The sequence below is a fragment of the Apus apus genome, chromosome 13, assembly GCF_020740795.1.
Source record: "Apus apus isolate bApuApu2 chromosome 13, bApuApu2.pri.cur, whole genome shotgun sequence".
In the NCBI taxonomy this organism is placed as follows: domain Eukaryota; kingdom Metazoa; phylum Chordata; class Aves; order Apodiformes; family Apodidae; genus Apus; species Apus apus.
The window spans coordinates 881,303-1,167,099 of NC_067294.1; the positions used below are offsets into that span (position 1 = coordinate 881,303).

Below are 285,797 nucleotides of genomic sequence, written 5' to 3' on the forward strand. Positions count from 1 at the left end.
TGTTTCCTACCAAACAGCAAGAAACCAGGCAAACTGCTGCCCAGTACCCCCCTGCTCTACACATGTGCTGCTGTTCTGGCTGCTGCTGTCTTGTGAAAGAGCTGAGGGACTGCAGCTGATCTCTTTTGCAAGGATTCCACATGAGGATATGGCAACGTGTAGGTCACAAGTGCTTTCCAGGCCTTCCAGAGCACACACATTTAATGCACCAACCCCCACTTCAAATGCATCAGACTTATTCCAGAACTTGCACTATTCACTTCAAGTGATTGGAACTACATTATTCACCCTGAAATGTGTAGCCCTTGGAGCAGTCCCTGGATTTACCATCAGATTTTGGAATTGTTCACCTTCTGTCTTGAGAGCAAAAGTGCAGACCCAGAGGCTAGAAGAGAGAGTTAGACTAACTCTGAGCTAAATGGGCCACTACTTTCAATTTTGAACACACTTTGCCACAGCAGACACTAACATGCCTGTGTAGAAATCCCTGCTTCTGAAAAATAATGAACTTGAAATCAGACATTTGTACATACTGTGGTGTCATTGTGCGTGTGTTATACACACACATCACAGCCCAGTAAAGAAATTAATTGCTTTCCCTCTGGTGACTCTTTCAGATGATCACCAGTGGCTCTGTAATTGCATGGCCCTTATTGTTCTCTCTATCCCTTGTAAATTATCCCTCCAGCACATGTACTGCACTGAGAGCTATTTTTAGCATTCCTATAAACATTCATTCCTATGGACAGTCAGCCCTTGAACTGAACTGGGGGCCTCTCTAAAAAGTCCAAAGGCCCTGGATAGAGTTGTCCTTATGGTTAAAACAAAGGTGGTAGGAGAAAAAAGAAGTGCTATAGTCACTTTTGGTTTACCTTACCTAAACTTCTCTCTAGTGTAACATCCTCAGATGCGACTGATGGAATGTACATGTGACATCAGCTTTGTGATGAATGCCAGAAAACTCCTGTGCAGTTGATAGAAACTATGACAGATCTTTAAAACTTTTTTTTTTTTTTTTTTTTTGCAACTTCCCAATGTTGGCAGTTTAAGGAATCTGAAAATTGAATCCATCCATCTGGCACTGGGAAAACAAACAACATCTTTGTCTCTGTATTCTCTCTTCAATCCAATGCTTAAAGATCATAAATGCTGCTAAGTAAATGGGAAAGGGCAGGGGAGGAGAAGGTTGAAGTCACTTACCCCTCAGCCTAGTAGGTTGGTCATGTTCTAAAGAGGCGATTTGAATCATTTACCCAAATTTCTCCTGTAGTCTAGAGCACTCAAAAACTGATAGAACATCTGAAAAATGCTCTTGGTAAGGGAGAGGAAGGGGCGGGAAAACACAGGGGTCAGTCGTGCACTGTCCTGTGCAGGGCTGTGGGTCTTGGTGACTCCTCAGCCTTTTCATGGGCTGGTGAGTTTTACTATCACTGTTTTGTTCTTTTAGACTGGGGAGGAACACCAGGCAGTATGTGATGATGTCCCATCAGTGAGCCCAGCTGGTCCCTCCATGAGTTGTGCTCAGTAAAATGCCACAATCCACAAACTCTCCTCTTCCACGTGCAGAGTGAAATAGTTTTGAAAATTCAGTTATCTCTGAGCCTTTTGAAACAACAGTTCCCTGATCCCCTAAAGTTTTTGTGCATTCTGCCATATGTGTTTTTACACACCATTTCTTTAATTCTTCTTTTCTGGAATGATAACAGACATTTTCTTCAAGAAAGCTCTGGTTGCAGAGAGCAGGTCCTGGTGTTGTGTGTGCACGTGCTACCTGAGCCTCTGAGCTGAAAACTCCAGATGCTCCAGGTGGGTAGCTCCCTGTCAGGAAAAGGCAATATTTAGCCCTGTCTAAAGATCTAGATAATATTTATCATTTTCCTTTGCCTTTTACATAACAGTGAGTTGTTTTACTGGCCATCTAAGCAACATGCAGGACTTCATGTATGGATTTGAAGTTGTAGCATCCTCCCATATTGAAGGATAGCCCCGAAACAGCTTCCCTCTAGAGAAGATATTTTGTCCTTCAGCAGAACAAAATCACATCATTTTGATACTGATTAAATTTTGAGGAAAGCAGCAGGAAATTCAGGCAGACAATTTTTATATCTGTGTTTAGATCAATGGGGGATTGAACACTCTTCACCTGGCTAAATGAGAGAAAGCTGTAAATCAGAAAAGCATAAAAGCACACAAGCCAGATTCTTTTCATTAAGCTCCCTATCCCTGTCTATAACATTGGTCACACCATCAGGAATGAAAATCATTATTTCATTTACATCTGCTATTAATTTTTTGAAGCCTCCTTTAAATCTGATTAGAACTTATCATCTAAAACAAATTCTGAACTCAAGGCTAAAATGGATCAGGTTAGCTTGGTCATTCACATAATATTTTTATTATCTCTTCCTAATTGAATTTGTCCATTTTGTGTTACTCTTCTCCTGAGCAGTTGTTACTAACTGTATGAAATGCCAAGGGGATACCATAGTGGGAGCGTGTCCCGCTGAGGGGTATAGCCAGGGGACAAAAATAACCTCTGAGTTTCGCTTTCCTGGTGCCTGGCTGCTCAGACACTGCACGGACACACGGGCCCTCCCCTGGGGAGGGGGTGTCCCAGGGCAGGGGGCAGAAAGCCCCAAGCCCCAGCTCCGAGTCAGGCTGATGGGAGAGATTTGTTGTCATCCAGCCTCTAACTTTCTTGTCTCTTTATCTCAGCTCCTCGAGGGCCCAGGCCTAACAGTGTTTTGGCAAGGAGACTACACTGCAATGCCTTTTTTTTTGCCTTTCAATTGTTTCAAGTTATGCAGTAATGGTAGGAGTCAAATACTGACCTTTCGTGTAAGAACGAAACAGCCTTCTAGGGCTACACGTTAACCTCTGGTGATTCCTGTAGTTTCTACACGTCTGTATATAAGTTACAGTTCATAATCTACTCTTTCCTTCCTCTTTTGGGGTAACTGAAAGTCATTCTAAAATTAGCATTTATTGTTTTATTAATAAATGCTTCTTTAGTCTCAACTTTCTGTGGATCGTGGAGACCTTCACAATTATAAACTATTATAAATATTTTATTAGTCTTGTGAAGCGAGTTTATAGAAGGGAGAGCTGAGGCATCAAGCCTCTCTGCCCTCAGCCTTAATCACGCAGTGTATTCCTCCCATTTTTAAATTCTACAGCAGAGAGGTGTGACCAACACAGTGTTTCCTGAGTTGCAACTCTGGAGTGAGAAGACAGAGGGTAGATTTCTCACTGTGTCCTTTCCTGGATTGTTTTAGCTGCTTGCATGTCTTCCTACCAAGGCAGACCCACTAGCTGTGGGTGACCCCCCGGGGGCAGCCCCCCACATTCCTGGGCACTGGTACCCTCTCTGCAGCAATGGGACCTGCTCCTCTGCCTTCTGCTCCCACCCTGCTTCTCTGCATGTCCAAAGGGATTCATCATTCTCCCATGCATTCACTCGGGAGCATCCTCTCAGACGGCTCTTCTCCTTCCCCACCTCCCTGCAGCACTCTAGCTGGTATGACCAGCAGCTCTTGGTCTTGAGGAGGACCCCTGGCAGCAACAGGAGTGCTGCCCCCCCATCCCTGCACCAGGAGGGGACCCTCTGCCCACCTGGCCCTGCCACCAGCTGCTCCAAACTGTTGGAAAACCCCCGGAGCTGCAGAGCCCGGGCTCCCCCTGTTCACCCCCGGGCACACTCTGTGCCCAGTAACTCTGCAGCAGGGGCCAAGAGTGTTTGGTTTAGGGGAACAGTTTGATAGTTCTGCCATGCTTGGATCCTGCTGTCCTGCAGCCCCCAGGGAGCTCTCCTTCGGGAACACAGTCAACTGTTTCCCTTTTCAACTGTCTGGGTTTTGGGGCTTTTTTTCTCTGTTGTTATTTGCTCTCTGCTCTGTTTGACTTTGCGCTCCAGAAGTTTGTCACATCCCAAACGGCCTTGATCAGAACCATAAGGCAGCTGACATTTCCCTTGGCTTTCCCAGAGCAGCTGAGTGCACACCAAGAGCACTCCCAGCACTTCCAGGGACCGTGCCCATGGAGGCAGGTGACGTTGCAGGGCTGCTGCTTACACACTGCTAAAAAACAGTGGTGGCAGTGTCTGGTGAGCATCAGATCATCTCTCCTAGACAAATGATGTAGCAAGGCTTCATGTTTGACCGTTCAAAGCCCCCCATGGGCTCCAGCTCCTAAGAGATGCCTCAGCTCTCTAACCTGAAGGAGGTGCAGAGCCAGGCCCTGGCACACATCTCCTCTGCAACCTGGCTGGGAGCTGTGCTCGCTGTGCTGGGGAAGCATCTGCAGCATCTGCAGCCTCCCCAGCTCCCTGCTGGAAGGGTTGGTAATGATCCACAGCCAGTAATGAGCCTCCACTTCTCTTTGTCTATGGTGAACCCCATCAGTCATCACACGTGCAGGGCTCCTGCCCTCCTGTCACCTCTCCTGCGCTGGCAGCACGGGGGTGTCTGGCTGATACCTGCAAATTAACAACTAGTTTCACACCACACCTGGAAAAAAAACAAAAAACAAAACAAAAAAACACAAACAAACAAACAAAAACTTCATTTGTAGAAGAGGCTTTTTTTGTTTTGGTTTTGTTTTTTTTTAGAAATTTTGCCTTGCTCCCGGAGAGTCAAAGCCTCGGCTCTGTGGGCATTTCTGACCCAATGGAACTTTGTAAATTCGGGAGTTTATCCCACAAGTGAATTTGTACTTGGGCAAAGCATCCAAGTTGTCCTCCTCAGCCAGGAGCTGAGCATTGCTGGCATTTGTCTCTAGGGGTAAGGCAGGCTCTTGTGCATCTCAGCAGAAATCTGGTGATCTACTCCAAGTTTCTGCAGCTCCTCACTGACGTTCTCTGCTGGGCCTGTCCTCTGTCTTTGCTGTTTGATTTTGATAAAAGGTCAGATCCGTTCCTCTGCTTTCTATTTCTTGCTTCTTCAATGCAGCATTTATGTAAGAGGAACTGAGCTATCCAGGGAGAGTGAAAAGATTCTTTAAAGGGTGAAAAAGTGGTTAAAATATAGAAGCAAAAGGTAGGAAGAAATAGATCATTTCACAGCGAAAGAAGATTATTAGTGGAGTCCCCCAGGGATCTGTACAGGGACCTGAGCCATTCCAAATACTCATAAATGACTTGGAAAAGAGGAGGAGCTGGCAGGAGGTGACAAGGTTGGCTGCTGAAAATAAATAAATATTTGAAGTAATGAAAACAAAACCTAACTGTAAGGAGTTGCAAGTGACCAGGTGATAAAGTGCCAGGCTGAATCTATGGCCAGGAAATTATGATACACACAAGGAAAAGCAAAATGCACAAAGAGGAGCACATGAATGTGTGCAATGAAAAGCTGTAAATTAGGTAATGCCATCAAAGAAAAAAAGGGCTATCGGAGATACATAGTTCTATGGAAACATAAACTCACTGCTGGCTGTCAGAAAAATCAACTGGAATGTCAGGAATTACGAGGGAAGGAAGAGAACAAAACAGAACACCATTGTGTTGCCACAGCTTGTGTGTTGTGTGTGATTCTCCTCGCCCATCTTAGCAAGTACATGCTAGAACTCAAAAAAGTATAGAAAAGGTCAAGAGCTGCAATTAAAGCAAAAGAACAGCTTTTGCCTGTCTGAAAAGGAGTGGGGAAGCCTTAGAGGAGAACAGGGGATATGGGAGGTCTGCAAGATAAGAGCCCCCTGAGACAGCTCCATCGGATGCTAGGGAGCAGTGATCTGCTCCTGCTAATGGACAAGCTGGAGTTTGTAGCATTAGATTATTGTTTGCAGCTTAAAGCAAACAAAAGGAAACATTTTCTTAATGCAGTGTGTAATTGAACTGTGGAGCTTACTGCTGCAAGACGCAGCAGATACCAGAACAGTGGTGTCTGCTGGCAAAATAAACACTTGTCTTAAAGGGCTTGGCATTACCATAATGTTTTGGTTGTCTTTAAACTTATCTTACCGCTACATATGAGCCCATAGGATTTTCTTTTTATTTGTCTTTATTCTTGGCACTACAGTTTCAGCACCAGTCTGTGTGATGTCAGACTGATGCCAGGTATAACCTTACCAAGCAAATACTTCTGAAGTCCTTAGGTTTCTTGTGAGATCTCCCAACTAAAATCACAGAAGTCTGATTACAACTGGAGTCCTTTAAAAGCTATGCTCATGAAAATACCTTAACAATACAACACAGGGAGTAAGATGGACCAAAAAGCATAAGGACAGTGGTCTAGAAATACTTTTTCCCTAAGAACTTAGCAGATTGAGACCTCACATTACATTTATTTAGACTGTGTTCTTGTCTTGCTTCAAGAAAAAGCATTTTAATCTTCATGTCCCATCTTCTTACTTAACTCCCTATGAATTCTTCCATTTCAGGTGTGGGTTATTTAAGAAAATATTTTAAAATCCTTTCTTCATATGTAGCACCTACTGCAATTCAAAGAATTTTCCTTTTGGCTCCTGGGTTTGGCTCAGACTAAATTAGGACCCATCTGCACTACTAGATGTGGCAGAGTTTGGAATTATGTTTTCAATTTAAAGAGGTGTCATGTCTCTCACAGTAAAGACAGATGTTTTAAAAGGTAGATGACATTTCCTAACATGTATTTTTAGTGGTAATATTTCTTTCTTGCTTATACAATTTCTTATATATTTTACTCATGAGTCTGAGCTTAAAACCTGCATAGTGTCACATCCTGAGTTCCTTTTCATTAGTGAACTCAGTTGCACATAATTCTGTTTTATTGCTGACAAACCCTAAATTTATAGAACGTGATTTGAAATCGCTAACAAGGGAAGGTAGGACTTGCTTTAAATCAAAGTAAGTGTATGTTCTGTACTCCTGAAAGGTACCTGTCATGTCAGAATTACATGGTAATACACAGGTCCATCCTCTCAGACTCCCAGCACCTTGGTACTGGAGCTGTGTTCATTTGCCCCATTACAGCCCCGTTACAGAGGGGTGCACACGGGGGACGTGCTGATGGTGCCACACGGCCCCGGCTGTGCAGGGCTCTGTGTCACTGCCTCCTGATTTTTATTAGGCATTGTGTTGCAGGAAAAAATACTGGGGAAATCAAAGGTGGTTCTTTTCTTGCAGGCATCCTGTAATTAGCTGAAGTTTTCTTCTCTACATAGAGAGGTCTTGATGCATAAAACAAAAGTTTCCTCTTCCTCGCATGTTGTTGCCAGATGTTTCTGCAAAGCTTAAAAACAACACAGTTGTTTGTGTGTACTTACATATGACTTCATCCCAATACCCATCTCAGTGTGCTCCTCCTCCTCAATTAACCCAATTAATTCTCCCTATTTCTGAACAAGGCATTTCCATTGTCTGTTTGCCGCAGCATTTTAAAACCTCAGCCATTTGTTACCCATCTATGTCCGAGCATTCAGAAAGGCTCAATGGGACCGTAACCTCCTCAGATTAATTTCCAGTTGCAGTTGCAATTTTGTCTTTACACAAAACAGCTGCAGCAGAAAGCAGCACTCCATGTTTTGTCAATACAGACCCACAGACGGGTGGATTCAGCACTCAACAATTGTTCTTATGGCTTCAATAAACACCAAGGGCCAAACTCTCCACTGATGGAACTAGGAGGAGTTGGTATCACATCATGCCAGAAGGAGATTTAACCCTGTGTGGGGCTGTATCGACCCGATACAGGCTTCAGGTTTTTTCCAGTTTATGATGAAGCTTGGAGCTTATTCAGGCATTTGCCAGGAGGTCTGTGTCATTGTTTTGCTATACACAAAGTTCCCCTCTGTGCCCTTTTAAGATTTTGCTCGATTCAAGCATGAGCCTGAGAAGGGCCAACAGACTCCAGCTGCCCTGGCTACAGGTCTGCACTTCTCAAGTTGAATGCTTAATGCCACCACATCCCAACTGGCAATGCCCGTGCAGCCCTTCACTGGTCACTCTTCCTAATTAGCAGGTTAATGTGTGTAGCAGCCCCAGCTCCTGGAAGCTAAGACATGCCTTGGGGAGCTGGCAGAGCCCAGTGCCCTGGGACGACTCCATTACAGGCAGAGCACATGGAAGGTGGCTGTGGTCTGGGGAAGGATGTCAGACCCTGACACTGGGAGAAGGAAGGACTCCAGAGTGGGCATATTCTGTTCTCTGAGTGCTACAGGGACAACGAAAACTCTGGACAAGCAGGGAAGGAAATAAAGGGATTCAGGATGAAGCAGATCAATACTTGGGAAGAGGAAGGGCCCAGGAGGGAGCACAGGGTGGTGGAAAAACTAGGACAATGGTTCAAGTAGAAGTGAGGGACCTAATGGGAAATCAAAGGACAACATATGTCACAACAGATGAAGGAAATAAAGTCAGGAAAAATCACAAAGAAAGGTAGAAAAAATACACAGAGTTCTTAACCTAAAGAGGATGAAGGTAGGCATGGCACTGAACCTGTGCCTCAGCCTGTGACCTGCTAAAGTTAATAGCAAAAGCACAATTAGGGTGGGTTTGGAGGAGTCCCCTCCAACCAACAAATCTGCAGTCATGAGGATGCTGCTCATCCCCTGCTTGCAAGGAAGTGAGTTCCTGTGCCTGTGGGAACAGCAGCTGGGGAGCATTGCTTTTCCATTCTGGCTTAGGTGGAGAACTATTGACAGGCTGCAGTCACCAGCCAAATGGTTTTGAAGTATATTCAAGAATTTAACAGAATTACTTACAAGTTGATAGGAAACAAAACTGATCTCCTTACAAGACAACCAAGATCTTAAAAGATTTGTGTTTGTGAAGAGCATTGGACACGGGGCATGTCACTGCTTTTCTGTAGAGACAACAGATTGCAAAGGGAGAAGAGTTCTTCTGATAAAACTGTAGCTTTATGTGACCTGTCTTTGATGCACAGATACAGAACCAGCACTTCCTAGGAAAAGGGAATGCAACTCTTATTTTTTAAAATACTTCAAGTAGGTTTAAGGACTTTATGACTTGCTATTTGTGGACTCCGTGTAGTATTTCTTCCCAAAGTGCAAATGCTTTGTTCTCTCCAATTCTGAAGAATCATCTCCCAATTCCTGGTATCAAGACAAATATTTATTTAGTAAGATTTTGTTTCCTTGATGTGACTTTTGGTCACTGGTGCTACCATGTCCTTGCTTTGACTAAACTCTTGCCATTCCCCATTGTGGTACGTAGCTCTTGTTCTTTGGCATCTGTTGGGTTTTTTTGTTGTTTTTTTCCCTTTAGCTTATTTTTATTAATTACTTCAGAGATCAAAGACATGACTCATGTCCACTTCAGTACTTTGAGTGACATACTGGTAAGTCAGTCCCTTAGCTTGCAAACTTCTTTGTCCTACAGAGATGAAGTAGATCCAACCAACAGAACTTGATCTCCAGGAACTGCTACATTATTTCTTCAAGGTTACAGGGAAAGTTGTCGCTATTTTATTTCATGAGCACATCACTTCATCTGGAAAAACTTCAATCATTTTTTCCTAGCCTGCTTCTAGCACCAGAATGATTTAGTGCAGATCCACAGTGGCCTTTCTCTGTTTGCCAACAGGGACCCACGTGTCAGTTCTATTCTTGCTGGGCCTGTCAGCAGTTCGTAACCAAAGAAATCTCCCCGTATTGTAAATGTACTTGTGCATGATCATTTTACAGTTCTTTGTTTCCTTGAGTCTAGAGGGGCTTCATGTTTTTTCCCAGTGTGACTCCAGACCATTTTTATACCTAGATGCTTCCTGTGGATTATGCTGGGCATGCTCCCTTCAAAGCCCTCGGGGCAGGAGGTGCCTTTCTTGGGGCTGGCTGCACTGCCCGTGGCCCCAGACAGACAGACAGACAGACAGGCTGCTGTCTGCAGCTGGCAGCCACGCCAGCTCCCCTCACTGCTGCTGCTGGGTCTGCCTGGCATTTGGGCTGCAACCAAATGTACACAAACCTGAAGGCAGGTCTGGGTTTCCGTGAATTGCCTCATCTCCTCTATGGGAGCCACTGTTACATTTTAATGATCTAGCAGTGGTCTCCAATTAGATATATGTTATAATATCTATATTTAGTGTTTGTTAAGGTTGAGGCTCATTTTCTTTGCAATATTATTACACTGTAGCTTCAGAATGTGCAGTCATTTATATGTATTTTTTAATCTGTTGTATGACAATTCATACCACTCTTCTCTACCTGTGGCTCCACAGAACTACTGGGTAAACTGCATGCTCACCAGACCTACAGTGGCTGAAATTCTCTTTCAAAATTAGGCACTGATCTCCAGCCAAAATTTTCACTGTCAATACAATGCAGTAGCAGAGACTGTATTTCAGTCCTTCTCTTGATCCTGGCTTTTTCAGGATATTTATTAGTTCTTCCTCAAATCCAAATTTCTTAGCTGGAAACAATTCTCCCCTGTGTTGTCCAACTATATGTGATTGCTTACACAGACTATTTATACTTATGCCACTTGCAGACATTTTGAAATGGAGAAAACAAGTCTTTAGTTAATTAACTATTGATGTGTAAAACAGCCACAGTAGTTTTATAATGACTGTTACAGTGCACGTAGAAAAGGAGAACTAGTGGTATTTTTGAAAACAAAACAAACAAATCAACCAGCCAAACAAAAAATCCCTTTACCTCTAAGTTTTAAGAAGGAATGTACAAATGCTACCAAATCACCATTCTCCTCAGGCTAGTAGAAAACAACCAACGATGTTGACAGTTTGTGGCAGAGGTGGTTTTCCTAAGCTTTGTGTCAAACAGGAGTCAAAGCCATAAAAGCTGTTTCCCCAAACAAAACTTATTACCTATGTTGACACTTTCAGCAGGATGGAGAAATCCTGGGCTGGACTGGCACAGGAGAAGACAAGCCACATGTTCTGAGGTTGCAGTAACAATTTTCTTCATATTTTTCTTCTGGGGACCAGTGAGGTTCCTGTGGTGAGAGCCAGAGCAGCTGTGCCACCTCTGGCTGTGGGCTGGGGTGGGACGAGGTGTGCTGGTCAGGGTCGAGGTGGCTTGATATCAGGATGGAGACATTTATTAGCAGAGGATTTTGATGTTTGTCACAACAGTGCCCCCACTTCTAAAACCCAAAAGCACCTTCACTTCCATCTGACCATGAGCAATAAGGTATATTAAATGTGAATATGAAATAAAGCAGGTTGAACTTGAGTAACTCATACTCAGTAATTAGAATATTCTGAAGATTAATTGTGTTCCAACAAGAGCTGCCAATGCCAGTTGTTTAAGAAACTCATAGATTTTTAGGGAAGGGACAAAAATAATCAGCAGGATAACACAAGGCACAGACTTATAGCCAGTTCACTCCATCACCTTCTAAATATGTAGTTGAACAGGAACAAAAATCCCAAGTCTTTTAAAGCCTAATTTACTCAATACATATTTATAAACTAAGAGTAGATTAGCATCATATAGTGCATTTTAATGTGTTATGTACAGGTGTGGCATGTTACTATTGCAGAATGTTAGCCCAACCTGCAAGCTTACCACGTTTTTACATGACATTTGTTTTCACAATGTCGAGTGCCCTAGGGAACACTTCTGTGTGAAGGAGAACAAAGGGAGACGGTCAGTTTGGGTGTCTCGGGGCCGCAGGATGAGGCAGAAAGCTCTGTCCACAGGCAGGTGAGGAGCAGGCAGCCGTCACGCCTGTCCCTGGTCCTGCGGGCTCGGTCTGTTCCAGCAGCACTTGCAGCTAAAAGAAGGGAGAGACAGGAATATTCTTTTCCCAGCTTTATGTACCAGCGGCAGAAAATACCTGAGGTTTTTCATCTGCTCGATTCAATATAAGACATTTAAAAGGCAGCAAATCTGAAAGGCAAAAATCAGGTGTATTATTGTAGCAGGCTGATGACAACGACCAGCTCTGAGTGTGCCTGAGCCCGCCTGGCGCTGCAGGGCTCGGGGAGAAACCGTGGCTCTTCCCACTGCTGTGCTTGGCAACAAGTGAGAAACATCCTTCAGGAGAGCGAGAATGGGAACGGCTCTGCCCTGCCCGGATCCCACTCCCGCACATCCCGCACATCCCTCGCGCCAGCCTGCCTCCCGCTGCCGCCGGGAGAAGCCTCTAGGATGGGCTCTGCGCGCCCTGTTGTGCTGGTGTGTGGTGGCCCCGGCTGCTGCTGGTGGGTAAATTTGGTCTAGAAATCTAAAATCAGGTCCTTTTGGCTAAAAGATGATATTAAGATACGGAATTATTCATTAGAGAAGGAATGTCCTGCCCAGTACTGTGCAAAACCAACTGCAATGAAGCCTCTGAGTGTGTGTTTATAAACAGATGTTCTCATCCAAATGTCTTAGAAATAAACATCTTTGTCTCAAAGTTCCCTCAAACCACAGAAAGTCCAGCGCGTTCAGCAGTGGCACTGCTCTCCTCCCCAGGCTGATGCCCAACCATATGCACATTTTTTACCCAATTCCAGTGACAGGAGGGGTCTCCACATGTGAGACAGTTTCTGAGGGAGAATATTCACAGAGCAGTAAATTGAAGTACATTTCCCGGGTACAGTCCCACAGGCACTGTTGCAGGATTTCATGCTTGGAGAGCCATTCTTGCCTTTATTTATTACCAACAACTCCTGCAGCACTCCCACACCTGCTGACAAAGACCTTGTAGTATTTGTGAATAGTCCAACTTCTGCTATTCTATTTCCCTTGTATGGGATGAAGTGTTTCCTGTGAGCTGTAAATTCATTCCATCATTCAAGAAGCACCAGATGACAGTCTTGAGGGCTATTTTAAATACATCTTTCCAAAACCCATTAGATCAGGGAGGTTGCAGAGAAGTAGCTGGACTTCGTGGAACCATTTCTCAACATTGCATGCATTTTGCATTTTTAAACTTAAATATCTTCTGAAATTCAATGTAAGAAACCTTACTACTTAAAAAAAAAAAAAAAAAAGGGCAGACTAATTGTGCTCTTAAATCTGTGGGTTTACTTAGTCTTTTCTTTCCCCTCCTTGTGGAAGAATCCCCAAATCTGCATTTAAAAAGCTGAAAAGGCAAAAACATCTTTCACTGATGTACCCCGCATCATGGACAGCAATTTCTCAGGTGCCATAATAACCATTTCAAGATACTAACTGCTTGTCAACACAGTCCCAGTGCAAGCCTTAATCTGGTCATTAACTCCAAGCTCATTTAATTGTCCCAAATCAAAATGATGGATATCTTAATAAACAGACAATTGCGGTTTCTCTGCCCCCATCACCCGAATTCCGGTCAGTTTCAGGGAAAGCTGAAACCGAGATGATCTACAGCCTCTTCCCCGCAGTTTTTTCTCCGCTTCCCCAAAGCAGCAGATTTTTTTGCTTTGCTGTTCTACTTCACTGGTATCTTTAACTCCCGGTCTGCTTCTGTACTGACAATTTCTGGTCTTTTCTTGCCCAGAAACGCGTCCTGGAGGAGCAGGGCTGTCCCCGGAGCAGGCAGAACAACCTGCTGGGCATGTCCCGCCGTCCCTGCCTCGGGTTTTGTTCCTCTGCGGCCCAAACCCACCTTCAGGTCAGCGCACTAGCCCAGCTGCTTTTTATTATTAAAAAAAAATAAAATAAAAAGCCCAAATCTGTTAACTTCTCAGCGAAACGCTTCTGCAACTGGTGAGGTTCGCTCATGCTGCTCCATACAAACACAACTACACCTCCAGTGCTTGCCAGGGGGACAAGCGTATCTCCTCGTCCCCTCGGCTATTTTGAGGCAGGTTTTGCCTGTTTCCACGGCTTTGCCCCCGCGCCTAGAGCTGCCCGCCAGGCTCCGAGGGGGCTTTCCCGTGGATGTCTGCCCCCTGCGCCCGCCCCGGCGGACAGGCTGCGGGCGGGCAGGGCGGGATCCGCGGGGCGGCTGCAGAGCGCGGCCCGGCGGCCTCTGAGCTGCCTCCCGGGGCGCTCCCCCCTCGCTAGGAAGTTCAAGGAAGTGACAGAGGACAGAAGCGGGGCGGCCCCGCAGCCTCCCCGGCGCGCTCAGCCCGGGCTGTGCCCGCGGCGCCCCGGGCTCCGCGCTGCGGGGCTGGCCGGGCGGCCCCTCCGCGCCCCAGCGCAGGCTGCAATTGCCCGTCTCAGCCAACAGGTTGCACCGTTCCCCCTCGCTCGGGTCCGGCGGGCGCTGCCCCGCGGTGCCGGGCGGGGGGCGGCGAGAGCCGGCGGGCCGTGCCGAGCCGAGCCGTGCCCAGCCCAGCCCCGCCGAGGCGTGCGGCAGGGCGCGGAGCCGCGGGAGCTGCTGCCGCCCCTCTCCGTGCCGGCTATTTCCACTCCCTCTCCACGTCGGGGGGGCGGGGGGAGGAGGAGGCAGCCGCCGTCCTCCATTTTGTGGCGGGGGCAGAGTCTTGCCGAGCGCGGCGCTGCCCGGCGGAGCGACGGGGTAGGGAGCCGCGGAGGACGCGAGTGGGGAAAGGGCGGAGGGGGCGAAGTCCACGGAAACAATTAGCGCTAATTAACGGAGGGGGCGCCGCGGCACGGCGGGGATTCGGTCAGGGGCTCGGGCCGGCGAGAGGAGGAGCAGCAGCAGCGGGGGGAGCGGTAGCGGCCGCCGCGGTCAGCGCAGGGGCGGCTGTTGCCCCCTGCCCGCCGCTCCCGCGCCCCTCCGGGCGCTGCCGCCGCCGCCCCGGGGCGCGATGGCAGTTGGCGGCTGAAGGAGCCTCAGCGCCCCCCCCTGGACGAGGTAAGGGCGGGCGGGGGTCGGCGGGGCGGACGGGGGTCGGCGGGGCGGGCGGGGGGGCTGCGGGTCGACGCCGTCGCTTCGGCCCGGGAAGTTCCCGCGGTGGGGCGGAGGCGCTCCCGCAGGGATGCCCCGAGCGCGGGGGGGGGGGGGGGGGGGGGGGGGGGGGGGGGAGGGGGAAGGGGGAGCTGAGCCGCCCCCGGAAGGGTCCTGGGACGGGAGGGGAGGCGGCAGGGCGAGGGGGGAGCCCGCAGCTGCGGGGTGTCCCCCCGAGCCGCCTCCCGCCCGGGCCGGCAGCCCGCCCGCCCCGGCCCTTCGGCCGCCCCTGGGCTGGCCGCGGTGCGCGGTTGTTGCGCGGGGGCTGCTCGTCTGGGGGGGGGCAAGGAGGGGGGTGCGGAGTGGGGAGGGGGATCCGAGCCCCGGGTGCAGCCTTGCAGCCACGGGCTGGTCTTATTTTGCAGAAGTGGGTGTGCCAGGGAGACAGCTCAACAGGTCTCGACACATTTCTCTGAAAACTCTACTTTGCAGAGGAGATTTTCTTGTAATCCGGCAGTTTTAAGTATTCGCAGCTTTTTTTTCCTCCTTTGGGCAGTATCTGATTTTTTTTGACACGTTTCCTACGCTGGGTGGTTCGCTGCTTTTTTTTTTTTTTTTTTTTTTTTTTGACGTGGGGGGAAATTGTCAAGTACAATTACGGCGTTTTTCCTCCCCTTCGTGTTAAAAAAAAAAAAAAAGAAAGAAAAGGAGGGGGCAAACCCAGAAGTAGATCGATACGGGTTTGTGGGGTTTTTTTCCAGTGTCCACCTTAAGCGGCCCAGCGGCTGCCGTGCCGCTTGCGGCCCGTGAGGTTTCGGGGGGCTCCTGGAGACGCCCCGTTCCCATCCCGCGAACCCCCCGCCGTGACCCCGGGGAGCCGGTCGGGGGGACCCCCGGCGGGCTGTGCCGGCGGGGGAGCAAGGAGGGTGTTTTCGCCTTGAGTTTCCTCCCGCTCGGGACGCTCGGGCCTCGCTGGGGCCACCTTAAAAGTGTTCCCACGTGGGGACTTGGTGTTGATCGCAGCCCCAACTTCGGCAGCCGCGGAGCAGCCGCCGCCGCCTGCGGAAAATGGGCGGCGGAGCTGGCGGGTTTCGCGCTAAGACAACCCGTGAGCACCCTGGGGTCCCTCTGCTCGCTGGATCATCCCCTGGGCAGGTTTGAGCTGGGGCATCGCCTCCCGTCTGGGTCCTGGGGGGCGCGGGCTGGGCGCTGCCGGTGCTTGTTGTGACTCTTGGGCTGTAGGAAACCGTATGGAGTGTTTCCCTAAGAATTTGCTGCTTTCCCTAAATATTTATGCTCCGTGCTGGAAATAAATGTAGTAAATACAAACAGATGAAACTTGGGAGATTTGTTTTTCGGCGTCGGGTGTGTTGGGAGGATGGCCGTGAGCTGTTAGTGTGTTGGAAGCTCATAAAAATTCTGCTTTATTTTTGGGTAGCTTTTATTTACAGATTTGAGATTTATTTAAAGGAGTGGGTTTATTTCAAAGTTCACAAGTTGTATTTTCGGCTGAACTTGTGTAAAGATAGCAAAGGCTGTGTTTTGCGGTGGAGAGGCTGTGTAGGACCTGGACAATAACAAACCTCCCGGGTTTCGTCTGGCAGGGAGAGGAGCGCAGGAGAGCCGGCTGAGCCTGCGGTGCCCCCCAGCCTGCGGGGAGAGGGGGAGCTGGCTCGGGAAAGGTGGGGTGTGTCCTCCCCTGCCCAAGATGTAACTAAATATCAGGGGAAATTACCTTCCGAAATTTCTAAGTCGGGTACTTGAACAGTTCTTCTGCTTCGCTGCTTACCAGGTTGGATGACAGAGCTGGAGAGTGTGCTCAGAGAGATGCCTTGGGCTGAGCTGCATGCAGGTTTAGCAGAGCTTTACAAAATACACTTCCTTGTTAGCAGTCAGAAATAAACAAAAAAAACCCAAACCAACCCAAACTAGCAGGTTTGAGGAAGACGGGGCCGTGTCAGTTTGTAGCTGGATTTGCAGAGTAGCTAAATCGGGTTCCCCAGGCTAATGAGTTTAGACCTTTTTTTTTAAGCTGTTGTTAAAATATCTTTGCTGTGCTAACTTCACATGCTTCTGATCTTTTTATAGCTAATGATAAAGTAATGGAATCCAAAGAATTGCTTAACTCGTCAGATCAAGACGAAACAAGGAAAAATGCGCTCATCAGTACCAAAGCAGGGATCGTGATGGACTTTCATCCACCCTTCAGGGGTGGAGCTTCTGTACAAGCCCCTGTGTCTGCATCTCCTCTCCCCACGTCTTCTCAGTCAGATTCCAGTCAGCAACCTGCTTTAGCTGACTTTTCAAAAGGATTAGTAAACAATGTGCCTCAGCCAGACCTTTCCAAGGCAGTATCGCTCTCGATGGGACTGTACATGGGTGAAACAGACTCCAAAGTGATGGGAAACGACCTCGGATTTTCGCAGCAGGGCCAAATCGGCATCTCCTCTGGAGAAACGGACTTCAGGCTCCTGGAAGAGAGTATTGCGAGCTTGAACAAGTCCTCGAGCCTGGCCGAGGACGCGAAGGGAGCAGGATCTTCTGAGGCACCGCTGGAGCTGGATTTCCCAGGCATGGCTGGCCGCAGCGTCCCTTTAGAGTCAGGAACTGCAGTCCCAAGCCAGGTTGGCTCGAATGGTGGCAACTTGAAAATATTCTCTGAAGACCAAAGCACCCTGGATATTCTCCAGGATTTAGAATTGCCACCGGTATCGCCTGGCAAAGAGCCCAATGGGAGCCCGTGGAGGCTCGACCCATTGCTGGATGACGGGGGCTTACTGTCCCCTATATCTGCAGATGATGCATTTCTCCTGGAAGGAGGTCTTGGTGAAGACTGCAAACCTCCTATTTTATCTGACACTAAACCTAAAATTAATGACTGTGGTGACCTTTTACCCAGTTCCAAAATGCCAATGCCTCAAGTGAAAACAGAAAAGGAAGACTTCATTGAACTCTGTACTCCTGGCATAAAGCAAGAAAACATGGGCCCAATGTATTGTCAGGCAAACTTCCCTGGGTCTAATCTGCTGGGTACTAAGGTCTCTGCCATATCTATCCATGGTGTCAGTACCTCTGGAGGACAGATGTATCACTATGATTTGAATACTGCATCGCTCTCTCAGCAGCAGGATCAGAAACCAATCTTTAATATCATTCCATCTCTTCCTGCCGGTTCCGAAAATTGGAATAGGCGCCAGGGATCAGGGGATGAGACGTTGGCTCCTTTGGGAACGCTCAACCTTTCTGGCAGACCTGCTTTCTCCAATGGCTATTCAAGGTAATTAGTTTTCGTTGCTCTTTATTAAAATACTACAAGTGTTTTCAGCGCAGCCGTGTGCCTGCTGATTTGTCTGGATTTTTTTCCTTCTGAAGCTGGTCATGCCTTCTTCGTGTGTTATGTATCCCTGTCTGATCGCACATCCCGGGTGTGTTTTTATTCCATGTTACAGTAGCAACTTTAACCAAGTACTCGGCGATTGGTATTAAAGGGAGGAAAAGAGGAGGGGAGCTGGTATGCTTTAAAAAAGAAATAATAATAAAAAAAATCTCTAAGATACAACCTAGAGGAAAAATGGAGTACGTGGTGGACAGATCTGTGTGCAAGGGAGTACAGAAGGAAGTATTTAGGTGTGTGCAAAAATGACTGCATTCTCAGGTGTTAGAGGATCAGTCACTGTGTGTTGGTTTTTGGTTTGTTTGTTTTTTTCTTTGTAGTGTTACTTAAACGTTATGCACAAAAATAACTTGGTTGCTGGGTAAAATTCTAGGATCGCCTTTAAGATGAACTAGAGTTTTGGCTTTGCTTGGTATTGCATTTACCTTACATGGACAAGAAGGTTCTGGGTAGGAAATGCTCATCAGTTTGTTTAATAACTGCATTTAAAGAGATAAGAATATTTGCAGTAAGATTTAAACAACTGCAATTTAACTCTTAAATAGAAGCGTGGAGGAGGGCTTGCTTGTGGGTGGTTTTTTGAGAGCAGGGTGTTTTCAGGGAGCTGGTCGGTACGTATTTAGGATGACTTTGTAGTAGTGTTTGCTGCAAGCAATTCACCGGTGCAGATATTGAAGAAAAACACTTCTCTGCCCGTGAAGGGAATGCTGGCTGGGCACAGCCTCGGCAGGGTGGCTCTTGGGGCAGCCAGCGGTGGTTCCCAGCTCAGGATGAACACCTGGCTGTGTGCTTCCCGCAGCTGCTCTTTGTTTGACACACACTGACACGGCGGTGCCCGGGGTCAGCGGAGGAAGAGGTTTCCACCCTGTGTCTGTGGAGTCTGAGTTAGAAAATGGCTCCCCGAGTCCATGTATGTAGACCCAGTAATTGGGGGCTTTTAATGGATTATCTGTTTTAACCTTCATTTTTGTATTGCCCCACTGACAGCTGGTCCCCGGAGGGTGATCCACTGGTCCCGGGGCTCTCTCCTCACATTCTTTGCTCTGGTTTCCCACGGTTGGAATGAGGTGTGTGAGGGTTTCTTCTTTGTTTCAGGAAGACAACTTTTAATTTTCTTCCATTCTATATTTCTTCCACAGTCTTTGGTTTTGTAGTGGAGATGTGGGTTTTCTTCTTTGAAGCATTTAGAGCAATTTGGAGTGTAAGGAGTCCAGAAAGGAAAATTAGGATTTGTGTATAAATTCCTCTTTGCTGTATGAATATTGACTGTGCCTTATCGTTTACTTTGTGCTAACCTTTTGCATTATCAGTCCGACTTCCAACCAATATGGTTTTCGTTTGCTTCATGGAGTTTGTTGTGTTTTTCTCTTGCTGTATCTGCAGTGGCAATCATGATGAAATATATATCTGTTTCTGGGTTTGGGAGGTGAATTTAAGTGACTGTTTAAGTAAGCAGATTCCTTGTAGATAATGGAAATGTCACTTGAGAATACTTCTGTAAAGTTCATGCATTGTTTTAATTTTACAGAACTATTAAGACAGAGCCAAGCAAATGGTTTACATGTAGATGTTTGTCTGGCCTTTGGGGAATTTCATAAACACCAGTTTTCCATACTGTGTTTCTGATCATGTTGTGACGAAAAACCCACTGGAGCTACTCATGCATGCACAACATATCTGATCCTGGAGTGAAAAGGACAGCAGTGCTTGATGTTATCGGTGCTTTTGTGAAGCAATGCTGAGGAGTGAGTGTGTGCATTGGAGAGAGCAGGAGACAGGTGGGCTGGGGGAGCCTGCAGCAGCCCCCCAGCCCAGCCCAGCAGCCCCCATTCCCATCCCCAGTGAAGGAAGGAGCATCCTCAGCATCACAGGAAAAGGTGCTGCCTCCACGGCCAGGCAGCCCCTGCTGACCAGGGGGTTTCACCTTCTGGCTTCCTGCCAGGTTGTCTTAGATTTCATTGCTTTCTTTTGCCTTAAGATAATGGAATATTTTATATTTAAAAAAAAAAAATTAATTTAAGGGATGTGTACATAATTTTGGGGCTCCTAGTCGTGTTTTGCATAAAAATTCACTTTTTCTGGCCTTTTTGAAAGCTGTTCTTACTTCCCAAGGATTTCTACACACTGAAACTACCCGATCCAATTCTAAAAACAACATTGTTTGGCTATTTAAAAAAAAAATTGTTTATAAAATAGAGGCAACTCCATCCTCTTTGTGCAATGTTTGAGATAGTAATGAACCCTGGGTTTGAAGCAGGAGTTTTCTTTCTTCCTGAACATTGTCAGAAATATTTGGTCTAAACTGGGTTAGTTTAAGGTGATGTATTCTGGATTTGTTTGTTTATCTTACAGAAGACTTAACAAAATTGGTATTTGTTTTAGAAACAAAGGAAGGACTGGCTTGCCAGGTTCCCATGGTCTTTTTTTTTTTTAGGTACTGATTGTGTGAGGGGAAGGCTGGGATTTTGAGAATTGGGAATTGTTCAACTTCAGTTTCCAATAGGAGGTGCTTCTAGGTTTGGTGGAATTATTTGACCCTCATAACATTACATTTATACTAAATATATGGGAAGAAAAGCTGCAGTTCTGTCCTGGTATTCAGGTAGTACTTTCAGTGACTCTTCAAGGCAAGTTTGTGAGCATGTAACATCTGTACCAACATGTGGTCTTGAGTCGATCTCATGCAATTTTTGGGTGATTTTGCCCGTAAGGATAGCACAGCATGCTGGCTGAGACAGGGGCTACTCAGGGCTGAGAAAACTCATCAGTTTTCCTGTGAAGGGTGGGAGGTGTTCTGAAGTTAACAAGCACTAACTTCAGGAATCTGTGTGGTGGGAATGAACCAGCACTAGCCAGTGAGTTGCTGTCGGTGTCTTGGGGTGGTGGAAGTGTTGATGCATGTGCTGAGGGATCTGCAGCTCTGTGTCTCAGCAGGTTCCTGCAAAGAACAGGAACAGCAGCTCCATCAGGGGCAGCTCCATCAGGGGCAGCTCCAGGCAGAGCTGCGTGGGCTGGCTACCCGTTGGGCACAGGGAGCCGACTGAGGGATACAGTGGGTAGAGTAAAAGAGGAAGGAGAAATTAGGCTAACTGAGCAAATCTGCTGTAGATTTTCTTTAACAGAAGAAGTGGGACAGTATCTGGAAGAGGAGTAAACCAGACTGAAAGCATTTGGTAAATGCTTCACTGAAGAATTAGAGGGTTTGTTGTTGTCTGTCTCTGGGATATTGTTTGTGATTTATTACACAAACGCCAGTGAAAATTGTTAAATTTCAAGGAAATGGTTTTAGCAACAGACACTGGTAGGGCTCTTGTGTGGTATATACATTAAATCCATTGCTTGACTTTTTTATTCCTCTGACTTCCCTGAGCTGTGTCCTGCTGCGGGGGACGAGGAGCAGCAGCGCGGGGGCTCCTGAGCGCGCTTTCCCTTCGCCTGCAGCCGGAGCTTACAAGAACTGGGCCCCACTGGCAGTGTTACTGCTTCTCTTATTACATTTGAAATCGTTCCTAGTACTCAGGCTTGTGGGGGATAAGGATCATTAAGGAAGTTTAAGAAAGGGCAAGAGCTGAGGGAAGCCAGGAAAGAGGAGGAGAAGCTGGAAGGGGGAAGAAGTTTTGCTGATGGGTCCTGGCCCCAGAGCCTTGCTGCCAGGAGAAGACACCTCTCTGCTGTCACTCTTTAACTGGGATTCCTCTTGGACTTGGATGTTTTACTAGAAGGAAAGGGAAAAAAGGGATTGTTTGCTAGAAATGGTAAAGGTCAGTTGTCCGTTTGTCTTGCTGCATTGTTTCAGCTTGGCTTTTGGCCAAGGCCAGTGGCTTGGCTCGGTTGGATGTAGTACTTGAAATGTTGTCTGACTCAGCAGTGTGTAATGTATGGTGCGTATGGAAATATGTCCTTTTTAATAATTCTGCTTCGATATAAAAACCAGACTTGTTATTTGGAGTGCTCAGGGTTTCAATAGTCTATGTTGTGATTTGTCAGCTTAATGTAATGCTGCACTTGGGCTTTGAGTCTTGGAAATACATGACAAACACTGGAATTGTTTTGGCAGGAAGGGGGGAATCGGGAGTGCCCTGCAAAATGTGCTGCCAGGCGCCGTGGGGAGGGTCCTAGGTAGATGGTAGCTCATGTAAGATATAATCCACTTTTTCCAATTTCAGCTGATCCATACAGCTAGCTTACAGCTGAGTAGGTTTTTATAATTCCAACCCAAACTGTTAATTTCTGCTAATTTACTTTCCCTACAATGATCTCTATTTTAAGCCCAGTTGTAGCTTGTAAAAACACACACTGGTTTTTGTTGCCTGTTGCATTTTTTTAATCCATCTTAAAAAATGGTTGAACTCCATTGTACTTTCATGCTGCCAGTGAAAGCAGAACTACAGTTCAACCAGCCTGCTCCCGAAACCTCTCATAAATGTGAAATACATGTATTACACAACTCCTACATCATGTATTTACTGTGTTAAAGATGACTTGCACAGTGAGAGGAAATGTCCTTGGACATGTAAATGTCCCTTTTTGCTTTGACTATTACTGCTCATTCTGGAAATGGACAAGTGCCAACAACTCTATATGTATATATAACTGCAAACTGGAATTATCTCTACATATTAAAAGCTTACCAAGTCCTTCTCTCCTCCTATGTCCACTTTTCTAGCTACCACCTAATGGATGGGCCTTTGGGGCCTTCTTCTAGTTTTTAATTATTATTTTTTTTTAAAGTGTTGACCAACTTCAAGTAGTGAAAATCACAGAGGAAGAACCTGGCGCTGCTGTCTTGGATGTGATGCTTGTACCAATGTTTGTGTTTACCTTCCTTACCCTTTGCAAAATTGTTTCAGAACACTTCACTGTCTCCTTCCCAAGAAGTAGCTCAGTGGAACAGATGCTGCCCTCACCACTTTGACTCCTCTCTCATATGTTGGTTGCAAAAATGTTAGCCATGCTCCTTCGTATTTTTTTTGTTATTGATAGACAATATTTAATTAAGAGGGCAAACTTACAACCCATCATCCTTTTATTGTAAGCTGGTCTTAAAAAAAATGAGTAGGTTTATTTTTAAATTTTTAATAGTCTGTGGCTTCTGGATCTCTTCTGAGAAAATGAGGGCTCTATTGTTGGCACTTCAGTGCAAAATGCGAGTTGGAGCTGTTTTCTTAGGACATTTTGTTTAAGCTCTTTACCACTGGCCTGAGAAACACCCATTCTCACACCACTGGATGTTAGGATCAGTGTCTTCCCCGCAAGCCTTGCAAGAGGAGAGCAAGTACTCAGCACTCAGAAATGTGCCTGGGACAAAAGGAACATATGTTTCCTGGTATTAACTTTTCTCCTCTGAAAACCCTTGCTTCTGGGGTATGGCAAGACAGGATTCTGCCTGCGTTCATTTTCTGGGGCAGATGCAGAGGGGCTGAGCTGGTGCCTCCCGCGTGCTGCGCAGCCTGCGGGCAGCTCCCCCGGCCGTGTCCTGGAGGGGAACAACATGCCCGTCCAGCCCTGTGTTCAACCCACGGTGTGAGTGATGGGAGAAGATTTTGGAGCTGTTGTTGCAACTGTCTTGGTTTTGTGTCACTAAAATAACTGGAAGCCTGTTGCATCTGGCGTACAGAAATGAACTTTAAAACGCATTCATTAAAGTATCAACTTTTAACTGTTCTTAGAAATACAGAAGTGGATGTGTGTGCAACAAGGTAGTTTCTGGGAAAAACATTTAACTGAGCAGTAAGTTCACTGTGCAAGAGACCCAGGGGGCTTGTTGTGTTAAGTTCCCTTTGGTTTTACAGCCTTTGTCTCCCAGAGTCCAGCACTATATGTATATTTTAATCTTCTTTACTGACATGTTATTGTATTGCATTGTTGCACGTACAGATTATTCATCATGTCACCACAGCAGTTTTCTGACGGATTCATTATCATATAATATCCATTTATAATACAGGCTTTGCTTAAATAACAAAGATACTCATAGACCAGGAGTTAATCCTGTTCTCACTGCTGAGTTCTGGAAATAGTAGGCAGATGCTGTCAGTGGATAACCTCATCCCCATGGGACAAGAGTGAACCAACACAGCTGGGACAGATGACACAAAAGAAGAAAAAACCTATTTCAGCTCATTGTCTTGTCACTGAGCTCACATCAACGAGTTTCAGATCTCTGTAAGAAAAAAATAAACTGAAAAAAGTTACTTCACCCATATGTGAGGGTGAGACAAATTGTGAGCATAGCTTTGCTGGTCACCTGTGAAGGAATCTGAGCAGAGTGTGAGCTGCCCAGAGCCTGCGAGCTGGGCGCTGGATTGCCTGGGATACAACGCGACATACTGCGACACAAGCTCATCCCTACACCTGCCCATCACCTGCCTGCTTCATGTGTCCCAGCAGAGTGTTGTGGCAGTGGTGGTGAGGTGTACCTGCAGCTTCAGCTCCTGCCAAGGAGAGGTGATGCTGGCAGGCACGTGGGCCTGGCTTGTCATGGAGGTGATGTCAGTTGTTCTTGCTGGTCTTATGTGAGACTGAAGTTTTGGTTCCAGGGCATAGTGTTACTTACCCAGGATATCATGTAGAGTTTGGGAATAATGGTTCCTTAAATCAATAATCACTACAGTTGTATTGGAGAGAGTGATGTTCTTCAGAAGCCATCTTGACATATTCTGTGGAGTACGTTTCTGTACCAGGGCTTGGAAGGGGGATAACCAGTTTTTCACAAGGAGGCAGTGTCTTGGTTCACCTCTGGTGAGGTGAGAGGGGCATGAAAGCAGAATGTCTGTGGTTGGAAATCTTGTAAAATTTTTAGAAAATTACTTTTTTTTGTTTTGGATCAAAATCCTATGGCTCCTTTCTACTGTGTGAATTGTGCATGACAGGAAAGGGCTTCACTTGCTCTCTTCTTCCCAGCTGAACATTTGGAAAAGACTCTGCTGCTTGTGGTGTGGGGGCATCTGGCCTGACTTTTGGCTTCAGCGCGTCTGTGAGCTCTCTGAACCATATGAGATGTGTCTAAGCCATGCCTTCCCATGCCGTCATAACCTACTTTTGAGACCACAAGTGTGAAGTTCTGGGGTTCTTTGTGATTTTTCTTGCCAAGCTTCAGAAGAGCTGAGAGCTGGGAGTCTGGTATCTGTGACAGAAAAGAGCAGCTGACACAGTTTATTTTTGTTGTCATGGCTTGAAGAACCTGCTTGCCTGGTGTGCTTGTGATTGTGTGTAATGATGGAGTAACAGGGGCTGGTACGACTTGGTGAGGAAGGGGAGCTCTACCAGCATGGTGCTGCTTCGTGGTAGAGCATCTCCATGCATCAGGAGTCTCACTCGGGGTGTTTGTCGTGGGGAATTGTGTGGCGTGCCACTGGGCTTCAGGGGTCTGTGGTGGAGCCTGTTCCTGGGCTGCTCTCCTAAGCTGTTTGTACCTGCCTTTAATTCCTTCACTGACACTTGAAGAGTCGAGAGCACATGGGGATGGCTGTGAACGAGGTTGACTGTCAAATCCTTACTTGGTCAGGACAGGACTGTGTGATCTCACATTGCTGAAAAACGTGGAGTGAGATGTGCCTGGGGCACGGGGGGGTGTGGAGAAGGGGCTGAGGCTGAGGGCATATGTTCAAAACACAGAAAGTGGAGAAGTTCACAGTGGTAAGAGGCTGGCTTGCCTTGACCTGAGCTCTGAAAGCTGTGGGGTCCTTTAAAATAGACTAGAGAAATTGTTTTGTTTTTTTTACCTCAAGTACCATTAGAAGCAGATTCACCTCCATGTGAAGGTTTTCTCATGAATGCAGGAACTGTTCTGTTGTCAAATTTTAATTTCTGGAATGTTTTAAGATCTTCATAAGGAAACTCTAAAGAGGGAACAGTTCACTAGTAGTGAATTATTTTTAGTCTGCTGTTTTCATTTAGTTGTTTCAGTGATCAACTCTGAAAGATTCCAGAGGAAAACAGCTGTGATGACACTGAAGTATTGCACCACTTTTTCTTAATTGTCTAATTTCAGTAAAAGGAATTACTTCATTTAGCTCAGTAGGATTATGTCTTATGAATATGCCAAATTATTGTATTGAAGATATACTTGCTGTGAAAACAGTAGTTTAAAATTGAATAAAATATAAAGAAAGGAAAAGTGAAAGGTCATCAAGTTGTACCTTCTTGAAAACAAGCAAGTTTGTTTTCACCACCTCACTCGGATTTCCAAACACACACAGAATAAAATCTAATTTGTAAAGATTGATGGTATGTCATTTTTGCCCATTAATTTTATAAATTATGTAATCCCATTTTGGAGGAAAGGGGAGACTGACCAAACAATACTGATACGGTTTAAAAGAAAAACTAACATGAAATTATGTGCTCGCTCACTCTCCAGTATTTGAAGTAGCACAAGCTATGCATTAGAGCCTGTGTCACACATACCTTCTCCCTTGGTGCTCTCTGTAGACAGAAGAGCTGCTGCTTTAATACATATCTCAGAAAAAGAGTTTTCTCTGGTCTGTTCTACTTTGCTACAGCTCAGACCAGGCTTCTTAAAGGTCACTTGGCCATGCTGATTTCCGTGGGAAGTTATCTTTTTTAAAATCTGAGTCCTGCTCTGTTGTAAAATCCTTTGGTTTCATTTTCGTGTTTTATGAATTCTGCCATTTTCTGAACTGACAAGGAAGCTATTCTGACACCTTCATTTTTAACAAAACCAATCTAGCAAGTTTGGGAATGAATTCACTTTCCATAGTTAGAGATGCCACGTCTGTTCAAACGAAGTGCCAGGTTATTTGCAAGTTAGGTGCATGATTTAATAAAAATGAATTTTAGCACGAAAACTCCTCATATAAATTGTAAATGTTGGGAAAGCCTGAAAGCTCCAAGCTCTTTATTTTGAGTAGCAGAATTTTCTTTTTATTTTCAGTGAGCAGTTAATACTAGGATGCCTGCAAGATTGCATTCTTAGTCACACGGTATTTGACAGCTACTTTCCAACCAGAGCAACTGGTTTGACAGATGAGCTTGGACCTATTTTATCACTTTACAGATTCTTCTTTAAAGACTCATTTAACACATTAAAGGTTGGAACATCTGATATTTTATGAAATAACTATCAGGAGGTTGGAATATTGCTGACAGCCCACTTGTGCCTTCGTTTGTTCCATCAAGCAGATGAGGACGGTGTGGCTGAGCTCCGCAGCGTCCCGCTGGGAGAGGGGAAGTGGCTTCTGTGTCTATTCCTGGCTGACCCCAGCCTAGAAACCAGGGAAGAGCTTTAAAGGAAATGCAGCATTTAGCTCTTCCAGTCCTTCCAAGCATTCGTAAGTGCTACCAGCTCTGGCTTCCTGTGTGCAGCATTTCAAGATGTGGGTGTCTTAAAGTCACCCTCCTAATTTAAAAACTAAACAGAACATTTACCTAACAAGGGAAGCCCTGAAACTTCATGGAAATAGAGGGCAAAGCTGAAATTCCAAGTGTTCAAAAAAAAAATCTAAAACATTCTATTTCAGCAGTCACAGAGATGTTTATTTCCCCAACACTACTGCTGGTGTCTTGAGGGAGATGTTTAGAGTTTTGGCCCATTCCTTGAAAACAAACTTGAGGGGTGGTTGGGTTTTGTTTTGGTTGGTTTGTTGTTTTTTTTTAATCAGGGAGGCTCTTTCCAGATTCTGCATTAAAAAAAGGGAAATAAATTCAAGGAAGTTTTTTCTTTGCTTTTGTTTTTCCTGCTTGAATCTATTTGCAGTGGTTCTGCTTTTGTGAAGATTGCAGAACTCCTCGTGTGTGCATTGGAAGATGAAATAGTCACTTACTTAATACTGTGGACTGAGCATTATGGTGTGTGTCCCCACTGCCATGGGACAGTGTTCTTCTGTGGGATGGGATCAGATTGTTTAATTTGGTTTGGTGCTATATTCAAAAGATCTGTAGAGTTTGAAAACCCTTAAAGATGCAGAAGGTGGTTGGGTGCCATATTAAGACTGCTGGTGAGTTTGGAGTATCTCTTCTAAACATGCAGCACTCACTGAGCAATGCCGGATGTTTGGGTGCTCATTGTGAGGTAGATTTTTCTAGACTGTGTTTAAAATCCCGGCGCTGGTTTGGCAAAGGTGATTTACTGACATACTGTAAGAAACTCCATAACTAAACACTAAGCTGTGTCAGGGTTTTTATGGGGTGAAGAGGACACCTTCCACAGATTATGGAAGAGTCCACAACCACATTGATTGCTTTCTGTTTCTGGGAGGTTTCTGTTTCGATATGGTTACATCTGTGCTCCCCCAACATTGTGTCACCAGCTGCATCAAGCTCTCCTCGCTGGATCTGGTGTGTTGGGTGCAGCTTGTGTGAGAGGTACTGAAAGTCCATTTGTAGTTTAACAAGGAAAGGTGGACTTCCAGACTGGGTTTCAGGGGATGCCAGGAGCTGGCTAAAGACGATCCTGGTGGAAGAGCTGCTTTGCCGTCGCCAGCACAGGACTGCTGAGTTAGGAGGGACAGGAGTGTTGATGGAGGGAACAAGCCAAGTCCAGTGTGCAGATAATTGTAAAAGAGGGAACTACCTTTAAATGAGGCAATCGGCTTAAAAAGCAACACCTCCCCCCAAAAAAAGCCAAAACTGAAAGAAGCAACACCGGTGAAAAACCACTGAACAGCTCTGCAGTTGACTGAAAAGATGGTGTAGCAGAAGTGAATGGCTTTGTGACACACGGAGAGCTCCAACTAGCTCAATTGAATTAAAAAAAAAAAAAAAAAAGTAAAAGTCAGCATTTTAAAATGGGGAAAAGGTTGCCTAGCTGTGGGGAACAGAAATCCTGTAAAACATGTAAGGTCAGCTCTAAGTAGAAAATGAGAGGGATTAAAAAAACAAGTTTGGGTGCTGGGTTGGCAGGCAGCTCTGGGGTGCACATGCCTGAGGGGTTGGGACGGGCAGGTCAGTGTTAATGAGCCTCTGGGCCAAGGTGACATTCTCCCAGGAGCCTGAAGGACCTGCCAGGCAGCAAAGGTGGCCTTGCCAATAAAGCAGCCACTGTGAGGGGCTGCGGGGGCACCTGCTGTGAGCAGCGTGGCTTGGCAGGGGCTGGAGCCCTGAGGGGTGGAGAGTCTGACTCCTGCCCTTGGCAGGGCAGCAGATGTAAAGCTGTAAGGTCACCGAGCACGTGGGTTGCTTGGGAAAGAGCTGTCCTTGCTCCCGGAAGGAAAACACCACCTCATCCCACCCACGTCCTGGGGTTCTGTGGGATTCTTAGTGAGCCTGTGGACAGGAGAAACCCAACTGACCTGAATATATTTGAATTATTATTTTTTTTGCTTTTAAGTCTTTGACACGCTCCCTTGCCATAGGCTGTTTAAAAAGCAAGTAACCAACAAAACCCACCAGGTTGTCATGGAACTGGAAGAACGTTCCTTTTGTGAGCTGGAGAGCTGGTTAGAGAATAGGAAGGGAAGGGCTGGATTTAGCAATGGCTGTTTGGGATGAGAAGCCAGCTGCCTGGTTCCCTGCAGGCCACTGCTGCGGGGAGGCCTCTGGGTTGGTGGCTGTGGAGCTGTTTTGGTGAAGCATCGGGTGAGAAAGCTCTCCAAAAGTGCCACAGGCACATGGAGGAACTGACGGGGGAGCAGCCTCCAGCTAGGGAATAATGGAAGGTTGTGTTTCTGGGGAATATTATCTATACCTTGGTTCTGTGGAGCATGGAGCTGGCAGCTGTGCCATCCCTGGCTCGGTGCTGCAGTAGGAAGGTGCACCAGGACTGTACCCCAGGAGGGGTGAAGAGAAGGGGCTCTGTGCACCTTGGTGAGCTGGTGTCCCCAGTGCCCTCCTCATCCATCCCATCCTGCCTGGGATAAGTTCTTCGTTTACTACCAGAACACTTTAGTGGGAGGTGTTTGTCTCCAGTGCTTAAGAAATCATCCTCAAATGTCAGCAGACTGAACGACAAAATGGAGGGGGAAAGACTTAGCAAGGCGAAAGCAACGTGTGATAGTGTTAAATATCAGGGAAATTTCCCATGCTTGTAATGTCTTCCTGCTCATGTCTTTTTTCCCATTGTTAATATTGGTATATTCACATATTCCCCCTGCCCCATGTGTTAAATTCCATACTTCGTTTTGTCTTTAAAATTGCAAATAAATCAAGATAATTATAGGAAGCAAGCTATTCAAACTGCTGCCGAGGGAGACTCTGGGGTGCCTGAAAAGCTGCCCTGCCCTGCTTTCGCACTGTAGTCGTAGTTCCAAAGACATCTAAGAAATTAGAATCTTCTATTATAAGGCTCGGTTACTCTGTCATACGTATTATGGTCAGTGACTCCCCCCAGCTGTCCCTGTTGTCACCCCACACACTTCAGATTGCTGTAGCAGCGCTGGAGAACGTTATTTTGGCTCCTGGGCTGCTGCCACAGACATGCCATCAAAAGCAGCCAGACTCCTGGTTTTGCAGAAATAGAAATTCTTTTCACTGACATCACTGCTTTCTCTCCAACTTAACTGCAATGTGTAAGTCGTAGAATAAATATAAATATAATAGAATTAATACAAGCTTTTTACAAATCTAAGTGTAATATTTTCTGCGAGCACAGCATATATTGTTATTCAGGAAACATCAGAAACTGACAGTGTTTTAGCCATTCCAATAATTATTTATATTTATTTTCTAATAGCAAAGGGTACAACTTGGTGCTCTTGCATTTCTGACTCTTTGCCAGCGAACACAACTGTTTGTTGTTCCTTTCCTAGCGGTGCTTCCTGGTACTTTTGAATTCCTAGTTTCAAAGGTGCATTAAATCCATGGGGTTTTGCAAGGTGAGAAAACTGGCTGCTGGGAAGGAGCTTGTGCTCAGATATGTCAGTTATACAGTGGGAACAGGGCTTGGTGTGGACCTGCAGTCGGGCAGGTGGACAGCAGCCTCTGGCCCAGGGATCCCGGCAGCCATCCTTTCCCGGCGCTGATCCCAGAGGAGCGGCCAGATCCCCCTCTCTACATTCTCCTTGAGCCCAGTACCTTGTGTTACTGCTGTACGTTTCCCACAATGATGAATCTCTACCAGTTTTTCCCGAACTGTAATTTTAGTGAGTTAAGCTGCTCTTGACTAAGCAGGGAATGATGTTGGGAATCCTTCGTTTATTTCTTCCCTGAAGATTTTTCCTAATTCTTTCTAAGCAGAAAGAGTCATCGTGCAGATACTGCAGAATATAGTTGCCTGGACTTGGCCTTGCACAACACGTCGGAAGTTTGGAGAGTAGTACAGACAAACTGAGGACTAGATGTGCATTGGTAGATGTTACAATGAGAATTGTTGACTTCTCCAGCTTGTACTTTGAAGAACCTTTCAATCCTGTAAGTGAGACCAGGCTGGGAGCAGCTGATGGCACCGTCCTCGCTGCATGGTGCTTCACTTCAGTGTGCATTGCTTGGCTCTCTTGCTCTTATTTCTGGAGCTCAGTCAAGTAGTATTCTGAGATAACTTCAACAGAAATATTTTTTTGTTTAAGTTAGTCTTTGTGCAGTCATGTCCTTACTGTAACAGTTCACATTTCATAGAAATGCAAAACCAGAGCTGTGTAACTCCACTTTCACAGCCGTTTCTTGAGGAAGAGCTGTTCTACCTTTCTCCTGTCCCTGGACTACCTGAGATCCTTGTGTCACAGCCCTGTCCCTTGGTCTGCATGCTTGGGTTTATTTTGACTTCTCCTGCAGGGGAGTTCATGTTAGTTTGTCTCCGTTATTTTCCATTTACATTGCTGAATGAGGTGATTGTAAACTGGAAAACATTATTGCTTTCCTCTTTCTGCAGGTGTCTGTGGTGCCATCTGCTTTTATTAGTGCTTCTGTAGCATTGCTCTTCAAAAAACAGTCTCAGCAAACTGCTGACATTTGGTGGGGGTTGCTGTAGTTATTGCCATCCTCCATCTCAAAAATATGTAACGCTCATTAACTTTGACACATTCACCTTTTCTTTTGGATCTCTGAGTTTGTCGAGTCTCTACTTCCTATTTCTATTATCAGTGGCACAGTGAAGATAAGATCACTGTCAGTGTAACTTTTGCAGACAGGAGGAGGCTTTCCTTAGTTCAGGGCTTTTGGTTTTTTTATACTTCTGGAAACTGTTGACATAAAAATAGTTCATAGGAATAAAAAACATGCAGAAGAATGTAAAAATTTGTACATATTTGTTCACATACATGTGAGGAGGACAAGAGAAAGGGGAGGAGAAGATAAGTTGATAACTGGGGGGAGAAGGACCCAAAGCATGAGCTGTGTGTGATTTCTGTTCTGCCAGGCCTGCAGGCAAGTGAGCCCTCAGCAGGGTGCTGGGAATTCTCAGTGTAGAAGACCAGCCTTAAATTTGTAAAAATTAGGATGATCATCAATTCAGGAAGTTGGAGCTATACTGAGCAGCCAGACAACAGCATTTTTGCATATTCAACTTCCTCTGTCTCTTATTGATGCATAAATGCAAATGATAAGTGACCAAGCAACCATCTGCACAGTCACCTTCTGGACTTCCACACAACCCTCTGAGCACTGTGACAAGGTCTTCTGCTTCTTTGTCTTCTACTGAGCTTGAACTGAAACTCCTCTGCTCCCTGCACTTCTGGATTTTGTATCTGTTTTTCTGAGCTGGAGAGTATTGAGGCATCCAGCTTGGCCACTTCCCCTGGTCCTTGCACCACATTTGTTCCCTATGCCTCTTGTCTCCTTGCACGTAACCTTTGACTAGTCCAGATTTCAGTTTTCTGCATGCAAATCTAGATTGTGCATTTGATAAAAAAGCAGTTTCTGGGTTTGCAGTTGCCAGGACAGGCGTGTTGAAATTCACTTGATGAAGCGTTTTGGCCAATGAAAACTGTCCTGTTCCCATCCTGGTGATGCTTGTTTCCATTGTGTCACCAGCTGGCAATTACTGAAGCTATATGAAAGTATTTTTTAAAGTTTTCAGAATGAAACTTCTATTTTATTAGATCAGAAAGTACATACAGAAGAACAGTGTTTGATACTTAATATTATTTAAAGAAGTAACGTGCCAGTTTTGTCTCAGACATGCAAATGCAAGACAAACATTTTGAGTCATGGGTTTGAAGTCCACTCAGTCTCAGCATGTGGGACAGGATTAGTGTCTTGTTAGGAGAGATGGTTTAGAATAGACTTTTTTGTCAACAAACTACAGTTTCCTAACTGTCCATCTGAAACAAGAGGAGATTTAAGCAGATGTCCCCTGTCAGCCACTTGTCTCCTCCGCACCAAGCCATGGTCTCTGGCTGTGGTCAGGGCAGGGGAATGGGTGGGCCACTGCCTCTAGTCTCAGTGAGTAGCTCATGTTTATATCAGAATTGTTTTGCTCTAATAATTGTATCTAAACTTTTTTGCCTTGTTTGATACATAAGGGCTTTAATTTTATGTTAAAATTTTTTAATCATCTTGAAAAAACCGTTTGCTGTTCTGATTCAGAAGTGACTGGAGTAGCCATGGGTGAATATTTTTATCATTGTTTGCTTCGTTCTTCCTTCCTCTCTGAACAGAAAACGTAGTTCTTTTTTGGATTCATGGATTCTCCATAGTTATCAGTGGGTAGACAACAAGTAAACAACTTACTGTAAATGGGCTGTGGGCCAGCTGGCCTCCAGTGATCCTGCAGCTTGTGACTTGCATTCAGGCTCAAAAGAATGCCTTTTTACTTGCTCATTTCCTTTCCTTTCAAATACAAAAAATAAAACTTTTTTCCCCTCCAATTAAATAGCTTTCCTGGCCTAAATATTAAAATTAGGGGAAGATAGTAGAGCTACTCAGATATTGGGTCTTAGGCGTTTTGGACGGCAGCTTTTGACCTTGGCTTAGAAGCCTTCAAGAAACAGTCTTGGAAATGGTGGGTTAAGAAGTGCCTGGGCTTGAGATTAATTTATTTTAAGTTTTTTTTTTTTTAATGGTGGAGCAGTTTTACACCCATTTTCTTTCTTTAATTGAGACATTCCGTGTTTGTGAAAGCTGTGCTTGCCCCAGAGGGAGGTATTCAGGGCACGCAGAGGCTCAGCTGAACCCTCTGTAGGTAAGAGATGCTGGGGAGTGCCTGGCTCACCTGGCACTTGGCTGCTCCTGCCCAGCTTGGAAAATGACCTTTCACTGAAGTGTTTTCTGCGTATTTTGAACTAACCACAAGGTAGGGGAAGATGACTCAAAATGTTAAAGGGACCTTAGGTACCATGACACATGGGGCCAGAGTGACCTGGTGTTTTGCACTCGAGTGTCTAGATTTCTTCCAGTATTTGAGTGATGTCATTTATGTAATGTTAAGTTAAATATGTCTACACTGTAAGCTGGAAAATAATTAGACTGAATTAAGGCCTGTAAATTATCCTTTTGCCTTTTAATTGTGCTAAAGATCTGCCATGAAACTTTCTTCCTTTCCTTCCCCCCACAAAATATACTCGTATATTCCTAAATAAAATAGTTATGCTAGGAAAGCCTCAGCACATGAGTTGGGGTTCATGGGCATGGCTCCCTTCTTTGAACAGGGAAGGATTTTTTTTCCAAGGGACCAGGACAATGTGTATATTACTCGTTCCAGCTCATTAAATCTTCAGTCAGGGATAAATATCTGGGCAGGTTATTTTGATGGCATCTTTTCACCTCACGTTACATATAGCAAGGAATTATTAGGAGCGTTTATATGTTACAGCAAATCCGCTTTTACAGGGAACTTTACAGTAATTGTTTTTTAAACAGTAGTCTTAGATACGATCTCTCTTCTTGGCCTTTAGTTTGAGGTCATAAAGAAATCAGAAGATGCTGTGGCAATAGAGTTGAAGCACAACACGGGTATTCTTGTGGTTCTTTTGCTTATTCTGTAGAACCCTGCTTCCAACTGCATTTTATCTCTTTCTGTGATCTGCATGCATGTATATCTGCTTAAATAAGGACTGTCTTCATCCAGGTAATGTGGTGTGCAAGATCAGTCGCACATCTGGCACCAGCTGGGCAGGCTTTGCCTTGCTGGGGTGTGGGAGCTGCCTCCAGGCAGCACAGTTGTGCGGGGCTGCTGGGGTGGGCAAGTCTGGGTATGAACCAGCCTTTGCTGAGCTTCTTGCAGGGCTTTAGAAAGTCTAAGGAAGACACCAAGCATTCTGCATCTTGGAAAGTCAAAACAGCAGAGATTTTAGAAGAGTGGTGATAGGAGCCACCTTCTTTTCGTGTTACCTCAAGTAAATGTGAAGTAAATGCTCATTTTATAGCAGAAGGGTGTGAGGAAGCTCTCCTTTCAGCTTCTGTGTGAAAACTTTAATTTCATGTTGTAATTCAGGACTGAATTGAAAGGTTGCTTTTGAAAGCAGTAATACTTAGTAGAAACTGTCTTTGAGTATTTTGAAGGGTTTTCTTAATTATTAATTTTTCATTTTAACACTTCCAACACTTTAAATCATACCCAGTCCGTTTCCCATCTCCATGATCAAGCTAAGATTACATAGTGGTTTCTCTGGTCTTTTCAAGCCTTTGGGTTCTGTAAAATGACAGTCCCTGTGATATTTATAAAACTATGTTTTTTGCTTGGTGGCTTTATTAAAAAATGTTGAAGAGAAAAAAATAAGTCTGAAAAGAATGAATGCCATTATTTCTGACTTCTCAGTGCTCTCCAGTGACTGTCAGCCAGGCTAAGAAAGCTGCTGGTGCTGCAATAGGAGAGCAGTAAAGATCAGTTTATTCCATGTCTGCAGAGGTTTTAAGGCAGGAAAGTTGGAGATGAGCACACACATTACAGGGTGCAGTTAAGGCTGGAAATAGTCCCCTGCCAGGCTCTGCAGCGTGTGATCTCTGTGGGGCTTCAGGCGCCTGAACATGTGATATTCCCTCAACACCCAGAGTTAGGAGAATACCTGCACGTACGTCTGGGGTGTGTGCACGTGTACACGGCACATGGACATGCCCTCCAGTCTGGTCCTTAACGTCTCGTGGGCCATTAACAACGTGCTGTGTCCATCTGGAGCCAGAATTTCTTGCAGAGTGTTAGCAGTGAGCCGTGGAATTTGTTTACTCCTCCATTAAAGTTCTTACAGTATTTCAAGTTATTCCTTTAAAGCTTAAAAACACTACCAGCACCATGGTTTGAGGCTTGACTTAATCATGAGATGCTGAAAACTACCTGAGTGGACATGCTGCTTTGGCTTTTTAACCCTTTGGGGCATGTGTTACCCTGTGCAGGTTTCCTGAGGACAGAGGGACTCTCACATCTGCCAGCCCTTGAGCCCAGCTAAAGGAAAAATGCCAGATGCTGCAAGACTTGGGCTTAAAACTGCAGGAATGAGCAATAGAGGGAAACACGTACCCTCCTCTCCTTGGGAAGGCTGGTTCTTGGCCTCACCCAGGCCATCTGCAGCTAGGATGAAAAATGACAGACCTTTGGCTCTGTTATTTCTTGGGGGTTGTTGCAGTGGAAAAATGGTTTAAGTTGTGACCGTTCCAAGCTTTTTAAAACACCACGGCTTCCAAAATACAGAAAAGCAGCATAAATAATGGACGTTGGTGATTTAGTTATTTTAGTGTTATCAGTTAGAGACAATTATTATATTTCTCTTGTGGTGCTTTCTCTGTTTTTCTTCTGAAACCAGGGAGTCCTCAGTGTCTGTAGCTTTAGAAGCTGCTGCCAAGTGACAGTAGGTCAACACCTTGGAGAATCAATTCTGATGTCTTGAACAACAGAATAGGGATTAACAGGAAAATCTGTAGGTAGGAAAAACTATATATAATTGTTGGGTGATCAGCATCAGAAATAAGAAAATGTGAAACTTGAGAAAATAATTCCATCATATAAATTTGAGTTTAATTTATATTCAGGCCTTGATTAATCACATCTAAATTTAGGTGTGCTGAGGTCTCAAATTTAAGAGCATGATTGTCCAAGTTCAGTTTTCTAGATTAGGCAGTAGGGAGGGCGAAACAGGTTTGAATTACTCTTGTTGTTAATTGTTTGTCTGTATTGACTAGGTTAAGTGTTCTCTGTAGCTATGCTGCTAAAATTAGTACCTGCTTTGTTTCCTGAAGTTAGGTGACATGATTTTGGAGCCTAAGTCTGATCCTACATTTTAATTCGTAATTTTTTTTCTTAGGGTGTGTTAGTTCTTAAGTTATGTCCATTTTTCTGTGGGGGTGGTTTATTTGTTGATACCATCTCAGTGACATGTTTAAAATGAGTCGTTTGAGACACTGAAACATGAAGACTCTGTCCACTTCGCATGACTCCGGTATCACTTCAGCTTTTAAATTCTGGTTTGTCTCCCTCTACTAGATCCCACTATTATATTGCCACGAGTATATTAGATTGAGGAGACTTCCCTAGGCAAAGTGAGGACCAGAAGCAGTGTGTGTGCTGTGGGGTGATGACTCCATTCACAGGGCAGGCTGCTTCTCTCTCCCGGGAAGGGCCAGCAGGGCCCTGGTCGGGCAGCGCCGGGCGCGCCGCACGTACCGGCACACGCTTGTGCCAAGTGAACCCCTGGATTATCAGGGGCTTAACCAACAAGAGCTTGCTGAAGCGACGAGTTAAGTGTGCAATCAATGTTCAGTTTGTTCCTATTAGCAAACTTTCTTGTTTGCCAATCTGACCTTTGTTTAATGTTTCTGGGATGAGACATGCGAGTGACAGAACAGAAGCGCTGGGCTGGGGCGTTGCAGCGGAGCCTGTGCCGTCCGGCGGGTTGGAGCACTAACTGCTTCACTCTCAGCCACTTTCCTGTTTCATAAAGATGTTTTGTTATGGAATTGATTTCTTTGCAGCCCTATGAATCTGAGAAAAGCTTTGCAAGGGTAAAAGCTTTAGAGAGAGAGGATCTCACAGAGCATTGAAGCTTGCTGAAGCGTGTGATCTGTGTCTCCTGAAGATGCAGGAACAGTTCAAGTTATTGTTACTGCAGCACAAGAAATCCTTATTTAAAATCAGAATGTTTAGGTAAGAGGAGCACCATAACATGCTTTTTATTAGAAAAATTAAGACTTTCTGTGTGTCTGCATCTCTTTTCTGGTAAACTCTGTCTGTACTTTTAAGCATCAGTCACAGACCGTACTGACAAACCCAAGCCAGCCTGGGACGAGTGATGCTGAGGGGCAGCAAGAGGTGCAGCACTTAAAACCGTTGGAAATTTGGATGCTACAGTTATGAAAAAAAATCACTTTTTAGGGAGTCTTTTGTGATTTACAGACATAGTTTCTTGAGTTCTCAGTTTTTCCTTTTGGTTTCTTTCCCATGCTTGGTTTTGTTTCTCTAGTACTGACTATTGATGAGAAAGCTGCTGCTGAAGCTAGGGTTTGTATAAACTGAAGTTGTACCATAGTGGGGTCTTCTGAGTCATGTCTGATTGGCATGGATCTTTTTTTTTCCCCCCTTGCTTTATGTAAATAATTTTAAAGGTAGGATTGATTGATGACTGTTTGTTTGACAGACAACAGAAATGAAGGGATTGGCAGATAAACCTTTTTTTTTTTTTTTTTTTCCCCAACCCCGTATCTCCAGCTTTGCCAGATTTTCATCTCTTGTATGTTCTTTTCAGGTCTTACAGCACATTCTGGGCTTTGAACCCCTTCCTAGCTGCAGCTCAAAAAGCAGTATTTGTGTATTTTCATATTGTTTGGGTTCATGAAAAGTATGAGAAACTGATGAAATAACCGTTTTATTAGTGGCATTTGTAATTACACTTTTGTATAGAAGTAAGGACCCAGTGGCTAATACATAGTCTTTAAAAGCTGAATTAAACACCTGCTTTCTGCAGGCAGGGAGTGGAATCATCTCTAACCTCTCCTAAATACTCATGCCTTAAATCATGTCTCTTTAGTAAACAGCTTTCCATTTTTCCAAAAGGAATACTCCAGCTCTTTTACTGGAACAGGCTTCGTAGCCTAAATAGCAGTTACTTAAAACCTGCTGTGGATGTGAATGCGACGTATTAAGTGCTAAGCTTAACTTGAGCAATGACCAGAGGTAATTACAATCAGTTACAATTTTCTATTTGAGTTACCATGACCTACCAGCAAATCTGAGTGGCCAAATTGTTTGTGAATGACAGTGAAAGATAAAAGTAGATAGTGATGGTTTGTAAAATATTTGTTATTACCAGCAGGACCTTTTAAGAGTGTGTCCAGTTGTAATGAGCACTGACATTCAGGAAAAGAAAGCACAGTTTCCCACCAGGAATGTTTTTTTAATACTTTTCTGAAAGAACATGGGATTTCCCAGAGTGTCAGCCTTGAAACAATAACTGAGCAGCACACACCCTGGAGACACAGCAGGCCTGCAGAAAGAGGTGCTGTGGAGATAGGTGTGCACAGGCTAGGGTTATCCAGCTAGTTACCATCTGATAGTTATGGGAGACGGGTAAACAGCCTGCTAATGAAGTTTACAGATGGAGTGTAAATTGGGAGGGGTTCCCAGTGCTGCTCAGGAAGAGAAAATACACAAAGAGGCAGAGATGAACAATGTGGCCAGGAAACGGTGTGAGGGTCAGCAAGGAAGGACTTCAGCTTCCTTCATCTGAGGGGAGGGGTGGAGGGCAAAGTGGATAAAATAATAGGAGAAATCCAGGGGAGAGAAAGCAAGACCTAAAAGTATCGTGGAGGGGGGAAAAAACAAGGCAAGAAGTGCTTGTAAAGTCTGGGAGCATGAGGGATGTGGTGAAGCGTCTCGTTTGTGACATGGATGCCAAGTGCAAATAAAAGCAGATAATAACCTACTGCCTATTCATGTTATAGCAGAAATTGTGTCTGTAATTGCTCAACAATGTTGACAAAAGTAATTATAGCACTCTACCAGATAATTCAGTGAAGTTGACTTGGAAGTGCCATGAGAATTACATGAAATAGCTCCACACATCATACAAGTCTTGTTGCTTGACCTTCTGAGGTTATTATGCACGTTTATATGGCTGATTTTATGTCAATAAACAAACTTATTACATGCTTTTCTTCCTGTTGGTGTGTGGGGAGGAGTGGCTTTGTATATATTCTTTGCATCAAATGTGTCAGAGACCAGTGAAAAGGAAATTAAATTGTGTTATTAAGGGCACTGAAATTCTTTGTAAGACTTTGAAGAATACCTTTTTTAAACAGATTCATTCAGTTTTGAGCTCTGTTGTGTACACACACAGGTCTGAATATGAAGGATAAAATGGACCAAAACCTAAACATAGAACATGAAAGAAAACCTTTTGGCAGCATTCAGCGTGGGGAATGTCACAGCATGCCTCATGGTGGCTTGTCCTTCAGCAAGTTTCTGATTTTTAAGTCCCCAAGAATTTGGAATTTGCTCCTTACCTTGCCTGCAAGAATGACTGTTCTCTCTGTAATGTGGTAAAAAAGAATCTTTACCCTTTCAAGTGAAATTACTGCTGATGACTAACTGGGGAGCCTTACCCACACACCCAGGGCAGCACCATACACAATTCTTCATACTAATTTGGTGCTGAACCTCAGTTCTGGCCATCAACACTAAGGAGAACATCTTGCAGTCACCCTCCTCTGTGACTTAACATCCCAAAATCATCAGAAGTATTTTTTTCTTCTAGCCGACTACCCTATATATGATGGTTTTATTGCTTTTTGTTTGTTTTTCATGCTCTTGGAAATTATGAAAGCAGATTCTCTCCTTGCTAGATGAGTGTAACAGAGCCCAGTCTCCCTGCTCTCTGCGTGGCCCTTACTAAAGACAATTCAGGTTCTTCCTCTGTTTCTTTACCTTCTGACCAGTTTTCTGAAGACAAGTGGCTGTAACATTGAATTTCCTCACAGGGGATCAAAACCTACTGAAAACATACCTGCTGTCTGAAATTGGGGTGAAATGGAGCAGGAAAAAATTAGTTCAGTAGATACATTGAAAATATGAGGCGTGAACCTTCACCCAGAATTCTGTTGTTAAATTCAGTGCATCTGTAGGACAAGTTCACTTCTGATCACATCTGTATGAAACACACAGATGGTTCTAAAACATTAACCAGTAGCATTTATGGGCGTCTCTTACCTTCAGTCCGAAGCAGTAACTCTTGTGGGTTCATTTTTTTTTTTTTTTTTCAGTTTTACTTAGAGTACTGACTAAGAAGAATTAACAGCATGCACATGGACTGCCTAATTCAGGAATATTTTACTGTTACAGCTGTTAAAAATATAGTAGTTGTTCACAGTTTTATTTTTTTTAGAGCAGAAAACATTTGCTCCTTCCCACCTTTATGTTACTGGAGAGAGGAGGAGATCTCAGAACTTCTTCAGGAATTTTGAAGTTAATATTGGGTGTTAACAGCTTCTTGGTAATATAACAGAAACTTCTGAAATTGTGAGGTTTTGTTTTTCAGCTATCTCAGCTAAAAATAGATGTCATTTAAGGAGAGTATTCTTCTTGCTTAAGTATTGTTCTAGTTTAAACTCTGCTCTGGCTGCTTTCTTTTTGGTTCAGTGCTGGTTTTTGAGCTTCTGGACTCTTGTTCAAAGTTTAAAGAACAATAACTAGTCAAATGTAAAATAATGTCAATTGAACCAACCTATGACTCAACAGTCAACCAAGTCATCCTGGATCCGCATCAAGTGGACGGAGGCCAAAACCTCGGGCTGGCACCAGTCCCACCCCTCCTCTCCATACATTCCCACTGAAGCAGAGCCCAGAGTGCAACACGCCGGTTAATACTCCATAATAAACTGCTCCGCATGTAAATGTTCTATTTTCATTGACAAAACAGCGTGAAAGCCCATGCCAAGGGTAAAGACACACTGTGCACGGCTTCGCACAGGCTGACAAGGAAATGGAGTTTGTGCCCTGAGGAATTTACCATCTTGACTGTCTTTTAGTATCAGTTCCACTTTTAAACAGAGCTTCCTTGAAGGTCTGTAGAAAGAATTAAGGAAGAAACGTTCCTTTCTGCTCCTCCTGCCCTGCTTCCATCTTTCTCTCCTCCTCAGAAGAGTTAAGGCTTTTTTTTTCTGCTCTTTTATTTGTGTTTATTAATTTCATTTTTTAATATTTTTTTAATGGTTGGTTGTTTTTTTAATGGCAAAGCAGAAAATAGTTACGCAGTGCTGATAAAAGCACAGACTGTGGTAAGTCCTTGTGTACACATGCATGCGAGGCAGTGGCTGTCAGAGGGCTACATTGCCAGCACAAAGTCCTGATTTTTATTTTGATTTTCAGAATAGCAGAAATCAACTTTCTAAGTCCCAGTCTAAATTTATTCACAGCTTTGTGACTCAGTGTCACTGTGCAGGTGTTATCCTGCAGCTTTTAAAATAACCTGCTCGGTGACTATTGCAGCTGAGGCAAATCTTTCCCTGCCTTCCTTACAGTACCAGCAATGTTATCCGTGCAGGCTGGGATCCACCAGGAGCTCGGACTCTGCCTCCCTTCCCAGCAACATCCCTCTGGCAGCAGCCCCTGCAGTCCTGTGATTGACACCAGCACTCACGTCAAGGTGACCAGAGCAGTGCAGACCTCACACTGGGGTCATTAATGGAACTAATCCCATTTAAATATTTTTAAGTTCAGTTCTCCTGGTACAACATGAATAAGGAGTAAAACACTTTTCTGAGACGTGCTGCCTGTGTGGGTAGGATAAGCTAAAATGTTGTGACTGATCCAAGCTTGTGGGTCTGTTCTAATAACAACTGAATATTCTGCTCTCTGGTAGGATTCACTCTACCAGCAAATTAAATCAGTGTGTTAAAAGACCTGGGTTAAGATAATAAATTTTCCGTGGGTACGTTGGCTTTTGGCTACTTTGTGAAAGCTCAAAAACTAAGAAACTGCTTCCAAGAAAGTGTCACTCAGGTAAAATGTGTCTCTGTAGCTGCCGGGGTGGGAAACGGCGTGTTTCTGCTTTCAGAGGTTGAATGGACTTGGAACAATTTCGTGTATTGGGTTTAAAATTTTAAAAAATTAAAACATAAATCAAGGTCTGAATAGATTTTTGAGCTTTCTTCTCCTGAGTATGTATTAGCTTTGCATTCTTCCTAATGAGGATCTCTGCAGGGACAGCTGCTTGCACCTCAGTTTGTAAACGCAGAGCGTGTACGTGGCACGTAGAGCTGGAGGCGTCTGCTGCGTGGAGACCTTGAAAGGCAAGTTTTCAGATGATCCACAAACCATCTGAAAAATTACATGTAGATGAAATGCGTTATTTTCTCACCCAAAAAAGCATAAGGAATTTGGATGGCCCAGGGTGATTTGATTCTAGTTTTTATGCAAAGGTTTTATGAAAGTATAATGGTACTGGCTTCTGTCTTACAATTTTTTTGCTGCCTCTTTACTTAGGGAAGCAGAGATGCAGAGTGAAATGTAAAAAGAAGCCAAACACCTCTTTGGAAAAGTATGCATAAATTGATTCATATAGAAATTAAGTCCTACCCTTGAAGGTAGGACTTTTGGCTGCTTTACTGAAGCATTGTCATAAATTTAAGAGTTTAGAACATATAATTTAATTATCATGCTCTGGTCATAAATACTTAGAGCTGTAGTATATTTGAAATCCCAAGACCTCTAGCTAAGGTTGCAGCTGCAACATCAATTACCATTTATCCATTCCAAGAAAGCTTTGCCTGTGCCCTTGAAACCTTTACATTCTGGAGAGGATCCAAAAAAAGGAAGAAAAAAAAAAAACCAACCCAGTGGCGTGGCTCACTTATGTTAGTGTTTCTTCCTTGCTCCTGTGCAAGCTGCAAAATGGGAGCGGACGCCATTTCGGAGGGGCAGCAGGGAGGCCAGTGGTGCTGGGGGATCTGGGGCTCCCCCGAGCCCCTCGATGTGTTACAGGCAGCACCAGGGCACTGTGGTGGGACCATCCCTGGGTTTTGGAATAAATACAAGTGGGAACCGAGAGGGAAAAGGGCGCGGAGCCCATGAAGCCTGCGCTGTTCAGTGGGGTGGGTTTACTTCCCGTGCGCTGTGCCGGGAGTCGCTGCAGTTGTTCCTCTGTTAAGGTGCTGGTGGTGTTTGCCTGGGCTCTCGGGCTGGAGTTTTATTTAATAGGGAATAATTTATGAGAAATGAAGCAGCAGCGCTTGGAGTGGCAGTCCCTGCCTCTGCCCGACGTTGGGAAGACTCGAACTCCCTGGGAGGCCCGTTCTGGGCAGCACGTGTTTGTTGCTGGAGCTCAGCCGAGGCAGGGCTGTGTCTGCTTGTGCTGCAGCGAGCTGGGGGGCGTGGGGTGCCCCTCTCAGGGGTGATGTCCCTGCTGGGCTGCTCCTGGTGCCGGAGCTCCTGCGAGCTCCCAGCAGGGTGTTGGGTGCTGAGAATGGAGGCAGCTGTGGAAGAGGCAGGACTTCTGTACATTCAAAGCTTCTATCTGCTGGGTTTTCTAGTTGACTACTATTTCTTCATGTAATTGTGGAGAACAGAGTTTAGGTTTGCAGTTGTGGTTCTTTATTAGACCTCCAGACTGATCAAAACCTCATCAACATCAGGGTTTGGCTGGTTCTGTACTGCAAACCTTACAGGAAAGGTATTTATTCTCATTTACTTTGCAGATGGTGAGTGTATTTTTATATTATACATCAAATCTTTCATAACTGATATATGTGAAGTCTTTTCTCATGTAAACTGGAGTCACTTGTTTGATTGGAACTCAGGCTGGATACTTGGGTCAATGTCCTTGTTATTATGTACCTGAGTTGGTGGAAACAAACAAAAAACGTTTATGGTACTTGAGGCAACTTCATACAAAAAGGTGAATGGTCCAGTCTGCTTTCCTTGCACAGCAGGGAGTGGTAAAACTTGTTGCTGTGCAGCTGTAGAGATTAATTATGAGACTTTGCTGCCTCAGGTATGTCTCATTTTCCATTTTTCTGTGGGTTAGGATCCCTGCGCTCCATGGTAAGTCAGCAGGAGGATATATCCTGGTGCACAGACCCCATCGGGAGGAGGCAGGAAGGCACCTGCCAGTTTCCTTGTGAAAGAGTGACTTTCCCTGCGGCCAGGCAAGGGTGGCCATGGCCTTCCCGGGTGACACCTTCCTCGTGCTGGTGTTATCTTGGTTGTGTTCCAGCCGGGTGCACAAGTCCAGACCGTTAGTTCAAAATCTGGTTTTCTGGTTTATCAAGTCACGATATGGTATTTATCTGGGTGGGTGGGTAAGGAACTGGTGTTTGTTGTTTTGGCTTTCAGAGGGGCTGTAAAACACTCATGCTGGATGCTTTTATTTGCAGGCTTTGGTTAAATGCTGTAATTCAGAGTAGAGTTTTTAATTTATTATGGCATAATTGGTGACATGCTTGTAATAAAGAACAGCACTTTTACCACAGCAATTCAGTTCTGTTTTCAGTACAAAACAGGAAAGAAAACTTTTCTACAGAACTTACCTATTCTTAAATTATTTGGTTGGCTTGTTTTGTTTTGTTTTTGTGGGCAGCCCTGGGGTGGCCAGGCAAAGCCAAGGCTGTGTCCCTGCACAGGGTTTGCAGCCAGCCTGGGAGAACAACATTGGTTCTTACCAACTTGTACCAATTTTCAGTCTTTTTAAACTGAAGTGAGTACTTTACAAGAGACAGGGAAGACCGTGGTAACCAGTGATGCAGGCTCGTAGGAAAAGTGCATTTGCAAAATTATTTTCAACTGGTAAATATATTCTAACGTTGTCATGAAATGTATAGTGTCAATAGCCTTGTTTTAAAAAATCTTCCTGCTTGAACTGAAAACTGCTTTCCGGCCAAGAGGGTATAAAAAACAAATAGTAGCTTCTCTAGTTAATAAAAAATAAGCAAGCAATTCAAAAAATGTAATCAGTTGGTGTATGCAGCTGAGTGTTTACATTGTTCTCAGTGCTAGCAGATAAGAATGAGGCCCAGGCAGCAATGACATTGAAAATCGTTTCTTTACAGTTAGTTTGGTGATACAACTGCAGCAGATAAGTAACTCTTTCAAGAGCACAGGAATTCAGCTCTGGGGTGAGTGAGGCTGGAGGAGCAGAGCTGCTGGTGTGCAGCATATTGTGGTCTGGGGGTGTCGGGAGTGACTACAACTTGTACGTGTGAAGCATGAGATTAGAGGTAGAAGCGAAACAAATAGTCTTATCAAAGACCAGACAAAATAAATGTAGTCAAATTCTGAGCCATTTCTTCCCGCCCTGGACATGCTGCCTCCGTTTCTTCCCTTGGAGTTGGCAATGGACATGGAGAGTGTTTTCTGACAGGTTTTTAGGAAGCAGTTGCATGTGTTCTGTTTTTGTAATGTGTAACAACACCAGGGAGTACCTGGATTGTCCATATGTCTGAAAAAAACTTCCATTATGCATTTCCACGGAATTTTTCTTCAGGGTAGTTGTTTTTCAAAAGGTGAAAATTGCTGAGAGCTGCTCTCTGCCTGACAGCCCCACAGCTCTCCCCAGATGCTGCTTCTGTTCTGTAGCTTGCAGCCATTTTCCTTACAAGCAATTAGTTTTTAAACTGTTAACTGTTAGCCAAGTTCTCTTCTCATTGCACACGTGTAACTTGCTATTGGTGCTAATTTAATTCACATTTTTTAAGAGTTAACCCTTCAGCAGAACTGTGCTAGGACTGGGAATGGTTTTGGACAAAGTGTGGTCAAGGCTGGTCGTCCTAAGCTTGCGTGCGAGTTGTAGACCCTAAAAAACCAGCACATTTAGTTGCTGGAACTATTAATCTCTTCATTATCTCACTGGAGGGTTTTTTAGTTCAATAATGTAAAGTAACAGGACCATAATATATTTTTTTAATCATATTAGTGTGTTAGTAGGCTCAGCGTTCTAGGGCGTGAGCACATTGTGTTGTGTCGGGGAGATTTTATGTTCTTCACAGAAGAGTAAAAGGCAAATGTCTTCTTCAGCAGTGGTGGGAGGTTTCTTCAGAAGCACCAGTAACTTTCTCAGCCACATCTTTCTGCCACACGTTTGTAGCTGATGGCAGGGCTGTGAGTTTGCTGTCACCATGTTGGGGCTGCAAGGGCCTGTTCGGAGGAGCCCGGTGTGCCTGACTCGTGCCCTGGCCACCATGGGGGGATGACGTGACCCCCAGAAAGGAAAACTTCCCACCACCATAAATGCTAACACACCCAGCTTAATACAGTTTGGACCTTGAGCCTGGTTTGAAAATCTCTGGTAAATGATTAACACAGAAATTACTTTGGTTAAACAACTGGATTCTGCAGAGCTGGTCACTGCAGCTGCATCTTCTTGAAGTCTTTCCATTTTACCCCCTTGTTTTCCTTGACTGGAAACAACCTACCTTTACAAACAAAGTGAGATTGTATATAAATAATTTTTGAAAGTGAGTGGGAATGGAGCTCAGTGCCCTTAAACAACTTGGCGTCTCAAAATTTAATTAAAGCTTTTTGCAAATTTGGAACCCTTAAAATTTGGGATTTTTTTTTCTTCTCTCGCCTGTACTTCTCAGCTTTTTATTTTATTTACGTAAGACTCAAAGGTCATTAGGGTTCTGTTGAGTTTAGAAACATTTCTGCAAATACCTAAAAGTTGACATTTTTATTATTGTATTGTCTGGGAGTGTAATTTTCCTCCCTTACCTCTTCCTTAGGAAATGGCTGTTTGTCTTTTAGAATGTATAGGTACACAGAAGATTTACATCAAGTCCCCAGCCTGAGGCGTAGCTCTTTGGGGAGCCCCCCTGCCCTGCAGCCCCTCTGGGGCTGCATGTTTCAGGCAAGCAAAATTGTGTTTTACACAACCAGGGGACTGTCCCTGGCTGGCAGCTCTCCACACAGTTAGTAAATATTGGCCTTATCTGATAGAGCCAGGCTTGAAAAGATATGCCAGAAGCCCAGATTAGATTGCTGGCTGCTGCTTTATTAATCAATGTAATAATTTATTTTTAGTTTTGTAAGTCACATCATCTGTTTTCTTTCTCATATTACATTTTCTAGGGTACTGGTAGAGAAAATGAGCCCTGTTTAAAAATTAAAGGTGATTGAAAAGTTGCAGTGGAATATATCTGGCACTGCCATAGTTTCTGTGACAGTTGATGAATGTTCACTTAAAAATGCTTTTGTCAGAAATTTGCAAGTTACAAAGAGTTTAATTTGTGTATCTAAATTAGCTGTCTTCAAAACTACCCATAGAAAGATGTTTCCATCTTTTTCTGGGTTTAGTCATTTTAATGAAATTAAGTTCTCAAGTTACATATTTCTTACTTAAAATCCTAGGCTCCCAGCCTGAATTTAAATGTTTAAATTGACATTTTTAGTATAAGGAAAAGAGCTAGTGGGCCTAAAACTTCCGATAAAATGAGGCAGGTGACTTGTCAGTCATTACTGGTTTTAAAAAATTGTTTTCTTTGGATTTTTGTGGGGGGTGTATGACATTGCAAAGTGGAGAAACAGTTTAATTCCTTTTTCCAAATGGATCATTAAGGTGTGTGTGTGTGGGGAATCTTCCATCATTACATTCCTAGGGTGCCTCTGCCCTTGTAGAAATTAGGGGAGCGTGTAGTTAAAGATGTGTTTGCGAGCTCCTCTCTGGGGATGGAGTGTGTGGAGGAGACCCGTTCAGAACCGCCCAGGTGCTGGAATGTTTCAATTTGGGCTGGAATTTTAAGATTTTCTTAAATGAGAACTGTGGGTTTTTTAAAAATGTGTGACTGGAGTCTGGTCAGACTGTCTTGAGGTGAGGAAAAGGAATTTTCCATGAAAACCTGCCCACACACAAATGTCAGGCCCACATTAGGGAGCACGGATGTTCTGGAGAGTTTCTGAGTGAAGGCACCGAAGTCTTTACTTTCTAGCTTCATCTGCCAGGTGGCTGGAGCCCTGCAGGACAGAAAATTCTGTGGGAATTGTCTCTAAGTCAAGTGAAGAGGATAGAAATTTAATTTTTAAAGTTTAAATTTTGTGAAAACAAACTCAACAAAATGGGCCTTAGAAGGGGAGGTGTCGAGGCAGCCTCCAGTGGGTAACACGCCAGGTTTTGTTGATCTTGAGTTGCTGAATGAGATTAACCTCTGAGCTTTGGCACAACCACCATCTGTTCAGCCCTTATGATTAGAAGCAACTTGAAGGTGATTACAATGGATTGGTTTTTTTATTATTTTTCAAGCAATTATTTATTTTAATTTTTTTAAGGAACTAACACTTCATTTCTAGATGGCCTCTATGCTTACATCCTGCAATTAGGAATAAATATTTTTTCCTAAAATGCTGGGGTGAAATGATCATGTATTACTTTAAATATATATCAATATATGGCTTAATTTGCACAGCTTCTTGCATAATAGTATCCCAGTAGAAAACTCCTGACGGTGCTGGAAAGAAAGCTCTTGCAGGACTCGGTGCAGACTGCAGGGAATGTGACAATAATGAAAACAATATGGAATAAGAGCATGTTTTAAGAGTCAGTTTTAAAGGCTAGGGTAATTGTGCAAGAAACTTGGCTTCAGAAATGTGCAAGGGAGGTAATCGTGACCTAGTCAAAGAGGCAGTGAAAATTCCATACAGCTTTACTTATGTTTTACTAATTTCATGGTTAACTCTTTCGGAGTCCAGTGAACCTTGTGAGCGGAACTGTGATATTTGAGGATAAGGACAACCTGTTTCTGGCAGTTACGGATCTTACATTTGCCAGTATCCCATAAATCTTAATTAAATGTATTTTAATGCTTTTTTTTTAGCCCTGGAATGAGATCAGATGTAAGCTCTTCTCCCTCCACAACCTCAGCAACTACGGGACCACCTCCCAAGCTTTGCCTGGTTTGCTCTGATGAGGCCTCTGGGTGCCATTATGGAGTTCTCACTTGTGGCAGCTGCAAAGTGTTCTTCAAAAGAGCTGTGGAAGGTAAGGCATCTTCTGATTAATTTGCTGTTTAAAAAGACAGAATGCAAATATATGTCATCCACATTCAAAACCAGTCAATTCAATCTTGCTGGAATCCATGTTTTTGCTAGAATTCTGCTGGAAAATCCCATCCATTACATCACTGTTCTTCTCGTAGTAAATAACATTGATAATGGGGTGATTATCTGCAGCACGGGTTCCATTTACATTTATAAAATGCTCCCTTTCACTCACCGTGTAAAGGGTGTATTGTTGTCTTGGGTTTTTGTTTCTTTCCTTTTCTTTCACTGTTGTTTTTGTTTATTTGTCTTTTTTATATACAAATGTTGGTCTGTGTGCATTAGACTTTTTGTTTGTGATTTTAAGTTTCATGTTAGCTGTTTTGTGTATAAAACTGAACATGAAACTTGATACATTTGTTGTATGTGAGTTTCTGGTAGTTTACATGTTTTCCTGTAAGCAATACTGCCAATATTAGATGCCCACATGTGGTACTTGCAGGGGTAGCTAGATCACAGGAACATGTGTGTGGTTTTGGATCATCAAGGTTTCTCTCTAATCCAGGGAAGAAAACCATCCTGGGAAACAGAGGTGATGGAGAACTACATGTGACTCTAGTGTGCATGGCAGAGCAAGTCAGCTGTCGTTTTGGGCTGCATAAGCATGAGGCAGGTTGTACCTCAGTATCTGACTCTGTTTCAGGATCAGAGAGGTGTAGAAAAGTTAAAGTATATTCTCATCATCCATGAAAGGGGAGTGGTTCCTCAGGGGTGGAAAGATGCTGTTCAGAGCTACAGCCTGACAGAGGCTCCTGTCTCGTGCCTTCTTCTCGCAGCCGTTCCTGGGGATTTTGAAGCAAATCAGACTCTCAGGTTTTGCTAACGTTTTGCCAGCTGGGTTTCCCTCAAGAAGAGGGAAGGCTGTTTTGACAAAGCCAAGCCACCCTTCAGTCTTTCAGGAGAAGCACTTTCTGCCAGTTCCCAGCTCAGTGGATGCATCAGGGAGCTCATGGAAGTGCAGAACCTCTTGGAAGGGTTGTAGAAGTCTGGTTCTATCGCAGTGTCCGCTGGTCACCAAGGACGTTCCGTGTGGGCAGCTGAAGCTGTTTCTGCAGTGTACCAAGAGACAGGACGAGCTCCAGTGCAAAGCCCTGAGCTGCTGGGGCTATCCCTGGCTCCCAGCTGCTCCTCCCGGGAGCTGCACACCCATTTAGAGCCAGGCTCTTTATTTTAAAGTAATTATCATCTGTATTGTTGATTAAAATAAGGTCACTGGATATCCTTCAGAAGAGTACTGGCAGCTGAATATGTGTCATAGCAACGGGTTTGCCTGTTCTCAAGCTTAAAAGAAATCACAAAAGTATGGACACATGAAGAGATGGAAGCAGTCATTCCTTTGAGCAGTGGTGCACCTTGCTGCATCTTACCAGCTGTGTTAATGGTAAAAATGTAAGCAGGCTTGTAGCTGAAAAAGGGCAATAAGTTGCTCGGGGCTTACATCTGCTTTCATTTTTATTGTTCCACAGACCATTCCAACCTTAATCATTTGGATGAAGGAGTGTGGATGTTTTCAGGAGCTCTTCCAGGATCTGTTAGTTCTAGTATTCGCTTTAAGGAACAAATAATTTGCTTTTGTCTCTTATAGGCATTTTTCTTATTAGAAACATATGTAAGAAGAATTTGTTTCTGCAATACCCTTTTCATTAATAGTTGCCAGGCACCTGTTAGTGTGTGGATCAAGCTGACTCTGCACCTTGGTTTTCCAGGCTTTAGCCTGAAACCCCTTTTGGTCCCTTCATCCAAACACCTTTATACTGTAATGGAAACAGTAGCAGAAAATGATTGTATCAATATAAAGTGTATTTCTTTCAGCTAAGAGGAGAACTACAGGAGAAGAGGAAGGATAAGGGTGGGACAGCAACTGTGTATTTATATGCAATTCTTCATGTAGACAGGGTCCTGTTTTCAGGAACCCAGGATGGCCAAAGCTATCTTGTTCTGCTGCTTGTTTTTCTGGTGATTCAGAGCCCTCATGGTTCAGTTTCTCTGGTCCCAGAACCAACCTGGTTTGGAAGCTTCGTGACTTTCAGAATGGTGAAAGCCACGTCTGCGTGGCTGTAGGAATGTTGACATAAATACTTGCTAAATGTGTTTATGGACATTACATCTCCTGTGAAACTCTGTAGGGAAATTGGAAACATGCTGCAGAAGATGTCTTTGAGAAATGTAGGAGAAAAATAGGATTTCTACCTAGATTTATTGGTTTGGTGTCTAAATATGAGAAATCTGTTTGCTGTATAGAGATGGGAAATCGTAGGGCCACTGAAGAAATGAAGAACAGTGAGTAAAGTATAGTCTCCAGCTCCTGCAAATTACAGGGCGAATTAATGGCTTCACCTGCTACTGTAGTTGTAGAGTTTATGGTTATTTTGTTTGTCTCTGAATACAGGGCAGCACAACTATCTGTGTGCTGGGAGAAATGATTGCATTATTGACAAAATCCGGAGGAAGAACTGCCCCGCGTGCCGCTACCGGAAGTGTCTGCAGGCTGGCATGAACCTGGAAGGTAACGTAGCTCTTCAGACTTCACTTTTTGGGTCCTAGACAATAAAGGCTGTATTGCTTACGATTCTAAAGCAATTGTCTGAGCAGGGCTTTAATATGGTAAAAATACTGCATTTTATGGCATGTGTGAGCATTTTAGTGAAAAGCAGGATTTTTTTAATACTGAGGTTTCTCCCCTGCTTTCTGTCGGTGCCCACTTGCTCTCTCTCTCCCTGTGTTCAGCAGAAGTGAGTCATACACACAGACCAGGGTTATTTTTTATTCCTGTCAGCACATAAATCTTGTTGCTTTTCACTGACTCTTGAGGCAGCAGAACTGTAGAATTCCCAGGGGGAAGTGTGAGATGTGCCCATCCTTACTCAGGAGACTGACCTGACACTGAAACCACAGCTGGGAGGGAAAGCCCAGAGAGGCAGAGCTCAAGTTGGAGTGGGGCTTACACCTTCAAACTGAAGAGAAGAAAATGCTTTTTGTTCGTGCTGTGGATGCTTCTTAAATGTCTGTCAGAATCTCTCTGGAAAAGATAGGTTAAATAAATACATTTAAATGTACCAGAACGTATTTGTTCTCTGCTAAGTCCTGTGTGGCTTATGAGAAACCCAAGTCCACATCAACTACAGATTTAGCAGCAGTTGTAAAAGGACATAAAACATTTTTATTCCTGTCAGCTACATATTATGCTTGATATTTTTTCCTTGAGCTGTAGGTATCAATAGAGTACTTACTGGCGTAGTTATCGCGGTGATACTTGTATAATCAAAATTGTCAGATAAAACAAAAAAGTCAAATATGTATTTGACAGATGCAAATATGAACAGAGTTTCATTTCAGTCAGTGATAATATTCTTTGGTGAAAGGCAGGTGGTGAATGACATTAGAGAGGTAGGTGATGCACACAGTGGAGTCTATGTTAGCACGTCCTGTTTTCCTCTTCTGCTTCCAGCTTCTTTCAGGAGGAGAGTTTTCATTTTGAGGTGGAAAAGAATACATTCTGCTTTAAGACTTGTTTCTGGTTTTTCTCTCCATAGTTGTTTTCAAAATTCATATATAATACTCATGTATTTATTCATATGAATAGAGCCCCATATTATCTATATTACTCCTAATATTAAGCCTTTCCATTCCTGCATCAAGTTCTATGAACTCTTTCTAAAGCAGACATTAATGTCTCAGGCTCTAGGACGCACCATTTGAGCTGCACCAAAGAAAATTCAAATGGAATGATGTCTGATATTTGCCACTTTCCCACATGGAGTTTGGAGCCCTTCCAGCCAGAGTTTGTTTGTGAATTTTGGCACAGAGAATCCTACAGAATAGTGGGCTTTTGGAGGATGGATATTGTTATGTAAGTTGTTGGAAAAGGCAGGGGGAGGAGAAGCTTTTATCATCGAGAGGGGAAAGAGATCTAGAAACTCAGCGACGCAAAAATGGAGAGGCCCAAGGTGGTGTGACACGGGGCAAAGCAGCCATGAAACAGCGAGTGGAGCAGATGGTGAGCTGGGCGTACAGAAGAGCTCCTATAAAACAAAACTTAGAGGCAGTACAGAGTGCAAAAGAAGCTTAAAAAAACGTTCCTTTTATCTTGGCTATTTTAGGGTCACAGTTCAGGAATTACTCTTGTTTAAAAGATAATTAAATGTGCCTACCTGTTTACCTGTCTAAAAAGACAGTAATTTCTTTTTGAAAAGTTATGTATCCTCAGTGCATAAACAGTGGTTATCAGCAGACCAGGTAATGAGGAGCAGGAGGTGACGCTGCCCTAGCATGTCAGTCTGAAGGCCCCTTTCACCTCGCCTTACTAGCTGGTGGAATTCTTCCATCTACCTGCCCAGGCACTTGTTGAGTGTCTCCAGGTTTCTAATACCTGCAAGGAATTTCACTGTTAGGTATTGAGTAGAATACAAATTTATTTTTAATAAATAATACTTATTCTAAATATTGTAACAATAAAAATATTTAAGAGTAACTAAAATCTACCGTAGAGTATTTTAATTCTTACCTGCCCTTGTGCTGAGGCAAAAGTGGCTCCTTCCTTTTACACTTGATAATTTTCTGTTATAGTTTGTTTTAGCACCTTTGGCCCTACTGATCAACCTTTTCTGGAACTTTCTTGTTTCTGCTGCTTGGTGCTTTGGTTGTAAGGGACTGGGAAAACACAGCTATCTGGCTGCAGGTGCTAGAGATTTACACAGTGGAAAAGTGGTATTTTGTGCTGCAGTCTTTGTTTCGCTGAGTTCTCATTTCCGCTTTCCTCGTTAATTGACCCCAGGCACTCTTTGGCACCCTTTCTCTTGCTGGTGTGTTTGAAGAAAAGATTTATTGTTAAGTTTTATGCCTGTAAAAAGTCGTCTCGTAATTTTTTTGGCCTTTCATACTGCACTTTATAGTTAAACTGCTGGCAAGTTATGGGGCTTTTCTGCCTTCTTCATTTTGTATTTCTATTTTTATATATTTTTTAAGGATCTCTTCCCAGTAACATCCCCTGCCCTGCTCTGTACCTGCAGTGGGGTGTGTTGTTGTAAATCCCATTTTCCAGGCAAGGCGGGTAGTGTCCAGGTGGGTCTGGCAGGGCTTGCTGTGCCACAGGGCTGCCCGTGGGGCTCAGGTGCACACACCATCTGCCCCAGGGGCAGGAAACCTGTCCTGGGAAGTGGGCAGCGGGAACGGCCCCGCGGGAGCCGGAGCACAGGGCCTGGGGGGTTGTCTGTTCTGAGCAGAAAATCTTGGATGCTTTTCTTCCCATGCCGAGCTTATTTGTATGGCTGCTCTTCTGTCATGTACCCTGAGGAGCTGGCGTTGGATCTGTGGTATTTTTATATTTGAAAATAAATGGTAAAGACATACGTTACCTCAGCCTTCTTTGTTTGTGAGTTACAACTGTGGATCTGAGTCAGGTCTAGTAGCATAGCCTCATAAAAATTCTTGAAAAATACTTCATCTTATCAGATATATTTCTTTTCAATATAATTTTCCTAGACTTTCTGGGCTGGAACTGCTCCATGCCAGTGTCTGCATGAAGCTGAAGGCTTGTGCATGTACGTTTCGTTCAAAGGAGTTCGTTTGCTGTTGAGAACAAGGATAATGGGGCAAAAAATGCCGGAATGTTGAAAGGGTTTTGGAGCAGCCATTTCAAAATGTAGATGAGAATAACAAGAAGCTCTGTTGCTATTCCCTCATGACAGTCTTGGCAAATGTGGCCAGTGTGTAAGATTTGGGAAACTGCACTTTATGCAAGATCCGTAGAGAATTTGTTCTCTTTAGCTGTTGGTTTCTCAAGTCTCTGTCTGAGCCAGCAGGAGAAACAGGGTCAAGAGTGGGATTCTGTGTTGTTAGCCCACAGAGCTGGTGCGTTTCTGATGGTTACAGAGTCTGAGTAGGTCAGTAGAAACTCTGAATATGAAAGCACATTACATGATGCTTTTATGTGCTACTGATTTATCTGGGACGTTCCAGAACAGAAATCAATTAATTAATTGAGACACAGGAAAAGAGCCGGGCCCTATTTGGTGGCAGTTAAATAGTGCATTGAGTGTAGCAGACTGCATCCAGAGCCAAGGGGGAGACTCCATTATTGACAATATGCTAATAAAATTGTTGCTCCAACTTTTTGTAGTTTATGGTTAACATCTCTGTGTGATGTTTTATTTATTTGGCAAATGAGTTTTATGGTTTAATTACGCAGCAATGATTTATATGCAAGAGAGCTGGCAAGAGAATAATCTCCTCCTGCCCAGCGTTTTCAAAAAGATGTTTTTCCTGGCTCAAGGGATTGAGTTACTTCTTACCCATTAAATATTTTTTTTTTTTTTTTTCCCCTTTCTTCTGTATGGTTTCTGTAGGTAATATTTTAAGGAACTCATAAACCATGCAGTTCTGCAGATGTTTCCAAGGAGGTGTCGTGCTCTCGTATGAAGTTTCACTGAAAAGTTGCATGTAACAGAAACTGTAGGATCAGGCAGTGCTTTCTGCTGCCTGCAGATGTTGTTTAACATTTATAACGTGAATGTGACTTTCATTAAAACGTAAAATAAGTTTCTTTTCAACAGGAAGCTTAATTAGATTGGAAATGAAATTATTTACAGATTTCTGAAGAAATGTGCTAAGTTCTGGGCTGCCTGATCTGCCGGCACAGGAACACGGAGGCAGCGTTTCCTCTGTGGCCTTTTTATTGCTGCGCCATCACTTTCCATGATCTAACCTGTGACTCCCCTGGACTTTCCTAGCTCGGAAAACAAAGAAGAAGATCAAAGGAATGCAGCCGGCAGGCGCGGCAGGAGCGCGGGACGCGCCGGAGGGGCCCGGGAACAAGAGCATGGTGCCCGCCTCGCTGCCGCAGCTGACGCCCACGCTGGTGTCCCTGCTGGAGGTGATCGAGCCCGAGGTGCTGTACTCGGGCTACGACAGCACCCTGCCCGACTCCAGCTGGCGCATCCTCTCCACCCTCAACATGCTGGGGGGAAGGCAGGTGGTGGCTGCCGTCAAGTGGGCCAAGGCCATTCCAGGTGAGGTGCCTCCCTTGCCGGGAGCAGCCTGCGCGGCCTGCCTAAAGCCCGTCGCTGGTTCGGGTGTCCTGCAAAGCCTTCTCAGGCTTTAGGTTGGACAGCAGGAAGAAATTCATCACCATGAGGGTAGGAAGGCACTGGAACAGGTTGCCCAGGGAGGTTGTGGCTGCCCCTGGAGGTGTTGAAGGGCAGGTTGCGTGAGGCTTGTGCAGCCTGGGCTGGTGGGAGGTGTCCCTGCTCATGGCAGGGAGGTTGGAACCCGAGGATCTTTAGGGTCCCTTCCAACCTTCACCATCCTATGATTTGCTACTCTAACCAATTAGGTCATTCTACTTGAGCCCTTTGACCACTGAGTGTTAAAATTCATACTAGAATAGAGAGTTGTTTTTAAAAGTAATGCAGAAAGCTATTTTTGTTAGCTCTAGCCAAACCTCTTAGATCATTACTTCTTGAATATTTTTAGCGAGGAGTTTCTCTTGACTGTTACAGACTGGTGCTGCTGTACTGGTTTGTCTGATCTGCCTTGGTGGATGGTGCTGGTGTTACTGCCCCTTACCACATCAGTAGGGTATTTTGGCTGGGAACAGGCACTTGAGCGTGCAGGCCCAGAGTGCAAGTCAGGATGTTCATTTTCTCTCAGGTGCTGTAGCTGCACAGCTAAGCTGACTGTCCCAGGGGAAAGTGGAAGGTTTGGTGATGGTTTGCTGCTATTTTGGCTCCCACCTGCAAACACAGTTGGCAGAAATTCTTACTAAATACACTTTTAAAAGTGGTAATCTGCATTGGTAATACAGATGTACTAAGGAGAGCTTATGGGGTGGGTTTTTCTTTCCCCTGCAACCTCTACCATCACATTTTCATTTTTCCAGGTTTCCGAAATTTACATCTGGATGACCAAATGACCCTGCTGCAGTACTCGTGGATGTTCCTGATGGCTTTTGCTTTAGGATGGAGATCATACAAGCAATCCAATGGAAATCTCCTGTGCTTTGCACCAGATCTGATTATTAATGAGTAAGTAGAGGCCGGCTCCTCTCAGGGAGTAATTGACTCTCCACGATATTCCTGGGTTCTGCATTTGAGAAGGGAATCACTGAGCAGCAAATTCTTGGAGAGATCACAAATCAGTCTGTCATTTGCAAATTGTTTTTCTTTTAGCAGGTTGCTTGGAGCTTTTAAATAAGTCAAATGGAAGGAAGGTGTTTTAGATGTATTTATATTAAGAAGTTTTTGAGAAGTGCTTGTGCTAAAATGTTCCATATTGTGATTGTTGAATCTGCTGGAGTGTTTTGACATAATTTTTCTTGCACTGTGTTTCATTTTCCTGGTGTTTTCAAACTGGTGCAGAAATTCAGTGTTGTAGAACAGAGAAAAAGGAAGATGGGGACTGAGGAGGGGATGGGCAGGGGGCTCCGTGTGAGATGCAGTGGGGATAAACATTTTGTGCAGACACATGCATGGTTACATTACTCAGGATTTCAGAGGTTTAGTAGCAGACCAGGTTGTGCCCTCCTGCCTCCAGTCTGAAGAAGAAACGCTCAGTCTCAGCCCCTCTCCTGTGGGATGTATTTGGGAATCCTTCACAATGGACTGTCACACTCTGCTGGCTTTTCCTTCAAAGCCATTTTAGCAGTTGTGTCCTTCAGCCCATGTTTTTAAAAGCTGCTTCTTCGAGCAGGTGTAGGAGTGTCTGCATAGTCTGTAACAAACTTCTCCAGTGGGAGAAGTTTGCCATTCCAGAGGAGATGGCTGTGTTTGTAAAGCCTTTCCAGGCACTTTGTCTGTATTCTGAACTAGTTGCTTAAAATACTCTGTAGAGGTAAATCTAGGAGGTTGCTGGCGAGAGTAATTAAAAACCTAGTTTACCCATCTGCAGTTTCCAATGAATATGCTACTGCCAGTTGTGATTTTCTGTTTCTTTTCTCATGAAATGGTGTGGTCCGTTTGTGGGGACTAAAACTAATGATACAATTACACAGGGCCTTTGACACAGACACTTATAAAACTTTTCTAACATCATAATTTCACTGACAATAATTTGAAAATCGATGCAAGTGGAAAGAAATTATTCCTGACTCTGTTCTCCTGTCTCTAAAATGGAGGCAGAACCTTTGACTTGGTTTCAGACAGCAGTTTTAATATTTTTGCTCCTATTGCACTTCCATATCAGATCTCTCAAATTTTGTTTTTTAAAAAAAAGATAGTAATTGTTTTCTATGAGCTTGGCCATTTACAATTCAGACTACTACTTTTTCATGTTTGCTCTCTTTGGTTTTTTTCAATGTAAATATTTGACCAGGCTTTTACAAACTGTAATTGTTAATAATTTTACGAACTGTAATTGTGTAATAATTTTTCAGAAAAGGGTGAGGAGCAGATGATGGATGAGTGTCCATCTGTGTGCTTATGTTTATTAAAGTTCTTAAAATATACCTCTGGAGTAAAACAGTCTCCATGTGGCAAAACCGAAATAATTGATATTGACACTAATAAGCATAATGGCATCTGATTTGCTGTAAGTCAGAGGTCTTCTTTTGTATCCGTGGGTCAAACCACAGAGCTGTACAGCTGTGTGTCTGTCAGTACTCTTAAAACAGCCTGCAAGGCTAATCCTGTTCTGCTAGATATTAATTCTGAAGTTCATTCCAGTTATGGTTTTGGTACATAAATTGTTTATCACAATGACATTTGTTTTCAATAAAACACGTAGACTGAGAGAAGTGCCATTTCCTTTCCAGTGAGCTACAGGTTCCCCATAAAACTCTCTGCTCGTAACTTTTTATGTGCCATTCATCAACAGAACTGAGCCTGGCAAATACTGAATAATACATGAAACCACTGAGTGAGTTCTGAGCAGCTTCTGAAGAGCAGCACGGCAGGGAAAGCCAGAGGGACAGTGCCAGTGGGGAGGGGGAAGGGCTGGGGAGACACTGTGGCCAGCAGGAAAAAAAGGCACTTAGATTGTCATGGTCAGATGTGCCACTCTCCCTGCCCCACACTTCATTCAGAAGGCAGTGCTGGGGTACATAGTATCCCCTAAAAACCATTCTGGGGTTGGTCTGTGCTGCTTCCTGATCAGCATCCTGGGGATCTTTGGTGACCCAAATGACTCCTTCCCACCTGTCACCCACATCTGTTTAATATTTTAGTTATACTAGAAACAGGTCCAGGATAGACGAATAAGCATCTTCTAAAAATCAATACAACTTTGTCATTTGATGATTCTAAAAACAATTGTAATATTTCATAATATTACAGTGAATTATCTTGAATAATAGGGTAAAATATTTTTCTTGATTAATTTTAAAGCTTTATTCCATTCAGTACAGTTACCTGTAAGTGTTGGTGTGTGTAGAAGAACCAGAACTTGCATTTTTGTTGTCTGAAATACAGGATCATGGTCATTTTTACAGTTAACAGAAGCTGTCTGCATCAGATTTTTGGCTTCCAGTTCAGTAGTTTTGAATTTCTGTGTACAGATCAAGATAGAAGTTGTTCAGACTTGTAGTTTTTAAGATCTGCAAATGTCATTTCTACAGACCTGTTCTCTATATATGAAGATTTTTCATTCATAACTAAGAATCTTTTCTGGCTTCATGTCTCTTATTTGTGGATTCAAAGCATGAATTTCAGTGGAGCACCAGAACAAAATTCTGTTTCTTTACCCATAGTGTGTTAGAATGTGATCATTCCAGGAGTCCTTCTGTCTCTTTGAGCCACAGCCCCTAGATTGATGATGTACTTGTTTCTCTTATATAGAAGTATAAACAAGCTGAGGAGTTGGCAAAAACTTCCAAGCCTCCCACCACCCCCATGCAGATCTGCATCCCTTCAGCCTTAGAGTGGTGACAGATGCTCCTGTGATGGGGTTTTATTCTGTTGCATAATTTGAGTTGACACATCAAACAAAATTGTATGAATCCTTATGCAGTGATGCCCATCTCACTGTGTATGTGGAGCTACATGTATTCAAATCTCTGTTAGTACCATTTTTAAACTATATTTGGCTTGCTTTTCACCCAAAAATTTCATTTACTTACAAACAATTGACCCTCGGGAGGGTTATAAGGAAAGTAGAGGTGTTGTTACGTGCAACGGAAATCAAGAGATGGGACAGGCACCTCGCAGTCACTTCATACTCCCTTGGCTCTTCATTTCAGCACTGAGCTGGGCTTGGTCTCAGCCCCCTCCTTTGTGGCTCCCTTGCCCTGCAGCAGTGGGACGCGGGGATTGCTGAGGATGTGAGCATGGGATGAGATGCTGAGAGGATGGCAGAGGAGGCAGGAGAAGGTTTTACCTGCTACTGAGAGCAGAGGTTGCAGCTCCAGTGTAACAGGGTGGGGATAACGGGTCACAGCAGAGGATCCTTTCCCTCTGCTGTGGGAGCTCTGTGATCACCGGTCAGGGCAATTCTGGTTTCATTTTCTTTGGGTTTTATCTGGTTTTCTAGAAACCATTTATTTTATTCTGTTTCTGAGCTAGAAAGGCTTGACCTCCTGTTTGGTTCAACTCAGTGTCTTGGGCTTCAGGAAGATAAACTCTGTCTTTGAAGGGTTCTCCAAGCCTTGGTGATTTAAATGGACAGAACTGCAAAAGACTTTTGAAATTGAATTCTTTGTGGGGATAAGAAGACTTTCTTTAGTTTCATGTATCTGCTCAAGCATCTGAGCAGGGTCAGCCAGGCATTCATCCTTGCACCAACCCTGTGCAGTGTTACACCTCTGTAGTTACTACATTACCTAAGTATGGAGTAGCAAGACCCACTAGCCTATGTCAGTGGTTCTCAGGCAACTGGGTTTCACTGGGCTGCATGTGAAGAACCTGTCTAACCCCTGGAGAGGTTTGTCCTGCCACACTTTCAGCTAGCAGATCCGTAGCAGTAGGATCTTCCCATCAATGCACAAAAAGCTTCCCAGAAATCAATGGGTTTGTTTTGCTCTGTGCTCAGATGGCTTCAGCTGGGGGGTGCTGAGTGTCACTGTTCATTGGTACCATTGTGGATTCCTCCATAATTGAATTTTCCAAGTACCATCAATACAGTCTGTGGTGGGAAAGAGAATTAAACTCTGAAGTCTGAAGCTGTCAGCCTAGTCATTAGGCCTGTCTTCTCCTAAAAATTGAATATGTATTGAATATTCTGTGTTTGTCTGTACTCCTGAAGGTTATTTGGGGGGGGGAAGAAAAATCATCATCCAATATATTCGTGTTTCTGACAGATTGGATATCCTGAGATAATATGTCTGAAACCTGGGCAGGAAAAATCCAGGGCTCCCTTATGGTCCGTCACCTGTTGGGATGGTGATTCCTGCCGATCCCGTTTTCAGAGCTGCCCCTGGATTGCAAAGGCACACCTCCAGCCTCCAGGTGTGCAGCTGGGCTTTCCTTCCCCAGGGAATTCTCTGCACAGGGAAAATACTGAGCAGCCCTTGGCAGGTTTTCATCTCCAGGCATGATGGGGAGGGGGGAGTCTTACACAGCAGTTCAGGAGGGAAGGGCAAAAAGGGATTTTAAGTTATTGTGAGGGTTTGGAAAATACTTTGCATTTACATTTCTATATTAAATTTCTGTGGAAAATAATATACTTTAATTGATTAGTGTGTGACTGCTCAGTGAGTGCATCATTTTACATTTCAAAACACAAAGAATGGGAGTTTGGTGGAGGTATGTCTATATCAGTTGGCAATTTTCTGTTAAAATCTATGCATTTATATATAACACACACAAATTCAAGTTGTTGAAAAGTTTGGCAGCTTAATAAATCTTAGGCTTTAAACCATCATTTAGTATTTGGAGGCTGTGAAGACATCTGATTGTTTCCACAGACTGTGATTCAAAACATGCTTTTGCTGCAGTTGTCACTGTTGCTGCATCAGCTCCAGGCCTCTGTTGATGTCACCATGTACATAAACTTACAGTGAGCACCAGTAGCTGTTGGACAGTTGTGTTCACCAAGTAACAAATGGCATTTAATTTCTGTCTGGCTTTAAAAAGAAGTTCTTCGAAGTCCCATGTCTCAGGGTTTTGGTACTTGCTCATCATCTCAGCTCTTTGTTCTTCTTGGATTTAAGGTCAACTCCTTCCTTTTACTTGTCCTTACAATATGATGGACTCTGCTGAGTATCTATACTGGTGGTTTTTGAGTAGAAAAAAAATAACAAATAATTACAGTTATATAAGCAATTATCTTATTCCCAGAATGTTTTCTGAACATTTTTGGTAGCCATTTCTGTGGAGTCAGTATTCTCTGTTCCTCAGGACACCAGCATCTTGTTTACTGATTTTTATTCTTGTATAACTTAGATGAACTGCATGACTCACAGCAGTGATGAAAACCATCACGTGCTTTTATTGTCAACACCCCCCCCCACAGACCCATACATACATCCCCTGTGCCTCACATGGGTTTTGTTCAGCTAAAACCTTTCCCTAATGCCTGGGGGGGGGGGGTGTAACCAAGAGGAACTTTAGATACCTACAGGGCAAGAAGGGGATTCGAGTTGGACTAGATTAGATTTGGGAGGGACTTTGTATAAGGGCCTGCAGTGAGAGGGCGAGGAGGAATGGAAGAGGGGAGATTCAGGTCAGACACTAGGAGGACATTTTTTTGTGTGAGGGTGGTGAGACCCTGGCCCAGGTTGCCCAGGGAAGCTGTGGCTGCCCCATCCCTGGAAATGCTCAAGGGCAGGTTGGATGGGGCTTGGAGCAACCTGGGCTGGTGGGAGGTGGGACTGGATGATCTTTAAGGTCCCTCCAACCCAAACCATTCCATGATTCTATGAGATGATTCTATGATTATCGCCAAGGCTTTACGTGAAGGCTCCACAAAGCCAGTGTGGTTCTGGAGGTAGTTTCTGCTGAGAAGAAACCATGCGTGGTTTCATTGCCAAGTACAATGTCTGTTTTAATCATCTCAGTACCGAGTCTGCTTTAAGTTAAATGTCTGGCTTATGTGGAGGTAAATTAATTCATAAAGTTGCTGCATGCCCTTTGGAGGGAGGGGAACCTATGGGGCTGAGCAGGGAGTGAGGAAGGAGCCTCGAGACCCTGCTCCAGGCTCTGAGACCCTGGTCCTTGGCCAGTGTCTCCCATGCACAGCCCTGGGCCAGTGAGATCATCTGGTGTGCTCTGGCCAGGAGATCTGTGGGGAATGTCTGGGACTTCTTCCCAGACCCTCTGCCAGCCTTAAGGACTATCCAGTGAATCAGCTCCCCTATTGTTCCGTCAGAGCTGGGATCTGCTGCCCTCCCAGGCACAGTGCAGAGCTCCTCTGGGCACCCAGGCCCTCTGAAGGAGGGAGGGAGTGGGATGTGTTTCACTCTTGGTTTTTGAGGACTGCAGTCTGCACAGCCTTGGTATCACCAAAAATCTGCAGGTCTTACAGATTCTCAGACTTGCAGTGATGTTTGTGTTTCCAGCAGATAGAAATAAACAACAGGCTGACCCATTTCATCATGTTTATTTTAACCTTCTGCCCAGAAATGGGAATAGTTTTACAGGAGGGAAGCTGCTGAGCCCTGTCACAGAATGTGTTTAAGTTACTCAGTTGGAAATCTGTAAGATGTCCTGTGATACAACCCAGAGGGATTAGGAGGAAATTTGTCCAATGGCCAAATAGTGGCTTTGTGTCAAGTGCCCTGAGAAACCCCTCACACGTGGTGCTTCTCCATGCAGCTCACCTGGGCTGCACACTCTGTTCCGCCTGTTGCTCCTCAAGTATGGAAGTCTGCACAAGGGCAGTGTCTGGGGATCTGTGGCTGCCATTCCTACCTCAGTGTCACACGTAGCCCTGCTGCCCCAGGAGGTGGCCAGCAGCCTGTGTTGGGAGGGATGGGCTTTGGGCTTGTACTTGATTTGGTGTTAATACAGTTTCAAGAGCTTGTATTTCTTTCTGTCTTTCAAAACTCATCTGTATTCCCATTGTTCTTTAGGTTCTGGCACCTTGAGGAAGGTGTGTGTTTCTTCTGGTTTTCACTTAGGGTTTCTTAGGATGCTTGTGAGGAGAAGTTCTTAGCCCTGCAAGAGAATGATATAAAGGGAGGCGTGGAAAATGACAGCAGGTTCAGAGGAATTGGTGTCATTTTATAACCAAATCTCACTCTTAACTTACACTGGGATTCAGTTTTGTCTGTGTCTTTGTTTAGGTGATAATACTGAATTAGTGAAGTCTTAGAAAAGGTAACACATCATTAATGAAAAATGAATGGCTAGCATCACTGTAAAGAGATTGTGTAGTCATTGCATTTGGAATGTACTGTTTTGCCTGTCTTTTTTCTCTACAAAAATTTACATGGAAAAGCTTAAATCACTCTTACATTCTTCAGACTTAATCAGTTCTTGCTTATTTCCAACCCAAAATTGTGATCCTGCAGTATTCACCAGCTGTAAAAGCATGTGTAGGAAGGATTGGTGCTTCAGCTGAGGTACTAAATAAAAGGAGGAGTTCCAGTCTTGATGCAGAGGAAAACATTGTAAATACACAGTGTTTGTCATTCAGATGCCAAGTGACCAGTTTCCAGGATTTCCCTTTGCTTGTTCCCATCTTCCCACTGATGGTTGGCAGCCTTGCTGATACTGTGTAAAGGCAGCAGAATTTCATTGCAATACTAAGCACCTGGTTAAGAAGATAAAAGGAATACGGGAAGTGTAAAGTCACTTGGAAAATTGAGAAGTTATGGCCAATTGATCCTAGTGAGCAGATATGTGTGAAATTTAGGGGGACTTCTTCAAGGTGTTGAAAGAATCAGAGAAACCTCATCTCTCAGCACAGCATCATGTTTGTTTACACAGATTAACTACTTTGGGACTGCTGGGCTGCAAGGAGTTTGTCACACAGTGACTGAACTTGTTTTTTCTGTCAAGGTTGTGCTGAACTGTTGTGTGGCCTTTGATAACAGAGCTTTCTGCTGGGTCCTTGGTAAAGACCAGCTCCCCTTGTCACTCTGGGGCTTCCTGTGTCACGTTCCCCTCATGCTGCCACTTCAGGCCAGTGTTCACACGTGGTGACCAAACCAGTCACCCCGAGTAGGTTCCCTGGAGAAAACCAAAGGTGGTTTATCTGCAAGCTTGTCATCTTCCTCTACAAACGCTGCTGCTCTTGACTGGAGCATGGAAGACCTTAGGTTTAGAATTTTTAGATCGCTGACATGTAACCAATCTGTGTACTCTTGTTTTTCAGGCAGAGAATGAATCTCCCCTGTATGTATGAACAATGCAAACACATGCTTATGGTTGCCCGAGAGCTCTCCCGGCTTCAAGTCTCCTACGAAGAATATCTCTGCATGAAAACCTTGCTTCTCCTCTCCACAAGTAGGTGAACAGTTAAATGCTCATGTGGACAACCTGCTTGTAACTCGCCAGTGTTAGGAGTGTGCATGTGTAGCTCAGTGCTGTGCTAGGTGTCTGATGGCAAGCACAAGTAAATATGTTCTGCTTGGCCCCTGGTGACTTGGGGTTAGTGAAGGAAGTTCTGCTTTTAGCAGCTACAAGACATTCATGCTGAGATACTAGGGATTATGTTCAAAACTTGGCAGCTCCAACAGAAGCACCTAAGCCAGAATTATAATTTAAAATTCTTTAAAAATACATCACAAATGGACTCAAGACCCAAAGCTATGACTTCATGCCCATGAAATTCTTAAAACCCCAAATGAAAGACCCCAAAACCGACAAAGAAAAACACCAACACCTGTGAGAAAGTTCTGATCCAGTTAAGCAGTTTCTCCCCCAGAAAAGTTAACGAATGCCCCCAGAAGTTATTTAAAAATAGTTAAATATAAGTACAGCTTTTTGTATTTGCATCTAAAAGGTCTATGGTGGATTGGTGGATTTACAGCAGAGCTCAAAAGAGATGGATATAATATACAACCTGATGGTTTTATGTCTTTCAGTAGGTGTGTAGCAGTTACAGCAAGTCTTTATATTCCCAGGGAATAATAGTGTGAGTTTCCATGAACAGCTGAGATCTCAGTAGCTTTGGGCTTTTCCCAGGTGAGGGCAGCAGGATGAGGTGTGCACAGTGAGCAAGGTCAGGGGCTCTTTCCAGAGGGGAATTCCTGCCCTGTGCTGCCATCAGCTTTGTAGGAACTTAAAACATCCCCAAAACTTCAGATTTAAAGCAGGTTCTGAAATGCTTCCTGAAAATCCCTCAAGTGTTTAGTTGTGGTGCAGGCCAACTTTCCTTGCAGGAGTTGGAAATTTCCTTACACGAATTTCCATGGCAGAACCAGGAGGAGGCTGCACTGGAGGTTGAGGGGTGACCTTGGTGTGATTCTTGGGGAGTCCTACACAGGGACAGGAGTTGGGACTTGATGATCCTGATGGGTCCCTTCAGCTCAGCATGTTCTGTGATTCTGTGGTGGCATTAAGCCCCTTCCCGAGGGCAGTGTGGAAGCCTTGGCACTAACCAGGAGAAGGCCTCTTGGTGGTGCTTCCAGTGAAAGACAATACATTCCACATTGCTTTTGGAGTACATTGTGTAAGAGGGACATTGTGGAACTTCTGAAATTGAATAGCTGAAATTTGTATAGCTTTTGAATCCAGGACTTCACTACTTTAATTTATAGTCATTGTGTTTCTGTCTTAAGTTTTCCAAGAGAAGAGGAGAGGAGTATAACAGGAGTCCCACGAGGGTCTAGACACACAGCTCACACACAGACACAGCTCACAGACCGTTGCCATTTAAATTACTGCACTTTGACATGTCATCTCCTGTGTAGACAAAGCAGACAAGTTACTCCAGCATCTCCGGGATGCTGGCAGTGCCGTGAGGGTTGGATTTTTTGGGGAGGGACCACGCTTCAGTGGCCTCTCTCCTCCTCTCTTGCTTTCAGTTGGCTTTGTCTGAGCTCTCTCCTGTATCTTCAGCTCTTTCCTTTCACTTGACCAAGATAATAAAAGGCTTCAAATGGAGCATCTTAAGGACCACTGCAGTCTATATGCTTGATTTGTCCTGATTTTTTTACTAGTCCTTGGCCTTCAGAAGGAGAAGGTGGGCACAGGGACTGAACATGGATTTGAGTCTGAATATGGTCCTCGGTCCCCACACCTTGTGTTTCTAACCCATGGCTCTTCATCCAGCTGGCACGAGGTCCATGTCCCATCCCTGTTCCAAGAAGCTCTGCTGAGACCCGAGTCCTCCCCAGCTTGGACAGTCAGTTTGTTGTCCAGTCACTCAGTTACTGCCTTGTCTGGATACGTTATTTGATCCTTGTCAGGTGGGCTGGGACTAGATGATCTTTCAAGGTCTCTTCTGAGCCAAGCCATCCTGTGATCCTACCCTGGCTCTTTCCTCGGCACATGGAATTTCTGTGGAATCTTTCCAATGTCATGTATCCCCAGCCATTGCAAACATGGGCGCTGCAGCCCTGGTGGCACTTCCAGGGATTAGAGTTGTTGCCTCCGTGGTCTCGTTCCCTTCCCTTTATTTCTTGTTGGGTTACCTTTGGGGTTTTTCATTATTTCTTGTATTTTGCCAGCAGTCCTGTGCTCTTTGTTGAGTGAGTCATCTCTCTCAGCTTTCCATCTCTTTCCTTGTGCCTCAGCTGTCATTTCATTAAATCCTTTTTCTTTCGGTCACGTTAATGTAAGTAATGTAAGAGAACCTAAATAATGACACAGTTTGTAGATGGATAGTGTCTTAAATGTTTGTGTCAATGTTACAGTTCCCAAGGAAGGCCTGAAGAGTCAGTCTTTGTTTGAGGAAATCCGTATGACCTACATTAAAGAGCTGGGAAAGGCCATAGTGAAGAGAGAAGGGAACTCCAGCCAGAACTGGCAGCGGTTTTATCAGCTGACCAAACTGTTGGACTCTATGCATGATGTAAGTGCTCAGATGAATTCTGTAGATGTTCCAGATAAGTAATTTTGGGGATGTGATGGGGATCTCTATCCTTTTTTTAATATGTAAAGGGATAAATACTGGGGAGGTGTGGGGGAGGAGGTGGTCGCATTCCCTTGCTCTCTGCTAAAGGCTGATTGAAAGAGGTGAACATGGTGCTTTCAGACTGTGTAGGGGAGACAGTATTGTCACATATATTTTTCAGTCTCTTTAGCTTTTAAAAATTATGTTGCTTTAAAATGGAGGAACTCAGAAATTTTAAATGATTTTGCAGTAGTAACAGATGAAGCTTAGAACCAGTGTGATCTCAGAGACAGAGCTGGGAATATATGGAATTGTTTGAAATTGTGTTTAAATAGTGCACTAGTGCTTTCTTACTGTCAGTAGTGGTCTAATTTTGCAGGGAATCTCAGAATTTGGGCTGTCTCCTTTGGTGGTGTGTGCTCTAAATTGTACATATAGTACAAAGTTGTGTCCAGGTTGTGTTGAAGCTGGATAAGGCAAAGGAAACTCTGAGACCTAAAAAATTATTATTTTTTGTCTTGTCAGTGTACCAAGCATCTGGAAAGAGCTTATTAAGCTCATCCATGTGTGTGTTATTCATATGCTAGGGTGGGAATTGATACCAAAACCTCTTCAGTGTTTGTAAAGACCTTGCACAATCTTTCACTCTGTGTTAGAATGCCAGGTACAAAACTTACTAATTAAGAAGAGGATAATTGAGTGTGTGTGCCCGGTGCTGCAGCTGTTACGTGAGCAGGGGGTGAGGCTGCTGGTGTGGGTGCTCACCTGTGTTTGTGTGACAGTAATTCTTTGCTTTGTCACTTGTAGGTGGTTGAAAATCTTCTGAGCTTTTGCTTCCAGACATTTTTGGATAAATCCATGAGTATTGAGTTCCCAGAAATGTTGGCAGAAATCATCAGCAATCAGATACCAAAATATTCAAATGGAAATATCAAGAAGCTCTTATTTCATCAGAAGTGACTGCCTTAATACAAAAGGGTTGCCTTAAGAAAACGTCAAGTGATAGCTTTTCTTTTTTTTTTTTGTAAAGGAAAAACCTAACAGACTTGTTCATTTTGTCCTTGCCCCGGTGTTTCTTTTGTACTTATGCACTACATGTGGTTTACAGAGGGCCAAGACTTAGGCTATAGAAGCAGCGGATTTCTCACATTTGGTGAAAAATGGGGGAGAAAGGAAAATAGATCTTACTTGTTAGAAATTCTGGGTCTCCCCTCGAGCAACATCCATGGATGCATCAAAACCACCAGTGACAAGATCTGAGGCTGTGTCTGAACATTCTGCTGATCAGTTCCTGCAGTTGGCTGGAGACAATTTCCTAGGCTTTTTGTTTTCCTTTTTTTTTTTTTTTCTTTTTTTAAGTAAAGTGTTTTGGATTTTTTTTTTTTAAAGTTAAAGTAGCATTTTGGTTTATGCATGTAACCTGAAGAAAGTTTACAAGTGTATATCAGAAAAGGGAAGTTGTGCCTTTTATAGCTATTACTGTCTGGTTTTAGCAATTTCCTTTAACTTTATATACCGTGAACTAGGCTTGTTCATTTTTTCTTACATAATTTTTTTGTAATACTTCAAGATGCCTATTGTACAGCTGGTTTTTTAAGGTGGGGCAGCTCGTAGCTTTCCTAAATGACCTCTAGACATTAATCCTTGAGTATATTCGTGTGAAAATGGGTTGGGCTTTTCTAACCTGATAGCTTTCAACTGTCAAAATGACCTTAGAAATTTGGCATTTTTTAAGGGCCAGGGTGGGTGGGAGAACACTCTCAAAATCTAATTTAAATAGATGCAAATGAAACAATTCTTTTGGTATATGTGCAAAAGTGTTGGATATGCAGATTCTTAGCAAACGAACCCAGTCCTAACTGGATGTAAATGAGCAGGTTATTTTATATATTGAAAAAAAAAAAAAAAAGCCTGATTTTTGCATATAATGCAACAGCCATAACGAGAAGAGTCATGGGCTGCATTGATGCCAAGAAGATCAGTCCTGACTGCCCATCAGGAAATTTTCAGGAAAATATGCATAGCTTAAGAAAAGTTTACTTCTGTGTGGAGAAACTCACATTTTCTATACACTTAAATCTCTCATCATACAAGTGTTTGGGGAAAAGACACCATGGACTTACGAGGCAGACGTGTAATTATGCCCAGTGCTTTGGTTTTGTCCCGTTTCCTTGTCTTGGTTCCAGACTCTCTTCCTCGGGGAGACGCCGCGCGCTGCCCGCCCAGATCTCGGGGTGCACAGACTCCAGCCCGGCGTGGGCAGAGCCCCGTTTTCCCACCTGCACTTCCCAAGCCCCTGGTTCACCCCCTTTCCTGGAGAGCAGGAAAGCTCCGCTACTGATTTCGTGGTCTTAGAGTCGTATGTCCAACGTTCTGTCTTTGTAAGGCTGCATCCCTTCCTCCGGAGCTCCTGGCGTGCCATACAATTCCCACAGGTCTTGTGAATTTCTCCGTGTTGCCATTGAGAACTGTATTTTAAAACGTTTAGAAGCTGTAGTAGCCTTTTCTACGTGCACCTTAAGAATTTTCTGTATCTCAAAATTTAAATATTTACGAAGCCACTCTAAAATTTGATTTTTACTCCAAGTGGCCAGATGATTTGTGTAATAGAAATGAGAAAGATCATCTGATAAAATACAAAACCTAATATATTTTTATATTTAGTTATAGTTTCAAATATGTATAATCGGTATATTTGCTGATTTGAGAAAAGAAGGGAAGGGCTACTGCAGCTTTAAAAGCAATTTATTAAATGATTGTAAAATAGCTTGTATAGTGTATAATAAGGATGATTTTTAGATGACAGATTGCTTTATCATGATACATGTAATTATATTTTTTGTAGGGGTCACAGATGTGCTGGATGGTAACCCACACAGGGGTGGTTTGTCTGCAGGTAGTGCTGAAGGCCTCGGTGTTCCCTATCCAAAGAAGTACTCTGTGTAGAAAGGAAAACCTGTGTTCAGTGGCTGTTGTAGGGTCAGTTTTGTGTTTAGCCAATCACTGTGTAAAAATGCAAGTGGGAGCTTGGGTGGAAGACTCCTATCTGTATGGGTGGTTACCAGGCACAGCTCCATCAGACCCCTGCTGCAAACAGTGTGAGCCAGGCAGGCGTGCACCTCTGAACAGACGGGGTTAATTTCACATACAGCCCCGCAGACCACAGCAAAAGCAGCTTAAAAAAATCTGGCAATAATACACATAGAGGTACCAGCAATATGTAAATACGGAGCATAGGTTGTTCACAATACACTAGCACATTTCTACTGTTCAGCAAGAGTTTGTTTCCAAGTGAGATAGGAAACTAAATTTTCATCCTTTCTTAAATCTCTTTTTGAATGTTACACCTATTAAAAAAGATACTATATTCAGTACTTTGGAGTAAAGTACCATCTTTAATTAAAAAAAAAAAAAAAAAGGTAATAATTCTCTTCTCTTTGAATGATCTGTAAAGAATATGTACATTTTGTAACAGTTAAGGTAAAGTTCAGTATTTTAATTACAACTTTCAGCCCAACTCAATGAAAATATTCCCGTGACCTGTTGAGATACAGATAGGAGTTTCATACCAGTTGGTTTCAGGTGGGCTCTTCAGTTAACAGGAAAACTGTTCTTGCTTTGGAGAATGTTTTTAAGAGTTGCATCCCCGGATACCTCAATTGGAGCTTGTGTGAAGGAGCGTGTGAGCGTGGGTGAGTCTGTGTACACCGAGACACAAAACTTCTTCTTTTGCCAGCTAGAAAGGAACTACAGTGAACACGAACAAATTACCACCACCCTGAGAGAACTGGTATCATAGGAGGAGAGGCTCTCTACCCCCTTCTTGTCTATCTGCCTGTATATTCATTTTTAGTTGATGGATTCAAGGAAAAAAAAAAAAAGGAAACTGTGATGTTAGAAGAAAGCAATTGTCCTGTGCGTGCTGTTCGGTTTTAAACTTCACAACTAGAAATCTGTAGTGCTTTAGTAAGCAGTGAGGAGTCCGTGTTCTGTGTATCCGTAGTCCTTGTAGCAGTGGGTAGTATCTGCACTCTGGATAAAGCAGGGAGAATTCTGACTTTGTCTCTTCAGTGCCTTATCACAAAGTGCATCGAGCGAGGGACGGCGCCGCCGGCAGCGCCCGCTGCCCGAGGACTGGGAATGGCCTTAGTGGGAGAGGGCAGGGAGCGAGGTGTGGTGGGAGCTGTGGCAGGGAGGGCGGAGGGAGGGAGGGGCTGGGGAAAGGTGCCAAGGGGAGCCGGAAAGTGACCTTGCCATTTTCACAGAAAAAGGTAGAAAACAGGAGGAAGTGCCTGGATGAACGTAAGCTCAATCCTGTTTCCCGCAGTCGAACTTCAGCGAGTGAGGACTTCAGGGTCATACCTTACGAGATTTTTACAAGATTGTATGTATTATGTACTAGTTGAACTCTCATCTGCAGTCCAGTCTGCAGCCAGGTGTTGCTGAGCCATCCGTGTTACATAGGAACCAAATTTTCAGGAAAGGATTCCGACCTCTTTCCAACGGTGAGAGGCACTTTGGTGACGGGCTGTGTGTATGAAAATATCCCCCCACCTCCAAACTAACTCGTGTAACAGCAGAGTCAGCGATGTGTCATTATTCTATTTTGTATATTAAAGGAAAGATATATGCTGGGGACAAATCCTATATCATACCGGTGTATGGCATTATTAAAAAAAAAAAAATCATTATTTTTATCACAGTAATTTTAAACAGCATAAAGAAATTAAACCAGTGACTCCTGTTTAAAAATAAAAGTTGTAGTTTTTTATTCATGCTGAATAATTCTGTAGTAACGAGTCTGTAGTTTTCACCTACTCAGTGAAATGTTGGACTGTAAAAGCTTGTGTGGAATTGTTGAACATTTATTTTTTCATTTAAATTTGCTGTTCTGGTAATACAAAGCCACACATTGTACAGAGGTTGCAGTAAATGTGAGCCATTTACAGCAATGCCGAATAATGGACAGAAACCATATAATAAAATTCTGCTTTTTTCATTAAATGGCTCCAAAATGCTTCTGTAGAGTTTTTGCTGTGTACCTGGGGCAGGATTGGTTCTGACAGCTGAGCCCATTTCCTTTTTGTTGTGCTCATTGTTCACCTCATATGGAAAAATAAAAAGCTAATTGCTGCTGTAGTGAAGTTCTAGAAGGGGAGAATTTCTGATAATTATGTCAGATGAATAATTCAATTGAAAAATCATCACTTGCATTTCCCAAATCTTGCTGGATTTGCTGTTGCATTCCAGAGGGGAATCTGTATCCCAGTGATACAGGGGGCTCAGCAGCAGCTCCAAGGGGACAGGGTTGGGACACCCACCCAGGGGGTTCCAGTCTGAGGGGTTGAACTGCCCTTGGGCCAGTTGGAGAGAGAACCTGCGCAATGGGGTCATAACTTCCCAAAAGCAGACTTTAACCAAACTTGAGAAGTATTTCCTACATTAGCAATGCTGAAAAATACCCCTGTGCTCTGGAGGGGGGGTGAAGATGCTGCACTTGGTGTTCAGAACATCTCCCAGCTCTTCAACAAAAGACCACAGCCATCAAACTCTTTTCCTCCCTGTGCCCATTTGAGTTTTTAAAAAGCATCAGATCTTCCATCAGCAAATCAAACTGATGATTTTTTTTTTCCCCCCTTAACATAGCTCACGCCTTCACCCCCACTGAGCAGCAGTGCCAGATTCATGCTATAATAAAATACCATTTAATAGCAACACAAAATGTCAGCTTCCCAGGAGGGAATGATTTCTTTGAATTGTTTGCAATTAAAGTCTTACGTAAAGTCCAGCCTGGCACTGCCCAAGCCAGGTGGCTGGAGCTTGGGCTCAGATGTGCTACAGGAACAGGGCTTAAGATGCCTACATTTATTTGCAAGCACTATGATAAGATGCTTTAAGGAGATAGATGCCATCCCTGGGGTGCTGTCCTGCCCTGGGGGTGGGTTCAGGGTGGGGGGTTCTGAGCTGCCAGCAGATGGGCAGCCCCCTCTTGTTTTGCAACCTTTTCTTGGGATCTGGCTTCATCCTCCAGGAAATGGAATTAAACCCAGCAGGAGCTTGAAAGTTGGGATTGTTTGTTTTGTCCACACGCTTCCAATACATTGATGGCATTTCACACTGGTTTGGAAAGATGCCATTAAATGCCATTTTTTACAGTTTTGCCATTGACGCTCTGGCAGTTCAAGCCTGACTTGGTGCCCCCAACATGCTGGTTTATCCTTATCCATCCCCTCCTGTCAGTTTGTTGTGCTCTGGGCACACAGAGCGTCCTGCTACCCAGAGCCACCTCTGGCTGTTCACAGTAAGGAGGCTCCTTGGCTGCATGGTTGCTGATCCCACAGCAGCTCCAAGAAGCTCCTGCTGCTCTTGCTAAGCTCCTGGTGGGGCCTGGCTTTGGTACCTAGCACTCCCCAGGGGCTGCAGTGCCGCCCGTGGGATCCCAACCCTTTCAAATCCAGAAATCCAAAACTGTGCAGCTGCCTCCCTCAGAGGGGCTGCCCCTCATCCTGGGGGTGTCCTGCAGGGGAGCTGGAGGAGTGGGGTGGCAGTAAACACCCTCAGTCAAGACATGGGCTTGGCACAGCCCCAAGGCATAATCAAGGATATTCTCTGAGATCTCAACAGAGAACTTTAAATTTAAAAAATAACAAGTAAGTGGAATCCTTCTAATTATAGGCCCTGTTGATTCAAGACCAAACCACATGAAAAGGTCGAGGGGAAAATGCTGATGCAGCATCTGATACGGCCTCTAATTGCGTTGCTAATGCAGCAGGACAGGGGGCTGCACTTCCTGCTTGACGTGCTCCCTGCTGGGAGCAGCGCGGGGGGCACGGGGCTGAGAGGGGCCCTGCAGCCCCCAGCCCAACACCCCCCGCTCCCGCTGCCGGCTCCGAGAGCCCAGGCACTTTTTCTTTTCCATTCCTAACACTTGCTGGGAGGTTTTTGGGTCTGGCTCGAGTGGGATGCTTCTTTGCTTGAAGCAGAGGAGTGCGAGCAGCCTGGGCAGCGGGTGCTGTTGGGCCCCCGCGGCCCCTCCTGTCCCACCGGGATGCAGCACAATCCCACCCAGTGAGGGACAGGGAGCCAGGCCAGCTCTGCAACCCCCATGACCCTGCCTGGAGGGGTCCCAGCAGGGCCAGGGCAATGTTCCTGAACTCTTTTCAAGCCTTTTTTAATTCTCCTTTCTCTCTTTTTTTTCTTACTCCCTTTTCCCCCCCCCATCTTTTTCTGTCTCTCCAAGCCATGTTGCACCCAAATCACAGCACTTCCCAGCTCACAGCACTTCCCAGCCCACTAGGGGCAGGAAACTGCCCTGTCCCTTTGCCTTCAGCTGGGAACAACTTAAGAAACAATGGTGACAAGACCACTCTGCTCAGCTGGTGCCTGGGCAGGGCAAGGGGGGTGAGGATGGAGCCAGGCTGGGCAGCCTTGTGATCACAGGGCAGGAACCACAAATGTGTGTGTGTGTGTGTGTTTGTGTCTCATCACAGGTGTGTGTGTGTGTACATAGAGATAGACAACAGAAAATTAGATAGATAGACATACAAATAGATGACAGATAGGCAAATAGATGGACAAATAGATTATTGGATGGCTAGATAGATGGTAGACAGATGATAGACGATAGACAGACAGATACAGAAAGGGATGAGGGCAGTGATACAGCAATGAACTTGGAAAAGCAGAGGCTGCCAAGCTTGTCCAATAAGCTATTAAGAAATATTATCTGCCTAAATATCTGCTGAGCCCACACTCCCTGGGGTGCCTGCCTCGGCCACCAGCCCCACTGCAGCCACAGCTGTACTCCTGGGAGATCCAATCCTAAATTAAAACAACAGCATTTTTAAATTCTTCATTTCCTTCACACCCTTATCTTTTTCCTTTCCCCATGTTGGCTTGCAGGCAGTACCTCCCTAGCCGAGCTGCAGCAGGACTGCTCCTGTTGCTACTACAAACAGCAAACAAAAATATACCTTCCTACAAGGCTCAAACCAAAGCAATTACCAACAAGAAATAAAAATAAATACAAGAAAAAACACCAAAACACACCAAAAACACAACCAAACCAACACTTGGCAAACCAAAAGAAACACATTGGACATTGCTTTCACTTCCTCCTCCTTTTGGGGAGATGCTTCTCCCCAGGTGGAGGTCAGGCCTCTTGCCCACCCCCTCTGAGGGCTGGGAGGGGGGGTTGAGGGAGGCACCAGGATTTGCTGAGCATAATGGGTTTGAAAAAGCTCAAAGCTGTTGGTCTAAATATATCATTGTTGCTGGGGAAATAAATAATAAACAGGGGAGTGATGATGAGCTTGTGGTGTAAGTAGCTCCCCTTATTGTGGCTGGAGGGCCACCCCTGGGGTGGGTTCAAAGGAGCAGGCATTTCAGGTGCCAGGCCAACACACAGCAACAACTCTTAAACAAACAAACAACAAAATAAAGCCCAACAATAACAACCAAATAAATAAATAAATAAATAAAGCACAGGCAGGTGCAGGCCACTTCCCAGTCCCTGGAATATTACAGATTATGACGCAGCAAAATTAATAAACTCTAGAAAGGTACATGCATAATACCTGCAGAACTGATCGGAGGAGCCACCGAAAGGCAAGCAGAGAGGCCACCACAGCTCCAGCAGGCACAGGCAGCCCAGCCCTGGCTGCCGCCCAGCACGGGAGCTCTCCCTCTGGATTAAGCTAGAGGTAAACAACACGGGAATGAGCCTGTTTGCACAAGAGCTGCTCCAACAGCGGCTGGAAAGACGAGTTAAAGCCCCAAACCACAACCGCTTGCTGCAGCAGCGGGTCCTGGCTGGCCACGCCGGGGGCCACGGCAGCCCCGGCCCCTCCGGGCTGGCCCCAGTGAGCCCTGGAAGTGGCACACAGAGGTTGAGATAAAGCTCTTTGCTGGCTGAAGGGCAGAAAGCAGCCAGAGAGGTTGCCAGTGCTATCCCACTGACCAGAAATAAGGACTCGTGTTGATGCAAGGCTCCAGCAGCTTGTGTTCCATTCCCACTGCTCCCAACAACTTTTTCCTTAGGTCAATAGGAAACCCTGCTTCCAATTGCTTTCTGCTTCCTGGCACTACCACAGCCACAGACAGACACCCCGGCCAGTACATTCCAGGAACTGAACTCTTCTAAGTGACATAACCTGGAGACTGGAGCATCAAACAGATACAAATCATTTTAAAGCACATCGAGTTAAAACAATCAATAAACATGAGAAGTTTAGGAGGCAGGTACCACACACTGGAAACTGAACAGCAATGGGATAAAAGTGGGGGAAGGTCCTTGCATGAGGAAGGTGGCTGAGATGGGAACCAATACAGGGAATGCTCAGTTCTTACCGTGGAAGCCCCTTTTCCATGGGTTCAGAAGCCACGCCAGCCCCAGGGCAGTCAGGGCACCTCTCCCCACATCCCTGAGCAGGATGTCATCAGGAATGAATGCTGGGATCAGCCATTCCAGGATCATTCCTGGCACCTTTTCACTGCCCAGTGTTTCTACTCTATTCTTAACTCACATGTGGTTGCTAACTAATGCCCTGCTCAATTTGCAGGTTTAATTAGCTAATTTAGCTAATTGTCTAGGGTAACCAGCTGGACCCTGGTGGAAAGTGGGGAGGGGGCACAGCAGGCAGGATGCAAAGGTCTCACAGAGCCAGGGGGTATTTCAGGGGGCTCCCAGGACCATGGGCCACACGTTGGCAGGCACTGAGAATATCCATATGGAAAGGGATTTAAACTCCACCAGTGCTCCCAGTTCCAGACTATCTTCCTGCTTTCCCCATCTAATTTGAGCCCCATGGCAGATTTCCAGGGCCCTTGGCTGCTGGGGCTTTTTTTCCCCCTTCCTGAGTGCGTCAGTGAGTTTTAGAGCCCAGGTGTGATTTTCTAGACCCCTTTGTCTGAGGTTTAGAAGCAAGAATAAGCTTCATTACCAGCAGGGAGGATTTACAATCAGTAATAGCTAGGTGCTACCTCAGGAGCTGTCAGACAGTTGTGCTAAATTACAAGCTGCTTCACCATGCTGTCTTCAAACAATCAGCTCCTCACCCAGAGAATAGAACTTTAAATGGCTATTCCTTAAAAAACATGCTTTTAAACTGTATTTCCCAAAAGCTAAAAATTTAAATTAGCCCAAATGTGCAATCTATAATTGCTTTGAGGTTTCTGGTTCATTAGAATAATTAAAATGCTGTGCACTTGCTAAGCAGAACGTGTCCCTTCAGCACCGGGGCCTCCTTACTTTGCGCAGGTAACGTGCCCCTGCTCCAGACCAGCCTGACTTCAATCCATGCTGGATTTTACCAGCCTGGCTTTGATCCATGCTGGGTTTTACCAGTCTGACTTCAGTCCATGCTGGATTTCAGCAGCCTGACTTCAGCCCACGCTGGATGTCACTAGTCTGGGTGGGGAGGTTCGAGCAGCTTCCTCGGAGGCTGCTGATGGGCGCACGGCCTTTCACCGCCGCCGCGCCGGCGTCTCGCCTGGGTTTGTGGGCTGCAAAAACTGGGGGAGCTGGTATTTCTGGAGGAAAGCAAGTGAGCAGTGTCCCAGCAGTGATAAGCTCCTAAACTGAGCAAAGGAAGGGCACGGCCACAGCCAGCACCTCCTGCCAAGTGCCATCATCTGTCAGGAATGGCCCGGCTGCCTCGGGCGCTGCCAGTTCCCCTGACATGGAGGGGGAACAGCCCCGCTCCCCCCAGCCTGGCCCCAGCAGGGATGGGGGGCCAAGCACCCCCAGAGCCCTGCAGCCCACCCCAGGGCCCAGGCTCCTGTTTTGACACGTGGGTCTATGGGATGTCACTACTGCAGCGCAAAAAAATGCTTTTTTTAGAGCGTGTCCTCCAGCCTGAGCGCGGTGACGTGAGACATCAGGCTCGCTTGACCATTAAATATAAACAACTATTAAAATAAAATTCTAAAGTCTTGCCAGAGGGAGGCTGGAGGATGCTGATGTCCTTGCCCACAGACAGCAGAGCTGCCCCCAGCTCAGCAGGGACAAGGCACCCAGCCCTTGGGTGGTGCCAGCAGCCCCAAGGGTGCTCAGCACCCCTTCCCACCCCTGCTCCCTTTTAATCCCTTCTGGAGCCACCATGCATGGCCCTCCCTGACCCACTGACATGGATTGCAAGCTACACAAACACCCTTTTTTTCAGCCTGGCATCACGTTTCTTGCTTACCTCCATCCCTGTCTCCAAAGCCAGCGACAGTGTTGACATGCTGCTGAAAACAAAACAGCTGAAAAAAAAACGGGGGTTGGTGGGGTTGGGGGTCTCACATCCCAGGTCCATGGGGCAGCCCCTGGACATGGATGTCTGGCCAAAGGGTCAGAGCTCTGGGGGTGGCTCTGCAGGCCTGGGGGGGGCAGGGACCTGCTGGTGCCCAGCAAAGCTTGTGAAACAGCCTCAGAATTGTGGAGAAAATGCCTTCTCAGGCAGTGGAAAAAAAAGACTGTGTGTGATCAAGGCTGCGCCTGCTTCCAGGGAAATAAAGTGTCCTTGTTTTGAGCAGAATCACAGGTTTGCTTTCCTGTGGGTCCCTGTCCCTGTGCCCAGCAGCCCGGGCACACGCAGCCCCTGGCCGGGAGGGCAGTTCTGAGCCCGGGTTTTTTTACCAAGGGCTGTTCCAGGCTGGCTGTGATTTACTGCGGCTGCTCCAGAGAGCTCAGGAACCACGAGTTCTGTGCTATTGCAGCCATTGCTGGAGATGACACCAAAGCCTGGTAAGGAGCAGGGAATGGGGGCGGGTGTCCCCAAAGGCTGGGGCAGAGGCCCTCTTCTTTTTCAGGACAGATGCACTTTAAGGCTGAATAGAATATAAATGATGTCACTATAGGACAGATGAGTCACTGTCAAACTGCAAAGAGGAAAAGAGCTTTTCCAAGAGTGCTTTGGGGCAAGAAAAAAAATTAGCTTTTGAGGTGTTTCCCCCCCTTATTCCTCTCTCCTGCTCCCAAAGCAGTAACTCTAACTCAGACAGCCTTTCCAAGCCTGCCTGGCATGCTCACAGTGCTGGGGAGCAGAGGGAGCTGTGCTGGGTCTCATGACAGACCATGCCCAGAAGTAAAGGCTCTTAGAGGCACCTCAGGGAAATTGAAGCTGTTTGGCTTTCTGCTGTGAAATCTCTCAGATAATCAGCACAAATCCTCTCTAGCATTTGAACAGAGCCATCAGCTGGCTGCGGGGTGCAGGGGTGACAGCCCTGGGGGGCTCTGGGCAGCATCCCCCTCCCATCCCACGGCCACCCCTCATCTCTGGTGCCAGCAGACATGAAATTAAAATAAGCAACATCCTTCTTGGAGGGAATATGCCAGTGCTTCAGCTGCAGTGTAACACACGAAGTGGCAGCAGAGCCTGAAATCAGCACCACGGGTCTTGTGTGTCAGGGTCAGGGAGCAGCTGCTCCCGAGGGAAGGCGGCCCCGCTGCAGCTGGACACCCCAACCCCGCGTTGGGGTGGGAAGGTCCCATCCTGCAGTGCCCAGAGGAGCTGGGGCAGTTTGATACCTGTTGACATCCATCCAGCACACGATGCTGCTCAGCCTGAGCCTGCAGAAGCACACAAGGGACCAGCAGGAGCCCATCTGCAGCAGGAAGCCTCGCTCGGCGTCCGCGCCCCGCGTGTCCAGCAGCCACCGGCTCAGCCAGAGCCGCGGAGCACGGCTGGAACGAGCTGCAATGGGCTGGGCTGCTACTCAGGCCACCCAACACAGAAATCTTCTCGAGACAAGGCAATTACCAGGAGGATGTTCTGTCTGACTGCGGAACCAGATAGGAATCTGAAAAATTCATGGCCAGAGACTGAAATTGTTGCTCTTACTGAGTAACAGCCTGCTCGAAATATGTAGGCAAGCTGACCCAAACCCATCCCCAACCCAATCCAAGCAACCCCACCCCAAGCCCCCAGAAGGGCACCAGGAGGTGTGACAGGAGGGCTGGCAGCAGCCTGGGTGCTCCCAAACCTTCCAAGGTGCTGCACTGCCTGCTGAGAAACCCTGCAGAATTGGTAAAGAGATAAGGACCAGCAGCTCGAGCTCAGACCTGTGGGGACTTCAGAAATGCCACACGTGTTGGTGCCAGGACGTGAGGACCAAGGCTGGTGCATGGTGGCCTGGAGGCAGTCAGCTCTCTTGGGATGTGTGCCATGGACTTGAAACAAGGCAGGACTGCACCTCAAGACTCGTCTGACATCTATTTCAACAGACACTATTGCACAGTGTCTCAGTGTCTTTTTTTTTTTTTTTTTTCCCCCTCTAATGCCCAAAATGAGGGGACAGGGATTATGGGAGAGACTTTCCTTATTGGCAAGTCTGAGTATTCCTGCTTTCTTGTAATTTTGACTGATGACTTTAATATTAAGCATCAAATGCCATGTCAAGCTAGTTTAAAATAATATTTTCAATCTTTAATTTCTCTTGGAATAAGCCAATGTTTACTCCAGTATTAAAGCTGGCCCAAAATGGGAACATTTAGTAAGAGTTTCAGCCAAATATTTCTTTTTGGAAAGTTTTAATTAAAAAAAAAATTCCACTAGCTCTCCTGTAAGAGCAGTAATTTCTACTTATCCTTTATTTTCCTTCCCTCCAGAAGACATCTTGTAAATATGTTTGTGTGGGACTTTGGATTCCAATTGCTCTCTAGGTAGTGTATCCAAAAGCTCCCAATTGCCTAGAAAAAGAAATTTACTCCTGTCTCAGAGCAACTTGAGCATCTGAAGAGCCAAAGGGGACAGTGCACGGAGAAGTTCTGTGGGGACAGGGGCTGGCAGCAGCCTGCTGGCATGAGCAGCCAGGGCTAGTGCCTGAGCAGTGTTACTGAAGAGGTCCCTAAGTTTCGTATCCCTTAAATATGCCTTTTAAGGTGTTTCTGAGGTGTTTGAAATTCTCATTTCTCCACAGCATGCTTTCTCTTCAGAAGCTGAGTCATGTTTGAGACAGATGGCTGTGATGGGAACTCCCATCTAAGCTGAAAGCCACGAGCTCCAGCAGAGTCCCACCAGGGCAGAAGAGACCTCACTGGAGGAGCAGCTTGGGGTGGGACACTTCCAAACCCAAGCAAATAGTGCAAACAGATCAAATATTAAGCCTTTTTTTTTTTTTCTTTCCCATCAGTCCTTCCCATCCTTCTCCCACACCCCTGGCATGGGGTCCCAAGCTGTGCAGTGCCAGACCAGCTCCAAGCAGCCCCTCAAGGTCCCAGCACCAGCAGCACAACAGCAGCTGCTGGGCTGGATGAAGCCCAGCCTGAGGCTCTGCATCAGGAAAACCCACAAACAGTACAAATGGTCACTGTTACATCCAAGGATGAACATGAACCAGCAACTTGCCCATGGAACACTGGCTGTTATCCCTCAGCTCTCTTAATCCAACATCTTAAAGCAGAAAACCCAGGATAGTGTGGAGGCTTCACCCCTGCCCTAACAGCACCAGCTGAGTGATGTGTGTCCCCAGAGGGGCCGGTGTGTCCCTCACAACCCCAGGGAGATGAGCTGTGTCCCACCCGCCCTGCAAAGCAGGAAGAAAAAGATCGACTTTTTCCTCTTTTTTTTTTTTTTTCCCCCAAGACAAAGGTCCAGGAAGTTTAATTACTGCGAAAGCAACGTAAAGAGGTCTGAAATCTCAGATTCTCTCACTTCCAAGTGACACCACGAAGCGAATGAGAAGGCAGCCCCAGGCCCAGAAGGTGGTTGTGGATGCGAATGTGTTTGCAAGAGCTTTTCTGCAGCCAGTTTCAAATGTCTTTCGCTCCTCACGTTACAAGTGTTCTAAGAATATCAAATATAGATCTTTCCCTCATAATATTTTAACATACTCTATTTATACATTAATTCTTTCAAAAATAAAAAGTGACATACAGCAATTCAGTCACTCAGTCTTTAAAATTATTACAAAAAGACAGGACATCCATCGCCCAGCAGCGGCGCTTCTGCACAACAGAGTCTCTCTGCCAACAGGCTGAGGTTTCGTTCATGATTTTCTGTTACAAAATATAATCATTCCAGCTCTTGACATGCCACCTGGCCAGCCTGGCTCTGCAGTCCCACAGGGATCCTTCTCTCACCCTCTCCCTTAAAAACTGACCCAAAGTGGTGAGTGGATTTGCAAACATGCTCTGCCAACCACTCGCCACGTGTCCAGGGAGGCACAGGCATCCTCTCCACAGCAGGAACAGAGGGGTGGTGGAGCCAAAGGGCTCCTCTTTGTTTTGTGGAGACTGTAGGTTGGCCACACCAACAATCAATGTCCTGTGAGTGTGGAAATAATTTACCTTGCACAACCAGTACTGCACAGACTTGGCACGGACAGACTACACGCCAGGCTTCAAGCAAGGAGACCACCTAAAACAGCAATGGTGGAGAGTGGCAAACAGAGCTCCAAAATGGCACATCAGCAGCCTGGGCACTGGCAAAAGCACGGGTTTCCCTGTGCAATGTGCATTGGGAAATGGAGGTACAAAACAGCCCGTGGAACCAAAGGAGGGGTATCTACCTGGAGCTGCTCCTTGCCCTCCAGGAAGGAAGCGCAGGCTGCACAGATCACAGATGCGTTACCTCGCAAAAATCTTAAATCTTTAAAAAAACCCCAAAAAACAAAACCAGAAGAACAACAACAAAATGTTTGAGATGCTTGGTCCATAGCATTCCCCCTCCAGCCTGTGGAGCCCCCAGCCCCAGTGGGTCTGTACCCCCCGCAGAGCCCAGGCTGCGCTTGCTCTCGCCTGCGAGAGCCCAGGGGGCTCCCACAGCTGCAGGGGGCACAGCCCCAAGGGTGGGGGTCCCTCAGCCCCCACTGGTGCTCTCTGCAGCTGGTGAGCAGTCTCATAGTGGGAACATCGGGCTGGGTGGCTCTGGTGCTGGTTTGCAGGTTCATCCCCCGTGGAACTGGGGCTGGTTTGTTGGGATTGCTGGGAGGAGGCTGTGGGCACTGCCTGCCCCTGCCTGGGGCTGGGGGGCCAGGTCCTCTCCCCAGGACCCCTCCCTCCAGCCCCAGCCCGCGCTGCAGGACATGGACACTGTTTTATCCACAGGAATGTTCATCTCAGCGGGGTCGGGAAGGTCTCACCCTGCGCCGCGCGGTGGCAAAGAGCAGAAGGGTCTGCAGGGCCCCGCAGCAGCTGCCATGGATACCATGGAAGGCTCAGCAGTGGCACTCCTGATGCCCGGAGTTATAGGAACTCCACGTAGTTCTCAGGGATTAATCCTGTCTTTCCATTGAGGGTCCCTTCCAGCCAGCCAGGCTCCTGGGATGGATGAACTTGAGGAGAGAAGGAAAAGGCAGGTTACTACAGGAGAAGGATCACGGTGGAGCTGTTTGTGTGCTGACAATGCAGAAATTGTGCTGGGGAGAGAGCAAGGCCCGTAGTTTGTTTTTACTTCAACATAACCAGTATGCTCAGGAGTTGAGAAAGCTGAAATGCTGCCTCCTGCTCACTGCTGGGAATCCTGCATGTCCCTTCCTCCCAGTGTCAGATCACACAGAGAAACCACCAGAAGGACCAGGTGAGCTGCACCCTGGTTCCAAATACCAGCGGGTGCTGCAGGGCTGATCTAAGGAGAGCACTCGGGATAAAAAAAAGGGCTCAAAACTTCCTTCAGATTTGGGCTAAAATCCCTTTGAAGTTTGAGAGAACATGGTTAACTCCATTGCCTCATAACCCTGCACGTCCCGGCCTGGCCTCAGAGAGAAAACATTTGCAAACGCTCCCGGCAGGAAAGCAAACACTGCAATCTTATTTCTGTGAAACCAGAAACCTGATCAGTCCTCAAATGACTTACACTCTTTCTTTATTCAATCAAAAAACACTGAAAATACGCTGATTTTACAGGAACCAGGGTTATGCCTCTGCAGGCAGAGGAATATTCCCCGTACCTCCCACAGTGGTGGCGAGTCAGAATTCCAGAGCTACCCGTGTCCCATGACTGCCCAGGTCTACTCTTCCCACCTTGTCTGGCATCAAATGTTTAAAAACAAGTCTTCTTCTGCAGGGCTTAGGTTCCTCTTTGTGCCTCCTCTCCCACTGCAGCCCCATCCATGGCACAATGGCCATTTTCTCTGCAAAACCACAACTGGCAGTGACCAGTGAGAAAGGTACACAAAGGGAGAAGTGGGTTAAGTCCAAACATCTCCAGGCTTTGGGAGATACCAGTCCCCACCAGTGTGGCAAATTCCATCTCTACTGACTATGTCAGCTGAGGAAAATACTACATAGTAATATAGCAGTTAAAAAGAACTGAAATCACAGAAAACTAACTAGTTTTAAGAGCCATGGTGTTCTGGTTCCTAGATTAAAATGTTTACCATCTCCAGGTTTCACTTGTCCCAACCACTTTTTCCATACCTACACCCTCTTGCACCCAAGTCTTGGGGCTCTTCTATCCCCAAAGGCACCTGCCCAGAGGGACAATGCCACCTGCAGCCACCGAGGAGAGCCCCCAGGAGCAAAACTGCTTTGGGTGGGAGTGAAGAGCCCTAGCAGTGGGCAGGGGCCGTGAGGAGACAAGAAACTGCAAGGGAGGGGGGGTTCCTGTGTCTTCAGCACTCTGGCCTCAGCAAATGGGCTGGGATGGTGCTTGAACAGAATATCACGTGAGCTCCAGCCACGGCTTTTGCCTTAAATATATCCCTGATTTTCCCCAGGACACTAAAATATTTCTGTCTAGGTAAGCCCAGATAGAGCAGAGCAAAGAATCTCATTCTCTATTACAGAATTAGAGCACAGATGCAACACAACTTTCCTAATGTACAGGGAGTAATTTACTATGTGGATGCTGCTCACTATGGGTAACAGCACCCCAACTTCCCAGTCAGACTGAGATGCTGCTCTGCCATGTGCAACCTGAGAGAACCTTAAAGTCAAACAAGAATGTAAGCATTTCCAAGATCCATTTCCTTTCACTGGGTGTTATAAAATCCCTTCATCATAACAATATTTCTAGCAAGCAGTGTTGTTTCTAACTCACTTCCCCCAGCTAACGTGAGCCTTGGCTATGCTGCTAAACCATTAGAACATGCTGTATATTTTTTCCCCTTGAATAATCCATTGATTTTTATCTAGCAGACACAATGTATTTAATTCAAACTTGTTCCCCTCCCAGCTGCTCTAATTCCCACAGGCTCTCAAAGGGGAGACCATGTTTATTTATAAGATATCTATGGAGCTGCTTAAGAAAAGTATTTTCTTTAATTCACATGTATTCATTCTCTTCCTCCTTCTGCTATATTCTCATATATGTCCCAGGGCAAAACCAGTGCGTGTGGTAGCAGTGTCCCAAGTGACAATGCTTAACATATAAAAGTCAAGAACTACTTGGAAAGTAGTAAAAAGTCTTTTCTTTACACTGGGATTATATCTAAAACAGAGCTGCTTAATTCCATGGGGCACAGTCTCCTTCCCTTGATGCAGGAAAAAGAGTCTGCTCAGAGAACATCGTCTCCATAACACTGACTAGCCAGAGCCCACCAGCTCTCAGTATCCAGAGGGAAAAAGCACATGTTACTTGTCCAACTCCTGCATGAAACATGATGGCAACTGCATAGAGTATTTCTGGTGCCAATACTTGGAAACTAATCTCTCCCACCCAGAAGGCCATCGAGGAGCAAGTCTGTATATGGTCAGTGCTGGTGTCAGCCAACTGCTCACTGGGTTCTCCTTTGCAGGAGACACCCTGCCTCACCAAACCTGCACTTTGTACTCCCAAGCACAGCCTGGAGAAGCCCTGCATGCTCTCCAGGCAAGGCTGCACCTGCCCTCACCCACCTGCCCAAACCCACCTCTGAGCCAGACCTGCCTGGTCACCCACTGCCCCGGGCTCAAAGTGGACATCTCTGCTGGAGTGATACCCCATGCTCTACTCTGAGGGACAGGGGGGAAATCCCACCTACCCATCCCTCCTATTTTACACATCTCCCTTAGGATTTATTTCATTTGGGAAATAAATCAGGATCTTGAAAAGGCAGTTCTCACACTGATCCTAAAGAGGGCTGGATGACCAGCTATTTTCAGCATGGATATGAAAAGGCAAGATTTAATGTCCTTGTTGTGAAGTATTTCTGCTTGCTTCTTTCATGGGATTTCTAGTGGTGGAAACGGAACAGTCCTTAAATGCAAGGCTGAACAGAAATGCATTAATGGAGAGTCGAAATAATTCCCTGGGTCACAGGAAGAAAACCTGTAATTTGCAAAACTCAGTGCTAAAGTAAATAACAGCCAAGTGTCCTTCTCTGCAGCTTGATTTGTACTGCTGCTCTGCAGCATCTCACAGGGACCATACACAGAAGGAGAAGCTGTTAAAGAAGAAGAGTGTCCATTTTGAAGGGGACATCTCCTGCTGCCCGAAGAGATGCACTCTCAGCACTGATTCCTGCCACACTTCCCAGTGGGCAGCAGGCAAAGCCACCATCCTTAGGAGGAAGCTGACCCCATGGTGTGTTACAAACGTCCTGGGCATGTCCCCTGCCCTCCTGCTGTGCTCTACCCTGGCTCTCCAGCAAACCCTGCTCCGGGCTCAGCTCCAGGGAAGCCCAGCACTGAGTGCGGAGCAAGCTCAGCTCCTGCGGCACCAGGAGCAGCATTCCTGACCCACGGCCCAGGTATCACCCCACAGAACGGGCCCCTCTCCCCCCGCTCTCCCTCCAGGTGGACTCACCATTCTCAAACACGGTGCCTGCCGTGAAGGAGAGCTCCGAGTCGTGTTCTGCTTTACAGGCGTACAAAGCCCGGGCCTTCCGCAGCGGCGAGCTGCAAGGAGAAAGCATGGATTGGCACAAAACCCACTCGACTCACACACAACAGCACTCCCCTCCCCACAGTGCTGAAGAGGGATCCACACAGGAGGTGCATGTTGAAGAGGGGTCTCAGGACCTCCACCGCTCTCCAAGGGTCCAAGGCAGGAAGAGTGAGGAAGACATCAGCAGAGGCTGAAGGCTCTTGGGGATGAGCCCCCAGTTTTCACCGATGCAAATCCCAGTTCAAGACCAGCCAGCAGCACCAGGACCAAAGCTCGTGCCTGGGGTCCCTGGGAGAGCTCCAGGCACTGGATGGGAGGACAACAGAGAGCTGGGAATGTTTTGTGAGTCTCTGATGGGCCACAACTGGCTGGGGGGCCAGCACGGAGCCGCCCCGCTCGCTGCCAAGCCCATCGCTCGCCGAGGGCAGCTGCAACCACAAGGAGAATTTAGAGAGGAAGAATTAGCACTTGGGTAAGGGTATTTCAAAACAGAAAAACAAGCAGGTCCATGAAGAATTTGCTGCACTTCTCTAGAGACTGTACCTGAAGATAAAAAAGATTTAACAACCATTAGATTTTGCTGTGCCCACACTGCAGGGGAGTGAATTAGAGCAGAGAGCCAGCAAAGGAGCAGATCATCAGCAGCCACAGGGAGAAAATGAAGGACCTGAGGACCTCACCAGCAAAGTGCAGGCATGCAGGGCTGTCCCCTGCACCCAGAGCCTCCCACTCATCCATCTTTCTCAGGTTTGAGCTGGAGCAAGGCTGGTGGAAAGCTGGAACACTGCCAGGCCGTGCTGATGGTGATGGTCCAAACCTGTGCAGAGTCTGGGCTGTCCAACCACCCAGCACTGCAGCAGGCTGCTCGGCCACAGCACAGCCAAGAAAAGAGATGGAAATGGCCCCAAGAGCTGCTGGGGTGAGGAACAAAGTGTCACCATTTCTCAGTTCTGCAGTTTCACCAAATTTTATCTTTCTGAGGATTTGAACTGAATTCTGTTTGAGGAAGCCCAGGGAAGTGACATGCTCTGGCTTCGTGGCAAGAACTGTTCACACAGAAACCACAAAACAGGGAAGCTGTGAATGACTTTGGTTTTGCTGTGCAGAGAGCCCTGAAGGTCTCTCCTCTCCAGATTCCAGCTGCCTGACACAAGCAGCACCAAACACTTGATGGGCAAACACTCTTACTGGTCCAGAGACAGTCCCTTGCTGCTGGGGAGGCAATTTGGGGAGACTGTCAGCTGAGAAACAAAACGTATTTTTGGGTTTACTACCTTGAATTATTCAAGTTGTTGCTTTTCTCCCCCCAGAAATGACCTCTGCAGCCCAGCATCCCCAGCTGCCCCTTTGCCCAACAGCTGCTCCCCAGGCAGCCACTGTGCCCTTCAGAGCCCCACATGGCTTCCAGGGACTGAAACACTGGACCCCAGTGATGGCTCACGTCAGGTTTCTGCCCCCAAGCGTGGCACAAGGCCAGCCAAGCCCTTGGGGGTTCCACCCTCTGCCCTGTGCAGTTGTGGGGATGATGAGCCTCTCTCCCCCAGAGCAGGAATGGTATTGCAGTGGTATTTATGATGACGTTGTCAGCCTTGCAGGTGTGTAGCAGAACAAATAAATGACCCTGCTGAGCAGGCAGCCACTGTGCAGGCAGCACCTGTGGGGCTGCAGGTGTGGGGGAAGAGCTGGGCCCGTGCCTGTCATGAACAAACAGGTTTGACACGTCTCCCTCAGAGGAGGGACTGGTGCCTGGAACCGCGCGCCTGCGCCTGCCCAGGGGCTGGGAGCTGAGCTCTGCCAGGATGAGAACGTGCTCCACCGTGTCGGGGTGGGCTTGGAGGAGAGAGATTCCTGCCAGGGGTGGGTTCCTGCACCAGCAGCAGCGATGCTGCCCTGGCTCCCCCTGCACGAGCATCCCGCAGTGCCTGCAATGCAGGGCCCCAGCGCTGCCCACGGTGAGCTTGCAGCACAAGTGGATCACCAGGGCCAGAAGCCCCAGGACCCCTAGGCAGCATCTCGCAGCCAGGGGGGATGTGCACCCTCCTGTCCCACATACAGCACCACCTGACCTGCTCCAGGCTCCCCCTGAAAATCGTCTGTCAGTCTGTCCATAACTTACAGGACTGATTGACTCCAGCGATGCCCAAGCGCCTGAGACACAGGCACACAGGAGGCAAGGGGCTGTGTCACCCTGTGCTCTTTGCTGTCCTTAGATTCCAGGTGAGAAAAAGGAAGTGGCTAGAAAATGAGGCATCCCAGCATTCTACGAAGCCCGGGAAGGCAGCATCCCTCTTACCTGCTGTAGTGACAGCAACCACAGGAGCCAAAGTGGCTGAGCAAACCCCCAGGAACCAGCAGCCAGGCCCAGGACTGTGGGTGCGACCTGCAAACACCCAGCCCCAGGGGCTGGGGGCTGATGGGGGGGATTCAAAGGGTCTCCCCCGGGGCAGGGGACGTTTGAAAGCTCCTCTCTTGCTGACTGCAGATTGCTGCGTTGGGGGTGTTTGAGCAGGATGCAAAGGGGAAAAAAAGTGAAGTGGGGGAAAACCAATCAAATTAAAACAGAAAAATAGCAAAAGCAACAAAAAGCCAAGCGAATTCTGCAACAGACCTGATGGGGGATGAGTCGCTGGACGTGGAGGAGGTGGGCATAGGGCTTGATGGCGCGGAGAACATGGGCCAGGACGGTGAGAGGGGTGACGTTGGGCTTGGATTCTGAGGGCTGCAAGACATAACCAGATACCTTATCAACATGCAACCACAGAAACAAACGGCAACCGAGAGACAGTCAGACGACATCCGACGATAGCGCGTGCCTTGGGAATATTCAGAGCATGAGACACAGCTACGAAATGAAGTGCCAAGACCTTGGGAAATGTTTCAAGGCCAGATCTGCATTTCTCTGGACAACAAGAGCTGGATCTTCCAATTAACCCCTGCTCCATCACCCCACCCGGCGAGCTCAGCAGGCCGGGTGCAGAGGGCTGTCTTGCTGCTGGCAGCCCAGCCACTTACCTGCCTTGTTTGATTTCCCCCACTGCTGCCAGAGATAGTTGGTGGTATTTCTGGACGTGAATGATGCCCACGAGCAGCCTCCATCCCCCTTTGTCTGCCAGTTGTTGCAGTGTCAGGGGCTGGACCCGATCCACCCTGCCCGGCCACAGCTGCATGTTTACATTTCCAAGCAAGCGGGTCTGGGAGGTGGGGAGCCCAGGGGAGTTTTTTATCTACAGGACAGAGCCAGCTAGGGCTGGCATTTCCATGCCTGAAGACAACTAGCAGGAGAACATCTCCAGCTCACACCAGCCCTGAGGGTCAGCAGCACCTGAGGGCTCAGGACTCTGGCTGCCCTTACACGTCCAGTACTATAAAAATCTCATTGATTTGTTTTCCACATCTCACACTGAAGAACTCTTTTTCCCCTTATGCAAACTGCTCTTGATTCCTCAGTTTGAAGCTCCTGCTGTCATCTGAGTTTGAAGCAAGCTACTGAACTAGTAAATGCTTGCAGAAGCCAAGCAAGAAGTGTTTGGTTCCTTCAAAACTGTTCGATTTAGGTCACTTTCAGGTTCACCAAAAAGCAATTACTGTGCTAAAATACCAATTTGAGTCTGATTCATCTTCTACTGTTTCCACGCTTAGGAGCTCATCTGTATTCCCTAACTCAGGTTGTAAACTCCTGATAAAATGCCAGAAAAACCTCTCCACACTGAAAATGCCTCTGCAAAAACAAGAAGTTTGGCAAAAGCATCACCGTTTATGTTTTTTCCCCAATAAAGGTCTGGTAGTCACAGGTCTGTGATGAGGAGGGAATGGGGTGTGACCCCACAGGTGAATATAACATTTTCCTTCCATTTCAAGCTGAATGTAAAACCTCAGCATCTATTTACTTAAAAGAACTGACCTCCCCCAACATCCAAGAGGGTCTCCAAGAAATACTCAAGATTAACCCTGAATTTTTTTTCTTGTAATCTTCTTCCCTTCAGGCTGAGTTAGAATTTACCAGCTTAAAACTAAACTGTCACTCTCCTAGGACCGCCTAGGGCAGGTCATTCAGAAACTCATCCAGATGGGTCTTGAAAGTCTCCAGAGAAGGAGACTCCATGGCCTCTCTGGGCAGCCTGTCCCAGGGCTCTGTCACCCTCACAGTAAAGTAGTTTCTACTCATGTTGAGGTGGAACTTCCTGTGCTCAAGTTTTCATCCATTGCCCCTCGCCCTATCAAAGGGCACCATTGAAAAGGGACGCCCCTATTCTTGACACTCACCCTTCAGACATTTATAGACATTAATAAGATCCCCTGCTCCTCACAGAAGCTGTGTCACTGGATTCAACAGAAACTAAGGATTTCCCTTGGTAATTCTGGGCAATACCTTTATTACATCAGAAGATGACAGGCATAGGACATGAGATACAGCAGCACATCACAACTCCCACAGGAGGGCTGTAAGAGGGAAGGTTCACAGACAGACTATTCACAAAAGCCTCAAATGTTCTCCTAATAATTGTCAGGGTTTAAAAAGCATCTTTTTTGCATTTTTCTGTCATCAAAGTTGTCAGTCTTTTGAAAAACGAGTAATTATCTGTATTACTGAGTCTTTAACAAATCTGTTAGACATTGCTACTTACCATACAGCAAAGCTATTTCCAACTGCAAGCAGAAGGAGGTGCTGCAAAGCCCACCGAGCTACCCCAGGTCACAGACATTAACCCTTCAAGCACCAGTTCTTGCTGCTTCTTTTCCTTTCTAGCAGGTTTTCTGCTCATGTGTGATGATGTCCTACCTTCCCTTAACACCAGCAGCTACAGAGCACAGGTAATTTGGCTTTATTTTACCTGTGCACAGACATGCTTCTGCCCTCTAATGGAGAGAGCATGTTAGATTAATTTGAAGATACGAAGCATTCCCTCCTTTGGGCAGCAGGAACTAGAACATTTCCTTCACTGTTAGTACTGCAAGAAGAGCCAGTATTTTGGCAGCCAGAGCCTGCAGGTTGCAATACCTGCCCACCATCTCCTCAGGCCCTGTTCAGCTAAGCTGCTACAGCAAGCCTTGGAGATAGTAAATGCACGGTAAATGGAAGGTGAACGTATGGGTTGGTCACCTGGAAGGCAGAGGACCTGCTAGGTGTGCCTTCCATCTTAACATGGTCTCTCACCATTCATGTGGACCCCTCCATCCTGCTGATCTCAAAAAGCTCTTCATCAAGATGCACGTTACCTGCTCTGTGTATGGATTTCCTGTAGGCAAGGAGCACAGGAAGAAGACCTGCTGGCCTCCAGCCCCTGGCTCCAGCCAGGTTCCTTTCCACTGAACCATCTGTAGGGCAGGATGAGTCCCAAGACAGCTTAGACACCTCTGGCCATCAGCCCATCTTTCTACTGGTTAGAAACCCAGCAGGCAACAGGATCTAATGGACCACAAAGGCCCCACCTTGGGGTAGGAGAGAGCAAATGAATGGCACGGCAATGTCCTTCTCAAAGAGGAACTTGGCCCATGGTCAAGGTGGGGGATGAGCTGGAGAGCAGAACATGGCTGGGCTTGTCCCCCTGAGAGCAGCCACTGACACCCTCCAGCCCTCTGGAGGGCTCCCACCTCCTTGGTGGACAGTGGGCTCCAGGTGCAAGAGGACACCTGGCTGGGGTGCCAGTGATGGGGTGCCTGCATGGTGGGACAGCCACCATGCCCACTGCTGACCCGGGTCCTCCTCACCACACGATGGAAGGACTGTCCAGCCTCACAGGCCTCTGGGACTAGAAATTCCCAACGCACTTTTTGAGATGAAATCATTTGATAAGAAGGCAGCTCTTGCTGCTCCTGAAGCTGGCTCTGCCATGGTCCAGCAGAGCCCAGCCTGGCACCCTCCCGCTGTGAGTACAGCAGCCACTGCCACGCTCAGGGAAGGGTTACTCCCATGGTGGGGAAAAAAGCCTGATGGCAAAAACTGGCACTGAGGATGGCCTCTATCTAAGAAGTTATCAATAGTTTGGAGTAGGATCTTGGTGTCTTTGGATCCTGGGGGGCAAGGAAAACGCTCTCCAAGCCCACCAAAAGAATGGGGAGAGCTCCTAACTAATGCCAGAATGTGGATTTTTAACTGCCAAGGCCAGACGGTTTCAATCAGAAGAGATTAATGTGGTCCTATGATGACTGAGCTGCCCCTGCTCTGCAAGTCTTTCCAGCACATCTCCTCTAGAAGGACCATTGGACATTTCAGGACCCTGCCTGCACCTACAGACTGTGGGGCCACAATGTGCACAAAGGGTCCATCTCCCTTCTGTGAAATGAAGGCATTTGTTTTCAAGACACTGCTTGAGTATCACATTTCTGAGCTTATCTGGCTGCAGGACCAGAGTCCTGTCTCGCTGGAGAAGTCAGTGCTTGTGAGCAAACAGACCATTCTGAGGTCTCTGCATTTTGGAAAACAGTTTTCTGGTAGGATCCAGTTTCCTTTCTGTTTCTCACGGAAAGAGCAGAGGTGGTGAGAGGCTCTGGGGAACTGTGGCTGCTGCCTGCAGAAAACAAGTGTCATCTTGGACCTTTTTTTTTTCCTTCTTCTTACTCTGGAGGACTTTGCGAGGGGCTCTTCCTGTTGGGTGCAGAGTGGGAAACAAAACAAAAGAAAAGAAAACAAAACAAAATGCTAAGAACCAAAAATACCAGAAGAAGGAAACAAAGAAGTGGCTAAAATTAGTGCCTTCTGAGTCAGGTATGGACTTCTCCCCAAGCGAAGCTACAAGAGGCAACTTCATGAGTCTGTAGCCTGAACATGTGAAAAAAGCAGCAACTCTTGTTCCCAGACTCTGGTGTCCTCTCCAGTTACTGTAGCTAAAATACCTATTTTTCTAACCCCTTCTCACCAACTGTCACTTTTCAGTTCCTCTCTGATCTGCCTGCCCAGGCTGCCTCTGGCACCTCATTCACACAGCCCAAGTCCTCCAGGCACTTGCAGGTCTGAAGAATGACTCTCAGCAGGGTTTCTAGACAACTTCTGCTGCTTTGTTCTTCTGGATGAGAGGACATCAGTTCCACTTCAAAAATGTTTACAACTTGTTGCTTATTTTTGTGGAACTTGGGGCTATTTCTGACACAGAACATCTAACAGCTATGAATGGGCACACTGATGATTTAAAGCCCTTTCATGAAATTACCTCAAAAATAAAGAACAATATTCCCAGTCTGACTTTACCAATACCTGACTGCATTAAAATACATCAAAAACCACCCAAACCTTGAACTCCTGTTCTGTTCCTATAAAACAAAACTGCAGAACATAACATTCTACTCCAAGCTAACCAGAAAAAAACCCAAACACAACAAAGAGGATTCCGGTACCACGTAAAGCCAGGGCACTTACACTCTGCTAACACCAGGCCAAGCTGGCAGCTCAGCAGCAGACACAGCTCTGTGGGCTGAAGGAAATGGAAGGCAGTCTTTGGTGGAGAAGCTGATGAGGTTCATGCAATGCTGCAGATCCTAGTGAAGCTCAGGGTGCAGATCTGGAGGGGCTCTGGCCAGCAACTCCCCAGGCTCTGCCTGCACCAGGCACGGCCCTCGACATGCCCATTAGCTCACAGGGCTTCAGGCTGGCAGGATCCTTCCTTTGGTACTTTAAATGCAAGGAAAATAATGCTAAAGCTCTCCCCAGTGTTATTCTCTCAGGAGTTACCTTGCTGCATGATCATTCAGGTGGAAAATAGTGACACACTTAAGGAAATAAGCAGCCAAAAGGCATCGTAGTCAACATCACTTGACCAAACAGGTGGAAAAAAGTTCAACTTCTTCAGCATGGACTTTCCCCACATCTCCATTTACTAGTTCCTCTGTCTCCATGAGCACAGATTACAGAATCTTCTCTTGGATAATATGGATGTATCCCTCTTTGTAATCCTGAAGATACCCAGCACATTGGTTTGTCCTGTCACTCTGCTCCTTGGCTTACTTCCCACATGTAGAAATATTTCCCTGCTTTAGTAAATTCACCAAGCATCTAAAAACTTTTCCACTTGAATAGAGAGAATGGGAAGAATTCTGATTTTGGGAAGGAGACCTGGTGCTCTTGTTGTCCCACTTCATAGACATTTCCGAATACCGAGAGATGATGCTTGAAGTTTCAGAGGGATGCAATGACATTGCTGGCTTGATATAGCCTTCTGGCATGAAGCTGAGAGATGGATGTTAATGCTGGAGAAAGGCTGAGTGAAGAAGCAGAGGCTCAGAGATGGATGCATTTTCAGCAGGAGTGAGAGCTGAAGGCACTGTGGGAAGGAAGCTGGCTGGACTGGCATGGATATGTCTTCCCTGTTGGAGAAACCCAGGTGACAGGAGCATGGTGCCTTCTCACTAAGGAACAGCATTTCAGAGACAGCTGCACAACTCAGGTATAACAGAGGATCTACAGGATCAGCAGCAAGTTACCAACCCATCAGTCACTGCTCTTACAGAAACATCACACCCACTGGAAGGGGGACAGGCAAGAGATGGGGAAGGGCAATGGAACAGGGACAACCATGGATCCACACTAACGTGTCTCTGGGTCCTTCACAGCACCTGGCCTGGACACAACATATTCAGCCTCTCCCCACCATTTGCTCAGCACCAGTATTTTCTGCCCCATTAATAACCCTCTCCCCTGCTTCTCCCCTGCTCAAAAGGCACTCAGCAGTCTAAAAATCAAGCTGGCAGACTTTATGTTGAACCAAGTGCTTTCAAGCCATATTAAAGCCTTTCATTATTAATAGAAAAGTCACAATATGCCAGTAGGAAACCAAATGGCAGTTCAGGGGGGAAGTGTTGGTACATCAGAAGCCAGCATCTTAGTCACATCTTTCCCATCACGCCACTGCTTCTCATACATGAGGTAATTCTGCAAGTCTGGATGCATTAGTCATCAACAAATTGTATTCACAATTAAGGAGAACTCAACAGCCCTCCAGAAATCTCTCATTTTTCTCTGGCATTCAATCCACTGCCATCTTACATCCCTCAGAAAAGAAAACTCTCCCATCTGCCACCTCAGCAACCGTATGGGATTCTTGGAAAATGAAGGCAACTGAAGTCCCTGTGGGATCACAGCCCCCAGATCAGCTGGAGGGGGTGTTTGGTAGGATCAAATATTTGAGGTAAACACATCCTGTGCACAGGGAGGCCCTGCCTTGCTACTGAGCATCATTTGCCAACCACAGGCAGCTCAAACCTGCTGTACACATTTAGGGGTGGCCTGGGGATGGGAAGTGGGAGCTGCAAGAAAGCTGATGGATACATCAGGAGGTTGTCCTCACTGTCAGCCTCCTGAACTCTGGGCAGGACTGCCCCAACCCTCTGCCCGAGGATCCACAGGACCTGCCCCACCACCCCAGCCCCAAGCCTCCACAGCAGCCCAGCTCTGGGCTCAGGACAGGGGGAATTAGTCTTTATTTCCCAAAAAACAAAACTCCTTTTTGCTGGCAGAGACATTCTGTTGCAGGGAGCCAACCAGGGGACAACCAGATGACAGAATCACACAGAATTACAGAAAGTTAGGGGTCAGAAAGGACCTCTGGAGATATCAAGTCCAACCCTCCTGCCAGAGCAGGAGCACCACAGAACTTAGGGCAGGTCCCTCAGAAACACAGGATCACCCACCGTGCAGGACGGAGATGCCTGGAGGTGACCACCTGGCCCCACGTGCTTGTAGATTCTAATATGAGTCCTCACCCCCCAGAAAAAAATACCAAAAACTCTGCAAACAGCCAGGGAGGCCAGTCTGACCGGGCTGGGCAGCACAGCCCACCCCACAAGCTGTTACTGTCATCTCTCTGAAGAAAGAAAAGTTTATTTTACTTTTTAAGTAATTTCTGGAAATGGTCAGAAAAGCTGCTCCACACCGTAACAAAGTCATTCCTGGCTCAGCAATCTTCCTCACATAGTTTGATAGAAGGTTGTTTCCAGACTCAAATCCTAACTAAAAACAAAGACCATTTATTTAAGCCTTTGCCAAGCACCACAAGCTAAAACTCTGATTTTTGTATCATGCAAATATTCTTCACGCTGTGTAAAGAACTAACACCTGCCCACACAGGTCACACACACTGCGAAAAACACTGAGGATTATTTTGGCCTGTAAAAGTGATTTGAGAATAATGGGTGGGCAAAGTCACTCCATAATAGTTTTCTGCCTTTACTTGATATGCCTGATTTCCTTTGTATATTTGTTGTTGTGCTGTTTTGTTTTGCAAGTATTCTGCAAACATCAGCTATGGAGAGCTGATCAGAACATTTCCTTCTGAAACCCTAAGACTACAATACAGAAATGACCCAATTTGATAATATTTATCAAAAGTTCAATTTCTTTCTTTCTTTCTTTCTTTCTTTCTTTCTTTCTTTCTTTCTTTCTTTCTTTCTTTCTTTCTTTCTTTCTTTCTTTCTTTCTTTCTTTCTTTCTTTCTTTCTTTCTTTCTTTCTTTCTTTCTTTCTTTCTTTCTTTCTTTCTTTCTTTCTTTCTTTCTTTCTTTCTTTCTTTCTTTCTTTCTTTCCTTTCTCTTTTTCCACTTGAAGAACACAAACTTTGTAATAACATTTTTGCCTCCTCAGCTCTCATCAGCAAAATCCTCCTCCTCCAGTTGTACATCCCCTCCCAGTGCAGCCCAGTTGGGAGGTGTGAGCACCACAACCCTCCCAGTTTACTGGCCCAACCTCAATTCCTCTGCCTGTGATCAAGCCTTTTCTCCCTGCCCATTAATTTCAGGCTAATACATTCAACTCACTTGGTGGTGGTGGTGGTGATCTTTTCACTTCTATTTGTCTAGTCACATGGACTGTACCCACTGCTCTGCCCAGAGTCCCAAAGCTGTTTGGGGAGGCCCCTGGGAGGTCTCAAACCCAACCTCCTGCTCAAGCAGGGGTGACCTGTGAGGCTAGATCAGAATGATCCAGAAAAGCTTGGAAACCTCCAAGGATGGAGACTGCAGGCACTGACACCACGTTACTGCCACACCACTACATGCAGAAGAGCCTGGATCTCGTTAAGAGACCTGAAAAACACTTTTATCCTGTCAAACACACCTAAAGCCACAGAAAAACACATAACTTTAAGTCCCATCTTGGGCTGCCCTACTTAAAAGCCGCAGACACGTTGCAGAGAGATGACCAGCTGGTGCCACTACAGGAAGAAGCAGCGACTGGGGGACAAACCAGCACGGGCTGGAAGAGCCCCAGCTCCCCTGTGGTCCCCAGAGCAGGGCTCAGGCTCAGCCTTGCCCGTGTCACACACACACCCCAGCTCACCCCCCGGCTGACACGGACACGGCTGCACGAACCCCCCCTGACCCAGGCCCTGCCCCTCCCGGCAGAGCTGCCGGAGCTTCCACCCTGCCCATCCCGCAGGGCATCCCGGCTGTGCCTACAGGTTAGGAGAAGCCCTCCCCGCTCCTGAGAGATGCCCGACAAGGTCTCCAGGAGCGAGGCTGGAAGCAGACAGCTCTGTGTCCGTGCCACATGTCCCTCCCCTCTCCCGCACTCCCACCCCTCCAGCCAGGGGGGATTTTCCTCCCCTCCGCAGGGGACGCGGCTGCCGGGGTTGGTGTTTTTCCAAGCGCCGGTGCAGACAACAAAAGATGAAATAGTGCTCCTTCCTCCCGTGACTTCCTTCCCCACTGCCTGGTACACCCAGCCGGGACCCCTTGGCTGCAGGAAGCCTGCAGACCCTTCCAAGCCGGGGCTGCAGGGGGGAGCGATGCCCGAGCGCGGGGGCAGGAGAGTAATTGTCGGCGGTTCTGCTGCCGCTGCTGCTGCTAATTTCCCAGCTTAGCACAGCCCTGTCAACGGTGTCTGCAGAGCAGGTCGTGCACAGCCAGCGTGCAGCTGGACGGAAAGCAGACAGGGAAAATTAATCGGCGGGCAGGATCCCTTACAGCAGCAGAAAGGAGCGGGGAGATTGGGTTACCCCCGGTGTAGGTGAAAGTGGTGGCGTTACAGCTCCAGCTAATTTATGAAGCTAATTAGGCACAAGGATCTTCTTTCAGAGGGAGACAGGATGTCTTTGTGAGCCAGTAGCCCTGTTCTCCTCCTGCCCCTTCGGGGGAAATTGTCAGCTTTTTGCTGGGAAATCGGATCGTGCGGGAGGAGGGGGCGGCCCCGAGGTGGTCCCATCCGAACCCTGCTCACGCGCTGGGGGGACTGGGGAGCTTTGGGACGTTTTCAGCCTTTTCAGTGCCTGTGTGGTACGGCTGGAAACCAGCACTGCCTTCAGAAAGCACTCCCACATTCGTCAAAAGACTTTCACAAGGGACAGTCTAGGCTACATCCTTGATTTTGAATTAAACCTGCCCGCAGAAAAGGAACCGAAGAATGCGCTCTGCCCTTTCTTTAAAATATTTTTAGTGACATTTATAGGTGGCAGAAAGACCTAATATACTATCATTTTGCTTTCAGCAACCTCAATAGAAGTTTTGGCTAGGCTCACACTTGAGAGATTCTGCCCAAAAAGCAGCTGAGATGCAGCCAGAGCAGAGGAGCTCGGGGCTGGGACGCGGGGGCTGAGCGCGCTGGGGCCAGGGCACCGGGCCACGGAGAAAACACAGCCCAGGGCCCACAGCCTGGCCAGAGCCAAAGGGGAGAAGGGAGAGGGCAGGCAGGAAAGGGAAAAGTGAAAAAGAAAGGACTGGCCAGCAAGAAGATGAGTCTGAGATCTGCACATCAGCTGGTAACAAAATAGAGACTGTTCTGCTGGCTGCCCCAGGGAAGGCTTTGTTGTAGCATCTTTGATTCCCATATCCATTTTCCCCACAATGGCCTTAATGTATTTTCAAATACTGCTTTATTTGAAAGTAAAATTTCCATTAGCCAATAGTTGTCTGAGGCAGTTTCTTTGAAGAATATCCTGCTATGCAGCCACCTCCACACTAATTACATGAATTAGGAAGGCAATGGAAGTGCAGTGTGTGTATTTTCTTTCCTGGGCTCTCAGGAAGGTTGTCTTTTAAGCCTATGTGATGTTGAAGTTTAAGGTGCTTTTTTAGATCTCTTGGAGAGAGATCTAATTTAATTCAGTTGGTGAGAAGCAGCCTTAGATGTTCCCAGAGCAAATCACACAAACAGCTGTGCTGTTCAAAGGCAGAAACTTCTGAAAAGTCTCCAGAGAGGCAGTGCTGCAGAGAGCAGGAGCCAGGCCAGGCTGGAGCTATGGGATGGCCTGGGACACAGAGGAAGCCTCTGAAGAGACCATCCATCTGTCTGTCTGTCTGTCTGCAAGCACCCACGCAGGAGATAGCACCCAAAGAAGCACTCGCCAAACACCAAAGCAGCAGGTTCAAAGCAACCACAGAACTCACTGTGGGTGAGAAAAGGAAGAGAGTTGCCTGGTGCCCCTGGCAGAAGGGCCCTTGGCCTGACACGCTACCTTTGTCTTAACGGATGAGCCCGCAGAAAATATTTTGATGTATGACTACTAGTTCACTTGGGGTTACACACAGAACTGGAGACTTATTTTATGAGAATATTTGGCTTAATTTTCAAGTTCAATTTGTGGAAAGTTTCTAGACCAAGAGCCAACCAAAAAGTGAAAGAGCTCTGAAAACTTGTTATGCCAAACCCTGGGGGATATGAAAAGCCCACAAAGCAGAAAAACAGATAAACCATCCATCTTCAGCCTTTTCCCTCTGCAAGCCCAAAAGAGACAAGCCTGCTGATCGGAGGTGCCAGGGGAGTAGGCATCTCTTCAGAGCTGGACTTTTCCTCTTGGCCAAACAGCCTGAAATCTCTCACCACAAATGTAAGTCTGAAATTTCTCTCTGCCCTCCCAAAGCAAGATCACTGCTCTTGTGGCCTACAAGCATCATTCTTTTTCACATATCTTAGAACACCCCATGGAAGCATACAGATGCTTCAAAAACAAACCCAGGATTATTTAAACATGACATAGGAAAGAATTATTAAATATATACATGTATATATATATGCAAGCTTTAAAATGGATTGCCATCACCAACTGAGCCTCCAGTGTGTTTCTCTGCGGAGTCTGCTGAGTACACTGCTTGTGTTCTTCATGAGATGGGTTTAAAGATGTTTGCCAGACCCTTGAATCACTAAAATTTATGGAGCTTTCTAGCTGCAGGCACACTCTGGGACTCCCAAGTTAAAACTGCTTTAAAACAAACAAACACACAGACACCCTTACAACAGTCTGCACCAAAAAAAAAAAAAAAAAAAAGTCATGAGATACTTTGAATATTATGTCATCTGGAATAAGCCAAGCAACAGACTGGGAATTTTAGGATCTTTTCTCAACAAGAAAACTAGGAGATAGGCGGTTTCTGTTTTAAACTAGAAATAATTTCTAAACCTCTTGAACATCAGCCCAACCCTATGTCTGAACTGCAAAATGCAACATAGCCTGAGACATCTGCCTGAAGCCCCTGCCTGGCCCAGCTCCGAGAAACGCCCCTGGTGCCTCAGCAGGTAACTGCAGGGGGAGGCTCACTTTGCCAGCTGGACTATCTGCCTTTTTGTTGCAGAAATTTGGCATTTTCCTCTCTCCCCAGGTCCCAGCCCACCCCACAGTGCTGCCAAGGGCCCTTGGAGCCACGCTCCTGGTGAGCCTCTGCAGGGAACTGGGTTTTCTTCCTGGCGCAGAACCTGACACCTCGTTTTTGCTGTGGTGTCCCCAGTCTTGCTCTTGTAACCTTTTATTATTTCTTGTGCCTCCAAACTGGAGAGGAAACAATTACTTTTGGGGTAATCTCCCCCGACTCTGTGTCAAGTGCCCCAGGTTGACTTGCTGCTGCTGAGGGCAGTTTCACAGCCGAGCACCCTCTGTGCCTCCAGACAAACTCTGGGGCAGATCTGTCCCTATGGGTGTCCCGGGGCTCTTCCTCACTCCCACAAGCAACACGGCAGCACCTTACAGCCCTGCCAGGAGACAGAAAAGATGCAAACCCCAACCAGCTGCACGAGGAGCTATCAAGGGAAGGAAGGAAAGACTAAATAATTGTGTATCACAACACTGCCTGGAAGGCAACACTTTCCCTGGGGGCCTGGGACTGGGGACTGCCCAGGGCACTTCTCACACCAGCTCCAGGACCATGAACTCCAAGTGTAAAACCCCCAATCCCAGCAGCCAGGAACAGGTCTGCTTGTCTTAAAAAAGGAATTTAGATAAGGCTTTTCCGGAGGAGCTGTGATTACAAGATTTTATCTCATCCCTATAAAATGCCATTTTTTGTTGTTGGTCAGAAGCTCCACCCCATCAGCCTTAGCAATGACCGCCCAGATGAGACAAAATCTCAGTGTTTGGGGCCTGGGCTGAGCTGTGGTGGCTGCGCAGGGCAGGGCTGGTGGCCAGCCGGGTCACCTAATGGTGCTCAGGACTTCAACCCCCTGACCAAGAGCAGCAGAGGACCTGCAAGGACAGAGGAGGGTCCCGGGGCACCCCAGCCCCGAGCTGCTGGCCCTGACAACGCCTCTCCCAGCTCTTGGCTTTCGCCGGAGCAGCCGTGGCTCCCGGCCAGCCGGCCACAATGCGGTGGAAGGAAGAAGCAACAGCTTTGTTTTGCCCAAAGCCTCGCAATTCATCAAGTTCCTATTTCCTTGTGGTCCCCTCTACCTACCCCGCAGGCACCAGGCGGTTTCTATCGCCACGGAAGAGCCCGGGCACCCTGTGCCAACCACAAGGTTTTCTTTGCAACTCCGTATGAACGGAGAGAACCAGAAAATGAGGCTAAAGGAAAAGGAACCGTCTTTACCACAGCAAGCTCCGCTCGGGTGGCATTAGGAGTTTGCTGCAATGCAGGAACATCCCAAGCAGGCTGGCAGCCCCCATCCCTGCCAGCTGCTGGTTCCTGGGACACCCTCCTGGGCACCAGCTCTCCCAGCCAGGAGGAAGAAGTCCCCTCGGAGCAGAAATTGTCCCATCTTTATAGCAACACAAGTCAATGCAAAAAGTCAGTGCATTTTTCTGGTCTTTTTCCAAACTAAAAGCAAGGCTGAATATTGCAGTGTGGGGAGAGTGGGTAAGAATCCAGGTTCCTCAGGGACAGGAGTACTTGATTTATGAGAAAATGTCTTTAACAGAAGTCCCAGAGATGCCATTTCAGAGAGACATTCCCAAAGTGGCTGACGGGAAGGCAGGATGAGGGTGGGACCCACTCCTGCGCCTTCTGCACCTCTAATTGCCGTTGTTCTTCAGCAATATAAACAACACCGGCAAATAAAACAGAGCCACAAAAGCCTCTGCTAATCAAGGGCAAGTGAGCAGAAGGGAGAGGAACTGCAGAGGTCGTGCAGGTTAAGGGTTTATTTCTGACACACCACAGCCCCTCCGGGCAGAGGATGGATGGGCAGAGGCAGCGGATGCTGCCAGCTCTCCCCTGCTGGGTGCTGGGGGGAGGCAGCTGGACCCTCCCCAGCCCCTTCTCAGCACTGCCACGAGGGTTCACCAGCTCCCCTGGCAACATGCAGGGCAGGTCCTCTGCCTGACAGCCTCTGGGTAGGCTTACATTTATCTATAGACTTTTTTTTCCCTTTTAAATGCATTGCAGGGTTCATATCTCCTGAACCTCATTCATCCTTCTGACATGGGTAATATACTTATATATGGAAAATACAGCTCAAAACCAGGAAGCACATCAGTTCTGCACCTCACTTACATCACTGGCTAACAGGGAAGGGATTAGCTCAGAAATACTCTGACCTGTAAGCCTGACCTCCAAGAAACTCTGGCACACAGAAGGAAACAAGCTCAAGAATTCCCCGGTAGGTCTGTGCCCAGAGGCTGTTCCACACCCCGGCACCATCATGCTCACAGCACCCTGCCAAGGGGACCCAGCCTGAACCCAGAGCTGCTCCTAGACCCATCACCTGTGAGCAGTCAAACAGCAGGGAGGGCTTTGACAAGCAGGAGAGGAATAAAAAACTCGAAGGAGCTTGGCTGCACGTGCACTATTCCTCCTACCCACATCTCATGGGAGGACCTCACTGTGCTCCTCCTAACACCCAGCAGAAGCATCCAGCTGACAAGGATGGCAAATCTTTTTGCCAAGTCAGCAAGATGTTATCTGGAGAGTGCAACAGTTCATTATTAACCACCTTCATTTGCATTTTAAAGGTGTGAAAAACGCAGCAGTGACTAATGAGCACCTCCCTCCAGGACTGGCTGGTTCCACTTCAGGATGGCTCATCTAACACCACTCTCGGCATTAGTAACTTCAGCTGCAACCAGACATTTTCCTGGCTTGAAATGGAACACTCCTGAGCAGCTGCCATCCCGCCTCTCACTGCTGAATCCAGTGTGATAAAGATGGGATTTACTTCTAGGATGCAAATCCCAGGGCAGGACAGAGACAAGACTGCTGGTGCTGCCCTTCGGACAAACTGCCTTGGCCTCTCTGACTCTATTTACCAACTGGACATTCAATAGAATGTGTCACAAATACCTGTTAAAAAACCCCTGAAACAACTGAAAAGTGGCTGAGCATTTCTAGAACTGCAGCTAAAAAGGCAGAAAGTAAACTATTTTGTGACAGCAGTGACAGACATAGAGATGACTGCCAATGGTTCACTCTGCAGCCATGAGAAAGCTCAGCTTTGCCAGGAGGGCACACATTTACTGATGTTTTAAAGCACTGTACTTTGTCACAAAATAGATCCCCTCTAGAGGATCAGTTTCTTCCACTGTCTGAGTTAAACTGGGCGAGAGACAGGGTGCCAGCATGACCACTGTGTCACCTCCCAGGAGCTGAGCCCTGTGCAGCCCTTGCACACACAGGCTCCTTGCCCTGCTTCCATCGAGCTCCGCTCACAGAATGAAAGGGCCCTGCCACACAGCTCCTCCGTGCCCAGCAGAGCAACAGCTGAACACGGCTGGACAGAGCTCTTGGGCTTTCACAGCCTGCAAGCAGCTCCCCAAACATGCTCTCTGTGTGCCTTCAGGGGGGTCTTGCTATAAATAAAAGTTTATTCCAGCTGCCAACTCACACAGCATCCAAAACCCAAGAAACTCTCCCCTGAATTCCAGACCAACACCAGCTTCTGCTGCCCCTTCTACCTGGCTAATCTTCCTGCTGACAGCACAGGGACAGAGATCCTGAAATAAGGATTTGTTCTTACAGTGATTTGACTAATGAAGCAGAGCACAGCGAGGTTCGCTCCCCTCCTACTACTGACAACTCCACAAAAGTTAAAAAAAACCAAAAACAAAAACAAACCAAAACCATTTTTTCTTGCTGCAGAGATCTGCATTCTGCAGGGCACAGGGAGCAGAGTGGCTGCATGAGGCTGTGTCATGTTTACGTCGTTATTTCTCAGACTGGAAAAAGTGACTTGGATTCTGCAAGGACACAGCAGCATTTAAAGGTCCACTTACTTCTCCCCACATGCTTTTGCTTACATGTGTCACAGCTGATAACTGCTGAAGCTGTTTGCATTTTTAAGAGATTATTTACTCCAAAAAATACTACCCTATCCCAACGGACACACTGATGACGCTACACTGGTTTGTCTGCTGCTAAGCATGGATTTGGGATGGTGAGGGGCTCCAGAGCAGAGCACAGGGATGGGGCAATGGGGAGAAGGTGCAGAGCTGGCCACCAGCCCCACGGCTTCAGCAGGTCCTCACCCTTCTCCTCCAGCCCAGCAAGGAACGACTGCTGAAGGCTCTTTTGCAAATACATTAATACTTGAAATTTCTCTCATTTTCGGGCAGGGAAGGAGAAATGTCCAAGTTTTAACTGGGATGTCTAATGAAGATTTATTCTGGTCTTGTAAATCAAAAGCACATGGGAATAACTTCTCTTCCTTAGAAGAACTGGGTTATTTTTTTTCATGACCACTGGACCTCCGCTCCTCATTTCTTTCCATACACACGAAGGGCAAGAAATGGCCATACTTGGTCAATGAGAAAATAAAGCAAAATGCAAATAGAAATGCGATGACTAAACACAAGTTTCCCAAAGCTATTATTTCCCTATAGAAAAAGTCCCGGGGGTGAAGGAGGTGCAAAGCTCCTGATAGTATTTCGATTTAAGTGAGCAACAGATGGCATCTCCCCCACCAACTGGCCTTGCTTCCAGCACTCATTATTTTTGACATGGTTTGCACCTACAAAGCAAACTCCAAGGGCATTGATTTTGTGAAACTGTAATTATCACACCAGCACAAACCCGAGCAGACAGGGACCGGCACACAAAGCCACCCCATGGTAAAAAGGCACCAACCTCAGCAAGCTGACACACGCCCTGGTGAAGCTGTGCCCAGTGGTGGGGCACACACCGTTGCAAAGCAAGAGCATTAAAGGACATATCACATATGCACGAGGGTGGGAAATGTTGGCTGCAGGGGCCCTAAGGCAGCTTTAGCTCTGGCATTTCCTCGTGCGTGAGGCTGGCTCCCAAGCCTGGGGATCCCTTCCAAAGCCAGAGGGCTTGTTGGGGCTTTGCAGAAGGACAGCAGACCCAGCAGGGTTGTGTCAGGTCAGCCCTGGGAAGGGCTGAGCCCCAGCTCCAGGTTATTTAATAGCTCGGTCCCTGCTATTTTTAGAGACACCCACTCGCACAGCTGACGCTCGAGTCCCACCCCGCAGCAAAAGGAGCATTTCTGTGTCTGTTCTGCACAGGTAAAGCCTCCTCCTGCCACTCATCCCACCCCCATCCCACAGGCCCAGGCTCACCCCAGCCTTGCAGACCCCAAACCCAGGTCCCACCTGTTGGCTCCACACCCAACCACACTCATGCCTTGTGCCCAGAAAAAGGATGAGTTTGCCTCTGAGAACCCTGCTAAATAATCTCCCAACACTGACAGAGGCTCTTGCTACTTAGAAGTCAAACACTCTCTAAGAGAGCATTAGAAAGCTCTGACAAGAAGCTGTCCAGAGCACAGCAGAAGTCCTGCCCGGCCGCGCTTCCCTCCCGCAGAGGTGGGGGAGTCGTCCCTCGGAGGCAGCAAAATATTCCAAAGGGCAGGAGGGGACAAAATGAGAGCTCAGGGCCAGCACTGGGAAACACAACTGCCAAGATGTGGCCAAGGACTTTAATGAGGAGGTGGAGGTGTGCACTGCCGAGCCACCACAGCAAGGTGCTTTGTTTAAAGGGTTTTAAAACCTCAGTCTTAAATCTGCTTTTCTTAATCCCACACTTTAGTTTGAAAACTTCCCCCACTCCAGCTGAAGTACGTATCTATGCTAGAAACACAGCACTTCTGCTTCTTGTTTTGCCATGTGTTCTGAGGTTTTCTGCAAGGGCAGGATAATGAAACTCAACACTTATTTAGAAACAAACCCCCCTCCCTGGGACTTTGGTGGCCCTGGGCAGCCAGCCCCAGTCTCTCAGCCACAGTGACAGCTCCTGGCATGGGACAACAGTCCCACTGACTCACCCAGTACAACTCCTGCCCTGAGCAGTTTTTCCATAAAAATAAAACCAGCCCTAATAAATAAATGCATCCCCACGGTAAAACCCTAATGGGTGGCTGGGAAGGAAGAGCCTTTGACCTGCAGCAAAACAATTTCCCTTTGGGCTCATGAGGAAGGACCATGCAGGAGAGAAGGGAAGTCTGAGGAGGACTGTGTTCCCTTGGAGGAGGAAACAGGGGTAAGGGTACCAAGGTGGGGAGACCTTCACACACTCACGAGAGGGATTTGGGAACCCACTCAGCTCCGCGTGGATCAGACCTGGGGGATACACGAGCATTCAGAGGGGAGCTAAGAGCCTTTTGTAAACAAAAGCTCCAAGAAGCATCTCTAATTTCACAGACAGTGCTGACAATTTCTAGCATTGCACATTTAAAGGCAACCTTTGAATGCATCAGTGCTCACTGCAGAAAAAGGAAAACAAGAAATCCCCCAGACTTGCAGTCTTTTATGTTTGTACTCAGCTCTCCCACTGAGATCAACAGGAGTTACTTTCATAAGAACATCAGTTTTCAGCTTATTAAGAAGAAAGAACATCAAAATGATCCAGTTCCTTTCCCTGCAGTTTCCCAAAGTGTTTTTGCAGGGATTGGGTGGCCATGCCACCGGTCCTGTGCTGGTAGCAGCCACTGTGCCCAACATGAAACATCACATGTGGAGACACCACACTTGGGTTCTACCAAGGCTTCAGGGATGAAGGTGCAAGCACTGAATCCAGCTGCAGCCTGTGGGGAGGAAGCAACTGGTGATGGTTTATGAAGGTTGGATGGCCTTGGGCACACCACTGTCCCAGAGCTGGCTGGGCTAGAAAGACCAGTGGGACAGTGAGGCTGGACAGGACACTGGGGTCACCATACCCAAAGGGCAAGAGACAAACCAGCCCCTGAAGGCACCTAACCCCAGCATAAAGCAGGAAAAGGCCCTAATTAAGAAGGCATTTCCCTGCACAGAAATATCCACCAGCTCATTTTTTTCAGTAGAGCATTTAGCAGAAAACAAGGACTAGGTCAGATTTTGCTCTGGAGTAGTTTTTAATTTACTAACCTTTTCTGCTGTCCCACTGGGGAAGCAGAGATCCTTTTCTCAAAGGGAAGGAAACCAGAATCCAGGATTCCTTTGTACTTGTTCTCTTACAGAATTTCTTGTTCAGAAAGAAAACCCTTTTCCTTTGGAGAAGGAAAGCAGGACTTCCTGACCTCTGCACACCTGGAATTTTACAGCTCCTCAGCCGCAGGGTTTGAGTTTTGGCTCCCAGCTCTGCCAGCTCGAGGACAGGCTGCCAGGAAACTCAACCCTTCCAGAACAGGCCCTCAAACAGGATGGCCCAGCACTGAAAAACTACAGAAAATGGTGAAAAATGCAAGAAAAACCTCAAAATCCTGAAACAGAGCCCAGGGATGGGTCTCACAGGAGGGGCAGAGAAGCGGGCAGGGTTCTGAAGGAGCGCAGAGGGTCCCGTGAGACCTTCCCCGCTGCCATACACCCCAGCTGTGGGGCTGGTAACAGCAGGGGAGCACCAGCACCCCTCGCAGGGCAGTAATAGATCCTCCAGACCCACTGCAGAGTGCACAGCTGCCTGAGGCTGCCCGCAACACCCCAATTAGTCAGCTAATTAAATAAACAGGAGCAGCTTTTTACAGATACTATTTGGGTATTCCCGCAGCGTGGCGATGACAAAGGCGCCGGGATCCTGGCACAGCTCAGACACGCTGCCCCGAGCCAGAGTGCAGCCATGGGGCAGGGCTGGGGGACAGACCCCGCTGGCAGCCCTCCCCACCCTCCTCATCCTCGCTGCTGCAAACCCACAGCCTGGCAGAGTGCTGAGCAATGAGGGCAAAACCCCGTGGACCTGCCAAACCCACGGGCACGGAGACGTGCTCGGGGACAAGCCCGCACAGGAGGGCTGATGTGACACATACACACACTGTTTAAAAAGAATGAAATTAAGTCAGATGCTTCATTTCTCATAGAAAGATTGGATTAAAGCTATTTGATCTAACTATCTGGATTTTTGGAGAAGAAAATGGTATTTGCCTTGTGCTATTAGTCACATTAATACTCGCTTTTCAGCCTTTAGCTCAACATGGACTGAAACACATAAGAATGATCAACTAATCACGGGACTGGAGGAAAAGCACCAAATGCCACAAACACTGTTAGAGCCACAAGAGCTGCCAGTGCCACTCTGCAAAGCACCATTTCACTTTGCAGAATTGCAAAGGCCCCTTAGCTGGTGGCAGGTGAATGGTTTCACTGCTCACTTAATTCCCTGGTAACAACAAGATGCCTCTGTTCCCCAAGGCCCCACATAGCTTTTACTGATTTTTTCTGCTGAACTTTGTTATGATTTCCTTTCAAAAAGAAATTATTAGGAAAAGGCAACTCTTACAATCTGAAAAACTGCGAATTTGGCAAAAAATTCCTGTACCGTCTCAGCAAGACAGGCTCACAAACCTTGCTGTGTTATAAGTCACATAATTTTTTTCCCCTTGGAGGATAAATAAACTAAAAACATCCTGCTGGGGGATGGTATGCAACTGACCTCCAGAGCTTCAACCAACAGTACAGACACAAGATGCTGATGCATCTTTACTCAATACTTATCACCAGTAATGAGCAACCTTAATTGAGAGGGGTCCTACCTTTGGGTGCTCTATCCTGCCACCACAAGGCTCCTCACAGCAAGTAAATCCCAGGGAGCAGGCGAGGCTGGGCTGGTTTGGTACTCACACAGCTCATGGTCTTGGTGGCAGTAACAGTGAGGAGAGAGGCAGGGTGGATGGATGAAGGCCAGAGCCTTCCTCTGCTCACAGGCTGGCTCACACAGGCAGCTGCACCAGCTGCCCACTCTGTACTTACCTTCCTGCCCAGGCCAACTGCTGCAGGCACTGAGGGCTGCACCCCAGACCCTCCAACCCCAGCCCCTGCTGCCAACCAAGCCAACAGCAACCAGCTTCTCCATCTCTACCCTGGCGCTCATCCATTCCGCACCCCTGGCAAGCCTTCCATTGATAACCAGAAGAAAGCAGCTAAAATTCTGTGATTACAGAAAAAACGTCACCACCTGCTCTCCAGGGACTGGGGGTTCTACGGTTGAATGGGAACTGGAAGCGTTTGGAGGCTGTGGGAGGACTGGAGGGGTAGGAAGGAAGGTCTCCTCTACTCCAGAAGGTCGCTGTTTATGGCGAGGCCACAAACTGCCGCGTCAGGAGCAGCGTTCCTGCCGGCCGATCCGCAGGGACGGGATGGGCCAGGGCCTGCTGAGGAGAGCTAGGGGGGAAATTGGCTGCAGCTTGCAAGGGCTGCAATGGCTCTTGAAGATCTGAGCAGATCTTCACATGTAGGAGGAGGGGAGGTTCTGTGGGAAAATGCTATCAGGCCCTGCAGAGCCACAGCAGGAAGGAAATTCCCCCGGCAGAGACGGCCATTGGCGCGAAGGCTCCGCTGTGTCAAGTTCAGGGGACTTCATAAATAACTTGGCCATCCCCAGGGAGTCATTGCTAAGGTCGCTATTTTTTCCCTTGAACTTTCCAGATGAAGGAAGCAATAGCAGAAGCAATGGCACAGATTTGGCCCGAGATCAACTGTACTGACAACAGTCCTAGAATTTAACTCAGAAGAAAAGTCCTTTGTGTTTGCTGGAGTTGCCACCAGATGGGTCAAACAGTTCAAGCAGCAGTGTGGAGTTCTGCTCAAAAACTATTCCACATGTGCAGAATAACAAGCTGAAGCTCCCTGGCAGATAGAACCCACAGTAACTAATTCCACCACTTAGACCAAGTTAAAAATGCAGGGCACACGCTAGACACCCATTAAAAAATAAAATGTTAAATTGTGTTTTTCAACAAACTGCTGGGATTCAGAGTAAGAAACAGTCCTGATTAAAGATTAAGGACAGAGAGCCTACAAAACACTAATCACCACTGTACTTACAGTGAATTTGGCCTGTTGGGTTTAATTACTTCTAGTTCAAGATCACTTGAGTTCAGGCTGGGCTGGGGAGCACTGTTGGAGTTGAGGAAGCTGTTTGCATTTGAAGAGATGACGGATTCCAGGCTGGAGTTGATAATGCTGTTCCTGTTCTCCTCTAAAAAACATCAAAACCCAAGAATCATCAGCCATGGCACAGCTGCTATTGCACAGCTCAGAAGAGAGACATCCAGTGTGCCCAGAAACCCCCTCTGCCCCTGCTTGGGCAGCATCTCCCCAGACCCTAGAAGGCAGGGAGTTAGTTTACAGATATGTTTTCCAGATATTATACATTAAACCATAAATAATACTAGGTACTCATATTTTTGTTGGTTTTTTAAGATGCAGCTCCATTCTAAATTAATACAATTTTTAGTAAGAAAATATTTGTTTTTCTCAAGTCATTAATACTTTATATTCCCAAAGACATCCAAGGGACTGCACAACCTGAAAAAAACAAAACAAACAAACAAAAAAAAAAAGAAAAAGAAAAAGAAAATGCAAACTACATACAGGAATGGATTTCTCTGGGATTGAAATCATTTGCCAAGGGCTGAGCACTTGTGTGACAGGGCAGGATAATATTTTAGAACAAGAAAGTGACCAATCACTCAGATAAAGTTTATCTCAGTAAAAAGTGCTTCAGTCTGGGACCTGACATCAACCACTATTGATGTTTCCTGCCCAGGTCTATAATGAGAAAGGAGTTGGGTCTCTCCTCCATTTCAGCCCAGCTCTTCGGAAATACAGAGCAGCTCTGGCTCACAAACTTGGATCACATCTGGTCCAAAACAGGCCCATGCCCGGTCCTGCTGCAGGGCTGGGGAAAGGCTGGCACTGCTCTGCTGCCAGCCTGGAGGCTTCTTAGAGTTTGACCATATCCTCTATAGAGATTTGCCCCTTATTTGTGTAACTTCATCAGTGAGGAGTGAAAATATTATGCATCCAAAACTGACATCTGCAGCTTGGGCTCACTCCTCAGCTCTGCACCAAATTGCCTAAAATCACATTAATTCATTTTCATAAGATGCCTTTTCTGTATCAGCAGTAACTGTAATTGTGAGAAGCAATTATCATCACGGATGGCACGGAAAGCAGCCCTAGTGCAGAGAACTGCTGCTTCTGGGATGATGCTTTCCTGAAAGACAGGCACCTGCTGGAAAACCTAACAAGTGCTACTTTAATGATAAATCTTTCAAAAAATATTTTTCCAGTGCACGTTAATATAATCAAATTACTACTAAAAAGCACACAGGAACAGGGAAACCCTTATTCTCAATCTCTTTAAATTGTACATTTCTGCTTGCATTAGAAGGAGAATGAGTAATGCTCATCCATACCCTGTACACATTTAAAGACAGATAAAAGAGAGCAAGAGGAACTCCTGGGATATATGAAAAATTAACCCTGAACATACAGCAGAAAGAAACCACCCACATGTCTGTAAAAAAGCTTGGTCAAGCTCAGGTTTAAGCTCATCTTCCAGAGACCAGCCAAGGCCAAGGATTTGGTAACTATGTCGATACATGTCAACATGTTCCTGAAATTGCATTTCATTAACCTTGGTCTCCAATAAGCCATGATGGGAACAGGCAGCACATACACCTCTCTGTCCCTGACTTTGTTTCTCCAGTGTGTCTAGTTGCATTTTTTTGCACAGCCATGGTTTCCAACTTGCCATCATCTGATGTGCCAAAAGGAAAATACAAACAACCTCATAATCCCTGAGCCATACAGTGGCTCAAACAACACACCACGCTTTCCCTAAACCGAGTCAGAAAAGCTCGTAAAGAAAAGTGGTTTCCCCAGAGAGGCAGGTTCTCTGATATGAAGCTCTGAGCTCATGAAAGCCCACCTGGACTCAGAAGGCATAAGAACTTCAAGATGAAAAATATTATCCATACAGAAGATAAGAGGCATAAGCAGAGCACTGACCTCCACAAATATTGGCAGGCAGATGCGGGAGCCAGCAGATGAAGTAAGAGAGAAATGAAGCTGCCTATGAACCTAGAAACCCCAAAAGGCCAGATCACTCCTCTATTTTTACATCAGCCAGTACATAAACAGCCACCTCTGCAGTGTATGAAGGTGACCAAGCACAGGACTGTCCATGCTGGCCCCACCAGACTGGATGGCCATACTGGAGGCCGTGAGGAGCATGGACCTGAGCCGATGGAGTCTGGTCTAACACTACATCTTATTATTTCCAAACATTTTCTGCCTGAGGCTGAAGTCCAAAAATAAACTCTGTAAGCCTAACAAATCAGTGTCAATTGCCTGCCTAATCTCAGAGCTAGCTACCAGCCAATATTGAATTAAAGCCCCTATCAGCCAAGAAGCTGGAAGTGTTTCATCCAAAGAGGAAGGGAGATGAATGGCAGAATCTGAAACTCTTGCTTTATTTCCTCCTTCTAAAAAGCTGATACTATATTTTGCTTCACATTTTTAAAAGCTCATGTGAAGGACTCTTTGCTGGGAGATTTAATTTGGTCTTACAGCTACCAGAGCAGAACAGCCCATCAGCCAAAGCGTGTTCCTCCTCAGCCAGGCAGGAGGCCGGGGAGCCACTGCAAACCGCTGGTCACAGCCCTCGAGCTTCAGCCTGACTTAGAGCCCTGGCTCATCTCCAGACCAGCAAGAAAGGAAACCTCACATTATTCCTCTACTGACACGTGCAGCAGGGACAGCAAACACCAAATAAAATGGTGGTGCCTTCCTATAGGCATAGAAGCTTTCAGACTGTCAGGAGGAAAATAGAGAAGTCGTTACTTGGCGTGGGAACGAATAAATGAAGAAAGGAAGAAATTAACTCAGTTTCTCTGCCAGGCAAGGTGAGGATGGTACGTGAGGGCTCCGGCAGCCAGGGCGACTCGAGAGTCTAACAGGCAACTGCTTAGCTAGCAGCAAATAAATTACTTAGGTTGAAATTTTTCAAAAGCAGCTTTTGATATTTGAGGCCCCACTGAGAGTCGTGTGACAGCCTATTTCCAGAGCACGCTTCGGTGCTACCCCTGCTTCCCTAAGCCCACGTGTATGGCTATGACTCCTTCCGAAAGGAGAGTGCCTGACAATTAACAGTAACTCAATCAGAGGCAGACAAGCCCACATGTTTGAGAATCAGCAAAGTTCACAGCAACCGCTCCGTGGTTTTAAAAAACCCTGCGGTTTGAAACGCTGGGGAGAGAGGTTAACTCCAGCCTTCCCCTGCTCCCCGCACTCGCCCACCTGCCTGTGCAAAGCCAGCTGAGCCCTTAGCACTTGCTCTGCTCTCCAGGTAACTCCTGCTTTTTTAGCAAACCAGGACAGGTCCCTGTGGCACTGACCAGTTCCAGGAGCAGCCTGAGGGAAGCGATGGGCTTACGCTGTAACATGAAGCAACAGGCTGAGCAGAGACATTTCTGCTGCTCCCTGAGCAGGGATGAGGCGCTGACTCTTTCACCTAAATATCTGGAGCATCAATTCGTGACAGAAATGGAAAGATGATCTTCAACATTTTTAAACTGCCGTGGCGCATAATCCTCCGAAAAATGCAGAACCTCCTGCCTGAGTTTTTGTGCCTGTAAAAGGCAAAGTGCCTGAGGGCATCCAGAGAGGGTGGCCTTGTGGGGACGCCGCGAGTGTCCACCCTGACTGCATGTGTTGCACCCCGCGTGCCGGAGCGCATCTCGGCAGCTGATGACGGGGAGGACAGGGCTCAGGGAACATGAGAAAGGGAATGCACAGGGGCCTGTCACGTGGGGAAGGGACAGCAACACTTTATACTGTGTGAGGGCAGCCTCAGCTCAAGCCCCTGGTTGAGGGCTGGGATGCCAGGCGATCTTCACACTCCCCATCACCATGACAGCGGGGAAACCGAAGCCTGATCCTGTTATGGGAATCGTCTCTTCCATTGGCACCAGTAAAACTGCACGGGAATGGCATGGGAATTACAGCCCGTTAGTCAAGATTAGGGCAAAAGCTGTGTGGAGTGGGCAGGGAGGGAGGGGGCTGGGCACACGTACGTGTCTCGCTGGGCTGGGCGGTGTGGAAGAGCGTCAGGGGCCGCTCGCTGCAGGAGGGAGGCTTCGAGTCCGTGCTCTTCTTGCGAGATAGCAGCAGCTGCGAGTTCGACGGCGGAGTCTCTGGCACCGTGTTAAATATCTGTTAAAAATAATAAACAAGTTGTTCTTTGGCATCACCCCTCCAAGCAGAACAGCTGCCTACCTGCCTGGTCTGCACCACTCTGCAGAGCAGTGTCTAAGCAAGATACGCATTCAAGCAGGCAACATTTTGGGTCCGGTTTCCTAAATTCCACATTCCCACGCCGTCTGCACTCCTTTTCTCTATTTGTCACCCAAGACACATGTTGCAAGATGCAAAGAATCCCAGTAACTTGGCACTCTGCTGAGTCCTGGAGGGTGCGTGGTGCCCAGACAGGGCTGGGGAGAGCGCCCCGGGCACGGCAGGTCCGTGTCCCCGTGCACGCTTCCCGCCGCGCCGCCCGCCGAGACCTTGCACCCGCTGATGCCGACCAGCTTGGGAAAGTCTTCATGACTTCCAGCCACAGCTGTCAGAAAACTGAGTCATTGCATTTTTCTCAAGGGGATGGAATTTTAAAACTGCACGAACCTACAGAGCAGTGGGTTTGTTTGTTTGTTGCTGATATTTGGTTATTTATTGTTCCTTTTCTGGAACCCCAGGCTCAGACAACAGTGGTGTAGCCTCCAGACCAGCCCACTCAAGGTCTCCCTTTGCTGGAGTATATCAAACACCACTCTTGAGTGTCTTTCCCCACCAGCACTGCCGGGGCTGCCGGCAGGAACACCGCATTTCAGAGGCACCATATTTCATGTCGCTGCCATGCCCGGGTGGCCCTGGGGAGCACGCAGCTCTCGCCACTGGCCACTGGCTGCCTCTGTCTTGCAGAAAGGATAAAATGCAGCCTGGCAGCAAGCAGGAGCAGCTGCCAGCTGTTAATGGCTTTCCTTCATCTAACAACAACAAAATCTTCATCCACAGCCACAAACCCTCCGTGCCGATTTCTACAAATAAACGCTAAAGAGCCAAGACGCATGAGCTAAAAGTCCTCATGTCACATCTCTCCCCAACAGCAGGAAGAGGTGGTGCTAAGGGCAGTGCTCATGGCCCTTGGAGGGCAACCTGTGGTCCGTTCTCAGAGAGCTGAAAACCTGGTAGCTGAGCACATGGTGCCCCAACCTCTGCTTGCAGGGCCGGGAAGCTGTGAGGAGCTGCTGTGCAAAGCCCCGCACACACGACAGGTCCCAGCTCAGCCCCGGGTCTGGGTCTGGCCATGCAGAGCTGGGCACATGCTGTGAAATGGATGGATGGAGCAGGGAGTGCTAGGGCAGCCCTTCCTGGAGAGCTCTGCTGAGCTCTCTCACACATTCCGTGGGTTTGGGGGCTAGTGGAAGAGAAGCAGCCCAAGCCACACTTTCTGCGTGCAGCACCGCTCCTCTTCACCCCACACACGCCTGCCGGCAGCCCTTCCCATCTCCTAAGCAGCTGTTTCCCAGGCCTTCCATGGGAGTTTGGGGGACAGTGGCTCCCCAGACCCTCACAAAGATCCCTCACCTCACTGCCAGCACCCTCCCTGCCCTCCCTGCATCCCAGCAGCCCTGTGGTTGGCCTGGAGGGGCTAATTTGGGCTATTCATGGTGCACCTCTTACCACAACTAAACATTTCACCACCACACATGCTACATGTGCCTGTCCTAGCCCCTGGAACCTATTTGTGAGTCCTTTGCTCTAGGTGTTAAACTGAGCTTCTCTGGGGCAGGATCCTCAGCATAGGGGGCCTAAACCAGTACCAGGGGCACCCTGGGCTCCATTCCACATACCCAGCACAGCCACTGTCTGCTTTATCTCACTCCTGCTTTCAAATTGCTTTTCAATAGCAAATTCTACGGGGGCAATATAATTAAATGTATAAATCAAGCAAGATAAAAGTATTGATTTATGAATTGTATTTTATGCAATGATTTCCCACAGCACACTTGAAAATAAACTTCAAGGTTTTCCTTCCCTTTTTTTGGTCTCTAATAAGAATATATATATGCTATTTAAATTATGAACTCCATGACTAAAACCAGCCTCAGCTTATAAGAAAATTACATTTTTAAATGCACCTGGAATGTCATTATAAAACAATTTTACTAAAAAGCTTCCATTCCTGGTTTCTTACATGCTCCAACTTGTCATAACCAGCTTTGCAGTTCAGCCCTGCGCTGGAGCAGGACACGGCAGCACACTGTGGTGACAGCAGCATGTCATGGTGACAGCAGCATGTCATGGTGACAGCAGCATGCCATGACCTTTTGATGGAGCAGGAACACCAGCATTTCTCCAGGTCTGCAGCCATGAATCCCCTTGTTGCCTGCATCTCTACCGAGGCAGGCAGAGAGGGGGAGCAGAGGCAATGGGGAGACAAAGCTACTAAAAGCTACTCCCTCTGACACCTCTCTGAGCAGCATGAGGCCCACAGGCTAAATTTAGCAGCTCACAATGGAGAAAAGTCAATCAACAGCTACATTTTTAAAAAGCACACTGCTGATTTTGAAGGTGTAAGGATGGAGGTGTCTGAGACCCCAAGAATTGCAAGAAAAACAAATCATTGTAGACACAACTTTGCCATTATCGTGTACCAGGAAATGGCACAGATCTCTTCAGCAGTGAAGGAAACCAGCACTTCTGGACCCAAAAACTCCTGCTCCACCTCCCTGAGCTCAGGCAGCACTTGGCAAAACCCCCACTATTCCTCTCATGAAAGTTTCTCAGGTTTGTTTCATCTTTTCATTTAACAAGAATAGCAGGGACGTGCTCCTCACTGCGAAGACCTGTGTTATAGCTCTCCCAGTCACAAAGTCCAATTAATGGGGAGAGAGAGACAGTTTAATAGCCAGAGTGGGAGAGGAGCAGCCAGGATTCATAAATCACATTTACAGCCATTCCGCGCTCACGCTCAGCCTGATGCAAGCGGCAATTTCGTGGCTCCGCACCAGCCTCTCCCCTGCTGCAGAACCACAAGGACCCGGTGGCACTTTTTCTCAGATGGCAGCTGAAAGGCTGTTGTTAATACCCCTCCCACCTCAAAGCGAAACACATCCAGGTGCTCCTACATCCTTCACCCTGCGCCTCTTCCCGTGCCGGTGGCTGCTCTGGGCTCGTGGAGCTGTGGTTTCAGAGGAACCGCTTGGGCTGCCCAGGCATGGGCAGGGCCAGGGACGGTGCCCTTTCCATCAGAGCCATCCTTCCCTCCCTGCAGCCCAGCTGCACTGGAGGCTCTCCCTGTGCTTGGCACTAATTACCCCATTATGCCCATTTTATTACCCAGAAAAGCAGAGAGGTTGGGTATCCTGCCCTCCCCACTGGGATGGTGTGATATCACATCATGTAATGATCCCCCAGTCTCTGCCCCAGCAAGAAGCTCAGCTTGGTCCCATGCACAAAGCTGCTCCTGGGCTCCCTCAAGGAACTTGGAGAAGAACCACCTGTTGTGACATTCAAAATGCAGGTGGAACAAAGTCTTACACGGGGACACAGGTAAAACCACTGCCAACAGCTTCACTAAACATGTCAGCTAATTACAGAAAAGAACGCAATGAAGATGAGGTGCCGAGGACTCTAACTACAGTATCAGCCCTTGCTGTTCACTAGGGACAGTGTTTGGGTCTGTGTGATTCTGGGCATAAACCAGTCTCCTCTTTGTCCCCAGTACAGGCTGCATTAACATTTCACCTGGTCAATCTCTTGTCTGGAGGGAACATCATCAAGACAGTAAATCGATCTCTTAATTTGGTAACACATCAGAACGGTGGCCTTTTCCAGAGAGCTATAAAATTTTAAGCTTTGGAAAAGAATGTAGATGGACATCTGCGACTGTCAGATGTAATAGTGTTTCAATATTACTTTTGGCTAACATTTAATTTTCAAACCAGAAATACGGTGTTAAATGGCAATCACTTGAGCAGCCAGGCACACAGCACAGCATCCTTGTTTATTTTTGCACAGGATGCACTCTTGGTTTGCCTGTCATGGCAACACCCAGAGCCACAAGAGAGAAATCATCTTATCCATTTAATTATATATAATCAGGCTATATTTTATAACACATTACATTAATGTATCATATTCACAAACATACACAGAAAAGGCTGAGAAACACTGATGGATAAATCTTGTTAAGTAGCAATTTGATCCTACTCTCATCCCAACACTATTCCGCATTTCCAGAAGATCAGCTGGCAGTGTAACCCAGGGGAAACTACCCGAAGTGCAGCAGTTCCCAGTGGCAGCTGCAATCATAAAGACAAATGCAAGGGCTGTGATACCTCGAAGTGCAGAGACCTTCTTGAGGAGAACATGACTGGGAAGCTTTAAAAAACATCTCAGAGTTTATTGCTGTTATTGTGAGTGTAACAGACAATTTGGATCCGAGACCTGGAATGCTGTTAGATCTCCAGAAACAATTCAACTTTTTGGATTACACACAGGGTTTAATGGGCTGTGTCCAACGCTCTGGCAACAAAGAGCAAACCATCATTCACCAGTCATTCCAGGCACCTTCAGAAAGTCCCTGTTTTGCTGACTGTGATCCCAAACTGCACATGGCTCCCGAGGCACACGGGAAACACCGTGCACAGGGCACGAGTCACCCAGAGGTGTGGCCAAAGGGAGCACGAGCTGGTGCTCATCAGTGAAGACACTGGACAAGCAGCACCATACTCTGCTGCATCCTTCCCTCACACTTTTTATGGCTTTGGGAGTAATGTTTTTTTCCCCCAAAATAATCTCAGGCAGAAGATGAGCCAAATCTGAGCTTGGGGTGACTGCAAACGCAGGCGGGAGGACCGGGAACGCTCTCTCACCCCCTGGCGCCCTCTCCACTGCCCCAGCAACCAGAGAAACTTCCTGAAGTGACTCTGTAAAGAAGCTGCCAGCAGTTACTCAGACCAAGAGATGGTATCACCAAGCTTGCCCTCTTTTTTGCTTTTTGGTTACACAAGAAGAACAGCAATTTTGACAGGAGAGACATTCCACTTACCTGGGGGAAATACAAGGCAGCACCAGACAGCTGCTGATTGCCAGGAACCATTCAAATCAATTACATTTTCCCTGAGAATGTACTTAATCATAAACAGTGTCTGTGAGTCACTGGTGAAGAACACCACGAAGCACCAGAAGCACAAGGTGGGTGAGTTGCTTGGTGCTAATCACCTACAGCAGCTCCTGTGGGGAACCTTCCGTGAGCTCTAATCAATTCAAATAAAGAAATACACCAAAATGAAGCAGTCCTAAAGAGGGAGCTGAACCAGCACTAACACTGCATTTCAGAGATTTTCCTCTCCCAGCGTTATCTCATCCAATCTCCCTCCTTCCCAGGATTTCTTCCTGGCAGCCCTGGAGAAATGGGGACAGGGGTTCACAGGTATTTTGCTGGCAGCATCCTTGCCCTGGGCACATGGACACCATGCAGCAGGTGTCCTACAGCCCCACAGGACTGCACGTAACCAACTTGCAGGTTCACCTTTCTGCTGGTGCCATAAATAACTTCTAAGGAGGGAGAGTTCATCGCCACCAGGAGAGGTGGTGAACACTTCCCTCTACCAATACAGAGGTGACAGATGGAGGTGACCATCAAAGACCAGCACAGAGGTTCTTCCACAAAGGACCAGGGCTGAGGGAGCTGGGCTTTGCCCACGACTGCGGGTTCATTGCTGGTGCTCACACACCCTCTGTACTTAACTGAGCCATTGTCGCCACCACATTCCACGTGAAGAAGAAGAAAATAGCTCCTCCATCCTAAAGAAGCACCATGGCCTTTATGTGCCCATGGAAGCAGTTTCTCCAAGAGCGTACCACAACAGACGTTGTCTCCCTGTTCCCACTGGCTGCAGAGTCAATGCCCCTTTGCAGCCCCAGGACTGCTGCCCACACTGCATGTACCAGAGGCTCAGCCTTGCACCTTATCCTGCAAGAAACACCTTCAGGATGTCTACAAGCAAAGTCCCACAGCAGAGCTGTGATGCCACCTCGCCCTGGCAGTGCCATCTGGGGACAAGCCTGCCTATACTTCTTTGTTTGCAGCCTGAATGCACAAATCCGTTATTTCTTCCCAACAAAATACCATAAACAGAGAACTAGGTGAATTTAGAAGAAAACAGCATTTTTTTAGCACTGCCATTTGCATGCAGCCACCCCACGAGGCAGCCTGGGAGGGACAGCCAGTGCCATGGCCCCACCAAGCTGTCTCTGCTTCACTGACAGAGGAGAATGTCCCTGCAGCCAACAAACACCAAGGCACTATAATTTATGACATCAATACTGTGGGCAAAGCCAGTACTTGAACAAACCTGGATTTGGTCAGAAAAGGATAATCCAGCCTAGGTGAGCATCTCCCACTCTTTTCTTTTAGTTCTCATCTCTTTTGAAACTAAGGACAAATTCCTGTTAAGCAACAGGAAGGGGGAAGAAAGAGGGATTTTGGTAACAGAGACACGGACAAGCCGGCTCACGCTGAGATGACCATAAAAAAGGCTGGATCCCAGCAGTGCTGGTGACACAACCACAGCCCCAGAACTGGCCGTTCCGAGGCTCCACGCCGGATCCCGAGCCATGCCCATTGCTGGCAGGAATGCCTGGGAAATGCCAGGTGCTGCCCTCCCTGGCACAACCCCACCAGCTGCAGAGAGGCCACCTCTGCCAGTGCCAGAGCCAGGGGAGACCTTGGGAGAGGGGCTACAGTTTGTAAAGAGAGACAAAGTCCTGTTCATAAATTAACTGCACTGAAAGAAGCAAGTGAAGCCATTACCTTCTCATGGTTTTCTATTAAAATTTCAATCACAATGTTCTGAAATTTGATGTCCATAATGGCAGCAACTGTTTCCTCTTGAGGTCGAAGCAGTGTTGGCCCAAACACCACACCCAGATTAGCAACAGTCATCAGGTTCTGCTTGTGATTATCTGCAACTCTGGAAAAAAAAAATAAAATAAAAATAAAAATGAAAAAAAAGTAAGTGAGAGAACTAATCCGCACGGAAACCCCTTCATGCTCCATGGCTGGCACCAACCTTACACTGCTGTTTACATTATTTACACTCCTGGTGAGCTCCTTGAAGGCTCAGCCATGTGGAAAAGTACAAATTTAACTATTGTGTTCTAGAGACTTTTCAGCCACAGTAAATTGACTAATCCCAAAAACCCCCAACGCTACGCCGGCCACCGAGTCTCATGTTGCAAACCACTCCCAGGAAAACATCTTGAACCATTAATGCTTAAAACCCTTCTAAAAACAAATTGTTGGACCTCTGACACACACTGCTCTCCAACTGAATGAGTGACCTAATATGTTCCGAAATCCAATTCCTTCTCACCCATTTAAGTTTTTGCCTGCACTGGAGGTCAGCCCCATCTAGCCCAACCGGAACAGGCTGAAAGGAGAAGATCAGCATTTACCACCGGACCCCTGCGCACGCACATGTGCCCTTCTCTGAGGAGTCCATCTGACACAGACACCTGCTCTCCAGGGACCCACCGACACTCGAGCCATCCTCCCTGTCATCTCCATCTATTTTTATGTTTGCAAGTGTTGCAGCCCAGCAGGAGCAGATTGGTGCAGCAAAGTGAAACAGCTTGTGCTGAGGACCTGGCACTGATTGATGTGCATTTCTGGAGGTGACTGTGAAGTAGCTCCAGTCTGGCTCCTGGTTGTAGGGGTACAAAGCATCAGCAGCCCTCCTGGGACAGGTCCTGAGCCCCAGAGAGCCCCGCTGCCAGGCACCAAGGCCACGCTGCTGTGTGGGGCACAGCCCGGAGCTCCCTGGGCCGTGTCCAACCACAAGTGCCAGGGGACCCGGGTGCTCAGCTGCTCCAGGGCAAACGCCTGGTGGAGACACGGCCCAACCTTGCTGGGCACCACAGCCTCCAGCTGAACCACCTGCTGGAGTCACACAGTGACATGTGTGCGGGTGACGCAAGGCGGACCTGCAGTGGGAGCCCTACAGCCCCGTCTCTGACACCCTTTCTTGTGGTTTTCTCCTGACCTCTTCAACCAGGAAATGTGATGACTTCACACCGTGCAATCACACAAGGGATTTTTAAAATGTCTTTTCCCTTTCCTTCTTCTCTCCCACTTGCCCTGGACAAATGCAGTAGGCCAGCACATGGTGAGGCTGACACTCAGTTCTTGCTGCACTGACCCAAAAAGCTCTTGCCATGAGCTTTTATTATTGTCTCAGGGCCAAGACACCACAGTGGTCGGTTATGTGCACGCTCAGCTTATTTCAGCACAGTGTAACCTAGGGCTGGCTTAAAAGCAAAGCTGCTCTCCATCCAAATCTCACTTGTACCAGCAAAGAACTCGTCAGCCCTCAGCATTATATATGGCTCCTCAGGCAGCAGCAGAAGACCTCATCTCTGAGGGATGCTCAGGGGCTCAGGCCTGCTGGCTTAGCCCTCTGGTCTCACCTCTGGTGCATGTTAGCTCCCCGGAGAATACACAGAGCCATTACCTCCACCAAGTCTGGGCTTGGGTTACAACTTCAAAGGTGCAGATGTCCTGGCCAAAGTCTTGCTCACTTGCAGGAAAAAACCCTCCTATTTCTACAGGGACTCAAATCTTTCCTCCACTCAACCCATCTCCTTACCAAGACATTTACAAATGCCAACCAAATTTTTACATTGCAACAACACCTATATGTCAGAAACAAGTTCACAAGCTTCCTATTTAGATTTTGAAAAAAACAGCTGTAATTCAAATAGTTCTGAAAAGTACTAACAAATTAATATTTGTAATGATCTTCTGTGGTTAGTAAAACAATGTTCATTTATAAAAAAACCAACTGAATTGATCTAAGTCTTACAAAATTAGGTCCCTCCATTTCTCATTACCCTTACCATGTAATACATCACTCTAATAAATTGCACTGTCAGTGACTCATTAAGGCTGGGCAGCTGTGCACGGGCCTGTTAATTATTTCAGACTAAACTATTAATGGCTTCCCAGCCAGGACAGGGTCCTGCAGCACCAGCTGTGGCCCTAGCTCTGCCCGAGGAATGCCCACGGGCCCAGACATGGCCCTGGCCCTCACCTTCCTCCCACAAACCCTTCACCATGTTTGCTTTGCATTTGTAAAGTGTGGAAGCTGTTCTGCAGCTTGGCAAATCTGGTAGGACACAGACTTCTGATCCAGACCACCAGCACTTTACCAGCGGTGGTCTTCACCACATCGGGTTACCAAAACTATCCTACAAGCCACGATTCACTTTTCACATCCTTCAAATTCCACATCCATTATCCACATGATAATCTCCTATAAATTGTACCTCTTCATCATCCTTTGTACTAGAAAATAACGCCACTGTTTCCAAAGGTGAGATGTTCTCATCCCCAAGCGTGTTAATGTCGGTGCTTCTCAGCAGGCCTTGGTAGCACCATTCCCGAGCTGCCCTTTAGGAGGTTTCCAAGTATTTGCTGTATTTTCTTTTTAACCTGCTGTACAGCTTTCTGGTGCCTCAGTGCACCCTGAAAGCCACTGCACTAGTATTAATTTAGATGGGCCCTTCTTAAGTTCTCTTCCCATCCACATTTTGCAGAAGTCACTTCCAGCCCAAGCAGGAGGTGGGAATGCACAATGAATGGAGAAACGTGCAGAGCAGCCTCTTAACTCCTGCTTGGTGCTTGTCCCCCCTGCAAAGGGACTTTGTTCTATGAAGACCTGACCCACCTGATGCACACCCAAGTGGGGTGCTGGTAATGCAAGCACCCAGCCAAAGGAGCTGGAGACCCAGCTCTGCCACCAGGGGGGACATCCCGTGGGAGCACTGTCCCTGTGGCAGAACAGGCAGGTCCTGTTTCCTGGGGTGCCCGTGGACACCCGCTCACTTCACATTCACGTTCAGAAAAACAAAGGAGAAAGGGAGTGGAGTAAATCCATGTTGTGTGTTAAATTAGATTATGCCTGGGTTGCTTGGATACTGTATAATCACTGGCCATGACCAAACATAATTTAATAGAGTAATTGGTAGCCAAGCTTCAGCGCAGGGAAGGCGCACAGGAACAGTAAATATTTCTGTGTGCACTGGCTCGCAGTCAGCACCGTGTAACAGAGAAGTGCAGGGGAGCAGGGGTGCAGGGGGGAGTGCTGTGCTGGCCCTCCGCTACTTCACAGACATTAATGATTTAAGTTTCTTCAGTCTGGTCAAAAGTTCATATTTATTTTCATGGAAATCCAATTAAAGAACTTGTTTGCTTCTCCAGCAACCGACACAGAGAGCTGTGCTGCAGCCACCACAGCTCAATGCCAGGCACAGAGCTCAGGGCGACAGAAAACGTACGCACCTCAGGCTCCCAGACAGTGAACTGGCAGCAGGGGGAACATTTAATACTGGTGGACGTGGTTTTACTGGTACGTGCTGTTACCTCAGTGAACACTCAGCTCTGACCCACCTGCCCCAGAGGTCACACACCTCCACAGGCAGCAATGTCTTCTCCAGGGGATGCCATGTGGGCACCTGGCTCTGCTCCCCACAGAACTCCTGCTTTCTGTGGTTGGAATCACTTTTTGTATGTTTTTTGTATATAATATACATGTATATTAGCTTCAGCCAAAGAGTGCTTGCTATTAGTTCAAATATCTTCCCTAATTGAGAGAAAAAAATCTCTCAGAAAACAAACATCTGAGAGGGAACAAAGGCAAAGTCTAGAGTGTTTCTATTTCCATGCCTGGGACAAACCTTTGAAAACAAAGTGCTTGTTATGGTTGGCCTAACAAGACCTTCTAGGATGGCAAATAATGCAGCTAATTCATACTGCTACAGGTAAAATACATTTCATGTCTGCCAGCACCATTAGAGCTCCTATTTAACGTGAAAAGCCAATCATGCAGAAGGCCAGCAATCCCCGAAATTACTTGGGCTGCTCTGGGTAGTTTGTTACAAATTAAACACTTACATTTGTCTCTGGACTTGAATGAAAGATAAAAAGCACAGAGAATGGAGACAGGCCCCGCCAGCAGGACCCCACCAAGGCAGCAGCCGTGCTCCCCACGAGTCCTCCCAAAGCAAATCCCAGGTGGGGGGAGCACAGCTCCTGGCTGGGGTGGTTGCTGGGCTGCATTCACAGGAAGCCCTGCAGCAGCCACTGCCCCTGCCCTCCGGCTCCCCCCTTTTCCCATCCCCTCAACTCGGATGGAGAGCGGGCAGCTGCAAGTGCACACAATTGGAGGTATTTATCAGATAAAACCTAATGAGTTCTGGGAAATGTTCCTGGGTGCATTCAAGTCATCCCTGCACATTATTGAGTTTAACTGGGCTGCGGCTGATGAGTGTGTAGGTGGAGAGCTGGGTGAGGAGCTGGCTGAAGGCTGGATGGCCACCATGCTGCTCTGCTGCATCCCTCTCTGAGGGGCTGGTAGAGCTGTGTCCTGGCCCTGCAGCTCCTGGCTCCAGCCCACAGGTTACCAGCTCTAGCAGCCCACGGCCTCGGGAACACTGTGACAGCAGGTGGCTTATTGCAGGGCATTGCAAATGCTGCTGCGTCGAGCTCGTGAAACCCAACTCTGCACGGACCTGCCTCTGCCTGGGGGGAGAAATCACACTAGCATCCTTGCCACTCCTGGCACCCAAACTCAGAGAAGCACAAACACCATGCTTTGTCCAAAGGAAACTACAGCCAGGAAAGAAGCAGACCAAGTTTTAAAATAAGACTAATAAACATCATCGTGAAAATATTTTAAGTTACTCAAAGGAGGTTTTTAAAAACTCAAAGCTACCTTCCTGCAATACCAGCAACAGAGACTGGAAACACAAACTCTCCATCAAGTGCCCTTGTAAACACCAATCCCACCCCTTGCCCACTGCAAAAGAAACAAATAGGCCATGCATGCTAAAAAGAAATTCCACCTGCAGCACTATCTGCTGGTGTCCCAGGCAGCCAAACTGGTCAATTTAGGTAATTGTTCCTAAAAGGCACGTGCACAGGAGGAGGTGATGGGGGGGGTTGGACAGCTGTGCCACTGGGAAGAGCAGAGGGGAGTGGGGAGCCAGAGAGCACCACCAGCTCTGCTTCATCTCCCAAGCCAGGGCACACACGCAGACACGACACACTTACAAATTGCATAACCCTAATTTCTCCTGCTGTGCTCATTGAGGATGTGCCTGTGCTGGGTGCAGGGAGCTCCGCAAGGGCCAGAGGAGCCCGGGGCGGTGGGAGGACAAGCACACAGGGCTTGTTCAGCCCAGTTGTGTTCCCAGTGGGTGCAGCGTGGGGCTCTGCTGAGCCTTGGCTCCACAGCCTCCAGCCAGGGCCTGAGGAACACAGATGGAGAACAGCGGATCCAAAAGGCAGACACATCACCAGGGAAATGCAAAACGTCCCAGGGAAGACCAGGAAAAACTTTCTGAATGCAGTTGACAAAACCTTCCAATTCAATGTCAAGAACTCCAGGGGTTTCAGCAGGCAGCCACAGTGCTCTCGGGTTGCCTGGCTCAGCTGGGATGAGCCACGCCTGCCCTGTTTCTGGGCGGCTTGACTTGCTCCAACAAGACTCTCTTTTCTCCCGGGTGAATCTGGCCACAGCTGGATGTTTGGGTTCACTCCCAGGGAAAAATATCACACTGAACAGATGCAGAGGCCAAATGTGAAGTTCAGTATCGGTGAGTCTAATCAGTGTGAATACCAAACATGCTGTGACTTGCAAGGAAAACACATGTGGTGCTGCAACACTCCTCCAATCCAAGCTGTCCAGACCATGCCACCTGGATTTCCCAAGTGAGCATCTCTGGATCTCAGGGAGACATACTGATGGGGGATCCTGAATCTGCTGGCCAACCCTCAGCCCAGGGCTGTGGCTGGGGCCAGCAGCACAGGGCGGGCACCTTCCCCACCCCCTGGCAGGGGTCAGCACACCATGCATTTATTCTGACACGCCATTGAAAACCACAGGCATGGCCACCAGTTGATACTGGAATGTCACTGGAGTTTCCACCTGCAGAAATACAGTCAGCCAAAAGGGGATTTCACCCTCAAACACCTCCCAGGGATGGAGCTGGACTGGTGGCTGGCAAGGCTGCAAATGCTGTCCCCTGTGCCACTGGCAATGCCCTGAGACCAGCATCCTTCCCCAGCCTATGGGACAGCATGCTGGGCACAGCCAAGGATCTGCCACCCATCCCTGCATAGGCCAAACCCCAGAGCCACACCAGCAAACTTCACATTCCCAGCACACAGCCAAGAGGCAATGCCAGGTGAATGCCATTCCCATACCCCACACCCCAGCCTGGTGCTTCTCCCCTTAATTTTGGCTGTACACGTGCAAGCGCAGCTCAGCGCTGACTGCAGCCTGCTACACTCAGCTACACCTTTCCTCTTCACAACAACAGCTATTTTAGCCACTAGTGACAGTGGGTGCTGCAGTGGGGCTTTGGCCAGCAGCTGTGCCTGCAGAGAGCACCCTCAGCCCCACAGCCCCCAGCAAAGCCCCTGCTGCACTGGTGGGTTTTCCTCTGGAAAGGGAAACGGTCGATGCCTTCACATGGCAATAACAAGCTGGCACAGCCAGTGGGGCCATAAAAGCCTGAGAGAGCAAGTACATGTTAACCAGAAACGCCTCGAAAGATCTGCCATGAGGGCAAGCGACGTGCTGAAGCCTACCTGACAGGTGGAGAACAGCTCAAGTGAAGGGGCTGCCAGAAAGGCTCCCAGCAAGAATCAGCAACGGTCTGAGCAAGTGCAACTCCTGCTGTCCCTGCCCATGGGCAGTAACGCCCAGCCCAGAGCCAGGCTGCAGGGTAAGGAGCAGAAGCTCCCTGGTGGACACCTGTATGTTCACACAAGTGCACCAGCCACAGGGCAGAGTGACAAAGCAGGCTTTTTTGACTTTTTTTTTTCCTTCCTTCCACCTCAGAGCTATCTTGGAGTGTATTTGCTTCACAGGTGTGAGGTTAGTGCCTTTCCCTCCAAAACATTTATTCCTAAAAAAATTGTTTAAATGGAAAGAAAGGGAATACAGAAACAATCAGCTACAGAGAATAAATCGAAGTCATGGTTAACAACAGCAGGTAAAATGCTTACCTTGTCTTGGTCAGTGGAATGAGGTTTTGCTCAATGACTGGAAAAATAATCCCCTCCAGACATCGCGCATCCTGCCACACACACGTGGGCAAACCCACTCACCCCGTGATGCCCTTCTCACTTTCACAGCAGCAGGTAACCACCAAACTGCAACAAACTTCCACAGAACTGCATTCAAGAGTACAATAACTATTTAATTCAAGAAAACAACAGCCTGCTAAACTCCAGCCTCCCAGCAGGGCACCATGCAGCCAATGGCCAGACCCTCCCCGTGCCTTGGGGTGAGTGAGACCAAGGGAGCAGAAGCAGGGAATGCACTTCCAGACTCCCAGGCCCCAGGCACGGTGGTACCCACACACACGCCTAAAGCCTGCGGAAAGCAGGACTGGCTCCCTCAGCTCAGTCCTGGTAAGCCCAGCATCACCACCAAACCAAACATCCTACCAAAATGCAATTACAGAAAGTCTAGACCTCAATTAGACATGTGGTTTATTCACATGAAGATGGAGAGAGGAGACAGGTCTAGGTTGGGCCAGGGATCACTCCCAGCATTCTGGGGAAAGTTGTAGCTAAAAGACACTTTGGCACTGGTGACATTTATTCTCATTTCTTCTGTTGAAAAGAAATTTGACTAAAATCTATGTATCCAAACTTGGTTTAGACTGGGGCTTGTTCAGCACACAGAGCAATCTAGAGAAGCTCTCATTAAAACATTGATGTCCCACTTTGGCTGCAGGGATGGAGACAACACCAGGGAGAGACGCCAGCTATTTATTGGAAATCTTTTGCTCATTCTAGATTCAATCTGTTTCTGTACACAGTTCCAGTTTCACTGTGATAAACAATTAAAAAGAAGCCAGATAATTATGTGCTATCAACAGCCTCTACCCAACAACATAAAGTTCAAAGACGAGAATTAACACTTGAGTTATGCCAAACACTGGATGCTTCTCCCAGCCATCCCAGCTGGCCAAGGGGAGCTCCCAGGGATGCTCAACCACAGAAACTTCACAGCCAACCCAGCACATGCTGCTAAATGACTGGTCTTGCCAGCACTGGTGCTGTAAGCTTTAGTCAAATTTAGGACACTCATTATCCTATTTAGAGAGCTAACTCTTAATATGTGATGAAGATACAAGAGTTGTGAAGAACCTGATAAGAGAGATGTGGCAGTCTCTGATGAGCATTCCTCTCCAGCTGAACACTGAGGTGTCTTCAGAAAGATCTACAGACCTTTTGAAGAAGCATGGAAGAAAAAGCTACCAGAAAATGCACTCAGCTACTCAATTGACAGTATGGGCTGAGGAGATTAAAAGTTCATTTGCAGAAGTAGAACAAAACCTTTTGCTAATTTACACATTACAGGAAACCAAGCCCAAAAAGCACAGCAAACACCTACAGGTCTTTTGGTTGGTTTTTTTTGTTGTTTTTTTTTGGGGGGGTTGTTGTAGTTTCTTTTTTTTTTTTTAATTCTGCAGAGTCTCATATTAAAAACAAAACCAGAAGAGTAAGGAGTCAGAGCTTGCAAAGGGGAGGCAGGCACCCAGCCTTGTGCTTTGCACAGCGTGCCCAGCATTCCTGGGGCCATGTCCCATCCCCACTGTGCCCCCAACCAGCACCTGCTGAGCCCAAAGCAGTCTCTGCTCTGCCAAGAGCACCACCAGCTCCTCAGGTGAGGTACACCAAAGGCCCTGCCCCACCAGGCTTGGACACCTCTGGCTCCAAAACATGAATGGTTCCTCAGGACCTGCTGAACCAGGCCAGAGCTGCTCCTCAAGGAAGGGCTGCTTCCTGCAGAGCACCTTCAGAGGAAGGAAAGGATCACCCTTTCTACAAGTCTTGAGCAGAGAAAACACCAGGAAAACAAGGGAATGTGTTCACAGCATCATCATTACCCCAGCTCCTAACTGCAAAAGCAGCTTGGGGTCGTTCTTGCTCTGCTCCCACCATGTATCTGATGTAACATGCTCCAACCCTGAAGAGGAGGAAGGAACCAATCTACTGGCTTGTTATCAATGTTCCAGTGGATTACTTTGCAGTAGCAGAAGAAAAATGGATGCAGGCCATTTGCAAAGACTATCTAAGAGACCACCTGCGATGGCTGGGAAGGTCCAAGCTCCCAGGGCCAAGTGGCAGGATCTGGATATGCACAGGACCTCTGTGGCTGGGCAGGAGGGGGGGACAGGGCAGGCCCCCTGCTCTGCAAAGCTCCCTGGATGAAAAAACTACCCCCCTAACAAACTGTCTTAAAGGTAAAATCATTTTCAGAAGCCTAATGCAAAAGCTGAGAATACCAGGGGGCAAAAGCAGGCAGGTTCCCTGAGGGCTGGGAAGGGGTGTAAGCACAGGGGCCAAGCAGCAGCACAGCCCTCACCACAGGCTCTGCCAGGGGCCTGTGGACCCCCAGGGCCTGTGCCTTCCCACAGAGCTACAGGTGGTTCCAGTTAAATGCTGTAATTAAATTAGCCAGGCAAGACGGGCACGCTAGGATTTCAAATGCATCTGCAGAGCAATCTCTCATCTGCTGCCTGTCTGCAGTGTGAAACAGCCCAGGAGCTGCAGGGAGCCCGAGCTGATGGAGAGGGGGACTGGGAGGACATTGCGTTGTCCCCCTGGACCCAGGAGCAAGGAGGGGTCCCCAGTGCTGCTGGAGCTGTGACATTCCCCCCTGCCAGGCAGCCCCACCAGCCCCAGGGAGCTGTGCTGCTGCTGCCTGGGGTGGCCTTTCCCATGCAGGAACAGAAACATAAACAGACAGCTGGCTATACTGGCTAACCATGTCAAAGCATTACAACAAAAGGGATTTCTATTGATCTGAGTGGGTCTGGCTCCAACTGGGAAGAGGATGATTTAAAATAGTTGCTTAGAATGGTATTTTCAAAACCAAGGACATCCTTGTTTTGCTCAGTATTGTTTTAGCAAGACGAGCCTAAACTGTCCTTCTCTCTTACTCTGTGTGCTGGCTCACACCTCTTGCCCTGCCTGCCTGGGGTACGTACAGGCAACACAGGCAGTAGGACCAGGGGATCCACACCTCCACGCACAGCCACAGGGGATGGACCTGCACCCACCTGCTGACACAGTGGGGATGAAGCTCCAGGGGCTGCAGCCAGGCTGGGCTCAGGCCCCATGGCATCTCCTCTCAACCTCTCCATTAAACCACAAGACAACGTAGTGGGTTGGATGGGACCCCAGCAGCTCTGAGGGTGCCCAGCAGCACCAGTGGCTCCAGCCCCACAGCAGCACCCATCCCAGCTCCCCGGGTACCAGGACTTGATGCTCCAAACCAAGATGAAAAGCAGATAAATAAAAACAAGAGAAGGAAAGGGAAAAAAAGGTGTGGAGGAAGAAGTATGGCAAGAGCTAGACCTGGGACAGATGAGCCCCAGGCAGGATTCTTCCAGCTCCTGCAGGGCAGAGCGTGTCTCCAGGGAGTCACCTCTCATACGATCTGCCTTTTGCTGTCCATGGGAGCACCAGATCCTTTGGGCCGCTTGGACTCCCAGGGATCCACCAGGGACCCAGCAGTGCCACGATCCAAAGGGATCAGAAACAGGCGTCAGGCAAGAAACCGCGTTGGTGAGCGGGAGGATCGCTCCTGGCCTGGCCACGTGAGTTCAGAAAGCTCTTTTCTTTTGGCAGCCAAATCAAGAGAGGAGCATATGAGAGAAGTGCATCTCAGAGGCCTCAGCGGCTAGTGGAAATTTCCAGAACGTCCTGGACAAGAATGACTTACTGGAAGTAATACATAAATCAAGCAAATGAATAGTTACCAGACAGCAGCATAAACAGCTGCCATGGGGATGAAATCAGACCTGCTGTGCCAAGAGGCGTCAGCCTCCTCGCCGGCTGCACCTTCGGGGGAAGTGGGAAAAACAAGCCAAGGAAAAGCCCATTCTGGGGAAGCAGCCACCCCAGGTCCTGCACAGGTGCCTCGGTGGGTTTCCCAAAGCTGGCAGGCACAGAGCTCACCAGAGCAGGCTCTGCTGCCAGGGACCCCGGCTGCCACAGGGCTGTGTGCGGGCAGCGCGGCCCAGGGCTGCCAAGGACAGGACTGCTCCACTCGAAGGAAAACAAGCACCGGGTTGTATTTTTAGGCAGAAGACCCAGAAGATGCTTGTCTTCTTCTCTTCCCAGCAATCCCTCATTCAGCAGAGCACCCTTGGAGAGCTCAGCCCCTGCCCCATCCTGCCGAGAGGGTGGGTTTGGCTGGCTCGGTGGGGCCACGACCGACAGCAGCCGCCCTGCAGGGCCCATGGAAACCATCCACGCTGATAAGGGGAAAACAATTTGTGCTAGAGATAGCAATCACTATCATCTTGGTTAAAACACGTAAATTAGAAAACACCATCACAGGAAAAAGAAAGGCAACTAGTCACTGCTGGCCAGGCCACAGCCGTGGATGATTAAAGATAATTCATTCTGCTAAATACACGTAGACACTTCTTTCCTGCAGCCTCCTAAATTCTTTTGACCCTGTGCCAGGAGAGGAGCAGACGTGCAGGCAGGGGCAGCCCTGCCCCTCCGGCTGAGGGGACGCATGGAGCAGCAGCAGTGATGCTCAGAGTGACAGAGAGCCACGGGCTGGGAGCAGGAGCCCCTCGGAAGGGTGCACAAGCACAGCACCATCTGCACTGCAGAACCTGGATCCCATTGCCACAGAACAGGGCAAGGCTCAGGTGTTACTGGAATTATATGCATGTAAAAAAAAAAACAAAACAATAATTCTGAAATTCTGGAAAGATAATCAGAGTTAAATCCTCCTGCTCTGCACCTCCAAAGCATTTGTTACCTAACGTGCAAGCACACTGAAAGAGAAGAAAAAGGCAAAAATGGCAGTTTTCTGCAACCAGCTGCACTCCCGGCAGCACCGCCGGCCCAGCCCCCCGAGCTGGGCAGCACCGCGCGCTGCCGCCTCGCTCTCAGCAGCTTTAACTTATTTGGCAGGAAAAAAAAAATGAGTTTAATCTGAGCTGCCACAATCTGTTGATAAAACAGCATTTGAAACTACAGTGTAGCTGTTCTTGGAGATAGGTGCTGGGCCAAAAGGAGCTCTCTGCAGCAAAACAAGCCAGCAGCATGCAGGCAGTTGCTAGGTGACGTGCAGTGGGGCAGCCTGCTGCACCCAAGGTGCTCTGCAGCACCCAGGAGGCATCCTTTGCCTCCTTCCCCAGCCAGGAACAGTGGGGAAAAAAATCCCAGAAAAAAAGAGAAAGCCCTAAGGATGATGTGAAGAGTCCCACACTGTGCAGACTCGAAGCTGCTGTCCCGACAGAGGAGGGGAAGGGTGGGCACAGGCTGCTAAAACATGACAGAATGATAGAATGTCTTGGGTTGGAAGGAACCTATAAACGTCATCTAGTCCAACTGCCTGGAAAAGGCATGGGGGGTGAGGGGTAGGGGCAGTTCCACACACTTGGGTACCACACAGGTCACACAGCAAGCTCCCCACATCTCCTGGCATCAGCTCTTCATGTAGCTTTTTAAAAAGTGTATTTCTTTTTTGTAGAGCAGGGGGGAGGAGAACTCTCACCAGCCATGCCCTGCAAACATTAAAGCTGCAAGAGGTAACGGACTGACTAAGCAGGAGAGACTCTGGTAACTAATCCAGCTACTGGAAACAGAAGATGTGCTGGGTTTGCCTTTCAGTTCTTTGAAAGGCGTAGGCTATTCTGGCCTGAGACAAGAGAAACCAGGTGATTTTTAAGATGACCAGAGTCTCCCTAACTTCAGTTGCTGCCTCCTCAGTCATGCCTCTTGGCAGGGTCAGCAGACACAGGTATGGGGCTTACTGGGACAGTCCAGACTGAGGGTGTTCAGGCTTTCCTGCCAACATCCCCTTGGAAAAACATCAGAACAAAGAGCTCTCCACTCTTTTGGAACAGCAAATCACCCCTGGGTTTATCACAGGACTCCTGACATTGTGAACATGTCCCAGGAAGGAAAATTAAAGGTTTCACCTACTCATGAGTCAAAGAATAACATCATAATAGCAATTTTCACTGGAAGCAGGGTCCTTAGAGCAGAAGAAGAAATTTGCAGCATTATATCCCTGATGGAGGAACACAGACAGGGATTGCTCATGCTCTGTATTCACAGAAGGTAATTGCCTGGACATCTGAACATGAAACAGCAAAAATAGGCCTAAAGATACAGCAAGAGAGAGAAACCAACTTCATTTTCTATTTATACACTCCTCACCCTCCACCCTGCCTGTGCCTGTCCCCAGGATCTGCTCTCCTCTCGCCTCCTATTAGGGTGGTTTTATTACTGTTATTAATGGCAGCTCCACACCACACAAGAAGCCCCATGTGCTTTTTTAGTAAGTAACAGCAAATTCACAAACCAAAAAAAAACCAGATGTAAGACAGTGTGGGACAGGCTCTTTCTCTATTTGACTGTTGCAGATTGACTTCTGCTTCTAGTGCAAGTAAACTTCACAGTAATACTGTGAGAAAAAATTTTTAGCTCATCTGATAAAAACGCAAATCTTGATTATTCAGACATTGCTTAAAATAAAATCCAAAAAACCAAACCAAAACAGAAACAGATGAGGTAATCTCCTGTGAGAAGTGCAGCCCAGTTTGGCAGGGTCAGGACAGGGCCCTTCAGTTTTGTTCATGTTAGTTCTGGATGCCCAGGATGGGGCAGCACCCAAACCCCACCAGTCCCCACCCCGAAGCACTCCCCTGCCCCACACTGGTCACCGGGGCAGCCCAGCCCCTGTCCCTTCTGCCACACTCTCCCTCTCTCCAAACATCATCTGCAGATGTGAAGCTTTATCTCCTGCTCAGTGCCTTTAACCTGGCTTTATGGTCCCGCTGCCTCAGCCGGTGCCATTAGAAGAGGCGCAGTAACGAGCCCCGGGCTGGGCTGCCCTCCCTGTGCTCCTGCAGCAAGGTGCTGCTCCGGAGGGGCTGGGTGCAGGATACCCACTGTGCAGGGGCTGCAGGACTGACACAGGAGGGGTGCTGGAGAGCCCCTGCCTGGGGCTGGCTGTTCCTCCAGCCCCACAGCCCGGGACCCCCCAGGAGCAGCTCTGGCTCCAGGGCTGGGAGAGCTGCAGGGCAGCGAGCTCAGCAGAGCAGGCTCTTGCTTCTCAGCTTCCTGCCGTTCTCTGAGATAATTTTTTTCCCATCAAATAACCACTACGAGCTGTTCCTAATACAGCACACACCACCAGCATCATGGCTTGTGTTTTTAGTTCCTTTCCTACTAAAGCAGCATGAAACCCATTGTGTTACCTGCCTCCCCCCTCCACATCTCACTCAAACACCACCAGGTTTTCCTTTAAATGAAAAGCACTTGAGCAGTTATGAAGATTCCTCACACATATTTGGTTGGCGGGAGTACCTGGAACTGCCTGGCCCTTGGCTTGAGCCTGTAAAATGCAGAAGGTTTTGAAACAGAGATCTAAACCAGCTCTTTGGTTTTTCACAGCCTTGCTGGGGAATCCATGGAACAGATAAAAATCTGTGTCGTAAGAAAGCATCTGGAGTAATTTTTAAGCCTATTTGAAGCATCATCTGTTATTTTGCCTCTTAAACAGATTACTTCAGGTTCTCTTCTTTTAAACACTTATGCTAATTAACTCATTCCCCAGGTTTCCAAGTCCTGCCTCATCCCTCTTGCTCACGCAGTGCCCACGCGAAGAGCGAGGGCAGGTACGACCCCGCAGCCTTGAGGCTGGTGTGAACACCTGATGATGCTTCCACTTTTTAAACACTAATCAAAGGTTTCCATGGTAACCTGCAGGAGCAGGAAGAACATGGGAAATTACAGGTCAGCTCTACCACTGAGAGAAAAAAAAAATATTCCTCTGCTCTTGAAAAGTTTCAAGGTCATCTAGAAGTATTGATTAACCAGGTCACACAAAGGCAGAAAACACACCCCAGAGTCGCCTATTGTAGCGAAGAAAGAGCTTTTAGTGCTTTAACACTAGGCTTGATCTGAAGCCCAGATTGAGCTTAACCTCTGCTCTGCCTTCTGGAGAGCCCAACCCCATTACCACGCCATTAAGAGCAACACTATATTCCCAGTAGTGCATGGGTTGCTCCTGCCACCGCAGGGCCAGGGCAGGGTGGCACTGGCAGGGACAGCAGGGACATGGGTCAGTGGGACAGGCCCCTCCTTCTCTCCCTCCCTCCCCACTCTGTCCCTCCTCATTTCACTCACACATGGGTTTCCAGTTACTCGCCAACCTGATATGACTCAACACTGCACACTCACACAAGGAAACTTTTCTACCACTATTAACTTTCAAAGGAAGTGGAAAAAGGAGAGAAAAACATATCAGTCATAAACGTACTTTGCCAAGTGGTTCATGAGCAAGTGCAGCATCTGCCTGTTTTTCTCCGGGAGCCGATGAACGAGGCTGTGGATCTCTGACACCCGTGACTCTTGATTCTCCAGTTCTGCGTTGGAAAGATGATGCATCAGAAGGTTATCATGGAAAGAGGCACGCAGGCCCCAACACAAGGACTGACAACCATTCCAGGGACCCGGGGGTCCCTCTCCCTACTCCACCCTGCACCCAGGCATGCTGCAGGTGCTCTCCATGGGACTCTTCCTATCTACCAACTGCAACCAGTTGTTTCCAAATGGGAGAAATGAACTGACTGAAGCAGGGAGCTGAGAGCAGACACCAGCCATACAAAAAGCCAGTTGTGATCAGGAAAGGGGCTAGCCAGCTCTCCATTCCCCCTGCACCATCCCACAGCTCCTTTTCATCCAGGAAGTCCCAAACAACAACATGTCCCTGCTCTCTCTGTTCTTATTCTACTTTCCAGCAGTTAGGAAGGAGGTGGTTGGTGGGGAAGCAGCAGGGCAGAGGTTATGCTCAGTTACTTGCAAATTACTCTCCACCTTCAGAGAAGTGCCATAAACATCAACAAACTCACTTGCTGCTTTGATGAAGCTCCTTTGAAACTGGTACATCATGAGTGGCCCTGGCAGCATTCTGGAAGATAAAAAGGTAACATGCACCAGCTCCTCTGAGTAACACCATCCACAGAAAGAAAGCTTTGTCCTTAACATAAATTCAGCTCCATTTTTAAAGGTGCAGAATTAATCAGTAGCAATTCTTGTTAATTTCCCCATCAGAAGGAGTAAGATCTACTGAAGTACTTTTGATTTATTCTTCCTCCCTTTTTTGCACCACACTAAATTAATTTTTAATTTTAGCATTTCTTCAGTAACGCAGAGTTTCAGTACATTAGGAAGCCCATGTTTCCAAGAAAGTTTAAAAAAAAATTAAAAGGGAAACAAACTTAGTCATAAGACATGAACATTCCCATTAAATTCCCCATTCTCTCCTCCCACTTCCACATCCCTTCACTGGGACATCTTGGTGCTGCTGACATCCTTCATGGCTTTGCAAACAGTTCATACTCTGGAGCAAAGGTTGCCAATCATGCAAAATTATACAGCGCTTTGTGATTTTCTAGGCTGAGATCCACCAAGCTAATTACACTCATCACCTTAATTGGATTGAGCCTCTGTCTTGCGCGCGCTCCCTCTCAAACGCAGCGCAAGAGGCAGATCAGCAAGAGCAAGCACGGAGCTGCAGCCACAGGCAGGAGCATGTTGTGGGTAACGAGATGCTGAGAGCAGCCAACAAACTCACCTTTAGGAAGATAACCCACCGTGATAATGGCATCAACTGACACACAGAGATGATGTGTTACAATATGAGTACAACAAAGCTCTGCGCCCAGCTCTGAGCAGCCCTCAGAGCAGCACTGGGCTCCCCTCGGCCACCGCTCACCAGGTGGGAGCCCCTCCTGAGAAGTTTAAGGCAAAGCTTCAATCGAGGCAGGGGATGTGAGACTTTTAAACCCATGTTTGTATGATACACGCATCTGTCACAGCTCAGCATATTCCCCAGATCCTACTCCAACATGCTGGGGGGTCAACAGAAAAGCCAGAATTGAAGAGCATTTTCTACTTGGTTTCTGTCAAAGTGCGATTGTTAAGAATGTTACAGGCAGTAACATCCCAGATCATCACTGAAGCTGCATGACAGATGAGGCTTTCCTGCCTTACCTTAGGTAGGTTTTCAGTGCACTAGTAATGGTCTTTATCTCCCACTCTGCACAGATGTCTGTCTCTGTTTCTGTGGCTGTTTTGGGATCTAAGGAAAAAGGCAAAAAAAGAAAAAAGTGAACCAAAAGTGAAGATAATACCAGCTCATACCAGCTCAGCTGTGTGGGAAGACTGTCACGTCCCATTTTATTTGCTATTCCCCAGCCCAGTGACCACAACCTGATCCCCACCAGACACCTCTGGAGGGAAGCAGAGCTCATTACACAAGGTGGGCCACACTCACTGCCATGGGACAAGAAAAAAGAAAAGAGGAGCATTAATCGTGAGCAATGAGATTGGGAGCTGGACTCAAAGCGTGACACTTACACAGGGCACAGGGGACCATGGTGTTCAGCGGCAGTGGTGACAAAGCAGGGCACAACAACTAAATGAACCTGGACAAGCACTGGCCCCCAGGCCTCAGCAGAAGATCCCAGCCCCAAGGAGGCTGCCAGGCATGGCCACAGCCTGAGCCAAGGTGAGTGTCAGCAGTGGCATGGCCTCTGTGGCAGTGGCAGGAGCCCTGCCCAGGTGTGCAGGAGGACAAGGGTGGCTGTTCTGCTGCCCAAGGTGGGGAAGAGCCCCTGGAGGCATCCCAACCTGCCATGGAGGGTGAGGAAAGGCAGCTCTGCTCTTGCTCAGCTCCACAGCCACAGCACATTTGGATGGGAATTGGGTGGCTGCAGCACGTGGCCGGGGTCTGGCACAGCTGTGCTCACATGTCACCCCTGGGCTGCCAGCCCCCGAGCCCCTCGCTCAGCTCACTGCTCTGGGAATGTCCCACCAAGCACTGCCCTTGCCAGCCCCATGCCAGCCTTGCACTGGGGAGCTCAACCACCTCAGGGAGCAGGAACACCTGTGGGTCCCCCAGGAGCCTCCTGCCCCACCACAGTACCCGGGGACAGCAGTGCTGCTGGTCCGAGCCGCGGCAGCGGAGAGAAGAGCCGTGGGCGTCCTGAGGCGGTGCAGGGCATGGAGCACAGCATACTTGCTCCATCTCCTCTGGGGCTCTCCCTTCCTTTCTGCATTTTTTTCCCCTCCTATCTTCCCTTTTAAAAATTCCTTTCAAGAAATCCAAAAACGACACAGCTGTTCTGGACAGTGTAAATTGTCCAGAGGCTCCAGACTAGCAGCCCATCCCTTCCCAGGGCAGATCCCAACCAGCAGCCTGCAAACCCTGCTTGCAGGAATCCACAGCTTTCTGCTTCTCCCTGTGTCCTGCAAACCACCAACCCAGGTCAGGAAGCCAGACTTGTTTGCACAGAGTTCCATAGTGAGATCAATAAGGCACTAGTCTTACTGATTTCTGTCAAAACACCTTAATGCTCCAATAATAAAAGAGCCCTTGGGAGGCAGAAACCACTCCCCCTTCTTCCGCACCTCCACCCACACCAGGACCCAGCTGCACGGGGGGCTGTGCCAGGGGGCTCCTTGGTGACCTTCTGTGCACCCACCCCAGCAGACACCAGGGTGGATGGCATTTATTTCTGCATCTTTGCTGGCAATTTCAGCCAGTCAACTCCAAAGCCACCATCCGATGGGCATTAAGTGGCCCGGCCATGGATACCTCACGCGCAGCGCCGAGGACCAAGGCTGAAGACGGCGACTGCTCCATGCCAGAAGTGAGGAGCGCTGGGGGGAAGGGAGAAGCAGGGCATGAACATGCCCTCCCCGCAGGTTGTTTCTCTCCTGCTTGGATGCTGTTTCGTGAACACTCTTTGTTAACTCTGTCCTGGCATCTCCCAGCCACCCCAGAGCTGAAGGCTTTGACTGCACCAAGCTCAGGTGAGCAGGATCTGCAACTGCAACAGGGATCCTGCTCCCACCAGAATCCCTGGGAAACCCCTGCTGGGACCCTGGGAGATGTGGCTGTGGGTCCTTCCAGTGGCATAGAGGTGCCAAGCATCCCTGGGGAGCTGGAGCAGGCGCAGAGAGGCACTCACCAGGAGCAAGGCCAAGCCTGATGCCAGACACAGCTGCTGACACCATCTGGTCCCACGGATGCAGCTCGGTGGGTGTTTGTTTTTTCATGGACATGTATAATGTCTTTTGAATTTTAAAGCAATAGGTAAGCAGGGTGTAATTTTAGAACTAATTAAAAGAATGCACTGAGTAAGAGTTAGGCTTTCCCTTAGGGCAAAGGGCTTATTTTAATTATATAAAAAAAACCAACTGAAAACCAAACCACATTAAGAGGAGCACTTGAAAAAGTAAACATGTAAGAAATGTATATTCACACAAAGATCCCATGTGTCTCTTGCAGCAATCACACAGAAGAACACCATCCTTCCTCATCAATGCCAAGGCAACTTCCTATTGCTCTACGTTCTTCAGGGAAGTGATTTTAATAGATTAAAGATAAGCTTGGCATAGTAAAATATCCAAAAACAAATAAACAAAAGCCTTTAAAAAAAAACCTAACGACCCTGTTTAATAGCAAGGCCTTCACTGAAGCAGAACAAAGAACTCAAGACTGGATGTCTTTTCAAAAGCTCATCCAAGGAGTTTATAGACATGATTCACGAGACACTAGGAGAAATTCTCCAGTCGGTCTCATGAAAAGCCTGGGAGCAGATAATCAGTTCCCCTTGACCTTCAGATTTATGAGTCTGCAAAAAGTTAGCTTTGTAGCTTACAGATGTAGCATCTGTCTCCCCAGTTAGAGATGCTTCAGCCAGCACCATAACGAGCTTCTGTCTCTGTACAAGGACACATTTCCATGTGGACTGGTGTAAATGTGGAACAGGGGCCATAAAAGCATCCAGAGGCCAAATTCAGCATTAACCCTGAAGTTGCTTATTGCTGTAAGTTACTCATCTGAGGTCTCTGAGCAGATACAGGAAGACTCCAGATCTAAATCAGGAAGAAATCAGAAAGTGTTTTTTTTACAGCAGGATTTACACAGAAATTCAGGGATGGGAGGAATCTATTCCCACAGTCAAAAAAAAAAAAAAAAAAATTATTTGTTTTGCTGGTTTGTTTTCTTCCTAAAGGCAAAGAGCAGCAGAGGGGATGAGGGCCCCATTCACCTCTGTGCACTGGTCCATGCAGACCCTGGGTGATGGGACAGGCACCATGGGGCAGGGAATGGGGTTGGTGGTGGCATGGCAGGGAAGCAGGGGGGATAATAACCCCTTTCATGGGAGCTCCAACTGATAAAAGTTTGGTTGTTTGTCCTCATTTTGATGGCCCACAGAGAGAAGTGCTTGCTCTGCTGGGGATGAGCTGCCCCCATGAGCCCCAGGGTGCTCCCCTCCCTGCTTCACCCCCGTTGGAAGACAAGCTGTTCTGCCCCAGCCCCACGCGGTCCCTGCCCACGGGAGGTTTCTGCTGTGACCTCCTGCAGAGACCTGCCAAGGGCCTTCCCGGCAGCGTCACCCACACCAGCCGCCGCGCGGGGAAACTTGATCTTTTTGCCATTTAAACTGTATGTGAATCAGTGGTGCTGCCCACATTCATTTCTAAATATAAGGGCAACCTGAAGTTGCATGCACAGTTTGGCTCCTCTGCTCACCAGGGTTAGACCCGAACAGGAGCGCTGGAGCGGGGCGGCTCCGCGGGACGCGGCCTCGAGGGCTGCCCAGAACACAGGGGACCCAACAACCAACACGTTTCTGTCTGACACCAACTTCCCAGGCAGCCCCAACACTGAGTCATGGGTTTGCAAAGTGTCTCGGGGAGCGTGGGGGGTCCCCAGAGGATCCTGCTTCCAGCACCCCCAGGTGCCTGAGCAGCAGCAGCCGGCACTGACTCGCCTGACGGGGCTCCCAGCACCAACAGCTGATGACATGCCAGGACAAAGCAAAACCACCACCGATCTATCACCACCTTATGAGACACGAGGTCGACAGCTGAGTGGCTTCAGCCGCTGAGGAGATAATGGACGCTGGATGGTGGCCAAAACATTGAATCCCTCCCAGCTCCAGAGAGCTGTTAAACCAAGCAAGTTTTGCCATCTATCACAGCCCTGCCACCTCGACCCGGAACTGCCCCAGCCCCAGACCGTCCTTGTGAGAAGAAACCAGGGTCCATCACTCTCCTAGCTTGTGAGATGATGGACATCAGCATGAAAAGCCCAAGCAGAGGACCCTGCACAACAGACCTGCTGCACCGTGGGGCACCCAACTGTCTTTAACCAATGCTCTAAGGCAACAGTCCCAAACGTGGCCATGAGACAGCAGCTCTGGCTTATCTGCTGCACTTGGGTGGCTAGCAGGACATATTCACACGCCCCAGAACTTCTGCCAAACTTCTACTAATAAAAGAGAGTCAGTCACCAGCTCTTGTGACTGCAGCAAGCTTTCCAAATGCCAGAGCAAAACTGGTGCAGAGAGGTCCCCTTGTGTCAGCCTCCGATTTAGAGCTTTGACCTTCTGCTTCCTAATTATCCCCAGAATATCAATTTTGCACAGGTTAATGCTGACAGCTGTAACAGCCACCGTGGGCTTTGCTCAGTGAACATCTGAACAGTGGGAAAAGAAGGGGTAACTGGAAGAGGAGAAGGAAAGATCCTGGAAGTGAAACACAACAGATTGAAACTTCTTGCAAGGAGAAATACACAGAGAAAGGAGCGCTGGCATTTTGTGAAGGGGAGGAAAAGGAAGCCACGTTGCAAAGGAAGGATAATAAGCAAATGGGAAAAAGAAGAAGACCACAAATCCCACTCACTTCCCCCAAGGACTAGCACACGCATTCTTAAGGGCACTAACAAATTATTAAGCATTTGTTTCCTCATCATTACATTTATTTCCTACGTGGCTTTGCCAAGTTTGAGAAACTTTAGCTGGGACTGGCAGAGGTCAACTGCTGCTGCTCCAACCCCCGTGTTTTCTCAGAATGGTTCCTCAAACATCTGTCTCCTGCATGCCTGGCCAGATTGCCACGGGGCTGCATCCAGGGGATGGAAATGCCTCCTGCTAGGTCAGGGGATGAAACGGTGCATTGGGTCACACACAGCCACAGCCAACCACAACACCAGCCTAGACCAAGACAAGGGCACAGGGAGCAAGGCTGGTTCTGCTGGAGGGGCCAAGGCCTGGGAAAGCAGCAAAAAGACCAAAGAAGGGGAAGGTCAGCTGTAGTGGTCCCAAACCTGCACCAGGAACAACTTCCAGCTCACTGACAATCGTAAGACCTGTTTGCTCCTACACATTTCAGTGCTCAAAGGAGGGAATGCAGGTGCAGAGCACAAAGCACTTGTAGCAAGCACCACAACCTCTCTCTTACCATCATGTCACCTCAGAGGTGGGAGGAGGTTTCTGAGGGGTGCTGGGCAGCTGCAGGGTGGCTGCACAGGATGGTGAGTGCCCAAAGTAGCCCCACAAGGTCAACACCAAGCTCTGCCATGGTGTGACCTGACACCTCCTCTCCTCCCAAGCACCACAGGACCTGATGCCTCAGGCACAAGACAAACACATGCTTGAAAGGTCTGGGCAAGACCGTGTTAGAACAGGCACAAGAAAGTCCAAGGGGAAATAAGAAGAGCCACAGGCAGCATGCAACTCACAAGAGAAAATAATTAAAAAGTATTCTGAGAACAACATGGCAGATACGAGATAAAAAAACAAAGCTTTCAGCTATTTCTTTAAAGATTTTAATTTGCATTTGGGAAGGCTGCCAAAATTCATAGCACATGTGAGCAGGACACCAGTAATTGCACCAGAGACCTTTTAAAGCAATGTCCTACACAAGTCCTACCTTAGCAACCTGCCTGGACCTCCTGGCCTCTAACAGCATGTGGCCCTAGGAGCACATTCACCATGATTAGGTACCCTGACAAGAGCCTCTGTTCTCAGCTGGCAAGACTTCAAAGCAGCACAATCTACTCGTCTTTAACAAAACACGAGATACTTACCCATTAATATACTCAACAGCTTTTGAACTCTAGAGTTGACTCCAACGATTCGGTAGAGCCCTTGCTCATTGATCCCTAGGAAAAACAAAGAGCTTATTAGGATAATGTCAAAAGAGCTACTGACATTTCTTTCATTTCTCTGGCTTCTCTAATAGCAAAATTAATTAAACCCTCTCATCAACTACATACAAAATTATAGAAGAGGGTAGAATTTGAATGTGATGTCAGGGCTTTCATGTATTGATTAAAAGTATTACCCCACAATTAGCTCAGTAATAGAAGATCCAAGGACATCTTTCCACCACACCACTACCAGCAAGGCAGTATAGCTGCCCCATGAAGGATCACAGAATCATAGAATGGTTAAGGTTGGAAGGGACCTTAAAGGTCATCAGGTTCCCACCCCCCTGCTATGAGCAGGGACACCCCACACTAGACCAGGCTGCACAAATCACCCCCACTTTACATACAACACAAGGGCAGCTTTAGAAACTTTTACTACCACAAGTTCTTCAGGTTGAGGTCTAAGCCTTTTGCGTGTTCTCCATACAGGGAACAATGAGAACCAAGTGACTTGCTAGGGCAGAGTGCAGACAGAGGACATGGTGTCAGAAGCCCCTTCCCATCAAAGAAGCCCAGATGGGCTGTGCTGCACCTCCCTGGCTGGAGCTCTCTGAACCTTCCCCAAGAACTGCACTTGCCTTGTTTGGTCTCAGCTACCCATGTTTCTTTTTCTTTTTTTTAATTTATTTGTTTCCATACAGCTTTTAAGCCATGACCTGGATGTTACAGAGTGCTGTGGCCACCATGACAATCTGGGGGTATTCCCCTTCCTGTGGGATGCTGCAGAAGCCCAGTAGCTCCCAAGTATTGCTTTGCTATCAACAGCAGTTGCTGCACTGCTCCCAGTATTACAGGGGAAAACATCACATTTGAATATCCCACAGCATATCATGTTGCCAGGAAGAAGACCCCAGTGCCAGATGGGCAGAAATCCTGCAGCTCAGAGCCCTGCTCTGCCCTCAGTTTCCTGTGAGGCCTCTTTCTTACACCAGTGCTCTCAGGAACTATGTCAGAACGAGACCCACATTTCCCAGGAGCAGGTCCAGCTGCTGACAAGCGAGCCTATCTGTGTATCAAGAGTCTTCACAAGAGGTTTAGGGGAAGGATTGAAACACATCTATTTGTTACCCCGCACCAGAGAAGTGCTTTGCAGTGGTGCCATGGGGAGCGATGCTCAGATGAGGTCCCCAGCCTCAGCCCCTTCCCCTGTCTTATCCATTCAGTGCATTATTTGCTAACTCTGCTCTGGAGGTTTGCTTAGCCCCTGCTCACCCCAGCCACGGGGCAGACACATGTCTCAGCCAAGGCCTCTGCCTGAGCATATCAGGGGTTTATCTGATGTGGGTCTCTGAGGGTTAATGAGTCATTTTTGTCCATGAAAAGAGCAGGTAAGCAATTGCTCTGCTACAAACAGCTGCAAGGCCAGCCCCCAAAACAAGACCATCTGGTGAACAGCTCTACCTCTTGTTTCGACAGCATGTATGCACTTCTTGATAATGCTGAAGCCAATGTTATCCAACTGGGCAGCTGAAAGGGAAGGGAAGAGAGAAGCGATTAACGGGGAGCAGAGGGATGATGTCCTGCTGAGCACAGCGCCCTTCCCGCAGCTGCCACTGACACTCCCAGCAATACTGTACCACTGCTTGGACAAGGGGAGGAGGAGGAGATAAATTAGGTGTTCATGGAGGAAAGGCACAAGTACAGTAGCTCATACCAGGTGTAACCCAGGCGAGCACAGAGCACTAATCCATCCTGTCAGCCCTCTGAACCAGCACCTCCCACGCCTGCCAAGCAGCAGAGCCCCAGGCTCTGCCTGAGATTTACATCTGCAGTTGGTCAAAATACTAATTTAGGATCAAGGTGAGATAACCTGAAGAGACCTTTGTCTGGCAAGTTGACACAAGGTTGCTTGGAAAAAACGGAAATCGTATTTATTTTTGACACAATAAAACCTTGAGAATGGCACACGAGGCAGCTTGTTTGGGAATCCCAGGTAAATCCTACAAATCCTTTCAGCTCTCCACTCGGATAACCAAGCCATCTATGTGCTGGAGAGATGCCTTCATCTCCAGGCCACCTCCATCACCCCACACTGGGGACCACCTGCATAACTGGGGTATGGAGCTGACCCCCAGGCTTTGGGCAGCAGGGTGGGGGGCCTTCAGTCCCTTGGATTTCTTCTTGGGGGTTTTGAGGTGGCTTTGTTGCAGATGCAGGTTTTTTCAAAGACAGGCCATATGACAGGTTAGAGCATTGAGAAGTTACAGTGAAAGGAAAACTGGGAATGAAACATACGGAAGGGAGAAGCAGGAGGTAACTGTGAACAGCAGCTGTGAAGGAAAATGGAGTAAAGAAGTGACAGGAAAGGTGAAAGTGTGGAAATAAAGAGGTAAGACAAAGAGGAGAGAGTTGATGACATGTGTCAGTGAAACAACAATAGGGACTGGGAGATGGGAAGGAATTTTTGGTCAATTCTCTGTCCAAAGCATCTCCTGTGCCCAGCAGGAGGGGACCTGTCCTCGAGGAGCCAGCCAGTGCCAACCCCAGCCCCCACCAATGCCTGCACCACACACTGCAGGCAGACACTCCTGCCCCCCAGCAATGCCAAATCCCAGCTAAACAATATTGTCTCAGGAATACTGTACATCCCATTTACCCTCACGCTGTGCAGATGTGCACAGTTCAGGAACAGCCCCTTCTTTTATTAGCACAAATGAAATATTTATTTGGTGCAAATTAGGATGTCCTGAAGGCAGCTGACTGCTGGAGAGTAAGATGTAAAACACTCGTATTAACGGAATGTAAAACTCAATTAACTCATGCCATTGCAGGTTTTCACATTTAATTTCCAGGAATTACTAATAATCAGATCTAAATACTTGCTGGAAGGACTCATCCCGTAGTCAGCTTTCCACCACTGCATGGAAAACTCTGCCCACAGACAGCTATTTGTGAAGGAAAATTACTTCCTCCCTACAAAATGGTTTGGGAAACCCTTCATATGGCAGAAGCCCCACAGAAAAGAGGTGTGCAAAGTCACCCCAGGCTCCAGGGCTGTTCACATAATTTATTTAAGCATAGATTCACTGCTGCTCCATGATAAGCTGCCAGCTCCCTGGCTGCCTGTGGCTTGCCTGGTGCAGTCCCTCACTAATCACTTGTTTTGAGTTCTCTGCTGGTGGTGTTTCTTGTTTGATGAATGGTGCAAGGACCTAAAACAGTGGAAGAGTAAAACAGCTCTATTATATTTTTCTGGGCAAGCACACTGAAGTGCTGAGCCAACATAAGCACACAAGTTGCAAGATGCCTGTGCCATAGGATGTGTGAATATCCAGAAGCTCCAGGGCCCCTTCCTAGGCACCTTGGTGGCAGCCAACTGCTCTCCAAGCACGGATGCAGCATAAAATCAATGCACCATTGATCAGTGGGGCACAGCTGGCCAGATCACTGATAAACACAAGCCCAGGGGCACCTGAGAAGCAGGAAAACACTGTGCAGGAACCCTTTTGTGCAGGCAAAACCATTCCAGCAGCCTTTTAGTCCTGGCTGAGTACTGGCCATAACCCTGACCTTCCAGTACCCCAGGGTGATGATGTGCAGTCAACACAGATCACCACCTCAGGCTCTCTGCCACACTAAGTGCCAAGCCATTCCATAAACCAGCAGCTCTCCCTCAGTCCCTCACATGTTTGAATGTGAGCAGAAGACACCTCCAAACACACATACCTCCCTGCAGAGCCCACCTCTCCACTGCCAAGCAAGAGGCAAGAAACCAAGAGTCCCTCGCAATGGAAGTGACCAAGCATAGTCCTCCCAAGCAGACAAATAAGCTCTTCCACTCTCCACTGAGCTCTGGATCAGAAAAGGTCAGGGATTCATTTTCAGTAGTTATATCCAGAAAAAATATCTGATTAAATATTCAAAGTGCCTTTATTCGTCCTTAATGGGAGAGAGGGGTGGCAGCAAAGGGCAAGCCCTGAGGGCTGTCTTGGAAAACCACAGCCTCCTGCACCCTGCACAACAGGCACCCCTAATCCCCAGCCTGTGTTTAAAACAGCCTCCCAGTCATAAAAGGGGATGGATTTACAGACTCTTTCACTACCACAGGCAGGTTTTTTTTGCTCTGTTCATGCATGCAATCCTGCTGCAGCCTACAGCCCTGCCTCCTGCTGTTCCCCAGGGCAAGATATGGAAAAGCCCCAGGCCAAGACACACATCACAGGCTCTTCCTACAAGAGCAGCATTTCAGGGCACAACTGGGATGCAGTAACTCAGGCTGTAATCTAGCAGAGAAATGTCTCACACCACCAAAGGTGATGCCCACCACGTGTATTGCTGCAGTTGCACAAACACACACACTCTTAACTGACCTTCGCGTGGCACCACGTTTCTAGTGCTACTGAGCTGGTCTCATCCTGTTCTATTTTTGCCTAGCACATTATTTCTATTTAATCCATTAATTCCTTTGCACTGATATGGCATATCAGAGCATCAGTAAAGGGGCAAGGAGACTGAATCAGCTTTTCAGCCTGAGGGAACCTTGCCGACTCCAGCTCTGTGTGCGCTGGTCATGGCAGTGCAAGGTCAAAGCAGGCTCTTCTGTACACCCCACCACATGTCCCTCTGCTGTGTAATGAAATGCCACAAGGATTGTTACACACTCCTTCAAAGACTTTCTGGAATTAAGAGGCACAGAGAAAGGGACCCGTGGCCAAGAAGCCGTGACCAGTGAGAAATGAGTTTTGAAGCCTTACTTCAAATCTCAAAACTACCAGCAAGCTGCAAAGATTGGGAAATGAGGACTGCTGGGGAGGGCCAAGCCACGCAGGCAAGTGCACCAGCAGACAGGGCAGCCAAGGGACTGGAGGTCTGTGAAAAGCTTATGGCAGTGAAGTCAGCTTTTGATGGGGTCCTGAGCTTGTAGGGAACCAAGCGGATACAGAGAAAGGAGAGGGAAATGGTGGGGAGGGGAAGGGAAAGGAATTCTGTGCTTTTCCATGCAATAAGCACAAGTGGCCTGGAGGATGTGTTTCCACAGAGGAGGGCAAGCTCTCCTGGTTTGCAAACCTGTGCATCTCAACTCATCTGGCTCTAGCAGACCCCTGACACTTGCTTGTCCCTACTGCTCAGCACTGCTTCCTCCCAGCTCCCAAAGAAGATTAAGGTCAATCACCCAGTGGACTGATGGCCATCTGGCCACACAGCAGGATGTAAAACCCGAAAGCCCTGTAAAATCAGCTAGCGACCAAAAAGCAGAGCTCACTGCAGCACTGCGGGCTGAGGCTGACCCAAGCACGGGCAGGAAGCAGAGGCACAGAGCCTTGCAGGGTCAGGAATTGCATCTGGGCTCCATCAATCACTGCACTCATTTCCAGCCCTTATAGGAAGCCCCTCCATCAAGGGCTGCGTGGCAAAGAGCCAGCCCCTCAACCAACGTGCAGTGTAGCTGGTGAGGCCAGCAGCTCCCTCCAGACGTGGCTGTAATGTGGGCTAAAGCAGCCTCAGCTGCCTGAAGACACCGGCAGCCCCGTCAAGGTGTGTGTGAAAACGACAGGAGGCTCTGCAGGGCAGGCAAGGGCTGTCCTCGCTTTTCAGACAGACCATCAAAATGGAAGAGGCACTAAAACGCAAGAAACTTCTCCAAAGCCTCCTTGGCTGATCAAAGCCTCCTTGGCTGATCAAAGCCCAGCTCCACACCGAGGCACAGGGAGAAACCGGGCGTTTGGTGCCTTCATCAAAGCCTGGTGATGCTGTGCCAAGGGCTGAGCAGATTTGGAGGGGCTGGGGCGGCACAGGGGCTGCAGGCAGTGCCAGACTGCACACACAGCACCCAGAGCTGCTGGGCAGCCCGGGCTGGGCTGGGAACCCACACAGGAGGCAACGGCAGGAGCTGCCCCCAGCCTGGGGACAAACTGCCTGTCTCCTCCAAGCCACCAGCACACCCCACGTGGACACCCAGCTAGGGATCTGTCGGGGGGCTGGCACAGCAATGCACCCCCATGCCGTGGGCAGAGAGCAGCCACAGCCACCCCCAGCCCAGCAGAGCAAGACATTCCCCTTGGACATGCACACCTGGCACAGACTAAGCCCAGGAAAGCAACCTATTTATTCGGCAGCAGCAGGTACAGCAGGCAGCCCCATCCTGCCCCCCACAAGGCTGGGCACAACCAGCCCTGGGCTCAGGGGGACAAGCCAGCCCGGCAGTGCGGAGCTGCAGCACAGCACCATCACCCAGACACCCCCCCAGCACACCCCACAGCAGCATTTAGGAGGCCCGACCTGGGATCTGCCACAGGCTTGGCAGCTGAAGGTTGGGATTAGACAACACAAATAACCCTGGGAAAGTCACAGACACGCTCGACTCGAGCTCTCACCACCTCTGAACGAGCCGCCGCTCGTTGCAGGATGACTCCAGCCTAAGTCACAGCCCCAGGAGGATTTCTGGCTGATAGCACGTAAGATGGGAAGGTCACAGTTTGACAAGTGCTTCTTTCAGAAGCGGTAATTGCTTCATCAATTGCTTCACCAACCCCTTCCTTCCACCCCCATCCTTAATGTTTTCTCTGCTTTTCCATTACTCCTCAACAAAGCTCAGAAAAATATTATTTTTACAGGTTTCTTGAGCCGAATCACCACACACGGTCCTGGCAGGGACACAGGAAACACAGAGTAGTGACACTACGTGGCCAGGCTGGGACTGAGTTGAGAGAGTCCTGCTGTCTTTGCCTCAAAAAACTCATTTTGCCCCTTTGTAAAATGGAGAAAAGATGAAGCAGACTTGATACCCAGCTGGGGCATTAGCCATACTGTCCTTCACAACCGTGAGGCACAGAACTTAACTCTGCAAGGACCATCCAGGTCTCATAAAGCCAAGAGGAACACATATGGGATGAGAGGGATGGCAGCTGACAACACAGAGGACCAACAGGGATGAGAGAAGCCACATCAGAGAGAGCAGAAAGGAAGAAGTGACTGTTCTGTGCAAGGACTGAAAATGAGTATGAGGAAAATTATCTGCAAATTATACCTATTATTATGAGAAAAATGCTTTTACTCAAGATGAAAATGCCATCTGAGGCAGCATAAAGATGAACTGTGTAGCAACCATCAACCTGGGCTGGGCTCCCATGTGACCGACGACTTTGGGGGAAGGAGGGAAGGGTTCAGAGTTTTGAGTATAGCAATTATGGCCTTTCAAACCTACTGGTTAATGGCTCAATCAAGGGTTTTGAGACACAGGACTTAAGAGTCTGGACCAGATGAAACTGCTCCTCCAAGAAGAAAAACAAATGCTTTTTTGACTCAAGACTTTGCCCAAACTACAATAAAACCAGCTTTTTTTTTTTAGAGGATCTTACTGATAATCCTAATTAAGCAGGACCTCCCTACTCTTTATATTTTTGCCCCAGTTCCTCCACATTCGGGTGCAACAAGGAGAACTGTTTGGTCCAAAATGCCATCTATGCCCGTTGGCTCTGGTAAGTGAAAGGAGCAGGTCCCAGGCACAGCAGCACCCCCTGCACCACTGCTACCACCTGGGGAGACCCCGGTGGGGGGCAGGCAGGAGGGGACATGTCCCAAAGAGCCACAGGAGCGGCTCAGCACCCTGCTCCATGGCCCCAGGTCCCACCACCAAGTTTCTGCTTCAGTTCCCTGCAGGACAGCAGAGCCAGCTCCTCCCCTGGGCCACCCTGCGGTCCCCAGGCCGAGCCCTGTCACCCCCAACCCCTGGCCCAGGGAAGCCCAGCCCAGTATCCCCACTGCCAGCAGTTCAGCCCCTCCTGCTGACCCTGCACATCACACAACAGAGCCACCTCCTCAAGGATCTGGCCTGAAAATAAGTACTTACTGCCTTCACTTTGGTTGTCCTTGTTCGAGTTGTAGACCTGGAAAACACAAGAAGAAAGTCTTATGAAGACCCTGGATCCACCTGGGAAGGGACTGCTGACATGCCTGATGTCCCCCTGGCTGGTGACAGCTGTTGGGAGGACCCTGCCTCGACCTCTCCCAGCAGCATGGTCCCTGAAGACCACCACTGCCTTCTGCATTCAAATCATCAGGTCGGCACAGCTTTGGACTTGTATTAAAATAACAACTAGGATGGTTCTTAAAAACAGAGAATGCAAATGGGGTGGGCTAGGTAAAAACAGACACTAAAGGGGCTTTTAAACACAAGGAAGATGGGCATTCCTCCCCTCCACGCTCTCCTCAAAGACACACATAAAGGATATAAGCTCAGAGCAAAGCAGACAATTCCCTTCACATCCTATAGGCATTACAGCAACATCTGGTCCCTGCTACTCAGGCAAGGAGGAGGAAGCCACCCTTGCTCACAAGTGCTTGCAGCCTGAGTGAATGAGTCAGGCAAAGAGGAAGAGAGGAAAAGAAATGTCATTACTTTAGCAAGGATCTGAAAGGCAGGAGGAGGAGGCAATGCAGCCAGCACTGCCACAGCACAGCCAGCCTGAGCAAGCACTGGGGCTTCATCCCAAGGCTCTCCTGTCTTCAAACACCAGTCTGTTCCTCCTGTCCCAATCACTACTGCAGCTTGGCTGCTGTAGGTTAAAGTGATGTTACAGTAGGTACAATAAAGAGGGGAAAAAACAATGGCTGAAGGTTCTGATCACAGTTTGAGGACAATTTAAAAAGAAAACTGCAGCTGTAAGATCAACCTTCAGACAGGTTGTGTTCTGTAGCTCAATGGAGTAAAATGTTCTACAATGACCTTTCCTCAGCCCAGAGCCCCAACAGAAACCAGGGCTCCATCAGCATCACCAGCTGGAGCAAGCGTGGCAGCGCCCACTGGAGAGGGAGGAAGGCTGGCGGGGGCTGTGGAGCACAGCCAGGGCTGTGCTCATCCTTCCTCTGCTGGGAGCCCTGCTCCAGCAGGAGCAGAGCACGGGGAGCTGAGGCAATCACATGCTTCCTCCAGAAATAGCAAATGGGGAAGGCAAGTTTCCAAAGGCAATGTTGATAGCAACGCAGCGGCCGGCGCGGCGAGGGAGCGGGAGGAGCAGAGGGGCTGAGCTGCCATCCCGCAGGCAGGCACTGCTCCACCACCCCCAGCACAGGCTCCAGTTATTGGTATTAACAGGGAGGCCAGAGATCCAGAGGCTGCCCCTAGGTGCTTCCAGGGGGATTTCCCCGAGAGCTCCAGCAGAAGCAGCAGGCTGGGAAGCTGGCAGTAAAGCGCGCTGGCAGGAGCGGGGCCAGGCAGGCACGCACGCTGCCCACCACAGCACCCTTCGCCACCCTGGGCGCCCCAAAACCAGCCCAATGTCCCCATCACCCATACCAAAAAAACCCAAAAAAGACTGTGTGTCACACAGCACATCACCGTTAGGCCACTTCAACATATGCCCTCCTTGGAGGTCATGAGAACACAGGCTATTCCTGTAGCTCAGAACTGGGGCTTTGGGTAGAGACTGTCCCTCAGAGCCAATTCCCACTCTTCCTGGGACATTCCCAAGGAGCACCTTCCCTCTCACTTCCCAAGGCACCTACCTACGTGATGCAAGACAAACCAGGTTTTTGTTTGCAGAAGAAAATCTATCATCCCACATCTGGAAACTGGGGGATGATTCAGCAGCAAAAGCAGCTGTACTGAGCAAGTGAGTTTTCCTCCAGGAACAGGGTTTACAGCCAGAAAATAAGTGCAAAGAGGGAAGGAAACCAACAGCTGGTTCCCCTGCTAGTGGTGCTGCCTGGTGGCCCTGGCCATGAAGACAACCTTCCCTTAAAGGAGTTCTTCTCTCCACCTGCAGTACCAGTGTTGAGGACCCATAGAAAGGACCAGGGGACACATCATGAGGTGACTGTTAAGCGCAGACACGCAGCCCTTCCTCAGAAGCCCTGCAGACCTCAAGCCCCATGCTCCCACCAGACATGCAAGCCAACACTAGACCCAGTAAGAGGGTGACTCTGCTCCTGCAGCCTCGGTCTCCAGTTGCAGCCAGGCTGTGACTGCAGAGGCCACCCAAGCAGCATCCTGCTTCACCCAGGACTGTGGCCCCAGCCCAGCCACTGTCCTTGCTGAGTGCACAGCAGCTCCTGTGCTCAGGACACCAAAATATTTACCAATTCTTCTGGGTCTGCCCAGGTTTCATCTGCTTGCCTGGCACCTGACACGGTCACTGGCACAATTTGCTACCTGCTGTCCTTCTGCCAGTGGTCCCCTCTGCTGCTCAGGCCCAAAGGACCAGTCATGCAGTTCAAGCCATGGTGCACAGCACATCATCTACAGGGAGAGGTGTGCCTGCCTGCATGTTCAGTCTTCCAGTTTGGTTACATGAAACAATAGCAAGGTTGTTAATCACCAGAGACTGCTCTTTAAAAAAGGGAAAAGTACAGACAAGGAAACAATATGCTTATGCCATTGATTGCAAAGTATGCACACACTGAGAAGGAAATTTCATGCAAAGGTCAGATATGTAACCATAAAACAAGGAGATACTGTCATCCTACATCCATCTTATGAAGGACAAACCTTTTATCCATTGTCACTGTGTTAATCCATTACACCACTCTACAGTATCAGGGTTCTAACCTGGCCCCAATTCTGTAACTTCATTTCCTTTTCCAAGAAAAACATTACATTTTAAAATAAATCCTTTTCCTATGCTGCCTCGAGCCTTTTGAAGAGAGAGATTTCTTTTAGGATAAGAGAAAGCTTCCAAGTCTGAAGAAAGGTTTGCTGTGTAAGAAGTCCAAGAGCAAAGCTCCTCCAGTGCCCCAAGGGCCACCAGCTGCCCTGCTGTCACAGCCATGCCCTTGGTGCAGCCAGACTGGGCTGGCCTGGCCTGCAGAGACCCCTCGGGGTCTTGGCATGGCAAAGGTCATTCCTGCCCAGCTTGATTTTAGGGATATCAACATTCCACTCTTTCCAAAGTAGCCTTGAAAACAGGCAGGCCTTAAAGCACAAGGATGCATTTTAAGATGAAGACTCATATGCAAGTCAGTCAGTTGATGGACCAACCTTCCTCCCTGCAAAAGGGGGCTGAATTTGAAAGAGGTTCTTACTATGCATTATACCCAAGTCTCCATCAATCTCCAACAAAAATAAAGCTAGAGGCTGCTCAGACAGGAGTGTGTTCTGCAGATGTGCACATCGCCCAGGATAGAGCCAGATGGTAACACACCCTAAAATACACACACACACCATTTTCCTGTTGTCAACACACTCTGGAGAAAACAGACCTACGGAGAGGTTCTCATGAAGAAAAAAGCTTTCATTTTTCAGTATTAGTCACTAACAACGGGTAGGAAATTTGAGAGAAGAAACCTTGTCTGAGAGGTGAAGAGCCCGTGACCCACGAGCTGTGTGTGGGAACAGGCTGAGAGATAAAACTGACAAAACTGGGACTAGTGTCTAACTTGAGACAAATCCCTGCTCTGCAGCACCACAACTCTTTGAACATCCTGCTCTTACTAATTACTCCCATTTGATTGTATCTTCAGAGCCAAAATACCTTTACTAGGAAGTTTCAGAAGTGATGCGTAGAGAAAAAAAAAAAAAAAAAAAATATATATATATATATATTAATCTGGTACAAAATTTGCAGAGCTTGATGCCTCGAATTTAGTTTTCTAAAGTCATACAGTAGATGGTCACATATCCTGGCCAAAACCAGATCAAACCTTTTCCAGTGGAAGCTATTGGCACTCAATTTCTGCAGAATCACTGCTATTTGAGGCTAAAACAAGGCCTTTACAACCTATTATTGAAAAATTCTGAGATTCATCTGTAAGTGATCCAGAAACAAATTTTATAAAAGCACAACAGAAATTGCAATTTATTATTATTCTGCATTTTTCCTGCAAAGTTAAAATACTCCCCAGAACACTTGCACTATGCCACTATGCTCAGTTATTAACTCAATATCTAAGATAATTTATCAAACAAGTTAATATTTTCTGGTGCAACATTTCACCAAATCCACACTGTGTTTTGCAGAGGAAGCAGCTTTATCAAGATGATGAAGAGGCCTACAATGTTCAAAGGTGTGCTGGCTAGAGCAGACAGCCCAGGAAATGACACCAAGCTGTGGATTTTCATAATAAAAAATCCTCCCATAGCCACCATCTGTAGCTTAAAATACTTCTACAACCACCATTCACAGCCCCATGCCATCTTCTCCTGGCACACAGACACACCAAGAAGAAACCAATCCACCACTTTTTCAACCTGATCCTAAATAACTGTCACACTCCAGCACGCAAGGAGCAAACAGGTACGTGGGTTGTTTGGGATGGAATTGGATTGTGGGAAAAGAAACAGAAAAGGAGGTAGCTGGGATTTGGAAGGGGAGCTAAGAAAAGCTGATCTTGAGTAATTTTATGTTTATTTCCTCCTTTCAGGGTTCACACTGGCTGCCCATGATGTCTATTAACCTTTACAATAAATTAATGGTGCTTTCATGAGGCAATTTCACACACAGGCTTTGTGTGAACACACAACATTTCATAGAGAAAGCAGGTTTTGATCCAAAATTCAAAACAGCCCAAACTGAGCTGTGTCCCTTGGAGGTCACACAGCGCTCAGCAGGGTTCCCAAAATCTTCCAGGTTCCATCATCAGCACAAAATCCTGCCCATATAGCTAAAAACTTAGAGGAAAGAACTGTCTGGCTTCTCAGAAGTGGCAGGGATTCATAGGAAGCCTTAACCAAGGGCAGGGCCAGCAGCCCTGTTTTGCAGCACAGAGGGATGCCCACTGCAGAAGGAACTCACCATTTCAACCCCCCAGTCCATGGAAGATTCCACCTTAGGCTCCTTTCCCAAGTGCTGGGACCTGCCCTTCAACCCAGACTTTCCATTTTGACTCAACCACTGTCAAAATGGGCCAGTCCTGCCAGATTCCCTTGGTCTCCCTGGAGGAGCAGAGTGTTTGCAGAGCCCTGAGCAATGGGAGGAAATGCTGCAGTGTTATGCAATTTCCTTCTGATTCATATTCAGAAATCCTCAAAACAACCACGAACGGGTTTTTCAGCTTTCAGCTCCGAAGATGCACAAGCCAAAAGAATATAAATAGAAATAATTCTGTTCCCTCAGAATTGGTAGTCCAATGGCTTGCCTGCCAGCCACCCAAGGACAGGTTGTGAAGACACAGGCATGAGGAGCATCGACATTTTACATGGGTGTTTTGCAACCTTTTTATAAAGGAAAAGGGAATATTGGGTGAAAACCAGCATGCGGACTGAAGTCCAGCCCTCAGACTGACTCTGATGGTGCTAGGAGGGGGGTGGCTGCAGCACCCAAACAGTGCAAAGCAGCTGCTGGATGAGGGCTCCTCAGCCCAGCAGCAAGAACTGCATGGTGGGACTCTTAAACCTTCCTCCTCCTACCTCTTCCACTGCCCCACATGAGAGGGACAACAGAAAATCCACTTGGAACAAGTCTTTCTCTTGATGACTTTCTCACTTGGACACCAATGATGCACCTGATCCCACCAGTCCAGATCCTAAAGTCCTTGTCCCCTTCAGAGCACAACTGAAACTGAAACGCATCAAGATCAGTCTTGGAGAATTTGTTTCCAATCCTACACAAGGAGTTGGAAGCCTGAAAAGCAGAAACCATTAAGGAAAAGGTTTATGAAAATTATCCTGCAATGCCTGGACAAAATTCAATTCAGGACGATGTTGTACACTGCTCAGGTGCTTTTAGGAGAATGTCAGAGACCCCTGCATTGACTTGAAGTTTTGGCAGCACACCAAAATCCCCTCTGGTGAACTGTAGTGAAGGGCTGTACATGACAACAAACAGGTTTTGCATGGAGATCACTCAAAGTGATTTCAAGAGAGCACATACTATTTTAAAGATAAAGAGGCATTGTTTTGTTTCTACTCGTTTTACAACCAAATAATCCATTATTTTCACAGCAATTTGAGAGAAAAAAAAAATATTAAAAATAGGTATCAGATGCAAGCACCTCCAGGGACTTCTGAGAAAGGCCACTCTGTGGGTTATACATTTTTTTATGGCCAGGCACCTCAGTGCTCACTTTTCATGTGGCTATTACTGCATGTCTGCCTTTCCCTCGTTGCTGCCAAAACTGGCCCTCATGAAGACAGGCAGCCTGCAGTGCTGCCCACCTCACCCAGGCCAGGGGCACCTTTCCCTTGGCGGTGACTTTGGAGGAGCTGGCTCCTCTGCTCTGCTTTCCCACACCACAGGAGGGAAGAGGGAAGAAGGGGATGCCCCGTAGACAGACAGCAGCTTACCCGAGGGAGCCCCAGAAGTTGCTCTGAAACCCTGACCCTCCCCAGGTGAGTGTTTCAGTGCTTCCCTTGCCAGGGTCACTCTGTGCATCATTTGGCTGCTCTTGCCAACACAGCGATGCTCCTGCCGCGCTGGCCCACGTGCCCTGCACAGGCAGGTAGGGGCAGTGCCAGGTCCAAAGGCCACCACGCACACCCAGTGTCCTGTGTCCTCGTGTCTGGTGCCCCTCCTGCTCAGCTGCATGGCCCTGTGGCTTCACAGCTGGCTTCACTTTATCTAACAGCATCCCGCAGCTGAAGGGAACCATCCCGGCCTCGGCGCACTCGCAGCTCTCCCACTGCTGCTGGCAAAGACCAGCACCTGCACAGCGAGCCTGAACCAGCTGAAAATCCAGCTAGCAAGCCAGTCACTAGTAATATTACTTGACAATCTGCAACCAGATCACGTTCACAGCGTGGGCACAGGAACGTTTGGTCCAGCACCAGAGGAATGGAGAATGAACAGCTGAGGATGGGGAGGTGGGGAGGCTCCCTGCTCCCGCTGCTGCCCAGACAGGGATCCAAGGGTGCACAGAAGCACACCTGGAGAGAGCTCCAGCCCTTGGAGACTGAGAGGGCACCTCTCCACCCCCCACTGTCCTACCCAAACCTGCCTGCTGAGGCCTGGAGCTGCACATGGTGAGGTGCATCACCACCACTGCTCCCCAGAGGGGCAGGGACTGCCCTCCTGGCTGCGCCTCCCAGCCCTCCGCGCAGCCCCACCTCTGCAGGGAACCATCTCCCACGGGGTGCAGAGAATGCCCAAAGCCTTGGGCTCCTGGGGGTGCCCTGTCCTGAGGTGGGGTGGGCACTGCATACCGTGCCCCCAGCAGTACTAGGGAAGGGTGGAACAGGAAAGAAGGAAGAAAAAGAAAGAAGATGGGCACAGATCCATACCATGCCAGGCAGGATCTTCTGCACCTGATGCCCTGGTAAGCTTGGCTCCCTGCTGCAGAACTGCTATGCTGGGACACAGCCCAGGAGCAGGATGCCAGCAAAGCACAGAGCAAGAAGGCTCATGTACAAAAAAGCATATTTCCTTGTTAAAAGCAGGACACCTGGCAACCTTGATGAAATCAGCCCTTGTTTCTGGCTCTGCCTTATCAACCTTGTTCTATTTTTGTCCGAGAGCCAGGTTTTCATACTAAAAGCAAGATTTTCAGAGCTAGACTACACTGTGTTGTGGCTAGAAATAACCTTCCTTGCTCTCTGAGCCAGAATGATACAGATAGGAGTAAGATCTTTCCCAGCCCACATCCCTGCAAACCTCGCTTGCAGGGGGAGAGAAGGAAAAAATACGCCTGCTTCCCAAGTGAAAGACTTGGCAGGGCAGCAGAAACCCGCTGCGAAATGCTGGGTTATGTCATTAAAATGAGGGCTGTTCATTTGGAAGAGGGTGGCCCAGGGTCCCTGGCAGTTTGTCTCCTTCCTTCCTTCCCTCCCAACCTACTGTTCAGTGCTGAACTAATGCACTGCAGTCAGAGCCACCCCCTGCCTCTCTTCCCTCTTCCCTTCCTTCCTTCCAACATAAATTTCAGCTCAGAACTCACACTGATGCCTGAGCCTGATTAAAAGAAAAAAAATCCTATCAAAAGTGAAGCATCTGGAGGCTTGAATCCTCTACTTGGGTCTTGCTCTTCATCGCTCCAAGCTGCACTAAAACATGGTTCTACTTAAAAACAAGCCCACGTTCATTACAAGTGCAGGCATTCCCAAGAGCCTCCAGAGTCGTCTGGCTGCTGTGCTCAGTGCACTCACCCAGCCCAACCCCTTCAGCACCCAAGGAGAAAATTACCTGGTCAACCCACCACATCTCAGTGTTAAATGGAAATTAAGCAGACACTTTGGGGGAAAAATCCAGGGGGTAGGCAGAAGCAACAGGGAACAAGCATGTGAGCTACACAGCAGCATCTAGAACAATGCTACTAAAGGTCAGCTGGTTTAGACAAATACATTTTTGAAATAACTAAATTACTTAAAGCTTCACAAAACAGCACTTTTAAGCAAATCCAGCCGATCAGAGACATTGAGACCACTCAAGCAACTGATTAAAACTTTTACTAGTTCAGCAGCTTCCCCTAAGTTTTCTAGGATGCTTGAGCAACAACTTGCACATCCTCCTCCGCCAGCTATCTGCGCTGGCGTCCAGCCAGCTCCGCGCTCTCCCTCTCTCCCACAAGCACACACGCCCTTCCTCCTTTCAACATCTGCTGACAAGCAAGGAGTCTGAACACATCAAAACCAACCTAATTCTGAATGACAGTGTCATCTTTATTTTTAAAATAACTAACACAGACATGCTTGGTGTTCCTCCTTTGTGAAAAGAGGTTTTACACTGCCCACTTGTTCTGAACAATGGCTGGTGGTTTAATGCCAAGACTGTAACATCTTTGAGGTGAGATCACTTTTAATCCCTGGTTTGCAGGAGTCACTGGTGAGGGACACGCGGGGTTGGCCATTGGGCCAAGGGTACCAGCAACACAGGGACCCCCAGCCTCTGGGAAGGTCATCAGAAGGGAGACCATGATGCCACCCTCACCAACCCTGCCCTCCACACCAGGGACGCCTCTGGGAGCCCCAGACAGCTACACAGGGAGCTTCTCAGAGAAAGGGCAGGAAAAAGGCTGGGTCAGGGACTGTGGTAGGACCATAGCAGGAGAGTAAATCACTGTGCAAAATTAAATGCAAGGACCAATAAAAGAGGAAACAAAAGGAAGAGGCCAGTTGTGCAACAGATGGTACAATGAACCACTTTATTTTTTAATTAGAGTAAAAAAAATTACTCTAATAGTCTCCTCAAATCAGCAAAAAAGTTTGTTCTACTAACATGGAGCTATTGCCATGTTTCTGGAATTTGCCTGCCCAAATAATTCTAAGCAGAGGTGATGCAAGAGAAGAGAAAGGGAAAGTGAACACATCGCCTTGGTCCTTCATTCCAAGCGAGTGCTGTGCCTGCCCACAGCTGAACAGATACAGCCAGAGGGCAGGCAGCTGGGCTCACACCAGAGCATTGTAACAACATCACTTGGTGCAACCACTGCAACCTTTCCCTAAGCTGGCTCTCCTGTCCAGGCACAGGCTCACAGACAAGTTGCTGCACGTCAGCCCATCTATCCTGTTCACACACACCGCACTCATCGCCAGCACGCTGCAATTCCAGTTCCATTAACCACCTTTCCCCAGAGACTCTGTAACTCAAATTACCTCTCACCACCACACTCACAGCAGAACCAACATCTTTCAAAGGGAGAGTGAAACCCAACTCATGTCCTAGGACCAACCATCCTAGTCTCCAAGTACAACCCAGCTTTCAGAGCACAGAGCACAAGGAGTGCCTGGCAGAGCTGGCTACAGCAAAGGATGCATTAAAGCAACACCAAGGCTTCATGCACAGGAGATGAAAACCAGAGACAAGAGCCACTGCTCTGCTCCTGGACACCCCCAAAAACAGAGCTCAAAAAAAAAGAGAAGAGGTCACCAACTTCCCACTTTTAGGTGTGTAAAAGCAGTCCAGAGGGCTCTTCTTTCTTTTTAAGATGATCTAGTGTTTCTTGCAGTACTTTTTTTCTTTAGGACCCAAACAAGCTTCTTCAGCAAAGGAGGAAAGCTGTCATAGCTTGCAGCAGTAATTCTGGCTGGGTAAGCTACCAGCCACTGAAGCAGCACTTGCTGGAACTGAAAAGAAACGCCTGAAGTCAAGGCTTAGGACCTCACTGGCTTAAGTTCTTTAGAAATAAAATACAAGCTTATAAACTCAATGTAAAGTTACTGCTATTATAGGCTTAAAACAGGTTACAAAGCAGGAGAGGGAGAAGAAGGGAACAGTGGTAAGAGCATGTGATACAGAAACTAACACGGACAAATTATCATTCAGTCTGCAAGTTCAGGCTGATTCTCCAAGGAGCCTCTTCTACCATCTTGTCCCCAAAAGGAACAAATAACTTTTTTAGGCAAAAAACTTTCAACTGTGGGATGCAAAAAAGCCAAGCAGGAGCTCCACTGGGGCAGGCTTTGGCACGAAGCTGGCAGTGAGGGCAGCTGCCCCTGAGGAGGTAGGTACCTGCCCCAGCCTGAGGTGCTGCTCGAGGAGGCAGCGAGAGCACAGGCCAGACAGCAGCTCCGGTTCAGGGAAAGTTCACTGGGTTGTCTGGGTCGGGAAGCAGATTAGAGGCGAAGAGAAAAGGCAAACAATAGAAATGTAGAGACTGAGAGGGGGCAGAGCAGGGGAAAAAAACGTTCTGTTCAGCAAAGACAGAGAGGTGGGGAGATGGAGAAGCAGTAACTGGAATGAGGCAGGTCACAGAAAACAGAACAGAAAGAGAATCTGCCATAAGCAAACAAGCGCCGACAGGATGAAGGCCACGGAAAACTTCAAGATAAAGCATACACAAAATAACCTCCTTTCTCTGGAAAGCCCACAGAAACACGTCTGTGGGACTGAGGGGGTAAAATCATCAGCACGGAAATGGCTGTGAGGAAACAAACTAAAGAGACAGATATGGACCAAAACCCTGAGAGCACCAGAAGAGAAAGGCGATGATGGCTCCGCCATCATGCCCACAGGCTCTCCCACGCAAAGACAAAACCACCAAAGATCACCACCATCTGTTGTCAAAGATGTTCTGGGTGAAGATTTTCCTACCGTCTCTAATAATTCACTTTTCTCAGTGACTACCCATTTCCAGCCAGTGCCCCCAGAGAAGAGCCCTGCTGACACTATCTGTGACAGGAGAGCTTGGTGCCCGGCTCCCCCCGCGGGCGTGGCAGCAGCTGTGAATGCTGCATCCCAGCCACAAATCACTGGTCCCTGTCCCCATCAAAGAAGGTTTTCAAGCTCCACTGGAAACACTTAGCTACAGAGGTAATGAGTGCAGCATCAAAACCAATAGAGAAGAAGAAAGCGACCTCCGAGGAGTTGGAGATGAAACAAATTAAAATGATAAAGCAGCTTCCAGCGAGTCCTGGCGCCACACGAGAGGGCTGGGAAGGTGGGGTTGGTGCCCACCCGTCCCCCCGTGGCAGCACGGGTGTTGGGGGACTGAAGTCCTTCAAGTTAATCTGTTTTTTGAATGAGCCAAAATGACAGGAATGCCGAGGTTGAAAGCACTGGATTGAGTTCAAAAGACATCATTTCCACTGGGAAATTAATCTCTCACCATTTTGCATAATTAGACAAGGAAAACGAAAAACAATTTCAGAAAGAATTCCCAGAAGCAATATCCGAGGAGGAGGCGGGAGGGGAGGGTGCTGAGTGTTGGACAGGAATGCGAGGCTGGGCTTTGTTGTCAGGCTGGGGTTTGCTACAAAAACACAACACGACCTTTCCAGAGCAGCAATGCCGAGCGAGCCCCAGCGCCGCCGAGCAGCTGGCAGGGAGCGTGGCTGAGGGGATGGGACTGGTGCTGGGAGCTTCAGAGGTGTGTCCCGGCCATCATACCACCACCACCAGCCTCAGGGGGGGAACAGCCAGAGCTGCCAACAGGCCACTGAACCCACACCGTGCCACCCACAGAAACACAGACTGGTTTGGGTTGGAAGGGACCTTAAAGACCATCCAGTCCCAACCCCCCTGCATGGGCAGGGACACCTCCCACCAGCCCAGGCTGCTCCAAGCCCCATCCTGGCTTTGGACAATTCCAGGGATGGGGCAGCCACAACTTTTCTGGGCAACTTGGGCCAGTGTTCACCACCCTCATGGTGAAGAATTTCTTCCTAACACCTAGCCTAAATTTACCCCCTTCCAGTTTAAGGCCACGCAGAGGAAACCCTGGAGACCCTGAGGGGGAAATGCCCTGGAGAAGGCTCCGGCCCCACAGCTGAAAGGCTGGTGCAGGGGTGGAGAGCTGCTGACCAGCTGCTGACTTCTGTTCCTTTCACCAAACCAAACCAGCCAGCACCATGGGCTGGCTCTGGAGAGGATAAAGGTCCCACCGCAACAGGGCCCCCAGGACACCCCAGCCCCAAACCAGAGTGACACAAGATGGTGGCAGTGGTCACCATGAAAATGCCCTGCCCCACAGCAGGCCTAGAGGGAGCAGGGAAGGACCCCCATGACTGAGGAGGGAGGAGAAGCCGAACACTTGACAAGTTTTGAAGGTCTGCACTCACCTCCCCTCAGTTTACCATGAGTAAATCCCCAAAGTTGCTGGTTTTGGAGCAGCAGGAGAAGGCAGAGAGGAAAAGAAGAGGGAAGCAGCTCTATTTTGGGGCTGTGCCTGCTTTTGGGGACAGAACTGGGAAGAAAGGGCTTTCCTCACCCTGAGCAGCACGACAGCCCTGGCCAAGCACAGGAGCTGGGCGGCAGGCAGGGGCAGCCCAGCTCGGGGGGCACAGGAGTCCCCTAAACCCACAGCCCCAACCCCCCGCAGAGCCCCTGGGGACACAAGTGCAATGAGCGGGCTGGTCTCAGCTTGCCATCTAGTGGAGAGTGGCTGTATGGCCTCCCCACAGGCCCCCCTGCTCCATTTTGTGTGGCCCACTTGCTCACAGTGCGGGAGGACAAGCATGACGAGACACCAAACATCCAAGATGCAACACGACTCTGTCACCCAGTGCCAGGGTGGCCACCACCGCCCTGGCAAAGGTCAGGGTGTCCCTCATGGCTGTGGAGCCGAGGAGGAGCTGGGCTCTGCAGAGCTGAGTCATGGCCTGGAGGCAGCTGCAGAAAGGGAGTCGAGTCCTTCATACCCACTGTGCTGCATCTGATCACCCTGAGCCCCTGCTGGCTGCAAGCAAGAGCCCTCAGCACCCTGCAGAACCGGGCAGCACTGAGCCCTGCTGCGCAGGAAAGGCTCTGGGTGCTTGTGAACCTTCACTGCTCTCAGACACGCTGGCCTCGCCTGGCACCTAATTTCATTAGGCTAATAAACACCATAAACCCCAAGCCATGACCCACAGCTGCAGGTGGGAGCCAGGTCTTGACTGAAGGCTATGGAAGAGTTTGGTTTGGGCTCAGACAGAGGAAGAGAAATTGAGGACAAGATGGTAAAGGAGGCTGCTGAAGGGGCAGCCAGGAGCGGGCACAGGGTGCTCCTTGCCCACGCAAAGGAGCGGCACATCTAGCCAGAAGAATGCTGCCCATAAAGGGCTGCCGGTGCCTGCAGACCTTCAGGAAGGCCAAAGAGAGTTTAAGTGTCTCCATAAAATTTCAAAAATCATTTATGAGACTTTGTGGATCTTGCCCTCTGGGCATCCATTAATTCAGCTATAACTATTTCTGAACTTCACAAGTTCCCAGCACTGACAACGAGCATTGCATTTCCAGCCAGGCCCAGCCCCTTGTTGGGAACATGACCACGACATCTCAGCGACCAGCACAAAACCCAGACACCACAGCTACCACTTAAAAGTCCTCCATGGCCCTCAGCTCCACACAGCTTGATGGCTGGGCAGCCCAGCATCCCCACACAGTGGAGTAGACACCAATTGGCACAACTAAACCTGGGTGGCTGGAAAGCCCTGGAGAGGTTTTTAGACGTCAGAGCAGTGAGATCCTGAAATTGCCTTCCAGAATGGGTGCAGAAACCTTATATGCTTTCTGGGGGATGGAGCTTCATCACCCAAACACTAAGTCATGTGGCTGCCAAGAGGAACAGGGCCCTTCCAGTGCAACAGGTCTGACCCCTGGGGAGGTCTCAGGACAAAACCCACCCTCCTCTGCAGTGCTGCCTTTCCTTTCAGCAACCAGCCTGGAACCTTCCTGAGCACACAGGGGACTGAAGGGGAGCAGAGAAGGAAAGGAGAAAGCACTGCTGGACCATTCCAGGGCCCTCCCTCTCTCCCCTGCTCGTCCCCAGCCCGTCGTGCACTCAGCTGTGCAGCACTAACAAAACCAACCCCAACACGAAATGCTGGCTGCATTTTTGTAGACTTGTACTACTGTACAGAACAAAAAAAACCCAAAAACAACCACAAAACAAATCGAGCAAAGGGCAACACGAAGCGAGGGCCTGAACAGCACCGCTCAGACCCCTTCCATGTCTTACTTCCTCTGACAGGATCAGGCCTGTTGCATTTGCCATTTAACACTAACTTCTCCATAACTTTGGTTGGTAATGGAGAAGAGATTAATGCAGCTCAACAGGGTTGTGATCTAACATACTTAGTAACTTTAACCTTCTACATACCCTTACCTTGCAAGGCTCACTTTCCTAGAGAAACGTTTTCACGTCCCAAACAGCTCAAACCCAGCACCCCAACCTCTGCCCTCACTGATGTGAGAATAAATTCTAACATCACCGACCTGCTGGGAAGGCAACTGCAGGAACCGCTGACACCGACGTCTCTCTCTGGGCTGCCACGCTCACTGCAGACTTGGCAAGAGAAGCCACAACCTTCCTAAAATGCTTATCAAGTTCAGGTCTTTGCCACAAAGCAAACAGCCTAATTTGTGCCTCTCCTAATCCCGCACCTACCACAGCCACCGCGATGAGCCAACACAGCTTCTACCCTTCACTCAAGGCTCCAACCACATTTCAGAATCACTCTGGCCTCCACAATATACATCTGCAAACTGCATCACCAGAGGAGAAAACCCATAGGAAACTTATCCTGGTTATCCTGACAAACACCAATGCAGCTGCTCTGTTACCGAGTTCTCATTTTCTCTTATTTCCAGCCTCTGCAACATAAAAGAAAACCCCAAGTCAGCACCAGGGTTTTAGCCAAATTAATAACAAGTGGTAAGAGTGAACAGATTGATGATAGCTATCTGGAGACTGCTTTGACTGAGAGATATATAATACATCTTTTCAAGTCGTGACAAACGCAGCCCACATTCTATGTTTAGATTTTACTAAAATGTAATACAACATTTAGTTTTAGTTTTTTATTTATAGTTAACAAACAAACTCCAGTCCACTTTAATCTTGCCACAGCCTGAATCTGCACATGGAATTACTGTCCTCGCTGTGCCAATCTTTCCCACAGTCAATACCCAAACCAAAGGAAAACCAGACATTCTTTCCAGTAGGGGTTTTTTGCTTACAAAAATATAGTCAAAGCCTAGAATGGATGTTTCTAGGAGTCCAAAGGTTAAATCTTTGTCTCTTGCTCAAGGAAATCTCTGCAGAGTAGGTAACATCCCACACCCTGGTGTTGCAAGATAAGAACCCAAACAGAACAGAGCAACAACTCCTCTAATGGATCAAGGAGGATAACTGAGGACAAGGAGCTACCTTGTCTGTCAACACACACCATCTTCATCAGTAAAATGCCTCTTGGATCCATTTCCACACAAGCTTCATTCCCATGGCTCCCACACCACACCTGGAAGACCAGGTTTAAACACCACTAGCATTTAAGTACCATGAGGTGTTGCATTAATGCGCAGCAACAATCCCTGACGTGCTGGACGAGCAAGTACCTGAGCTGATGGGCATGATAGGAAAGAACAGAAATATGCAGGTGGCAGCACGAAGACCTGTGTGGTTTTGAAGTTCACAGAACCAGATTCTGAAACAGGATAATCCAGGCAGTCCTGCAGTGGTTACTTCACAGCCCTTTCACATGTATAGCACTCCACAAACACGCAACATCTCCGGCTGCACTTCTGCAACCCCATCCTACCAGACTGGCTCTGCCAAGTCCTGGTAACACCAGCAGGTCAAAATGCAACTGGACAACTGTAATGTTGTTGACAATGACATCCGTTGCAGGTGACTGGGTTTCACATCTTTGCAACAGCAGCTCCCAGGGGAGGTGAAGCCATGGGAAGCAGGTGAGCAGGCTGAAGGAGGGCAAGGCTTGAGTTGGACTAGCAGCAAGAATGCACATTTTGTTCCTCAAGAAGTTAAAATATTATCCTGTCTCCCAGTGCCACCACAGAACCGGAGCCGAGGCTAATTTAGGAGGGAAGAAGAGAGCCTGCATACGCTAGAGTTGGAGAGGTCAGTACACCTTGGACCTGAGTGTCTGACCACTGCAACTGGCCCAGGGCAGGGCCATGGGGTCTAGAGCCAAGGTGGAGGAGCAGGCTGACTCTCCCACAGAAGGACCCCTTTTCAACACAGGATAGAAAAGGGAGCAGAGACTGTCCTGCACACACAACACACATTCAGCTCTTTTTTTGCCTCTGTCTCTGCACCTCCCACACTGCCTGTGCTTGGAAGTGGTGCATCTGAGGTGCAGCTGAGCATTTCTGTCACAGAAGCACAATTTTGCTGCAGGGAAGAAACCAACACGACAGAGAGCTGTGATCACCATCAGAGGCAGGTCCAAGCTGCACAGCACATGCCCTGTTAGGGAGCAGCATTTCTTCAGCTTGGAGAAGGAAAAGCTCTGTGGGGACCTGACAGCACCCTTCCTCCAAGGAAGACATTGGAAAGACAGAGCCAGGCTCCTCACAGCGCTGCGTGGCAGGAGGACAAGAGACAGCAGGTGTAAATTGAAAGAGGAGAGGTGTAGAGTGGGTATCAGGGGGAGGGTGCAGCAGCAGAGCTGGAGCCCAGGGAGGCTGGGCAGTCTCCTCCCTCAGATGCTCTCAGACCTGACACCCTGAGCAATCTGCTCTGAGCAGGAGGCTGGACTAGAAACCTCCCGTGGTCCCATCCTACCTGAATTACCCAATGGATCGACAATTCCAGGCTGAGACCTGGCAGTAATCCAGAATGAAATCCTTGCCCGAAATACACAGGAGCACCCTTACACACTCCCACCTTTCCTGAGCTCCAAACCACCGCACATTTCAAAAGTAAGTTGCTTGATGAAGCCCTGCATGTGCTCTCCAGCACCCGTTGAACAGCCTGGCTGTATCCACATCTCCCCTGGCGTTAAGGAACATTTTTTCTGACAAACAAGGACCTCTTCACCGATTTGGGGTGAAGGATTTGCTCAAATCAGTACCAGTGTGTGGCAGCGGGGCTGTGCTGGGCCAGGACACCCTGCTCCCCACATAGACTCTCCTCTAACTGCCCATGCCTGACCGAACCCCAGAAGCACAGACACCTCCTCCAAAAACTGACAGGCTCTCCTGTAACAGCCCTGGCTGCTCCAGCTACCCGCAGAGTTCCTTTTCATATCCTTTTGGCCATGCTGAGGCAGAGAGGCCCCAGCCCGGTCCCGCTGTGCGTGCAGGGCTGCTCGGCGCTGCCGCGGTTGCCACCCGCCGCTGGACCGTGGCCACACCGAAACCGGGCAGGCCCGCGGCCCCGGCACGCACCACGGCAGCCCTGCTCCGAGGGAACCCCTCAGAACCAGCCAACCCTCCTCCAGCCTGGCAGGAAAGCTTGTGTACAGGCTGAAAAATTAAAAAACAATGACTGAGTCTTCTGAAAACCTCCATAATCCTTTCCAGAGGTGGGGAAGCCTTTGGCATGGCAGGAGGAAACACAGCAGCGAGGAGGCCATCACGGAGCACGGGGAGCTGGGCTCCCCTCCTCCGCTCACACTACAGCTGCAGATCTCTACCAGACCCACAAATGGTTGCCAGATGAGTCGCAGGATTCAAAAAGCCCTGGAAATCTACACCGTCTTTTCTTCCACCGCTCTCTCTGCCGTGTTTTCCTCCGAGCCCAGCACAGCAGCATGTTTGTGCTGGCCAAGCCTGCCCTCCCTCCTTTCCACCGCACCTTCGAGCAATCCAAGCGCAGGAGATACAGTGTAACCTCAAATATTTAACCACGGGATTAAACTATTCTCTTGGCAGGAGGCACGAGCTGCCCCACGGATACAGCTCTGGCAGGGGCTGGTGACAGCCTGCTTCGCAGCAAACCCTCTGCCCCAGGCTATGAGAAGCTCTCCACCATCTTCCCCGACGCTTCCGCGCTAACATTCCTGCTCACCGGCTCCCGGCCGTCCATCGCCTCCATCCACAGCCTCCGGTCCTCCTCCGAGAGCGCCTGCATGGTGATCACACCAGGCCTGCCGAGACAAAGGCAACACTGTCAATAAACCACAGGATGGAAAACAAAGGTGACCAAGTTAAATGTCCTGTGAGGCAGGGAGAGAGGAAGAGAACAACCTCCTCCCCATCCAAGGGGCTCAGCCCAGCCTGACCTCTCCAGGGATATCCCTGCAGGTCCTAACCAGGACCAGCAGTTGAGCAGTGGGTATCTCCCAGCACTGACACACATTTTCAATGTTTTGAGTGTTTTTAGAGAGCTGGATGCCAAATTCTTCACCTGGCTTTTAGCCAAACAGCTCATCTGCACTTCAGCTAAGCACGTCCAGGCAAGGGCAGGAGGAGACAACCAAAGCAAGCAGGAGACCCCCACATCCCAGCACCCCAATTCTCTTAGTGTTTCCTTATTTTAATGAGAAGGGGAAAGACCAGGCCTAAGTACCTGCAAACAAAGCATAGGGAGCCAGGGGACAACACCAGTCCTGCCCTCAAGCTGGGGCCAATGCCACCTCCACCACTCGCAAGAGGACTCCAAGTCCACTCCTGGACTGCCCTTTCCTGACAAGGAGTTAAAACTTAATTATCTAGTATGACCACCAAGGTCACAATGGATTTAACACAGTGAGGAGTATTTGCACAGCTTCAGGTGTGGTTGGGTGTTTGCATAAGAGGGGAACATCACACAGGGTGAAAGCCAGCGCTGCACTCCCAAGGGTCACACCATGGGCTAAACGATTCAGCGCATCTCACCTGGCTGCCAGGCTTTCCATCCTCAACATCCCAGCTCCTCTTGCAGCCAGCACGCAAAGCCTAGCTACCCTTATGCCCTTGGTTCCAGGTCTCCAGGCTCTGAAGGGATGGTTGCATCCTGCCCTGCTCCGCTCCCAGCAAACCCTGCAGCAGGTCAGGATGCCCGCACGGTGCCCGGGTTCCAGGCAGAGGCCCTGGTCTCCATGAGACAGCAGAGATCTATCCTGTTTGTTTGGTCTAGTCGTTCGCTTCCTCCCAGGCTATTTTGAGCAGCACTCGCAGAGCCTGGCAGCTATTTCTGCAGGAGAAGAGCAGGCAGAGCCTGGCAACGGCGGAGACGCCAGCAGGACCGGAGCATGGGTGGCTCTGGGTGCTCTCTGCAGCGATGCTCATGGGGTGCATCCATCAAAGCATGACAGCAGAGAACCTCTGATGCTGCTCTGTCCACCCATGGCAAAGCACAGCAGCTCCAGGAAGGAGTGGAGAGTTAGGATCACTGCTGGGGGGGTTGCCAGGGCACAACAGAGGGAAGAGCAATTGAACCTCAGGAGCTGCCAACCAGCCCAGACTGCATTCAGCAGAGCACGTAGGCTCTCTTGAGTATTAAATCCTCAAAGACTGATAAGGCCTGGGGAGAGGGGTAATGTCTAACTTGCACTTCCTCCAAGTGATTCAGCAGGAGAACGTGAGCTGCAACAACAGTATGCAAAGGCTTGGTCCTTGATAAGAGCTGAACCTCTGTTTGCAAAGAAACCATTAACAGGGGGTCTTGTGGTGGTGGGTTTGGCTTGTATTCTCTCATTTCTGTGGTATGAATGGGCAAGGAACACAGGATTAACCTTTCTCTTGAACTCTGCTCCCCATCCAACCAACCCAACAGTTGGTTTTCAGCACACACACGGAAGCTTAGGACTCTCACCAGTGGAAGCCTCACATTCAGGCTTGCAACAAGCCCAGGTCCAAGTAAGCCAGACATAATGTGTTTGATCTCCACTAATCCCATTGGTGAGTCAGTCAATACTCACCAGCTTAGTGGTTTGGAAGTGTACTCATTGTGAAGGGAAGAGGAAACCACTTAACCCCATTTGAGAAAGAAAATGTCCGACATCCAATACCAAATATTTTCAAAACACTGAACAAAGCTCCTTGTTGTGCACAGACAAAGGGATTCAGGATTTGTCCCTGGTGCCTGAGGAGTGGCAGTGGCCCTGGCTACAGGCTGACAACAAGCCCTTCCCACCTGCAGCAGCAGGCTTTTGCTTGGGCGACCACAGGTCCCAGCTCACCCCTGTCAGTCAGGGCTTCAGTCAGAGTTGAAGGCAAGCTGCTGCTGAAGGCACAGCCAGCCCAGGCAGGAAACCCTCCCCAGCTCAACTAGGGAGACACGGGAAAAGGAAATATTTGGGTTTGTGTCTTTTTAGCCAAGACATTAAAACAAAGCAATTTAAATGCTTCGTTTGTGTTAAACTTGACTCTGGACTCCCAGGGAAGGCCCAAGGAAGACAACACTGGTATCTGGTGTGCCAGGTTCCCTCACACACAGGGCAAAAAGGTGATAACATGACATGTTTGCTCTGCCCTTGAGCAGATAACAACTCTTTGGCCTTCACTTCAAAGTCAAACTTAACAGCATGAGGGGAGTGGCTGTGAAACTGAATTAAGAACCTATTTACATGGCAAAGAGCTCTGCATTTCCTCCCACAGCGTTCATTTGCCAAGGCTTCCATGGCACCAGTACCCCGAAAAGAGTCCTCTCCCTGGTTGTGATGCACCTAAAATGCACCCCACACATCAAGCCTCACTCCCTGTTGATTTGGATGGTGCCCACGGGGCACTAGGTGCATGAAGCACCTAGCCAGGTAGCCAGGTAGGGTGGCTGTGCTGCAGCATCCTCCTCCTCACACTGCCAGCATGCAGCCCTGTGGGCAGCCAGCCTCATTTTAAACAGGTTTTCATGAAGATCAACTGCTTCCAAAAGCGTGCTCATTAGATTATGGGTATCTCAACGATCCAGCGTAGAGCCTGAGACAGGGAAGGCCCTTCTCTGACTTCCTTTCCCAAAAGATAAACAAAACGTACCTATCTTTGTTCCCTCACCTGACATACAAATGATCCTGAGTACTGGAGCTTAGCTAGATGGTGCTGCCAGGCAGCTCACAACCCCTCCAAAACCCAATGTGGGACACAGTCCTGGGCTGGAGAAGCCTCTGTTACCAGGGTGGGTCTGCCCACCCCAGCCAGCCCCGAGACTCTCACACTGGGACAGCTGGCTGGATGTCCTCCTGGATCCCACGTCTGAAATACACAAACTGTTGGGGCAAACAAGGTAAAGGACCTGATGATTCATTACACATTTCAAACTCCAGGCACCAAAACCCTTTACCTTCTTCTGGGATGCAAGGCGGGGGGAAAGGGCCATTTTGTGATCAGCAGGAATCCATTTCTAACCTGAGTAGATGTAGATGCATGAGACCAGAGTAGAACATGGTAAAACCTTTGCAAGAAAGTATATTTTCAATATGCTATAGTCTAAAAACCAAGGAGATTTTTCCACAGGAGACCACACAGGAAATTTGAGTTTTTTCAATATCTCCGTTTTTTATGAAAACCAGCTTGGCTTTAAGGAGCTATGACTAAGCACGCAGAGAAAATGAGAAAGTCCAACGGCTTTTCCTTCTTCCAGAAAAACAAACAAATAATGAAAGCAATAGAAACAGATAAGAACTTTCAACTCCTCTAGCAGCTTATCACACCAAGACAATCTAAACTGCTGAATGTAAAATCCTAAGAGCAGATTAATAACAGGATCTGGAGGGCTGAGCAGAGCCCAGCGCATGGAGAAGCTCTGGAGCCCTGGTGGGAGCAGATCACCCACGTGCTGCTGCACCCAGACCCGACCCCACGGTTGTGGGATGCTGCTCCAGGCAGCAGCAGCCAGGTGCAGCCCCAAAATAAAGATAACAAAGAAGAGGGGTAAATAAGGGAAGGACTTTGTTCCTGCACTCAGAAATTCTCCCTGGAGGTCTTCAAGGCCAGACTGGATGGGGCTTTGAGCAACCTGATCTAGCAGGAGGTGTCCCTGCCCACACAGGGGGGGTTGGAACTGGACGATCTTTAAGGTCCCTTCCAATCCAAACCAGTCTGTGATTCTATGATTCACTTGTCTGTGTAAAGCCTGAAGCACCATCAGTCCCCCCGCCACCAGCACGCTCGGCAGGGCAGGCTCAGCACGGGTCTCCGTGGCTGCCAAGGGGGGAAGGAGCCTCGGCTGCTCGTCGCCAGCCCTGGTGAAACCCCACCAAGCTTTGTTTGAAAGGTCACTGGAAAGGCAACACCTGCAGAGGAACAGTACAAGGTGTATTGCACGTGCTGTCCACAGCGCCGGCGAGAGCCGCCAGCCGCCCGCGGGGACACCAGCACAGCTGGGGTGGCCACCGGCGCTGGGAAGCAGGGAGCCTCTGTGCCTTGCCACGGGCTGGGTGGCACCCAGAGAAACCTGCAGATCCACGAAATGCAGACCCAGAGCAAGGCCAACAACCTTCCTCACAAAAAGGCAGGGGAGGGCCGGGGCAGCGCGTGGCAGCTCCCCCACGGCAGCGCGGTGCCAGCCTCTCGCGGGGCACACGGGCAGCAGCCCAGGGCAGTGGTGTTACCTGGAGGCTGTGCTGCTCTTCTGAATGACTGAGAGAGCAAAACCCCCACATTTTGAATATCCTCTGTTCCCAAAAAGGCCAACTGGTACTTAGCTTCTGGCCCAGAGCAATGACCTACATTATATCCTCAAGTACAAAGCCTTTGTCATCAGCCAAATGAGATACTCCTCCTCCTGAGGCTCATTTTGTAAGACACCAGCTGTCATCCCTGTTTACCTTGTTTACAAAACTGATTTAATGCACAGAGACTACAAATAAGTTTAGCTAGAAAAAAAGGGCATCAACAGTAAAACACAGTATCCATCATACTGGGAATGTCTTTCAGCCAGCCGCTAGAACACTGTTCTGGTGCTGTAACAAAGCAGTAAAATACTCCTAACTTCTGACACTGAAAAGCAGAACTATTTGCAAATGCAGTGTCAGGGATTTCTTAGACCTCTCACAAACACCTGTACCACAGCTTGTCAGTCTTCAGCCCGGGGAACTCCAGCATCTCCTTATCAGACAAAAGGAAAGAGAAGCAATGTTGTAACGACAGATCCAGGCCAAAGATTTTCAGCTCGGTAGTGCTGAATCATCTTCACAAGAGGAAAACCAAAAAGTTTTTCCCCCTGACAAGCAACAGCTTCTCTGGGTGTTACTAAAAAAGCTCCGAGCCTGCACCCCACGTTGCATGTAAGCAGCTTCCCAAAATGCAACGCCGACAACAAGCCCCTTTCTGTGCTGATGAACAAGACCGGGGAAGAACCGCGGCTGCCACCTCCAGGCTGTCCAGCAAACCGGGAGCTGCAGCAGGGTCCCCTCCCTCCCTCCCTCTCTGTGTCACCCCAACACGGGGATCACGCTGCATCCCACCACGCCCTGCAACCTCCTGCGGGAAGAGCCTCGCAAGTTTTGTGGTAGTAGATAAAAATACTGGAGTAGAAAGTGACATTTCCTTGCATGTGCTCACATATGTGTGTGGCTGTAACACAGGATCCAATTAGGAAGCCAGCTAATTCCTACAGGTTTTACACTGCCAGCTCCAGCAGGAGACAGGAATAACTCCACCCCTGATGGACACAACTTCTCAGGCCATAATAAACAGGTACCTAAGCCAGTCCGTGCATAGAGAAGTTAACAGATGATTGAACGCGCTTTGGGAGAGCCTGGGAAGGAAGGGGACTTCACCTTGTCCCCCTGGCAGCACTGCACACAAGTAACTCACCTAAAGGCACAGGCAGGGGCTGCTGCACCCACTGCAGAGCCCCAGGGACACCAGCTTGCAGGTGCCTCTGCAAGGTTATTTAAGTGTCATCTGTTGCAGCAGTAAGAGACCTCTTGGACACGAACACTGAGAGGCCCAAACCCACAGCAGCAAGCTACGCTCCCTGCTCTTGCTGAGGAAGGCACACAGGCAGCCCAGCATATTCTCACTCCACACCTACTTCAGAAGGGACAATCCAATTTAATTGTCCGCAGGAAGCAAGTGATGTGTACAGCAAAACCTTCCTGCTCTCTTAATCCAAGTGTTTCCAAGCTAACCTTTTGAAAGGCAGTTTCAAACTTCAGGAGAAGCACACTCCAGTGACATTAATCACCCTCACCCCTGAACACCACAAATGCAGGAACTTTTCTCAGCATTACAGTGTTCTCCTGGGCTGGCTTAATGCCAGATACCTGCACCCATCAGTTACAGGACACTCGACTCTTGGTGGACATGGGTTACAAGCCTCATTTTCATTCAGAAGTTGCATACTAAAAAGGGGAAAACTGCTGCAAGTCAAAACACAGTACATCTGTGAGACAGAGAAGCATCTTGGGGTTGTTTGCCTTAATCATATCCAGACTTCCTGCATGGGGCTGAAGAACAATACATCAAGCTTCTAACTTCTCTATTAGTATAGACAATAAAAAAACACAAAACAAAAACACAAAAAAAACAGCCCAAGACAAAAAGGCCACTACACAAATTCTCTGTTCTGCAAAACCAAACACACGCTGCTCCAGCGAGCCTTGGATCAAGGATAGCCTCTCAGCTGTGGTCAGTGGACTTGGCTGAAGGACCCTGTGCTTGGTTCCTTGAGCCAGAGCTGACCTCCAGCACTCCATGGAAAGTTGTGCCTCCAAAAGTGCCATCTTCCCAGCTGACCTCCAGAGCCGCAGGCCATTTCTCCCTCCCCAGAGAGTCCCAGCACCTCCAGCTGCAACCAGGAGCTGCAGGTCACCCGTTTCTCCAAGGTGACAGAGCACAGCCAGGCCAGGCTCCAGCAGGAGGGCTCAGCGTGGCACCCACACACTGTCAATCCCTGGTAATCCTGGGCTGGCACGGAAACCATTCCTTGATACACACTGCTTTGTAGAACAGGTCAAATCCTGAGTGCCAGGAGAGGTGAAGGTGATCTCCAGTGAGCCCTGGCCATCAACAGCATCACCCCAAGCCCTGACACTGCCCAGATCTCCCAGCACTCACCATCACCATTCCAGGGAGGGGAGACAGCATGGGCACATCACATGCTCTTTTGGCCATGACAAAGCCTGTTGCCTCCCCTTTCTCTTGGCTTAACCATTTTGGACATAAGCAATATTGTAGGTAACTAATGACAAATTCTGATACCAAAAATATGCAGAGTTGCCTGTATATTGGGGGAAAACCAGCCTTTCTGCTGGTTGTTTTCCTCTCACTGTCCTCTCAGGCACAGGAAACCTCTTGCAGCAGGAACGTGTACATGAACTGAGCAATTTCTCAGGTTTCCCAGCCCTTGCCACTCCCCTGCCATTATTTACATTTAGCAGGCATATTTCTGGAGTAGCTCTTGATCCCATGCCTAGCAGGTTTCAGACATCAAGGGAAGGTTCAACTGCAGAAGAAAACTATTGTGGTGGCTGGCTTCTCCTCCTCCCAGTTTTATTTTGATTTTCACACTGGAAAAAAATATCTTCAGGGCAAATGGATAAAAAATCCCCTTGTCAGCAGAAATAATGAAGCTTTCTGGAGGAAAGCACAGCTACAGAGAGCAGGAGGCAGCCCTGGGGTTATCCAATCCTTCAGCCAACACAGGCAGAGCTCCATCACCACAAGCCCTCCCAGCCCTGGCTGGCAGCAAGGAGGGCTGGCATGGAAGTGCTGTGGAAACCCAGGCTGAAAGGGAAAGTGCTGTGGGGTGTCCCAGCACTATTCAGTATCTCAGGCTTTGATGAATTCGGGTTTTCCCACAATCTCCTGGGCATTCCTGCAGTGGCCAGAGGAGGGGAGGGCAGCTGGAACATCAGCAGGCACACAACTGGGAGGGCACAGACATTCAATGACTTTTGGAGTAAGTTTTTGGAGGCCAGGTGAACTTCCTGCAGCAAGGAAGCTGGGAGACAGTGACTAACACGCTTGGAAGAGCAACCCCAGCCCGTTGCTGTACGTAAGCCGTGTGTGATGCTAATTGGATATGATAACAGGCTCAGAGTCCTAGGCACTAAAGATTGAATCCACACATATATCTGGTCCAGCTGCTGTGTCATAAATCACATCAGGAAGTGTCTTACACCTTCAGGAAAAAGAAGGGAATGTGCCCAGAGGTGCAAGCCTGACTGCCACCATTGCCCAGCCACAGCAGACCAGCAACAGCACAAAAAGCTGAAGCTATTCCAACACATACCCAGTGCTGACAACAGGAATCATACCCCTGCCAAAACACCCACAGAGCATCTTTTCCATACTTGCAACCATTTACCTTATGTGGCCAGAGACTGCAGAAGTGCTAAAACACCATTAAAGTTTGAGAAATTTGAGTAAACTCAGCACCTTGTAAACCAGAGCACTAACTCAATATATGGAGAACACCTGGCTAGAAGCACCAGGGAGGGCACATTTCCACAAACTAATGCTTTCCATTCACAAAGGGGTATGGCTAAAGGAGAGGAGAAACAGGGAAATAGCACAAGAACTATCCAGGAGAGCCAAGTACAGAGGAGTGCAGCCTTTCCTGCTCCGTGGGCATCCTGTAGTGGCCCAGACAGCAGGAAGGCCGTGGCTGCAGAGCTCCTTGGCACTCACCGGTCCACAGCTTCCACATCAAAGCAAAACCTCTTCTCAATCGAGTCAGTTTTCCGCCGCGTGCAGGATTTGAGGGTAACAGCTTCATCTTCTCCCTGAGAAGAGACAATCACAGGGAAGGCTGAGAACAAGCAACCAGCGCAGCGTCTGCGCTCCCAGCGTGCATGTTTGAACCTGGGGGAATGTGGTAATATCTGTCTGCTAGAAACACATATTTATCTATCTGATATGAGGACTTGTCTTTTCACCCTTGCTACCACATTTAGCCTGAAGTCTTTCACAAGGAGCCTTCCTCTCTGAGTGCATGTCATTAAATTAGTCCATTGCGCACCACAGGACCCAGGCTTGAGGAGGCCAGGAGTCCTGGGCCACAGCTTTTGAGCAAAGTCAGCTTTATTTTCCACTGCTGAACAATGCATCACAGACCTAGCTGTCAGTTTTCACTCCAGGCTGCACTTCTGGCAGCATTCTGCACACCAGAACGTTTAATGAGACCAAACACGTATTAAAATGTTTATTGTATAACAAAGCAACAATGAAACCATTCTCTCCTTCAGGCTTCTGCATCCAAGTTCTACTGGATTTCCACACCCCAACAGAGAGGAGGCAGGATCAGCGTGCACTGCTGTCCTCTGCTGGAGGAAATCCCTGCCTGGTCCTTGTCAGCACAGACATTTCTCCTTTTGCAATTTTTAAAATTCTCTGATGACTCAAAAAAAAATGAATTCTGGACTAGTTCCTGGAGATGGCCACTTCACTGTGCTCTCTGTGCTGTTCTTGATGACACCTTGGCTGACCACCCTGTTCCCTGACACCACCATTTTTCCCGGAAACATATTGAAGGACCCAGAACAGCCCCAGAAGACAGACCTGAGTAAGCTCCCTGCAGAGCTTCTCCCGGAGGTTCAGCAGAGCCTACCCGCACCAGCTCCTCCCCAGCCTGGCCTGCTGCTGGCACAAGGCTGCCCCCAAGCTGCCCAGCTCCCCTCCCGGCATTCAGGGAATGCCTCTGCCTCAAACCCACCAATATCCAGCTCCAGCCACAGCCCGAGGCACACTGCAAGGGGCTGAAACCCACCCAGTCCCCCGTGTGCCCCAGAAGCTGTGGATCCCCTCCTGCAGCCCCAACATGGCCCATGGCTCAGTGCCTGCTCCAGCCACGAGCCCCTGGGCTGCCCCACGCCCTGCTACCCATGATGGCCATCCCTGATGGCCTTTGCAGCCCAATGGAGCTGCTCCAGCACTGGAAGGGTTTCATGCCAGGACCGTGCCAGCCACAATGCCCCAAGCCAGCAGCCCCACGGGCAGCAGCTGGCACAACACTGGAGCAGGGCTTGTGGTCGTGCCGGCAGCGCCCGCGCCCCGGGGAGCAGGAGAAGCTGTGAGATGGGAAGAGACCACATGAAACACAGTGCAGCCACTGATGATTACAGGGCTGGGGTATTTTACTACTGAGTTATAATGAAGATGTTCTGAGGCAAGAGGAAATTAATTTTAAAAGTCACCCTCCCTGAGGCCAGCTCCCTCTGCCAGCAGGGAACCACGTGCAGCCTGCCCACCATGCTCCCCTGCAAGGGGATAATGTTTGCAAACAGCTCCAGCTAGGAACACCCCGGGGGGGTCCATTGTTCCTGCTGAACAGAGTCAAGCCAGTCCCAGCTACAGCCAGGCTCATGCTGCCCCAGAGCAGTGGGGCACACGGCTTGTGCTGGCCCTCAACACCCCACATCCACTGCTCCCCCTGGCCCCTCCACACCCCCATGGGGCTAAGGGCAGCTCCAGGCTCTCCTCTGGCTCTGTCTAAACCAAAACAACTTCACTGGCCAAGTCATAGGCACTGGGGAAGAAGCAAAATTATAAACAGGTTCTCCTCTCTGGGCTTTGGAGCAGGAACAAGGGACTGGGGACCAGGCGCCCAAGGAGCAGGAGTGTGGTGGGTGTGTGTGGTATGAGCCCACGCTGGTCCCAGCCCCAGCCACCACCTCCACCCACAGGAACAGCCACAGCCTCGCCGGCCACAGTGCAGAGGCACAACCCAGGTGTGCCCAGCATCACCAGGAACAGCCAGAGCAGAAGACGTAACTGTACATGCTTCAGCTTCTAAAGCTCCTTTCACAAACAGAAATAAGTAAATACAGGGCAGACTTAAAAGCAAGAGGCAAAAAGCCCAGTCCCAGCCCAGAGGCAGCTGCTGAAAATTTGTCCTTACAAATAGCTGTGTGCAAACACTGGTGTGGAGTCTGGAACTGAAGCATGAAGCAGAGCAATGTCCAAGGGGCTGTATCTGCTTGGGAAACCTGCTCTCAGCATAGCTGATGGTTTCCAAAGGTCTGTGGGCTTTGGGGGCTTCTGTGTCTTTTTGTTCAGGTTTTGTTTTTTTGAACAAGGTGCAGAGTTAGTTTCCCATGTGGCACCTGCTCAGCCTGGAATCTGATCCATTCCACTTGCATTTGTGTCACCTTGCTAAAAATGGTTCATTTTGAGCAGCAGGAGAACGTGCAGCCGGCAGCTCCGCAGGGCTCCCGGGCAGAGATCCCAGGACACAGTCCTGCTGCCAACCAGCACTCACCCCTTTTCCTCCAGACTTCTGGTCAAACGGCACCATCGTGATCCGCTTCGATTCCCTCTGGTAGGTGCAGTAATGCTTCACCCAGGACGTCCCAAAGTGACCTACAAACCAGATGCAGCTTTTATTCCCAGAAACTAGCCCAGTTTCAGCATCTTCGCCTTAACAACCTGTGTTTTTAACAGTCATTTAACATGACAGTTTTCTGTGCCTGTGGTTCTTGTTGGACTTCACCAGTGGGTTAAGGATCATCTCTTCTCTTCTGTTCACGGGAAAGTCTTTTATCAGACACTGCCAGTGATTCCTCCCTCCAGGGAGGACCTGGCTCCCATGCTTCCAATACCCCACCCATTGGGCCAATCCCTCTCTCACAGCTTTTGTAGCCTGCTCAATTAGCCTTTGTGCCCCACATCCTGATAAACCACCTCCCCCAGCTGCCCACTGGCCTCATTGCCCTGGCAGACACCTACGTTTCTCCTGCACGTAGAGATAACCCTCCATCGTGTAAGGGCTGATGTTTTTATGTTCGTGAGGATTCTCCTTCATCTTCTTCATCAAAGATTCAACCTCTGACCTTGTTCCTTCAAAACGATTTCTTGTCTGCAAATTAAAACAGGAATGCTTTCTCCAGTGCATGAACCCACTGTGGCCTCCGAGGAGGCATCACACAGGGGTGGGACCCCAGAGCTGGGTCACTACATCCCCTCTAGGAAACAGGACCAGGGGGAGCCCACTGTGAGACACAGGACAGGCTTTCTTCCTGGGCCTGGATTTAAGCTGAAAGAAAAATATCAGGATTGGTAAATTGTATGCATTACGAGTTTTGTGAAAAAGTTGTTTCAAAGGAATGAAAACAGCCTGCATCCTTGGGAGAAACAGAGTCATTTTATAACAAGAGAGGAAAGCCAGGCTGCCATGCCAAGGCACCAAAGCCTGCAGACGTGTCCGACGCGTGGCCACCAACCGTGCACTGTCCCCAAGACTGGGACAGCAAACGGTGCTGCACTGCCCAGAGCCAACAGCACTGTGGAACACCTGCAGAATGGGCTTGAAGCCCTCAGTGAACCCACAGGGCACACAACAGTGTCTGCCCACTGGCTGGCTCCTGGGGAAGCTGAGCCTCTGTGCCTAGTGTGTCACAGGGAAGGAGCTGCCACGGAGGCCGTGTCTGCAATGTCATGTTATTTACCAAAAGGAATTTGCTTTCAACGACACAGTCATTTGCTTCCTGGCACACAGCAAAAAGGAGAACAAAACCTTATTAAAATATATCAGAAGTGTTAGTGAGCCCTGCAGGACAGTCACAGCAAGGGGCACGGGGCACACTCACATTCTGGATGCTGATTGTCAGCTCTGTCTTGAAATCGCTGAAGTCCTTTGCGAGCTCGTAGCCGTGGTGGTAGAAAGTGAAAAGGCCCTGCAGAAAGGCCAGCAACTGCATTGGGGTAAAAACAAGTCAAGACGGTCAGTAGAGACCCACAGCCTCTTCCAGAGCAACCCCTGCCCAGGGGAAACACCCCTGAAGCTCCCCAGGGGCAGAGGGGCTGCCTGGCAGTCCCTGTGAAGATGCCCTGTTCCTCATTTAATTTCCAACACCTCCTCTGAACAGACTTCAAAGCCAGATCTGCGCTTCCTTCCCCCAAAGCCAAGGCAAGCCCCAGCCCCAGGACCCCTCACCAGCCCCCAGCCCCCCACACAATCCCCTTTCTTTTGCAGGCTGAGGCACCTGGAGTGCTCACTTACCGGTTCCACAAACTCGAACATCTTCCTCTCCTGGACCTCCTGCACCTTGAAGACATACTCCAGGGAAACTTCGTAGAAATGCTGCCGGACCAGGTCCACCTGGCTGTCTGCCTGCAGGCAACGTGGAGATTAGAGAGGAAACAGTCATTACTGACCGGGAGCACTTGGCCTGGCAACCAGAGGACATCTGGGTCTAATGGGAACGTGTGCGTGCAGAACAAATTCAGCTTCAGACCCCAGTCCAGGGCTGCACAGATGGCACAGCTCTTTCTTCAGCTGAAAACTGACTCACATTCTCACCTCCCTGACAGCTGTGTGGAAGAGCACACATTACAAGTGAGAAAGATGAGAAGTTGCTGCATGCTTGACAATAAAAGGCAATTCTCTGCTTTCTGGAAAGCGCCGTGACCAGAGCCTGCCCCGAGCATCCCGGCCAGAACACACAGCCCCTGCAGAGCATGCCAGTGTGATGGATCAACAGCCAGCAAACCTCTCTGCTTCCCAGGGAGAGCCCAAGTGAGCCAAAACAGGGACATGCCCCAGTCCATAAAAATAACCTCCCCACGCAGACGGAGCTGCACTGGGAGCGGGTGAGGGACACAGGGATCCCCGGCACACGTCGCTGCTACTTTGCAAGTGACACTTTGTGTAGAGCAACCCGGGGCGTCACCAGTGCTGGTGGTGCCCCCAGGGAGGTGGGTCTGGGTGACCCACCATCCCTCTGACCTCAGCACCAGTGACCTCAAGCTGGTCAGAGCCTCACCCCCAGAGGAAACCACCACCAAGTCATTGCTCAACAGGAGGCAAATTCTGCTGTGGCCTCGCCAGCATCACCCTCTCTGTGCCCATGGCAGAGCCAGACCTTGAGGGAGGTGCATGAGCTGTGCCTCACAATCCCCCAAGGCTGGACACAGGGCTCCTGCACTCTGCAAAACCCAGCTGGCAAACCCCCACTTGCAGCTGAAGAGCAGCTCACTCCTGGGTTTGTGGGACAGCCATGACGTGGCCAGTTTTCCCCACGACCTGCCGTGGTGCTGCCTGCCCACGGTGTGCAGGCTGAGGGCTCCAGCAAACTGAGTTCTGAAAAGCAGAACATGTGATGCAATCAAATAACTTTGCCAGGAGTTAAACGGCAGATTAGACTCTGTGTGTTATTTAATTGCTCAACAGCCAAAGCAGCAGAGAATTCCCATGGTTTCCTCCTCTCCCAGCCTTGCTGTAGCACATGTGGCTGCTATCACCCTCCAGATGTGGTCAGCAAGAGGAGGTTAGGAAATAGAAAACACCACATCTCCCAGACACAAATGCTCTTCTCTCAGGACATCAGGCTGCCTGGGGAAGCTTCAGAGTGCTCCTAACCAGTAGTGGTCACTTCCCTAAAACACTGCCACCCCACTCACAGCTGCCATGGCTGCAGCCTCTTGCCCCCAGAGCCCCTTGGCAGGGCAGGCAGCCCCTGGGGAGGTGCCCCCACGTGCTGCTGGATGCCATGCCCACGATTCACAGCCTAATGCTAGACAGCTCTTCCAAAGGCACCCCCTCCTTGGTGGGGCTTGAGCCTCCAAAACTGTACAGGTCCTGCTGCCCCAGGGGAAAAGACCTCAACAGCTGAACCTGGGAGCTGGCCCCAGCCTCCTCTGGCCTTCCCAGCAAAAGCCAAAGCCAGCGTTTGGGGTGCAAGATGCCAGCAGATGGCACCAGCAGCCAGCTCACCATGCACCAGCAGCCCCATCCCACACCACATCTGGCCAGAGCAAGGGATCACACCTCTAAAAGCCACTGCTGCAACCAGACAGCCACAGGTGGCTCCTTCCCTGCCCGGAAAGAGATCCTTCCACTCTTGTGTCTCACAATACTACTGCAAACACCAACTAAACTAGAGGTTGAGAGGGTTATTTAACAGCTGTGAGAATAGGACTCTTCATCTTCTGGGATATATGGGTGCTTCCACCTGGTAAGTTATTTACTAAACCCAGAACACCCATGCCAGGACAAAGCTGGTTTGCAGTCATGTCAACCCTGATCCCTACCCCTCTCCAACCCTGATTTGGTGGAAGATGATTATTTGTGCCACAGATGTATCTGCTCTCTTGCTTTCCCAACTCTGCTGGGCCCCTGAGCTATTCCAGTGAAGGAGCCACCACCTGTGCCCCCCAGTTGCCCCAGAAACAGCTCAATAACACACCAGCATCATGCCCAAAAGCAGGGACATGCATCCTGCAGGGACCAGCCCTGCTCTGGGCCAGCGCAGGGAATTCCAAACTTGGAAGAAGTGATTGAAAACTCAGTGTACTCATCCGGTAAGAGCATTTGGCACAGCAGCTAACTATGTCCTGAGTCAGTAATAGGCTCCTAAAGCAGTTTAAAAGCACTAAGCCTGATCACTCCTCCCACAAAGCCCAAAGCCAGTGAAGCCACTTTCAGATACGGGAACTAAAGACATGCATGATCTGTGCTGCCACAAGGGCAGCCTGCAGCAGAACCAGTTCCTTTCTGTTACACTCTTTAATTATAAACTCTCTCTCCTTTTTGATTGCTATCCATTTTGGGATCTCTCTGGTGTACTCACCAAAACAGCTCTATCCCCTTTGATTACAGGAAGAAGGGAAAACCCACCACTCACAGCCAGAATGAGGGAAAAAGACAAGTTTACAGCCAGCAGAACCAATGCCGTGAGCTGCGTGAGGCCCTCAAAACGCTCAAGACAGTTACTGCCAGACATGGAAAACCAGTGGTTGTTCTCACCTCCTGAAGCTGGGATTCTTTCTTCTTCGAAGACAAGTTTAAGTGCTTTTCTAAGACACCACAATACTTCTCTGTCTCCTTGTCGTATTTCTTTTTGGCATCCTACAAAACAGAACAAAACGTGTGGTGCTGAACCTAACGACACCAGGACAGGCGTGAGGATCCACGGCATCCCTACGGCACTGGGCAGGACAAGTCCCAGGCAGGAGCCCACCCCCTGCTGCACAGCACGAGGTGGGACCAAGGCCAAGGGGCATCAGCTGGAAGCAGGTGAAGCTGCTTTTATCCCTGAGCCTCAGGCAGCTACAGGAAAACAATTTGTACTGCCAAAATCCAAGACTTGGGGGGACCCCCTCTGCTATTCCCAGGGCCCAAGGCTCAGCAAAACATCCAGGTCCAGGGCTGGTCCAAAGACAAGTGAGGAAGACACTGAGGAAGGTGCTTGCTAACCAGCACAGTCACAATTCCATCCCACCCCCTGCCACTCCTTGCAAGGGCTTATCCCTCTGTGTCACTCAGGACGACGACACGGTAATTGGGCTGTTTGTGGCACGAGCATTAAAGGAGGATTCCAACCTCTTTTGCACGGCTCATCCCAGCCTCCCCACCCCAACAGGTCAGCACCAAGTCCCCCCCTGACACCTGCTAATAACCAGTTCCCTTCTGAAGGACCCCTTTTTCTCCTGTTTTTAGAGCTGGACAGCCTGGGTGCTGTGCCAGGGGGCAGCCAGGCACAGGGCTGCCCTGCAGACACAGCCCCAGCGCTGGCACCAGCTCCTGGCTCAGCAGCAGGTTGTTATAACAACAGGAGAGCCCCAGACAGTGGTTTGATCTGCAGAACAAAGGCAGGAAAGAAGGAGGGGCCAGGCTGTCTCCCAGCCACCCTCAGCCACCCCGGTGCTTCCCTGGGCTCACCCCTCCTGCCAGGAACTGTCCAAATTCCCCTACAGTGCCCAGGGACACTCCAGGGATGGGGAGCACAGACCAGGGGGCTCAGGCAACTGGGAACCCCCCTGAGACAATGCCAGCTCTTGCTTGGAGTAAGAAAAAATCTTCAATTGGCACATGAGTGTTGACCCTTGACACGTTACTTGGTCGTGAGTGAACTCAGAACACTGAGGCACTTTCCCAGGAGATGGATTGTCCCCATGTCCCCCTGCAGCAACACAGCACCTCCTCCCATGCCCAGCAGCACAGCAGCTCTGGGCTCTGCCCCTGAGCCTGAGCAGGGACTCCCAGAGGAGATAGCAGCCACTTACCTTGGCTGCCCCGATCTGCTCCTTGCGGAACTTCTCCAGCGGCGTGATCAGCACCTCGCTGGCGTTCTCGATCTGCGGGCAGAGCCGGGCAGAGCTGAGGCCCAGGGGGGCTGAGGGGCTGGTGACAAACCTGCTCCTCACCCACTGCACCCAACCAGCACCAGCGCTGGCCGCTCCCCAGCACCAAGGCACCCTTCCTGCCCCTGCAGGCCACGGTGCCCCAGGTGCCACCACCCCCGTGGCAGTGCCACCCCCACCCGTACCATGCGCATCCGCTCGTCCTCCAGGTTCCTCAGCACGGTGGCAAACTCCTGCAGAGACTTGGCTGGAAGGGACACAGTGCACAGTCAGCATTTCACAGAATCACAGAATTGCTGGAGTGGGAAGGGACCCCTCAAGATCATCTAGTCCAACCCTCCCACTGCAGCAGGGTCACCTAGAGCACTTTCCACAGGACTGTATCCAGGCGGGGTTTGAGTATCTCCAAGAGCAGGAGACTCCACAAGCCCCTGGGCAGCCTGTCCCAGGGCTCTGTCACCCCCACCGTGAAGAAGTTTTTCCTCATATTTAAATGGAACTTCCCATGTTCCAACTTGTACCTGTTGCCCCTCATTCTGACACTGGGAACTACTGAGAAGAGCACTTTTTATTTTATTGCTAAAGAGAGAGAGAGACTGAACAAGGGGGTTTTGTTTGTGTTTTGGAGGGTTGATTGATTGTGGGTTTTTATCCTCTTTCCTCTCCCCCCAGAAAGGCCTCCAGGTGCCTACGAAAGCAAGTGGTAGCAGAGCATCCCCAGCCCTGTCTTCCCACCTCCAGAAACACCACACCTCCATCTCCAGCCTGCCCAACCCAGCAGCTGGTTGCTGGTCAGCCCCAAGGCTGAGAACAGACTCACCAGCACCTGCATCCCAGCAAGGGGGCTTGGATGAGAAAGATATTTTTCCTGAGAGAATGGGCACAAATAAATAAGCAAACTTAAATCAGGGCTAAAGCTCATTTGCTCTCCTGGCTCCAGACAATACCCACAATAAGCCCTAAGAGTTCAGCAGGGGCAGAGGTGAGATAACATGGAGCAAAGTGGCTGAAGCTTCTACCCTGCACCACAAGAAGCTCCGTGGTGGAGCCAGGCTTGGTTCAGGGAACTCTGCCAGGCTCCTGCCAGCACAGCAGGCACCTGATGGGTCCTCTGCTCCTCCCCTTCAGATGTATTTAACCATGACCATGCCTCCTGATCCCTGCTCTCCAATGCAAAAGGGCCAGATAATCTAGACTGTTTCAGACAGAGGCAATCTTCTTCCTTTGCTATCTGGCAGGGCTAGATTTAGGCCAAGAAGCAACAGCTCCTCTCCCTAGGAAGGCTTTGATGATACTGAACCAGGAGAAATACACCATGTCCAGAGAACAGGAGAGCACCCAGACAAATTCCCGGACTCTTGGCATGTTCCTGCATGTTTCTCCCCCATGCCCTGCTCAGCTGCAGGGCCCCCCATGGCACCAGGGCTCACCTATGCAGATCTCATCATCCGTTTCAGCGTCTCCGATGCAGCGGAATTTAAACTCGTTGAGGGAATCCGCGAACTTGCGCTTGGCCGCCGACAGGTCTGCGGAGAGAGCAGGGGAGGGGAAACCCCCATGTTGGAAAAGCAAAACGCCCACCAATGGCAGGGTGCAGGAGGATGTGGGACTCCAGCTGGCAAGGCCCAAAGGAGGGACCTGTCCAACAGGATCTCCCAGGAGCGTTGCTCTTCTCCTGCACCCACCCCAGGAACGGGGCTCTGCAGGGTCCTGACCAGCACCCAACAAAATACACTATGGGAGATGCAACCTCCAAATACCATGAGAACCATGCAGGAGCTCCAGCCCCACAGGGCAGGGGCAAACAGTGATGCAGGGATGAGGGGCAGCTCTGCCGGGGCAGCCCCCGTGCTGCCCCCCAGGAGACAGCCCCTCTGCACAGGCTCCCAGCCCTGCTGGACAAAGGCACATGGACGGCTGGTAACGCAGAGGTTTATTGCTTCCCAAGCTGCAGATTCTTTCCGAGATCTGAATCCTATTAAGTTCTTACTTGCAGTGACCTGAGCAGATCCAGGATCAGCTTTTGGAACTGGCCCCGTAACCCTGCATACACAAACACACACTCCCGAGCACCGCGAGGCCACCGGCACGGAGGGGAGCTGTTAGCGAAGCAACACAAGGGACTGCAGGCACACAGACATTGTCAGGAAGATCTAACACTAATTCCCCTGTGCATTTCTTCACCCAAAGTCCAAAAATTCAGTAGTTTGGGTTTTTTCCAAGCACAGGTGGAAAAGACACGTGAGCACACAAACGCTGTTTCCTCCTCCCGGACACCAACAGCCAAGAGATAACAGCAAAAGAACTCAAGTGTTTTGCTTTCCCTGGGGGATAAGAGAATTTAAAGCTTTCTCCAAGCATCAAAGCTTGCCTCTGAGTGTCTCTGCTTAAAGCCCTAGGGCTAAATCCTGCCCATAGCTCATTCCTGGCACAGCTCACCCCACCCTCCAGGTACCCATCCCACTGGTGGTTGCAACGGAGCAGCCCCCTTCTCTCCGGGGCAGCTGGAGGGCTCAGGGACTCCAACCTGGTCCCCAGAGCCGGGTGGCCTCCTGCCTGCTCTGGAATAATAATGAAGATGACGTTAATGACTTAAGGAGCCACTTCCTCTCCCCAGCTCTGTGCTGACCATCAGCCATGCTCCCCCCGCCGCACATGGCAGCCTCACCGACACCCTGCCCACGCACGGACCACGCGCAGCCAGAGCCTGGGAAGCCACTGGAAGCCTTTGGAGCTGGTGGCATCTGTCAGCAATGGCCCACGGCACTTATAAACAGGCGAGGGAAAGGCAGGGGGAGAAGGAGAGAACTCCCAGTGCAACAGTGATAAAGGAGGATCGCTGGCAGCGCCACGCGACACGGCCAAGTCGCGAGGGCGAAGTGGATGCTAAAATTAGCAGCTAGCTTGGCCAGAAAAGGAGAGGGGGGCACCTGCACCTCTGGGGAAAGTGAGGAGCCAGGGCAGAGGGTCCCCATCAACCTCTCTGTGCCACCGTTAGATCCACCTGCATTCCTACCATCTCTTTTTCCTAAAAGCTTGAACCTCTCATCTACATTTGGTGGAAAAACCCCTTAGTGGAAGCAGCCAGTGTTCCTGGCTGCACTGCAAGGGGGCACAGGGAAAGCAAGGCAGCCCCTTCAGACCAGCTCAGCACCGAGGCTCCTTCTTCCCCAGGGCTGTGGACAAGCAAACCCCAAATCCTCCAAAGGCCCAAAAGAAACTTCTGCTTCCTCTTTGCAAAACTAAAACCACCCTGACCTCACGCATGAGACACTGCTGGGCTGTGCCAAGGGCTGTGAAAGTTTCGCTTCCAAGTTCTCTGGCTGGCTTCGTTAGTCAAGCACAACACCAGGGAAAGCCATCACAAAGTCTGAAAAATCCTTCTGCCTGAGCAACACCACCAGCTCAGGGTCCAGGCACCAGCCGTGGGTGCGCAGCCCACAGTCAAGGAACCCTTCCTGTGCCCATCACACCTTGTGGCTGCAGCACAGAGCACTGAAGACCTCCAGGGCAGTAAGCAAAGTGTGATGCCCCGCAGAGGCAGCCCAGGAGGTGAAAACAGCCCTGCACCAGCTGCTGAAACACCAGGAGGGCAGCGGTGGCCCCTGTCACCCCAAGGCTGCAGTCGCCTCAGAGCCACATACCTGCCTGTGCCCAGGATCCCAGACAAAACCACATGGAGAAGGCACTGGCCAAGAAGAAGCAAAGCAGATCACCATCCCACCTGCAAGATCACACCCACATACTTGCAGAGGCACAGGGTTGTTATTGCAGTCCTCCTCCTCTCCATCACCACTCATAGCTCCCTATTTACACCCCCAGCTGGCAGGCACAGGGCGATCCCTTCTGGAAAATCCACTTGACAAAAACCAGGCACAGAGCAGAGGTCCAGCTGAGCAGCTACAGCACCCAGTCAGCCAAAAAAACACCCTTTTAAAGATGACGTATCAGCTCGTCACTGCGATACAAGGTCACCTGCTCTGGGGAGCAGTCCACTGGTGCTCCCCTTCTCAAGCACCTTCCCTGCCTGGAAGAGAGTTTATGACCTGCACCAGGTGCCCAGTGGAGACATGCTCAGCATCCTCACCAGCCACCATGTCCTCACCACCTGCCGCATACTCCCCATCCAGCTCAGGAACAGGGCAGAGGGCAGCCTGGGGGCAGCCCCAGTTATCCCCTTTGCCCGTCCCTCCTCCCTCATGCCCAGCTCAGGGGTCAGCCCCCTTCTCCCCTGGTGCCCCACATCTCTCCTCCTCCCTGCACAGGCCAAGGAGCTGGGTAATTACTGGTGGAGCTCCCATCCCAGCCCCACTTCTCCAGGCCCCAAAGCTCCCTCCTAACCTGACTGAAGCCGACGTTACCCAGCCCACAGCAGCCCTGCAAGGGATGAGCAGCAAGGGAGCACCTCACACTGCTGATGCCTGTCCTGCTGGAACACTCTGGCACTCTCCTCCTCCTCCACTATCGAGAGTTAAATCTTTCTGGGAAGTGGCTGCTGTTACTGCAATGAGACTGAAGTGGTTGGTTTCTACATAAAAATCCCCTTCCAAAGGAATCTGGAACTATTGAGGAAGGCCGTTTATAGCAGGAAGATGTCATGATTTCTCAATCCTCCTCCGTGTGTACGTCATGGCATCAGACCTGACATGTCCCTGGTTTTAGGGACCCAGCAGATGGAGCTTTGGCTACTTTGGGGATGTCACCCACACCACAGCCCTGCCACCAGCCACTCTGGCCTCGTCACCGGCTTCCAGCCCTTTCCCTCTGTGCCACATTCCTGTGCCCAACCCCTCTTTGTGCCCAAGTGGTTAAAACATTTCCAGGCTTTCCCAAAGGGACCACAGAAGTGAGGCACACTGAAATCTGAAAGCCTGGGCAGATGTACAGCAGGGAGCTTTGCCCTTAAATCCAAATTTATAAGGGGCTGAGCAGAGATTGCAACTCCTCCACCTGCATGCTTTTCCTGGCTGGGATGGACAGCTGGGAAATGTGATGGCAGGACTCAGAGGGGAACTATAAAACATCAAAATGAGACATCAAGAAGAGAAACATCCCCTCATGCTCACCAAGGACCAGGTCCCTGTGTTTAAAAGATCAGGTCAGCCAGGGAAAAGGTTATGCTGCTGGCTAACAGTGAGGGCTCTCCCCAAAGCTGACTTTGCAGCCAGCTTGCCATTTAAGCTGGAAGAAGCAAAAGTAGCTCTGGCTCAGCTGCACTATCAGGCACCCGGGACAGAGGCAGGAGCAGCAAGATGCTGCTGGACCTTAAGTTCAAGTCAAAGACAAACCTGCTGACAAGCTGGAGTGAAGGGTTAATGCTGCTGCAAAGGGGAAAGGTCTGGATGCTGAGGAGGCCAGTTGCACCCTGCAAGGCAAGTTCCAGGGCTCTCAGTGTCTGACAGAGGCTGTGCTCACGCAGAGCAGTATTTCTACACTTCCTGAAAAGAAAATTGCTTAATAGCCTATATTTAATGCTCAATCGGACAACAGGAACTGAGACTCCTGTCCCTTCCTTCCCCCGCGGCAGGGAACAGCCAGGAACAGCAGGTTCAGGCTGGAGGGTCCCCAGCAGGACAGGAGCCTGTCCCCTCCTCGAGGGAACAGGCCATGAGCCTGGCGTGCAAACCATGCTGCTGCCAGCCCCTGGGAGGGGACAGGGGACACAGCAGCAGGACACAGAGCAGCAAGGGGCAGCTCCTCACCCCGCACTCCCCGGGTGCCAGCGGGGTCTCTGTGGCTCTGACAGCGTGCGGCTATGGCAGGGGCTGGCTCACCTCCACCACTGCCTCCAGGGCTGCCAGGAGCTCCTCCACCAATGCCAGGGCAGGATACTGCTGGGGGATCTGCCTGGTGAAACAGTCCAGGTCCAGATGAAGGTGCCCAGAGAAGGCAGAGCTGGCGGCAGGGAAAGGAGGACACGGCACGTCCGCAGCCCCGGGCCATGGCAGCCAGCACCGAGCGGCCCCGCGGCAGGCAGGGAGCAGCCAGGACGGGTAATCCTGGGAACAGCCGCCAAAACAGACAGATTATGGCCAGCCAAGGGTGCTTAGAAAGCAGCAATATGGTGTCTGACCCTGCAGCAAGCACCTGGAGTGCCAGGGCCTCGGGCACCATACCAGAGCAAAGCCACTGTGGGGTCGTGAAACATCCCGTGGTGCTGGGGGATGCCCAGGGATGGGGCTTGGCAAAGGCCAGAGGTGGGAATGGCTGACTGGATCCAGCACACAAGCACTCTGCCGTGCTGCTGAGGCTGGAATGCTCTGCCCAAACCACAGCCCCACAGCTCCTGCAGGAATCCAGCAGTCAGCACCTCGAGCCTGTAAACCACAGTCTGCAGCCACCGGCATCAAACTTTGGCCCCCACACAGAGCCAGCCCGTGCACTGCTGAGCACGAAGCACCGGGACAGCATCATTCAACCCTTAATTTGTTCCAAGAACTTCAAATCCTCTCTCTTTGCACCTCCCAGTGGAGGTCAGTAAAAGCCCCACTCCCACAACACACCGCAGTCTGCTGGACCCGGCACAATCCCCAAGCTGCTTTCATACATAATTAGCAATGACTTGTTTATTAAATAACTTCTCCACTGGGTGGTTGGAGTTAATCAGTGATTTAGGACAGGACTGCAGCTGCTGGCAGGTTCCCCCTCTGATTCATCACTCTAGTAAATGCATAAAACCACTAACAGAGACTGCCCACCTCCAGCAGCAACTTCTGCCATCGTGTTCATGCACAAAAGCCCAGGGAAAGGTTGCCCTGGCTCAGCATGTGCCAGAGATCAAGGTTTGAGGGTGCCCCATTAAATGGCAGGTGACCCCAAGGACCGGTGCAACAGGATCCCCCTGCAGCAGGGAGACATGGCTGCTGTGGCCCCCAGCACCCCAGAACCCACACACAGCCTCCAGCCAAGCAAAACACAGCACCAAGCACCATCTCACCAGCACACACAAGGAGGCCAAATCTCACCTCTCCAAATCCCAAAACTTCGTTTTACCATGCAAAAGCTTACAAATACATACATTTACAAACCAGGCTTCAAGGGAATAACCCCAAGCTGCTCAGATATCATAGAGTTATAGAATGGTTTGGGTTGGAAGACCTTGTAGATCACCTAGATCCAGTCCCCCTGCACGGGCAGGGACACCTCCCATTGAATCAGGTTGCTCAGAGCCCCAAGCACAAGAAAAATTGAATTACCTGTGCAAGATGGCCCCAAGACTGAAGATCCACAGAGGTGCTGCAGATTCTCCTCAGCCTTTTACTGCAGCCACAGGAGCATGTTGCTCTGCAGCCCAGCCAAGGCATCACCCCATGCCTCGCTTCACACACTCAACTTCGTAGGGCAAAATGTTTGCCAAAGGGACAGAGAACCCATTGTAGGATGAATGGGACTATTGACTGGGCTCCAACAACAGATCAGATTTGAGTAAAACGCTGAAGACATGAATTATTTCTGCGGCATTTTAGGAGATATAAGTTATGTGCTCCATCAAAAATACAGTCAGCCTTTGGAAGGACCACCTGGTTGCACAGTTAAAATTATCCCCCTGCTGCCCACCAGCCTGGCCACATCATCTTGCCACCCCCAAATCAATAGTGTTTGGAGTCTTGCCTGGACAGGATCTTTTTGCAAAGCTTCCCAAGATTCCTGATGAAGAACACTGAAGATCCAAGGAAAGCAGGAGGGACCATAGGGTCTCCTGGAAAGATGGTTGGACTTCCAGAAGAAGGAGGAGGTTTTGTATCTCAGGGACACAAGGTGACCCTCATACACGGCAGCCCAGTCAGCAGGTGTCTCCCCTGAGCAGCCCTAGTTGAAGGTGAAGGGAGCAGCCCAGCTCCAGGGAAAAGGAGGTTTTGATGGCAGGGGTCGACTTTCTTTGTGTATTGCTAAGGCAGGTCATGCCCAAGAAGAAAGGGGCAGCTTTAAAAAAAAACTTAAAAGAGAAAGCAAGAAGGAAGCTCTTACCTGGCTGGTGGGCTGGGGCCACTGCTGGCCTTGGAGTGACTGGGGGAGGCAGCCCCTTCCCGAGTTCTTGCAGGGGAGGCAGGAGCCTGAGCTCAGCCCCACTCCCAGCTGCAACCCTGGGCACCCGCCCACCAGAGCCCTGCCAGTGAGATGCCACTTCACAGAAGGCTTCAAAATAAGTAAAATCAAGAGATAAAAGCTGTGTGGGACTCTCAAACATCTGGGCAAGGATGCATGAGGCATCTCAGGCTCCCGCCTGCTCTTCGCATGACCTGTCCATGAAATGGTCCAAACCTGCAGCACGTTTTGGGTAAACCTGCTCAAGAAACACCCGTGGTGGTGGCTGGAAGTCTGGCTGCTGGCAGCCCTGCCAGCCTTCTGCTTCAAGGAAGCGAATTAGACCCTTGCCCTTCTGCCTCTGCTTCTCTCACCTGGATCCAGCCAGGTCTTCCTCAGTTTCTGGACAGCACAGAGCCTGCTTTGCCACAATCACTTTGAGCAGGGATCTCCCCACCACTCTCCATCCTTCCTCTTCAGCTGTTCTTAAGGCTTGCCCATCACTTCCTAGTACAGTGAAACCCAAACAGCAACTTTCATGACTCAGATCTTTATCTCTGATGATTCAGAAACCAGCACATACAGCTCTGCCCATTCCTCCTCTCCCCACACCGCTGGTGGGAAAGTAGCTTGCCAAGGCAGCAAGGATGCAGTAATTAAGTGGTTAATGAAGAGGTCCTCATCGCTGCCAAGGGTCACACCCAAAGGAACCCTCACTTGAAGGCCAGGCACATGAACCACCAAACAGCAACGAGCCCAATGACCTCTCCATCCCTCCAGGAAAGGAAGATACAGGGAGGCTCCTGTCTATCCTGTCCTGATCTGTATGGAAAGTTTGCACTATTTTCCCTACTTGCCCCAACAGGATTTTGCAGAAGCAATTGCTTCAAAGCAAAGGCAAAGGAAAGTGACAGAAAATAAAAAACTTGAGAAAACCAGGAGCAGACTAGGAGCACAACCTGCATGTGCAGGGTGAGTAGAGCACCATGAGCTGTCTCTACCTGTGGTGGGGATGGGGAAGAACAGAAAACCCGTGAATGACCACAACAATCCCTGGAAAAGCTTCCCGCTTTTGGAGATACTGAGCAGACAGATGTCTGCAGCTGCAGGAAGGCACATCCCAAAGTGGCTCCTCACTCCCAGCAAGGAGCATGGAGAAATGCAGGGGAGCTGCTCGAGAGCAGAGCCCTCCTGGCACTGGGAACTGCCACAAAACCCCTGGGATGCCTTTCCAGACAAGGGGCTGAAGCTGGGTATCAACAACCTGGCAGGCAGCTCCCAGGCTGACCGGGCACACCAGATCACCACGGCTGCCCTGCCACACTGCCCAAGGGGCTTCCTGGTGCTTTGCATCACTGCCCACAGCTGCTGGGGGGACATGTGCTGCACAGCCCACTTTCCTCCCCCCCAGGAAGGGGCAGCACCTCATCCTGGGGCACGAGCACCGTTTGTGGGTGCCACCCCCAAGACCATCCTGCATTGGTCTTGACCACTCAGAGCATTTCATGCACTTAGCAGCAAAACAAAGCAAGGTTTCTCCGCTTCCCCACCCAACTACCAAGTCTGGCACTTTTCCCCGTGTTTATTTTCCTTCACATCCTGGTGTTGTTTTATGGCAGAACCCCCCAGCCCAGCCCCTGCTGGGAGCAGCACGCGGGCACCTAGGGAGGGCGGCTGTCCTGCTGCCCCGCGCACCGCCTTGGCCTAAGCCTGGGCCATCACAGATATTCCCAAGCTCTTTCAGGCACCAAGGATTTCTGACAGTGCATTGCCCCCCTCCACAAGCTGCCGCTGCTCCAGGCAGGTCGTGCAAACACACCCAGCCTCACACCTACGAAGAAACTGCCTCTGACGGCACGATGGAAATGCCACGTTTTACTCACAGCTCCCCATGTCCCCCAGCTCGCTGGAGCCTGTGACAACATTATGTGCTGTCCCGCTAACTATAATTTCTCCTCAGAGCCTTTTCTGTTTCCTCTCCAAACCTGGGAACAGCCCACAGAAAGGCAGCAGATTACTTTACCCCCATTGCCACAATAATTCATCAACTGGAGCCTGGAATCACATTTCATTAGAATAAAATGCCCTGCCTGAGACAGCTAATCGATTTAGAGCAGCTAATCCAGAGGCAATTTGCTCCTGGCCCAGGCAGTGCCCATTAGCAGAGCAGAAGGCCAGGCGGGGGTCTCACCAGGAGGGGCGTCCCAGCATGGGAAGGGTGTTGGCAGAGCCCCTGGCCAGACACCACAGATTGCCTCAGGCACCAGTCATGCATTTGGATTAGCTTGTTATTAAATCTAATTAGTCAATAGCTGGCCCAGCAGGGAGCCGGCTTGATTTCTCTGGGGGCAGGAGCCAGGGCATCTTCAGGGTCCCCAGAGGGGACGATGGGTCTATGGACCCCTGGGTGGAGAGGGGACCTGCACCCTGTCCCCATGGGCAGGACAGGAGTCCTCTTGGCACATCCCACGTGGCATACACTGCCCACAGCAGGGGGCAAGGACTTGTCTGTCTCCCCAGTGGCTTGACAGTCACCTCAGTGTGGGTGGCTGCGTCCCAAGGGGGTCCACGTCCCAGGAGCAGCTCTCGCTGGCAGGCAGAGTGCCCACAGCCAGGGCAGGAAAGCAGGGTCAGCTCCCAGACCCTCGAAAAGCAGTTCTGCAGCAGCCTGCTTCCTTCTCCTCCCAAGGAGACTGCGGAAATCCTTTTGTCTCCGGTGCTCCTCCACCTCAGCTGTAAGAACAGGAAAATTCCCACCGTGCTCACAGGAACATCACCGGCAAGTGAGTCAATTTTTCCTGCTTTGGCAGGAAAAAAATAATAAATTAAAATGTCCAGCGAAGCCCAGGGAGGCACGCAGGGTGAGAAACAGGATGCATGGCCCAGAGCACATCGCTGCCTTTAGCCTGGGCTTTCTCCCAGCTTTCATGGCCACCAACACTGAAAGGGCTGGGAACACAACACTGAGAAATGCTTCCCCACTCCCTGCAAACCACCCTGGCTCAAATGCTCCTGGGAGGTTTCTGTCTCCTCGGATGGAAGGAGCAGAGCCCCAGGCACCCAAGGGATCCCCTGGGAGGAGGAGAGGGCAGGGCCATCCCCCCAGAGCCAGCCAGAGCTGCTGCTGGCTCCAGGGAGAGCCGACAGCCACACAACCATTCTGCTCTGCAACGGGGGATTTTTTTGTAAAACATTGCTAAGCAACCAGCACTCAACGAGGACGTGGTTCTGGACAGACGCTGTTTCAGCTAGAAAAATTAAAAAAAAAAAAACAAACCATCAAAGGGACACTCTACCAAGCAGTATTAAGAAAAAGGCACACACAGCTTATTTTACAGGTCACTCGTCCCGCGCAGTGACTCTTTACACTTCCCCATCGAGACACTGGAGCAGGATTAGAAGCTGCTGAAAAGGAAAAAGCAGGTGGGTGTGCACAGAAGCCCTGGGATGCCCACCACTGTGCCGAGCCCTCCAGCGTGATAGCAAATGACCATGGGCTGCAATAACACCCTGGAGCACATCACTGCAGGTGACCTGAACCTCGTGAAGGCAGCGCTGCGGGTACCAGCTCGGCCGTGGCACAACAGGGCTACCCACCGGGGAGCTGGGCAAACCCGGGGGGAAAAGAATTACTTCCCTATTTTATGAGCTATTTGCAGCCTGGCTGTAGATAAACAGTCCGTATCTTTTAAAAAATAGATTCTTTAACGCTGTAGCCCAGAACAAAGGGAGCATTTTTGTCTTTTGGGAATGAAGGAGAGAGCTGCCTGGCCGGGCTGGCGCAGGGCAGACGGCACGTGTGCCAGGGGCCATCCGGGCGGGCACTGCGGCCATGCCCCCGCCTGCCCCGGCGATGGGAGCCATGGGGAGCACCCACCAGCCCCAGCTGGGGGTCTGAACCCCAGGGATGGGTGAGGAAGCAGCAGCCAGGCCCTTCATGAGCCCCACACTGGCACCAGCAGCCCCAGCCCCCACGCGCACGGCTGTGCCCGCCGCTCCACGTGCGGCAGCCAGATGGTCCGGAGGCTGGTGTACTTCCCACAAACCCCAGCTAGAAACCAGCCTGGCATCCCCACAAAGATGTCCTCTTCATCCCTGCACCACAGTCCCCGCAGCACCCTGTGGCTGCCGTCCCTTCCCAGCACAAATCCAGCACCTCAGACACAATATGACCCCAGGCTCCCAGTGGGAGCGGCAGCGGAGAAGCGCAATTCCCAGCTCTTCCAAGCCATGCTTGGGACCATTCTTGCTATCAAGAGCCAGAGGAATGCCCTAACGAGCTTGCCTCATCAGGAGCATGCAGCCCAGAGGCCCAGGGCCACCAGGAGCAATGGAGAGGAGCAGGTGGAAGAGCCTTTGGTGCAGGGGGATCATGCCAGGAAAGCAGGGAAAACAGCCTCAGCTTCACCAGCCACGGCGACAGCCGCTCACGTGCCCAAGGGAGGAGGAGGGATGATTCACACCGAGAAGTGAACAAGCTGTGCGGGTTGGGTACAAGCTCCCCCCCTCGTTCTGCCTCCCCTCCTCGCCCACCACGGTCACGCTACAGCTACTCATCACGCTGCACGCAAATCCAGCTCCTTCAGGTCTGCTTCAAACCCATGGACCAAAAATCCCCAAGCACAGCGACGGCAAAGCCCGGCCTCCCACTGCTGGGCGGTGCAGAAGGGCTCCCCAGAGCACCCCCAACCAGAAGCACCACAGCACGGGCAGGGTTTCCTTGCCCACGCCACCGCTTATGCCCCTCGCAGGGTGCAGGGGGTTCTGAGCCTCTTTTCTGGGGCTGGAGGATGCAAACCCTGGAGCATCCCTGCCCCTCCTTGTGCATGGCCGCTGCTCTCGCCCAGGCATTGCTCCCTGGGTGCCAGGGAGAAGCACACACTGATTCCAGGGTACCTGTGGGGATGAGCAAGGGCAGAGGGGCTGATGGTCCCCCTCTGCCAGTCAGGAAGGGGGCTGGCAGCACCACAAAGGCCGACCCTGGTTACCCCATCCCATTCCATGGGATCAGCCAGGGAAGCACCACTGGTGCCAGCCTGCAGGAAGGACAGGGACACACAGCACAGCCACCTCCCACCCTCCCTGCAGCAACCATGGGAACAGCATTTCCTTGCACACATTTTCCCTGTCACTGTGAGTTGCCACCTCCAAAATTTAAAAAAAAAAAAAAAAAAAAAAAAAAAAAGGAAATTGAAACTACCCATTGCCCCTGGCCACGTCCCAGGGCACCCAGGTAACACCACACACACCACACGGACTGCTTGGCACGGCAAGATTGCAGGAACAGAGACACGAGATGTGGCCATGCTGGCACATCTGCAGCCTTGGAAAAACAGCTTCTTGACTCAAAATCTGCTCCATGCTGGAATCCAGATTGTTCTCCTCAGACACAAGTGTGTACTTCCAGGCTACACTGGCTTCAGCAGCACCATCACTCCCAGCCTGGGCCTCTCAAAGCTGCTGATTATCCCCCAGTCCATGCCCCACAAACCCAAAGGGGTTGAGTTTAACCCAGCACTGGACAGGCACACAGGCCCAGCGGCTTCTCCAGACACTGCCACCACACCTGTGCATCAGGACACATCCCAGAGGTGCTCTGTGGCATGCTCCCAATTACAAAGATCTCCGAGCCCTGATAATAAACCCTCTGCCAGCATAATTTAAAAGATGTAATCACGAACGCACGCGCCTGCACACCCAAGCCCTCCTGCTCACCAGCTTCCCTCGCCAGCACTGCCCAGGGGCTGGATCTGGCTGCAGCCCTGCTCCCAGCACCAGCTCAGTGGCTGGCACAGGACTGGAGGAGCCCACCCTGCTCTGGAACTTGGCTCCCACCATCAGTCTCCACACCAGCACCAGAGGGGCCACCGCTGTGCACAGGGAGACCCCCGGGAGGTGGGCGAAGGGTGCCTGGGGACGTCACACAAACCTCCTGCACAGACCACGACCACAGGCACTGCATGTGGGTGAACCCCTGCAACACCTCAGCAGGGTGAAAGGCTGTCACATCCTGAATTTTCCTTCTTACAATCAGGCTGAGCCACACGGGGTAAGCGGGCAGTCCTCTGGAGACAGCTCTGGCTGCACAACGATCCCTCCAGGGCTCGTGGTGGAAACCCACCACCAGAAACAAAGAGCATCTCCCAAGCAGGAACACGTTCCTGTTGCTAATTTCCACCAGAGAGAAACAGGAGGAGCTTTCAAGTTGTGCTGAAAATAAAGCAGAACATTATCATTTGTATTACCCTTCATTTCAATAAAATACCAGACAAGCAGTTAAATATGTGACTGCACAAGCCACACAGGTCATGCAAAGGAGGAACAATCCCTCTTTGCCCTTGGCCTGCAGGAGGGGCAGGGCTGTCTGGATGAGCCATAATCACATGGCAGTATTCCCATAGCAGAAAGTACTCCCCTCACCAAACACTTCTTACCACCTTCCAAAAGCAACAGGGGGGAGAAAACATCCACTGATACAGGGGACCCACATTACACCTTTGCTGGGTGAACAAAGCAGGAAAAATCAGAAGCAGCTCATCTCAGCAACCAAACCCCAAACCCACGTGCTTCTCCCCAGGATGCCCCTGTGGTTTGCTCGCCTGGCCAAGGCTCAGAGCCCACGGCAGCCCTGGCCATGCCCCCTGCTACTGAGCTGGGTGGTGGCCAAGACCCCCAAGCACAGAGTGAGCTCCTGGGGCAAAACTGGGTCCTACCACCCAGGGGGGACAAGGGTTTCTGCCCACACAGACGTGGTGCTGCCACCAAGCCCCAGGAAATCCTCCTTTGCCACAAGGCAGCAATTTCCTCAGCCCTTGGAGACACAGAACAGGCTGCACAGCCAGCACAGCCTGACTCACCTGGGCAGCCCACACACCCCCTTGGCAGCTCCATGGCACAACCAGAGCAGAACCGAACACGAGCAGCCATGGCAATCCAACACAGGGTTTTTATTTTGCACCCTCCAGAATATTCCTTTTCTTCCAAACCCCAGTCTGCAATCACACAGCTGTCTCCTCACCAGGACTGTCTCTAATGATTAATGTTTGCACTTGTAAAAGTAAGGGGCATTCCTGGAAAGGGCAGACCCAAACCTCTGTACCTCAGTCCCTCCTCTGCTCTGTGCATAATCAATGGGAAGGTTTGGGCTGTTACTGCTTTCTTCAGGGACCAGAAGAGCAAAAGGGTGAAAGTCACCCAAGAAGGGTTTGGGTTTCTCCTCCTCATCGCTGACAGGCATCCACAGCACCAGGGCTTGAGGACCCATCACCCCAGACAGCACTGGCTTGTGAGGCAGCCCAAGGCATGGCTCTTCCTCCAACAACCCTGGAGAGGCAAGCAAAGACATTGCAAGTATCTACATACCCATGGAGCTGGGCAGCTCAACCCACCTGAGCCAGGGTCTCCCCCAGGCTCACTCTCAGGGTGCCTCTCCCAGGGGACTGAGCACATCAAACTGGGGGGCTGGCAGAGCAAGCAGGGACAGGCAGCAACGGGAGCAGAGGGCGACTGAAGGCACTTGCCAGAGTTTGAAACATTTCCTTATCCCCAGCCTAAGTTTTGTTTGTACCAAAAGGGAATTAACTGCTCAGGTTAAACACCCAACAGAGGTTTCACTTTCGCTTCTAGGTGCACTGCAGAGCCAGCACCAGCTCTAGGTATGGCACTGCCACACTCAGCCACAGCCACACGTTCTTCACAAAGGCTCAGTTTCCACAAGGGCCTGCGGAGATGTGGAACCACATCCACGTGCAAGCACATCCCAGAGCGCCAAGTCCACAGGCAGAGCCCAGCACACCAACAGCACTGCCAGGAACCACACAACCACCACAGCTTGACTTTTAAGCTGCTTGGCAGCCATAGATAAGGATGTGTCCCATGAAAAACCCCACAGCCACAGCCAAAGCCCTCCTGGCAGCGCCCTTGGTGGTGGCACAGGCTGCCTGCAGGGCCCCGCTGCTACATGGGCAAATGCGGATCGTCCACCCAAAAACCCACATGATGTGTACAGGGACCAAAGGGTGACTGTGTGTCCTCAACAGCCCCCAGGGAGTGTGCCTGCACACACCCAGGCTGGAAAGCCCAGACAGGGAGTGAGAAGCAAGCCCTGGCCAGCCACTGCAGCTGGCATGGGGCTGGTGGAGCGCAGAGCCAGCGCAAACCTTTGTGTCTCAGCCACAGCATCTGCCCCTGAGAGCTGGTGGAGACAGTCAAGCTCCCCACGACCACAGAGGGCCCAGGTCCCCTGTGGCATCACCCCGTCCCCACGTGCCCCTGCAGTCCTGGCCCTCCTCACCTCCTGGCACAGCTCTGCGCTGACCCGGCCGAAAAACAGCCGAAGGAAAAACGATCCAAAAACCCAAACCAGCCCAACTGTGTCTTGCAGGAGCCTGGGCACCTCCACCCTTCCCATGGGATCCCCAGGACACAGAAGTGTCCAGCCAGGGTCTGGCCTTCATGGGGAGGGGGTCTGCAGAGTCCCAGCCCGGCCCCACCGCACAAATTGCAGCCTGTGACACGCGCGGCAGCAGCGGCCGGGGCGTGGACGGGCTCGGTGGCTTCAAATTAGTGCTTGGGAGTTGGAGGAAGAAGCAAACGAAAACAACAGCAGAAACGTGGCAGGGCACCAGACTGCAGCCCCAGCGCCCAAAGGAGAGGACAGCCCACGGCCCCCCTCAGCCCCACCACCACGGGGACACAGCGCCCATCAGCACGAGGAGATGAGGAAGACGAGGAGGAGGAGGGTGCCCCTGCTCAGCCCCCCGCAGCAGCGCAGGGGAGGCGATGCCAGCGCCCGCACCCCACCCTCCATCAGGACGTGCACTGCTCGTTTTCCAAAGCCAGCAGGAAGGCAACCCTGCAGCACCATCTGGGCTCCTGGGATCCACACTCCTGCCAGAGCAGAGGGGCTGGAGGCGGCACCACGGGCAGCCACCACACCAGGACCAGGACACAGCTCCCTGCCCGCCCCATTCCACAGGCACACGGGACACACCAAGGGACAAAAAAAGCTTCCATACCCCTCGTACCAATCAATGGTCACCACGGCTCCTTTGCTGGAGAACAAGTTTCGCAGCATCCAAGCTTTGAGTTCATAATTTATGTCTCACTTGAGGTCTTTTCATTTGCAAAACTTTCTGAATAATTTATGCATGGTGTACGAGGGAGGAAGAGGGACACATTTTGCTGAAAACCAGGTCACTCTTAATACCAGCCAAGCAGCAAAGAGAGACAATAGAAATAGGCAAAGATACTCACTGGGGAGGAAAAGACCCAGTACTTACATATATATACACACACACACACACACAGATATATATATATATATATATATATACACCCATATATATATATACACCCACACTCCAGAGATGCCTTCAGCATCAGAGGATATTTAGCAAGACCAGCCCTTCAGCAAACAAGGATTATTCCCTACCTTCTGAATGTATTCTTTTTTAAATGAAGGAAAAAGCACTGTGAATCATTCTGATTTCTCTCCATACCTTCACAGAGGGCAAAAGCAGGGTAGCTGCAGAACAGCTCTCTCTCTGGATTTAGTGGCAGACTTTCCTACCTGCCTCTACACCAACCTCACTGTCCCTGCACACGGCTCCTGCCAGTGTTGGTGGCATGGGGGCTGCAGGGACCAAATAGGGTGGTGGGGAACAGGAGAGCTGCAGAGGGGTCCTCCTCCCTCCTGCATATTCCCCCCAGATCCCATCCAAACCACCCCTCTGCCTCGCTCCTGGCCAACAAAGAGCTACGTTCCTCTAACTCCTGTCTTAAAACAAAGAGGATGTGAAACATTTAGCAGAAAATGCAAGAGGAAGGAAAATGAGAGAGGATATTGCCAAGACTTCAAGTAACTCCACTTGCAGGCTGCCTCACTGTGCCAAGAACCAAGCTGCCCTCCAAGCCCCCCACTCCAACAGCAGTGTGCCCTGAGCTGGGGGTTAACTGCTCCCTGGACCTGCCTGGCCCTGCAACCCTGTGTCCTCCATGATGGCCAAGGAACACATGTAGAGGTGATGCCAGTGGGAAAATAAGAACATCCTGCCCAGCCACAGCAAGACAAACTGCTTGGGGACAACAGAAAAATAAAAGCTGGGTAAGAGAAGCAAGTGCCTGGTCATTGCCAGGAACAGCCACCAGGTACCACCAGCTCCAGCTCAACCCAATCCCTGCGGCAGCAGAACGAGAACATCACTGGGAAGGGCAGTGCTGCAGCTCTCCACTCCTGGAGCATCTCCATCCACTCCGAGACAGAGGGTCTGCACTGGCCCACATAACACAGCCAGACCCAGACCCAGCACACACCGAGGGAAACACACATGGAAAGAGCCACTGGAGAAGCCGGAGGTGTTGTGGTCACCAGCAGCTGGCAAAGCTGCTGTCACAGCAGGAGAAGGGGCCACAGGTGGGAGAAGGATGCAGAGAGTGGCCAAGCACCACAACCAGAGAGGGGACACTCATGCCCATGCCCTGCCCCATGCACCCCCAAACCTTCCCCCACAAGGAAGGTCTGGATTGGTTTGCCGTGCAGGCATTAATGAACACTCCAGCAAAACCACGGTCACTCATGTGCCTCCTGGCCACAGCCTGGGCACCAGAGGAGCACACCCCTGGTCCTGCGCAGGAATGAAGGTCTAATCCAGGCACGCATTCAATAGAGGCTACAAAACAATTCAGCCATAAAAACATCCTTATCTCCGGAGGCCGGCGAGCGCTCTTCCTGCCCGGGGGGCCGTGCAGCACAGCCACGGCCAGGGGAGAGGAGCCCCCAGCACACCCCAAAACCCCTCCCGTGCAGTGTGACGGGGCAAGGGCACCACCAGCACCTGCCCAGTGACCTGCTCAAAGTGCCCACTGGCTCAGCCTAGGGACAAACAGCCCCAGGACCCACCAGTTACTTCTTAAAACGTATTTTCAGTGAAGAAGAGCACCAAGGGGCTTGTTCTGCCTAAAGAATGAAAGCTCCAGGCAGGGCCTTGCAGCTTGCCAGGCAAACGCACCACAGCAGGAGACAGCTCCAGCCAGCAGAACCTAAATGCATCGACAGCCTTCAAGTTCTGTGGGGTTTTTTAACCCAAACTGCCAAGAATTGATACAAAGGGGTTCCCTGCAATCCAGACGTTCCTGGCTGCTGTTCTGGCACAGGGGAACTGCACCTGTGGGGCTGGGTGTAAGATCTGAAGGGGAAGGAGCAGGAATCAGCCCCCCAGGAGGGGATGAGGTGGTGGGCTTGGCTGGAGAACCCCCTGTCTGCACATCCCAGGGGGACAGCACTGCACCCCCACTCCCAAAACAACCCTGTGCATCCCGAGGCCGGGCTGAGGGGTCACAGGTGATGCTGGGGAGGTCCCACAGCACGGGTCCTGTCCCACAGCAGGGGCAGCAGGGCAGGGCAAGCTCAGCGAGGTGGCAGCTCAGCCTGCGGGTGTGCTCAGAGGGGGAAACTTACAAACCGGGGAAGCAACTGACGATTTAGGTCAAAGAAACTGACAAAAAAGAAAAAAAGCCCAAATGAGGGGAACAGCAGGAACAGAGCCGGGTGGCCACACAGGGGTGTCCCCAGCCCAGCCGGGGCACAGGGGGGGCAGGGATGCTGCCGGCCACAGGCGGGGGTCTCCCCAGCCCCGGGGGTTCAGCATTCCCCTCCCACACAGCCCCGCCGCAAGCGGGGGGTCGGCAGCTCTGCCCCCCACCCCGCGGCTGTCCCAGCTGTCACCACACACCGCTGGGAGGGCAGGAGATGGCACTGGGGGTGCCAGTGTGGAGGCAGCCCAGGAAGGGGCACAAGGCACTCAGCACCCTGAAGAGAGAGGGGACAGAGGACAGCCGGGGGGCGGACAGGACCCACCCAGCACCCCAGCCAAGCCACCCCCAACGGATGCGACCCTTGGGGGCCACGGGCTGGGACCTGATGAGGCGGGGCCGTGCGTGTGCCGCTGGATCAGGACCAGGCGCATCCCGCGGGCCCAGCCGGACCACCGCGGGCTGGTGGGACGCAAGGAGCAGGTGGTCCCTGATGGACCAGGTCGGGAGCAGGGGCCAGGCGGGCCCGCGGGCCGGCAGAGCGCGGCGGGCCGGGGCCGGGGGGCACGGGGTCCCGGCTGAGCCCACCCCCGACCCCCTACTTACTCTTGAGGGCGGCGACGAGCGACTTCCCGTCCTTGATCAGCTCCTTAATGAACTTGTTGGTCTTCTCCAGCTCGGCCTCGTGGGAGCGGAGCCGTTCCCGGAACTGGGGGCTGTCCAGGCAGCACTCGCTGAACTCCAGCGCCGGCAGCCCCATGCTGCCCGCACCCGCACCGGCACGCCGGCCGCCGCGAGTCAAACGCCCCCCCCAAAAAAAAAAACACCAAAAAAAACACCACAAAAAAACTAAAACCCACAATAAAATGACTGCTTTTTTTTTTTCCCCGGAGCCGAAGCGCGGGCCCGCCTCTCCGGGGAGGTGGCGCCGCCCGGGAGCGGCCGAGCCGAGCGGAGCCGCCGGAGCCGGGCGGGGCGGAGCGGGGCCGGGGGGCCGGGGGGGGCGGGGCCGGGGGGCCGGGGGGGGCGGGGCCGCCGCCGCTCTGGGGCCGCCGCCCCGGCCGGGCCCGCGCGCCGCCCAGCGCCCCCGGGCCGGCACACGCCCCCTCCGTCCCCGCGCGCGCGCGCGCACAGCCCGGCCAATGGGAGCCTTTCGTCCCGCCGCGCCGCGCCCACTCCCCTGCCTCGGCCACGCCCACGCCGGCTCGCTGAGCCAATCAAGGCGCGGGGGCGCGGCGGGCGGGGCCTGAGCGCCAGGGGGCGTGGCCCCGGCGCGGCCTGCGGGAGCGCTGCGGGTGGGCCGGGCGGGCGGGGGGCCCGCACCCCGCCTGGGCACGGGGCGCTCCCCTCTGTCTGTACCAGCCCGTCGGGCCTCTCCGGGTTGCGGTTGTCCACGTTTTTCCTCCATTTAAACATCTGCGCCGGCGGTTGGTCCGCCGGGTTCGATAGCGCGGGTTGAGAAAATAAACCCTGTGACGGCTGCTCAGCGGCTGGGCACGGAGAGCCGGCCCGCAGCAGCGGCCCCTTCCCAGCACGTGCTGCATCCCGCCCGGCAAGGGAGGTGGCCGGGCAGGACGGCGCCCCGCAGCCCCGCACCAGCCCCGCGAGTCCTTCAGGAACGCGCCGGGAATTTGGCCTGCAGGCGGCAGCTGCCTCGTCACCTCCTTCCCTGGACCGGGAGCTCCCGGGAACAGACCGCAGCCCGCAGAGCTCGCTCGTTCCCCCGGCAGCCGCGGGGCGGGAGGAGCGGCAGGGCCGGCCCCGCGCACCTGAGAAGCCCGTTTCTGCTGTAAAGGCGGCGCCGGGTCCAGGACCAGCCCCCCCGGGCACAGACACAGGCACGTCGGGGCCGGGCCCCTCACCCCGGACTGTGACGAACAGGCACATTTGCCGGTAATCCCCGGATAACTGGAATCCCTCCTTTTTCCCCCCAGCTCAGCCGTTCCGGCCGGCAAGGGGGGGGGGCTCGGGGCGCCCCCCGCCCGGCCAGCATTCCCGCCTGGCCAGCATTCCCGCCCGGCCAGCATTCCCGCCCGGCCCAGCAGCATTCCCGCCCGGCCAGCCGCGAATCGCGCTGCCCAGCCCGGCTCCGCGCCTGGCTGCGAGCTGGGGAAGGTGGATGGCTTCACACAAAGCTTCACCCCGGGGCTGGCAGAACAGGATCCAGCCCCAGCCTGGTGCTCCAAAGTTCATCCACCTCTGTTCTCCAGCGGATGGGCCCAGGCACAGCAACCTGATACCAGCTCAACCTCGTGCTGCTGCTTTTTTCCTCCTCTCGCAGGTCTCAAGCACGATTTTCTCACTCTTCACACCACAGCCTAATTCTGGCTGAGTCACTGCCTGCAAACATGGTTTGCCAGCCACATTTTTTTGCATGAGGTCTCCCAATTATAAAAGAGGATGTAATGCTAATTACATGCTTATCTTGTAGGCAGGCTATAAAGTTTAATTGGCTGTCATTTACACCTCATGCATACTGTAAAAGCACTAGATGTTACTCTTTGGATTACACTCTTTAATGCTACACTGCTCAAAGCCACAGGAGCACATATTTTGGCTTCATGGTGTTACATTGCTGTTGTTTGTATTAAAGAGTGTTCCAGCACTGACAGAAGAACTTGTAACTAGATTTATAGGACACTGCCTTAGAGGATCAAATTGTTTGGGGATGGAAACTGAATGTCTTTCATCACTTTCTCAGAACCATAGAAAGTAGCAATGCTCAGACTGTCAGTTTCTGATGAGGACAGAGCAGGGACATTACAAAGCTCTGTCACACCTCAGATACCTGGCACACCACAGGTCTGGGACCAAGGCCTCAGGTAGGCAGTGATTAACACACCTGATCGTGGACCCATCTCCACTTTTTCCAGCTCACTCTGCACTCATCAGGACACACTCGCTGTGTTTGAGCTCCAAGTGGGGAAGCAGGGCAGCAGGCCCTGAGGAGGAACAGCCATGGACATCTTCCAGCCCACTCTTGCTAGGGCTGTGCATCCAAACTGAAAAATAATACTGCTGAAGAGGGAAATGAGCAAACAAAAAACCTGACTTCCACATCCTCCTGCATGTAAGCTAATAGCTTGCATCCCTCTGCAATCCCCCTGGACTTGCCTGCTTCATTTTTTGTTGGTTTTTGTTTTGTTGTTTGTTTTGGGTTTTTTTTTAAGCCAGTTGGTTGTCTCCCCTCCAAGTCCAGGCCAGTGCCCTTAAACCAAGAGAAATCTACCCACCCATCCCCATGGGTGCAGAGCTCAGCCCACCAGTCCCCAGCCCACACTCCTCCATCCTCTCCAAGGCTGCCCTCACACAACCCTCCAGCAGATGAAAGCTGTGGCCACCACAGTCCCACACTCCCACCCCTGAGCTCGTCCTTGACCACATATTAACACATTCTCCCTTGCTCAGTCACCAACCCACATCCCACAGCTAACCTGATCTGGGAGCAAAATCAGCAGAAAACTAATCCAGCATGAAAAACACACGCCTCTGTGTTTCTACCTAGCTTAGCTCACTCTGGGATCAAATAGCCAGCAGTGCTGGTGCAGGGGTGGGGACAACCCAGCCATGGCCAAGCAGTAGGAAGAGGGAGGTTGCAATAGCTTCTGCTCAGGTCAGCCCCAGCTGCTCTTCCCAGCCCTCCCTCACACCAGCATTACCTCTGGGTGGGTCACAAATCAACTGGATTAAGGTTTGTTTGAAAACTAACATTTTAATGTATTTTTAGAGCTCTTTTTTGGCTGGATCGTCTCCCCACCTCCTGTCCCCCCCCCGTGTGCTGGCTGCACTGGTTGTGCACCTCTGTGGAACATCATGGCTAACAAGGCAGGAACGAGCCACTTCTCCTCCAGGAAAACTTTCTGCCAGTTAAATGAGGCAAGTCAGGTAAAGCAGGAGCTGAAGAACCAACCCTGTCAGCTCATGGCATCTCAGGCCCCATCTCCCTGGCCTTGGAGTGACAGATGCCCGTGGCCAGGAGGGTACTGCTGTGTGTGCTGAGCCTGAGCTCCCATCACAGGGACAGGGTACCTGCTGGGAACATGAAACCCAGTTATCCTGAGAGTGTCTCAAGAGCTGGGGATTTTGGAGGCTCCCCTCCCCCAGCTGACCCCCATCCCAGCAGTACTGCTGCTGCTTGGGAAAGTAAGAGCCAATATTATGGGGAGGGAAGGAGGAAACCCCCCCTCTGAGCAGGTCTCCAAACACCAGACTCTCGGGCACACCAACGGATTCCTTTAAACCCCAGGGGACTACACTGGGCATCTCTGCTGTCGGAAACCAGGAGCTCCACGAGAGGTTGCTTGGAATTGCCCTCGAGCAGCACTGTTCAAGGTCTGTTTATGATGTGGCCATATATCACACATCTCCCTTGCTCTCAAGGATTTTTTTTATTGAGCCAGGCACAGATGAAGCATTGTACATGGCCCAAACCCCAGAAGTGTTCCAGATAATACATTAACCCATCGCAATGAAGCTGCATGAATTCCCTGTTGTAAACCAAAGGGCATGTATTGACCTCTTGTACTGACAACCTTCCAAGAGATCAGGTCCTTAAGCTTGGACCTTTTGTTAGCTGTGAACAAAGCTCCAGAGCAGACACCAAGGGCTTCCCTTTCTCCGGAGCAGCCATGTCACCCTGGAAATACACTGTGGGTATGTTCTTATCAGACTGACCTTTTCCATGTGGCTGCAGCAAATAGCCTCAGAGACACCTTCCAGCTGAGAACGCTCCCTCCACTGAGCACTTAGGAGTTACAAATATACATACAAAATCATGTTAGCTATATGTAAATCTTATAGTGGAACAGTACCTTTCCTTCCCAAGTTGCACCTCTAGCTGTCACATATGAATTTCCACCTCCTTGATTCATCTTTTCCCTTTTTCAGCCAGCTTCTCTTCTTGCTGTCCCTCCTGCTGCCCTACAGGCAGGTTCTCAGGGGTGGCAGAGACAAGCCAGAAGACAGGTCTCCTCACGGAACAGCAGTGACACAAAAGAGCCTCTGCACAGCAGATCTCCTGAAGTGAAAAGCAAGCAGGACCAAGGGCCCTGCTCCAAATCTGCAAATCTCCTTGGCTCCCAGCTGACACTTGTTAACCTCCACCGATTTTTTTTCTTGTAATACTCACCATTACCCACTTGTGCTACCAACTCGTCCTGGGTCTCACAGACACCACAGACTTGGAAATTGCTTTTGGAAGCCGGTTTCATTTTGAATGGAAATATCAGTGTGAGATGCTATTAGTCAGTCTGTGTCCTACTTGCAGCAGAAATTATTTCAACATCTATTTCCTTCCAAGTCCCTATATCTGTTGTTTGTGCCTTGGGCAAGGAGTTTTTCTCCTCCACAGAGAGCATATGACTATAACTAGCACAGCTCCCAGCCTGCTGACTGTCTTGGGCTAATTGCCTCTGCTGCTGCTCCTGTTCTGCAGCAGTCACACCCACTCTACGTGCCCAGGACATGCCAGCTACTTACAGCATAGTCTTTGCCAAGCTGCTCGCCTGGCACGTGCCTCTGGAGAGATTTGGGAGCTCTGAGGAGAGAGCAGGAATCCCAGCAACAATGCCCACAGGCATGGCATCCCAGGGAAGCTGTCTCCAGAAGATGCGAGTTTCCTTCCATCTTCCTGGCAGGTGTCAGAGCAGATAGACCAAGATCCAGCTTCCAAGGGCAGCAGCAGCACGTCCAGATCACACGCAGGAACACTCCTCAGGCTCGAGAGCTTTGTGTGCTTGTGCTTTTAGACAACTGGGGAGGTTTGTTTGCCTAGTTTCCCTGTTTAAAAAAAAAATAAACTTTTCAGTACTCTTTAGCTAAGACTGAGGAGCTATACGTACCCTTGACCCCTCAGTTTTACTAACTGGGCCAGTCCTTTCACACTGGAAATAAGGAATAAGGCTTTCTGCAGGAGGTGGCACATTTCCCAGCTCCCTGGGTTTTTGGCACAATTCTCCAGAGTGCTGCTTGCCTCCTCCCTCTCTAATTTGAGTGCCAGCTTACTTACATCTTTACCACTTCATTAAGGTTTGTACTGAGCTCCAACACCTGCCCTGACTGCTAACCTCCCTTCTCTCAAGTTTTCACCCCGAACCAGCCCAAAGCAGCCCCCCCCAGAGCACAAGGATGCTCGTGAATCCCTGTGAATTTCCCTAGTCTGATGTTATGCTTTGACTTTTGTTTCCAGTGTGATCCTCACAGACCTGGAACCAGGAGGCCTGGCTTCAACCCTCCACATCTCCTTTGTCTTCCCCTGACCTGGTGGTGGTGGTATCAATGAGTGACCATCAAAAGCCCCATGAAATCCCTGCACTGAAGTACCACAGAAGAGCAGCTGTTAGAATCACCACACTTGGGTCTGTGGTCACACTCTCCTGCCTAGGAATTTGACATAAAATAACTTACAAAACAGAAACATAATTTTAGAGAGTGATGCCTTCACTGGGGGATTGCAGAGGCTCAGTTACCCAGCAGCACAAATGGCTGTTTGACACAAGCCACAGTGACAGCACAGCATTATCTATCTGCAGCATGGTTTAGTCAGTGCTACAAATCACAAAGGCAGTGGCTGTGTGGTCACAACTTCTGGAGATGTGATGATCATTCAAGCAGAAAGAGGAGGGAAAAAAATTACTGGGTCAGGGAACCAGGATGTCTAGAGGCATTTAGCACATTTAACATGATGCAGGAAGAACACACATAAAGGAACTTCTCTGCTTACATGGCTGCATTTGTAAATATAATTACCTTTCCTGCAGAGACAGGGTTAATTGCACTGAAGATCAGAGTTTCCTTGCTCATGCTCCAGATTACATCTCCCCCTGAGAAGGGTGGGCTTCCAGCCTCACCACACCCTTCATCCCTGGTTTTCCACTGTGCCACCCAAGAGCTTCACCAGCTCCTTTCCCATCCAGGCCCCACCTGCACAGGGATTCTGTGGAGCAGAGTGCTGGTTATTTAGAAAGCTGGGGGGGGGGGGAGAGAAGAGACTCTGCTCTCTCTGCAACTGCCTGAGAAACAGCAAAGGAGACATTGCAGCCATAACCCCTCAAAGCCAGATGTATTAGCCAGCGTGTGCAGAAAGAGCTGCCATAAAGCCAAGGTGACCCAGCCCTGCCACCTCCAGCCCGGGCCATGGGGCTGCAGGGAGCACAGAAGCTCACACCAGAGCATGGTGCTGAGGGATGCAGGGCTCCAGCACTGCCAGCCCTGCAGCTGAGGGCTGAAGTTAAGGATTAAACTGACAGCCACACTGAAATTCCTGTGGGGCTGCGTCACTGGGATGAAAAGGCTTCTGAAAGAAAGAAAAGTGTTGGTCATAGTGTTCTCTAAAATCCCTCGGAAGCTTTTCCTAGAGGAAAATAAAAGGACTGTCAGGTGCATTTTGGGCAGGGACAAGGCACCAACCAGGCTGCCCAAGCTACAGCAAAACACACAAAGGCAAAGTCAGAAACAAGTTCTCAATTAACTGGAAAAGTGAAATTAGTCATGCCCTGGGAACCAGTGTAGCAGAGGAAGCTGAAATGGAAAAGTAATAAGTGAACCATGGGCTATGAAATCTTGAAAGATGTTCATAGAGTAAGCATTTAAATAACAGGGTTAATTATAGATATGACAAAGTTTCATTGTCAAGAAAGGCCAAACAGTCTGTCTATTCTTACTCTCATTTTTTTCAGGAAATATCAAGTCTCATCCAGTGCCCAGCCAAGCAGCTGCCACTCATTTCCTCTGCAAACACGAGATATTAGTCTCTATCCATGTTCTACATGGGAGCTTTGGTCTTGAAATGTTCTGTGGAAAAACACTTCCACAGGTTGTTGCATGAGGGGGAGGGAGAGGGATCAGCAAGCAGAGAAGCACAGGACCCTGATGAGCTGGGGAGGTGGCGGCAGGTCACGCTCTCCCAGAAAACCTGACCGATGTGCACGCCGGGGATGGAACAGCAGCATCCAGCACACAGACACAACCAGCCTTTTTCATCCTAGCGCCTCCCGAAGGCTGGAAGTCATTGCTTCCCGTCACACACACGCCACATATCCCCTTTGAAAACCACCAGGCAGATCCGTGCCAAGGAATTTGTACATTCCTCAGCTCTCCTTTGTAAATGACACCTTAGAACTGATCAGACTAAGGAAGAAATCCATAGTCCAGGCATTGGATTCAGCTGGAGCCACAGCTTTGAGAACCTGGTTGTGCCAGATGAGCCCCAGGCTGGGTCGCTGGGCAAGGAAACCAGCCCTGCACGAAAGCCCTGAAGCAATTCCCAGCTTCTGCTGTTCGGGCACAGCTTTCAAAGCCCTCCTGGTTTGGAGGGTACCCACTGCTCTGTGCTCCTTGGCAGGTTCTCCTATCAGGAGCCTAGTCCAGCTTCCTGAGGCTGCACATGGGAGGGGTGCCAGGTCCTCAGTGGGTGACACTGAGGTGCAGCAAAGCCACAGCCAGATCACAGGGCACCCACCTCCCACATCCCCTTGCTGACCAGGGGAACCAGAGCACACATCCTGAGCTTTGCAAGGCAGGCTGTGAACCACCAGCTGAGAAAGGCAGCTCAGAGTTAAGCCTATTGAATTTAAAGGGGCTATTTTAGGTCTAAACTTGTAAGGCTATGGATTTTTTGCCTCTTAGTTTCAAAGAGGAGCAGGGAGCAGCCTGGGACAAGCCAGGTGTGGTTTTCACCAGCATCAGAAACCCACAGCTCCCTTTTAGATTGCAAGGGCTCAGCCCCACCACAGGGCTTTGCTCTGCCCATGGCAGCAGTGCAGAACCCTCAGAGTCTCCTCACCCACAGCAGCAGCACACTTCCACCAGGACATCAGCCAACAACATGCACTCAGATGAGCTCCAGTACCAGAACCCCATTCCCCTAACCAAGCCCAAAACCAAGCAGGGAGGCTTTTGGCTACCACCCATGTGTCACCCCTGCCTGTCCCATTCCAGCACACACCATACCTGCTGCACAGGAACTGGAGGCAAGTCCTAGTGCTGCTGCAGCAGCCAGAAGCCCAGGACACAGCATTACCTGCAAGCCAGGTGCCCAGAGCAGCCACCCCAGCCAGGGACACTGCAGAGCTCCCCAAAGACTGCAAGTGGCTAGAGCAGTAGCATTTAAACCCTGCCCCACCCTGCATCCCCTCAGCACCAATCCCCTGCAGCTGGCCCTGCTCCCAGCTGGGTCTCCATGGGCAGGATCAGCCCTGCACCAGGAGTACCTGGGAGCCCAGAGTGGGAGATTCACAGAGGGACCCCAAAGGTAATCTAGTTCCAACCCGCTGCATGGGCAGGGACACCTCCCACCAGCCCAGGCTGCTCCAAGCCCCATCCAACCTGCCCTTCAACACTGCCAGGGATGGGGCAGCCACAGCTTCCCTGGGCAGCCTGGGCCAGGGTCTCACCACCAACACTGTAAAAAATCTCTTCCATATGTCCCATGTAGACCCAGCCCCTCCCTTGCCCAGCGCTGGACACGAGGAGCCTTCACCTGTCCTGCAGCTCCCTGCCCCCCCAGTTTGCTGCCTGAGCCTGCGTGTGGCCACCTGCCCTGTGAAGGGAGCCAGCTGTGAGCCAGCCCACTGCAACCAGCCCACAGCCCAGTCCAACAGTGGCCATGGGCCTGTTTTCTCCCTGTGTCAAAGTCCAGCAGCAGCCCACTGGAGCACTGCCCGGGATCAACAGTCCCTCCAGATCCCCTGCCAGCTGCCAGGCTGCACAGTCTGCTGGGACTCCTTCCTGCAGGCACCTTCTGGGGTGGTTTGAAGCCCTGTGAAACCTCTGACCACTTAAGTGGGCTTATATTATCATAAGACAATTCCACGGAGAGGAATGTTTTCCCCAAATTTGTGTAACCACTGGAAAAAAAGTCACAAACCACTGTGAAATCGAGCTGGAGCTGTGTTTCCAGGAATTAGAAGCAGAAGTTCCCAAACCAAACTCCAGTTTCCTTTTTGGAGCACTTCCAGAGGTGTCTGCTGTGCGTTAGCCCTGGTACAACCCCTAAGATGGATGTACACACCAACCCTCCCTGGGTAAATATTAATTTCCTCCGGGTTCTGCTCAGTGGTCCCAGCCCTCTCTGTTCCCTCTTCTGTCTCTGCTCCTGGAGGCGGGGTGTGGATTTTCCTCTCCCGGGCACGCAGTGGCCACCCCTTAGACACGTCCTGTGGCCCTGGTGCCAGCCTGGCATCACCTCCCCTCTGCTGGCTTCACTGGAAAGTGTTTTAATTTTCGTAATTGCAGCAAAGCCGCTGCCTTTCCTGGGCAAGAACGTCTTCAGAAGTGACCGACAGAATCTCCAAAATCCTGTGGAAATCCCCGCTAACTATCCCAGCTTTGCCCGGAAACCAGGACAAAGGGATTTGCTGTCGGGGCCGGGATCCGGAGATGGGAGCCGGCCAAGGAGCAGCTCCCGAGGAGCAGCTCCCGAGGGCTGGGACGCGGCCACAGGAAGGCCGGGCGGTACCAGCCGTGTGCGGGGAGGTGCGGAGCCCAGCCCGGTCCCAGCCCGCCCGGCTCGGGGGGTCACGCCGCTGCTCTCCTGGCAGGCAGGGCGCGGCCGGATCGGGCCCCTCGCTGAGCACCTCTCCGTGCTCCCCGGGGCCTGGAGGTGGGCATGAGGTGTGCAGCTGTGAGAGCAAAACTACCCCTCGTCACCTCCGTTATTTCTCCCGGCGTGTCTCTGCCTGCGGCAGGTCCCGGCGCGGTTCCCCGGGCCGCCCGGGGCCCCGCAGCAAACGCAGCCGGCGGGGCAGGGAGCAGCAGGTGCAGCTCCTCCCGGTCACCTTGCCACAGCACCCCCCGCTGCTCTGTGTTTACTGGCGCGGCCGTGTTTGCTGAGGACGTGCCCTTGAAGCGCGCAGATAAGACACCGATGATGGGGAGCAATTGCGTTTGCTATTAAAAGCATTAAGTGGCTGGAGAGCCTCTCATCGGTTACCTGCTGCAACGGCAGCCCCACGAGGTCCCAGGCGTTGCTGCCTGTACCCACAGCAGCCCCACGAGGTCCCACAGGCATTGCTGCCTGTCCTGTCTGCACCCACAGCAGAGACAGGCAGCCCAGCCCAGGTTCAGGTTGGCTTCCCAGGGTTGGCACCTGGATGCCTGTCCCCCTACAACACTCTCCTTTCCAACCCTGCTTCTCTGTGGCTCCTCACTCTGGTTCCCAGGAGACCATCAGTCCCGTTCCCTACAAAGCTGTCCCTGTGAATCCAGGAACAATACCTAATGAGTGGCTCTGGCCCTGCTTGTTCCTCTCTGGTTTGGGTTTCTGTTTTCCATTCCCAAGGCAGGAGGCAGCAGGGTCTGTGTGAGCAGGGCTGCACGCCTGTTTATATTCACTTGGCTTGTGAGATACAGTTTGAAACAAGCCTCTCTTGAAATAAAAATCTGTTATTTACTGTACAATTAAATATTTGTTTTCCAGTGGGCTGGACTTGAGTGAACTGTATTTTCTACAATACTGTTTAAGCATGACTTACATCCTTTCCCATTGCCTTCCTTTCTGCATAATTAGTTTTCTTGCTCATTACATCCCTATTAGTTGCAGTGAGGTTTTCCTGTGACTTTACACAATAAAAAATGAAACAAAAATAATTCAAAGGAACAAACCCAAAGATTGTAAAAATGACTTCAAAATTGAATTAATCTTTCACTAATTTGATCTGAAGGAAGTACAGTGGCAAATTGAATACAGAGTATTTCTTAATTATTCAAGAGTACTTCCCTGTGCAAGTACACCAGCCCAGTCTGGGCACACAATTACTATAGTTTATAATAATAACAGGGTAAGACAGTCAAGCAGCCTGGCACAGCCTCTGCCTGCAGATGATCTGGCTCCCCAGACACTTCCCACAGCAGCCGTGTTGAGCTGTTATTTACAGCAGGAGCCTGGCAGAGCAGGGCAGGGCTTTGCTGCCCAGGGCTCCCCGTGTCCCCCAGGTCCCTGGTGTCCCCCAGGTCCCTGGCAGTGACCACTGCAGGGCTCTGAGAGGACAGGACTTACTCCCCAGTGCACCCCTGTCTCCTCTTCCTGCTGGGATGTGCCTGGCTCAGCACCTCTAGCCAGGGTTTGGTGGCAGCAGCAAAGCAGGATTAGAGCCCAGGGCAGAGGGTCTGCAGAGCCCATTGGGTGAAGCTGGGGGGTCAGTCCAGTGGGGTGACCCAGCTGGGGGGGCTGGCCATGGAGGACCAACCACTGCTGGGCCTTAGGTCACTGCACAGAGGTTTTGCCTGAAATATTTTTTTGGGGAAAAAATCAAACACACCAAAAAATATTGTCAAGGTAAACTTTATGTCAGGTTGCTCATGTTTGAGCAACCAAAGTGACTCCTAATTTTGCAGTTTTCAGGACATACCTTTCTTGAAAATAATTCAGTGTAAAATCCCAAATTACTTTCCTCTCTTCTCCTGGAACTGAGCGAGTTCCTCATCCATTTCCTACTTCCCACTCTGACACTGGCCACTCCATTTCCCAGTGCAGCCGGGGGCACAGTCAGCCCCCCTGGGTGGGGACAGGCCCCACACACCCCACAGCCCCACACTCTGCACCCAGGACAAGGGCAAGCTGCGATTTTCTGGGTTAATTGCCAGGATGCCAGTGAAGGGGAGAGACAGAGATTTCTTTGTGCCGGCTCCGAGTGCCTCTGTTCCAGGAGAACAGCTTATAACCGACCTTGCTTTGTGTGGCCAGCCCTGGCTGACACTATTTGCACAAGTGGCTGAGCTGACAAAGACAAAATCAGGAATTCTTGGAGATTTTGGGCGGTGAGGTATCTCCTGGAGCAGCTCCCAGACACTGAAGCCCCAGTTTTGTTTCCTTACTGGGGTTCAGATCAGAAAATCCAATCTGCAATGAGTAGAGCTGGTGTCCCTGAACAAGCCACTGCAGCAGGGTCCTGGGGCTGCCCTCCCTCTGATCCTGCACATCCAAGTGAGGCAGGACAAACCTTCTTGGGCAGCAAAGCAGAAGAAGGATCCAACAGTGACAGACATACAGGGAGCTGGGTTCCATCAAGCCCATACCTGGTGTGATGTGTGCACAGGGGTGGCGTGTGGGGTGCACCCCAGACCGCAGGACCCCGGGCTGCTGCCTGCTTAGGGAGAAATGGGAAATCTCTTTCCCTGGTCAAACATGTGGGAAAGAGAATTAAAACCAGTCAGTAAAATATGAATGTGGCCAAACTGGTGATCTGCATCACACGATTCCTAGGTGTAGCAGGATACATTTCCAGGGCTGCCTGGTGCCACCCATGGGGCTGGGAGGGGTGCCAGGGTGCTCTGGGGTGAAGCTGATGTGCATAGCCCCATGGTGCTCCCCTGGGAAGGCCCTGGTGCAGCTCTGGGAGTGGCTGGGGCAGGGTGAGCCCTTCTCAAAGCAGGATGGGCTCGGGTGGGAGAGGATGGCAGGCAGTGGGAAGTTGCAGGGAACAAGTCTGGAGAAGGTGGCTTGTTCCAGGTGGTGTTCTCCTCCAGCCTGGGAGCTGTGGCACTTGCACAGTGACCCCCCAGCACCCCCAGCAGAGGCACAGCATGGAGACCAGCCAGGACAGCTCTGGTTGATAAACACTCTGGTGGGACCATACGTAGATGGGACTTTGTCACCTTTTCTTCAGAGCCCCCAGTGCTGCTAATGGGCAGTCCTGGGGCTAACAAAGCAGTTTCCCAAGCAAGAAGAAAACTGACTTGAGTTGGCTTCCAGGGAAGTGAGAGGGCAGCTGTGAAAGCCATGGAAACCACATAACAATCAGAGGTAAGAGGAAAGTGATGATAAGGAAGTGATGATACCAGCAACAAGCCTTGCCTTGGGGGGTGTCACCAAAAGCAGCTTGGCAAAGCCAGAGGCACAAAGCACCACTTCCCTGTCCCATGGAATTACCTCAGTGTCAGCAGCTCCCAAAGTCAGAAAGGTTAAAAGCAGCCAGAGATGGGTAACCTGAGCCCCGAGGAGCCTCCTGGGTCTTTGTGGGAATGTTGGAGAAGTTCTGGAGGAGTGAAAGGTGGGCATGGCAGTGGGCTCTGGGCAGTGATGGCTGCACTTGGGAAAAGGCTGTGGCTGAGGGTTGGTGCTGGGCTTGATGGAGCAGGAACTGGAGGGAGGAAACAACACCAGGCGAGCAGGAAAAATGGATTCTGTCAAGCTAACTTGATCTATTTTTAGATAAAAACTGTAATTAAGTCAGTACTTGATAACAGCAGTACTTTGTAAGGCAACAGGGCTTCTGCTCCGTATCTGATTGGTAACAAATGCAACATGGCACATATTAAATGAATCAGACCATGTCTGCTGCCCCAGAAATGTAATTACAGGAGAAGATTCCTCATTTGGGTAGTGTATCCAGGAAAGTCCTTTGGGAGTTATTCGGTTCTTGACTTTAAACTAGTGCTGAGCACAAGTAAACAACATTGGTTTCAGTCTGTAAGGTCACCTGTTAAGAAACAAAGGCTGGGAGTCATTCCTCAGGAGGGGGTGCTCTCTCCTGGGAGACAGGCACTGGGAAAGACTGAAGGGATCCTGGCGGGTGAGCCAGGGCTGACAGCAAGGAGCAAGACCATGGAGAGGACAAACAGAATTTCTGGGCTGCATGGCTGGTTGGGCAGATGGCTGGTTCTGACAGAAACCAGGGGGAATGAGATGATCTTAATGAGAAACAGTCTTCCTGTCCATTGTCAGTTCCTAATTACCTCAGCCCCAAACCTGGAAGTGCAGAGGCCTGACCACACCTGTGGGTCACAGGGCCAGTAAGCCCATGCCTGGAGCAGCTGCAGCAGCTGGAGGTGAACTGTGCCCCAGGGGTGGGTGCCAGCCAGATGCGCACAGCACCTGCCTTACCTGCTGCCAGCTGGGCCATCGTTGCCACCACCTAGATGTGCCCCAGATGTTGATGCTGCAGCCCTGGCACCATCACCTGTGTGGGCTTCAGATGCCCGTGGCTGCCAGCTGTGCCCCAGCTGTGCCCCAAACATCCCAGCTGTGCCCCAGCCCCAGCCGTGCCCCCACAGTGGTACTTCTTCCCAGTTCTGCGCCACACCAGCCCCTTGCCCAGTCCCGCTTGTGTCCCAGCTGCTCCGCATCCCCAGATGTGCCCCCCAGCTGTGCCCCCCCAGCTGTGCCCCCTCCAGCTGCGCCAGCTGCGCCTCGCGCAGCCCCGCGGCGCCCCCTAGCGGCCCCGCTGCCTCGCGCTGCTCCGAGCTTGCCCCGTCTCAGCCGCCTGGTCCAGCCCTTCCTCTCATGAAACCCTCCTGACCTTCACGAAACCACTGCTTGTCCCTCCAGCCGCAGCTGGCTCAGAGGGGACAAGTGGCACCGCAGGAGCTTTTTGGCTGTGTATCCTTATCGTAGGTGTTGCCATAAACCATCTAATGTGCAGAGAGAGCAAAAGGAAAGCTTGTCCCCTGCTGGTGATCATAGCAACAGCTTGTATCCCACCCCTGCCGCAAAAAAAAAAAAAAAAAAGGGGGGGAACAGAGCATGCAAGAGGTGCCAGAGGGCAGTTCCTTATTCCGTAGCAAACTGGTTTATTGGAAGCAGAAAGAATAAAACCATTTTACAAGTTATTTAAAGATCATTAAATAGACTCACAAAGGGAGTGGTGTCTGATTCTTGGACCTGAATTTTTCACTTAGGATGCATCTGGAATAACCCATTTCTCTCGAAGCCAAGTCATACCTACCTTGCATTAACACTTCTCATTTTGGGTCCCATCCTTAGCCCAGGCCTGCTGCCCTGTGCCACCAGTCCATGCTGCTCTGCAGCTCAGCACTGACAGCCAAAACGGGCTGCTTCTTTGAGGAAGACTTCCTAGGGAGAAGGAAATTCAGGTTTCTCTGAGACTCCAGCTTGTCTGGGCAAAGGTGTGTCTGTGCAATAAACTGCAATAAGTCCCTTGTCCCCTGTCCCTGCCCTGGCTGGCTGTGCAGTGCAGGAAGTCCCCAGCAAGATCAGTCCCATTACAGGGCCACCAGCACAGGGACCTTTAACCAGTTTTACTCCTGCAAAGACCCAATTTAGGCAACTAAACAGGCTGTGACAGCATCAGCTCCTCCATCAGCACCACAAAAGGGCACAGCTGTGTCCACATGCGGTTCATGAACGTGGGGGCAGGTGAGCTGCAGTGTCACGTTCCAGACATTCATTTTCTGCCCCACTCCTGCCCATCCAGGGGCACCTCCTGCCTCTCACCAAGCTGGTAGAACCAGGCTGCCCTTCCCCAGCACCAGCACCCTTCAACTTCCATCCCGAGGACTGGTGGATATAAATAGGATTAAAAAGTCAGCCCTGCCACTGCTGGGTGTGTCCCCAAGGACACCAGGGTGTCCACAAGGACCTCTCCCCAGACAAGGCCCCAGGGCAGGGATGGGCAGGATGGGTGCAGGACCCCCAGCAGCCCCCATGCACCCCCATCTCCTCTGGGCACTGGTGGGATGCCCGCAGCCAGCACAAGGGGGCAATGAGCACTTTGTGGGGTCAGGCCTCACAGCTGCTTATGTCAAGGCTGCTGCAAAATGTGACTAGTACTTTTATTTATCTCCCCTCAGCTTCCTGACAGGCTGTTTCTGGGGGGAAATGGGCAGAAAGAGGGCAAACAGTGCTGGGGAGACTTGGAGTCTGCAGCTGTGCCCAGCCTCAGCAGATGGGGGGGGACAGAGGGCAGAGGATGCCCAGGGGAAGAGGCAGAAGGGCAGCCAGGCACATCAGAGCCTGTTTGCTGTCATCTCCTGACAGCACAGAAGCACTTAGTGGACAGAAAGGGCTTCACAGCAAGAGAGGGAAAGGGCTGGAAAGCACACAGGGAAGGGGGGCCGGCAGCAGGGTTGGACCCCATCCTGCGGGCAGGCAGGCAGAGGTCCTGGGAGGCCGGCGGGGTAGGCAGGCTGGACTCAATCCCTGTCTTTCACCTGGGCTGGAGTCCAGCCCCAAAATAGCAGTCCAAAAACAAGGTCACATGAGAGGAAAAAAATAGCAAGGCAAAGGATTATCCATACTTCCTGGTCCCATGTGGGTGCAGAGCTGCAGCCCGCTGTGCCGGTCCCGCTGCCGCGTGGTGCCCACCCCCAGCTCCTGCCTGGACCCAGCACAGCCCTTATGCCTGCTCCCCTCTGAGGGACACTGCCCGTGAGCGGGCCAAGGCTGTGCAGGTGGAGGCCCCTGTCCCCAGGGAGTGGGGTGAGGGGAAGGGTGACCCCAGGCACCTCCTGCCCACTCTGGGGTGATCGGCAGAGTTGCCTCCTGCTGCTGCCACCACCACCACCGTCTGCCCCCAGCACCCTGACCGATCCTGCAGGTGAGTGAGTGCTCCTCCAGCTTCCCTCGGGGGGTTCCCCCTGGCACGGCATCCTGGCAGAGCCACAGCCCCATGGGGGGCTTCACAACCCCTTCCCAAACCGACCTCAAGGTGCATTCCTAGACTCCTGGCCAAGTCTGCCAGCTCGGTGTCACTGCGGGAACAACTGGGGTTTCCTTTTCCTCTCTCCGGGTAGGCAGGGAGGCAGAAGGGGGGTGACTTTCCCCCTCAGCACTGTTCCCAGCCTGTGCTGGGCTGAGCTGCTCCAGCAGTACCGCTGCTGCAAGGACAGGGGTGAAACCCAGGCCCGGGGGATCACGCGGGTCTCGTTTCAAACCAGACTTGCAGAAAGTTTTGTGTAAATCGTCTCTGCTGCAGGGTCGTGGTTTGGGGGGCAGAGGAGCTGCAGGGACAGGGTGTGCTGCGGCTCTGCTGCACACACGGGCTCTGCCAGCACCCACCTGGTGCCAGGCAGAGAGAAGCCCCTGGTGCTTCTGCAGGACAGAAAGCATCTCCGTGGTTAATTATTCACTGTGCTTCCAAACAGCCCTAAGAAGTAAATATATATTATTTATGGGACTCGTAGCCGAGGAAACAAGGCAGCAAGGTGAGGAGGTTCCTCAGGCAGGAGCAGGAGCCAACTGTCAAAAGCCTTCCCGAGAGCCTGGGAAATAACACAGGGCACCTGCTGCCACTGGGGTTCCCCAGTGCCGGGGGAGGCACCTCTAGCTGCCCAGGCACTGACCCCAGACCCCCGGCCCCCGCGCAGAGCAGCAGGGTCTGGGGGCTGCTGCGGCACCGTCAGGGCTTTGGCCAAGGCACTTCCCCGCTTCTGCTCACCTTTCCAGCCGCCGGCGCCGGAGCCCAGCGGGTGTTTGCGCTGCCCGTGGTGCTGCCGGCTGCCCCGGGCCAGCGGGCACCCACCGCCCCAGCCCGGCAGGAGGGCAGCAGTGCCCCGTGCCCCGCACGGCATCAGAGCCCAACCCCAACAGGGGTGCAAGGAGAGCCGGGCAAGGAGCAGAGGGGGCTGGGGAAGCGGGGAGAGCGTGTTCCCTTGCTTGAGAAAATGGAACAGTGTTTCCTAATATTCCTCATGTCCTAACAACCCCGATGCCTTTCATCCGGGAAAGCCTGAGCCAAAGCCAGGGTCAGTCTTTTTTGATATCCAGAAATGCTTGGCAGTGTCTTTCTTTTTTCTTTTTTTTTTCCTATTTTCAACATGTGGCTGGAATGGCAGGAGGAAATGTTGTGTGGGCTTGTTCAAGCTAAATAAAAAGTAAGATTAAGATGCTAGGAAAGCCCAGAGTCCACGTGTGCTGTGTTGGATGTGTCAGGAGCCAGCCACACCAGCTGCCATTAACTATGGGCAACTGGGATACATTTTTGTCAAATGTCTGGACTCGGTATATTCTCAGTTTGGATGGTTATCCAAACGCACAGGCTCCGTGTGAGCCAGGACTAAAAGCCCATTCTAAGCGAGCCTTAGATAACACTGATTAAACACCACATCAAAGCACTCTTGGAGGCAGGCCAGGCTGTGAAGTCATCGCTCCTGTGTCTGCAACCCTGCAGCCAGCTCAGGCACAGCAAGCACAGCTTCTGGGTGCAGCACAGCCTGCACCCGAGCCCACCCCTGGCACCCCACAAGCCCAGCCCGTGTCCCCGGTGCAGACCCCTGCCATGGAGCCAGCACCAGCACCACTCACCTCGGACTTTGGGGAGATGAAGCCACATTTCCTCAGGCTGATGGTGCTCCCAAGAGCATTTCAGCTTTTAAGGCCAAGCTCTCCCCAGCCCAAAGCTCAGTGACAGTGACCGTGCATATGTGCCCAGCAGCAGGTATGCCCTATGGCAGCCCTCTCTGCCTGAGCCCCCCCCCTCTGGCTGCTCCACAGGAAGGTCAGAGACCCCCATCTTGCTGCCCAGATGCACTGGGGAGCTGATGGGGGCCAGGGGCTTTGTCACCTTCCCCAGGAGGTCACTGAAATCACAGATTTCAGTGATCACCACACACTAGATTTGGGTTGGAAGGAACCTTAAAGTCCATCCAGTCCCAACCCCCCTGCATGGGCAGGGACACCTCCCACCAGCCCAGGTCGCTCCAAGCCCCATCCCACCTGCCCTTCAACACTGCCAGGGAAATAACCAGCACCACACAAACCGACGCGGACCACCGGGACGAGAAAAGCACGTAAGCCAGCCCCTGCTTTGCTCCAGCTTTTGGGGGTTGCTTTCTCCCCGGCGCTGGAAGCTCAGCCCCCGCCCCCCGGTGCGGGCAGGTGACCAGCCCCTCGCTGCGGGGGAGGGAGCGGGAACGAGCGGGCACCGCCGCCCCGGCCCCCGCACCCGCCGCTCGGGGCAGCGCTGCGGAGCCGTGTCCCGGGTTCACTGCCTGAGCCCTTTCCCTGCGCTTGCTGGACGCGGCGGAGCCGCGGGCGGAGGACGCGGAGCGGGCGGTAGGTGCCGGGGCGCGGGGGGAGCGCGGCCAGGGAGGAGGGATGAGAGCGGCGGGGCCGAGACCCCCTGGGCGGAGCCCCCCAGGCCTGAGCCTGCTGGACTCAACCCCCTGGGGCTGAGATTCCCCGAGCCGAGCCCCCCGGGTTCCCCCGCCCTCAGCTCCCCGGAACTGAGACTCCCTGCGCTGAGCCCCCGGGGACCGAGACCCCCCTGCCCAAACCCCCCGGGCTGAAACCTCCTGCCAAGCCCCCCGGGCCACCCCCACAGACCCCCATGCAGCCGTGGGGACTGCAGTGAGGGGCCAGAGAGGGGGCTAGGGGGGAAAAAGCAGGCTGGGGGCAGGGGAGGCAGGTCCCTTCCCCGGGGACAGCTGCAGGGTGGCAGGCGTGCTGCTCCCCACCTGGCTTGGCCAGACCCCCAGCCCTGGGGGCTGCAGGTCGCTGCCAGCGGGGCAGGGAGGCAAGCTCAACATTCCTGCCAATTAACCAAACACCTCGGGCAGGAGCAGAGATCAGAATTTGAATCAGAATATAAAAAGCATCTTAAATTGCAAACCGCAATATTTGGACCATTAAATTTTAAAAGAAAAAAGAAGTTGGTTGAACTGACACAACGCTATAAAATGGTTCATTTCTGATGGAAAAAAAAAAATCCCTTAAAAAAAAAAAAAGTCCTTGGGCCTCCCTAGCCAGACACCCGAGTCCTACTGAAATGTATTTCTTGACTTGCACAAGATTTTGCAAGTTCAGACCTTACCAGAAGTAATTGTGTGCAGCCAACCTCTGCTCCCTCTGACCTCTTCCTGCCCAAAGGTGCGAGTGCTGAGCGTCACCTCCCCCTCTGGCTCCCCAGTCATTCCAGTGGGTGTTCCCAGGTGGCGGCAGCATTCCTGACAGGTGGCTTCAGTCAGGGCCATCCAAGCCAGCAGGGAGGGGTCCTGGTCCAGGCTGGGAAATGCTGGTGAGGGAGGTAAGAAGAAAATTAGTAAGAGCAATACTTGAACAAGACAAGATGGAAGCAAAGCAGGTTAAATTAATTGTGTACAATTGCCCAGTTTCCTGCTGGACACCCTGCTCTGTGCCTGTGCCATCTGTGCAGGCACTCCCTGAGCTGGCTCAGCACCCCTTGTCCTTGCCCAGGGGCTTTGGAGGGCAAAGACAAGGTGTGACCCATACAGCCCAGGGAGCTGCACATCAGAGGTAGCTCAGGTTTTGTGCACTGCCCATTGCTCAGAGGAACTGGCACCCCCAGCACACCCCCCAGCCCCATCAGCAGCTCTGCAGAGGCTGCCACAGCCATCCTGGTGGGACCATCACCTCCCCAACCCCCTGCTCTGGTAGAAGCTGCACTTGAGCACCCCAGCATCATCTCTGTCCCCCCAGTTCCTGGATCTGACGTGCTGGCTGGAAGCTGGGCTGCAAACACTGGTAACGGGGAGCCCTGCGGGAATCACCCTGGAGAGCGTGTGAGACTTACGGGAAGATCTGCACAAACCGGGGTCTAAAGTTTAATGGGTTCCTCAGGGCAGGCCAGGGCTCGGGGGTGATAAGGCAGCACAATGTCCAATTGTTCTCCCTGCAGCAGCAGGTCAGTCCCGCTTCCTCCGGCCGCTGCGAGCACTCAGGATGCGCAGCAACTCACGCTGGGTTAGGGCTGGAGAAAGCTCAGGCCCAGCAAGGGCTCCAGCCAGACCCCGAACTCTGCAAGCCCTTTGGATAAACTTTTCTTCCCAGCTCCACCCCAGCCCGGGGGATAGACTTTCTCTCCCAAGCTCCCCAAATGACTTTGGCCTTCCTCCCACTCCAGAGACCTTGATCTTCCTCCCAGCCAAGGCAGCTCATCGTGCAGCTGGCCACAGCTCCTTGCACTTCATTCCCAGGCAGATGTGGGGCTCCTGCCCACAGCTCCTCCAGCCCAAGCCCTGCAGCAGCTAGGACCTGTCCTCAGGCATGATGGGGAGCTGTCAGCTCTGTGTCTCCTCAGCTCTGCTTCATCAGAGCTTTCCCCTTGGTCAAGTGGCACAAAGAAGGCAGAAGGGGAGTGGTGGGGATGTGGGGGCTCAGCCGTGCACAGCACCTGTGCCAGCCAGCCAGGGCAGCAAGAGCTTGCAGCAATTTCTCTTTATATTTAGCATCTTTGGTTTGGCTCAGGTAGCTGCTAGCAGCCCAGAGCATAGTTGTAATGAGGAGTTAGGGCTCAGTCACAAGGATATCCCCTAAGGATAATAGTCACGGTGGTTTTATTTCAGTCTCTATACTCTAAATTCAGTGATGCACTCATAGCAGACCAAGACCAGAATTTCAAGTGCCCTCTTAAATATTTGTCCTTTGACACCAAGGCAGAATTAAAAAAAAATAACAGACCTTAGCCCTGAGAAAGGACTTCTCCCAGTTCTCTGCACTCTCAGCTTCTCCTCCTCAGCAGGGCTGTGTCTACCTGTTGCAGAGAAAATCCTCTGGGTCATTTTGGAAGCACCACTGCCCCTTCCCTGAAGAAATCGGCCTCCCTTCAGCTGGGTGCCATTTCCACCGGCTCCTTGGTGCTGGATGTGGCCCTTAATTAGAGCTGGAATACAACCAAACCACAAGTGCTTCCATCCATCTCAGCCAGCTAGTATCTGTGTGACCCCAGGGAGGAGGCACCAGGCAGGATTTTTAAGAGCCATTGCAATCCTGAGCCACAGGCACACACTTGTCAGCAGGAAATCAGCCTAGCGTCAGGGTACTAATCAGAGAAAGAAAGCTGCAACTTTTCAATGAAGAAGCAATCACTGATTTTTGTTCTAATGGTGTGCTAATTGCTAGCTGCTGATGGAGTCAGTCCCAGTGGGAGCCGACCCAAGGGAAGCATTTCCCACCTCTCACTAGGTGGGTGCCAGCAGGAAGCCCACGAGAGGGGCAGCACAGCACACATGGCCCCAGGCACGGGCAGAGCTGTGGGCTCAAGGCCTGTGGGCCAGGCAGCCCCAGACCTGAGCTTCTTCATACAAACCAGCTGCCACCAGAAGCACACCATGGAGAGAGCTGTGTGCAGGGATATTTGTCCATGCAGCTGAGAGAGACCACAACCAGGGCCTTCGGACACATGTTAGCACATGCACATACAAACCCTTTCAGTAAACGTTCACTAAATGAGAATATATATTCCAGGGAGGTGCCTGATGCAGCCTCCCTGACCCTCTCCAGCAGCTCAGGCACAGCTGACCCTGGGCACCAAGGCATCACCAGCAGGCAGTGACTCATTGCAGAAATCCTGTGTGCATTTTCTGCCACTGCAGCACTGCCAGCGATTAGTGCTGGGGCTGGAGGCCTGGCTGGCTTTGTCTTTCAAACAGCTCACAATAGAAATCTCTTTGCAGAGGAATTTGTTGAAAACCATTTGGAGGGGGGGACATGGACTCTCTTGCTTTGTCACAGTATCTCTGCCCTTGCTGTTGTGTGGCCCTAACGAGTGCAGTAACCCTCCCTCTCTCCCTTTAGTTAAAGAAGAAAGATGCCTGACTTGGTATTTTTCCATTTCTTGCCTTGATCCCAACATCAGAGGCTGTTGTTTTAATGCTGCTGGAGAACAGCAGCACAGCCTGAGGCATTGCAGATGCCATCAGTGACTTGCAGGTTGTCTATCCTCCTGATGCTGGAAGTGCAGCAGGTTTCAGACAGGGGCAGTGATGGACTTCAGGCAGGGCAGGGCTGCAGGGCTCAGGGTACCTGGGAGCTGAAGGGAACAAACCACCGACCCCCACAAGCCCTTCTTCTCTTTCTAAAAATGCTCACATGCTAAAAAAACACCACCAAACAGCGTTACAAAAATGCTTCATTTTCCCAGCTGGGAAATGCAGCAGATAAAGGCTCATGGAGGCCCTCAAAGAGCACCAGGGTTAATATTTATGGATTCCTTTCAAGAATAGCAAATACACAGCCAGTGCTAAATATCATTCACTTAACCCTAGCACAGCATCTTAACACACATCTGTGGTCCAGCTGAAAGCTCAGCCTTTGTTGTAACAGAGTAACAAAACCCACTCTTCTGGGTCTGAACTAACTCAAATGTGTGTTCAGAACAAATCTCTTTCCCTTTCTGTGCATTCCCCACCCCCAGGTCTGACCCTTCCCAGGATGAGACAGAGGCACATTAAGAGGAATTAAATCACTCTGGAAAACTGCAGCCTCCAGAGCGGTACCAGCAGAGAAAGAAAGATAAAAATGAGAATGGAGAGGTGGTGTCCTGTCCGAGGCATCCTCCCAGAGATTTGCACTCTGCCCACAATGGTCTAGACACACAGCTCCTAAATGACTCATGACTTGCTTGTGCACATAAAGCCTGTCCTTAGTTCTGGCTCTTAATATAGATCTGTGCTTCAACAGTCGAAATCTGGGTGTCAGCCTTGACCTTGGATCTTTTCTTCCCACATCTCCAAGCAAGTAAATCCCCCTGTCCCACCTCCAGCAGATCCTGGCCAGCACTCACCCATGCAGGGACATGATTTCTGCAGAAAGCCTGAGCTGGCTGTCAGTGCCTCCCAGAGCAGTTCTTACCACTGCCCTTTGCAAACCACCACCAGAGACCATGACTGGACAGCTTCTCCTTCAGAGATGTCCTCGGTCATCCCCACTGCTGCTCAGGGACAACCTCCTGGTGCCAGCACTGCCCTTGCCCTTGCTCACCAAGCTCACACCTCCTTCTCCACCCATGTGTCCTCTCATGGACAGGGTGGCAGGGCCAGGCGAGACAGTGCTCCTGCCCCACATCAAGGCCATTCCCTGGGTCCTGTGAGAGGCACCCAGCACCCCGAGGAGCAGCCAGCCCCAGCGATGGCCCGTGCAAGGTGCCCAGTCACCCTGGCTGGCACAGCTCCCACCCAGCACCCCCAGCCCAGGGCTTGCAGGCAGGCATCTTGCCCAGCCTGTGAGCAGACCTTGGGGGCACAGTCACCCTCCCTTGCTGAGGGTGGCCCCCGAATTGCATCTGGACTCAGGAAACAGAGCAAGAACAGGAGTCCCCAGCAAGTTACTCCGCTGCTCTCATCCCTTCTTTCCCTGCTCGCATCCGGCGCTGCCCGGGCGGACAGGAGGGGGAGATCTTTACCGTGACAAGCCCCAGGCTGTGCAGCAGCAGATCCGAGCTGCTGGTTGTACCAGACATTCTGCACATCATGAAGCCCCCTGAAAACGATGCCGATCCCTGGAGCCGGGTGCTGGATGACCTGGCTGCTTTCTGCATGTCCTCCCAGCCACACTCTGCCTGAGACAGTCACACATGTGGCCCTGGACACAGGTGATCTTCTGCATCCCTGCCCCATCTGAGCAGGGACTGCACCACCCTGTCCCCCTGGCACATTCCCAGCTCTCTCAGGGCCATTCCCATCACCGTGGCCTGGCAGTTCCCCAAAGCTGCCCTGCCTTTCACCCCCTCTGATTATTCTTTTCCCAGAGAGGTCCCTCATTAATGCTCGAGCAGCTGCACATCCTCTTCTCTCTTACACAGAAAAATACTACTCAATTGGGTACATTTTCCACTGGAATTTCCATCTGCCTTTATATTTAAGTTTCAATTGCAGGTCAAATCCTGGACATAAAATACAAGTACTTAACATCAAGTAAAACACCCTCCCTTCCCCTTCCTTAATATTCCCTTTGCTGTGGGGTGTTCTAGAATGCTTCTGACTGATGGGAAGAGTTTACTAACTGTCAGACTCTCAGTGGGGTGTTTGTAGCTTTCACCTGCCCTAGTGTAGATGCCACACAAACCACAGCCAGTGGTGCCCCGTGCACAGGGAGTGTTTGTGCCCTAAGACCAGCCAGGTTTCAAAGAGGAAAGCTGCACATACCAGGGAGCTTTCCTGTGGTTTTTAAAAATTCAGCCGAGCTAGGACAAGCATCTTATGAATTGCACGAGGATGGGGACACTCCATAAACATGTAAACGTGAACATTGGCATGGCAAGTCCCTGCAGCAGGGCACTGCAGCCTGCTGCTGGCACTGGGGTCATTCCAGGGCTGTGAGCAGCCCCCATGTCCTGGCACTCTTCTGTGCAGCAGGGACAGCAACACCTGCATCCCACGGGAGCTGCCAGGCTGCCTTTTTCATCCCAAAGTTTTTTGGCTTAGTTTGGGGTATTTTTCCACTTAGACCATCCAGGGCATCTCTCTGCCTCCCATCCTCAGTTGCAACCCTGCAGGCCAGCCTGATCCCACAACTTCCCCCTGAACCAAGCTGTGGACACACGGGGAGGACAAACATCCCAGTGTCTCCAGGCTGCCCACTCGGGAGCTGGAAATAGGCAGCGTGGGAGGGAGGGAGGGAGGGAGGGAGGGAGGGAGGGAGGAGCAGCTGCCGCGGCCCCACGCTCCTCCAGGTACTTACAATTGCAGCCGTCGCTCCTGCCAGGTGTTTTTGTGGTGGTTTGTTGTTTACGGAGGTGAGAAAGGGTAGAATAGCCTTCAAAAAAAATGATCTCCTTGGCTCCGAGGGTCCTGTGAGGGAAACCAGCACCCGAGGCAGGGCAGTGTTTTCCTTGGAGCAGCGGGGGCAGGAGCGGACACGCAGCCTGCGGTCCTGCCGCCTCTTCCCCCACGCCACGGCAAGGACCACGTTGGTGCCCACCTCTTCACAGACACGGGGGCCTCTGAACCCCCTGTCTGGGACAGGGAGGACCAGAATTAGGGCTGGGTCTTCTACCAAGGTCTGGCACATCCGAGCATGGGATTCACGCTCCTTTCTAGGCTGGAAATGAGGATGACAAAGGGACAGCCAGTGTCCCTGGGCCACCACAGCCACCCACAGCCTTCAGCTGAGAAACCCCCAGTTTCTGCCCAAAGACCATGTGCCAAAGAAGCAACATGCCTGGCTCTACAGACAGCAAAAGGTGGAAACAGCTTTCCTTGCGGCTTTACTCCAGTGGCTAGTTATCCATGGCTAATTATTCTGGAGTTTTTAGCTGACCATCTCATCTCTATTTAACAAATTTCATCTTTGAGCTTATCTTGCTCCCATCTTTCCTTTGAAACTCTCCTTGCATGTTCTCAAGTGCTGCAGCTTCACACTGTAAGACATTTTCTCCAGCCCTGAAGTCATGCAGATAAGAAAATAATTATTTATTGGAGGATTTTCCTGGTAATAGTGATTATTATCTCGAGTTTTTGTTGAGCTGTTAAGTTACTGAGCAACAGTGTGCACAGGAAAACACAGCCCAGGGGGTTTGGTCAGGCAGCTCAGAGGCAAAAACAGGCCTTAGCAGCCACAGCTACTAGATGGTAAATTTAAAATATCAAGCAGCAAACTTCAGAACAGAATTCTTCCCTCGTGTGTTCTTAGAACTTTTCAAGACAAGCTGTGTAGTCCTTATGAAAATACTTCAGAGTGAACATCATTAACTGCCTGCATATTTTCAGCATAGTAAACCACTGCTGAGCTTATGGTGACCCCAGAAACCAAGTGATTTTCCTTGGAACAACCAAAACCGAGACTGTACCGGAAGAAGTTTGATTTCTGAGTGATGATATGTCTGCTGCTGGTTAACCATGAGGATGGATGTGGGGTTTCACTTGGCCTGGAGATGAAACTCTCAATTCCAGCATCCTCTGCTTCTCTGGGGGAGGACATAGTACAAAGTCTGAACCCAAATTCAAATCCTGGTTTTGAAGCTTGAGCCAACCCCTTGGTAGAGCCTGGCCACCCTTCAGAGTGCAGCTGCAGGAAGTGCTGCATCTGACACCATGTGGAAATTCCCACTTTTTGCTCCTAATTCAAGCCTCCTGCCTGATAGCAACTGTGCACTGAGATTTAAGACCTGAGTGCTGAGAGACTGGTGCGTGCTTGTGGCTGCTGGGGTGGGACCAGGGCTCAGCAGGGACATGGCACAACAGGAGGACGAGGTCAGCCCCTTGGCATCAGAGTGTTGCACAGAGCGACATTTTGGGGCTAGAACCTGTCACCTGCCACCAGCAGAGCTGGCCTGCAAACAGCAGCTCCCCGTAGCCACACGGCTGCACCTCCTGTCTCAAAACACTCCAAGGGAAGTGAGGAGGGAGGAGAGCTGGAGGAATCACCCATAATCAGAGCAGGAAAAGAAAGCCTTGGGGCAGTGGCTGCTGTCTGTCCATCTGTCCTTCCGTGGGCGTGCAGGGCAGGAGGTGGCAGCTTTGTGGTCTGACATTCTGCCCAGTGTCCTGCACAGACACTGGGGGCGAGTGGCAGGGGGGGTGACAGGGCAGTGGTGACATTGGCAAGTGTCACCCAAGTTAACCTCCCTGCCTGCCGGGAAGTGGGCAGCGTGTCCGGAGCAGGGTCCCCAAGCAGGGACTCCCATGCCTGGGGGCTTCTGAGCAGGAGCTGAGGGGAGAGGTACCACCCTACCCTCCATCCCTCACTGCACCAGGGCACACCAGGTGCCCCCTGCCCAGAAGGGTTTCCTGTGTCACCACAAACTGTTTCAATTTGCAACAGCTGAGTAGTTTTCACAGCATCCCCGGTGGTTTCCAATCCCTCCCAAGGCTTTTCCCCTGGGAAGCAAACACAGGCAGACCCATGGAGGAGAGGTGCCCACAGTCCTGCACTTAACCGCCCACTGCCCAACACCAAAAACAAGGCACCTGCACTCAGCACATCATCTCTGGATCCTCAGCAGCCCAGAGCCATCCTCCTCAGGTGCCAGAGACAAGCCCACGAGGATGGTGTAACTCATGGCACGTGTTAGTGGCTGCTCCTGGCCGGTCCCACCAGCGAGGTGCCAGGAGGCAGCACTGCAGGGGAGCATGGGAGCGGGGATGAGGCTTCACGGTGGTCTCAGCATGAGCCTGCAAGGAGGAGAGGGCACTTGTAAGGGGCAGGCAGCATGTGCCATCTCCTGGAGAGGAGAGGCCCTCGGAGCTACTCTGCTAACTGCCTTTTGTAAGTAGGACACCTGTTGCAGCGCTGCTGGGGCAGCACAGCTGGAGGGAGGGAGCCAGGGAGTGGGCAGGGGAGCAGCAGCCCTCCCTCCTCCACCCCAGTGTCCCCACAGTAACTGCAGTTGCATTACTTCTGCTGCAAAGCCCAAAGGTGTCTCCTGAGACACTCCGTCCTTGGCTGGAAAGACTGAGCTGCTGCGATTCCCATCCTGTTATTCCCATGCAGCAGGTCCCACAGAACTGGCCAGCCTGGGGACACCCCCTGTGAGGCAATGGGGTTGGCTTCTGCTGCCAGGCCTGCTCCTGTGTGGCCAGGCTCCTGGTCTGGACCCAGACAGAACACACGAGGCAAGACCCTCCTGGCAAAGCTCCTGCTCTTGGACTAGATTGACTCCTCCAGTGGGAACTGTAATTAAGTTAATCACTAGATTGCAAAAGGCTGTGGGTGGGCAAGGTGGGAGAGGCTGGGAGATAATTAGAAAGCAGATCATCACCTTGTTTTCCCATCTCCCCACGGATGTTACTGAGTTTGCTGAGATGTTGCCCTGGATGCCCCAGCTTGAGGAAGAAGCTGGGGTGTCCCAGCCCCAAAGCCACACAGAGTCACACCTGGCTCTGAAGCCAAACCCCCAGATGTTCTCCCAGAGCAGGTCTGTCCTCAAGCCCCCTTCACTCCTGTCTGACCAAACACAAACGCACTGTCACCCAACCAGACTGACTGTTTTCTGGTGGACAGCAGGAGGTGATGACAGCAGGCATTAATTTCCACTCACAAAGGGTAAAACCTGACATAAATATTTCATTAAGCATTTAATCATATTGCTAGAGATAAAACCACCTTGCCCTTAACACTGAGTAGGAACAAGCCAACACACTCCGCTGATATGCACAATATTATCTATCCCATACTTTTCATATAATCTTTTATAAAGTCCTTCTAAGAGCATCCACAGTCTGAGGGATTCAAGCCATGCCTTGTGCTGCCAGCCCCTGTGCTGAGGACAGCCCAGACCCACCGTGCTGCAGCTCCTGCAGCAGCCAGCATACCAGGAAACCCCTTGCTGATCTCTTATCCCTTCCTGGGTGAGGAAATCCATCCCACACTGTGCATCTCTAAAACTTGTGATTAATAAAATCCCTCTTTATCCAAGAGACCTTGGCTCTGCCTGCTCAAGCAGTTCTTGGATCACCCTGAAGCCCAATCTCAGCTGGCAGCAATGAGCAGAGTGTTCAGGAACCCCCTCAGGAAAGACCCAGTAGGTGGAGAAACACCAGAGCCCGAAATCCTTAAAAATATTCCACCTGCTAGAAGTGCTTTCCATTCCCATGGGTAGCACCTGAACTGCCTGGGAAGTGACTGCTGTGCCCAGGAGGCTTCAGTCAGAAGCAGGAATGGGCAGTGAGCCTGGCAGGAGGGATGCTGTCAGGTCACAGCTCAGTCCCCCCACCCTGGAAGGAATAATATTTCTGCTTTAATGGAGAAAATAATGCTTTCCAAAGGGAAACAACTGGAGCGTTTCCCACTGAACTCAGCAGAGCCTGATTAGGAGAAACTGATTTCGTTAACTGAAGTCTGACAAAACCTTAGACAACTCCTGGGTGTAGCTGGCTCCTGCCTGGTCAGAGGTTGCTGGATGATCTTTATCTGATCAGCTAAATGACAGCTGTGATTAACTACTCGTTTCATCAGCACATGCACGGGGCTCTGAAGCGGCTCTTTCCAGGGGAGCCACAACACTTCTTCCTAAGCCTGTACAGAGGATGGTATCCAAAGCCAAGGACAATTTCAATGTATTTGAATCAATCTCCAATCCTGTTTCCTCTGCTGAGATGTCTATCAAAAACCATGGCAGTAGCCATGGGAGGTCAGGCTTAGCTGGCCACTAAATTTGTGTCATGGGAGCCAAAAGAGCCACAAAAATACCCCTGAAACCACAGACAGCCTGGTCCAAGTGCTACCTGGCAACGCAGACACGTAAAAACCTTCTGAGCCATTAGTAATTCCCCCAAGTTACCAAAGTCTCATCAGCACCAGCTTGGAGAACAGAGGTGTCTGGTGGAGCCTGCAGGGATTGGAAAATGGGGAGGGAAAGGGACCTCACTCCTTCTCCACAGCCCCCAGCCTGTGCTGTTATTTCGGAGTTTGCCTGTTCTTGGCAACATGACCGGCCCTCAACGTTCAGGCTCAGATGCTTTGCAGAGTTTGGGATTTCACATCAAAGCTGCTGGTTTGGCTGCTGCAGCAGCCGTAGCCGGTGATAGAGTTTGGAACCAGACCCAAACTTCTCAGAATTTCACAGCTATTCCGGTCCCATGGCAGGCTCATCTCCTCACAGCTGCAAGGAGCAGCAGGCTGCACAGCTCCAGCCACCACAGCTCAGCAGGGCCGGGCTAAAAACCACCCTCGGTGTTTAACTCTACTCTTTAAGTCCTTTTTCTATTAACTCAGAAAGCTTGTCCTGATTTTTTGAGGTTCTGCCATCTCCTTCCACCACCCAGGAGGAAGAGCTGGGTGCCCCTTGGCCACTGGTGGGACCCTCTGCTCCCTGCACCCACCAGGACAGACCCCCCAGTGCTGCTCCCAGCCCTGGTGCCCTTGGTTCTCAGAGGGGGTTTCTCTCGGGCAACAGAGCATGGGAAAGCTACGGGAGAGAGGTGGATGAGTGTAATACACAGGGGTGGGAGGAAAGATGAACACAGCTGGTCTTGGACAAACACTCTCCAGCTCAGGCTCCAACTTACTGTGCCGGTGCCACCAGTGGTGTTGGCAGCAGCCGTTCCTCTCTTCCAGCAATCTCCTCTTGGAATATTTTCCTTTCTCCTTGGGGCACCAGATCACTGCAGGAGTGTGGTGTCTCTCAGCTTTCTGTTCTGCTTTGAGCTATTTAATAATTTTGTTGGGCTTCCACCCAAAGAAATAAGGCCCTTTATGTTGTCTTTGGTTCAGGTTCTCTCGCTCGTGCTTTTCAATTCCCATAAAAACCTAACATGTTCCTGCCAAAAAGTAAAATAGCAGGGCCATGAGGGGGTGGGTGTAGAGTACCCACTCCATGGTCAAAGAAGTATGAGAACAGCAGTAGTATTTAGCAAGGAGAGACAATGGGAGTGGAAAATATTCATTCAGCTCCTCTTGTGGAGTCAAAGGCAGCTGGCAAGCAATGAATTCATTCTAATAACATCAGAAAAGACTTAAAGGAACTATGTGAAAATGCAGGAGCTGTTGCCCATCGAGCTGCTCTGTTACAGTGTCTGTACCTTGGGGGCACAGCCCTTCAGGTGCCCTGGGGCAGCAGCCCAGCCTGCTCGTGCTGGCTCCAGCCTGAGCTTGCCAAGATCCTGATCTCAGCTCTTGGCTTTGGGATATTTGTTTCTCACTTCCATCTGTCATCAACCCAGGAGACTTCCAAGTGCCTTTTACCCTCTGACATTGACAGCACCTTTCTCTTACTGGCCTGGTGCTGCCTTCAGGCTTTGGCACAGCATCTGCTTAAAGGTGGATCATGACCCCACAGTTCCTTGCAAAATGAGGTTCCAATCCCTTTCCTGGGCATTCCCCAGTGACCCAGGGGAGCTCAGGATCCCACGTGAAGGAGCACTCCCATGAGACCTGTTGCTCCTGAACAGCTGGCAGTGCCCCCTACCCAGCTACACCCTTCTGCATTAGCCAGACCTTCCCCTTTCCTTTTAACCACCTTTAGTGAGATGCCAGGGGGCACAAACATGGCATAAGCTAAACTGAAAGTTCCTTTTTTCCAAATATTGTTGCTCAGTGCATGAGTACATGTCCTGCCTGCTGTCTCCCTGCCCACCTCCCACAAAATCTAATGTTTCTTGGCCAGGTGGCACAAAGCACGAGGTAATCTTTGCTATCTGGCACAGAGTAGGTGTTGCAACACCTGGTCATAATTGTGTTTGAAAGTTATTATAGTGGAGACAGTTATTAACCTGGGCTCCCTTCCTGCCTCCTGTGGGTTTCCATCAGACACTGGGTGGTTCTCAGATTTCTGTTTTTTCGGCGTATAATTTTAGTACATACGTCAATAGAAAGCAGAAAGAAAACAGAATTTACTACAATAAAATTAAAAGGACATTGTCCCTGCTGCCCAGCTACACCCAGGGAGGAGGTGACCCCTCTGCCACGTCCCGTGCTGGAGGCAGCAGCACCTTTGGGGCTGTGTCACTGCCCAGGTCACCATCCGTGCTGTGAACCACCTGCCCCTCAGCAGCCCAGGGACTGCCCAGGGACCACCCCCCTCCCTCCCTTCTCCCCTCCCCTCAAAAGCCTGGCACCAGCAGCTGCCGGGCGCTCGGTGCCACCCTGCCAGTCACCGCCGCGTCTCTTGCAGGGCTGGAGAGGCTGAGAGAGATGGCTGAGGGGGAAATCACCACCTTCACCGCCCTCACCGAAACTTTCAACCTTCCCCTGGGCAACTACCAGAAACCCAAACTCCTCTACTGCAGCAACGGGGGCCACTTCCTGCGGATCCTGCCAGACGGCAGGGTGGACGGCACCAGGGACCGCAGCGACCAGCACAGTAAGCACACCCAGACTCCTTCCCTGCTCCTCTGATCTTCTCAGCCCTTATCAGCCAGAAAGGTGGGGCTGGGGCACCCGGGCTCTGAACCAGGCTCTTTGCTCCTGCTGTCAAGACACCTTCCAGGAGCCCGCGCAGGCACCAAACGCCCTCAGCCTGCACACAGAGCCCGGGAGCCGCGGCACGACGCTGTTTCCCACCTGACGGAGCAGCAAGTCTGCAAGTGGTTATCAAATAAGGGCAGGCAGCCATGCAGGAGCAGAGTGCTGGCTGCAGCAGAGCTGGCCTGCACAGCAAAGTGCCAGAGGGGCAGCCTCTCCTCCCACGGGCAGGCAGCCGGCACTCACCGTCCCGTGGCATCTCTGCATCTGTCACCTTTTGCTTTTTTTTTTTTCCCTGAGAATAAGCATATCTCATTGCATGCTGAAACACTTTAAAGACATGTTATGTGCATCTGTGCACGGCAAAGACTTAACGGGTTATCCGGGGCCAGAGTCTCCTCTTGCCCGTTCCTGTTCCCTGTGATGCCAGCAGTTCCAGCCCATGGGATGTTGGGGACCTGCTGCTGGGATGAACTGCCCACACAGATACCAACACTCATCTCACCATTTTCACATCCTACTGCCTTTCTAGGAGCATGTTTGTTCTCCATAACTGGCATCAAAGTTTACCCTGGGAAGATGAACTCGTTCACCAAAAAGTGACATTTTTCTAAATGCTGTTATGAATTGCTGAAGCCCACCTGGCATAGGGCAAACCTTAATACCAAAAACCATTAGCATTATTCTGCACAGCAAGAGAAGGTGCATGTTGGTGCTATTCAGCAGCTATTCATGTCACTGAAGGCACCAAGAGCTCTTTCCCTGCCAGCACCTCACAGGAGCAGAGCCAAGCCGAGGTGCTGAGGCCCTCCTGCTGTGTGCTGGAGCTCTCTCTCCTTGGCAGAAACCTCTGGGCTCACCATATCCTGAACATTTACTGGAATATAACTGGGACCTGCCAGGCTCCTATCTGGTTAGAAAGAAGGAAAGGGAGGGGCCATGTCTGCCTTACAAAGTGCTAAGAAAAGCACTTTTATTTTCTTTCAGCCGCAAGCGCACATGTGGCTTTCTCCCCCCGAGCTTGACCTTTCCTCTTGTTATTGTTGCTTTAATGAAAGGCAGTTTATAGGAGAGTTTTAATTATAAACACCATTTCCCCACCACGGCAGCGCTGGGGGACGGGCAAGGATGAGCTCCCCAAGGCTGGATAACCCTGCAGAGGGCTGGCAGCCTCCAGCTGGGAATAAACCCGACGCTAACCCCGCGCAACCCCCTGCACCAGGCGGGTGAGGACGCTGACCCAAAGGACCCACAGAAGACCCACAGACTGCAGAGGCTGTACGAGCTCACCAGGCATTTCTGCCAAGTTTTAACAGAGCTGAGACGTTGCTGGAGTCAGAAGGGCACATGGAGATGGCCACATGCTCCAGGATACTCAGCAGAGCCAGCAGCAAGGTGGCATCTGCTGGGACACAGGTGCTAATGAGGACATATGTCCAGCCCCAGCACGCTCCCACCTCACCAGATGCTGACCTGGAGCTGTGTCTTGGGAAATCTCTGCCAGAAAGGAACCTCCTGGATATAATCTTGTAAACCCGGATATCCAAACATGCAAATATTTTCAGAGGAAACCCCTTGAAGGGCTGGGTGCCAGGCAAGCAGCCCTGCCAGCACTGTGCCCTGCCACCGATCACCGACTGATGGCTGCCCACCATCCTGCCCTGGCACCACTGCATCCCTGACCACCAGCTGTGCCTTGGGATACTGCTTGCATTGCTGGGACAGTTTGGAGCAAGCTGGATCCACATGGGAAACCCGAGTGTGGCAGCAGGGAGCCAGACCCCTGGGGAGGGCTGAGGCCCAGGGATGCCCACAGAGCCAGCGCTGCACTGAGCCTGCACTGCTGCTGGGCACACAGCTGCCCACCCCACCTGTGTTTTGTTACAGATAAATTCTTATTCTTATAATTCTTATTTTCACCTTAACTAGCCTTGCCAGGAGCATTAAGGAGAACAGAAGCCATCACTCACTCTAAGCCCTCTCCATCCAGCCCTACAAAATGATTCCAGTACTGCATCCCTTGCTGCCATGCGTGGGCATCTCCAGCTTGTCCTGCAAAATGAAAACTTACCAGGACACTGTAGACCCTCGAGGATGAAGCCCATGCTTGTTTCCACTAACAGCCTTATTTTCTCCATTTCATCCCATTACTTCATGGGAGGGAATATCTGCACAGACCTATAAAAAGTGCGAGAATTTATGTGCAAGCTTCTCCCTCTCTCTGATGACCAGAGACCTTAATGTCCCCATGGGCAGCTGGAGGGTCCCCTCACTCCCTCTCTGAGGCATTTTCAAGGACAGGATCATAACTTGTATCTCATTTCCCTCTTTCCCTGCTGGATGTCTCCTTGGCCACATCCTGGGGCTGCAGCACAGCAGCCAGTGCAAGGTGGGCTGGGGGCTCTCCTGCTGCCATGCTTGCCAGCCCCCAGCCTGAACCAGGGAATGCATATTACTGCAGATCTACACCCAGGCAACTTACTAATTAGCCATCATTTACTGAGCAGGAAATGCCAAATATGAATGTGAACCATTACAGCAAAGATTTCACTGGGATGGGGGCTTCTGCCATGCCAAGAGGTGACATTACCTTTTACTTCATCCAGAAAAGGGTAAATTAAAAAAGGAAGGAAGGAGCTGGAGCTGAGGCATCCATTAACACTCCATTCAAACCAACCTAAATATTTCTGTTATAGACCTCTCCAGTATAAGCTCAGGAATAAACACAGAGTAGGGGATTGGAATGGTCCCTTGGAAGAGCTGGATTTTGCAAGTGACAGTCTGCATATCACCACCAGAAATAGGAACCAGAAACAGAAAGGTTAAATCTGCTGTGTCGAGTAGAAGATTCTGAGCAGGCCTCATCTCTGGGAGGTGGCCCAGACACCCTGGCCTGCAGTTGACCCACTCCCCTCCCACACTACAAGACCAATAAGGAGCTTTTTTTGCCCTGGAGTTTCCTAGTCAAGGTCCAGCATTGGTGGCGGGGACGGGAAGCTGGTGTCCCGCGGCCACACGAACCTCCGCAGCGTCACCAACCAACCCCTCGCCCCCGCGCCCGCAGGCTCGGGTCCTGGGTCAGCATCAACTTCACCTCAGTGCCACAAGCTGGGACAATCTCAGATGTGGCTGACGGCCGCCAAAGGAGGTATTTCTGGGGATGAGAGTCAGCCCATCTCTCCCCTCTCCGCCTACGGCGCGTGGGATCCCGCAGGAACCTGCCGGAGGGGATGCTTTGGATCAGGGTTCTGCAGCGTCTGCCCATCCCTGGGTTAGCTCCCAAAATACTTCTTCATGTGTCACTCCTTCAGTGCCTCGTCAAAACCACATGAGAAATTTTTTAATTAGAGCCAGAATTAAAACCCCAATCTCCTGTGTCCCATTCCAGCATCCTAACCAAAAGACTGCCCTTCCTTTGATGTAAAATAAGGAAAAAATTGGTCTCGGGTTCCTAAAGCATGGTTCTGGGGTTCCTTTGAAGGAGAGGGTACAAGTTATTACATGCAGTACTGTTCCTTATAAACTCCGTATAAGCTGAGCTTCAGAACAAAAAAACCCTCATAACTTTCCAAGCAGCTTGGACACTATCTTGACAACCTTTTTTATTTCTTCCCTCCCCCCGCCCCCCCTTTTTTTTTCCTATTACCTTTGTTGCTTTATTTTTACTTTCAGTTCAGCTCCAGCTCAGCACAGAAAGCGTGGGAGAGGTGTACATCCAGAGCACCCAGTCAGGTCACTACCTGGCCATGGACCCCAACGGGCTGCTCTATGGCTCGGTAAGTGGAGGTTTGTGTGGGCCCAGCCTTGGTGGGATTTGAGGTTTGCAGAGATCTCGTCCTGCTGAGTAATGCAAACCACAAGCAACAATTGGCCTCTGTGTGTTATTTTGGTAGCTGGATGGCCGCTCTTCATTCGGCTTCATTTTGGGGTGGGGTGGGGGGGAGAGATAAGTAAATAATACAATAAGACCAATTACTACCCTGCCTCAAACACCTGACAAATATCATGTTTCATGTCTGGAGCAGCAGCTGCTTTATGTCCCCACAGCAGCTGCCAGCTCTGCAAGCTGGGCTGGAGAGGGACCCCAACACTGCAGGGCAGGGACACCCCTAGCCCTTTCAGCATTTTGCCCACAACTCTGCCTGTGCTGGACACCCCTTCATGGCTCTGAGAGCCATTCAGGGTTGTTCCCAGGCAATGGCCTGCAGCCACCAAGCAAAGACTTCCCCACATTTTTCCTTTGCATCCTGGTTGCCCTGAGTCCTTGCATCTGCAGCACCCCTGTGCACGTGGGATCATGCAAGGCTGGAGCTTATTCCCCAGTGGAGGGCACAGAGTCACCAAAAATATTCTGGATCTTTGAGAATGGTCCCATTTATAGCAAATAGTGTGACACATAATCCTGGTCACAAGGTGCTTAGTCCCACCAAGGGCTGTTCTGTTCCCTGTGCTCCAGCCCTGAACCCGCAGCCACCACCACACAGGTTAGTGCCAGGTTGGGCTCACAGGGCACGGGGCAGGCCCAGGTCCTGCCAAGTAAAATGCCCAGGTCATGGATAAATTAATGCAGGAGTGGCACAGGGGATTACAGCAAAGCAACCTGGACTAGTAGGAGGTGTCCCTGCCCATGGCAGGGGGTTGGAACTGGATGATCTTTAAGGTCCCTTCCAACCCAAACCAGCCTGTGATTCTAGGATCCTACTTACCTCCATGCTTTACCTGTGAGCTTTGCTGGGGCACGGAGATCCCGGCAGTGGGTCTGGGGAGCATCCTAGCTGGGACGGCTGCATTAGAAACAGCATCCTCCTCCCTGCAGCATCACCCTGCCTCACTGTTGCTACCCCTCTTCCAGCAGTTGGTGGGTGAGGAGTGCCTGTTCCTCGAAAGGATCGAAGAAAACCATTACAACACGTACGTCTCCAAAAAGCACGCGGACAAGAACTGGTTTGTTGGGCTGAAGAAGAACGGGAACAGCAAGCTGGGCCCGCGGACTCACTATGGGCAGAAGGCCATTCTCTTCCTGCCACTGCCTGTCTCTGCTGACTGAGCCTGGCCCAGAGCTCAGAGATGACCTGAACCCCAAAACCCAGCCCGCGCTGCCACCTTGGCCCTCCCTCTCTCTATTTGGTAGCATGACAGAGCCCAACGTTAGAGCTCCCAACATTAGAGCTCCCAGCTTTAGGTAAAGGCACTGCACAAAGCTTTGCAGATGTGAGGGGAAGGCACCCAGAAATGTAGCCAAGGGCACCCTGAGGATGCCCTGGGAACACACGCTTTTGCCATCCCCAGTCATTCTAAGGCAAAACCTCCCAGAGTAGTCTCTATTAATATATTTATCCATTAAATATATAGCTTCTGATAGGTGTTTCAAACAGTTTCAGGTTGCACCATGTGTCCTGTCCCTGAGGACCAGCCCAGGTAAATGCTTGCAGATTATCCTCAGTGTAGGCAGCTAAACTCAGAGCTCCAAGCCCCAGCCACCCCAGCCTTCCTTTCCAACACAAGTATTGCTGTATTTTGTGCTGCTATCTGCCATATGTTATTTGTATTTATTTATTAAGTAAATCTGTCTCTTCTACACTCTGCTCATAAGTAATTCCAGGCACCAAAGCCCCTTGACATTGTTCCAGTGAGGATGGGGCAGAGTGGGAACAAATGAAGGCTGTCAGGGGTGGGATGGTGCAGCAGAAATGGCTGCATGACAGCACTGCTTTGGTTTGGAATAGATGGGTAATGTCATTCATTTTACCTTCCTTTTTGTGTTACAAACCCTTAGATGCTGCAGAAGCAGGTAATTGGCAGGACCATTACCCACACACAGGCACCCACCCTGCCAGCCCCTGGCACCCTCCTTGCACCTACCCACTGCCACAGCCCTTCCATGCTGTGTCTCACCCAGGGAAGTCTGGAGATGAAGCCACAAGCTGATTTCTGCTCCTCCTGGAGGGCTGCAGGGTGCTGAGAGGGGAGGTGATGACAGAGCCAAGCCTCTGTACAGCTGGCCTTGGAAGGTCAGGTGTATGGTCTGGCAGGTGCACACTGAATGCTTAAAGCACTACAAATAGCAATTTTCAACTTTCACTTATAATTCCCCAAACTCAAAAAGGCACATTTTTACTGCATATACCACTTAAAACATTTTAATTAAAATAAGAAAACACTTGCAAAAACATCTACTCTGCACAACCACCTTTCCCCCTCAAAAAAAAATAAATAGATGAAGCACAGCAGTAGGATATCTTTGGGTTTTTCCAATTATCCCACTACCACAGGTAAGCTAGCTGGGTGTCCCTAAGCTGGCACACACCCAGAACTGTTGCCTTATTTTACACACCTAAGCACATCCCACAACACAGAGCAAGTGCATAGGCTCCCACTATAAAAGATGAACAAGGAATGATTAATCAGCCCTGCTGTCACCACAAACCCTGGGCTCGCTTCTGATTACCTGGTCAGTGAGGTAGAACACCCTCTCAGCTCTCAGGGAAGTTGGTTTAGGCTAAGCAAGGGCCAGGAGCAGGTTCCCAGAAGCCCTTCAGCTGCCAAGTGCTACCCCACGGGGGTATCAGCAGCATCCTCGCATGTGCCCACATCACATCCCTGGAGCACCAGTTGTCCAGGAAGGGACACAGCCTGAATCCCTCCAGTCCTTTCTTCTGTACTGCTATGAACTTGCAATTGCTTACCTGCAGTGGACAAGAGTTGAGAAGTTTGACATCTAAACCAGTACCTTGCAGTGTCCAGTAAAGACTGAACATCTGCCCGAGTCCCAGATTTAGGCCAAAGAACTGCAAGGAAGAAAGAGCAAGGGAAGGACCCAGCCACCACCAATGGCCCTGCTACTGGAGCTCTGGTGGGTCTGGCACCTGGGAAAGGCTACAGATGATGGTTCAATGGCAAACACCAAGCTGGGCAAGGCATGGAAAGCCAAGGGCATCAACACCTCACTTAAACACTGCAGCCACTTTCCCCATGAAAGGCCAGGTTGTCACCTAACTGAAAAATGAATGAACGCATGACCAGGAGATCCAGGGTGCTAATTAAACTGGAAAGTTGGAAAGCTTACTGCCAGATTTAGCTGTGCTGTCTTCCAACACCTCATTAACCTCAGGGCATTCCTCTCCTTAGACTTCTGCTGCTCAGAAATTACCACCCCAGGTACACACTTGATGCCCGGCTGGGGAAAAATGTCAACATTTTGTCTGAAAAATAATCCCCAAGGAAGCCACAGTAACTGCTGCAGACAGATGAACAAGCAGGGATGGCATTACCCAGAGAAACCAGGCTCACTTCAGAGAGTTTTGTCCTTAGGGTGAGAGGTGTGTGTGGGGGGGAATAATTATAAGATTAAAAAAAAATCATTACACTTGAAGATCTTTCCCAGTAAGTGCAGAGAGCACGAGCCCTCACTGGGATGCAATCCTGTGCCACCTGCTCTGGGTGACCCTGCTTGAGCAGGAGATTGGACCGATCATTTCCAGAGGTCCTTTCCAGCTCCCACACTCTGGGATTCTGTGAGGGGCGGGCAGGGACGAGCTCCTGGGGCCAGGGGCGCACCAACAAATGAAGAAAGTTCAGCAGCCCTGGAGCCCTGTGCCGGGAGCACGGGAATTCCGCTTTCCCTCTGCGAAAGAAGCCGCCTTGGCTGTCCCCATGTCGCGGGATGCCCAGGAGATGGCGATGGGGAGGCGGCGATGGGCCGGGGAGCGGCGGGGCCGGGGGGCTGGAGAGAGCCGGGGGTCCCAGGAGGACCGGGGAAGACCTGGGGGGGGGCTTGGAACACCCACCATCCCGGCGCTCTGCCGGTGCCAGAGGGCAGACAGCGAAGAGCCAACATCTGGGTCAGCATCTGGCTGACAAATGGAGCCAGAGGGAGCTTAAAGGAGCCCGGAAAGTGTGTGGGGGGGTCCCCGTTCCCGCTCTGCCCCGCTCCCCCCGCGGTGGGGGGGTGGGGGGGCAGCCCAGGGTGCTGCTCCCAGCTCGGGGAGCCCCCGCTGCAGCCCCCCAAGTGGGAGCAGGGCTGGGACCCCCGTGGGGAGCAGGAAGGATAGAGAGGGGTTACGCTCCTGGCAAGGCTCGGGGGAGGGTTTGATCAGAGGCAAAACCCTCATCCCACAAAGTGGCTGCTCCTTCCTCTTGCCCCGGGGGCTGCTTCGCCCGTGAGACAGCGCTCAGCCCTGGCCCCAAAACCCGAAACAACTGAAGCGAGGAAGCTTGAAAGAATCTGTTATTAAGCTCTGGGAACTGATGGGAATCCAAGCAAAAGGAAAGCTTGGGTTTCTGCTCCTTCCCTGTGGTTGGCACTTGGTGAGGCTGCTGGAGGACACGCACGTCCCGGGGCAGCGGCGGGTGGCAGAGCCAGGGCTGCAGGACAGCCCGATGCCAGGAGCACTGTCCCCTCGGAGGCTCCAGCAAGGACCGAGGTGCCCCCACAGCTCCCGGTGATGCTCATTGTCACAGCTCTCCCTGGTGCTGGCTGCAGCAGCACTGCCTGTCCCCCAGCCTCTGCACCCCCCATCCCCAGCACCCCCCTTGCTGCACCCCAGACCTCCCTCCCCACCATCCTCAGCCTGGAGCACAGACTGTGGGTGGTGCCAAATTGTTTCTTGACATTCTAACTGCAACAGGCTCTTGGGACAGGACAGCTGTTCCCACGTGTGCCATGACCCCGGCTTTAGAGACAGTGCCTGCAGCACTCCTGAGCTAGGGAGGGTAGAGCTCTGCTCAGGGTACTTGTCACAGTGTAAATTCGCTATTTAAACACGAGTGATTTCCATGGGGAAGGTCACATTAGGAAGAATGGGGGACTTTGCCAAAGCAAGGTCTGACAAACTTCCTCCTAAAGCACTGCCACGGTTCGTGCAGGTTGGGCTGTGAGCACATGCAGCAATTTGTTCTGGCTAGTCTGGGCAGCTTGTGGCTACCACTAATCCCAGCTGCAGGGTCAAGACCCTCAAGGGGAGGGAGAGGCCCCTGCTCCTCCCCAGGCACTGAGCACCAGGAAGCTGCAGCTTAAACCCTGCGAAATCCCCACACGAGGGGGTGGTCCCTGGTAATGGGTTTACCTGCTTAATTCTACCCGGCCCTTCCTGGCTCTCAGGGTTTTCCCTTCCCCACTAACTTGGTGCTGCAGGAAACTCTGCTTCCCACATTAAGCAGATTTGTCTGCGACGGGACAGGCAAATGCATTTATCACCCGAATTCCCGAGCCGTTACACCACGGAGTTTCCGGGATATGAATCCTCTGTCGCTCACATCCTCCCCTGCCCCGCTTCCGGAGCGGGGCCAAGACACATTTATCACCCGAGGCACTGAGCATCTTCACCCCCCCAGCCCCGAGGCTCTTCCCCTGGGACCATCTGCCGTCACCACCACACGCACGGAGCAGCCCCGGGAAGCATTTCTTGGAAGAGATTTGGGAGGGATTGGAACAAAAACGCACGTGTTGGCCAAGAGCCTGTGTCCAGATCTACAGACAAATTCTGGTGAACACGAGTCAAGCCTTTCGAATGACAACTGCAGTTACCAGTTCTATTAAAAACATCCCTTAAGCACAAGGTTTAAAAAGCAGGAAAAAATTGTCCCAGGCACAGCCATGCAAAGCTTTGATAGCTCAGGCTGCAAGGATCTTGCTCTTTAGAGACCAAGGTCTCAAGCTCAGGTCCAAGCCCTCCTCTCCAAGGACAGTTCCAGCTTTCCAACACAAACCCAATCAAAACTCAAAGCCATCTGAATCCAATCCCTGCTCACTCAGGCAGATCCATCCCTGTCACTGAGCATGGAAATTCAATATATGAGAAGAACTTGCAATAAAAAAAGTAAAGTTCTGGTTATTTTCATCACAAAGGGTTTGGCCAAAACCCTTTACTCTACTTGTAAAGAGGGGCAATAACTGCTGCTGCTTTTTTTACCCTTTTTTAATTACTTTTCTAAACTAAATCAAAACCAACAGGAAGGCTGTGGGGCACTATCCTTGGTGAGATGCACACTAGCCAAAGGTGCAATTCCAAAACAAGACAATGCACTCATGAATTGTAATTAAAATACAGTTTTACCCATTTTTCTCAGAGTCTGGACAGGTTTTCCCCAACACACACACACAAAATTCCATACTTTTCTAGCTAAACATCCTTTTTGAGCAAGAGCTTGAGAGGGACATCCTTAAGGAAGGCAAACTATTCCCTCACCATGTCTGCCCCATGGGCTCTGAAGACAGGAAAACACATCCAGGCAACTTGGGTTTCCCCATCCAGGTTCCTCCATATGCCAGGTGTAATCCAGCTGGAGGAAGAGAGGAATTTAGGAACAAGAAGTTTTGCAGGGTGATTTTTTTGCAGAGCGCACAGAAACAACTGGCACAGGTTACTGACACATGAACAGGGACAGTTGGGGCTGCTGGGGGCTGCCAAGTGGGGAGCCAGAGGCTGTGCTGCTGTGCTGGCAGCTCCAGCTCATGCACCAGCTCAGGTTTTCACTCGGTGTGCATTGTGTCATTTATGTTGTGTTAAGCCCATGCAGACAGCAGGTGATTTCCTGGTGCTTACCAGCCCTCCTGCTCCTCCAGACACCCGCTGCTAAGCCCGGCCGATTAACACTGGTCCCACCAAAGAGCAGAGGAAGGTCCCTACAGCTCTTGAACACCACCTGCTCCTCCAGCCTGCCGAGGCAGTGAGTTCTGTAGACTCTGGGGCTGTTACAGAAACACACCTCTTCCCTCCTAGTGCTTGGTACACGCATTGATTAATTTTGAGCACGTGCTACAGATACCAAAAAACACAGCATATTGTTGTGGATCATCCTGCTCCCCCAGCCAGGGGCTGCCCCATCCCATCATTCCAAACCCTTCACACCTTTCCCTTCTTTCACACTGAACTCAAGATTTTAACCTTCACTTTTTTCCAGATGAGTAAACCACTTTTTTCCACAGCCCACCTGTCCCAGCTCACCTCCCCCTACGGCCACCTCGATGACACTGCCCCCCCCCTCTCCCCCCAAAGGAGTTAAAATCCAGGACGGAGCATTGATTCCGCCCCTCTTCAGTGCCTGAGTGTCATCCAAAAGCAATTAGGCAGCACACCAGAATGTCGTCAGTAGATGGGATGTTCTGCACAGACACACGATGCTACAGCAGCAGCACTGCCCACCCGTCCCCTCCGGCATTTTCCCCCCAAGCCGTTGCCATCCATCAGCACAAGTGCAATTGTGCTTCCCCAGGCTGCCAGCACTGAGCCCCCAGCCCAGGCTGGCTCTGCCCCACAGGTCCTGCTGCCTCCCTGTCCCCTCCGCAGGGTCCCATCCCCCCCAGGGGCACCCAGAGCCGCCCCGCTCAAATGACACCAGCACGACAATAAACCTCAGCTTTCTTGCCATGCTCTTCAGGGCCAGGAGGGCTCCAGCAGCCCGCACAAGAGCCTCGCTCAGATTGAATTAATCCTGTTCAGCAGCCCTTGCTGTCTCACTGGTGCCATCTCCGCGTGTCCGGCAGCCCCGGGCAGAGCCGGCGTTTCCCGGGGGGCCAAGACCAACTGGCCCGGGGACACAACCCTTTAACTCTGAGAAACCTGCAAATAAAATGTCAAAAGGGAGAAGAAAAGAAGGAAGCGAGGGGCGCGGCGGCAGGGACCTGCAGGGAGCAGCTCCAGGCGGGTCGGCCCCGCCGTGCGCCCAGCCCAGCGCTGCCCGGGGCCGCGGCTCAAGCCCCCGCGCTGCCGGCGCTTGGCGGAGCCCGGGGCCGCACAGCTCCCTGCCAGCCAGCCCCGCACAGCTCCCTGCCAGCCAGCCCCGCACGGCTCCCTGCCAGCCAGCCCCGCACGGCTCCCTGCCAGCCAGCCCCGCACGGCTCCCTGCCAGCCAGCCCCGCACGGCTCCCTGCCAGCCAGCCCCGCACGGCTCCCTGCCAGCCAGCCCCGCACGGCTCCCTGCCAGCCAGCCCCGCACGGCTCCCTGCCAGCCAGCCCCGCACGGCTCCCTGCCAGCCAGCCCCGCACAGGGGGAACAGGTCGTGCTGCCCCTGCCCTGGCTGGGAGCTGCAGCCAGCACCTCCTCTGGATTCTGCCCGGGGAAGCCTTTGCCTGCCGCCCGCTCTTCATTCATCCCGTGGGTTTCTTTGCCAGATGGTTTGTCCTGAAATCTGTCAGTCGGTGATTTTCTAGGCTTTCCCCTTTTTTCAAGGCTTTCCCCTTTTCCTGCTGGGGCAAACCCAGCACATGTGGGATGATGCTGGGGACAGAATCAGCCATTTCAGCTATTGCTGCCCTCTGGCTTCTGCTGGCCCTGCAGAGCTTCTGTGGGGTTTGGGCTTTTTTGTTTGCTTCTTGGCTTTTTTCTTTTTAAAAAAACTGAGCTGGTGCTGTAAATGCTTGCTATCTTTTGCAGACACAGAAGTTGGAAATTAAAAAAAAAAAAAAAGCTTAGCTCAGCTTCTCCATACTGTCACAACAATACTTTGCTCAGGACGATGGCTGGGACGTGCCAGGGGAGCAGTGACCGTGGGTCCTGCTCTGTGACTGTGCTCCCCAGCCCCACCAGGACCCGAGTCCTGTGCCTGCTGGCACAGAGCCCTGACCCACGTAGAAAAGCCATCTTCCTACCTGCACCTGGTTTTGCTCGTGTTCTGCTGTGCTTTTGTGGGACATCACAGATCCAGCATTTAGCATCCTGGTCTGGGACTTTGGAGGAAAGCCTGTCCATGACCCCCCAGAGGTTCTGCCTCCTGACAGGACAGACACTCCACGTTGTAAACTGGGGACATTCTCCTCTCCTAGGGAGAGATAAGGACAAAACACTGGCACCAAAATGCTTTGGCAGTGCAGAGGTCTTGCAGTGCAAGTTAAGGTCAGTGAGCTTCATTCCTCCCCAAAAACTTAGTCCTGACTCCAAACCAAGCATTGATTGTTCCACACGAGAAGCTCCTTCGCTGAGGACAGCACAGAAGATGACTGACCCCAAAAGCACCCTCACTTTTCCAGAAGGACCCCATGGTTTTGCCTGCCATTGTTACACCTCCCAGGGGGACACAGCCTGCTGCTGGTGCTGAGCCACCATCCCCAAACCTAAGGATAAAGAATGAGGGGAAAAAAACCAACAAAAAACACCAACAAAACAAAACACAAAACAAACAAAAACAACACCCAAAACAAAAAACAAACCTCTTTGAAAGCAGTTTTAAGTAAACAAAAAATTGATCTCACAAGCTTCAGGAACCACAAGCATAAATTTGGGTTTGGCCAGGGTCTGTGTTTTGCTTGGGTTCTTCTGTATCCCATATGAAGTCTGTTTTAAGATTATTTATTTGGTTTAGCATATGACCAGGACATGCACTCCACAGTCACCTAGGAGCCACTGCTGTCCCCATGGCCACCAGCTCCCCTGGGGTGGGGAAAGGCAGAGCTGGCCTGAAACTCAAAGAAAGCCCCTTGGGCTCCTACTACTATGGGCAAGCTCTGGCATGAGCTAGTTTGGTAACCCCAGGAAATGAAAAGTTCAGAAATGTAAAAGCATGCCCTTCCCAGGGGGAAAAACAAAACAACAACAACAAAACAACAACAAAACAACAAACAACAAAACAAAACTAATTTTATCCCCTCATTATATTCCAGCAAAGGGAACCATGTTCAGTCAGCAGACTGGAGAAAGTCTTGGGTCACACCAGCAAAAGCACCATGCTTATGGGGGTTAGTCCTATTGCTGTCAGAGGAGGGAGGCAGAGGAATCAGCTCATCCGTAGGAGACAGGAGGTGGGTCCCTGCTGGGACAGGGACCTTCAGGTCACTGGTGGCAAGGGGAGCAGCACTGAGGGGCTGGGAGTGATGCTGAGGACACCAGATGGATGCTGCAGAAATACAAGTCCAGCACAGGACACAGCAGCACAACTGCCATGAAATACAAGTACTAATTATGCTTCCTGGGGCTGACATGCCTCTGGTGTGGCCTAAAGCCACATACAGCTGTGCCTGTACCCACCATGCAAAAAACTCCCGAGCCAAACTCCTGCCCATGAAACACTGACAGCTCATCCCCTGGTACTTCTCCTTTGGAGAGGGGCTGCTGCTCTCGTCAGAGACGAGCATGCTGCATGAGAGAGCACAACACACATCTAACTGGCACGAGGGTAGGCTGGCTTTATTTATTCATTCACCATGAGTGAATTATTCAGTTTTCCAGAATCCCAACACAGAAATCCTTCCCCCTGCCTCCGCTGAGACCTGCGGGACGTGCTCTGAGTGGTTCAGCAGCTGTGCATCCTGCCTGTCCCCCGGGACAACCCCCAGCCCAACTGCACGGCAGTTAGTGCTTGAAGTGCATTTGCACTGCTCTAGTAACTTCAATATAAACATATATTTATATTTGTCACACACTCAGGAAGGCTGATTTTTCAGTCTTACAAGGCTTGGAACAAGCAACAATTATAATCAGGAAGTGAGCACAGTGAGATGTCTCCCATCTTTTTATGGAGCAGAAGTCTCATTTCTATCATTATAGGGGCATAACTACATCAGACTCCAGATACCTGAATACAGGGGAAAGAACATCAGAATTCTACACAGAAAATTTCATACTATTGCTGTCAGAGGTGGTTTGGGGAAGATTTTCACATTTCTACGGAGGAAGAGTTTTTCTAACTGCAACCACTGAAAATGATCTGGAATTTCTATAAAACAAACCAATTTGTCTAAACTGCTGAGACACACCAGGAAGAGCAAGAGGAGATGCCAAGGCCATAATATCCCCTCATCTGCCCAAGCGATGGCCCAGCCCATGCACTTGCCTCCCCCTTTCATAAGCACTTCACCTCTTACCCGCACAACAGCCACTACAAACCCTGAATCTTTTTGTCCAGGAAACTGAGCACTAATAACAACATTTTGGCTTCCTACAAAGGAGGCTTCTTCCTCAGCTGCTCTTCACAGTCTCTGCCTCCTCCTGGCACTGTCCTGGACCTTGTCACTCCCCTCTCAGGCTACCTCCAGCCCCCATCCTTACTGGGAGAGCCTGGTCCCAACTCATACAGACTTCCTGCTGGGAGGACATGAAGCCAGGAGCCAGCTCGGGTTCATCCTCGAGTCACCACCAACTTTTCCCAAATGCTCTTGGCTTCCCATAGCTCTGAGGGCATTTTAGCAGGGGGCGAAGGAGGACACAGCTTGCCATCCCTTCTCCTCACCACCTTTCCAAACCCTGGCCAAAGCACCGAGGTGTCACAGCTCACCAGAGAGCTGCAGAGTATTCTCTTATCGCTCATTTTGTATGGGTAAGATTCCCAAGCCAACCCTAACAGCCCCCCACCCCAGGACACCAGCCCCACCTGAGGGTGTTGAGGTTCACCCCTGTGGGAGCAGACAGGCACATTCTGCAGCCGGGTCCCTCATCAAGGGAAGACAGGGAATTTCCTGCAGCAAAGACAATGCCCTAATTTGTTCCTGCCCATGAAGAACAATGCTCTTGAGGAGCCAGCAGCTGTCGTCTGTGAGAACCAAACTGGTGGTCCCCATCCAGCCCTGCTGGAATTACAGTCCCTGTCACCACAGCTGGTGTTACACACACCACAGCAGGCTCAGGGCTGAGTGAGGAAGGGAGAGGCCTGGGGGTACTGTGGGACCTTCTCATCCCATCCCCACCACTGAGCAAGGAGGGGAGCAGGCTGGGCATCCTGCAGGACCATCCCATCCCCACCACAGCCACCTGGCTTCTCTGGCATGGCTGCCCACCTGGGGAACAGCCCCTCATTGCTCCCCTCTTAGGGACAAAGAAATTGACAAAAGAGTTGGAGATGCCACAAAGATGAGCATTTGGAAATCAAGTATTACCTGGAGGAAATGCAGGGCTGAGGGTCATACCTGGTGTGGAACTGGGTAGAAGCAGCGAGCCAGCTGCTGCTCGGAGATCACAGCTCGGATCCTTCAGTATCCCACTGCTGCCAGGGGACCAGAGGGTCTCAGCAGAACCACGGCTTCATAAGGTGACAAATTTGAATACCAACGTGCTTGGTAACAAGAATAATGGAAAAATAAGTAAAAATAAAGAGGTGTAAGGAAAACATATTTTTTTTCCACCCTGAAGAATTTGAAGACTGACAACTTCTACCTATAGCCCAACGTATTCACTGGAATCAGTTGAAGAACAGAAAATTCACAGCTAGAAAACACATTGTTCAGTCAAGTTTATAGTGTCCTGATACTGTTGGTGCAAACTCTTTGCTGGTTCTACTAAAGCAAATTAGTTTTAATGTTGTTTTTGATCTCTTGACTTCAACAGGACCACGATGCTGCTCTGCATTCTTTACAGGCAGCAGATGGGCTCAGAGTCAGGAATGCCAGTGAGACATCCGTGTGCTATGGGCTGAATATTAATGACAATATATGAATTAGGGTTCCAATTTCTGTACAAGGAAATTGGACCCCAAGTGGCAGTTTTAAATAGTAGCTCAGCACAGCTTGGAATATTATAAAAATCCCAGAAAGTAACATGTAATTATGCATCTACAAAGCACCATTTAGACTGATGATTTGAAGTATTCTATTAACTTGAAATGCATTGTCCCAACACACTTTACATATGTATGTATGTAATACTTGTTAGTTTAATAAACATGTGGAGAAAACACAGAAATGTGTATCTTCTTTTAGAAACAAATGGCTAAATCACTGCTCCATTCATTTGCATGAGAAAAGTGAAGCAAAGGCTTCACTCCTTTTATTTTATTCTCATGCAAATAATGATTTAGAAAATGTACATTATCATCAACACTGTAATCACAGTCCCAAGTCTATAAACCCACGAAGGAAGCCTGCACTGCAGATAAACTAAGTCTACTGGGGGCTGCTGAAGCTCAAGTTCCTTAAGTATATATTTTTACATTCCTCTCCATCAAGGTTATTATGAGTAATAAGAGTAGCTGCAATTGTGGCTTTTTAGAAAGTGTTCTTCCCAGCTTGTTCTAGAGAGGCTGTTTGAAGGGCCACGTTGCCGCGCCCGTGGCGCGGAGCCCTGGCTGGTAGCGAGTCGGTGCAATTTCGTTGGCATCTGGTTGAGACTGTATTTTCATTCGTAAAAAAACTGAGAAATTCTTGGAAGAACTCCACAGCCTGCAAAAAAAAAAAAAAAAAAAAAAAAAAAAGTTCTTGAAAACTAGTTATGAGTTAATGATAATTCCACTTTGGGCAGGAAGGAAGGGTTTAGGCTGGACGTCCCCGAGTGAGCCGGGGGGATGTTCAGCGCTGCTCTGCTCTGCCTCTCAGGGCCAGTTCACAGCCCCAGCTCCTGCTGCATGGGACAAAACACCCCGTTTCCAGGAGATATATTAGACGTGCTCCAGAGAAGCAAATCACCTTTATAAGCACTAAGTAATTCTGAATATGTGAAAACTTTCTGAACGGAGTTCAAATCCAGCTTTCCCTTTGATACATCCCTAGAAGGAGCTTCAGATATTAAACCCTGAGAAATGCAGACGAAACCACGTGAAAGCTGCAGGCATCCTAAAGACCTACAATGGGATCCCTTATGCCCAAGACACAGTGAAACATTCATAGACATTGCAGCAAAACTCAAATTCTGATTTAGTCCTGCATTTAGCTACAGCCAGGTTACAATTCTGGTTAAAGCATCCATTTGCCTAAAATTTTTAACAACCTTAATGAGCTTTGGAGTGATCCTGTGTTGGGGAAGAACCAGGTCATTATTTGGAGGGACCTGCTGTAACTTCCACATGAGAAGTTGAAATAACCAAAATGGAGCTGCAACAGTTCAGAGACAGATCTGTGATCCCTCCTCTTGCAGGGAAGAAGAAAGCTGCTGTGCTATTTCTCTGTTTTCAATAAACTGGCCAGATTTAATGTGACTAACATGAATTAGCACAGGTATGGGCAGGCTCACATTTCTGTCGCTCTGTAGCTGTCCAAGGACATACATACAGTATAGAAATACAGAAAGAGCTCCAGGCTTGTGAGAAAGAGAGTCACAGCCAAGCCAACCTGGAGAGCAGGGAGGTCCAGCCCCTACCCAGCTCCAAGCCCTGCACATCCCAGGGCTGGTCCACAGGGTCCCCTGCCATGGCTCTGCCCCCTGCAGATCAGGGGACCTGGGAAGTCACCACCTGGGGAGAAGGGAACAAAACTAAGATACGTGTGTGCCATTAATTCCTTTCTTGATGGCCTATGTAATTTGGGATGTGGTGCAGAGGAATAAAGCAACTGCCCCTTCTCCCTGCAGAGCTCAGGCAGCAGCAGCACGACCCTGCTCGTAAGGGTTTCATTGTGCTGCTGGGGAACAGGCAGCTGCTTTTTAGCAGGCTAGGAAACAATATACTCAACAGCTCAGCTATTCTCTCCTCTGGTCTCGGGGTAGAGTTAAGAACAATGTGCATTCAGGGCCCAAAACCCTCAGCCCTGGGCATCCTGATCCAGGGATGCTCGGCATTGCCTCCCCTGGCTCCCACGGCTGCCAGGGAGTGATGGATGAGCACCCATATAAGATGAGCAAGGCAGGAGAGAGGGCTTCAAGTGAGCAAAACCAGTGAAGCCTGGCTGATAGGGATTGCAGGATTTAACCCTGGAGCTAGTGAGCACGCTGGGCTGGATGTGTCTGCCTGAAAAACAACAAAAAAATCCAATAAAATGAGCAGATGGTCCTGGAGACACAGGGGGGAGGGGGGCTGGGAACAAGGAAACCAGATATTAAAAAATGTAAATGAGAGGGAAATTATAAAAAGCATACAGCTCCTGTCCCTGAGGGAACAGCTGTGTATGCTAATCCCTCCTGGGCTGCTCCTTTTGGATCTCCCTTCCTTCCTTCCTCCGTCCCTCTCTAATAGCTCCCTTGTTCCTGCTGGACAAAACCGGCCCTTTGTGGCTGCTCTCAGAACAACATTAAAAACAGGAATAGGGAAATTGTAAACAGGAGGCTTTTGCCCTGCAGGCCAAGGCACACACCGGCCTCTGAGGCCGACTTCATGCTAAGCAAAGAAACAGATCTTTGTTGGTAAAGGGATTAGGGCGGCGGGGTGTGGGAGGCTGGCAGAGGCTTCAGCTGGCTCAGGGGTGTGAAGGGATCCCCCCCGCCATGGGCTGGGGTGAGGAGAGAGCCCAGCTGAGGGCTCCCGGGAAGCAGGGCCCTGTCTCCTCAATGGCAAATTCCTTCTGCTAAATAGCTGGTGGGGTAATTACCTTGACTGGCTGAAGGGGAGGGAAACCGTCCCTCTTTAACCCTTGGGAGCTTTAATAAGAGTAATCGCAGCGAGATGCTGCGGGGGCTGCCGAGGCCTGTGGTCACCAGGGGCTTCTACCACCTGAGACAATTATATCTCAAATTAATATTAAGCAAATAAGTGCATGCCACAAAATATCCATCGCCTGTGTTCCCTCAAGGCTCCCTGAGCCCCCGTCTGCTCTGCCCATAACCTATGGGTGCCCAGAACCTATCCTCCAAACTCCAGCACAGGGTTTGAAGCATCCAAACCCATCCACTAAAACAACCTCCTTGACCAAATCCATCCACCTCACCACATCTTGCAGCACCACTGCTGCATTGCCAGGGGTTAATGCTGCAAAACCCTCCCTGGGGCTCGTGGCTGGGGGTGGGCTTTTTTTTTTTGCCTTTTTTTTTTTCATTTTAGAAATAATCAACTGATTCCTTTCTGATGAACAATAACGCACATTCAAGTTTTCATTAAGATTATTCCTCAGTCACGCAGAGCCCACACCCCCTATATGTAAGTGTTATGGATTTTTCCATGGTTAACTCCCAATTAAATTCCCCAGCTGAGCACAGAGCCATGAGAAGAACAGGCACACAAACACCATGGTCCCACCAGCCCCTGCACTGCCAGGGCAGCAGGTGCTCACACTTCCTAGTGATAAATAATAATGTCTCATTTTTTCACCTAAAAAAATAGCTTGTACTCCTTTTTTTTTTTTTTTTCCAGGCACTGTCTAAATCTGAGCCTTTCACCTTTTTGGCTCTAGTTTCAAACTCTCTTCCCAGGAAAATGTTTGTAAAAAGAATTTGCTATAATTAGAAAAATGATTCATTGAAAATTCATTACTGGAACCCTGTCCTGCAAGTTGGAGTGAGGCAGACACTTTCTTCTGTGACCTGTGACTGCTAAACTGACAACCCAAGTGATACCTGTATTTGTTTTACAAGAATTTATTTTGTTTGGTTCCAGCTCCCCAAATCACATTATTATGTGAGGTTTGTTACATCTATTAAAATTATTGATTCTAACCCCTGTACCTGGTGAGAACCCCAACTCCCAACAAGGTGGGATATATACTAGTTGGATGGTACCTCATGCAGGATCTGCTCAGATGTGCAGTACTGCTGGCAACTGCTGCTGTACCTGCCTCTGGGTCTTCCAGTATTTGGCCACCAGCAACATCAGCCTGGCTGTACCCAGCCTCTGCATCCCACCCTGTGGGACACCTGGAGCTATTCATCCCATGGGAGAGGGGACCACACCTGCAAGGACAAAGTGCATTTGGGTGATGTGATTGAGCCCCAACGATCCCTGAGCTTTAGGAGTGTCAGAGCTCTGAGGGAGGAGCTCTGTTATCCCACACTCTCCCTGGGCTCATATAATTTAAGAATTGTTTTCATTGGAAAAGACCTTTAGGATCATCCAGTTGAACCATTTACCCAGCACTGCCAAGACCACCACTAAACCATGTCCCTCAGTACCACATCTACATGGCATTTAAATCCCTCCAGGGATGGTGACTCTACCACTGCCCTGGGTGGCCTGTGCCAGGGCCTGACAACCCTCAAAGGGAAGAAATTGTTCCAAATATCCACTCTGAACCTTCCCTGGCACAACTAGAGCTATCTCAACTCTATCAGTTGTAGCTTAGCAGAAGAAACCAACCTCCACCTCACTCCAATCCGTTTCAGCACAGTCTCCCTGCAACTGGAAACCAGAAGCTCCAGACAGGAATGCTCCCCTCACCATCCCTCTCCCCACCCCCCTGCACCAGTGGGGAGCCCTTGGGATACAACATCCCACTGCGCTATCCATCCCAGACCTTCATTCCCAGCAAAGAAAAGCAGTTTGCTGATGTTTGTTAAAAAGGGAGACACCAACAAAAGGCAACCCTGGAAGACATCCCTCCAACCTGGGATTTTGAGCTTTTAATACGCCTTCAGGTCCAGACTTTTCAACCACAGCAGAACAGGCTGGGGGCTGAGAGATGGTAACTCTGACCAATTACAAAGTTATTAAGAGACCCACCATGGGCTCCACAGAGAAAGCTTTGCGTATGGACTTTAATTATTATACCACAGTCTTGCCAGAAAAACACAAAAGAGGATCTCAGGCAGCTCGGAGGATGCACATGGTTTGTGTAGGTGGAGAAAGCTAAGAGACTGTTACTTTGGGTAGGAAGTGGATTTTCTCTCTCCTGTAATCTTGTTAAATTACCCTGTTTTTAAATCAATGATTTATCTCTCTCTCTGCCTCCAAATCCCAAGGGGGAGGGGTTGTGTGTGGAACCAACCCTTCTCTAAACAGCAAGTGTGTGACAAGCAATACATTTTCACTTTCATTTAGCCTCACATTGCAAAGTTCACTCAGCAAACCAAAAGTGTGAAAGGAAACTACTGGGAAGGACTGGTTAAAAAGAAACCCTTGGCTGAAGGGAGATGGAAAACAGATTTCCCGGGTTAGGTTAAGTATCAGAAAATAATACATAATGTTAGACAGCTAAAAAAGGAAGTAGGAAAATATTTAGGGATTTGCATAACCACTTGCAGCCTAAGAAAAGCACAGAAAAACAGTTTCATTAGGAAAGGCCATTTCCAAGTGGTGGTGCCGGGAGGTGCCACGATCCTGGCTGGGAACCTCAGTGCCCATGGACAAGTGCTGAGGGCTCCCAGGCAGGTTCTCATGCACCATGCATGTCCTTTGAGTTTCAGGGAGTTTCCAGTCCCTTTGGCATCTGTGTAGGTCTAGAGGCTTCCATGGGGAGCCACCTCTCAGCAACAGCCACCAGAACAAAATCCAGCCCTGCACAGACCGGAGAGGCCACACTACCCCCACCCGCAGCAGGTGAGGGCTGGTGCACAGGGACTGACACCAACAGCCATGGATTTTCAAACAATTCCTTTCTCTTGCCATTCCCACAAGCCCCCCTGTGCTGCCACAAGCACCAGGTCTTCATTACTGCCCTGCAAGCCAACACCTCCCTCCTATGACCCAGACGCTTGGTGCAAGGTCCCACCAGCTGCGACAAGGAGCTGTGCACTGGGGTTCAGGAGGAGGCACTGCCATCCTGGACAGATGTCTTTAGCCCAGCTCACTCACTGCTTCTGCCCCAGCAGGGAAAACCCAGCCAGGCACCCCGAGCTCTTCCCCCTGCAGCCCACGTTGCCGCTGGTAGAGCCATGGCAGAACTTGCCTGGGAGGAACACAGAAGAGCCCCTTTCTGTTTCTGGATCCTGGGTGAGGTGGATGGAAGTCACCAGGCCTCCAGTTCCCATGGGAAGCCATAAATAACCTCCTAATAACCGTCACATCCTTCAGTGTGTGTGCTATTATGGGATGCTGTTGGGTTGGGGAGCATGTAGGGCTCCTTCCCCCAGGCTGCCCACCAGGCACTGCCAGGATGGTCCCACTGTGCCCCAGCCCTGGCACAGCACAGACACCACTTTGTGCCTCTGTCCCCACCACAGACGGGGCATTTGGGAAGGAAATCTTCCCACGTGGCCTCCACAACTGCGAGGGGAATAAAGCCAACTGCTCATTGAGACATGCCTGCTTCAAACCAATTAATATAAAGAGCTTATATTAAAGGATCTCACTTAGATGCAAATCCCCTCTTGTAAACAAACCTTGCAGGCCTTTGTCCCAGTCTCTAAGGCAAGTTCAAATCTGATTAGTCCCTCCACATGCTTTGAATTCCCCCCTATAGTGACCAGTGAATAAAATTGTAAATTCTTTTTGCTGAGATATATTAAACACTTACTGGATTTTGCCTAGAGGTGCCCTTTTCCGTGATAGTGAAGCTGGGACCTCTCTGAGTGAAAGACAAGTCATTTAATCAGTGCCTTTGCAGTGGTTGTTCTCCAGACCCCCACCCACGCTCTGCAGTTGGAGACCTCCAGCAGGGCACAGCACACATTGAATTTTATCTGCCACGTAGGCACCATTGTTGGCTGGTTTTGGCTGAGTGCCTAAGCCAGAGAGCACAGCACCAGGCACAGAGATCAGGGGATTAAAAAATGTGAGAATGAATTCACGAGAAGGGTGTTCAGCCACTTACTCTGAGCAGCAGATCTAGGAACCATCTGTGGGAGGAGTGCTTTGTTGAGATGAGCTGACCCGGGCAGGACAAGGACTGAGTATTGCTGCAGGAGCAACATCTACAGGTCAACTCCATGAACTCTGGAGAAGCAACTGGATGAGGAAACACCAACAAAATGGACCTGCAGGCTGCTCCTCCACATCTCAAGGAACCCTGAGGAAACTCTCCATGGCTCCTCTGAGTATGAGCTTTCACCCCTCCACTGACATCCACTTTCTTCTCTCAGATCATTAATTGGCTCCTCAGCCTCTCCAATTCCATTTAAAGACACAAGCCTGAAACCTCCTGAACTCATAGCAGAGCCTGGCAAAACCATCAAGCAACGTGTATCCCAGCCCTTCCCACCATCAGCCCTGAGCCACACTCTGCTCCCCACCACAGTGCAGAGGCTCCAGGTCACCTTGGTGGGCACGTGTCCATCATAAAGAGGGTTTGATCCTGGGTCTAAACCAGCCTGGCTGCTTTCCCTGACCTTGTACATCACTTTTTCTATACTGTCTATTTTTAGACACAGAAAAGCAGGAAAATGATAATATTGTGAGTGCTAACTGAATATTAATAAGTACATATATAATTTATTTGGGCTTCTTTCCTGTCTTTAGATGTAAAGCAAAGTCTCTAGATGGTACCTGGGATGTTCACCAAGAGGCGAGCGTGGTGCTTCGCTTTTCTTGCTCAGAGTCAGCCTTTGCTCAGCAGGAAAAGTCCCCTTCCAGTAACACAAATCTCCCAAACATGGACTGAATAATTTGGCCCTGCAGCAGAAGACAGTAAGAGATGTATTTCTGGAAGAAAAAGAAAAAAAAAAAAAAAAAAAGGAGAAGCTTTTCATTAAAGGTGTGCCCAGTTTCCCAGAAGGTTTCCAAAGATGACAATTCCATAGTTCCTGGAGGCAACACAACTGGAAGTTTTGGTTGTACATGAAATTCATCACAGTGACATTGTTGGCCTCCTGTATCTGAGTGCCAGGCAGGAGCTGCTGGAAGCACACAAGGAGCCTGCTGGGAAGAGGAGAGCAAGTGCTGGGAACACTGGTGATTTTGGCATGGAAAGCGTTACAGAAAACATGCCATAAACTTCCTCTGAGGCTTTAATTTCCCTCCCCCCAATCTTCCTTTGAGTTTGACCCCCTCCTCTCCTCATGTCCTTTGAACTTTTAAAGAGGCACTTTGAAGACATGTCATAAAGTGGTGCTTTTATTCATGATCTCCTCTTTGATGCTCCTGCTGCTGTGTGTGAAGTGCAGCCTCGCAGGATGCAGGAGAAGGGGAGCTGAAAGCTGAGACGGGAAGTAAAGGACAGGAAAGTGAAAGTGTGGCCCTGGTGTTGGTCAGTGACTCCCTGGGGACATGGGCAGCAGCTGTAGCTGTGCCCAATGCGTTGGCTTCTGAGCTACATGGAGCTGGTGTAACTACCCCCAGCCTGCTCCTCCCAGGGGACCACGGGTTGTCAGAGCCCAAGGGGAGAAGCGATGGGAATCACAGAATACCAGGCTGGAAAGGATCTCACTCATCATCTGGATCAACCTTTCTCAGCCAAAGCACAGTTCAGACAAGACAAGGACCCTGTCCAGCTGCATCTTAAAAGTGTCCAGTGTTGGGAAAGGAAGGAGGGGAACAGCAGGCTGGGAAGTCCTCCATCTGAAAGGTCATCTCCCCCACATTCCAAAGACATAAGATCTAGGAATATAATGCCAGAAGAAGCTGCCTACCCTGGGGAAGAAGGAGGGGTAAGCAGCCCACATTCAGGTCCTGCCCCTTCTCATGACTATCTGCCCACCTGGCCTCTCTACATCCAAAACCAAAGTGCAGACAATTCGTCCGGGTCAGTCAAGGCAACTGCCCAGCCCAAATCAGTCCTATTGCAATAACTTGTCTTCAGCAGGTGACAAGATCATTCTGAAGAGGACACATGGCTCTTTGGAAGCAGTTGCTAAATGCAGGATTTATTGTATTAATTCTATTCACTCGTCCTTCCATTTCAAATCTGTGTCGCTTGCATTTAAACAAATCCTGGTGCCCTCCTTCACAAGGTGATTTTGAATCACAGGGGAGGAAGAGGTGCCTGAAGTCCTGGAATTTGGGATCTATGGTCTGGGCAAAATCTTAAGTTTTAAAAAGATATTTAACTGCAATGGTTAGGGCAGAACAACTGAAAATAAATAAGTTTAAATAAACAAAACACATATTAGATTCACTAACGCAAGTAAATAGAAACATATTGCAGAGTGAAGTATCAGGAACTCTATCCCCTGAGCTCTAACTCAAGCCTCTGACATGGAGATATGTCCCAGCTCCAGCGTTTGAGCATTGTGATACTGAAATGCCATCTCCAGCTGCTCTAGAAATCCTTGTCACCAGCCTCTCCCTCCCTGCTCTTGAAGCCCCGAGGGTCCTCACGGGGGGTTTCTCCTACAGAAAACCCAGTCCCTGGCCACGAGCAGCCAGGCAGGATGGGGACAGGCAAACTCTTCCCATGAAGTCCCCGCTCCAACGTGTGAGGAAGAGACTTTTTCTTCTGAAGAGGGGTGGTTTAAACATGCCACTGACTATTTGCCACAACATAGCAACTGTGCCACGTGCCCTGGGATTGCCACATCATGTTCCTGGATCTGCCTGCCAGAGAGAGACAGAAAGAGCAGAGAAAGGATGACATGCAACCATATAATTCTGCACTTACAGTTACTTAAATATTGAATCAGTGCTAGAGGATTATATACATTTGATATTTCCTGGATCAAGCAGGCTATGTAATTCACCGTGATCAAAGCTTCAAGGATTTATTTTCTTAAAAAGAAAAAGGGAATAAAAAAACCCAAACCCACCTTCACAATAACTCTGCCAGCAAGAGCAGGTTTCGTTTCACCAGCTCACACTGTATCTCTCCCAGCATCGAGCTGTGTCTCTTCAAGACTCAGAAGTCGAAGTCATAATGTCACCCCCTGCTGCTGGACCCCCCCAGGACACAGAGAGCAAGAAATGAGAGAACGCAAGGAATAAAACCCAAGACAATTATCACCTTAATTTATGCAACATTCCATATCTGAACAACAGGTTTCTGAGCAGAACTAATCTCAAAGAGAAGGTCTCTGCTCAAGACCCAGATTTGTTGTGGTTCTGTACCACAAACTGTTGTATGGGCAATTTCAGGTGCTGATCCCATAAAAGTCTAACACTGCACATAAGCTAACAAATATCTGTAGGTATAAAAGTGGGACAACACTTGGAAAACCAAATTCAAGTCCAACCCACGGGAAGATGAAATTTCCCAAGCAGAAGGAAGCAGATGCAGAGCTCCCCACCAGCACCAGAAGTACATGGTTCAGAGCACCCTTCCCATATTGAAAAGATGGAAATAAAAAGCTGGGAGCTGCAACCCAGGCTTAGCTCAGGTGACTTTTTTCCCCTTCCTGAACTTCTCTCTCATCCAGAATTGGACATTTCCACAGCAAAGCTGTTTTCACAGCACAGGATCCGTGGCACGCGGCCACGGTCGGAGCCTCTCAACTTTATTTAACCTTTGTGTAGGGAATTGCAGTAACTCATGGCAGGAGAACCTCTTGGAGAGGGACAAACAGATGTTCAGCCCTTAGATAAGCTACAAGCAAGTCCATGGTGTTTATCAGCAGGGACATGGGGTTGGTTTTGGTTTTGTTCTTGCTAAAGGCTGACCAGTGGTAGGAGTTTTTTGGAAATAAGTGAAAATTATCCTGAAAACCACTTGAGGGGCTTTTGAAAGAATGTTTTTCCTCAGTTGCTCCTATTTACCTGCAATACCAATTTCTTTCTTTTTTTTTTTTCTTTTTTTTTTTTTTTTTAAATTACAGCCAAGTATCTGCTCCTGGGGCTGAGCACAGATGCAGCTGCAGCAGGAAATATTAGCCTGCTTCCAACCTGGGAATTTTGCACTTTAAACTTGAGATAAGGAGAAAACTCCATTTAAAAGACACATGTCCCCTAAGAAAAGATAAATATTTCCAGATGAGCCACCTCCCAGCTCTGGAGAAAACAATACTGCAAAAAAAATAGCAAGATCTAAAGAGTCAACTTAAACCCTGCATAAAGCACCCCAAAACTGCTTGCTTTTATATCAGTAACTGGCCAACATTTTATGTTGATAAAAAGTGAACTATTACATGATATTGCATTAACTGCAATCCACAAAGAGAAATTATTAGTCCAAACAAGTGCAGACACACAACCCTACAGATCTTGGAAGCTGTGAATAAAGGAATTGTAATTGTGAGTCAGCAACACAGTTAAGATTCAGGTTAATAAATTCTAAATAAAGATAAATAAATATATATATACACACACACTCAAAGGAGGATGAGATTCAGGAGGTGACAGCCCTTCTCTGTGCTTAGGGTTGTCTTCTTCAAGCCTTTGAAACAATGTCCTGGCCCTTGGTGGTGCCATGTGTTACCAACACCCAAGCAAAGCAATCCTGTCCTGACCAAATGATCTTATGGAGAACAAGCAAGACCTGACAAAGCAACCATTGCTCTTCTTGGTGGAACCAGGCAATGTGGGAAGCACCACCAGCCTGGTTCCTCCCACAGCAGCTGCCTTCACACACACAGGCTGGAGGAAAGAAGCCAAAGAGAAAAATTTTCAGCATTAAACGAAAAACGAGTATTTTGTGAAGGGCACTTTGTGCAACTAAACCCACAGCAGATTTTTTTCAAGACACGATTAAACATCTAAAGCTGCAAATGTAAAAGCTGGCACCACCAAGAAACCCAGCACCCAGCCTGACTGCACCTCAGCCACCCAAACATCATCCAAAACTCAAGCCCTGAGGTTTTCTCCTTCTTGAGCCCTGTTCTCCCACCCATAGGGGACATCTCCCCCAGGCTGCCCCTGGAGCTTCCCATGGTTGTTCACCAAGAGAAGGCCAGGAGAGGAGAGGGCTTGTGGCTGCCCTCCCCTGCCAAACCCTCTCTTCAGCAAACTATGTCAAATTCAAATGCTTTGCTCTCAGCTGAAGGTCACTACTGTCTCCTCAGCCTGCCCTGGGCAAGCCCAGAGGTATTTACCTGGTGAAAAGGCAGGGAGGTTTTGGAGCTGGAGGCAGTTAGAGGAAAAACAGGCTGTAAAAGAGAACGTGTGCGTGAGTGTGCATCTAAAACAGTGAAGGAAGGAGGAAAGAATTAAAAAACCAAAACATCAGACATTTCCCTCAAAGGGCAAGATTTCTAGCCCTGCCTTCCCCACTCCTGGTCAAGCCCTTGTTGGTTCTCCTGGTACAAACTACAGCATTGACCAGAGGTAAAGGTCTCGGGTGACATTTGCAGAGCGCATTGACACTGAAAGTCCAAATTCCCCTTTACAGAGGCAAAGTCTGACAAAAGCATCGTGGAAATGGGTTCCGATGGACAAAAAAGTGTCTCCCTGGCACACGCACAAGCCCACACAAACTTTCCAGCCTGCCCTCCAAGTGTGAGCACTGGAGTTTCCATTAAGCATCTGAAAGCCCAGAAAGCATCCGGAGAAAAAGTAAACTCATGCTTAGATTGAGCACGACTTCTCTGGGATTTCTGCAGAATTGTTACAAGTAGTTTAGCAACAGGAGGGAGGATTACCTTGGAGATCTGAGTCTCTCTTCTGACTGCCATACAGGTAGGAATATGCATTTAGCCATCAGAGTATGCATCTCAAATCATTGTTGGGAAGATCAGTCAGCGAAGACTTCATACAGCAGCAGGTTGGAAGCACCCCTAGATCTGGAGTCACATCAAGCTTTGAAAACTTTGGCCCAAATCTGGTCCAGGATGCTTGACTCCCCAGCATGACCACACCACCAGGATGGGCTCCTGGGAGCCTCAGGAAGGAGACACATCTAGACATGTCTTGGAACAGGTTGCCCATGGAAGTTGTGGATATGGAAGTTGTGCCCCTGGAAGTGTTCAAGGACAGGTTGAATGGGGCTTGGAGAAACCAGGTCTAGGAACTGGAAGGTCTTCAAGGTCCATTCCAACCCAAACAAATCTAAACATGACATGGAGGTTGCATCATGGCCATCATTCCTGTGTTGTACAGACCATCACTTCTCTGTCCCGATGGCCTGGCTGTGAAAGCCACAGCATTCCCTGCAGAGGGAAGTTACGTTAGAAGACTAATTAATGTATTTTGGCTGTCTTTTAACAAAGCTCCACAGCTAGAAGCAGGCAGGGAGCCAACAACACAGGACCGCTCCGTTCTCCCTCGGACACATTTGAGGAATCCCTTGCTGAAGATCCAGTTGTCCTGCACCACTCTTTTTTTTCCCCAAAACTGAACTAATCAATGTCTGGCTGCTGGTTATCATGGAGGGAGGAGGAGAACCACGCTCAGAAAAGCTGTTGTACATCAGCAGACACTCTGGCCATGCAGCTCCACCACCTATCTCCCCGCAGGACGAGCGGCTGCCACAGAGAGCAGTTTTAAGTGAAGTTTTTGCATTCTTGACTTAAGCCCATTTTTCTGGTTTTCATGCAAACATCGACAACTCTCAAAAGGGAGCATTCAGCCCAGACCTTCCCATTCAGACAAAATACAGTACCTCTCCAGATGGGGTTAGGCTCCTGCTTGGCAGAGGGATGAATCCAATGGATTTCTTCTGCCTCTTCACCTCCCCGTTCCCTCCATCAGCTGCTGCAGCCTTTCTCACGAGTGCGGGGCAGAAACACCTCTCCTAATTGCAGAGGAATATGTGCTTGCACCTCATCCATGTACAGACACACACACACAGGTGTGTGTCCAGGACCAAAGACAACAGGAATGTAAATATGGTTTACATCTAATTATGGAAAGCACTTTGGCAGGAGGCAGCTAGAGGCACAAAGAGCTACTGTTGAGGTTCCTCAAGCCGTGGCCTCCACTCAGCACACAATTGACAATATTTAGACAGTACGGGCTAGTTCCTTCCTTTGCAAGGTAACTTCCTCCACCTGGCAGCCCTTGGGCAGGCTATAAAATGACCTTATGTTTAAGGACAGTGTCAAATAAAACAAGCAAAGGCGCCTGCTCGCTCTCCCTGGCTCTCCACCATTGTTCCACCATTCTCCTCTGCTTTGGCTGCCAGGCACAGGCAGATTCTCTGGTTGAGCAGAACTGAAAAGCTGGAGCAGCAGATGCCTGGCAGGCAGCAGGGTGGGCAACCCCCCCATGTGACACACACTGGCTGCACCACACATCAGGAAGAAAGCGGGAAAAAATGAGGGTGTGCAAATTCAAACTTATCAGTCCCAAAGGAATTTTGTTCTGGGATCTGCCCCTGCTGTCTCTCCCGCTTCCAGCCTTCCCCAGGCAAACCCTCTCCCACGAGGTGCCTGGCTGCCCTCCTGCCCCTCGGCCACACAGAAATCCCACCTGCTCCCCGTGACCTTCGTTTCCAGACCACAAGGCACGTTGGCTTCTGAAAGTCTGGCTCTACAGCCAAATAAAAAGCTTTTCATTGACACCCAAAGGTACATGCAGCAAGTCAAAAGCCTTACTTCATGTTTCACAGCACTGCCACCTGAATAAATTCATGTTAAGTGCCACTTTTCCATTTGTGGATTCTGAAGTGTTGGGAGGTCTGGATGCCATAGCCAGGTACCAAGAGGTGATACATCACCCACAGCAGGAGCCTGGGGGAGCTGCTCTGACCTGCTGCAGCCACCAGCACTGTACAGCTCGGCAGAGCATGGACACTGGGACAGTGCTGCCTCAGACATACGGTCAGCAGCAGGTTGGCTGCTCACAGGAAGGACAGGGAGCAGCTTGGTATGCCATAAAGCAAAGGTGGGACTTGACCATGGCATGGCCCAGTGGAAAAAAATTGCTAATATAAAATGTTTCCTAACCCACCCACCTTCCTGCTCCCCTTCGGAGCAGAACAGCTCCATTATACCACAGGGCTTCCTGGAGCCAGGGCCAGCCCGGGGAAAGGAGCCCAACCACCAGCCCTCAGTGCATGGGCTGGGGTTCCTGCACTGTTGGCAGATGCAGAGGGGATCCTGCCCACCTTTAGCCACGATTTGCCTTAGAGTTGCAGACACTCACCTTTAATCATTCCTGTGCCTGTGGGTGCAAATGCCAGGCCAATAGATAAAAGCACTCACCTGACACAGCAACACCACCAGCAGAAACCTGGAGAAAGCAAGTGGCACAGGATTGTTGGCTCTGCCTAAATTAAATTTTCCAGACATTTTTAATCACATACAATGACAGCCTAGGCATGTCAGAGCATCACTGGCTGCCAATCCAGAGGACAAAGGTGTTCCATGTGCACAGCTACAAGATCTGTAGCACTGTCCACAGTGGGAACACAGAACATCCTACCAAACACACAAAATACCAGCAAGCTCAGCATCTTTCAGAAAGAAGGTTTAAAATCCAGATCACAATCACTCCAAAAGCAAGAGGCACTGAATAATCCTCCTTCCTCCCATTCAGGGTATGACAGGTTTGCCACTGCCCTTGGGAGCTCCCAACAAAACACAGAAGGTTTAAGTGTATCCCACGGATGCAAGGAACTTCTCCAAGGAATCCAGCAGACTGCAAAGGCTGCAGGACACTGTCCTGCTTCTTCACACATCCCAACCTGCACAGTAATGCAGGGACAGGAGCACTAGGTGGCAAAAAAAGCCAACAAGTCCCTATTAGAGCATGAACCCATCTATAGACTTTCAGGTGGTTTAATACCAACCAAGCTGGGATCAGCCCACACACCCAGCAGCAGACAGGGGTTAAACCCCAAATTGTTACTGAATAAATGTCACAAACAGCATCTTGCTGGATTTTTCTGCACCGTTTCCTTCCTGGCAGTGGCAGTGTGATCAGAAAAAAAAAAAGAGCCTGGAATTGGTCTGTATTCCAGATGAGAAACACCTGCAAGGGGAGACCAGCAGAACTTTTGTGTGTTTCCTGGGCAATTAGCTGGACAATGCTGCACTCTTAGAGGTAAAATTCTCCCAGCCTCTTCTATCACTTCATAAATTAAATGAGTATTTTTGGAAAGGAAGGAAAAATCAATAAATACCTCTAGATAAATAAGAGCAAAAGGCTCCCTCAGAGGTAGCTTCGATTCCTGCCTTGTGAACATTTCCTGGACAAGACCTCCTCATTTCTAGCTGAGTTTTCTCAAACTGATAGGGGGAAGACACACAACCCTCAAAATTTAAAATTTATAAACAAGACTATAATTTTTCCAGTATTAAAATTAATAGAAGAGAAGGGTGGGATTAGACCCATGTATTAACTGTGTGACTTGTTCCCAGAAAACAAACAAGGACAGTCACATTAGTGTTGGAACCACTACTGCCAACTATGAAAGCTTTGTGTTTGCCATACACATTGATTAGAAGAGCTCTTTATTTGAACTAATAAAGCAGTAAATGAGCTGAAATTGTCTTTATTTTTAATATTATAAATGGAATAAACGATGAGTACATCTGTTCCAAGCCTCTTCTCCAAAACATGTTATGCCTGAAAAGCCTGAAAAATGCTCTTTGCTATTCCAACATTTCAAGTTAATGATTTTCTGCAAAGCATCACCTGCAAAACATCCATCAGTGCCCACATGGTTTAATCCTCACGCTGCGTTTCATTCGCTTTCTGAACTAAAGCACATTATGTGGGGAGGAGAAACAGGCATTAGCCTGCAAGTCCGTTGTGGGCACCACAGCCCTCCCACCTTGCAGACATTCCTCAGCAGGCTGGCACAGCTCAGACGTCTCTGACCCCACTTTTATCAGCCCAGCACCCTCCTACCAAGCCCAGGAGGGCTGTCACATCTCCAGCCCAGGTGACCCTCCCACAGCCCACATCCCATCAGCACCTTGGCTCCAAATTTCCAAGTTGACCAGTCCCAACTAATTCTTTTGGCCAAGTCTGCAGCACAATATTGGGAAGAAGCCAGAGGACCAGACACACTGCTCTGTTTTAACCACAAAACTACTTTTCCTCTCCCATTATCACTATTTTTTTTTTTTTTTAATCATGCCATGTAGGTCTATGAGCCTCCTCCAGCAGGACGAGCTGCTGGTTCTCTTGAACAGGAATATGCACACAAATTGCTCTTATTTTAAAAAGATTTCCACCAAACAGCTAAAGACAGTCCATACAAACCCCTGCAATACTGCCACAGTATTTCTCTGGTGACCCCAGGAGCTGTGATGACTGAGCACGTTAAGGCAAATACAAGGTGGAGTTTATTATTTATCTAAAGAGAGAGGTATTTCTACAAAGCTTCACCACTTGGGCAGAGCTAATGAGGTTCAAAGCACATCTACTCTGCCCAGAAGCAGTGGCCTTGCTCTGCATTACAAGGTGGGCTGTTTCTCTGACCACTGATGTCCATTCCCCAGCCGGGCACTGCAGCAGCATGTTCATAACAAAACCCTCCTGGGATGAAAGAAGCCCCACTGGAGAATGCCCACACTCACTTGTATTTAAAACCAGGAGGACAGAGATGCTGCAGGAACACTGGCCAGAGAGCAATGCTGCCTGGGTGTGGGGGGTTTCCCTCAGGTCCCTCATGGCACAGTGGCAAGATGGGTTTTATGCCACACATTATTTATTCCACTACCCAAGTATTCCATGGACCTGGCTATTTTGCTGTCAGCAGAGAGATTATCTAGAAATGAAAAATCCCAGGTACACCTGCAGTTCTGTGACTTGGTGACCAGAGCAGAGCACCAGGAGCTGCACAGCCACAGTGACAACCCCAGCACCCAAGAGCTTCCATAGGAGAAAAACTGAGACTTTAAAGATTTAGGATCCTCACATCTGGATTCTGTCACTGTAGCAGGGCAAAACAAAGCTCTGATCCGACCTTCTTTGGTCAAGTGTGGAGCAGAAGCTGAACGTGCAGCCGCAGATGAACATGCACATGGCAGCTTGGCGTGTCGTTGGTTTCTGTAACTACAGCCCACGAAGAGAAGGGGAGGAGCAGAGATTTCAACCTGAAAACTAAGGCCCCAGCACACCAGCCTCACAGACACGCTGGTCACTGGAAAGATGTCAGAACAGTTTCCTTGGCTGGAGCTGAAAAGGAGTGACTTTGTCTTGAAGCTGTGTATAAATCCCAGCTCCAGAAAAGCTTAAGAGACTCAAGGCGACCATTCAACCAGCAGAACAAGTCTGCAGGGCAGGGGTGTCGGCTCCAGGGAGATGGACCAGCCTGGTTTTGGGGGCGAAAATACTCTTCCATGAGCCAACCCACATTTACTCATGACTGCAGCTCTCCTGTTCCCAGATCCCAGGTTGACCATGGTCTAAGAGCTGCTTCAGCTAAACAATTACTTAATTTTTTTTCAGAAAATTTCCCAGGGAAGAGGGGAAAGACACCACAAGGAACCTCCCGCTCCCTTCCGATAGCGACTTTTAAAGAGCAAAATGACCTTGACTTCAGGAGAATGTGCTTATGTAGCAAGAATGTTAGACTTCTTTAAAGGATCTCTTTTCAAACAATTACAATACACACCCTCACCATATGCAAGTAGGCAAGTCAAAAATCTCTGCTTTGCATCACACACAGCACTTTTAAATGACATCTCCTTTTTCCGGGGTGGAAAATCACAGTCAGCATTTGTATATAAATATTATTACACAGCTTGAATGTACAAGCCAGGAAACAGAGCGTGCTGCATGACAACGTGCTAAAAATTCCTTGCTGCATTTTTTTTACGTGAAGAAACCAGTGCTGTTGCTGCAGCAGTTCCATTGTCACCCACTGCCTGTGCTCACAGCCACCAGCAGGTCACCCAGCCACAGAACCAACACCGTGTCCCAAACCCAAAGCACAACAGCACACAGGGAATCACCTCCTCCTCTTGTGATACTGATGCACTGCTCTCCTGAAAATGACAGGTTCATTTAGCCTCTGCATACGTGAAATCCCAGGCTATTGTCACACCCTGACTACACATAGGCCTGTGAGCAGCAACATTTCAGTTCAGAGTGTGGGCATGGCCTCCGAAAAGAAACACATGAAGAGACCAACTTGGAGTGCATTCTCTTTATAATACTATTACTTGTCTTTAAAATCTTACTTTATTTTAATAATAAACGTAGGTTTTATCAGACAGATTTACAACCACAACAAGCCTCTGCCACAGCCCACATGTGGCTGTCATGCCTGACAAGACCAGGACTTGATGGTGTTTTGGGCTGAGCTCAAGCTCAGGGTCAGTTCCCCATGCACTAACTTGAGCCTGCCTGAGATGGATGAGATCCTAATTTCTCCTGGGAGATTTTAACTTGCTATTCTAGGGTTAGATAGACAGCCTTTTAATAGTCCAGGGCTTTTCCCTTTCCAAGGAACAAGAAACTGAAATCTCCAGCCTCCAGTTCACCAAATCCTAATTCCCCCCTCAAATAGTGAACTCCCTCCTTTAGTGCTAAAAATACACCAAGCTGGCCCAAACATCCATAAATAGTGGCTTGTTTTCTGACAGCCACACACTTCCATGTGCCCACAATGTGCTGCTTGCCTTTGAAAACAAAAAACACTTCCACTGGAGATACACTCTGTTCCATTAAATGAGTCTATCCAAACCCTAGGGCATGAAAGCCTTAAATGGGGATAAACCATGTCCAGAACACGTCTACCCCAAATACCCCACTGCTGAAACTTTCAACACTTTTGGGGATACTGCAGCATTCACACAGAATAATTTCAGTTTGTAAGCACTGAGATTATAATCTAGAGTAATAAAGAAACTCCATCACTAGCACAGACACATCACAGGAGTTAGCAGGGAGTGCAAAGCAGGACAGGCTCTGGTTAAGTTGTCCTTAAACAATTTTACTGGACAAGACAGAAGCCAAATTAGCAGCTCTGACAGGTCATTTCTGGCTCAATAAGCAAGACTGGGACACAAAGAGGACATGTGGCATTCCCCTAAAATCTATTTTTCTTAGAAAAAAAATAGCTCAGTGCTAAGGTCCTGGTGGGATGTAGGGAACAGGAGCAATGGTAGAAGGTGGTGGTTTATCTTTGGCCTCTGGTTTTACAGCTCCACCAACATCACTATAAACTGCTGAAGGGAACAGCAGAACCTTTCTCACATCCTTTGGAGCTTCCTCAGAGCCCCTCAGCCAAGCCCATGGGGGCTGGACACGGCCCCTGTCAAACAGCTCCAGGATCTTATCCATAGGGGAGATGCACAGAATTTTATTATCCATATCACTGAATGTGTCTAGAGACAACAGACAAGGATGAGGACTCCCCCTCCAGCTGCACAGCTCCTGTCAGGGATATCAACCACCAGACTGACTGCCAGAATTCAACATTCCCAAAATTCTGGGGGGAAAAAATTTGTGCTGATTATGAAAATTCAGGGTCATTTCCAGACTGTAACTGCTCCATTTCTAATGGCTCTGATAAATAAGACAAGTTCTGAGGTGAAATATTAAGTCTTATCCAACACGTACTTTGATGAAAAGGAATTCACCAAACCAATTAACAAGCAGATCAAGATCTCCACAAATAGCTGCTCCCCTCTACCATTGATCCTTCCTGAGAATGTTGGACATAACACAATAGACTTGGGAAGTGTTAGACTACATTAGATGGCCAGAGACTTCCCTTCTAAGTTGAAAAGTGGGCGCTTAGATTCGACTGAAACATAAATCTCACCGTTCCCATAACTCTGGGCCAATAAGCCCTCTCTTAGTTTTACATGTTCCATTTCCCAAACATCTTCTGTTTGTCCCACAGATAAGAAAAGCTCCCACACCACATTCAGTAACCAAAATGTTGCTGGAGACGTGCACAAGGACTTGAATATTTTTCCTCGGAGGAACTCGCCCGTCACATCCCATTACATGTGAAACTGGGGCTATTTTTGCCCATGTGCATCACCCAGCATTTGTCCTCACGGGCTCTTGCCTGCCAGGATGATGACTAACTTTCTCCCTTCGCGTGCTCCCTCCACCCCTGAGAACATTCACATCCATCTGGAGTTTCTCACAACAAAATATTTTCAAGCTAACCAAAACACCGTAAAAACAGGATCCGCAAACTTCACCAGCTTGTCCCCGTGTCCCCCCGAGTCTCGATGGCACCAGCATCCCTGCCCCGGGCTAGAGCCCTGGACCTGGGGCTCATGGGGGCTCCCACTGATGGCAACCCTGGCTGAGAAACCCTCTTTGACCTGGGGTCTGTACCAGCCTTTTCTTAATCACCCAGATCTCATTCCCTGTCTGTTCTTTCATTTAACTTCCCACGTTAAAAGACACAGCAGAGAAGCCCTCCTGTCCTCCTGCTCCAAGCTGCACAGCCTCCCCCCAGCTCTGCAGCCCAGAGGAAGAGGAGGCTCAGGAGGGGCCTTCACAGACTACCCCTATTCTGCCCAAAGAACAGAGAAAGCGAAGGAGGGGCAGACACAGAAGCCTGTTATCAGCCAAACATGAATTAATTACGTTAATCAGCAACTGACCTTCAAGTCAATATTGCATTCAAATATTTAACAGTTTGCTTTGGCAAAGTGACTCAAAGCTGGCCACTTCCCGCCCCAACTGGGGTAGGAAGCCCTTGGAAAGGGCTCCATCCACCCCCCTCTGCTATACCTGGGTTTCTCAGGACACAGCTGGGGTTTGGAGCAGAGATCCCACCAGCCACCTAGAGCAGAGCACTTCCTCCCCACCTCCCCTCTGCACACTCAGAAAAACAGGTCTTGCGAAAGCAAACCCTTATTAATTTAAAATACTCCCTGCTTTTGTTCATCAGTAGCCAGAGCTAATTGCTATGAGGAGGAAAGCTGTCACCTGAAATTTGTTGCCCAGATTGCTCCTCTTCAGGCTGTGAGTCTGACATCAAGACAAGCATCAGGTCACAGGGAGGGAAAACAACACTGAGGAGAACCAGGAGCAGCACAGACAAAGAACATGAAGGTGCCCAAAAAAGACCCCGTGAGAAACAAAGCAATGAAAAAGATTTTTTTTTAGATCCATTAAAGGCAAATCATGTAACATTTACTTTTCTTTCTGTTGCTGTTTTAAGTTTCCACATTACTGCACCATTAATTAGGTAAAACACAGGAACCACTGGGTATTTGGACAGAGCAGAGGCTGCTGGACTCAGCCCAGCAGACCTGTCATAACACACTGATATACAGCAGGTGGGGTGCTGGGGTTTGGGTTGTTTTAAATAAAAATAAAAAAGGAAACTAAACCCCAGTAATCCTGTGGAAGGTAACAGGTTAAGGCTGTGAAGAAAAGTGGGGTTTAGAGTGTCAAAAAAATTTCCTTTGAAATCATATCTTTTCCAGTCTGTTACTTTCAGATGAAAGTATCTGGGTATTTTCAAAGCAGGGACAGGAGGAAGTCAGTCAGGAAAATATTTAAGTGTTAGAATATGGTAATTATATACAAGTATGTGACTGGGTAATACCCAGCAATACTTCAAGGAGGGAAGGGCTGAGCCAGTTTTATCCTAGTGCCAGACCCCGTGGAAGTGCAGACAGGATGGAGCGATGGGAGCTGATCCTGCAGGGACACACGGACAGATCCCCCAACAGAAGCTGCTGAACAAGGTTGGGGGGAACCAACACCTTCAGCACCCTGCTCTGGATGGGGAGGAGGAGCAGGACCTTGGCTTGGCACTCCACCGCAAGGAGATGTGTGGATTTCTGGGCTGGCTGAGGCTGTGCTGGGGCAGGGAACAGCAGCAAAGCTCCCATCACCCCAGCAGGGCCACCCAAGGGGAACCAGCACCCCCCAACCTGCCAGGAAGGGCACAGGGAATGCTAACTGGGAACAAACCCGCTGCAGTTGCTTCAGCAAGGTGGCTTTCCCAAAGGAACTTCAGCTTGGAGGAATAATTTAGCTTGCAACTTACTTCAGAGGTTGTAAATCCATTAATGGAATGTTACATTTCACCCTTTTCAATTGTAATGAGTGGAACATCACATTAAAAAAAAAACAAAAAAAAACAAAAAAAAACACAAAACACAAAAAAACCCCACAACTATTTAAAAATTACTTCACAGGGATGGACACTGGAGCCACACAAACCATATTAACGTGCCAGGGCACAAAGAGGCTAAGGTTCAAACACACAGCTAATCCTCACCAGCCCTGGGGAAGCTGCAGAGAACAACAATGCAGGGTGGGTTTAGGGGGAGCAAAATCCCCAGTTGTTTGTCCCCAGCCACCAAGCCAGCTGCAGGTACAGGCACCATCACCACTGACCTGGGGCATTTTACACCTTAACCTCAGAAATGAACAAAATTACTGAACAGAAATCTTGTCAAATGCTGCACTAGCTAAGCTGGAATTAAATACGTTCCTTTTAGCTACAAGTTTTGTAAACTCAAGTCCAGAAATGCAGCAGGAGAGGAGCATCCATGGTGCCCTGGCAATCCCAGCGCCGGAAGCTCGGGTGATTTATCCATTTGTTTTGTGGGACTTCACCTCTTTTTAAAGAAACAGCCCCAATGCCCTACCCAGCAAACCAACACTAATTGCCCACAACAAATATTTTACAGCGGTAAACAGATTATTTAACTGAGAGACCTCACAGACCATTTTGCTGTAGGCTTTTTTCTGGGACAGCTCAATTCTACAGCAGGGAAAAGACAAAGAACATAAGAGTAACTTGAGTTTTTACGCTGATACAATTAGTGATTCAGTGTCCTGTTAGTGATCAGTATCCCTGTCTGTACCAGGTGGGAGGTACAGATCTTATTCCTGCCAAAATAAGGATGGATTTGCTGTCTGCTTTTGATCACTTCATTGTAACATATATGAAAAGAAGAAAAAAGTTTATATTTAAGTGTTTGCTTTGCAGCTCATTAATTACATCATTTCTAAATGGAGCCTTGCAGTGGTAAAATATATGGCTTTTCAGGAAAGAGTTATAGCTATTTCTATTCAAATATAACAGAGTAGGAGAGTGAGGGTTGCAGGAAAGGATGCAGCATGTTTTCAGGCTGCTGTCAGTAATTTGTAGCCCTCTTTTATGGACTGGTGCCGGAGAACAAGCACAATACTTGGATTTTTCAGGCTCCAACCAGCCTGCTACAGCACTCTGAACACCAGAAGACCCACAAAGCTCTGCCTGACAGTCACTCTGAGTTTTAATGTCAGTACTTTTCCACAATGTTGCTTTGTTTGCCAGGGAACACAATTTCCTCCATATGAACATTCATTTTCTTAGTCACCAGTAAAGTGTTGGGGGTTTGAGCCAGCAGGTACCAGGCTGGCAGCATCCCTCCTTCCTTGGCATTTAACAATTAGATACACACCAGCTACCCTGGCCCTATAAATCCATGAGGAAAGAATCCCCTGGGGCCAGGGCTCCCAGGCACTCAGAGGGAATGAGGATAGCAACACTTCCACTGTCCTGAAAATCTATTTGCATTTGTTCACTTAGTTGGTAAAAATGCTCGAGTCACATGGGAACGCCTGGGAATGTAGCCCAGGAATTTCGTTTGTAAGCAGAGTTGTGTTTCTGGAGATGATTGACCTGAACCATAAATAAATATTGAGAAAAAAAATATATATAAATTTATGGTCCTTGAAATTATCTTTTCCATCAGAAACAGTTGGAGTTATTTCCCATTGGGCTGTGACAGATCTGCTCTCAGGTGGCCAAGTCCTGCAGGTTGGGGAATGATCCACAGCCCTTTCGTGGAGGCTGAGTGGATCCAGATCCAGACCTGGGGCCTGTGATAGGAAAATCCATATCTTTGATTTCCTGAGTTCCTGCCTGATAACAGGTGCTGTTATTCTGCCAGATGGACAGTAGGAACCATCACAGCAGTTTCAGAATCCTGCCTGTTCCTTACCACCAGCCCACAGCTGCTCTCCACCCCAAGAAAACATCTTCAAACCAGCAAGACTTGGAAAAGCAAGTGTGAAAGATGGCACAGTCAGAATTAAAGTTGCAGACAAGTCAGATATTATTGCAAAAAAATAAAGTAGTACAATACCCGATCCTCCAAAAAACCTTCTCCACAAACCTACAAGCAAATACTGGCAACAGTTCCCAACTGGGAATTTTATTGCATCTGTGCCAGAAGACTGCAGGTGTCCAGAGACCTAAACGTGCCAGCACGGTCCTGTCGCTCTGACACTCAGCAGTTAGATACTCCTTGGGACTGCAGGTAAAATGATGGGGTTCTGCTCAGTTCTCTGGCAGACACTTTGCACATAATCATAGAATCATAACGCTGAGCTTAGGGTGAATATTCATTATATCTACAGATTTAAATACATAAGAATAAGTAGTACAACAGTTGTTGCTGATGAGTGGTGGTATCAGCCAAACTCAACCACAATATATGAAAGTTTCTTTCCTAGGGAACCTGCTTAGCAAGAGGTTGCTATTCTGTCAAGCAATGCTCCTGAGGGAAGAAGGCAGTTTAGCTGCTGATTTTTTTACTTGATAGATGCAAGAAGTATATTTTATTTCTTGCTTTTACCAAATCCAAGTGAAAGCAAAGGAAGAAACAGGCCAAGGAAGAAGAGCAAGTCATGAGTGATTTGATGGGATGTGGGAAGACAGGCACAGGTTTGCCCTGGATGCTCTTCAGTCATTCAGGACCCCCCCCATTGAAGAATCCAAGTTTTCCACTATCCTCACCCACACCATCTTTCCAACCTCCTCATTACCTTCACTTCACATACTTTCATCTGACCTCACTGAGCCCAGAGCTCAGTTAATGCTGTAGATTCAATTACCACAGTTGTTCAGAAACACCAAATTATTCATGTAAAACCAGGTCAATAGTTATTAAAAGCTGACGCGAATGACCAAACAAAACTACCAAACTAAAACCTTCTCATCTTTCCTGAGCCAATGCCCCTGATGCTGAAGCTGATTTCCATTCCTTGCCTTGAAACTCAAAATAACACTGAATGTTTCCGTCGCCAGGTAAAGCCACGGAGTAAAACTGCAAGGGAAGGAAGGAAATGAAGCACAGTTGGTGTTAATTATGCAAAACAAGATGTGACTTCAAGGATGTGAGTAATGTCTGGACACAAGCAACAGGTGCCTGATAAGAGAGGAGGAAGCCCAGAGCTTTCATCTGTGCTGCAGAAGGGGACAACTGCAATAGCAGCTTCATTCATACCAGAGATAACGATACTTAGTCACCTCCAGGGTGGATGGCAAAGCTTATGAAGTCATGTCATAACAAGAAGAGGGGACACACTGCACCCATGTCAGGAAGCCTGCCCAGAGAGGCCCCAGTCCAGGTCATGGCACTGCAAGGCAACAGGTTAAAGCTCAGGAACATCAACATCATCACGTATCACTGCCTGGATGGGCCCAGCACTCTCCTCTGCCCACCAGAAATACAGCATCTGCTTTGACATCCGTCCAGCCCTCCCTCCCTGGGTTACTATGGTGGGCTGCTCTCTCCACAGAGCTGGAGGGGTTGTGATCCAGAAGGATACAAGAGGGAGCATGGGTGTCAAGCATTTCCAGTCCTCCCAGGTTCTGCTCAATTTAAAGGTCCCAAACACAGGCCAGTAAGAGTTGTCCCCAACCCTGACAGCTCTGCATCCAAGCAGGCACCTCTGCTCTCTGTTTGGCTTCTAGTTTCTAGCACCCAGGTCCTGCTTGGCATCTTGACACGGGCCTGGGCCAAGCTGTGAGTGATGGCCCACGATACCACTGCCAATGAAGCAGTCCCCATTTTGCCAAAATTTCTGGCTTTCCACATCCACCCCCTCTTTTGTATTCCCAAGTGAGACAGACAAGCCCAGTTACTGCCTTTAGCAATGCACAAGGGGAGGAGAACTCTTATAGCAACAGCCAACCAATTTATCTGACATATGCACAACAAATATTTGGCATAGGACATCAGTAAATGTACCAGTAGGTCCAATTTCTCCTACTCTGCCTATGGCTGGAAGCATCACAAGTGTCAAACATGCCAGAAACATATGATGCTGCCCTAGATGGATTTTGCAGCAATGCATCTCCATGGAAGGGACACACCCTCTTGATGGATTAAAAGGAAAAG

The 285,797-nt window shown here is 49.5% G+C and overlaps 3 protein-coding genes and 1 long non-coding RNA gene across 13 annotated transcripts; 2 read left to right on the forward strand and 2 right to left on the reverse strand.

The window, feature by feature from the left end:
- Window positions 1-14,328: 14,328 nt before the first annotated feature.
- Window positions 14,329-73,701, forward strand: NR3C1 (nuclear receptor subfamily 3 group C member 1). 2 transcript variants are annotated; one of them, XM_051630957.1, is made up of 9 exons: window positions 14,329-14,626; window positions 16,748-17,936; window positions 49,608-49,771; window positions 52,220-52,336; window positions 56,559-56,837; window positions 57,707-57,851; window positions 66,013-66,143; window positions 68,498-68,655; window positions 69,505-73,701. In XM_051630957.1, the coding sequence occupies exons 2-9, from the start codon at window positions 16,762-16,764 to the stop codon at window positions 69,655-69,657; spliced, it is 2,322 nt and encodes a 773-aa protein (XP_051486917.1). In that variant the 5' UTR covers window positions 14,329-14,626; window positions 16,748-16,761; the 3' UTR covers window positions 69,658-73,701. The 2 variants fall into 2 exon arrangements, with proteins under 2 accessions (XP_051486917.1, XP_051486918.1); XM_051630958.1 differs by lacking the exon at window positions 14,329-14,626 and adding an exon at window positions 15,519-15,814.
- Window positions 73,702-83,479: 9,778 nt separating this feature from the next.
- Window positions 83,480-210,204, reverse strand: ARHGAP26 (Rho GTPase activating protein 26). Of its 6 annotated transcripts, XM_051631051.1 has the most exons (23): window positions 209,915-210,202; window positions 191,182-191,277; window positions 189,937-189,998; window positions 189,674-189,745; window positions 188,415-188,516; window positions 185,670-185,780; window positions 185,257-185,361; window positions 184,397-184,526; window positions 183,930-184,030; window positions 181,361-181,455; window positions 172,872-172,950; window positions 154,687-154,723; window positions 148,299-148,364; window positions 146,775-146,849; window positions 140,882-140,969; window positions 139,738-139,796; window positions 139,146-139,251; window positions 123,578-123,737; window positions 116,772-116,910; window positions 112,735-112,888; window positions 91,036-91,146; window positions 88,347-88,438; window positions 83,480-84,954 (listed from the first exon to the last, which is right to left on the reverse strand). In XM_051631051.1, exons 1-23 carry the CDS (start codon window positions 210,066-210,068, stop codon window positions 84,866-84,868), a joined length of 2,283 nt encoding a protein of 760 aa, XP_051487011.1. In that variant the 5' UTR covers window positions 210,069-210,202; the 3' UTR covers window positions 83,480-84,865. The 6 variants fall into 6 exon arrangements, with proteins under 6 accessions (XP_051487011.1, XP_051487013.1, XP_051487012.1 ...); XM_051631053.1 differs by lacking the exon at window positions 112,735-112,888; XM_051631052.1 differs by lacking the exon at window positions 91,036-91,146.
- Window positions 210,205-213,107: 2,903 nt separating this feature from the next.
- LOC127390151 (uncharacterized) lies at window positions 213,108-215,130 on the reverse strand. The gene is made up of 3 exons (XR_007890811.1): window positions 214,787-215,130; window positions 213,983-214,052; window positions 213,108-213,337 (listed from the first exon to the last, which is right to left on the reverse strand). It is a non-coding gene; the product is annotated as an uncharacterized LOC127390151 (long non-coding RNA).
- Window positions 215,131-226,296: 11,166 nt separating this feature from the next.
- FGF1 (fibroblast growth factor 1) lies at window positions 226,297-248,141 on the forward strand. Of its 4 annotated transcripts, none has more exons than XM_051631382.1 (4): window positions 226,297-226,581; window positions 242,272-242,460; window positions 246,234-246,337; window positions 247,414-248,141. In XM_051631382.1, the coding sequence occupies exons 2-4, from the start codon at window positions 242,292-242,294 to the stop codon at window positions 247,606-247,608; spliced, it is 468 nt and encodes a 155-aa protein (XP_051487342.1). In that variant the 5' UTR covers window positions 226,297-226,581; window positions 242,272-242,291; the 3' UTR covers window positions 247,609-248,141. The 4 variants fall into 4 exon arrangements, with proteins under 4 accessions (XP_051487342.1, XP_051487345.1, XP_051487341.1 ...); XM_051631385.1 differs by lacking the exon at window positions 226,297-226,581 and adding an exon at window positions 228,626-228,772 and having other exon boundaries at window positions 247,417-248,141; XM_051631381.1 differs by lacking the exon at window positions 226,297-226,581 and adding an exon at window positions 228,628-228,772.
- Window positions 248,142-285,797: the final 37,656 nt, after the last annotated feature.

What these genes read in the sequence shown, in the direction of transcription:
- ARHGAP26 (XM_051631050.1), bottom strand. Translation starts at nt 210,068, where the DNA reads ATGGGGCTGCCGGCGCTGGAGTTCAGCGAGTGCTGCCTGGACAGCCCC. An exon ending in AGAAGTCTGGAGGAAAAGGG is followed by an intron (nt 181,456 to 183,929) that starts GTGAGTGCTGGT and finishes GTCTCTTCTCAG; the next exon opens with GGAGAAGATGAAGCTGTTAC. An exon ending in CGATGGACGGCCGGGAGCCG is followed by an intron (nt 154,724 to 172,871) that starts GTGAGCAGGAAT and finishes TGTGTTTTCCAG; the next exon opens with GTCTACAACTCGAACAAGGA.
- FGF1 (XM_051631382.1), top strand. Translation starts at nt 242,292, where the DNA reads ATGGCTGAGGGGGAAATCACCACCTTCACCGCCCTCACCGAAACTTTC. An exon ending in GGACCGCAGCGACCAGCACA is followed by an intron (nt 242,461 to 246,233) that starts GTAAGCACACCC and finishes TTTTACTTTCAG; the next exon opens with TTCAGCTCCAGCTCAGCACA. An exon ending in ACGGGCTGCTCTATGGCTCG is followed by an intron (nt 246,338 to 247,413) that starts GTAAGTGGAGGT and finishes CCCCTCTTCCAG; the next exon opens with CAGTTGGTGGGTGAGGAGTG.
- NR3C1 (XM_051630957.1), top strand. Translation starts at nt 16,762, where the DNA reads ATGGAATCCAAAGAATTGCTTAACTCGTCAGATCAAGACGAAACAAGG. An exon ending in CCAGATCTGATTATTAATGA is followed by an intron (nt 57,852 to 66,012) that starts GTAAGTAGAGGC and finishes CTTGTTTTTCAG; the next exon opens with GCAGAGAATGAATCTCCCCT. An exon ending in TGTTGGACTCTATGCATGAT is followed by an intron (nt 68,656 to 69,504) that starts GTAAGTGCTCAG and finishes TGTCACTTGTAG; the next exon opens with GTGGTTGAAAATCTTCTGAG.